The sequence below is a fragment of the Mustela putorius genome, unplaced genomic scaffold (assembly GCF_011764305.1).
Source record: "Mustela putorius furo isolate JIRA1106 unplaced genomic scaffold, ASM1176430v1.1 tig00000083_pilon_pilon_pilon, whole genome shotgun sequence".
NCBI classification, from domain to species: Eukaryota; Metazoa; Chordata; class Mammalia; order Carnivora; family Mustelidae; genus Mustela; species Mustela putorius.
Genome location: NW_025421273.1, coordinates 43,768,548 through 44,007,831, shown reverse-complemented (window position 1 = coordinate 44,007,831; position 239,284 = coordinate 43,768,548). Strand labels below are relative to the sequence as shown.

Here is a 239,284-nt window from a genome sequence, read left to right as displayed (position 1 = left end):
TCCCAGAACCTTGAGGTCATGACCTGAGCTGAAGGCAGACACTTAACTGGCTGAGCCATCCAGGTGTCCCCACAACAAAGTTTATAATGGAACATTTCAGTAGTTATGATCTTTCATTAAATATATATTGAGAGACAGTGATGTGTGAGTCAGTAGGCCTCTAACATAATTGGAAGCTGAAGCATATCTAGCTACGTGTCCAGGAAGAAAAGGAAATAGACTTTGATAAATATATATTAATTTCTAACTCAACAGTTGGGATTATCATCCCCATTTTCAGAGAAAATGGAGGCATAGAGAGTAAAGAATTTGCCTAAGATCATATCTAGAAATCATGTCTCAAATCCAGGCCTGTTCAGTTTAATAAACACTTGCTCTGTCCCTGCTCTATGGCAAGCCCCGTGGTGGACATTGAGGGGACAACCCTGGTCTTCCCTTAAAGAACCCCACCAGTTTCCCGACATCAGTTCAGTAACCCTACTTCCATGACCACTCATGCTTTCCGCCAGCTCTCTTGGTTCCATGGGAGAGCCATACCTCCTCCTAACCAGGAGTGCCTTTTACCCTGTGCTCTAGATCCCACCCCTCACCTTCATTCTTTTTCTTTTTTTTTTTTAACTTTTTGTCCTGAAATCGTTTTAGATTTACAGAAAAACTACATAGTGCAGAGTTCATGTATATCCTTCACCCAAGCTTTTTTTTATATTAACAATTTGCACAACCATGGTATAATGATCAAAAACAGAAGTGAACATATAATACCATTAACTGAACTATAGACATTCTTGAGATTTTACTGGTTTTTGCCTTAATGGCTTTTGTACCCTATCAGGGGTACATCATGTCAATACATCTTACTACTGGTGTCTTAATCTTGATCACTTGGTTAAGCTGGTATCTACCAGGTAGCAAAATTACTATTTTTCCTTTGTATTGATAAAAATCTTAAGGTACGTGGAGATTTTGCAAAAATCCTGTTTCTCCTTGAATTGTCACTCACTGGTTCTACCACACATCAGTGGATCTTGCCTGCAACAATTTACTACTGTTACGTTTGCCTAAGAGAGATTGTATATTTCCCTCATTCATTCTACACTTACTAATTGGAATTCTCCTGTGAGGAATAGTTATACCTTCTCCTTAGTTTATTTGTTTAATTATATTTGTGTCAGTATGGACTTAAAGATACTTATTTTATTCTGTGGGTCATAATTCAATATTATCATTGTTTTATTTCTCAAATTGTTCAACTTTGGCCATTGGGAGCTCATTCAGGCTAGTTTCTGCATTCTTTTGACATGCCCACTTCCTTTTTTAAGCACTTCCTTAATTTCTTGTACCAGAAGCTATTCCAGACTCCTTGAAATCAACAACTTTTCCAAGAAGTCCCCTGGTTCCCTTTATTAAAGAACGGCATTTAGGAGCCAATCTGGGTGCTAGAAGTGTTCATTGCTACTAGGGTATCTTAATAAACAGTGGCCCTCTTATTGAACAGAGCTAAGGAATTACATGTATGTTTATTAATGCACATGATGAATATATATATTCATCAGTTTTTGCTGACACCATTGATTCCAGATCACAAAGTTTATTCCAGCCTTTTTTCTTCCTTTATTTGTAACTTCTTCTTTCTCCAACAATGAGAAACCTGGCTCTCATTATCCACAATATATTTACTGATACGTTCAATCCTAGTATATACATAAAGTAATTAGAGAATGTTAACCCATAGCAATGTGAGAAACATTTACTCAGCACAATACTTGTGTGGGTTTTTTGTCTTTAGTCTTCAGTAACTGGTCCATATACTATTCATTTGTGTTTTTAATATCTTTTTTTCAACTAATATCTTTGCTAAGATATTAAAGTCTAAGTAGATTTCATCTTCTTTAAGGTTTTTATTTAAATTCCAGTTAGTTAACATATTACTTAGTAATATTAGCTTCAGGTGTAGGCTACTACTCAGGATAGGAGAGTAAAGATTTCCCCAGACATGGGCGCCTGGGTGGATCAATGGGTTATAAAGCCTCTGCTTTCAGCTCAGGTCATGATCCCAGGATCCCTGAATTGAGCCCTGATTCGGGCTCTCTGCTCAGCAGGGAACCTGCTTCCCCCGTCTCTCTGCCTGCCTCTCTGTCTATTTGTAATCTCTCTCTGTCAAATAAATAATAAAATAAATAAAATTAAAAAAAAAAAAAGATTTCCCCAGACAAATAAAAACTAAAGGAGTTCATGATCACTAAATGAGCCCTGCAAGACATGTTAAAGGGGAGGGACTCTTTGAGTGAAAAGAAAGACTAGAAGTGACAAAGACAAGAAAGAAACAGAGAAAATCTCCAGAAACAACAACAAAGCCAGTAATAAAATGGCACTAAATGTATTTTAAAATATCTTTTCATTTTTACTTATTTTTTAAAAGTTTTATTTATTTATTTGACAGAGAGAGAAAGAGCACAAGCAGATGGAGTAGTAGGCAGAGGGAGAGGGAGAAGCAGGTTCCCCACCGAGCAAGGAGTACAATGTTGTGTTCCATCCCAGAACCCTGTGATCATGACCGGAGCGAAAGGCAGTCACTTAACCAACTGAGTCACCTAAATGGCTCATTTAAAAAACATTTTTAAAAAGACTTTATTTGCTTATTTACTTAACACAGAAAGAGAGAGCACAAGCAGGGGGAGCAGCAGGCAGAGGGAAAGGGAGAAGCAGGCTCCGGTTGAGCAAGAAGCCCAATATGGGCCCCTGGAATTGTGGTGAGTTGCTTAATGGACTGAGCCACCCAGGTGCTCCCAAATCCCTTTTTTTTTTTTGACGGACAGAGATCACAAGTAGGCAGAGAGGCAGGTGGGGGCGGGGGGGGGGGACAGGCTCCCCACCGAGCAGAGAGCTGGATGCGGGACTTGATTTCAGGACTGCGGATCATGAACTGAGACCAAAGGCAGAGGCTTTAACCCACTGAGCTACCCAGGCGCCCCGCTCCAAAATATCGTTTTAATGCCTTCTTCTTATCAGCATTTAAACACGTAAGCCCTCTCCTAAATGAAAAACGCTGTTCTCTCATGCCACATTCTCATTCCACTCTAGCCCTTAGGACTGAAGGCAGTTGAATAGTTCTATATTCACAATCTCCATTCCCTCCACTTACATTCCTTCTTGAACTCATTGCACAGACTTCTGTCTTTACTACTCCCCCCAAATTACTCTTACTAAGATCACTTCTAATCCCTGTATTCCTATAATCAGCAGACACATTTTTCTCTCAAAAAAGTATTTCACACTGTCTAGCTCTCTTGACTTGACCTTGACACCCAGGGCAGAGACTCCCCCTGTTTTTCTGCCACCTTTCTGGCTAATCCTCCTGTTCTTTCCAAGTTCCTCTTTTTATGCCTCAAACAATGATGCTTCCCTGATTCTTTCCAGCACCTTCTTCCATTCTTACTGTTCAGTTCCCTGATTTTATCTCAATATATCCAATGTTTTTCAGTTACCATCTGTATGAAAATGACTCCCAAATCTAGAACTACAATTTAGATATTTCCAGCAGGCGCCAGAATCATACATCCGAAGGCCTTTGAGCCAATCGTTACTTGAATATCTCAGAGGAACCTCAGACATAACATGTTCAGTTACCAACCTGTCATCAGGCCTGATCCTCCTCAATAAACCCATTTTCTTTTTTTTTAAATAAGCCTATTTTCAAAAACTTTTTATTTTTATTTTTTAAACATATTTTATTCATTTATTTGTCAGAGAGAGAGAAGAAAGAGTACAAGGGGAGGGGAGCAGTAAGCAAAGGCCTGGGTGGATCAATGGGTTATAAAGCCTCTGCTTTCAGCTCAGGTCATGATCCCAGGATCCCGGGATTGAGCCCTGATTCGGGCTCTCTGCTCAGCAGGGAACCTGCTTCCCCCGTCTCTCTGCCTGCCTCTCTGTCTATTTGGGGAAATAGGGAAAGAGGGAAATGCAGGCTCCCCACTGAGCAGGGAGCCCAGCATGGGACTCCATACCAGGACCCTGGGATCAACCTGAGCCAAAGGCAGATGATTAACTGACTGAGCCACCCAGGCACAGGGAAAGGGCATTTTTAGAAAGTGTTTGAAGGGATGCCTGGGGGGCTCAGCTGGGTAAGCATTTGCTTTCAGCTCAGGTCATGATCTCAGGGTCCTGGGATCAAGTCCTATGCTGGGCTCCCCACTCAGGGGAAAGCCTGCTTCTGTCTTAGACCTTCATACTGTTTGTGCTCTCTCTTGTGCTCTCTCTCAAATAAACAAAATCTTAAAAAACAAAACAAACAAAAAAAAAAACCTCATTCTCTTCACTTAAAGACTCAGATATAAATGAATTAAATTTTTAAAAAAGATTTTATTTATTTATTTGACACAGAGAGAGATCACAAGTAGGCAGATAGGCAGGCAGCGAGAGAGAGAGGGGGAAGTAGGCTCCCTGCTAAGCAGAGAGCCTGATGCAGGGCTCCATCCCAGGACCCTGAGATCATGACCTGAGCCAAAGGCAGAGGCTTAACCCACTGAGCCACCCAAGCATCCTGAATTAATCATTTTTCATATTGAGTTTCATATTTTGCTCAGTAGTAATTCTGAAATGTGATACTTACTGCTGAAAATGACACACCTTCTAGTGCTTAAGTCATATTTGTCTAAAATCAAATAGAAATTCACTTTATAACCCTTTCCGAGCAGGAAAACACTTACTTTTCTTGTAGCAATGAACTCCTTACATCTAAACGTCACCTCCTGGTTTCTCTCAATTAAAAAAAAAATTAACTATTTTTATGTTCCATTTAGACTGCATTTCTTTCAGTTCTAGAAGTTAGAAATGTATATATTTAAATTTTGTTTAAAGTACCAACTAATGAGGAAAATCTATCTCTAGTGTTCCTTTAATTACACTTCCAATGTGTCCTGAAGTTTCCAAGCCAAAGATTCTGTATTACACCCTTTGCTCACCCACACACAATTAGCTATAGTACCAAGTATTCTTTCTAAAATGTAAATCTGTTTGGTCCTGTTAAAACCCTCCCCTTCGTGCCTCAAAAGACAACATCAAGAAAATGAAAAAACAATCCACAAAACAGAATTCTTTTGCAAATCATATATTGGATAAGGGACCCGTAGCCACTATGTATAAAGAACTATTGCAACTCAATAATAAAAAGACAAATAACCTAATTTAAAAATGAGCAAAGGATCTGAGCATTCACTTCTCCAAAGAAGATATACAAATGGCCAACAAGCACCTGAAAAGACACTCGACATCATCAGCCACGAGTGGAATTTTATTAACCATGTATTTTGAGGCTTTGACATTTGGGGGTCTTGGTGATGCTGAAGCAACTGTCCCTTGTAGGGCTATCCACCCTTAGATAGTAAGGGACTTGCCTGCATATGCTTTTCATATGCAAATCAACCACTCCAGAGCCCACACTCCCAACTACTCCCTTATCAGGCTAGTATTTCCCTACCCTAATTACCCCAAACCCACATACCAAGCAACTAGGAGCAGTGCCTTCAACACTGTGGAGCCTCTGATAATTATTCAGCCTAGCGAATTCTGACCCTGCTTACCAGCCTCGCCTGTGTTCTTCCCATAAAAACCACATTAAAAGCTCTTGCCCACATTCCATCCCCAGCCTGACCTAACTTGGTGCCTCCCCTTTTGGCTTCCTCAGGCAGGGCTTGGCGTAACCCCTCCTCTTGTGATCTGTATGACAGCTATCTCTTCAATGGCAATCTGATCTTTTGACCTCGCCATACTTGAATAACAACAAAATCCACATTTTAAAACAGAAATGCAAATTAAAAATATAATGAAATGCCACATCACATCCACTAGGATGGCTGTCATCAAATAGAGGAAGAATAACAAGTGTTAGCAAGGATGTGAATTCCTGAAATTGGAAACCCTCAGACATTGCTAGCAGGAGTGTAACATGGTACACCTAATTGAAGAATAGTCTACAGGTTCTCAAGAAATTAAACGTATGGTTATCATATCACCCAGTAATTCCATCCCTAGGTATATACCCAAGAGAAATGAAAGCATGTCCACACAAAATCTTGAATGTGAATCCTTATAGCAACATCATTCATAATAGTCCCAAAGTGGAAACAACCCTAATGTCTATCAACTGATAGACCAAATGTGATATATCCATGCAATGGAGTATTATTCAGCCATAAAAAGGAATGAAGTACTGACACATGGTGAAACATGGATGAAACTTGAAATCGTGATAAGTGAAAGAAGCCAGTAGTATTATATATTATGATTATATATATATTACATATATATATACAAAAAGTAGATTACCAGCTGCCTAGGGACAGGTGGGATAAGGGGTAACAACTAAGGAGTACAGGTTTTTTGGGGGAATAATGAAAATGTCCTAAAATTGATCATGGTGATAGGGGCACAATTCTGTGAATATACTAAAAGCCGTTGAATTGAACATTTTAAATGGATGAATTATATGGTTTGTGAATAATTATATGGTTATATTTTCAAAGAATTTAAAAAGTAATTTATTTATTTGTCAGAGAGAGAGAGATCACAAGCAGGGGGAGCGACAGGCAGAGAGAGAAGCAGGGTCCTCGATGAGCAAGGAGCCTAATGTGGAACTCATTTCCAGGACTCTGGGATCATGACCTGAGCCGAAGGCAGACCTTAACTGACTGAGACATCCCAGTGTCCCTAATTATATGGTTAGTAATTATATCTCAATAAAGCTGTTTAAACAAACAAAACAAACAAACAAAAACTCTTCAATGGCTTCCTACTTCCCTCAAAATAAAAACTAAATCACAGAGATTAATAAGGCAATAAGAAATCTGGGCCCAGATCATGTCATGGGTCACAAGTCTTCTCCTCAACCATCATCACTCTCCTTTTACTCTAAATCTAGCCATGCTGAACTTTTTTGTCATTTCCCCAAACATATGTGGAGGTTTTAAAATATGTTTATGTAATTTTTGATACTCCTTCTTTCAAATAGTTGTAGCCTAATTCTCTTCTCCTTTAAATATGGGGTAGACTAAGTGACTCACTTCTAATGAATGGAATGTTTGTACAAGTGATGGTGCATGACTTCTAAGACTAAGTCATGAAAGACATTGTGGCCTCCTTGTTCTTTCTGTAGGATCACATGCTCCTGAGAAAGTTGTCATATTTCAAAGATACTCAGGCAGTGCTGGCGAAAGACCCTTGTTGTGAGGAAGTGGGCTCCTGCCCATAGCCATGAGAAAGAGCTCACACACCCTTCAGTCAAGCTATGTTAAATGTCCTGATGACTGCAGCCCCAGTCAGTATCTTGATGACAGAGAGACCCTCAGCCACAACCGCCTAATTAAGTCACTTCTAAATTCCTGACCACAGAAACTATGAAGAGATAATGGTTTAATTTGTTTCTTAAGCCACTAAACTGGGGGGATTAAAAAATATGACATGCGACCCATCATTTCCAAGCCAAACATCATAAGATATTTACCTCACTCACCTCCCACGATCCTTGTCCTTCTCAGTTCAGAATAATTTTCCAGGCTTCCTTAACTACTGATTATGTCCCCCTGCTACCTGCTACCAGAGCACACATCTGTTTAATCAAATCGTCTGTATACCCCCCTACACTCTAAGTTCAGTGAGGTCCCATACATGATCTAACTTGTCAACACTGTTCCTAGCCCCTGCCACAGTGCCTGACCTATGTAAAACTGTAAATAAATATTTAGAGAATGAATAGTTAGATGAATAAATGATTGAATTAGGGGCATATTAAGGAGATAATATAAATGTAATGAAATAAAGAACCCACATATGCAGGGCTGCTATGAGAGTCCAGAAGAATGACATTTAATTTGATCTATAACACTCCCTTACTTTGTAACTTTTGGCAAGTTACTTAACATCTCTGTTTCTCATTTTTTCTAATGGAGAGTTTCCTTATGTACCCAATTAGGATAATAATAGTTCCTGTGTCATAGGATAGTTGTATTAATAAGTTAATATCCAGTAGAAAAAACTAGTAACATCTGGGAATTTAGAGAAGAGCTCATGAGAAAGGAAAACCTCAGTAGAGTCTCAAAGCATGTGTATAAATCGGGCAAAGAAAAGTTGGGAGACTGGGGGGAATCAAGGCAGAGAGAAATGCAGAAACAAAGTTTCAGAGGTTAGAAGTAGCAAAGTGCATGCAGAAAACTTCAAGCAATTCAGTATCACCAGAGTATAAAATTCAAGGAAGGGGAGTGGCAGAACAGGAGGCTAAAGGGAAAGGGAGTAGGGAAAGCAACATGGAAGGCCACCTATGTTATCTTACAACTTTGTAATTTATTCTGAAAAAAAAAAAAAAAAAAAAGTGGGGGGACCACTGAATGGGAGTGAGTTGGTCGTATTTGCATTTTGGACATCTTGTTTAAACAAAGAGAGTCTACCAACTGAGCCACCCAGATGCCCTGGACATATATTTTTTAAATATTTTAATTTTTTAATTAACATATACTGTATTATTAGCCCCAGGGGTACAGGTCTGTGAATCGCCAGGTTTACACACTTCACAGCACTCACCATAGCACATACCCTCCCCAATGTCCATAACCCCACCACCCTCTCCCGATCCCCCTCCCCCCAGCAACCCTCAGTCTGTTTTGTGAGATTAAGAGTCTTTTATGGTGTGTCTCCTTCCCAATCCCATCTTGTTTCATTTATTTCTTTCCTACCCCCCAAGCCCCCTACGTTGCCTCTCAACTTCCTCATATCATGCCCTGGACATATTATTTTGACCGACTTAAAAGTCACTAATCTCCATACTCACTAAGATGGCTACAATAAAAAATGTGGACAATAAAAAGTGTTGGAAAACGTATAGGAAAAATGGAACCCTCACATGCTGCTGTTGCCTATGTAAAATAGTGCAGTTCTTCAGAAAATAATCTAGCAGTACCTCAAAGAGTTAAACATAGAATTACCCTATAATGCAGCAATTTCACTCCCAGGCATATACCCAAGAGAAATGAAAACACAATTTGTCCTCTCGAAAATGTATACGTCAACATCCATAGCAGTATTATCAGTAATAGACAAAGCATGGAAACAAGCTAATGCCCACCAAGTGATCAATGGAGAGATAAAACGTGGTAAATCTGTACAATGGAACCATGAAACCTGGCCATAAAAGGGAAAGAAATGTTGATTCAGGCTACAATGTAGATGAACCTTGAAAACATGATGCTAAGTGAAAGAAGATAGACACAAAAGGCCACATATTAGTGATTCCATTTACATGTAAAATATAAGTAGGCAAATCTATAGAGACAGATTGTAGATTAGTGGGGCGCCTGGGTGGCTCAGTCGGTTAAGCGTCTGCCTTCGGCTCAGGTCATGACCCTGGGGTCCTGGGATGGAACCTGACATCAGGCTCCCTTCCTCAGTGAGGAAACTGTTGCTTCCTCTCCCTCTGCCTGCTGCTCTACCTACCTGTGCTCTCTATCCCTCTGTCAAATAAATAAAATCTTTAAAAAAATTTTTTAAAAATAATGTAGATTAATGGTGGCCTAGGACTAAGGCAGGGTGGTATAGAGATTGACTGCTAATGAGTAAGAAGTTTCTTTTTTAGGGGCACCTGGCCAACTCAGTCAGAAGAGCATGTGACTCTTTCTTAATCTTGGTGTCTTGACTTTGAGCCCCAGCTTGGATGTAGAGATTACTTAAATAAATAAAGCTTTTTTTATAAAAGGAGATTCTTTTATAGAACATGGAAATGTTCCAAACTTAGATTATGGTGATGGTTCCACAACTGTGAATATACTAAAACCCCTGGATACCTGATATAGGTGAATTTTACAGTGTATGAATGATATCTCAAAAAAATGTGGTTTTTCTTAAAAAACCAATAGTCTTTCCAATAGAATATTATGTCGCATGGTTATTACCATCATTATTACTTTTTAAAGTTTCTCTTAAACGTATGTGACATAACATGTGTCATGAAAGAGTCATACATTTTGAATTTGCAATATTGCCTTTCGTGGCATCAAGTTTTTACTTCTTTATCCATGTTAATATAAAATTTTTGAAACAAAGTGGTTTTAAAAGTTCCCAATCTAGTCACATCTTTATTTTAGTATTTTTTTCCATCACATTGAAATAGTAACATTTTGCAGGGCACATTACGACTATAGAATAAGGAACATTAGAGATGGATTTTCCTCATACAGTTGGTACTTTTTTTTTTTTTTTGAAAGAAACATACATTTTTAACTAGAGGAATCAAATTTTTTTTCTTTTTTAAGATTTTATTTATTTATTTGATAGAGAAAGAGAGCAAAAGCAGGGAGAATAGCAGGGGGAGAGGGAGCAGCAGGCTCCCCACGGAGTTGGGAACCCGATGTAAGGCTCTGACCCAGGAACTGGGATCATGACCTGAGCCAAAGGCAGAGGCTTCATTGACTGAGCCACCCAGGTGGCCCATTCACCTCGTACTTTAAACAAAACCTAAAATGTATAAATTTTTGACTTCTGGAAATAAAAGAATATTTCTAAAAAAAAATCTGAAAAGGATATAAATTATTTTGAGAACCAATTTTTACTTGTTAGAAAATATGGTTTAAATACCAGAAAGAGGGACACCTGGGTGGCTCAGTCAGTCAGTTAAGGATCTGCCTTTGGCTCGGGTCATGAACCCGGAGTCCTGGGATCGAGTCCCACATCGGTCTCTTTATTTAGCAGGGAGCCTACTTCTGCCTCTGCCTGATGCTCTCTCTGCTTGTGCTCTCTCTCTCTCTTTCATTCTGACAAATAAATAGATAAAACCTTTAATACATAAGTAAATACTAGAAAAACTATTATCTTAGCAATGTGTCATATTCCAGAAATATCATTAACTAAATATGGAGAAGGATATAGTTAATTTATATCTGCAATCATAAACTAATCCAACAAAAAATATTTTTTAAGTTTAAAAAGTGCTTCCCTGCTTATAGAAAACATTAAAAAATACACGTAATGCTTGAAATGACCAAATAAATAACATTAACATTTACTTAACTTTTAAACAGGCCAAACCAACCTATTTCCTTATATTTCTCCCCCCAGCAAAACTTGAATAAACTACCTTATTCTCATTATGTCCAATTAAAGAGTGAGACACCTTCACACAATTTTTTTTCTTTACTCCAAGGTTATTTTATGCCACAAGTCCTGCCAGGTATTTGATGACTTTCAATAAAAGGAAGAAGTTTCAGTAAGAATTCCAAGATTGTCTCAGAGATTCCTGCCCTTTGATTTATATGCCTTGCGTATCTGAGCCCAGCGAATATGATGGAGTATCTTTCCCATGATTAGATAACCAAATTGGACTTTGAATTAAGAGAAAAAAATTATCTTGAATGGGCCTGCCTTAATCAAGTGAGCCCTTTAAAAGACAGTGAACTATCAGAGCAATGTTTTTGGAATCCCTTGAAGAAAAAACAAATTGTCATTTTATGATAGGGTGCCATGTGGCAAGAACCTGAAAGCAGCCTCTAGGAGCTAAGACCAGTCCTCAGCTAACAGCAAGCAGGAAATGGGAGTTTAATCACAAACCACAAGGAATTAAATTCTACAGACATCCACAGTGAGCTTGAAAGAGGACTCTAAGTCTCAAATGAGAGCTTAGCTGTGGCCAACACATTGATTTCTGCCTGGTGAGACCCGGAGCGGAGGACCTAATGACGTCCAGCCAGACTCCTGACTGATGTAAACTGTGAGGTAATAAATACGTGTTGTTTTAAACTACAAGATTGTGATAATTTTTAATGCTGCAAAAATAATTAATATAAAGGAGGTAAGAGACAAGCCAGCTTCCCTTAGATTCTAGGGTGTAGTTCAGTAGTGTTAAGTTTATTCACATTGTTTGAAACACATCTCCAGAACTTTTCCATCTTGCAGATCTGAAACTTTATGCCTATTAAACAATAACTCCCCTCATCCCCCTCCCCTCAGTCCTAGTAACCACCTTCTAACTTCTGTTTCTATGAATTTGGCTGCTTTAGATATCTTGTGTAAGAATCACGCGGGGAGAATTTTGAAACCCATTAAAAAAAAAGTTTAATGAAAAAAAAAAGAATCATACAGTATGTGGTGCTTGGATGGCTCAGTCAGTGAAGCGTCTGCCTTCAGCTCAGGTCATAATCTCAGGGTCCTGGGATCGAGCCCTCTGTTGGGCTGCCTGCTTAGCGGGGCATCCACTTCTCCCTCTCCCATCGCCTCTCTCCCTGCTTGTGCTCTCTTGCTCTCCGTCAAATAATAAATAATTTTTTTAAACCCATACAATATTTGTCTTTTTGTGACTAGTTAATTTCACTTAACATAATGTCTTCAAAGTTCATCCATGTTCCAGCATGTAACAGGATTTCCTTCCTTTTTCAGGCTGAATACTATATCACTGTGTATACATTTATACCACATTTTCTTTATACATTCATCTGTTGATGTACATTTAGTACTGGTTATTGGGAATAATGTTGCCATGAACATGGATGTGCAAAATATCTCTTTGAGATGTTGTTTTCAATTCTTTTGGATGTATATTCAGAAGTGGAATTGCTGGATTATATGGTAGTTCTATTTTTAATTTTTTTAGAAAGCATCATACTACTTTCCATAGTGGTTATACCATTTTACACTCCCACCAACAGGATTCCATTTTCTCCACATCCTTGCTAATACTTTTTATTTCCTATTGTTGTTTTTTTATAGTGGCATCCGAATGGGCATGAGGTAATGTCTCAATGTGGTTTTGATTTGCTTTTCCCTAATGACGAGTGATGCCAATAACCTTTTCATATGTGTATTTCCACTTGTATATCACCCTTGAAGAAGTGTCTAATCAAATCCTTTGCCCATTTTTAATTGAGTTATTTGATCTTTTTTATTGCTGTGTTGTTCTTTTTTTTTTTTTTTTTTAAAGACTTATTTATTTGACAGAGAGAAATCACAAGTAGACAGAGAGGCAGCCAGAGAGAGAGAGAGAGGGAAGCAGGCTCCCTGCCGAGCAGAGAGCCCGACGCGGGACTCGATCCCAGGACCCTGAGACCATGACCCGAGCCGAAGGCAGCGGCCTAATCCACTGAGCCACCCAGGCGCCCCTGTGTTGTTCTTTATATATACAGGATATTAATCCCTTATCAGATATATGATTTGCAAATATTATCTCCCATTTGGTAGGTTGCCTTTTCACTCTTTTGATTGTGTCCTTTGATGCACAACAGTTTTAGTCTGAAGTAGTCCTATTTGTCTATTTTTGCCATTTTGTCTGTACTTTTTTTTTTTTTTAAGATTTTATTTACTGGGGCACCTGGGTGGCTCAGTGGCTCTGCCTTCAGCTCAGGTCATGATCTCAGGGTCCTGGGATGGAGTCCTGCCTTAGGCTCTCTGCTCAGCGGGAACCTGCTTCCCCACCCCCCAACCCCTGCCTGCCTCTCTGCCTACTTATGATCTCTCTCTGTGTGTCAAATAAATAAATAAAATCTTAAAAAAAATTTTTTTATTTACTTATTTCACAAAGAGAGAGAGAAAGACAGCAAGAGAGGCAATACAAGCAGGGGGAGTGGGAGATGGAGAAGCAGGCTTCCCGCTGAGCAGGGAGCCCGATGCTGGGCTTGATCCAGGACCCTGGGATGAACACCCAACACGGGGCTCTCAAACTCATAACGCTGAGATCAAGAGTCACACACCCTTCTGAGACAGCCAGGTACCCCTCCTTTTCCTTTTCTAAACATAGACTGGCAGGAAAAAATACTTGCGTGAACTAACTTCCTTGGGTGTAGTGACCCTGGTAAAGATTTGGTATGAGTATTCTTGATTTCTATTCATCCTTTTCCTCCCAGAGATGGTCATTATTTTCTTTTGTTACTGTCATCATGTTCCATGTCCTGAGAGCTTGGCTTTATGACAAATGAGAATATTCTGTCTGGTCTCCATCAGTTACAGGATGCAGACAGCCAAATAGGCTATGGCTCCAATACAAAACACCATACTGGATCTGAGCTGAATTGGGTCCAGCGCGATGCAACACTCCCTTAGTCTGACTATGCCAACTCTCCAAAGATTGTGTCATTAGGGGTCCAGTCCATAAGGCGACTTTTGTCGTCTCAGGCTTCATTGTCTTCGTAGTGACAGAAAAGTCCCATTCCAGTGGCATCTGCCTGGTGTCACAGATAGCAAGTCTATGTCACTTTCTTGCAGGAAACCAGAGATACCATTTTCACTATACCATTCTTATCACCAAGACAATGAATGCTTCTGCTTTCTTAGGATAACTCTGGGAGTGAACTTTCTGGATCCTGTGAGGACTGCCTTTTTTGCACTGCACTTTGAAATGTGTCTTATGTTCTTGGTTGAGCTATGAAAAGGCATATTGGTTTAAGCCACTACTGGGATTAAGATTCTACTTGTCAATGGCCAGATGATGGGTCCTTTGTACTGGCTATTTTTGAAAGAAAAAAAATTTACAGAGCTCTCATACCTACTGGTACTGATGGAAAGACCAAATTAAAGAGAAGACACGAAGGAGTATTACAGCTAGGCTTAGAGATTCCCTTAACAAGATGAAAGGACAGAAATTAGAACAAAAAATAATGTCCACACCCAGTGTAAATTCCCCTTCTTAAAATCCGGCCCATCTGCTTGTTTTAACTTCCCTCTCCCTACAAGATTTGCAGAGAGCACTTCAACCTAATCTTCAGGCCCAGGGTATAAAGATACTAATGTAAATGCTGAAAGCCAGAAATTGAATTTAGTAGAAGCATCTGAGACAGGCAGTAGGGCTCACTTTGCTGTTTCATACAATCTCTGCTTTTCAGGCTGGCTCTGCCAGCTTCAGGAATTCCTATGCAATATTCTTTGTGGATATATCCTGGACCCCCACAATAAAGAATTCACGTACCACGGACAGCTTCAGATCTTTTAAAATGTAAAGCCATTTTAACTCCATTTTCAAAAGTTCCTACCACATTTAGAGAAGAGTTAGAAAGATCAGTGGCCATTCACAACTGCACTCACTGATCATCTGCTAAGGGGTGTTCTTCCCACCCACAGTTATACTGTAGTTAAAACAAACCAGACAACTCCCTGAGGAAACCCCCCCACCACTACCACCACCACCACCACCGCTGCTGCTGCCATTAAGAGAGGAAACAGATGACCAGAATTTCTCCTAGGCCTTCCTATAAGTGATCAGCTGAAGGTTCATGTTCAGGGGCTAATAGAAGCGATAGTAGAGCCCTTTCCCCCTAAGGTAAAGTGGCCCAAGGTTGAATTGTGAAGCAAATCCAAGAAAACCAGCTGGATGGGTGAATCAACCTAGGATATCAGGTAGGCTGCAACCTAATTCTTCGAAGACTTGAGAGCAACTGTCCTTACCTTACAAATCCTTGTGAAACTACAAATGCAGCTCTACAAACAGTTCAAAGTTCACCTATTCCTTTTTATTTTTTTTTTTTAAGATTTTATTTATTTATTTGACAGACAGAGATCACAAGTAGGCAGAGAGGAAGGCAGGGGTTGGGGAGCAGGCTCCCTGCTGAGCAGAAAGCCCAATGCAGGGCTAGATTCCAGGACCCTGAGATCATGACCTGAGCTGAAGGCAGAGGCTTTAACCCACTGAGCCACCCAGGTGCCCCCACCTATTCCTTTTTACAAACTTCCAAATCTCCCCAATTTATGTCAAAAGGCTTATAAATATTGGCCTCAGAAAACCAAGACTTTCTCGGGGAAAGCATGTATTCTTTCTCTATGTCTTTGTGATGTAAATGTAACTTGTCTAGGCCATTTCTATAAAGTACAAACTTCAGAGAAGTAATTCTTTTCAGAAGAATGAAAAAGGGAAAGCTCGTTTGAAACTCAGACAAATGAAAAAGCCCTTATGTGTCTTCTCCAGAACTACTGGTTTTTAAAAAGCTTTAACCATCTGAGCAGGTAGCATATATTTATTCTATCTGCCAGAAATATGGGTTATACCTAACTCTCCCTATAACTAGTGAGCTTTATATTATTGTACCTGATTCATGGCAGTAACTTTAAAACGGAAGCTATAACATTTCTGTTTCTATTTGTATGTCTATATATACATGTGTTATAAATATGTGCCATTTTCTACCTCCAGATGGTATACTAAAATTAATCTATAAAAGAGCTCATTTAATTGGTTTAAAGAAATTTGTTTATATAAATTAAGTATTCCTAAAAATTTTCAGAAGTAGAATACAAATTAGCCCAAACGTTTTTCAGGTTCTTATAATCTGGGAAAATATACTACAGCCAATTTAAGTTGCCTGATTTAGTTAAAATAGATACATCTTTAGGGTTACCTGCCTTAAATATAATACTTTTATTCTATCTAGGGTTCCTAAAGATCAGATGAGTTCATGTTATCTCTTACAAAATTTGTCAGCAAGAAGATGGCTGACTTTGTCTGATATCTCAAGAAGTTTGTGTGAGTATCCTAAGCATAATTGTTAAGAAGTAAATTAAATACATATAATTAGGATAAAAAAGTTTTTTGGTTTTTTTTTTTTAAGATTTTATTTATTTATTTGATAGAGACACAGTGAGAGAGAGAACACAAGCAAGGGGAGTGCGAGAGGGAGAAGCAGTCCCCACCCCCAGCAGAGAGCCGGATGTGGGGCTCTATCCTAGGACCCTGGGATCATGATCTGAGCTGAAATCAAATGCTTAATGACCAAGCCACCCAGGCGCCCCCGGATAAAAAAGTTTTAGATGAACTTCTTTTTTAAAAGATTTTATTTATTTATTTATTTGAGAGAGAGAGAGTGAGCACACACCTGTGGTTGTGAGCAGAGGGAAGAGCAGAGAGAAAGGGAGAGAATCTCAAGCAGACTCCTCCATGGAGCTCAGTGCAGAGCCAACACAGGGCTTGACCCCAAGACCCTGAGATCATGACCTGAACCAAAACCAAGAGTTAGACACTCAACCAACTGAGCCACCCATATGCGCCTTAGGTAAACTTTTTAAATGGTTTCCCCAAATCTTCTTGGTAAACTGAAGCCTTAAATTTTGCTAAGGTAAGTTAAAGATTGAGTTAAATTCATTAAATATCCAGAACATTTCCAACTAAGATAAAATGCTGAAACATTAATTACTGAAAATAGCTTTACCCACTTTTTGCTTCCTTTTACAGAGGAACTAAAGACATTTGGATGTATTCATAAACATGTTTGGTGCTATGCTGAGAAATTTACTATGAGAAAGCATATGTTTCCAAAAATTATAAAAAGTATTCATAAATTTGCCAGGCCACCGAATTCTAATACAAAAAGGCAGTTCATGATTGTTCAGTTCTTTACTTTCACTAAAAATGAAGGTTTTTAAGGGTTAAAAAAATTCTAAAATATGTATTTTACCCAACATTTAAATAATTCTTTTCAAATTATTCCATAAAACAAAAGATGAAGCAAAGTTTCCAAATTCGTTCTATGAAGCCAACATTACACTGACACCAAAACAAGATTAGGACACTACAAAAAAAAAAAAGAGAGTTACAGGCCAATATCTCTAATGAACATAGATGCAAATATCCTCAACAGAATATTAGCAAACCGGATCAATAATACATTAAAAAAATCATTCACATGATCGAGTGGGATTCATTCCTCAGATGCAAGTGTGGTTCAATATTTGCTATCAGTGTGATACATCAAATCAACAAGAGAAAGGATAAAAAAATATGTGATCATTTCCATTTATGCAGAAAAAGCATTTTACAAAGGACCTCATCCATTCAAGATAAAAACCCTCAACAAAGTAGGATTAGAAGGATCATACTTCAACATAATAAAGGCCATATATGAAAAACCCACAGCTAACATCATACTCAAAGTTGAAAAACAGAGCATTTGCCCTAAGATCAGGAACAAGAGAAGGATGTCTACTCTCACCACTTTTATTCTACATAGTACTGGAAGTCCTAGCCACAAGATTCAGACAAGAAAAAAAATAAATAAAAGGCTTCCAAATTGGTAAGGTAGAAGTAAAATTTTCACTATTTGCAGATGACATGGCACTATATATTCAAAATCCTGAGGACTCCACCCAAAAACTATTAGAACTGAAGAAATTCAGTAAGGTTGCAGGATACAAAATCATTGTACAGAAATCTGTTACATTTCTATATATTAATAATGAAACAACAGAAAGAAAAATTAAGAAAACAATCCCATTTTTTACAATTATATCTAAAAATAATAAAATACCTAGGAATAAATTTAAATGAAGAGGTGAAAGACCTATACTTTGAAAACTACAAAACACTGAAGAAAGAAATTTAAAATGACACAAACAGAAAGATATTCCATGCTCATGGATTGAGCAATTTATGGTTTAATGTAATCCCTATCAAAATGCCAACATCATTTTTCACAGAACTAGAACAAACAATCCTAAAATTTATACGAAACCACAAAAGATCCTGAATAGCCAAATCAATCTTGAAAACAAAACCGGAGGTATCACAATCCCAGTTTTCAAGATACACTACAAAGCTCTAGTAGTCAAAATAGTATGCTATTGGCACAAAAATAGACACATGAGGGGTGCCTGAGTGGCTCAGTGGATTAAGGCCTGTGCCTTCGGCTGAGGTCATGATCCCAGGGTCCTGGGATCGAGCCCTGCATCAGGCCCTCTGCTTGGCAGGGAGCCTGCTTCCTCCTCTCTCTTTTCCTGCCTCTCTGCCTACTTGTGATCTCTATCTGTTAAATAAATAAATAAAATCTTTAAAAAAAATAGACATATGGATCAATAGAACAAAATAGCCCAGAAATAACTCATGAATATATGGTCAATTAATCTTTAACAAAAAAGGCAAAAATATGCAATAGGAAAAAAGACAATCTCTTTAACAAATGGTGTTGAGAAAACTGGATAGCTGAATGCAAAAAAATGAAACTAGACCACTTTCTTGCACCATACTGAAAAATTAACTCAAATGTGAGACCTGAAACCTTTAATAATCCTAGAAGACAGCACAGGCAGTAATTTCTCTGACATCAGCATAACTACATTTTTCTAGGTATGTCTTCGGGGGCAAGAAAGATAAAAACAGAAATAAACTATTGGGATTACATCAAAATAAAAATCTTCTGCACAACAAAAAGAAACAATCAACAAAACTAAAGGATAACCCACTGAATGGGAGAAGATATTTGCAAATGATATATCTGATGGTGGGATAGTATAAAAAATAAATAAAGAATGTATACAACTCAACAAACAAGAAACAAATAATCCAATTAAAAGAAAATAATCCATGGGCAGAAGACATGACGGATATTTCTCCAAAGAAGACATACCGGTAGCCAAAAGATAAATGGAAAGATGCTCAACATCACTCATCATCAGAGAATTGCAAATCAAATCTACAATGAGGTATTACCACACACCTGTCAGAATGGCTGAAATCAAAACCACAAGAAGTAACAAGGGTTGGGGAGGATGTGGAGAAAAAGGAAAACTCATGCACTGTTGGTGGGAATGCAAACTGGTACAGCATTTGTGGAAAACAGAATGGTGGTGTCTCAGAAAATTAAAAATAGAACTACCATATGATCCAGTAATTCCACTACTGGGTATTTACCCAAAGAATATGAAAACACTAATTTGAAAAGATATATGCACCTCTATGTTTATAGCAGTGTCATTTACAATAGCCAGGATTTGGAAGCATCCCAAGGTCCATCAATAGATGAAAAAGAGATTACACACACACACACACACACACACACACACACAGCAGAAGGTTAACCATAGAAAATAATGAAATCCTGCCATTTGCAATGACATGGATGGACTTAGAGAGTGTGATGCTAAGCAAAATAAGTCAGTCAGAAACAAATACCATGATTTCACTCATATGTGGAATTTAACAAATGAAATAATGAACAAAGAAAAAATGAACAAAGAAAAATGAACAAAGATGAACAAAGAAAAATGAGCAAAGAAATGAACAAAGAAAAAAAGAGACAAACTAAAAAACAGACTCTTTTTTATTATTTATTTATTTTAGAGAGCCAGCAAGCGAGGGGAAAGGCAGAGGAAGAGGGAGGAAGAAACTTTAGCAGACTCTGTGTTCAGTGTAGAGTCCAACTTGGGGTCCAATCTCATGACCTTGAGATCAGGACCCGAGTGGAAACCAAGAGTTGGACACTTAACCAACTGCGTCACCCAGGGGCCCCCAAAACAGACTCTTAAATATAGAGAACAAATTGTTGGGCACCAGCAGGAAGGCTGGTGGGGGGTTGGGTGAAATAGGTGTTTGGATTAAATAGTACACTTATTATGATGAGTACTGAGTAATATATAAAATTATTGAATCACTATATTGTACACCTGAAACTAATATAACACTATATGTTAACTATACTGGAATTAAAACATTTTTAAAATCTTATCTCCTTTTAAAAAGAATTCTAATATATGTAATTAAACCTACTAGAAATAATAGGGCATATATCTAGGGATGCAAGTGAAGTAGAATGTGTGTTTTCTTGTGTGTGTGTGTGTGTATTTTCAATAAAAGAGGTATAAGGAAGAGAAATGCTTTTTTATTAAGAGAAAAGAAGGTAATTTTGTCCTAAAGCGAGATTGGCTATTTCAAAACAGGAAACAGGGAAAAATGTAAGACAAAATCTGAAAATTGTAGAAGCATTTTGGAAAAGGAAGCTTTAGAAAGAAATTTTATGCATGGTCAGGGCTGGCTAAGATTGAAATGAATTTAATTAAGTGAATGAATTTTAATATGAAAAGTAAGCTGGTGCAAAATTAGAATTTAGTTTTCTTTGTGTTATAAGAACAAAGTTTTCTTAGACTATTGGTCTGCTCTTAATAGGAAATTATAAAATGTTTTTCTTTACCTATTAAAGTAATCTGCCTAGAAAACAAAGATTCTTCTTGTCAAAATAATTTCTCATGTTCTCTTTATCCAATATTTGCTGAATCTTGGGGTACCTGGCTGGTATAATCAGTAGAGCATGCAACTCTTGATCTTAAGGTTGTAAGTCCAAGTCCCATACTGGATGTAGAGATTACTTAAAAATAAAAATTTATTTTTTAAAAAGATTTTATTTATTTATTTGTCAGAGAGAGAAAGAGTACACGCACAAGGCAGGGAGCATTAGGCAGAGGGAGAAGCAGGTTCCGTGTTGATCAAGGAGCCTGATGCAGCACTCAGGACTCGATCCCTGGAATTATGACCTGAGCTGAAAGCTGACTGATTTACCCAAATGTCCCCAAAATAGAATTTTATAGAAAGAAAGAAAGAAAAAAGAAAGCTGAATCTTCTCTATCACGAGAGTTAAGCTTTTTTTTTTTTTTTTTCCAACAACTATTTAACTTTCTTTTGTATTTGTCTGCAGAATCTTTAATTGTCACTGTGGTTAAATGGGTATCTAAGTATTGTTTCATAGTAACCTATGATCCTACTTGAAAAAAAATTTTTTTTAACTTTTTGATATTTTTGGAGCACCTGGGTGGCTCAGTGGGTTAAGTCTCTGCCTTTGGCTCAGGTCATGATCTCAGGATCCTGGGATCGAGTCCCGCATTGGGCTCTTTGCTTGGCAGGGAGCCAGCTTCCTCCTCTCTCTCTCTGCCTGCCTCTCTGCCTACTTGTGATCTCGGTCAAATAAATAAATAAAATCTTTAAAAATATATATAAGCATTCCTGATCTTGTATGAAATGCCTAGAAACCTGATATATCCTGGTATAATGCTATCATCATAATTCCAGTTATTATCTTAAAATGTATGTCACAGAAATAAACAGATTTCCTTGTCAATTGCATTATAATGAAATCTCATCAGATCTTTAAGCACCATCTTTAGGTCTTTTGTCATTTACAGTTGTTTTACTCTGATGCTTTTGTAATGGTGTTCCTTCAGGTTCTTCATCTTCAAGGAGATTCATGGAAAGAACTTTGACAAGTACGGGTTTCTGATAACTCTTTTGATCATAAACTGAATTGGATAAGAATTTCCAAAACTAATGAAAACCCTGGACTGAAGCAGAACAAATATTACTTAAATGGGATTGAGGGAACTGGGGAGGATGATTATAATTTTTTTATGACATTTTGCTTGAAACATTGCTGGTTCCTTAATGTTTTATTTTTCCAGATTTAAGGAAACGTCTTTTCTTAAGCTATCTATGACTTAAAGCAGTTTGGTAAAATATACCTTTGTAACAAAGATGAAATATTACCCTTTCTCCCTAGTGGATCCCCCAGAACTCAGAAACTCTGGGGTCCTCTTTTCATGGCAATATAGTTAGTTATTTGCAAAAGTTCACTAAGAGTCTGTTGTCCTTGTTACAGGACACAATTGGAAATATTGCTTATTTTACTAAGGCTTTGACTATGTTGAGAATGTGTGTGGATTCAGATATGACCAGTCAGCTTTAAAGGACTGTAGTTGACTTTATGGAGCTAACAAAGCCTCTTGGAAAACTTGGCCTGCTACCTTGCTTACAGAGATCCTGACAGCCTTACCAGGTGAGTAAGGAAGACCACTTCCTGGCAGTCCCAGAAACCTCAGAATATTTGGGGGACCTTGAAAAGAAAGTAATTTACTCAAATCTATAGGTATTGCAGGTGGAGTCAGATGGTGAGTATGTGGCTTGTCTTCCTAGCCTTAAGAGGCTTTTCAAAGACCAATCTAAGATTCCTTATGAAAAGTTCCAGCAAAGCAGATGTAAGAAAACCTGTATGATAAATCACTATTTTTGCTACACTTATATAAATAATCAGGTTCCGTTTATTGAAACGACTTAATTTGCAAACAAATTAGTCTTACTGTGGTTATCTTTGATAAAAGTGAGAGTGATTAGAGAGAGAAAAATCATGTTTCAGTAAAACATAATTTACGGATATAAAATTCTAATGCTATTAATTATCTTTGAGGTTTTGGTTTCTACCCATACAGTAGACTAGATCCTGAATTCTTCTAGTTTCTTAAAATATATGGCCACAACTCTCCTAATTAACATTTTCAATTTTCTCTCACCTTTCTGATTGGGAATCATTGAAAACTAAAACTAAAACTAAAACCCTTTCCTCAAAGCCATGTAAGCGAAAGCTAAACAATTTATAAACTTCAGAGAAATCACCACAACAGCTCATGTATGGACAGTTTTCATGCCTATTGCTGTGCGGCTACTCAGAGAGACCACTACCAGCATTCAGACTACAGACAAGGAAAGTCTATCCAGTTGTCACTGCCAGCCTTATTCCATCTGAAGATGCTTCTAGGCTGACATCTAAAAATCTTCTCAATGGGCTGCCTTCAGAACCCAGACACAGACACTATAATCCACTCCAATTATTAACCATTGTTTTTCTTCTATTTCCATAGAAATACCTTTTATCAAATACCAGATTGTTTGAACCACAGGTCTCACTTTGGGAGCCCTCCACATCTCTGCTTCCTGAAATGAGACACAACTATGTAAGTGAAGCGACCTCCCCTTAGCACGAACAGACCAGTTCCACAAAACGAAACAATCTACCCATTCAGCTCCTAGACTCTGAAGCTTCTTGGGGAAGTTTCGAAGGCAGGACCAGAGGGGAGCAGAATACACCACCCCAAAAAATGTCACTTGGACATGTGGATTATTTTGAACTGAAGTCAATCAAGACCCAACAGATTTAAGACAAACTTCTACCTCTCCCTTAACGACCTCCAAGAATTTCGATTGGGGGCCTGGCCCAGAAAGACAGCTATTACCAGAGACGACTTTTTATCTGAAAGACATAGATCTGTGTGGCAAGACAACAGCTAATTACCAACATGGTTTTCTTATCGTCCTGTGAATTATCTTCCTCCTCTTTGAAGCCCCAGGCCACTATCCCATTCCTCAGCAGAGGATGGCAAATAAGCCTCAACTCCCTGACATGCCCTTGAGTCTCAGATCGCTGGGGCTCTGGCACCTGGGAAATTTAACTTGTTTTTGTCCTGTTAATCTGTCTTATGTCAATGTGATTATCAGACCAGCCGAAGAACACAAAAGGGAAGAAAGGAAAATTTGTCTGCCCCTATACCTTTAACATGACTGTTCTTCACGTGGCAACGCACCGTGATCTAAAAGACTTGCCTCCATCACCACAACTAAGTAAAAGAAGAATTAAAAAGAATTTAAAAATTCAGTCTCATTGTATCATAGTACCCTGTAGCAGCCCAAACACCTTCCTCCTCCATCTCCCACTTAGCCAACAAAAATCTTGTAATTAAGAAAGGAGGATCCTGGGGTGCCTGGGTGGCTCAGTCGGTTAAGCATCTGCCTAGGGCTCAGGTTATGATCTTTGGGTTCTGGTATCATGCCCCAAGAGGGGCTCCTTGCTCAGCAGGAAGTTTGCTTCTTTTTCTCTCTCTGTCTCTCTCTCTCTTTCCCCTCTGCCTTTCCCACCCCCTGCATGTTCCCTGTCTCTCAAAATAAAATAAATAAAAGCTTTAAAAAAAAAAAAAGAGAGAGAAGGAAGGATCCTTTTCTGACACTTGTCCATATTTAATAATGGGTATAGAAATGCCTGAAGAATTTTTATTTCCTTTACTTCATTTCAAGGTTTTTTGTTTTTGTTTTAGCAAAAAAAACACCCCAAATATTTAGAAGAAATGCTTTTGATTTTGTTGCTGTCATGGCATCTTAGAAAAAAAAAAAAAAAGCTGTGGACCTGATTATTATGGCAGTGCCACATCTGTCCTTTAACATTTTGTAACATGTATCAATAAAACTCAAATACCTCAATTATACTGGGAGGAACTCACTTGGACACAGCCCTTTATTTTCTAGAAGACACTAACTATTGCTATGAACAAAGGAGAGGACTCAAGAGTAGCTAGGTAGGAGCTCTAAGGATGGCAAACGGGTTGGAAGGTTGACTGTGGGATTTTCCTTGAAGTTGAAAGTTTACATGGTAAGTAGGCTGCTTCTACTTAGATTCTATGTTTATTTGTAGTGGTTTATGGTGGGGAAAGCAGCTGATGAAGAATGTGATATCCTGGGGCGCCTGAGTGGCTCAGTCAGTTAAGTGTCTGCCTTCGGCTCAGGTCATGATCCCAGGGTCCTGAGATGGAGCCCCGCCTCGGGCTCCTTGCTCTGACCCTGCTCCTGTGTGATCTCTCTCTTGCTCACTCTCTCTCTCAAATAAATAAATACTATTTTTTAAAAAAAATGTGATTAACCCCACCCCCACCCCGAACCAGGATTAGAGTCAAGCAAGTAAGTCACTCAAGTAGGGTGTAAAGTTTAAAAACTCAGTCATCAAAGCAAATAATACTTTAATATTTTTAAAACACAAATTTAGTACAAACACCCCTGTAATGAACAAAACAGCAAAACTTTATTTTTATTTTTTAAAAGATTTTATTTATTTATTTGACAGAGAGAGAGACAGAGAGGGAACACAAGAGGGGGAGCAGGAGAGAGAGAAGCAGCTTCCCTGCTGAGCAGGGAGCCCGATGTGGGGCTCAATCCCAGGACCCTGAGATAATGACCTGATCCAAACACAATCAGAACAAGCAACAGAAACACAAACCCATCTTCAACAAGATTAGGAAATATCTGTACCCCCAGCTCACAGCAAGTGAAGACAAAAAGCAGGTGGAGAAACGAGAACTAAATTTGCAGAGGGGGGGCGCCTGGGTGGCTCAGTGGGTTAAGCCTCTGCCTTCGGCTCAGGTCATGATCCCAGGGGCCTGGGATCGAGTCCCGCATTGGGCTCTCTGCTCAGCAGGGAGCCTGCTTCTCCTCATCTCTCTCTCTGTCTGTCTCTCTGCCTATTTGTGATCTCTCTCTGTCAAATAAAAAAATAAAATCTTAAAAATAAAAATAAAAATAAAATAAATTTGCAGAGGGCTTGGAGCGCCTGGGTGGCTCAGACCTAGTCGGGCTCCCTGCTCAGCTGGGAGTCTGCTTCTCCTTCTCCCTCTACCCTTTCTCTCCCCGATCGTATTCTCTCTCCCTCTCTCTTTAATAAATAAATAAAACCATTAAAAATTAAAATAAATAAGTTAGCAGAGCAGAAAAAGGCCAAACTTTGTTGGAGAGTGTTCTCAAGAAGCAAGACAACTCATTCCAAAAAGGCTTAAGCATTGAAGCCTGGTCCCTAGAAGGCAGTGGTAGGAATGGGGCACTGAAAGCAATGAGGGGTGTCTGAAAAGACTGAAAAAGAAACAGACCTATAAGACTTCCTCCACTCCCATCAGTCAGGGACCCATCCTCCCCAACTCCCCCAGTTACTTTCCTGGGGAGAAACCACCTTAGAGGCTCTTGGGGAACACTAGGCAGGGTGAGGCTTTAAGGAAAGTCGGCTTCCTGAATCGTGAGCGTCCTCCCTCTCTTACCTCACCCTGTGGTACAGCACCACCAGCCAACCTTATCCTTCTCAGGCAGCAGATTAGAGGCTGTCTCTAGATAAACTAAATTGCTACAGAGAAAATACCTACCCATACTGACATTTGGGGACCACACCCACGCCCACAAGCTGGCTGACTATCTCCTCAATCTAAAAATAAGCCCACAAGCTAAGAAGACCTGCCCACTCACACAGAGTTTCCAATCAGCTTTGCAGTGATTCATTTAAAAACCTGAACAAACATCCAAGGATCACCAGATCTTTGAGGAAAGCTTCCAACAGTAAAGACAGAGGCCAAAACAAATAAACCGAAAGGGAAGGAAAAGAATTCAGAGGAAACAGATAATGCAGATGGTAGAAGAAAATTTCAAAAAGTAAATTAATATTATCAGGGAGATAAGATTCTAATCCCTTGAAAGAAGACTGAAATTCTCTCAGAAGGAAGGAAAGAAGGAAAAGGGAAGAAATGAAAGAGAGGAGGAAGAAAATGTAGAAACAACAGGTGATTTTGGAAATTAAAAATGAGGGTAAAGCATGAAAGATAACAAAATTAAAGTATTAATCTGAGAGTTTCAACATCTACCTAAAGGAGTTCCCCAAAGAGAAGACATTGGCAACAAAATTATTAAGGAAACAGCACAAGAATATTTTTCAGAAAAAAAAGTCAACAGGGAACCTCGGTGGCACAGTTGATTAAGCACCCAACTTTTGGTTTAGGCTCAGGTCGTGATCTGGGGGTGGTGAGATCGAGCCCCCCCATCAGGCTCTGTGTTCAGCATAGAGTATGCCTGAGATTCTTTCTCCCTGTCTCTCTGCCCCTCCCGCTCATGCTCTCTCTCTTTCAAATAAATAAATAAACCTTAAAAAGAAAGAAAGAACAAGAGGAAGGAAGAAAAGAAGGAAAGAAGGAAGGAAGGGAAAGAAAGAAATGCCAAGTCTCCAGTTTAAAAGTCCACATTAAGGGCACCTGTGTGGCTCAGTTGGTTAAATGTCTACCTTCAGCTCAGGTCATGATCCCCAAGTCTTGGGACTAAGTCCCACAAGAGGCTCCCTGCCCAGCGGGGAGTCTGCTTCTCCTTTCCCACTGTTCATGCGCATGTTCTCTCTCTCTCTCTCATGCTCTCTCTCTCAAATAAATAAATAAAAATCTAAAGAAACAAAACAAAACAAAATAAAAGCACATATTGAACAAGCAATCATTATATTGCACACCTAAAACTAATATAATGTTATGTGTCAGTTGTATCTCAATGAGAAAAAGTATACTGAGTGCTCAATATAATAAATTTTAAAAACAGCAACACTGTTTTTTAGCAACACTAAGACAAATCAACTTGAAATTTCGGAACACAGAAAAAGAGACGATTCTAGAAGCTTTCAAAGAAAAAAAAAAAACGCAAACAGAAGACTGAGAGTTGGAATCATGTTGAATTTCTCCACAACACAGCATGCTGGAAGGCAACGGATCATTGTCCTCAAAATTCAAAATTCAAAAATGGCTTTAACTTAGATATACTTAGATATGCATAGTATCGCAATGTTTTCTTCTCCACACTCTTTGTCAGCATGACATTAGAGGATACGCTCCAACAAAATAAGAGCGTAAAAGACAAAAGAATAAGTCATTGGATCCAGGAAACTGGGCCAAGCAAGGATGACTGCTGTGTAGAAGGTCTAGAAGGAAATCACTACAGATCCAGGAAGGAGGTCTATCCAGGCAAGAAATGGCAGTGATAGTATGGAAAATGGAATTCGCCGGCATTTTACAGAAGTCAGAGAGTCAAAGAAAACTAAGCAGAGAGGGAGAAAAAAGGGCAGGTGTTAAATATCATTATTCTACACTTTCAGGCTAAGCAGTAGACAATATTTACGTGCTAGTGGTATTGAAAACTCTGGAAAGTTAAGGAGGAATCCCATATTTTCCTAAATATGGAAAAATGTTTATGCATAAAGATATCCTTTACAGTGATTACAAAATCAAATAGCAAAAATAATCAAGATGTCCAACCAGAGGGGAATAGTTGAATAAATTATGACATATCACTAGATGGAATTTAAAATAATAACATTACCACTTTTGTGCATACCAGGACTCCTTTTAGAACCTAGCTTGAGAGCAGCTTGTTAAATTGAAAGGAGAAATTGAGAAAAGGAGAATGAAAGCTGTTTGTGTGTTACTGTTGTGGGAAACTAAAACTAAGTGCCTTGTAGAGATGTCAATCAAGTAAATCCCCAAACAAGCAGCCTCAGAGTCCCATGTTGCTAGTATTTAGCATTGTCTGTATGAAGTAGGAAACAGAAGGTAAATGTTTCGGTAAACCTGTTTCTGATGGCTTTGAGAAGAAAGACACAAAGGTCTGTGATCTGATCTCGAGATGGTAGAGCCTGGAAAGAGTCAGATGACTGTGGCCTTGATGACCTACTTCAAGAGTGATTCAGTTTGCAATAGGAAACAAGTCAGGAAAGATCTTGGATAGAGCCAAGAACAGAACTCACCATTTTTTTCCCAGGACAAGATCCTCAGCCAATCAAAGAAACTGCCCTTCTACCCCAGCAGCTCCAGGCATGAAGTCCTGGCTGCTTCTGAAAAGGATCAGTAAGGCAAGGAGGCAGGGATCCCTGCAAACCCTGCTGGTGACTCCAAGCCCCAGCGACTCCAAAATCATCTGCCAGAACTCAGCCTTTTATGCAATAGAGCTGTTAGATGATTTCAACAGAAATGCCCCAAATGCTTGAAAAACTGATCAACTTTGGCTCTGCATTACCTCCAAACCTCCAAAACAAGACAAACAAAACACAGTATGAGAAATACAAGAGTCTATATTACATTTTCTTAGTTAAGACTATTTTGAAACAGAAACTCCTCCAACTCCCTTCAGCCAAAAAAGAAAATTCACCATAACGATGCAGGGGAATCTTGAACCCGTGGGTTGGAAACATAGCTGGGAAACCAGGAATAGAAAACTGTCACAGACCAGACCAAATGCCCTTTTAGTCTCTAGTCTGTCTGTCTCTCTCCCTGACTCCTTTTCTTCTTACCAACCACTTTTGACCAATATTTTGAATTCACTGGTTTAATTGTCCTTTCGGGGCACTAGTCTGGCAAAAATCCCAGCCTGGATCAATCCAACATTTCATACCATCTGTAGGTGGACCTGCACTGCCGTGGACCCATGGAGAAAACCATGCGGTGTGGATTGGTATGATTGGGATCAATATGAATTCATGGCTTCCAATATCCACTGGGCCCTTAATCCTGACCAGGGAATCTTTGGCTCCCCTATTCTGTGCACACATCCATTCTTCACCCCTCTTCTCCACTCTTCTTTCATCTCCAATCCTGCTGCCTCTCCCTCATGAGTACCAAATCCCCTCATCTCTTACTTTACAAAGAACAGGAAGTAGTAGTAAGAGTAAAAGATTATTAGAAATAATAACAGAAGAAAGATATAATAATAATAGAGCCTGGAAAGCTATATTAACACTCTGGAAAGCTCTGTTAACACTCACCAACTAACCATTCTTTGATCTTTCTCCTGTTAAATAGACACGGCATCTCTTCCCCTACCTGGGAGGCTGATCTCTTTACTGTGTCTCTTCAACTCATTAGGGACCTCGTTCAAATTGTTATCTCTATCTCATGTATTTTATGCCGAAGACTCACAACCTGAGCCCTTCGACCTCTAGCAGCTAACACTCTTTGACATTTTTAGCTTAAATTTTTTTTTTTTTAAAGATTTTATTTATTTATTTGACAGACAGAGATCACAAGCAGGCAGAGAGGCAGGCAGAGAGAGAGGAGGAAGCAGGCTCCCTGCTGAGCAGAGAGCCCGATGTGGGACTCGATCCCAGGACCCTGAGATCATGACCTGAGCCGAAGGCAGCGGCTTAACCCACTGAGCCACCCAGGCGCCCCTAGCTTAAATTTTTTTAAGTATGGCTTAAGCATGAACTATTTTAGGCTGTGTGCTAGAGAATATTGTGGTGAACTAGACAGATGTGATCCTTGTGAACTTCCCAGGCCAGGAGAGAGATTTTTGAGTAAAGAATTATAAGTCTGATTTGTGTTAATTAATGAGAAGTACAGAATGCTGTGGAAATTTGCAGTAAGGAAATTTAACTTTACCTAGAAGTCAGGAAAGGCCTTCTTGAGGAAGGTAAAATTTAAAGCTGCCTCCTAAGGAATGTATAAGAATTCAATAAGAAGAAAGAGGTTTAAGTACTATGCAGGTCTAACCAAAATCTTATCAGATTTTCATGAAACTTAACAAGTGTATTCTAAAATTGAAATGAAAAATGGGGTACCTGGTAGGCTCAGTCAGTAGAGCATGCGACTCTTGATCTTGGGGTGGTGCATTCAGGCCCCACATTGGGTATAAGCTTACTGGAAAACAAACAAACAAACAAACAAGTAAGTGAATTAAAATTAAATAAATAAAATTGAAATGAGAAAGAATAAAGTTAAGAATCACCAAACCAATCTGAAGAGGAATAAGATGGAGGAACTTGTCCTCTGAAGACCTATTGCAAAGCCATAGTAATTAAGACAGTGTAGTCTCAGTACAGAAATAAAATTAGAGCAATGAAATCTTCTCTATCCCTGTGCTTTTCTGTTCATCCTTCAAGACACAGTAAGAATTATCACTGCCTCCAGGAAACCTCCGAATATCTCTACCCTCCGAATCTTTTTTTTTTTTTTTAAAGATTTTATTTATTTATTTGACAGAGAGAAATCACAAGTAGATGGAGAGGCAGGCAGAGAGAGAGAGAGAGAGGGAAGCAGGCTCCCCGCCGAGCAGAGAGCCCGAACCGGGACTCGATCCCAGGACCCTGAGATCATGACCTGAGCCGAAGGCAGCGGCTTAACCCACTGAGCCACCCAGGCGCCCTACCCTCCGAATCTTGACTAGGTTCCATTTTGTGGTGCTTCCATGAAAGTTCCCTGAGAGTTACCACATTTACTCTAATATTTGCTTCCTCCATTCACTATTAGGACAGAAGTCGTTACTCTTTTTCACTGTTGATCCTCAGCCTACCTGGCATTCCTTTAAGGGAAGACTTGAAGGGTACTACTTTACAGGCAGCATGAAAATAGTGCTATCCCACCCCACCCCAGCCTATCTCTTGCTACTGTTGACTTCCCATCCACTTTCCCTCGTTTATTGAAGACGTTAGTGCTTTCGGCCACAGTCATATTCTCAAAATGGCAGCCAATTTTCTGAATTTATTATCTACAAAGACAATTCATCCAAAGTTTGTCTTTGCAGTTTCTTGACATCATCATTTTTCAATAGATTCATTCTACCTCAGCTTCTCACTTAGAGGGTCATGAAGTCTACCTTCAAAATCATGAATTCAATTTCTCCACTGTGGACATAAAAGAATGTCACCCAAACTAGAACAAACAGAGGCTATTTTTTCAGAACTTGCTATGGCAAAGCAGTCAGCCATCATCACTTGCTTTTGGCAGAGACCCAAAGGCAAGCAAGAAAGCTTCATCATTAAAAACAAACAAACAGGGGTGCCTGGGTGGCCCAGTGGGTTGGACTTCTGCTTCGGCTCAGGTCATGATCTCAGGGTCCTGGGAGCAAGCCCCACATCGGGCTCTCTGCTCAGCAGGGAGCCTGCTTCCTCCTCTCTCTCTGCCTGTCTCTCTGCCTACTTGTGGTCTCTGTCTTTGAAATAAATAAATAAAATCTTTAAAAACAAACAAACAAAAAACTCCAGGTATGCTTTGGTGGGCAGTGGTTGGCATGAGGAAGGTGGAGGCATGTTAGCTGGAAATGAGACATCTTACATGATTGCTTCAGGGAGCACATGGGGCTCTCTCTTGTTCTGAGTTGGAAGGGAGGGCCAATAAATAAATATACAAATAGGGAGACCAGCAGGCATTGACCAAGTCCTGATCATTCCATGCTCATTGCTTCAGAGGTATGGGTCAGAATTCTATGGCTATATATGGTTTGGCCATTGTCCATTTGTATATTAAGTCTTCCACTACTCATTAAGCATAACCTTCAAACTTTCCAGTACCTGTCCAAGTATACCCTCTTTGGTGATTCTTCACCTCACATTTGAACTAGTTGACATCTCTCACTGGATTTTCTTTTCTTTTCTTTTTCAGGTAGGCTCCATGTCCAATGTGGAGTTTGAACTCACGACCCTGAGATCAAGAGTTGAATGCTCCACCAACTGAGCCAGCTAGACATCTCTTACTGGATTTTCAACTTCTCTGTACTGGATATTTTCCTTCAATATCCAGGTAAGTTACGCTCTTTTATAACATCAAAACAAAACAAAACAAAATGAACAACAATCCCCTATCTGAATTCCATCTTTTCACCTACCAACACACCACTACCCTTTGCAAGAAACTTCTCAATTTTTCCAAATTTTTGGATCCACCAAAAGCCTCATTCCTAACTCTTCTCTCTACTTTCCCTGAGATGGTCTTTATTCTAAAACTGATGTATATCATTACCATCTTTGTATGTATCTGAATTTCATCATTAGGTTTACTATACAAAGTTTTAATATTTCATCCTTTGGAAGTATAAAATAAACAATTTCATTTCATTCAAGCAGGTATTAATGTATGTAGCCCTAAACAATATATACCATGGGGTTTTTTTTTTGTTGTTAAAATTTTACATAACCATATCTTTAAAAACTTGCTTATTATGCATAATTATATTTTTTCATTTTAAAATAATTACAGAGTCACAGGAGGTTGTAAAGACAGTGCAGAGAGATCCTATGAATCCTTCATCCAGTTCCCCCCTTCAGTTATATTTTATATAATTATAGCTCAATATGAAAACTAACATTGTTTGTTTGTAGTTTTATACCATTGTGCTGTGTGCAAACACCACTGCGATTGAAATACAGATCTATTTCTTTACCACAGATGTTTTCCTGTGCTACCCTTTATAGCCATACATTCACTCCCTAAAAACTCTGACAACCATTAATTTATTTTCCATTTCTGTAATTTTGTCAGTTGTAGAAAGCAATATAAATGGAATCATGCAGCATGCATTCTTTTGGGACTGGCTTTTTCACTCATCATAATGCCCTTGGGATCCATCTAAGTTGTTTCATGTATCACCAGTTTGTTCCTTTTTATTGCTAAGTATCATGGTGTGGATGTACAACAGTTTATTTAGCCATTCACCTATGGAGGGACATTCTGGTGATTTATAGAGTAGGGCAATTACAAACAAAGCTGCTATGAACATTCATGTATAGTTGATATGTGAGTGTGAATTTTCATTTCTTCGTGATAAATGCCTAGCATGCAAATACCGTGATTAATGTATGTTTAGTTTTTAAGAAACTGCAAATTGGGGTGCCTGTGTGGCTCAGTCATTAGGTGTCTGTCTTTGGCTCAAGTCACGATCCCGGTGTCCTGGAGGTCGAGCCCCATTATCAGGCTCCCTGCTCGGTGGGAAGCCTGCTTCTCCCTCTCCCACTGCTCCTGCTGTGTTCCCTCTCTGTCTCTCTTTGTCAAATAAATAAATAAAATCTTAAAAAAAAAAAAAGAAACTGTCAAATTTTTTTTCCAGTGAGAGTACACCACAGGACATTCCCATAAGCAGTGTATGAGCAATCTAGTTTCTCTACATTCTCGCCAGCATTTGCTATTGTCACTACTTTTTGTTTATCATGTCTTTTCTAATAGATGTCTAGTAATATCTCATTCTGGCTTTAATTTTTATTTCACTAATAGGTATTGAAGTTGAACATCTCATTTGCATCAGTATAGTATATTTTCTTTGGTAAGAAAAAATTCTTTTCACATCTTTTACCCATTTTCTTTCTTTTTTTAAAGATTTTATTTATCTATTTATTTATTTAGAGAGAGCATGCACACATGTACATGAGTACATGTGTGGGATAAATGGAGCAGGAGAGAATCTCAAGTAGACTCCATGCTAAGCACAGAACCCAGTGTAGGGCCCAGTCTCACAACTTGGAGATCATGACCTGTACCAAAATCAAGAGTCCTATGCTTACCTGACTGAGCCACCCAGGTGCCCCTTTTACCCACTTTTTAAGATTTTATTTATTTATTCAACAGACAGAGATCACAAGCAGACAGAGAAGCAGGCAGAGAGAAGGAGGGAAGCAGGCTTCTCGCTGAGCAGAGAGGCCGACTCCCAAGACCCTGGGATCATGACCTGAGCCTAAGGCAGAGGCTTTAACCCACTGAGCCACCCAGGCGCCCCCTCTTTTACCCATTTTTAACTGGATTTTTTTTAATGTTGAGGGATTTTTATATGTCCTAGCTCTAAGTCCTTTATCAGGTATGCAGTTTGAAAATCAGAACAAAAGTTTTAATTTTGAGGGCGCCTGGGTGGCTCAGTGGGTTAAGCCACTGCCTTCGGCTCAGGTCATGATCTCAGGGTCCTGGGATCGAGTCCCGCATCAGGCTCTCTGCTCAGCAGGGAGCCTGCTTCCTCCTCTCTCTCTCTGCCTGCCTCTCTGCCTACTTGTAATCTCTCTCTGTCTACTTGTAATCTCTCTCTGTCAAATAAATAAATAAAATCTTTGAAAAAAAAAAGTTTTAATTTTGAAAAAGTCCAATTTATCCAATTTTTTTTATGGATCATGCTTTTGGTGTGATACGTAAGAATTCTTCAAGCCAGCATAGGTTCCAGAGATTTTCTCATATGTTTTCATCTAGAAGTTTATAGTTTTACATTTTGCTTTTGAATCTATGATCTGCTTTAAGTTAATTTCTACATTTTGCCATGTTGATAATTGTAGTTTAGCACAACTTTAGTACAACTTTTTAGGATGCCATTCTACAACTTAATCACAGTGCATCTGTCCTTTGCTATGAATGGGAAAGTCGAGTTATTTCCACAAACGGTGCCGCAGTGATCACCCTTGTTCATTTTATTTGATGGGATATTATTTTGTGCACACTATTCCCTTCTTAACTCATTTCAAGAACTTCTTTTGCTAATTTTAATCGTTGCTTTTCATTTGTCGTCTTACATGATGACTCAAAAATAATTTTTTCCCTTCAACTCACACTTCTGGTTTTCACCTCCTACTTCTTGGATCACTACTTTTCAGCTTTCCCTTGAACTTCTTTTTTTAAAGATTTTATGTATTTATTTGAGAGAGAGAGCACAGCAGGGGGAACAGGAGAGGGAGAAGCAAACTCCCCACAGAGTAGGAAACCCTACGTGGGGCTCAATCCCAACACTCAGAGGTCATGACCTGAAGTGAAGGTGAACCCTTAACCGACTGAGCCACCCAGGCACCCCTTCTTTGGAACTTCTTTAGCCAACCTTTCAACATTGGAGTCTCCACGCTTAGTTATCAGCCCTCTTTTCCGGACCCTGTATACATTTTTCCTCTACACTCTACATTTCCTCTACACTGTACATTCCATCCATTTCCACGGTTTCAAATATCAAATTAATTTCTTTATACTAGACTTCTTTTCTGAGCTCCAGAAACTTACTTCTAACTCCTGATTCAACATCTCCACTAAGATGTCACACATTTTGTTATCTCAAAACTTAATATTGCCAAAACCTCTGTATATCCACAGCCATCTTATAAGTCTAATTTTATGTAACTTGCCAAGGTCCCCTACAACGTTGAGCCTTTGCATATGTCTGTGTCTCTATCCAGAATGCCCTCTCCTTTCTCTTTGCATAGTTAACTGTTCTACTCATTCGTCAAACCTCAATTTAATTATCACTTCCTTGGCAATATCTTCTCTAATCATCTCCAAACCAGGGTTATATTCCCCTTTATTTTTCTTCAGAGACTCTATCACAATTACAATTGAAGTATTTTGTTTATGTAATTATTAATATCCATCTCCCCTACTATGTGTCTTGCTCACTGTTATATATTAATCCCTAAGTACAGGGCTTGGTGCATAACAAATGTCTAATAAATGTTTATAGAAAGAATGGGTAATTTTTAAAAAATATTTTATTTATTTATTTGAGAGAGAGAAAGCACAGGCAGGGGGAGAGGCAGGCAGAGGGAGAGGGAGAGCAGACTCCTCTGCTGAGCAGGGAGCCTAACGTGGGCCTTGTTCCCAGGACCCTGGCATCCTAACCAGAGCCAAAAGCAGATGCTTAACCACCCAGATGTCCCAAGAATGCAGAATTTTTAAGTGAATATTTGAGTAGCTAAATGAATAAATATTTGGGTGAAACATTTCAAGAATCTTAAAAATAGGGGCACCTCGGTGGCTCAGTGGGTTAAAGCCTCTGCCTTCGGCTCAGGCATGGTCTCAGGGTCGTGGGATTGAGCCCCACATCTGGCTCTCTGCTCAGCGGGGAGCCTGCTTCCTCCTCTCTCTCTCTCTGCCTGCCTCTCTGCCTACCTGTGATCTCTATCTGTCAAATAAATAAATAAAATCTTTTTAAAAAAAAAGAATCTTAAAAATATTTATATCATTAATTCACTAATCACTCTTCTGGGATTTATCCTATGAGAACAAATACTAAATACAGGCAAAGCTTTGTATATAAGTGTCTTTACTATAGTCTTCTGATAACAACAAGATATATAGATGATCCAAATATCCTACAAAAGGAAACATAAGTATATTAAAATTAAGTAATTTATTTCCAAATCTAGCTGATTATCAGAATCCCCTAAGGAACTTTTATAAAAATAGAGATTTCTGGGTCTCACTTTGGACCTACAATATTAAGCTCTCTGTGAATGGACACAAGAAAAAAAATTCCTTAGATTCTTCTAACGATTAGCCGGGTTTTGGAACCACTGGGTTTAGTGTGAAGAATATAGATTCTGAACCAACTTTGCTGGTTATCAGCTCTGTGACCTCGGAGCAGTAAATTTTCAGACTTCCCTGAGGCACAGTCTCCTCATCTGTAAAACACCAATACCTGGCGTACTGAGGAATGAAAAAAATGATGCCTATAAGGTATGGGACATGCATGTTAAGTAATTTGCTATTAGTGTTAAGGTACATTGGCACTATAGAATATTCTTCAACTACCAAAAAAAATCTTTCTGAAAAAATTCTTATTCTCCCACATCTTAGTTGAAGTCCTAGAAGAAAGGGTAATTTGAGGGGATTTAATAAAGAGATCATTTACAAAAGGTTAAGAGAAACCAATAAGGATATCTGCGGGACTTTGGGGCCTGTCAATAACGGCTACCATTCCCAGGCCTGGAAGAAGCCCTCAGAAAGGGTAGCTATATGGAGAGAGACAGGAGCTGGGACCTTCGGGAAAGGGACAAAGCCAACCCACAGCAATCCCTCAAAGAAGGAGATGGAAATAAATACTGTGTTGCCCGTTGACCAAATCCATATAGAAGAACCCAATAGAACCTACTGATGAAATACATACTGGTCCACCTCCAGGGACACAAAGCAGAATGGAAGAGTGGATTCTGACTAAAGTGGAATAGGAATAGTATACATAAGTATTTCAACTGTGTAAAATATCCATAACTCTCAGAATGTAAGTAAAAACATCAATATTTTAGTATTGGCTGTTTGGGGGGAGTGGGAGTTTGGATTACCTTTGCTTACTCTTTCTAATTTTTTGAATACCATAAAAGTTTCAACCATAAATAATAACAGTTAACATTTATTGAGCACTTACTGACTTTTTGTTTTTGTTTTTATATTTTAGGATTCTACTTTTTAAGTAATCTCTACAACCAATGTGGGACTTTAACTTACAACCATAGATCAAGAGTCACATGCTCTACTGACTGAGCCAGTCACGGTCCTGGAAGTTATTGTTGTATGAGCATATGTGTATTAATATATATCATCTTTTCAGCAACCCCATAAGTTCAGTACTATCACTATTCTCATTTACAGATGGAGAAATTGTGGCTAGAGAAGTTAAGTAACTTGTTAGAAGTTATACAGCCTTAGCAAATAAACTATGGAGCCATGATTTAAATATCATCCTTCTACTCTAGAGTCCGTGCTTTTAAAAACTTACTGTTATTTTCACAGTAGGCAACAAGAAAGACTTTTGCAAAGGAAAAAATGAATAAACTTTGTTTTTTTTAGTGCATGAACATGTGAGTAGGTGGAGAGAGGGAATCTCCAGCAGAATCTTCAGCAGACACCAGTGTGAATGAGGAGTCCAACATGGGGCTCAGTCTCATGACCGTGAGATCATGACCTGATCCCAAACCATGAGTCCATCACTTAACCAACTGAGCTACCCAAGTGCCCCGAATAAGCTTTTTTTTTTTTTTAAGATTTTATATATTTGTCAGAGAGAGAGAGAGAGAGAGAGAGAGAACACAAGTGGGGAAGCAGCAGAGAGAGAAGCAGGTTCTCTGTGATATGGACCTTGATCCCAGGATGCTGAGACCATGACCTGAGTCAAAGGCAGATGTTTAACCAGGTGAGCCACCTAGGCTCCCCTGAATAAGCTTTGTTTTAAAGAAAAATGTTTTGTAGTAATTTTTCCTGGTATTCAATTGAAATAAAAAATATAATACATGTAATAGCCACCCCACATATACTATATAATATTAATAAGTGGTTTAGTATGTATAGTATAGTATAATAAACATAGTAAAGTATAATAAAAATAATAAGATTTATATATTTGATTCACTATTCTCACATCTTTCTTCATAATAAAATCTCTGATTTTCCTCTGGGCATGAGGCCACCCAGAATAATGACTGCATTTTCCAAATTCCCATATAACTAGGTGTGGTCATCTCTAAATTCTAGACAGTGAGATGTAAGTAGAAGTTATGTGTGCAGCATCTAGAAAGTAACTGAAAGGAGGGAGTAAGTACTTCTCCCCTTTGTCCTTTCTGTTGGCTGGAATGAGGATATGATGATTGGAGGCTAAGCAGCCATTTTGGATCATAAGGTTAAAACCATATCTTAAGTTTGACTAAGTAGCAAGGTAAGAAGAGTTTGTACTCAAGAAATAAGTGGTGGGGAGGATGTGGAGAAAAAGGACCCCTTGCGCACTATTGATGGGAATGCAAACTGATATAGCCACTGAGGAAAACTGAGTGGTGGTTCCTCAGACATTTAGAAACAGAACTATCCTACAATCCAGTAATCACACTACTTGGTATCTGCCAAAAAACAAAACAAAACATTAATTCAAAGAAATGCATGTACCCCTATGTTTATAGCAGCGTTATTTACAATAGCCAGATTATGGAAGCAGCCCTAGAGTTCATCAGTAGGTGAATGAATAAAGAAGATGTGGTATATAAATATAATGGCATATTATTCAGCCATGAAAAAGAATGAAATCTTGGCCTTTGCAATGACATGGCTAGAGCTAGAGAGTATAATGCTAAGTGAAATAAGTCATTCAAAGAAAGACAAATTCCATTTGATCTCACTCATATGTGGAATTTAAGAAACAAGCAAAAGGGGAAAAAAGAGAGGGAGACAAACAAAGAAACAGACTTACAGAGAACAAATGAATGGTTACCAGAGGGGAAAGGGGTGGGAGGATGGGTAAAACAGGGGATGGGGATAAAAAAATGGGTAAAATAGGGAGTCCACTTGTCATGATGAGCACAGGGTGATGTATGGAACTGTCGAATTACTATATTGTACACCTGAAACTAATGTAACATACAGTAGCTATGTTAACTAACTGGAATTAAAATAAAACATTTTTTAGAAGTGCTCTTTGAACACTTTGAATTCTAGGCTTTGAAACATATTTACTTATATAATTATTAAAATGTTGAATATTTCTGGAGTCTAGAGATTATGTGAGCATGCACACCAAAATCCTCTATGAAGTTTTAATTACCTTATTATAAAATATTGCAGACATAAAGTAAGGTACAAATCATAACATAAAAAGAAACCACGTACACCCTACTCAGCTTAAGAAATAAAGTGTTAGTGTTGAAACCTTCAGAGTGTTCTTCCCTATTCTTAGTTCTTTCCAATTTACAAAAGGCTGCCTCTCTCCTGAAATTAATGATTATCATTCTCATTTACATCTTTATATTTTTGCTACATGTATATATGACTCTAAAGAACAATTGTTAGTTTCTGCCTACTTTTAAGTTGTATATGATTTATATAAATGAAACAAATTTCTTGGATTTTTCTGCAGTTTGTGGGGGTGCTTATTATAATGTTTTTGAGATATAATCATGTTGGTTCATGTAGTTACGCTTCATGTCACTTACACGTATTTTTTAAAATCCTAGCATTCTTCGGACGCCTAGGGTGGCTCAGTGCATTAAGCCTCTGCCTTCAGCTCAGGTCATGATCTCAGGGTCCTGGGATCGAGCCCTGCATCAGGCTCTCTCCTCAGCAGGGAGCCTGCTTTCCGCCCCCCTCTCTCTCTGCCTGCCCTCCTCTCTGTCTACTTGTGATCTCTGTCAAATAAATAAATAAAAATCTTAAAAAAAAAAAAAAAATCCTAGCATCCCTGGGGCACCTGGGTGGCTCAGTGGGTTAAGCCTCTGCCTTTGGTTCAGGTCATGATCTCAGGGTCCTGGGATCGAGCCCAGCATTGGGGCTCTGTGCTCAGTGAGGAGCCTGCTTTCCCCTCTCTCTCTGCCTGCTGCTCTTCCTACTTGTGATCTCTCTTTCTGTCAAATAAATAAATAAAATCTTTTTTAAAAAAGAAACATCCTAGCATCCTGTAACTAAATTATAGTGATAGAAGAGTGGTTGCCGCTGGTAGACTGGAGCAGACTGGACTGGACATAAGGGAATTTGAGGATGAATGAAATGTTCTATTTCTTGTTTTGGATAGTGGTTACTGAGCATATGTAATTGTCAAAATTTATTGAACGGTACATTTAAGATCTAAGCATTTCACTGTATACTAACTTTATCTCCATAAAATGATTAAAAGCAAACAAGTAAAAAACAACAAAGAACTCTAGTCTCAGGCATTCTAATTTAGTAGGTCTGTGCTGGGGATAAACATATGTATTTTTTTACAAAGTTCTAAATAATTCTGAGGGGCACCCTCAACTGAGCACAACTGCCCTAGAATGATACAAAGTTGGGGCAGGAATTAGGAAGAAGAATAATCTGTCAAAGATCTGGGAAATATCTCATGACCTTCCTAGACTTCTTAGAGACGTCTAATATGACCCCCCTAGATCTCTTATAGTATAGCTGGCAAGTTTTACAAGAGAGGAAATAGGATGTTTGACCCCGAGGCAAACATTAATGGCAGCTAGTCCTGACTGCAGTAAAGCTAAGATTTTTACAATTTAGTAATGGACAGCTAAATTGGATTTTTTTAAAAGTTTGTTTGTTTATTTGTTTGTTTGTTTATTATAAAGTAATCTCCACACCCAATGTGGGACTTGAACTTACGACCCCAAGATTAAAAGCTACATACTCTTCTGACCAAGCCAGTCAGGCACCCCACAACTTAATTAAATATAATTCTTTCTCACCCATAGATGGAGGCACAACTAGGAATTTTTTCTCACCCATAGATGGAGGCACATCTAGGAATATATCTACACGATACGTATTTAGGTGCTATGCCTCTTCAGATTATCTAGTTTCCCTCTCATCCTTTTTTTTCATCTTTTATCTTTGTTCCCCTATCTCATGTTCGTTTCGGAGTTAAATCAAGGAAGGGACCTCTCAGTTCACTCTTTGTATATGACTTGATTTTTTTTTTTTTTAAGTATAAATTTCAGTGGACATTTTGAGAAGCTCTTTTGTGCAAAGTACTATTTTAAAGATGATGTGCCTGTTTCTCATAAATTCAGAAAAAGGTACCTCTCCAAAGATGCCAGTTGAGGGATTAAATTCAACTTAAGTTGGCTGTACTCTTTGCAGAGGTCCCTAATGAGGCATTTCTTGTGTGCATTTTGCCCGGATCTTGGCCAGAGTCTTCTGCCTCCTGTCTCTCATAGTCTCACTTATTATTGAAAATTCTCTTCAAATTTCAACTCTCCTATAACAGGTAAAAGTCAAGATTCTCACTTCACTGGGCACCTGGGTGGCTCAGTGGGTTAAGCCTCTGCCTTCAGCTCAGGTCATGACCTCAGGGTCCTGCGATGAAGTCCTGCATTGGGCTCTCTGCTTAGCAGGGAGCCTGCTTCCCCACCTCTCTCTGCCTCCTCTCTGCCTTCTTGTGATTTCACTCTCTAAACAAATAAAATCTTAAAAAAAAAAAAAAAAGATTCTCGCTTCACTCAAAATAGCTGCCCAATGAACAACTGATTAAATTGGGATATTTCCATTGTAAAAAACATTTTTTTTTTCTCATTGTAAAAGCAATACACGTGTGCATCAATTAGGAGTATATTCTTGTAGGCAATATATTGGCTAACTTAAGCAAAAAAAAAGAAAAAATGTATCTGACATGTATCAGAGTAATTCACAAAATCAAAGAAAAAAACTAAAGATCTGAGAAGCTGGGTGCAAGGGCAAGGCCAGGGATCTGAAAGTAATGAGCAGCCTTCATGGGCTACCTTTCCACAAATATTCACTGACCTCCAACAACATGCCTGGCACCAGCCGCGGCCTACCTCAATCAGTCATGGTAGGAAAAAAAAGAGGAGTGTCAAGCAAGGCTTTGCCAAAGAAGAAATGCTTGAAACAGGTCTGAGAGAAAACACACAGATAAACAGGCAAAGATGCCAAAAAGGTCAGATGGCAAATACTAGGAGGGAAAATGGCAAAGAAGGCAGGGAAGGTTACGAGAAGGTTTTATGTCTAGTCCCCAGAACTGCAGTGGAACTGGGGGTATAGAGGTTGAGGGTAAGGAGAAGGGAGAGGAATTTGGTCTCGATTATACCCAGAGGGTCAACTGATGAGAACGCCAACTATACCAAAATCGTGTAAGAATGTGAGATTAAAATCAAGTGGGATTTGACCTGAGACGGGCTGGGTGGTGAGAGGATTCCAAATAGCTCAGAAAGACCCAGAAGTCTGATATAAATTTGATGAGCGAAAAGTCAAATGATCAAAATGCTTGGGCAATAAAAACAAGAATGTTCCGGGTGAATACCAAAGACGGGAACTTAATACTCACAGGTATACTATGTGTAAGAGAGCCAGCTCTACGTTAACAGCAAGGGACACTGTAGACATGTTTATTCATGAAATATTTAGATATAATCACAGGTAATTAGGAAGAAGAAAGGAGGAAAAGGAGATACCAATATGTGTAGTATTTACTAATGTCAGGCCTTATTCCAGGAATTTACACACGTTGTATAATTTAATCCTCAAAACAATTTTATGAGATAGATGCTGTTATTTATCTCTCTTTCGTAGGAGAGGAAACTACAGACCAAAAATACTAAGTAGCTAGTAAAGTATGGAACCAGAGTTTGCTGACCTCAGACTCTAACTCACTATAATGTGACTTTAATCAGGAAACCATAATCAGATTGGAGATGCAGAAAGATCCCTCTGGTGACAGCTAAAAAGAATTCAGGAGAGTAAGTGTATGGCAGTTGTCAAGAAGGTAAGCAGGGCAGTGTGAATGATGAGTGAAGTCTGAAAGACTAGACTATTATGGTAGTCTGGATGGGGTTTGGAGGATCAGAGCCATGGTGGTTGGAGAAGGGAGGAAAAACAGCACAAATTAAAAGGAAACAAAAGGAAATAGAATTATTGGGATTTGGTGACCAAAATCCCGGCCCTGGGACCTTGCCATGGGAACAGGGGCTGGCCCTGTGCTCTGTGTGTATGTGAAGAACTAAGTGTTGGGATTCTGGGTCTATGGAGATTTGGGTCAACTATAGTGAAAAACCAAAGAGACTTCTCATTTTGTTGCCAACCTTCATATGTGTGAGGTCCTACAGGAAGCGTGCAGGGAGTTTGTGGAGAGGTACTGTTGAGACTGTCTGGGGACAGGTAGTGGTGACACATTCTTGAGCACAGGCCCAGACAAAACACCATGCTGAGCCTCCAGGGTTTTCCTGCTAAGGTGGTAGAGAGGGAACTATGGCAGCGGTAGTACACTCTTAGTTTCAAAGGTAGACATTTGAGCTTCAGCCCCCGAGGTTCCTTGGCAAGTTCAGTGGTCAGGCTGACCATAGCTGAAAGAACAAATGGAACAGACTCTCAGACTCTCTGGTTTCTTTGAGATCATTATTCACAGGCCTGAGGAAACACTGGGGTTATTGGATGTATCATGAGTAAAGAAACTCATGGAAGAAGATAACCTGTCCCTTAACCACAAAATGGAGACTCCAGGTAGTTAATAAGAATAGCGGTAGGTTGGGGAGAGGTGGACATGTGACCTGATGCATAATGGCACATCAACTAAACTTTGTATTTTAGGCAGAGGGAACAGCATGCACCAAGTTCAGGGTGCAAGGAAAAATACTGATTTGAAATGGATTACACAAACAACATTCTTTTTTTTTTTTTTTAAAGATTTTATTTATTTGGCAGACAGAGATCATAAGTAGTCAGAGAGGTAGGCGGGGGGGCGGCGGGGGAGGAGAGCAGGCTCCCCTCTGAGCAGGGAGCCTGATGTGGGGCTCGATATGGTGCTCAATCCCAGGACCCTGAGATCATCACCTGAGACGAAGGCAGAGGCTTAACCCACTGAGCCACCCAGGCAGCCCTACACAAAAAACATTCTATTTCCACGAGCAAGCTACCATTCCTCCTCTTGTATTATTTATCCTAGCACATGAGAGAAGTATAAAGTTAGATGAGTGACAACAGAAAGAAATTAAAAAGCTTAACAAGGGCTATCATTTGAAGTCTTGTAAGTCTCCATGTTACTCTTTGTTCGCTATCATCCATTGATTTTGTAAAATTCTGAGTCATCTCATTTGATATTCCATTTCATTCTATTCTCTGCTTCTGAACCAGTATTAGGAACGTATGACATTTTCCTGCTCTACTCTCCATGTCTCTTTTTATATTTGTCATTTCTTTATCTCTGTATATTATATTCTATGTGTTTTCCCTAGATCGATTTTTCAATTCCTTAACTCTCTCTCTTTAGCTACTTTAATCAGCTGTTAGACCTGACCATCATTTTAAAAATGTCAATGATTACATTTCGATTTCTAGGATTTGTATTTGTGAAGAAATTCGATTTCTTCCTCTTCTTCTTCTTCTTCTTGGAGGAAAGAGGGTTTTCGAACCTCTGGTCTTTTTTCAATTTTTTTTTTTTAAGATTTTATTTATTTATTTGACAGAAATCACAAGTAGGCAAAGAGTCAGGCAGAGAGAGAGGAGGAAGTAGGCTCCCTGCAAGCCCGATGCGGGGCTCCATCCCAGGACCCTGGGATCATGACCTGAGCTGAAGGCAGACGTTTAACCTACTGAGACACCCAGGTGCCCCTCAATGTCTTATTTTTGTTCTAAAGTTGTCAATTTCTTCTGAAGTATGTCTTAATATAGACTTATTTTAAGACTGTATCATGAATGTACTTTGAAAATGTTAGTGTATAGCAGAGTTGATGTTTGTTTTCTGTTTGACCTTAAACAGAAAAATAAAAGGGGTTATAGCTCCAAAAAAAAAGTATATATCATTAAGTATATATTAAATAATTATATTTTGTATTCTTTACTGAATAGGTATCTGCCACCCTTCGGTGTCTCATTTTGCTGATTATTGTGTCTTTCCTTATTGATGGAGCGTAGAGTTTCCCTCTATGTTTTGAAATTTCTGTGTGGTTAACTTCATGTTCAGCTAGGCTTTATCTTCTGGAATCTTGTGAAGCCTGTGTTAAGAGTATGTCTCTCCAGAGAAGTTTTTACTGACACCAAGCCACTTTATTTTGGTCAACTTTACTGAGGTATAATTTACATTCAACAAAATTCACTAACTTAAAATGTGCAATTCAAGGAGTTTTGATTAATGCAAGCAGACATGGAACTAAAACCGTAATTAAGATACAGAATATTTCTATCACCCTAAAAAGTTCCTTTGTGCCTCTATGTAGTTAATCCTCCTCTGTTACCCCAGGCAACTATTGATTTACTTTATCTCATTTATACTTTTGACTGCTATAGAATTTCATGTAACTGAGACCATACAATATGTAGTCTTGTTTCTGATCCTTATATTTGGCATAATTCTTCTGATACTCTTCTGTGTTAAGTGTATCAGTGATTTACTCATTTTATTGACATACCACAATTAACTATTCACCAATCGATGGACATTTAGGTTTCTTCCAGTTTTTGAGCACTATGAATAAAGCTGCTATGGATATTTGTATACAAGTGTTTGTATAGACTTTTGTTGACACTTCCCTTACAGAAACACCTATTCCTGGCCTATATGTTAAACATATGTTTACCTTTATAAGAAATTGTCAAACTTTTCCAAAGTTGCTATTTGGAAACTGTGAAGCTTTTCCAACATGAGTACTGGCATTCCCATTGGTGATATATCAGAGTTCAGTTGGTCCACGTTCTTATCTTCTGATAATAACTTGGTATTATCAAACTTTAATTTTAGCCAAGCTAGTATAATGGTATCTCGTGATCTTAATATGCTATTCCCTAATGATTAATGATGCTAAGCATCTTTTCATGTGTGTATTGGTCATTCGCATACATTTTTGTCATGAACTGCCCATTGACACTTTTTGTGTATCTTTTTTTAAAATCTTTTTAAAATCACACTGCTTGTCTTCTTTTTATTGAGTTGTAATGGTTTTTTAAAAATATTCTAGGGTGCCTCCGTGGATCAGTCAGTTTAGTGTCCAACTCTAGATTCTGGCTCAGGTCATGGTCTCCAGGTCATCCCTCTCCCTCTGCCCCTCCCCCTACTCATGTGTTCTCTCTCTAAAATAAGTAAATTAAAAAATATTTAAATTTAAATTTAAAGAATATATATTCTAGATATAAGTTCTTTATCAGACATGTGTTTTGCAAATATTTTCTCTATGTGGTCTTTCATTTTCTTTTTCTTTTTTTTTTTAAAGATTTTATTTATTTATTTGAGAGAGAGACAGTGGGAGAGAACATGAACGAGGAGAAGGTCAGAGAGAGAAGCAGAAGGGAGCCCTATGCGGGACATGATCCTGGGACTCCAGGATCATGACCTGAGCCGAAGGCAGTCGTCCAACCAACTGAGCCACCCAGGCGTCCCTGGTCTTTCATTTTCTTAAGTGTTTTTCAAAGAGCAATCATTTTTCATTTTTATAGAAAAATTTTTTCTTTCATGGGTTTCTTTCATAGGCCTGGAGCCTACTTAAATAAAAAATTAAATACTATTTATATAAAAATGCAAAGGACCCAGAATAGCCCGAAACAATCTTATAAAAAAACAGAATTGGAAGAATGCATACAACCTGATTGTAAGATTTCTATAAAGTTACAGTAATCCAGAGCATGTAATATTGGCATAGGATTGACATGTAGATCAATAGAACAGAATAGAGAGCCCAGGGTTATACCCACATATATAAGGTCTATGTCCCAAGATAATGTAATGGGAGATAGGATAATCTTTTCAACAAATGGTGTTGTAACAGTTGGCTATCCATAAGCAAAAATAAAGGTTTCTCTTTATCTCATATCAGACAAAAATTTTAACTTATAATGGAACATAAACCTAAACCTAAGTTCTTCCAAAGGCAAAGCTGGGTTGGGAAAAGAATTCTTACATAGGCCACCAACTCTGGGCTTGAACTCACAACCCTGAGATCAAGACCTGAGCTGAAAAATCAAGTCAGATGCTTAACCAACTGAACCACCCAGGTGCCCCTATATAAATTTTAAAACCTGCTTGTCAGTTTATACAAAAAGTCTGCTGAGATTTTGTTTGGTATTACTTGAATCTATAGATCAATTTGGGGAGAATTAACATCTTAACAACATTGAGTTTTCTGATCCATTAATGCAGTATCTGTTTACTTAGGTAATCAATTTTTCTCAGAATAGTTTTGTAATTTTCAGTATATAGGTCTTGCACATACTTTGTTAAATTTATCCATAATTATTTTTGGATTTTTTAAAAGATTTTATTTATTTATTTGTCAGAGAGTTTGAGCACAAGTGGGTAGCAGCAGGCAGAGGGAGAAGCAGGCTCCCTGCTAAGTAAGGAGCCCAATGTGGGACTCCATCCCAGGACCCTGGGATCATGACCTGAGCCAAAGGCAGACGCTTAACCAACTGAGCCACCCAGATGCCCCTCATGCTTTTTGGTTCTACTATAAATGGTGTTTAAATTTTTTAATTTTCAATTTTTCATTGCTAATAAGAAATACAATTTTTGTGTATTGACCTTAAACCCTGAAAGTTTGCTGAAATCACTTATAGAACTAGGACTTTTTTTGTAGATTCCTTAGGATTTTCTATATAGATGATTATGTGGATAGTGAGCCACAGCTCACTTTTTTTTTTAGATTTATTTATTTTAGAGAGAGAGGGAGAGCACTCACAAGTGACCTGGGACAAGGGTAGAACGAGACTCCTGAAGCAGAATCCTGAAGCAGAATCTGTGTTGTGAGTTGTATACAGGAACCCTGAGATCTTGACCTGAGCCAAAGCCAAGAGTTGGCCACCTGAGCAACTGTACCATGTAGGCACCCCCACAGACCACTTATGTTAAATTCTAACTGGGAGTTCCCAGACTGATACAAATACACTGATGGTTTACATTCAAACTCCAAATCTAAGTGTAGACAGATTCAAATTCAAATAGAATATTTCCTTTTTACTGCCTAGATCCCAGGTCCAGAAGACAAGCTTTCTTGTCCTTTCCCTATGCCAGGAAGCAGAGTTTTTCTTGGTCCACTTGTCACTTAGGCTACTTAGAGCAGCCTTTCAAAGTGTTGACTTCATTAAGAGGACTTTCTTCCAGCTTCTTACCTCATGAGATATCACAGCCTTGCTAAAACCTAAGCGCCATTGTTATCAGGATGGGAAAACCCCATCTAACCTTGGTCCAGGGGTACCTGAGTGAAGAGCCCACTTCCCTACTGCCCTGGTTTTACTTTCTTTGTTTTTGGCTCTCAAGTATCAGTTACCCATTTCTGTAACTGAATTAATGTGTCTCTTCATTGGGCTGGTCCTGATTTGTATCCTTTACAACAAAACTGTAACTGTAAGTATAGCACTTTCCTGAGTTCTAGAAGTCATACTAATGAATTACTACACTTGATTGGGAGAGGCGGTCATGGGAACCCACCCAGATTTGTAGCCAGTTGGTCACAGGAGCAGGTGGCTGGGGGACGCCACTTGCAGCTGGCATCCACTTGAGGAAGTGGGGCAATCTTATTGAAGATTGTGCCCTTTAACCTGTGGGTTCTGACCGTAACTCTAGATGGTTAACATTAGAATAGAATTGAATTGCCGCACATCAGTTGGCCTCAGAATTCAAGGGCAGTCTGGGTTTAAGAGGTGAGGAAGTAGATTGTAGCTCTTGAGACCAGCAGCAGCCAAGTCACACTGCAAAAGCACATGCATACTGGGAAGGGAGGAATGTGTGGCCATTACACAAGCTTATTACACCTACTTTCTTGCTAGCTTAGCTCTTCATTTAAAAGAATGTTTGTTATATTTTATCCAGCACTTCTAGGTGTTTCGTAGGGAGGTTTTCCCACTTACCAGTTCACAATATTACCAGATAAAAAAGCTCTCCTTATTACTTACCATACACACTCAAGTAGGTAATTAGAGGCTAAAAAGGAAAGGCTAAAAGGAAAAACACTGCCAGTAGCACAGAAAGATCCATTTGAGAGGAATCCAGACAATAGAGAAGAGGATGGGATAGGCAGCCCCAATTAAACTTGTAAAAACAATGAATTATCTGGGAGGCTGGGGTGGGTGTTGACTTTGAGCTTAAAAAAATGTATAAAATATAGCAGACATCCAACAGAAATAAAAAGAATGTAAAATATTAAAAGGGCATAGAAATCTCTCTGAAAAGAAAATTCCTGCAAGAAAGAGAAGTTTCTTCTTAAAGAAAAAAAGAATGCTTCAAAATACCATCTTTGTTACCTACAGAAATAAAAAATTACTGAAAACTGATATTTTTAACGTCATGGTTGTACAGTGTTGTACTTCAATTTCTTTTCTTTAAGATTTTTATTTATTTGAGAGCCTGAGAGCTGGGGGATGGGCACAAAGAGGCTCCCCACAGAGCAGGGATTCCCAGGACCCTGGGATCACACCCTGAGCCGGAGGCAGAGGCTTAAGCCACCCCGGGTCCCCACTATTTTAATTTAAAGTCACAGATACAGTACTAAAATTGGAGCAGTCCGACAAAGAAGCACAAGGGAATAGCAGTTGACTTAGTTGACTTTCGATAGCACGCCTCAGCACAGGGATTGTTTCGCTGCTAGGACTGTTTCTGCTGAATATGCAGATAAACTAAAAGCACCACGGGGTTATACAGAAAAGCTAGAACTACAGATCATTGCTATTAGGTCAGTTCTTTAAGGGAAGTAGGAAAGGGCCATGGGGAAGTAAGATTAAATCACTTGGCAGGGGATAAAGAGTCTCTTAGGTAGTTATGGATTCCTGTTTAGACTGGAGGGTGTGTAGGCAAGAAAGGTTCCCCACCTTCAGGCACCAGCAAGAATATTCTCCTATCTGGACATCCTCCCTCTCTAAGTGTGGTTCATGGATCAGATGTTAATGTGGCACTCAGGCCACGCTGCCTGCCATGTCTGGGTTGAATTACCTGACCTAGATCTTCTTTCCTGTAGACTCTAGAACCCAGCTACCTTCATTAGGTCAACAAAAGGAACAGGTAGGTATTGAACTGTTCTTTGCACTCTCATTAAAACTTTTGTGCAGGGGCGCCTGGGTGGCTCAGCGTGGAGCCTGCTTCTCCCCCTCCCTCTGTTCCTCTCCCTTGTACATGCTCTCTCTCCTGCGCGCTCTCTCTCTCTCTCTCAAATAAATACAATCTTTTTTTTAAAAAAAATCAACTTTTGTGCACCATACAGCATATTCTTGTTATCTATACCGCAGTGAGACTGGAAAGACAGGACTAGAAATACCACATCTGTTATACAAGAATGTTCAGAACAGCTCTCTTCTTCATGGCTGAAACCTATAAATAACTCAGTCTATCAACAGGTGAATGGATAAATTGCAGTATATCCTTATAACAGAATAATGTTCAGGGGCACCTTCGTGGCTCAGTTGTTAAGCATCTGCCCTGGGCTCAGGTCATGATCCCAGGGTCCTGCGATTGAGCCCCACGTGGTAGGGCTCCCTGCTCAGCAGGGAGCCTGCTTCTCCCTCTCCCACTCCCCCTGCTTGTGTTCCCTCTCTCGCTGTATCTCTATCAAATAAATAAAGTCTTAAAAAAAAAAGAGAGAGAGGGGTGCCTGGGTGGCTCAGTGGGTTAGGGCCGCTGCCTTCGGCTCGGGTCATGATCTCAGGGTCCTGGGATCGAGCCCCGCATCGGGCTCTCTGCTCGGCGGGGAGCCTGCTTCCTCCTCTCTCTCTGTCTGCCTCTCTGCCTGCTTGTGATCTCACTCTGTCAAATGGATAAATAGAATCTTTAAAAAAAAAAAAAAAGAGAGAGAGAGAGAAGAATGTTCAGCAACAAATACCTCCAAATAGATGTAACAGCATGGATTAAATTTAAAACCATTATGCTGAGTTAAAGGAGCCTTATACAAAAGCATATACTCTAAATTTCGCTTATGTGAACTAGAACAGGCAAACTAATCTGTTCGACTCATTCCCACTTTCCCCACTGTTTATGGAGAGCTAGCTACTCTGGAATTCTTTCGGTTCTTTGAAGTCAACAAGTACTGTACCTTTCCACCTCAGGGCCCTTGTTCTTATTCTTCCCCCTGAGTAGGACAGTGTGCCTTCCCCTACATTGAGACATTCTGTCTTCCGTTCCTACATTGAGACAACTGGCAACAACTTGGCACAAAAGTGATTTCAAACTATGTAACTACATAAATACATTCCACTAAATCCAAACTAAATCCTACAGTTTACATATTCTTCCCCCCCCCCCACCCCAAGGAAAACTACCCTAAACCCAGACTTAGATGAGCTTTCAGAACATCTGGTACTGTCTTTTCCACTATTATCCTAATTATAAACAATTAATGATATTACTTGTTGGGGGACTTCTCCACCTTCAACTATGACTATCTCAATGTCAGAGACTCTATATCTGTTCACTGTTCTATTCCAGGCCCCTATCACCATTCTTGAAAGTGTAGGGGCCCCTGCGTGGCTCTCTCTGTTGAGCGTCTGCCTTCGGCTCAGGTCATGGTCCCAGGGTCCTGGGATGGAGTCCTGTCTCAGGCTCCTGGCTCAGCAGGGGAGTCTATGTCTCCCTCTTCCTCTGCCCTGTCCCTGCTATTGTGTGCGCTCTCTCTCTCTCAAATAAATAAATAAAATCTTAAAAAAAAAAAAAAGAAAAAGAAAAAGAAAAGAAAGAAAACATAATAGGCAAATCATTAATATTTGTGGGTTAAACAATTAGCCAAAAGAATGAATATCTCCATATTTCCATATTCTCATTTTCCAAAAACTTGATGGTCTTTGATACCTTTTTATATGATCATGGTTTTAGATTATTATTTTCTTTTTTTAAAAAGTTTCTACTTTCATTCCAGTTAGTTAACATGTAGTGTTACTTTCAGGTGTACAATATAGTGGTTCAACCATCCCTTACATCACCGGATGCTCATCATGTTTGCAATACTATTTCCTATATAGTGAATGAAAAGTAATCTAGTCTTCTCTCTAATTTGGTTATTCGAGGCTTTTTTTTTTTTTTTCCTATTGCTAGTTTTAAAACACTTATTTTGGCTCCACAACTTGTTCTGGTAATGTCATATAAAGTTCTAGGGTTGTTGTTACATTTGGGAAATCCCCGTCAAGTTTCCTTCATGTCTGAAGTACAAAGGATCTGAAGATGTCTTGTGCAGTGAGAAACCTGAGATACTCTGCATTGTCAACATTCATTAATAGTTTGCAGTAGAAGAGTTCCTGGAAACCATTCCTACATTGAGACAACTGGCAATAACTCAGCACAAAAGTAATTTCAAACTGCATAACTTCATTCCACTAAATCCAAACTAAATGTATCCAAACTCAGCTGGATTCCAAAAATGCCTAAGGACACGCAAGTGCCTCTCAACAGGAAGGAGATGCTAAGGAGGATAGAGTGGAGAGTGGCAGTCTTAATCTACTGTTGAAGATTTTCTGGATTTGGGACCCCTGCCATCCCGGTGATTTAACTTTTTAAAAATTAAGCCACACAGGGGCACCGGGTGGCTAGGTCCTTAAGCGTCTGCCTTCAGCTTAGGTCATGATCCTGGGGTCCTGGGATTGAATCTTGCAGGGGAATCCCTGCTCAGTGGGAAGTTTGCTTCTCCCTCTGCAGACCTCTTACCCTACTTGTGCTTGCTCTCAATCTCTCTCTCTTTGACAAATAAATACATAAAATCTTCAAAAGAAATTTTCCTAATTTAAAAAAAAAATCTTAATAACTGTGTGACTCTGCTAAGATCCTTCCCAGAGGGTGCTGACACTTGAACTTCATTGGCTTCTTGGTAAATCCATCTCTGCCTACCTCATTGGGTTGTTCATAGCATTAAACAATAACCTGGATGTGAAAGTACTTTTTAAACTATAAAGAATTACACAGAGGTAAGACAAGGATGACGATGGGCTCCCAGCGTCAGTCCAAGTTTTGTCCACTGTATATATGTATGGAGATAGCTAGTAAACTAGTGGGAAGAGCTAAAAGAATCCTATTTGCAAGAAGGTGGAAGGAGTTCCTGGTGAGAAAGTTTATCCTAAGAGGACAGCCAGGACTGACACATTGGTCTTAATAATGAACCCTTGGTATATACAGTAAGAGATTATTTTTTTTTCCCTCTATGGACCATGTCTTATCCTTTCATGGGAGTCAGTTGTGGGGTGCATTATGAATAAGCACTAAAATAACAATTTCATTGAATAAACTTATAAGTCATCTGACCAAGGAAATTTTGTTGGAAAACTTTCCAAAACTCCACTCTAAAACTTCTTAGGGTTCAAAGCCACAGTGATAGATTCACATCTTCAAACAGTTCAGTTGACTGAATAATAAAACATCCCTGACCTTGCCTATGTAGTTCTATGTTCAAATATGATAAGAAGCTACTTATTTACATGAATTGCTATATTGTTACGCACAATTAAAGCTATTATTTTTATTAAAACTTTTTTTAAAGTTAGTATATAACACTCTCCCATTTCTCCTGGGTCTTAGGCCAAGTCAATCCATTTAAAGAGTTGATATGATTGGATAAATACAGTAAAGAGAGAAAAAAGAGAGCAGCAGTTTCTATACTTAAATTTTTTTCTATATTTAGGGGTGCCTGGGTGGCTCAGTAGTTAAACGTCTGCCTTGGGCTCAGGACATGATCCCAGGGTCCTTGGGTGGAGCTCCCGCATCAGGCTCCCTGCTCAGCAGAAGCCTGCTTCTCTCTCTCCCACTCCCCCTGCTTATCTTTCTCTGTGTCAAATAAAAAAATAAACTTTAAGAAAAATAATTTTTTCTATATTTAAAAACCTTTAAGTAATATTGTAAATATCTAATTCTACTCCATTGTTGACCCTAATTCCTCCTATATCTGAAATGGAGTCAGGGATAATAGCAGTGAAAGTCTAATACAACTGGTAGTAAAGTATTTCCTTCTTCCCCTCCACTCTTTAGCACATCACTTGATAAATGAAACGGTTCATTTATTTTTTTTTTTTTTAAAGATTTTATTTATTTATTTGACAGAGAGAAATCACAAGTAGATGGAGAGGCAGGCAGAGAGAGGGAGGGAAGCAGGCTCTCCGCTGAGCAGAGAGCCCGATGCGGGACTCGATCCCAGGACTCTGAGATCATGACCTGAGCCGAAGGCAGCGGCTTAACCCACTGAGCCACCCAGGCGCCCTCATTTATTTTTTTTTAAAGGTAAGTTTTATTTTTTTTTTATTTTTTAAAGTAATCTCTACTTCCAATGTGGGGCTCAAACTCATAACCCCCAAATCAAGATTTGCATGTTCTATTGACTGAGTCAGCCAGGCACCCCTAGTTCATTTCTTTCTTTCTTTCTTTTTTTTTTTAAGATTTTTATTTATTTATTTGACAGACAGAGATCACAAGTAGGTAGAGTCAGGCAGAGAGAGAGAGAGGGGGGAAACAGGCTCCCCACTGAGCAGAGAGCCCGATGTGGGGCTCGATCCCAGGACCCTGAGATCATGACCTGAGCTGAAGGCAAAGGCTTAAACCACTGAGTCACAGAAGCCCCACCCCTGGTTCAGTTCTAATGAAAACACCAGAACTCTACCTTGACTGGGAAAAGTAACAGAGGTACATCCAGTATTAAACAGCCATATTGTTAGCCAATCACACAGACACACGCAGTCCAAGATGTTTAGATTCAATTGCACAAATATTTATTGAGTGCCTATAGGTGCCAAGCACTATTCTAGGTGGTTGGCACACAGCCACGAACAACAACAAGATCCCTGAGCTCACACAACTTGTATTGTAACAGAATGTACACAGTAGTGCCTTGCTTCAAGTTAGTGTTGGATCTCCTAACTCAAGAGTCACAAGGGAGTAAAGGTTTGCAAAGCGTTCCTCTACTCTTTTCACATCAGCCTCCCCAGTCATCAACGGGTAGGGGTCTTGCCATCTAGGCCAGTTGTGCTGCCTATTTGGCTATCCCTTTCACTGCCAAAAAAAAGCATCCTCACCTTTGGCGCTTCTCTTTTTTTTCTTCTCTCTCCATGACACCTACATCCTTCCCCCAGGATACTACCTCTTTTCACTTCTGGCACAGGCTATGAGCTCTATTCTATTTTAGATGACAACTGGGGTGTGTCTGATCCTTTTAGTGGAGTACATACAATCAGACTTTTCACATCACAAAACAGACCTCCCCCAATGTGTCACTATTCTAAAAGGGTCTGGGTCTTGGTCCCTTCCTCAGCATTCAGTCATATTGTGCCTTTCTGTTCCCCATGGTATGTGCTAGCTTCCAGTAAGGAAATGGCATACAGAGAGGAAAGGAATGTCTGTCCAGCCACAATAACAGTGAGAGAAACAGGAATGAAGATTAGGATACAGAAATGGAGTTTCCTGTAGATAATAGTTTTTTGTTTCATTAAAAAAATTTTTTGAACTTATTAATATGGATTAAGTATTATTTATTAAAATGTGAATAATATATTCATTTTTAAGATTATAGAAGTAAAAAATTACATTTAAATAATTAAATTCAATGCTAATGGAGTTTTTTTTTACACATTGGTGGGTATACTGGGAACTCTGTGTGTGTATGTGTGTGTGTGTATGTAAATACAAAAACCATTGCTGTGGTATTACTTTAAGAGAGAAAAAACTTTGATGGAGATCTTTTGGAGGATACCCCTGGTCCATGACCCAGTAATCCTTCCTTAACTCTAGAAATTGCTATTGGACTCCCAATTCACTAACAATGGCTCACCTAGAGGTACATTTTAGACATGATCCTGACCATCTGGCCCCAACTGGTTAGAACAGGTACGGCCACCTGGAGAGACAAATCATAAGGAATAAACATAATAAATAAGTAAATTATTTAGCATATACTTGATGATAAATGCTATGGAGAAAAAGAAAACAATTAAATCTGTTGTCTTTAGCATTTGGGATTTGGACTAAGAAATTCTCGTTTAGTCTAGACTGATCTAAGATGAAGGAGATCTAGAGGCAGAAGATGAGGGGCAGTTCTCTTCTGCATGCCATGTGAACTGAAAAGCAAATAAGAGGGTCTCTTCAAAGAGCAAAGAATAAAGCAGGTGTTCAGAAGATAGCAGACTGTATCCTGATGGCTTTTCAGTTCTACTTCCATTCTCTTCTTGAGGCATAGCTGTCATTTTTGCTCTTGGTTTCCCTAAGATATTACCTTGTTTATCTATCTATCTATCTACCTATCTCTTGCTAAAGCTAGTTTTAGTTTCCTTTGTTCCTTGCAACCAAAGAGAGCAAACAATAATGATAAAAATATCAGCAATTGTAACCAATATTTATTAAGCCCTTAGTAGGTGCTAGGGTCTGTGCTAAATACTCTAGGTATTCTATCCCATTAGATGTAGATTTTGTCACATTTAAAAAATTATTTTGCTTCCCAATTTTAAATATTTTGGAACTATTTTTTTCTGAACAAACTTTTTTCAGAAAGCTTGGAAAGTACATGAGAGTATGAAGGAAGAGAAAAGCATATCCCATAACCTCATTAACAAGAGAGAGCCATAGTTAACATTTTATCTTTGCTTATACCCAAGAAAAGTCTTATTTCCCCACCACCATCCCAATTCCGTTATCTTCTATCCAGACTTCCAGTTTCCAAATTAAGAGTTAAGATAGCACAAATATAAGAAAATAGAGTAAAAGAAAAAAAAGAAAAAGACTGCCAGTTGAATTCAGGGACAAAATCTTGTCACCTTTGCATCCTCAACATTTATCTGCCAATAGTTTAATGAATCAAAAACCTAAGGTTCTTAACTGGTCTCTCCCCATTGTCTGTTCTGAAATACACGAGGAGATGAAGCTAACTTCCATGGAAAGTTCTAGCCTCAGTATGTGTCTCGGTCAATCAATCACTGAGTCTATACTTAATAGTTCTGAAATTTAAAGTGGCTTTCAGATGGACAGCCCTGAGGCATTTGGGGTATTTTCAAACACCAAAGATTCCTCATTATGTTCATCACCCTATGCTTTATAAAGACTGAAAAGATAACTGATATATTTTAGAAATATTTTCAATGGATTGGACAGAAAAGGAATTTTCTGGTTAAGTTTCAATGTGTCAAAGAATTCAATTAACAGCAAACATCTTATACCCTTAAAATCTTGATAAATCTCAGGTATGATTAGAAGGTGAAACAATTCTTGGGGCACATGGGTGGTTCAATAGGTTAAGTGTCTGACTCTTGATCTCAGCTCAGGTCTTGATCCCAGGTTCATGAGTTCCAGCCCTGTGTGGGGCTCCATGCCTACTAAAAAAAAAAAAAAGAAGAAGAAGAAGAAAAAGGTGAAACAGCTCATATTAATTTTTCTGCAGATTCCCTGCTTATTTTTCTTTAGTCTCTGGATAAGTCTATGCATAATTGAACTCCAAAAAGTTTTTCCAAAACAGTATCAATCCAGGTAGCCACAGTCCAAGAACTATTCAGTTTCTGGAATTACTTGAAAAAATTCAGAAGGCAAATGTTGTGCAAATTCTTTGCACATTCCTTGGACAAGTCTGATAGTGCTGGCTACCAGTTCTAATGTGGTTACATTTCCAGTTAAACCAGAAATTTGAAATTCAGTTACTTATTCCTATAGTCTGCCACAGTTATTATAATGACACTTGATGGTTATAAATCATAGAAAATATTGTACTTATAAATATCCTTAATAAAGTGAACATAAAAGAATTATTCAATTATTAAACAAGCTCACTGTGACTTCAGTCCTTTCAATTTTATACAACCTCATTTAGAACATTATATATTCTCATTCCTAAACTGCTTTCAAAATTCCAGTTTTGGACTTTTGCATATAAGCTGACAAATGATCACTTTGAGCCAAAGCTTGGTGAAGCTGGTTGCCAACCACCAGGTCCATTTTTGTAGTTTCTCCATCATAGTTGTGTAATTATTTAAATATTTGCTTGCATATTGTTCTTATTTCCTAAGAAAGTGAGAAAATGGAAAAAGGAAAATCCAGATTCTAGAGATAAATTGGGGCTCAAAGTTTACTATGGCTGAAAAAAAAAAAGTAGAAGTAAGATAAACTGTTGGTCACAGCTTTATAAATATTCTATGGGTCTCTTTCAAGAGCAAACGGTTAGGTCCAAAAATGAGAGTGAAGAAATTTTTCCCTCAGAAGGTAAGATGCTTTTGCTTTCTTACAGCTTCTAACCAATCTACTTGAAGATAAATTTTACACATGGCTGGTGTAATAGTTTCCTAGAGCTGTTGTAACAAACTACCACAAACACAGAGTCTTAAAAGAAAAGAAATTCATTTTCTCAACTGTTCTGGAGGCCAGAAGCCCAAAATCAAGTTGGCAGCAAGGCCATATTCTATGTGAAGGCTCAAGAGAAGAATCCGTCCTTGCCTCTTTCCTTGCTTCTGGTGCTTGCTGGTAATCTCTAGCACTCCTCGGCTGGAGGCTACCTCATGCCAACGTCTCTGGTGGCCTGGCCTTCTTCCCTGCATATCTTCTTAAAAGAATATTGGTGTTTGGATTTAGGGCCAACTCTAATCCAGTATGACTTCATTTTAACTAATTACATCTGCAAAGAACCTACTTCCAAATAAGATCATATTTTGAGGTTCCAGGTGGACCTGAATTTTGGGGGCTACTATTTGACTCAGTAAAGCTAGGTTCACAGATCATGGTTAAGATTTCATCAAGTCCACGGGGTGCCTGGGTTAAAACCTCTGCCTTCAGCTCGGGTCATGATCCCAGGGTCCTGGGATTGAGCCCCATATAGGGCTCTCTGCTCAGCAGGGAGCCTGCTTCCTCCTCTCTCTCTGCCTGCTTGTGATCTCTCTCTGTCAAATAAATAAGTAAAATCTAAAAAAAAAAAAAAAAAAAGATTTCATCAAGTCCAATTTTTAATTCTAAATCAAGTCATGTTTGGTGGTAAAAGATCAGAAATTTGTTCAAATTAGCTCAGGTAAAAGGGATTATACTGTAAGGAAACAACTCTTATGGGGAGTCCAAAGAAAGCAGAATAATCAGGACAAAAATTAGGACACATCAGGTTTCCTCAGCCTACACGTATGTAGACAGTTAAAGACTGTTACTGTTTTGCATTGATATAATTCGGCTAAAAGTTCCATCTCTTGCTGGGTCTCCATTCACAGCCTGTTTCATGATATTTGTTTGGCTCAGATCAGCCTATGGACAACATTTTCTTGGTTCAGGTTCCACAGCAGGCTCAGTCAAGTGCGTGCATGTGTGTGTGCGCGTATGAGAGAGAGAGAGAGAGGAGAGAGAGAGAGAGAGAATATGTAGGGCTGTGATAGCAACCATACTCTTAAAAGAGTTTGCAGGAGGGGAGTAATTATTATCCTCTCTAATATGTTTCGATAAATGAATCTCTTCTGCCTTTACTGTAGTGAATTAGTATTTGTCATAAGTTTACTTTCTTAATTATATTAATCATATAAAACAACAGGAGTCTGGCATCCCAAACTTCATAATAAAATACATTGTAATGTGATTGTTCAAAGTTTAATTACCATGAAAATTCTTTCAGTCCTATAATCATTTATCTCCTAATACTAGCAATTTGAGGAAGCAAGCGGTTTGAGAAAATATAACTCCAAATAATTTCTCATTTTACCACCACTATTAGAAAAAATTATCGGGGTGGGGGGAGCAGAATTTCTTCGACTTTGGGGGATATAATTTTCAAAAATATTAAGTTATAATATTTTTTTTAATTTCTTGAAGAGTTTGTCATCTTATTTCTTTTCTCTTCTGCAACTCAGAAACCCTGAATTGGATTACTCATCAACCTTGGGTTATGAACACATCCCTCACCGGTGCGTGGATTGTCCTTATTCATTCATACATTCATTTACTTATCATTTAATGAACACATATGAAGCCACCACTCTGCCCAAGACTAAAGCTTTGATAGGGATACATCTACCTGTGCACTCATTCTCCCATTTTGTCCCCCTGTGTTCCTTCCTTCCCTTTGTACATCAGGGAGCCACCCCCCTGAGCTTTGCTTTTGAACATTATAAACAAGTTATCATATTATGTCACTAAGATTTACTCATCTTGTTTATACCTGTGGTTTCTTTCATGTTTTGAAAATATTTGGTTATAGTTTGTTTTCCCTGCTAGTTAAGTAATACTTAATTTTGATTAAACAACTTTAAGAAACTGGTAGGGGCACCTGAGTGGCTCAGTCAGTTAAGTGTCTGCCTTCAACTGAGGTCATAATCCCAGAGTCCTGGGATGGAGCCCTACACTGGGCTTCCTGCTGTGGGAAGTGGGGAGTCTGCTTCTTCCTTTCCCTCTGCCCCTCCTCCTGCTTATTCTCTCTCTCTTACTCTCCTCTCAAATAAATACATAAAATCTTTTTTTTTTTAATTTTTATTTATTTATTTGACAGAGATCACAAGTAGGCAGAGAGGCAGGCAGAGAGAGAGGAGGAAGCAGGCTCCCTGCTGAGCAGAGAGCCCGATGCGGGACTCGATCCCAGGACCCTGAGATCATGACCTGAGCCGAAGGCAGCGGCTTAACCCACTGAGCCACCCAGGTGCCCAGATAAATACATAAAATCTTAAAAAAAAAAAAAAAAAAGGAGGCTGCTATAACTTATGTTGGTGCAGATCAGCCTTTACAGTTTAAACTGAAGAGAGATGTGCACGGAGACTAAGAAACTAGAATTCAAATAAAGACTTCAAATTACTATGACAAGTTAATCACTAACGTCTTGGTCATATTAGACCAAAATGATTCAGACTTCATATTTTTAAAATTTTAAATATTTTATTTATCTGACAGCACAAGCAGAGGGAGAAGCAGGCAGAGGGAGACGGAGAAGCAGGCTTCCGGTCGAGTAAGGGAGCCCGACGTGGGGCTCGATCCTAGGACCCCAGGACGGTGACCTGAACCAAAGGCAGATGCCCAATGACTGAGCCACCCAAGCACCCCAGGCTTCATATATTTTGTCTTTATCAATCATCAGTGAAACATGTCAAACTTACTTAGTTCAGTACAGATAGATAAATTATTATTATATGCCTAAATAGATTCCAATTTTAGCAAATCTAAGCCAAGATGTCAGTGATATCTGGAAAGACACTAAAATAAAGCACCACTTTTTCAACTCTCATAGTGATTATGACAGATGGTTAATTTCTCTGTGACCAGAGGTACACGGATGATTCATATGCATAATTTGTGAAAATACTCAGAACAGATTTAGTTAGTTCATTTCAGATCGAAAAGCAAATAAGTAATTTCAGATAAACAGAATAGACACTTTTTTTAGAACTGCATTAAATATCTTAAATATTTTGGGGTGCCCGGGTGGCTCAGTGGTTTAAGCCTCTGCCTTCGGCTCAGGTCATGATCCCCGGTGCCTGGGATCACGCCCGCATTGGGCTCTCTGCTCAGCAGGGAGCCTGCTTCTCCCTCTCTCTCTCTCTCACTGCCTGCCTCTCTGCCTACTTGTGATCTCTGTCTGTCAAATTAATAAATTTAAAAAATCTTTAAAAAAATAAAAAAATAAATATCTTAAGTATTTTTGTATTTTTAATCTGCTTGATTATACTTTACCTTAGTCCACTTTCACTATGCACAGCTTTAGTCTTCTATTACCCCGATTCATCCTTTTAAACTATCACCCTGCTCAACATCTATAGTATTCAATATGAACACAATTTATCTTCTAACATTTTCTGTCAATCACTCCTCCGAACTCTATACTCTAGAACTGCACTGTCCAATATAATAGTGACCTAGCCACATATGGCTAGATTTTAAAATTAAATTAAATTAAAAATTCAGGGGGCTCCTGGGTGGCTCAGTGGGTTAAGCCTCTGCCTTTGGTTCAGGTCATGATCTCAGGGTCCTGGGAAAGAGCCCCACATTGGGCTCTCTGCTCAGCGGGGAGCCTGCTTCTCCCTCTCTCTCTCTGCCTACTTGTGGTCTCTCTCTCTCTCTCTCTCTCTGTGTCAAATAAATAAAATCTTTAAAAAAAAAAATTCAGTTTCCTGGTTGTAGTAGCCACTTTTCAAGTGTTAGTCACACTTTTCATCATCTTCATTGTTACTACCTGGTCCTTATTACCATCTCTCCTTGGGATTTTTGTAGTTGTCTTATACTTGGTTACCCTAATTCTATAATTGCATTTCTACATTGTTTTCAACCCAGCAGCTAGAATGATTCTTTCATTATATATAGATAGAGAGAGATAGAGAAAGAGAGAGGGGGGGGGGGAAGCGCACTTATGTAGAGCTGAGTATGTACCAGTTCCAATTCTAGGCACTTTACAAATGTCAACTTATTTATTCCTCATAATGACCCTCAGAGATAGAAACTATTACATCTGTTTTACAGATGAGAAGAAAATAAGGCACAGGAAGACTAAGTAATTTGCCCAAGGTTGCCTGGCTCATAGAACATAAATCATATCGTGTCACTTCTCTGTTTAAAATACTTCAATAATTCCCCCATTTCAGTCATAGTACAAGCCAAAGTCCTTCCAAAGACCAAGGGCCTAAAAGGCTACATGTGATCTGCATTCCTCTTCTACTCCATTTTTCTCCATAACAATTTATTTATTCTCTTGTCTACCTCTTCCCAAACAAATTAAGTTTCATTAGGGTAGGCAGGAATTTCTGTTCCCCTCTCCACTACCAATTTTTTCTAAATGCCCAAAACAATGTCTTGCATAGCAGGCACTCTATAATTATTGCACAAATAAATCTATCCCTTCTCATATATAGCAAGTGGAGACAAATGTTTAAGAAAGGAGGTTAAAAGCAGAGATTTCAGAATTCCTATTTTTCAGAATTGTATAAATTCTATTTATTTATTTATTTTGGGGGGTTTGGGGGAGCAGAAAGAGAGGGAGAAATAATGGAGAATCTAGGGCACCTGGGTGACTCAGTCGGTTGACGCTGCCTTTGGCTCAGGTCATGATCCCAGAGTCCAGGGACACCCCCCCCCGCCTCTCTGCCTACTTGTGATCTCTGTCTGTCAAATAAATAAATTAAATCTTTAAAAAATAATGGAGAATCTAAAGCAGGCTCCATGTCCAGTGCAGAGCCCAATACCAGGCTTAATCTCACAACCCTGGGACCATGACCTGAGCCAAAATCAAGAGTCAGTCCCTTAGCCAACTAAGCCATCCAGGCGCCCCTAAATTTAGTTTACTTACGGGTTGTAATCCTTAGGGCTTACTAATCTTGTGTTTATAAAGTCAAACATATTAAAAAATCATAAATTGTGTAAAATTAAAACTTATAAAGCATATATAAAATTCCATTTAATAACGGGTAAATTACTCAGATAAAAAAAGAAAATGAAAAGCATCACTCTTCTGTTATTTGTGACAGATTAAAAAAAAAAAACACTTTGAGAGAGAGCACTTAAAAGAGAGTAGGTTTTGGTAAGTTCAGTTGTTTGGATGAAGATGAACTTAAATGGATTGTCTGCTACTCTAAATGCCCAAGAACAAAGCACTGACTTTTGGGTAGTTCTAGCAAATGAGCAACTATGGCCAGTTCCATTCCAAGATGAGAGCTCCCTTGTGTAATATCTGAAAAACAATTCAGTGAGTACATTACCTTTAATATTTTTCAGACCAAGTAAAGGATGTGGAAAAGACCAGCGGATATTCATCAAAAATAATAATCGAATACAACCAAATATAATTTTAAACTATAGTAGTGATCGGTTTCAAAAGCTGAATGCTATTTCGTATTATTCCATTCTTTTTTCAGCTTCATCTTCTGATACATGAGCACCTGAGGTTCATTTGCCTTTTTTACTTTTTTAACATTAAACTGTTCAAACCCACTGCATTGGGTGTTCCTTTGGATAAAACAAAAAGTTATTCTGGGTATATTTAAAACATTTTTAAGAAATATTTTTATTTCCATATTCACAAGAACCATCTAGCTAATTTGCAAATACGCTTACTTCTGGGTGTCACTCAGAGATCCCTGTTCTCTAGGTTTGGGAGTGGAGCCCAGGAACCTACGTTTCAGACCATTCTTTGAGCACTATTCGACTCAAAGCTACTTTCGTATTTTCTATCTTTCAAACTATTAATTTTAGAAATGCAAAGAGGGGAAGGCAAAAACTCCTGTGGCTTTCAGAAGGAACAAGAATGAGTAGCTCACGTCGTGCCATGTTGTAAAACTTTTCCTCAGTTTGCAGATCTTCTGTTCCTGGGGAGGAAATTAGTTCATTTTCACCGAGTAATTAGCCGTCTTTCAAGCGGTTCCGTCCATGCCTCTCAGGATGACCCCCAAAAGTCATGAACTCATCTTCGCGGCGTAACGTAAAGCTCATCTCGTCTTGCCTGCCCTCACAGGGGCCTCTGGGACCGGGTTCTCTTCCCGCCACAGGGGCCCCTCCTCGGCCCGCCCTTTGGGTCCAATCCTCCCAGAGGCGCTCCGCGCGACAAGTCTTGGCGCCAACCGGGTGGCGGCGCTGTCCGCCCCGCGCGCGGCCGCCTCAGGCCCGAGGGAGGCGGAGGCACGGCCGGCGGAGGAAGGGGAGGGAGCGAGGCGCGCGCCCTGCTCTCGCGTGCTCTCGCACCGCTCGCGTGACCGGCTGGTGTGTGCGCCAAGGGCCGGCTCCCGGGGGCACGGACGGCCGGGCGCGCGCCGCTGCGAGGGGCGTCCGGGTCCCGGTCGGCGGACCCGGCCGGCGCGAGGTGCGGGCGGGCGGGCCGCGGGGGTCTCGGGCGGACACGGGCGCACACGCTCCCGGAGGAGCCTTCTCGGAGGCTGCTCTTCCTCGGCCAGACGGAGAGCGGCAGTGTCTCCCCGCCCAGCACACACTCGCCCCGCGTCTCCCCCCGCGGCGGCTGCTCCTCCTCGGCACCGCCAGCCCCAGCGCCGCTCCGGGGCGGGCGGCGGCGGCGGCGGGACCCGCGGAGCCGCTTTGTGTGCAGCCCGACGAGGGGCGGCGGCGCAACCACCTGACAGAGGCCCGGGAGCTCGATGCACCTTCCGCCCGCATGAGGAGGAGGAGGTAAAGGCGGCGGCGGCTCGGCTCCCGCCCTCGGTTGGTGGAGGGAGGGGACGGAAGGGGAGACCAGAGCGGGCGGGTGGGGGGGGGCGCGGGACCGAGGCCCGGCGGGGCTGCCCGGAGGTGCCAGTAAGGCCTCGGCAGCGCCGGACGGCGCCGAGCAGTCGGGGTCGAGAGAAGCCGCCGGGGCCCCTCCGCCGAAGTTGAAGGAACAAAATGTGAAGTGCGGAGCCGCGTCAGCCGCTTCCTGGCGTGGGGTTTGGGGTGGAGGGCGGCTTGTTTTCCCCTCCCGCGGGACAGGGGAGGGGCGGGAGTGTGGCGGGGACGCCGGGGGTCCCGAAGCTCGGCCCGGCAAAGGCGTTCGTTTCCCGGAGCCACCGTTGCGTGTGGGTCGGGTTGAGTCCCTAGTTTTGCGGCCTAAGCCGAGCCCTATAGGCCTCGCGTCTCCTTTCCCGAAGAGGACTGGCCGGGCGGGGACTCGGAGCTTCTCTCCGACCGAGCGGGGGCCGTGAGGGCCTCGCCGGGTTCGGGATGCTGCCAAACTTCGGACCTCGGTGCTTGGGGGTGGATTTCATTGTGAACGGCGGAATGGGAAACTCCTGGCGCTTGCTCGGCGCTTCCCGCGGCCGCTGGGGCCGGAGAGCCCCGTGGGCCCGGGGCTGGCGGGGCTGGCGGGGCCCGCGGGAGTGGGGGTGGCGGGGCGGCCACCAGGGTCCAGGCCCGGGGAGGGGCGCGTGGCGGGGCCGCCGCCGAGTCCCCCGGCCTTCCCGGAGAAAGGGCCCTTTGCAGATTAGAGATTTTTGAAATGAAAAAAGAGGTTACAAAGTCTCCCTTTTCTCGCTGAACTTTTGTTTTCTGACCGATAGAGGCCGGTAGAGGACTGTGAAAGAAAAGTTGTCCCCCAGGATGGACTTCACCGCGCAGCCCAAGCCTGCCACTGCCCTCTGTGGCGTCGTGAGTGCAGACGGGAAGATCGCTTACCCTCCGGGGGTAAAGGAGATCACCGACAAGATCACCACGGATGAAATGATCAAGCGACTGAAGGTAAGCGACTGGACACAGTGTTCACACTTCAGACGTTTGTGCTCTGTCCTGTGGTATTAACTGCACTGCTAGGCCTGGCCTTTACAGTTTCACCTACCTGGGCTTTTTTAGGTATTTTATCATCTCGTTTTTTACTCTCTCTGAAAGGTATTGTTCTTTCTTGGCTGTATCTTTGAATAGTTCTGTAGGTATATAATCATTATGGGAAATTAAAAGGAATGTGCTTGTTTTTTCAAACATGAGAATTTAAGTGCTTTTTAAATAACTTTTTTCTAGAAATATTTATGAGAATGCTGTTCAGAGTAGCTTACAACCTTAAATGGAGGCAGTAGCTTGCCTAGGAGGGTTCCAATTTCCGTTCATTTCTGAGGAGATCGATTTATCACCAAACCATTTTAGTAAATGGTCAGCAATTTTCTAATATCCAGAAGCTTGAATATGAATTTAGTATTGTTAAACTTTGACAGAATGTACTGACTTCAAAATTCAGACGTGAAGTAAGGTGATGATTTAGGTCCACATGTTCAAAGGGGTTTTCAGGAGAATATTTTAGCTCTTTTTAAGTTAGCTTATTTAAGCCATGGTTATCTTAAGATTGAGGTTGTAAGTTCCAGCCTTATGTTGGTCAGCATTTTGCTTTTTTCTGTTGCATGGACATAGATTGTGCCTACAGCCTTATAAGATAGTGCTGTTCTTATTAAGGGATCAACTTGATGCAATGGTTCTCAACCAGTTATTTTCTTTCTTTCCTTACTTCCCTCTTCCTTCCTTCCTCTTCCTTTCATTCAGGTAGGCTCCACGGCCAGTGTGGAGCTCAGTGCAGGGCTTGAACTCAGGGCTGTGAGATCAAGACCTAAGCTGAGATCGAGTCCAGGACTAAAGCAACTGAGCCAGCCAGATGTCCCTCAGCCAGGGCATATTTGACCCCCAGGAACATTTGTCAGTGCTGGAAATTTTTTGGTTGTCACAACTAGGGCCAGAATGGAGCAAGGAGAGGGAAAGACTTGAGGCAGGAGATCCAGATAGGAAACTGGTAAAAGTGTAAGTGAAAGATGTTGAAATCTTGAAGCTGGGCTAGTGGGAAGAGAGGTAGGGAAATATCCAAGAAATGTTTCAGAGTTAGAATCAATTAGACTTGGTGGGTGGTGAGGGAAGAAACAATGATGACAGTGTTTCTACCTTGGGCAACTTGATGAAATGTATTTTTAGGGAATGATCTTGCCCCTTTGTTCTAGAGCTTAGTATATAGTGCCTACTAAATGTTTTTGATGTTGTGAGTGCTTAATGAATATTTAAAGTATTCCTTTACCTTAGTTCTTAAAATCTAATTAGATCCTGCAATTTGTTGACTCTTTTTTGAAGGAAAATGATACAGTACCTTCCATTAAAATAGATTTGATACTAGAGATTATACATGAGGCGAGGTCCTTAATTGATGCTTTTTAAGGTTGTATTGAATGGTGTTGCTGAAAAATTATGAAATGCAAAGCTATTAAGTAAGCAATTTGTATCTTTTAATTTTTATTTTCATATAAAAAATAACGAAATCTTGAATTCTAGTGATGGATAATCCATATGTACTTTTTCTACTTGAGGATAGAGTGTCAGAAATGCCGTTGTATAAATGGACATGTAACCAAGTCTAGAATGAGCTTTGGGTTAGGATGTCATTTGTTATGAGTTCTTTTGGAAGTTAAAATTGACCTGCATTTTAACCAGTTTGAATGTCCTGCTAAAATTTCGCTTTTCTTAAGAATCTTATGATTTTGTTTTCCCCTTGTTTTTCTAAGTCTGTTTTTGAATTGGGCTCCCTGGTTAGTTAAAGTAGTACTGTCTCAATGGAAGCATAGATTTTTAATAGTGTTTAACCAGTTTTGATAATTTTTGTGTTTATTAAACCCTTAATTATGGGCAAATTTTGTAAATTCAGTAGTTTTTTTAATTATAGCGTAGCAACAATGTTTAAATGCTGTATAAATGCAAACTGAGCTTAAAGAAAGGTAAAATCTTAGTGGAATTCAGAGATGTTTGGTCCATTCTCTTCAGTTTTCAAGAATGGGACAAATATTTTTAACAAAACCATAATTTTAGAGTTAGAAGGATGTTAAAAGAAATTCTAGAACTCCCTGTATTTCACAGATAAGAAAATTTAGGGCCAGAGTTGCCAAGTAACATGTATGGAGATCAGTCAGTCATAGAGTGGCTTAGTGGCAGAACCAGGACAGTAGCATCTAATTTATTTTCATTCTTATAGCTGATTTTCTTAAAAGGATCTAAGTATAACTAAGAAGTCGTGATTTTTTTTTTTTTTGCAATAAAAAAAGAGAAGGGAATCAATGAGTTAATTTGATCTTTTGCAAGGAGATAATAGGACAGCATTTTTTTTTTTTTTAACACTAGAAGCAATTGTAAGCTTTTTCAAGAAAGTTTTGAAGCTTTCTTGAAAATGGTTCTTAGAGTATGTTTTTGGAATAGCTAAGATATACTTTTGGGTATATATTATAGGTTTTAATTTCAGTTTTCAAAGAAGTATTTTAAATATTTTTACACTTCCAATCACACTGGCCTTCAGTCAATTCCTTGAACATGCCATGTTCGTTTCTACCTAGACAGATTCCACATTGCATAACCCATATGTGTACTCTTTTCAACTTCCTTTGTCGTTCGTGTGTTCACCTTTTGTCACTCATTTGTTGTTCTTAAGGGAAGCCTCTTAGATTCCCCATTACGTGTTCTTTTAGCTCCTTCATATAATTTTTTACAGATCTATTACATTCATGTGTATGTTTATTGGTTTGTCTCCCCAACTCTGTGTAAGCTTCATGAATACAGGTACCATGTCTCTTTTTGTTCACTTTTGTACCCTGCCTGCACCACATTTAATGCAAATAATTGGTCAGTGGACAAATGAATACTTTGTATTAATATTGGGTTAGAAAAAATAATAGTAGTAGATTAGAGAAATACCTATATTTTGGAAATGAAGGATAATTTGAAAATATTTTGAATTGCAGCTAAGTCTTTACCACCAAGTTTGCATACCAGAAAGATACCATGGATATTTAGAATTTTAGATCCACAAGATAGCTTAGAGGTTATTTGGTTCTGTTCTGATTTTCCAGATGAAGAAATGGAGTCTGTGATATTGTGACCAACCCTAGTTACAGAAAGCTGAAAACTTTCACCAACAGTTTTGTTGCTTAGGGTAGCCCGGCTGGCTCAGTTGGTAGAGCATGCAACTCTAGATTTCAGTGTAATGAGTTCAGGCCTCATGTTGGGCGTGCAGCCTACTTTTTAAAATAAACAAACAGTTTTTATTACTTAGATAAGTTACAATTATATATTAATTTTAGAGATATTAAAGGCCATACAAAGTTACCTGTTAGAAAGGACAGCTGATTGTTTACTACTAATGGTACATTAAGGAACAAGGTTTATGGTTCAGGAGCAGCCTTCCTTCTGTATAGTTAAGGATTCTGAAACTAATGTAGCAGTCATGTCTGATAACTTTAATAACATTAAAAATACACCTATAAACAGTGTTGTACAAAATTCCATTAAGTGCTTCTATGCACAGTTTATTATACACAGTTGGTTTCAAATCATGTATTAATACAGAACTACATGCTGCTCACATTTTTTTTTTTAAGATTTTATTTATTTATTTGACAGAGAGAAATCACAAGTAGTTGGAGAGGCAGGCAGAGAGAGAGAGGAGGAAGCAGGCTCCCTGCTGAGCAGAGAGCCCCATGCGGGACTCGATCCCAGGACCCTGAGATCATGACCTGAGCCGAAGGCAGCGGCTTAACCCACTAAGCCACCCAGGCGCCTTTTTTTTTTTTTGGCTAACATTTTATTCCTTCCTTTCTTGCTATTTTGGAAGTGGAAGGTCCTTGATAAGCCTTGATTTTTAGAGAGAGGGATGGACCAGGTTGAAGATTTATTTATTTATTTAAGTAATGTCTGTACCCAACATGGGGCTTACTCAGGACCCCGAGATCAGTAGTCACACTCTCCAGCTGAGCCAACCAGGGGCCATGAAGATTGTTCCTTATATCCACTTATTACCTGATCTTAGAGTTCAGTACCCCAGACAGTTCTCTGGCTATTAACTTCATACCCAAATATGCAATACTCATTCAGTCACAGTATTATATCAAAATCCTTACTCCTTTGGGGTTAAGAATTGGGAAAGATTAAATAAATAACAGGGTTTCGTTGTTCTTAATATGTTCCCCATTTTTTCTCCCACCAGCTGTTACTTCTATATTTTTCTTTGTATTTTTCCTGTCATCTTTGTCTTTGTGTCAACCATTCCCTCTGCCCCACACTCTTCTCCTTTCTATGGTATGGTTTGTTTGATATAGTTAGGAATTAGGATATGGTGGGCTTGATTTAAGGGAAGGGCATCTCTCTTTTCTCATCAATTGTAGGTTGTGAGGGGAAGAAGAGATTAGGAGCAGAGGAAGGCCAGCCATGAATTCTTTCCTGTCTTTCCTCCAGGTGGATCCCAGAAATAACTGTTTGGATTATAATTATTTTCACTTCCATAAAAGATTTTTATAATCCCTAAATGCCACATAGGATGCTGATTTTATATATAATTCAGTATTAACTGCCAATCTAAAATCTGTTCATATATTTTATTTTAATATTTGTATTAAATCTTCTTTGCAGAAGAATCTGCTAGGAAATTAAAAAATTAAATAGGCAAGATTTCTTAAAATGAAGTCCTGTAATATAGCCAATATGTATTTGGGAGTAATGCTAACTAGCACAGTTCTTCTTTTAGACTTGCATTTGTATAGAGGAACTATTCTGCTGTGTGAAGAACTACCCCAAACCTAGTGGTTTAAAACAGTGAAGTCTTGTTTTGTTTTTTTAATTTTTTTTTTTTTTTTAAAGATTTTATTTATTTATTTGACAGGGAGAAATCACAAGTAGATGGAGAGGCAGGCAGAGAGAGAGGGAAGCAGGCTCCCTGCTGAGCAGAGAGCCCGATGCGGGACTCGATCCCAGGACCCTGAGATCATGACCTGAGCTGAAGGCAGCGGCTTAACCCACTGAGCCACCCAGGCGCCCATTGTTTTTTTAATTTTATTGTAAAATATATATACTAGATTTTACCATTTTAATCATTTTTAAGAGTACAGTTTTGTGGTGTCAAGCACATTCACATTGTTGTGCAACTGTCGCTACCATTCATCTCCAAAACTGTTTTATATTCCCCACCTGAAACTTTGTACCCCCTAAACAGTAACTCTTGGGGCACCTGGATGGCAGTGGGTCTTGGTTAGTGGTCTGCCTGCAGCTCAGGTCATGATCTCAGGGTTCTGGGATGGAGCCTGGTGTCCATTGCATCAGGCTCCCAGCTCAGGTGGAGTCCGCTTCTCCCTCTCCGATTGCCCCTCCCCCTGCTGTGGGAGCGCAGGCGCACGTGTGTGCATGCACGCACTTGCTCGCTTGCTCTCTCTCAAATGAATAAATGACGGGGTGCCTGGGTGGTTCAGTCGATTAAGCTATTAAGCGGCTGCCTTCAGGTCAGGTCATGATCCCAGGACCCTGGGATCAAGCCCAGAGTCAGGCTCCCTGAGCCTGCTTCTCCCTCTCCTTCTGCCCACTCTCCCCCACTTGCAGGTGCACACATGCTCACACTCTCTGTTGAATAAATAAGTAAAATCTTTTCAAAAAAAATAAAAGAAATCTTAAAAAGACAATAACTCTGATTCCCCTTTCCCCACCTGAAACTTTCCCCCAGCCAGGGGCAACCGTCTTTCTACTTTGTGTCTCTGAATTTAACTATTCTAAGATTCTAGTATAAGTAGAATCATGTAGTGTTTGTCCTTTTGTGGCCGGCTGTTTCATTTAGCATAATGGCTTCAAGGTTCACCCATATAGTATGTGTCAGAATTTACTTCTTAAGGCTAAATAATATTCCACTATGTGTATATAAAGCATCTTTTGTTTTTCCATTCATTTGTCAATGGACACCTGGGTTGCTTCTACCTTTTGACATCTGCCGCTTTTCTTCTTTATCTCACATATTTTGTGAATCAGGAATTTGGGCAGGCTTGACTTGACTTGATTATTCTTCTCCATGTTCCTTACAGTTCTCATTAATTTCTTCAGCTGGTGTCTAAAACTGGTCTAGAAGAGCCACACTGGTTTCTCTTAAACACTTCCTGCTTTGGTAGGAACAGCTGTAAGGTTGAACTCAGCTGGGCCCTTTTACCTATCTGTGATGTAATCTTTGGGCTTTTCTGTGGGGTCTCCCTCACAGGGTAGTTGGACTCAGGCTCTAAGACACCATGGAGGAAGTTGCCAGTACTTTTTAAAGGCTTGGTACAGAATTGGCAATGTCACATCTACTTTACTGGTTAAAGTAGCCATTGCCCATTCTACATTCAAGGGTAGAAAAAAATGATTCGATTTCTCATTGGAAGAAGAAAGAAAGAATTTGTAGCCATCTTTAGATAGATTAATCACAGGAACTCTTCTGACAAATCAGAGTATACCAACTGTAGACTCTGTAGCAGTATTCATAAACTTGAAAAACACTTCACTTTCAAAAATAATAGTATATTTTTATAACCAACTTGCTAGATTTGTGAAATTTATTTTAAATACTGTAAGAAAAAATCATAGAAATTCCTTTATGTGCTGAGTAGGGAGAAATTATATGTGGGCTTCTCATGATTTGATCTTAGAATCCTGTTTCCTTTATTATTTGAATTTTTACTGGAGAGTATTGCTGTGTAATGATGATGATTTTTCCACTTCCTACTCCTTTTTAAGAATTACCTCAACTTTGAATTTTGAGACATTTGAACCTCTGGAAGAGTTGGAAAAAAATTGTACCTTCAACACCCATATCCCTTTCCTTAGGTTTACCAATTGTTAACATTTTGTGGCCTTTGTTTGCTTTTGTTTCTCCATATACACACAGGGGGAAATAGACATGATACACTTTTTTATACCAATACATATATTGCGACATTCTGCTCATGAATGCTTCAGTGTTCTTCTTAGAATGATGATCTTTGGGGCAGCTAGGAGGCTCAGTCAGTTAAGCATCTGCCTTCTGTGGAGGGCATGATCCCAGGACCCTGGGCTTGAGCCCCACATACTATATAGGTGAACATAAAATGTTGCCCCACTGAGCAGGGAGCCTGCTTCTCCTTCTCCCTGCCACTCCCCCTGCTTCTACTGTCTCTCTCTCACTATCAAATAAATAAAATGTTAAAAAAAAAAGCGCACAGAAATCCCCAGTGATCATTATCCCACTCAAACTTAAAATTGGTGCAGTGTTATCTGTTATCCTGTTCATAGTAAATTTCTCCCAGTTGCCCTAAAAATGACCTTTTATTTTTTTATTTATTTATTTATTTTTTAATATTTTATTTATTTATTTGACAGACAGAGATCACAAGTAGGCAGAGAGGCAGGCAGAGAGAGAGGAGGAAACAGGCTTCCTGCTGAGCAGAGAGCCCGATGCGGGGCTCGATCCCAGGGCCCTGGGATCATGACCTGAGCCGAAAGCAGAGGCTTTAACCCACTGAGCCACCCAGGCGCCCCTAAAAATGACCTTTTAAAAGATGGAGTTTTTCCTCTATCCAAGTTTCAGTATAGGATCATTTGTATATGTTACATCTCTTTGGTCTCCTTTTTTAAAAAGATTTTTATTTGTTTTAGAGAGAGAGCACATGTGCAGGGCAGGGGTCAGAGGGAGAGGGAGAGAGAATCTCCAGCAGACTTTGCTGACTACAGAGCCTGATGCAGGGCTCCCTCTCAGAACCCTGAGATCATGACTTAAGCTGAAGTCAAGAGTCGGAGGCTTAATTGACTGAGCCACTGAGACGCCCCTCTTTAGTCTCTATTTAATCTAGAAAGTTCTGTCACCATTGTTGGAGGAGGGGAGTCATTCATGATGTGACATTTTTGAAGCATTGGTCTCATAGGAGTGTCGTAATCTGTTTTTGTCTCATTTCGTTGTGCTTAGGTTGAACTTTTTTGGCATGTACTTTACCATGCAAGTGGTGATGTGTAGTTAGTTTCCTTTACATCATCAGAAGGCACAGAATGTCATTTTGTCCTATTGGTTAATGCTAAGTTTGATTGTTTGGTTATTATGGGTAAAACTCTTTCATTGCAAATAATCCCTTTCCCAGCTTTGCAATTACTAAGTAGTGTTTAAAGTGAGAGTTTTTAAGAATAATTTGTTTTCCAACAGTTTTTACTTAACTTTGGTGGTTATAAAATTTTGCCTTTTTTTGATTCTGTCATTCCTTCTTACATGTGTTAGCTGGCAAAGAGCTGGGAAAGAGCCTTCGCCCTGTTCCCCCAACCTCCCTCCTTTTTTTAAGAGTTTATTTATTCATTTGAGAGACAGAGTGCACACAAACAGGGGGAGAGGCAGAAGGAGAGGGACAAGCAGCTCCCTGCTGAGCCAGCTGGAACCCTGTTGTGGGGCTGGATCCCAGGAACTAGAGATCAGGACCCGAGCTAATGGCAGACACCTAACTATCTGAGCCTCACCTACTCCCCTTTTTAAAAAAATTATTCATGAAGTCTTCATTCAGTGCATTATAGTCTGCTGTCTTTATTTCCTTTGAGAGTCAAATTATCCCAAAATGAGCATGCTGGCTTTGGTGTATTTTGAAACATCTAGTGGCTTTTCAACATGTCTCTGAGTCTGAGCATTCCTTTGTTTTCTGGCGCAACCTGTTCACCTTGTGCTTTCTTTCCTGCTCCAGATTTAGATAGGTCATTTTTTTTCCAGAGTCCTATTTCCATTCTAGTTAGAGAGAGGTGTTTGTAAACCAAGGTCCTAGCATGGGCATTGGGTTCGCATAGGTAGTAGGATGTAATTTTTCAGTCCCTTCAGTGTGTAGAGTTAGGAAATGTAGATACATAATTTAAATCATGAGTTCATTCGGTTCAGTTAAAATCCAGCACCACAGGGACACCTGGCTAGCTCAGGCAGTAGAACATGTGACTCTTTCTTTCTTTCTTTGTTTTTTAAGATTTTATTTATTTAATTTGGTGAACAGGATTGGGGGAACAGAGGGAAAGGGACAAGCCAACTCCACCCTGAGCTTGGAGCCCATTTTGTAAGGCTGATCCCGGGACCCTGAACTGAAATCAAGAGTTAGGCCCATAACAAACTGAGCCACCTAGGCACCCCAATGCACGTGACTCTTAACCTTGTGGTTGTGAGTTAAAGCCCCATGTTGGGGGCAGAGGTTACTTTAGAAAAAAAAACAATGCAGCGCCATGGTGTTTCCTAAACTTCCTCCATTCCATATTTATACCATTTTTCTGCTACAGTACAAATCCTGTTTTCCTTTAACTTTGATAAATTTATTTCCTTGTACTACCCAGCTGTAAGCTCAAAAAAATTTCACTACTATACCAGTATCCTTACATGATTTTTTTGCAGTTTTGTTGTCCCCCTAAGGTTGATAGAGTACTGTATTTGTTGAATTTGAATTCTTTTGTGTAAGTGATATCAATTTTGTGTACAATTGGTTTCTTTCTGTTTGTATTCAGTTTTTATACACACAATACGTTCAATTTCCACACTGGTATATGTGATCCTTGCTTGACTTTTTTTTATTTTGCTAAGAAATGCATAACATAAAATTTACCATCTTGACTGTTTTTAAGTCTACAGTGCAGCACTGTTAACTATGTGCATTTTTTGTGTGTGTGCGCCTCCCTCTGCCCCCTCCCACATATGTACGCATTGTTAATAGGACAGATCTGTGTAACTTTTTCATTTTACGGAACTGAAACTATGTACCCACTGAATAACTCCCTCCTTTTCCCCTCCCCCTCAGCCCCTAGGAACCACAGTTCTGTTTTCTGTTTCTAGGGGTTTGACTATTTTAGATACAACCTATGAGTAGAAGCACATTTTATCTTTTTGTGACTGGCTTATTTCACTTAGCAAAATGTTCTCAAGTCTTATCTGTGTTGTAGCATATGACAATTTTTTAAGGGCTGTATAATACTCCATTGTATGTATATACCACATTTTCTTTATATGGTGATCTGTTGATGGATATTTAGGTTGTTTCTGCTTCTTGGTTATTGTGAATAATACTGCAGGGAACATGCGTATGCATACATCTTTTTGAGGTCTGTCTTCATTTCTTTTGCATATATACCCAGAATATATACTACTGGATCATATGATGATTCCATTTCAATTTTTTGGAGGACCCCCCACCCATACTGGTGCCATAGCCTTTACACCAGTAGTGCACAAGGGTTCTAATTTCTCCAGATCCTTACCAGTGCTTGTTATTTTCTGTTTTTGATAGTGGCTCTCTTTCTTTCTTTTTTTTTTTTTTAAGAATTTTATTTATTTATTTGACAGAGAGAGAGACAATGAGAGAGGGAACACAAGCAGGGGGAGTAGGAGAGGGAGAAGCAGGCTTCCTGCTGAGCCGAGAGCCCCATGTGGGCCTCAGTCCCAGGACACTGGGATCGTGGCCTGAGCAGAAGGCAGACGCTTAATGACTGAGCCACCTAGGCACCTGATAGTGGCTATCTTAATAGGTGTGAGGTGATATCTTGTAGTTTTGATTTGCAGTTCCCTGATGAGTGGTGCTTAGCATTTCTTCATGCTTACAGGCTATTTGTGCATCTTCTTTGGAGAAATGTCTATTCAGGTCCTTGGTCCATTTTTTTAATCGGTTTGTTTTTCTGTTGTTGTTGAGTTGGAGTACTTGTACTCAGTTTTAGGAATTACTTCATTCTTTTTGTTTAATTTTACATGTTTCAAGAGTCAGTAGTATATAAAAACTTAAACTTTTCAGAAGCCTTACTCCCATCCTTATCCTTTCCATGCACCCACACACTATCGGTAATCATTTTCGGGGTGCCTAGGTGGCTCACTTGGTTGTGTGACCAACTCTTGATTTTGGGTCAGGTCATGATCTCAGGACCCAAGAGAGCCAGGCTGCTGCCCATATCCCCCGTCTTCAATCTGTGTACAGCTTCACACTCCTCAGGGAGTCTGCTAGAGGACTTCTCTTCCTCTGCCCCTCCCCCACTCATACAGGCATATACATTCTCTGTAATAAAAATAAATAAATCTTGTCATTTTCATTAATTTATGGTCTGTCCTTTCTGTGTTGTCTCCCTTTTTATTCAGAATGTTGACTACTGGGGTACCTGGGTGGCTCAGTCAATTAAGCATCTGCCTTTAGCTCAGGTCATGATCTCAGGATCTTGGGATCAAGCCCTGCCTCAGGCTTTCTGCTCAACAGGAAGTCTGCTTCTCTCTCTCTCTCTCTCTCTTACCCTGCCCCTCACCCTGCCCATTCTCCCTCTCAAATAAATAAACAAAATCTTAAAAAAAAAAAAAAAAAGGTGGACTACTATATGAACTCTTCTGTACTTTGCTTTTTTTCACTTAGTATATCCTGGAAATCACTCCATTTTCACTTGGAAATTTCCATATCTGGAAATCGTTTTTGATTCTTTTTTGTTGTATTTTAGTACTATATGTGTAGATGTACCAGTTTATTCAACTAGTCTCATTGTTACATTTGAGATTGTTTCTGATATTTTGCTATTACAGATAATCCTAATGTCAGTATCCTTGTTCATGTTTTGTATTTGTAGAAGTGTATCTTCAAGGCAGATTTCTAGGAGTGGAATTGTTGGGTCAAAGAGTAAATTTATGAGTGAATTTTTTTTTTTTTTTTAAACTGGTCAGATTCTCCTCCATAGGTGTTATACCATTTTGGACTTCTACCAGCTAGTATAGGAATGGTCAGACTCATAATGTATTCTTAAATAATGCCTACTTTTTTTTTTATTTTTTTGAAAATTTTATTTATTTATTTGTCACAGAGAGAGAGAGAGAAAGAGCATGGGCACAAGCAGAGGGAAAAGCAGGCTAATCACTGGGCAAGAAGGAGCCCGATACTAGACTTGATTCCAGGATCCTGGGATCATAATCTGAGCCAGAGGTAGACACTGGACCAACTGAGCCACCTAGGCATCCTGTAATGCCTACTTTTAAATTAGAAAATTGGCAAATTAATATGTTGCAAAAAACCCATTTTATTAACTCCCAGCAACAAGAGTTCCTTATGGGAATGATCAAACTTACGTATCACCTTGAGGTTCAGAGGGGTAAGAACCCTATTTTTATCTCCTAAAAAACCCAAAGGGAATTGAGTGACTTCTTTAGTTTCTAGGTTTTTTGTTGTTGTTGTTTTGGTTTTTTTTTTAATTTGTTTAAAGAAATGATGTGTGGAGATGGAGACAAAATGTTAACAACAAAGATGGTATTGAAATCAAGTTTCACTTAGGTCTTAATTCAAAACCTGGAATTAAATTGAAATTAGGTGAAGTCATATTAAAAACCACATATGAAATAAGCGACATTGACTTACCAGTCAATGTAGAATGCCAATACCATGATTTTTTTTTTTTTTTAAGTAGTCTCTATACATCATGTGGGGCTTGAACTCACGACTCCACGATCAAAAGTTGTATGCAGTATGGACTCAGCTGGCCATATACCCTTGTGATGTGATGTTTTAAAAGTTGGGAACTGCTATAATATGTTTTATTTTTCATGTTTTAAAATTGTTAAGATCAACCATTTAAAACTTCTACCAAGGTAGGAGCATTGTGATTGGTCCTGTTAAAACCAGCCCTTAATAGAGCACCTGGGTGGCTCAGTGGGTTAAAGCCTCTGCCTTCAGCTCAGGTCATGATCCCAGGGTCCTGGGACCAAGCCCGCATCTGGCTCTCTGCTTGGCAGAGAGCCTGCCTCTCTGCCTACTTGTGATCTCTGTCAAATAAATAAAATCTTTTTAAAAACCAGCCCTTAAATAGCATTAGTCCATTGGGGAAAGTGGATTTATACTAGAATAATACTGGAATGGATTTCTATTTATATGAAGAAAGAATATTTGAGATTATCTTATATAATTTATAAATTAAATGCCAATTACTAGCATTGTGGGTTTTTTTGGATAAAGAAGTGCTATGAGGGGCACCTGGGTGGCTCAGTGGGTTAAGCCGCTGCCTTTGGCTCAGGTCATGATCTCAGGGTCCTGGGATCGAGTCCCGCATCGGGCTCCCTGCTCGGCAGGGAGCCTGCTTCCCTCTCTCTCTCTCTCTCTCTCTCTCTCTGCCTGCCTCTCTGTCTACTGTGATTTCTCTCTGTCAAATAAATAAATAAAATCTTTTAAAAAAAAGTGCTATGAATTTTGATCACCATGCAGTTTTATGGAGAAGGTGATGGGCTGGAATTTGAAGGGTCAGACTGTGGTAGACAAAGAGGTGGTAACACATTACAGACAAATCAGCAGGATCAAAAACTGAGTGGCAGAAGCATGCCTGGTGTGTTTGAAGAAAATGAGTAGAACAGTTTTGGTAGAGCTAATGCATCTTAAAAGAGTAGTTGGGAGAAAAAAGAGGAAGGTACCTCTAGAAATTGTTAAAGTCCTTAAATGCCAAAGAAGGGAATTTGAGTTAAAAAAAACCTCTAACACATTTGTGCTGAGGAGTCAGTTGGTCTCTAACACATTTGTGCTGAGGAGTCAGTTGGTGTCTAAGTCATAGTATTGCATGATTAACAAAGCTAAGTGATCAAGCAGTTTCTTTATTCATGAATGCCACCTTTATGGCTGATATGTGGTCTTTTTGTCCTCATTTCTAGACCAGCATCTTTGATTGAACAGTAATCCATTTCTAATTGATACTGTCTGAATAGATCTGTTAGTTGGTGAGAGTTTAGTTATATGACACTAGGTGTGAAGACTGGGTGAGTAAAATTTTAAGAGTGGTTAGTAGAATTTTATGTACTAGACTGTCATATGAATTGGACTTTTATCGCATACTTACTGCTTGTTTTTTCCAAAATTTTTAAGAATTTCTATTAGGGGGGCGCCTGGGTGGCTCAGTGGGTTAGGCTGCCGCCTTCGGCTCGGGTCATGATCTCAGAGTCCTGGGATCGAGCCCCCACATCGGGCTCTCTGCTCAGCAGGGAGCCTGCTTCCTCCTCTCTCTCTGCCTGCCTCTCTGCCTGCTTGTGATCTCTGTCTGTCAAATAAATAAATAAAATCTTAAAAAAAAAAAAGAATTTCTATTAGGAATTTAAGTGAATAATAATAAACTGATGCTAAATTATTAAGTTTAATACTTGAAAATTAAACTTGTATTTGGACATGTGTAATTTATTGGACAATGTATAATTGTTCTGTAATTTCAAATGTTTGAATTGAGTATCCTTCACCTAGCCATTATAAAATAAATAGGTGAATTTTTCATTATAGAAAAAAACAATCCTTAAATAAAAATGTTTAAGGATTGAGTAAGCATGTGTAAGAAGACTAGTTGGTTTTTGGCAGAAGTTTAGAAAATGGTTTTCTTCTTGAAGCATGTGCCTAAATAGTTTTGAAAAAAGTGGTAAAAATCATGAGGTAGTAATAAGACGAAATTGATTTTAGATCTCTTGGAAGTAATTGTGATTTTTTCTATTATATTCATTTCTCATCCTTTATTTGATACTTTAGCAGGTTTTTAAAATTATAATACCTGTTCTGCTTGTTCTTTATATTTTTCTATACATTTTTATTATTCACTTAATGCTTTTTTTTAATAGATGCTGGTTTTGGGTTTTTTTTTTTTTTTGGTTTCTAGATTTCATTTAGTTATTTGACAGAGAGAGAGATCACAAGTAAGCAGAGAGGCAGGCTTTGGGGTGAGGGGAAGGGGGGAGGGAGCGGGCTCCCTGCTGAGCAGAGAGCGCAATGCGGGCCTCCATCCCAGGACCTTGAGATCATGACCTGAGCCAAAGGCAGAGGCTTAACCCACTGAGCCACCCGGGTGCCCCTAATAGATGCTTTTTTTTAAGAGCAATTTTAGTCCTTAGCAAAATTAAGTAGAAAGTACAGAATTCCATCAATTCCTATCTCCTCTCCCCCACCATTACATCCAACACCAGAGTAGTATGTTGTTATAGTCCATGGACATAAACACATCATCATCACCCAAAGTCCATATTCCTTTTTTTAAAAAACTTTTTTTAAATAAAAAAATTGTTTTAGGGGCACCTGGGTGGCTCAGTGGGTTAAGCTGCTGCCTTCGGCTCAGGTCATGATCTCAAGGGTCCTGGGATCAGCCCCGCATCGGGCTCTCTGCTCAAGGAGCCTGCTTCCCTCCCTCTCTCTCTCTCTGCCTGCCTCTCTGCCTACTTGTGATCTCTGTCTGCCAAATAAATAAATAAAATCTTTAAAAAAAATTTAAAAAAAATAAAATAATTGTTTTACAAAGATTTTATTTATTTATTTGAGAGAGAGAGAGAGAGACAGAGTGAGAGACAGAGGGAGGTCAGAGGGAGAAGCTGAGAGCCTCATGTGGGACTGGATCCCAGGACTCCAGGATCATGACCTAAACTGAAGGCTCAACCAACTGAGCCACCCAGGTGCCCTAAAAATAAAATTTTGATACACTGTAAATGTATGTTCTGATCTTCATTGAACAATATAGCATGAGTATATCCATATCATTAAATAATCCTTTAAAATATGATATTTTAAAGCATTTATTTTTAGACCAATTTTTTTTAAAGATTTTATTTATTTATTTGATAGGCAGAGATCACAAGTGGGCAGAGAGGCGGGCAGAGAGAAAGGGGGAAGCAGGCTCCCCGCTGAGCAGAGAGCCTGTTGTGGGGCTCAATCCCAGGACCCTGAGATCATGACTTGAGCCGAAGGCAGAGGCTTAACCCTCTGAGCCACCCAGGTGCCCCATAGACCAGCTGTTGTTTCAGAACAAAACTGAAGGAAAGGTACAGAGATTTCCCATATACTTCCTTCCCCCAACACATTTATTGCCTCCCCCATTGTCAGTATCACTTAACAGGATGATACATGTCTTACTCCCTAACGAACCTGTGTTGACACATAATCACCCAAAGTCCATAGTTTACCTTATGTTTATTCTTGGCATTGCACATTCTTTGGGTCTGGGCAAATGTATATTTATATATATCCATCTTTATAATAACAGTGTATTATTTTCAGTGTTTTCAGTGCCCTTCCTATTTATTTTTTACTGTGAAAAATCTCAAATGTTTATTTTTTATGTATTACTTACGTTTTTTATCTAAGTTGAATGTATTGTCCTCTTAATATTCTTAATTTTGACTTTTCTTATTTGGCCAAAGTGGAGCTTTAGGTGCTGGTTTTAACTGGATGGAAAAGATTATAAATCTTGGGCATACTCAGCAGCTTTTAATCTAGATAGCAGTTCTCAGATTTTTAGAGTTTTAAAATATCACCTGGTGCTTTTAGAATTAGATACCTGATTTATTTAAAAAAAAAAAATAGATAATTGGTAATCTCCCACCCCTCTACCCCCAATTTTGTAGTTTAGGGGTGGCCTCAATTTTCTGCATTTTTTTTTTTCTGCTGCATTTTCGTGAAGCCCCTCTGGTATTCTTGATACAGAGAATATACACTGAGAACCCAGAAATATATCTTACTTTCCTTATTGCTAAATTTCATATTAACTATTCTCAAAAATTTTGTCTAAAAAAGATTTTTTAAATTAGTTACAGGATTTTTACGTTAAGTTTCAATACTAATTTTTAACAGAAGCCCAAATGCTGGGGCGCCTGGGTGGCTCAGTGGGTTAAGCGTCTGCCTTCGACTCAGGTCATGATCCCGGGATCCTGGGATCGAGTCCCGCATCGGGCTCTCTGCTTGGCGGGGAGCCTGCTTCTTCCTCTCTCTCTTTCAGCCTGCCTCTCTGCCTACTTGTGATCTCTGTCTGTCAAATAAATAAATAAAATCTTTTAAAAAAAAAAAAAAAAGCCCAAATGCTTAATCTATCAGATACTTTAAAATAATTATGCTTCTTTTGCATAAGTATGCTGAAGTATGCTTCTTTTGACAGTGGATCTGTCTCCCCATCTCCCTCCTGTCTGTTTGTTTTTAAGATTTTATTTATTCATTTGACAGTGAGAGAGGGAACACAAGCAGGGGAAGTGGGAGAGGGAGAACCAGGCTTCCCGCTGTTTAGGGAACCCAGTATGGGGCTTGATCCCAGGACCTTGGGATCATGACCTGAGCAGAAGGCAGATGCTCAACAGCTGAGCCACCCAGGTGCCCTTCCCCCTGATTTTGAATGCTGGACATTATGTATAAAAAACCAGACTGAGTTAAATAATATTTATGTACAGAAGTAAACATACTCTTTTGTCAGGTTGTTAGTGCAAGGGATTGAATCAGTTCTTAACTGGTTGAACTGGATTTGCTGTATTTTGCTTTAGTGTGTGTGTATGTGTGTATGAATACATCTATTCCAACCATTTTTTTAAAATGTATTTCAAAGTGAGTTGCATTCGTCAGTATACGGTACCTCTAAACCCTTTATCACAGATAGCATTAATTAGAATTCACAGCATAGTTTTTTAGTGTGGGAGGGTAATATACATATCTTAATAACACTATTTGGTGAGTTTTAGCTGGCTCTTACTCACATATAACCCAAACACTTATCATGATACAGAACATTACCTTCACCCCAGAAAGTTCCCTCATGCTCCCTTTGGTTAATTTCTGCCCCTCTCCCGCCCCCACAGTGGTAATCACAATACAATCACACCTAATTTAGGTTTAAAAAATTAGTTTTGCCTCTTCTAAAACTTCATGTAAATAGAACTACACAGTATGTATTTACTCTTGTGCAGATCCTCCGTCATACCTCATAATGTTTTTGAAATTCGTCCATGTTGTTGCCTGTATCATTAGTTTGTACCTTTTTGTGGCTCCACATTATTCCATTGTATGACTGTTCCAGTGTGTTTTCCATTCTTGTATTGATGGAAACTTGGACTCTTTGTGTTTTAGGCTATTATGAATGTATTATACACATTCCCGTACAAGTCATCTTTTGGACATATGCTTTGATTTATATTGGATAAGTACCTAGGAGGGCAGTCATTGGATCATAAGATAGCTTATGTTTAATTTATCTTTTTTAAGATTTTAGTTATTTAATGGAGAAAGAGAGTGAGAAAGAGAGCAAGAGCATGAGTGGGGTGAGAGGCAGAGGGAAAAGTGGACTGCCCGCTGAGCAGAGAGCCTGATGTGGGACTCCATCCTGGGACACCAGGATCATGACCTGAGCCAAAGCCAGACGCTTAACTGACTGAGCCACCCAGGCGCCCCAGGTTGTATTTAATTTAGGAAGCAACGGCTAGTCTTTTTCCCAGAGTGGTTATCTTTTTCCCAGAATGGTGGTTCTGTTTTACAGTTCCACCAACAATGTATTTTTAAGGAATTTGTCCATTTCTTCTAAGTTTTGTATCCACATAAAGTAGGTATTTATATTACCATCTTTTTAATGTCTATAGGATCTGTGGTGATAGTCCCTTGTTGCATTGCTCATGTTGGTTCTCTTTTTTTAAATTGGTATGTTTAGCAAGAGCTTTGTTAAATCTGTTACTTTTCAAAGATCTCACTTTTGGTTTTGCTCATTTTTTCTATTGCTTGTTTGTTTTCTATTGATTTCTCTTCTTTTTTCTATTTCATATACAGTTTTCTCAACCTCTGCACTCTTGAGTTTAGACCAGGTAATTCTTTATTTTGGAGGGCTGTCTTGTGCATTGTAGGATGGTTAGCAGCGTCCTACGAATGTACCCACTAGATGACAGTTGCAGGCTCCTCCATTCCAGTAATGACATCTGAAAATGTTTCCAGATACTGTCCAATGTCTCCTGGGGGCAAAACCACCTTGGTTGAGAACCACTGTCTTTTTTTTTTTTAAGATTTTATTTATTTATTTGACAGAGAGAGATTACAAGTAGTCAGAGAGGCAGGCAGAGAGAGAGAGAGGAGGAAGCAGGCTCCCTGCGGAGCAGAGAGCCCGATGCGGGACTCGATCCCAGGACCCTGAGATCATGACCTGAGCCGAAGGCAGCGGCTTAACCCACTGAGCCACCCAGGCGCCCGAGAACCACTGTCTTAACATAAGATTTTAAAGCTATGCATTTCTTTTAAAACACTTTTAATTGCATCTCACTAGTTCTGATGTTTTCTTTACCATTTAGTTAGAAATGCTTTTTCATTTTCCTTGTGATTTTTTTTCTTTGAGTCCTTCAGAAATGTGTGATTTAATTTCCAAATACTTGAAGTATTTATAAATATCTGATTGTTAATGATTTCTAATTTAATTCTGTGGTCAGAAAACATATTCTGTAAGATTACAGTCTTTTGAAATCTGTTAAGATTTGTTTTTTTGGCTTACCATATTGGCCTCTCTTGGTAAGCATATCATGTGCACCTGGAAAGAATGTGTGTTTTATTTGTTGGACACAGTATTCTATAAGGTCATTTAGTGTCCATTTTGTTAGGGGATTGAGATTCTTATTTATTATCAAAGTCTTCACTGATTTTGAAAAACTTTGGCCAGTTTTGTTGCTGAGAAAGAGTGATAAAACCTCTGTGAATGTGAAATTATATATTTCTCCCTTAATTCTTTTGGTTATTCTTTCATTTATTTTATAATTGTTGTAAGACACATATCATTGGATTTATGATTGTTAGGTCTTCCTAATAGGTCAACCATTTTAGCATTGTGAAATGTTCTTCATGTCTAACCTCCACCTTTTTTATAGTTTTTGTCTGCATTATATATTTTTCCACGTATTTTTTTAACCAATATTTAACATGCATCTGGCATGTGGTTGGGTTATGCTTTTTAAATTTTTTAATACCGTTTTTATCCATTTTAGCAATTTGTTGCATAAATTGGAATAAGTCACATTTAATTGATGTGGTTGGATATATGTGTACCATTTCATACTTTTTTCTCTTTGTCTCACCTGTTTGTTTTTCTCTTCTTTTCTGTCTTTTATTATGCTGTTTTTTAGAATTCTGGTTTAATTATCTATTGGCTGTTTAGGTATACCATTTTGTTCTTGTGTCTGTCTACGTCTGGTTGCACAGGGATTGAAATACACCTTTACTTTTTACAGTCTTAGACTTTTATTTATACTACTTTATGTAAAATGTAATAATCTCTTATCAGTATAGGTCCATTTATCCCCCTGCCTTTATGCCACAGATATATTTATAACCCCCCATTGTCTTTTAAATAAGACCCCCTCCCCCATCTTTTAAATAAGTTGCAGGGGAAATAGTCTTACGTTTGTGCACTTATTCCCATTTCTTGTTGTTTTTCATTCCTTCCCAAATACTGGATTTTCTGCCTTATTATCATAAGGGTTTGAGGACCCTCCCTTTAGTGTATATTTTAGTGAGGATTTGCTGAGGTAATTTTATGTAGTTTTTATTGTTTGAAAATGGCTACTTTACCTTCATTTTTAAAGGTTATTACTTTTTTTTTTTTTAAGATTTTATTATTTGTCAGAGAGAACATACACAAGCAGGCAGAGGCAGAGAGAGAAGCAGGCTTCCCACTGAGCAAGGAACCCTGATGTGGGACTCAATCTTAGGACTCTAGGATCATGATCTTAGCTGAAGGCAGCAGCCTAATCCACTGAGCCACTCAGGCATCCATTAAAGGATATTACTTTTTGCATATAAAATTCTAGGTGGATAGTTCCAGTGCTTTGAAGATGTAGTTCCACTGTCTTATATTCTTTAGTGTTTCAGATGAAAAGTCAGTGATTATATGTATTTTTGTTCCTTCTATGTAATCTGCAGTTTCTAGCTGCTTTCAAGATATTTCTGGCTTTTTTATTTTCAGCAGTTTAACTGTGATGTTCCAAAGGGTGTGTTTCTCCAATTCTTGTCCTTCCTTGGAATCACTGTGCTTCCTGAATCTGTAAATTTATGTCTTTAAGCAGACATGGAAAATTTGGGGTCATTTCTCTTCTAGGATCCAATTACACATATGTTAGATTTTTTAATGTTGCCCTCAGATCACTGGGACTCTGTTTCCTTTTTTTTTTCAATAATTTCTCTCTGTGTACTTTAAACTTGATAATTCCTATTAATCTATATTCAAGTTTACCTACTTTTTCTTATGTCATTTCCAGCCACACATACAGCCTGAAAAATGTAAAGTCCTAGGGACTTGGGAGATGATCTATGTGGCATTAACATATGTGTTTCTTTCCTCTATATGTTTTATAATTTATACATAACTAAAATATATAAACCAGAAGTGTAACATTCTGTTAATTCTTACATATGTATTTACATACAATCATAGTCCAGATCAAGATGCAGAACATTTCTGGCACCCCAGCAGGCTGACTTGTGTTTCCTCCCCAGAGATAGACACAATTCTGATCTCTATCAAAAGTTTTGTCACAAAACTTGGTACAAATAGAATTATGTAGTACATACTCTTTTATGTCTGGCCATTTTATTAAACATCCTTGTCCAAGATACAACTTGATTGTTAGGGGGTGCAGTAATTTCTTTTTCATTGTATGAATATACCAAAATTTATTTATCTGTACTGTTATTGGTGGGTGTTTGGGTCAATAGTTTTTTTGCTTTTCTGAATAACACTTCTGGAACATCGTATGTGGTTTTTTTTTGGTGGAGACGAGGACTCATGTATCTTGGGAGGTAGACTTTTTGAAGGGGCCGGATAGTAATTTTTTTTTAAAATACTTTATTTATTTATTTCACAGATCACAAGTAGGCGGGGTGGGGGAGTGGCGGGGTGGGGGGTGGGGAAGAAGCAGGCTCCCTGCTGAGCAGAGAGCCTGATGCAGGGCTCCATCCCTGGATCCTGAGATCATGACCTGAGCCTAAGGCAGAGGCTTAACCCACTGAGCCACCCAGGTGCCCCCAGATAATAAATTAGTAAATATTTTATCCTTTGTGAGCCAAGAAGATACTGTATAGTTACTTACAGAATAAGAGGAGACAAATTTCCACTAATTTTTTAAACAAAATTCAAAACTTAATAAAGCTTCAATACATTTTTTGGTAATACAGGTCTGTTCATGTGAAAAATGGAATTCTTGTTGGTGGGGAGAGTGGAACTAATATTTCACTTAATTGAGGTTTAAAGTTTGTGTTCCCTATCACCAAAATTGATTTCAGATGTTCACCTGTTAATGCTAATCTGTAATGAAATTTTGTGTATTTCATTTGAAAGTCTTTTTTCACAGAGCTAGATATTCCCAAATATTGTTATCTGTTTATGAGCATATGGTTTTAATTGAACATATTCATTGCTTGGGAGGCATTTGCAGAATTCTTTTATATTCTTCTGTTGATAATTGCCTTTTAGCATGTCATTACATTATAGATTAATTGCTTCCAGTTGGAGGGTAGATGGAAGCTCCTCAAAGGCAGTTTGAAATGGGCTTTAAAGTGTGGAAATATCCTATGCATGTGTTTTAAAGTCCTAAAAATGCTGTTGGAATTGGAGTTTGAGCTTGGAAATGGAGATCTCACAAGAAGGAGCTTGACATTTCTTGTGATTGAGCTAATGTTATTTGTTGAAATAACTTTAATATGTCTCACATAGAAGTGCATTATAGTCTTGTAGTTAGTTACAGCTGAATTCATTTAGAAACATTACCAAGTCAGCAGCCAAAGCTACTTTCTAAAGTCATTCGGTGTTTAAAAATACTAATAACAAATACTGTCAGTTAAGGGTTATTGAATGCTGACAGAAGCCGAATACTACTGGAGTGATACTGGCAAGAATAGCAAGAAAAACAAGAAGGATGTCCTTTTTCTCATTTCCAGCCCTCTCAATCACTTTACTTGCAGTCAAAGACTGCAGTGTGTTTTCCAGGATTCTGGTCTTAGTATCAGAAACAGGATATAGAAGGGTGGATTTGGAGTTGAGAGACTCTATGTCAATAATTAGCACACTGTTCTACTGATATGTGAACTTCCACAGAACAAGAATAATTATTTCATGTTTTCATCTAACAAGGTACACCTATCCCTCTTTAAAAAATGAAGATGCTTTCATCTCTTTCCAGATACTCTCAATAGTCACATCAGCCAATCTCTAAGTGATAACATACCCAATTCTGTTCATTGCTTTTTTGGGTAAAATGCTATTCCACTTGAATAGCCTAACTGAAGTTCATCATATTTGGACTGCTGCTTGTTTTTGTAGGCTTGGAAGCAAAGAATTATCTTTACATTATTAAGTGGTTGGGGGAAATCGAATAATAATATTTCATGATGTCTGAAAATTATATAGATTGCAAATTTCAAAGGCTGTAAGTAAAGTTTTATTGGAACACAGCCATACTCATTCATTTACATATTGTCCATAGCTGCTTTCATGCTGACAGAGCAGTTAAGTACTTGTGACAGAGACTTTATGGCTTACACAACTTAAAACATTTACTCCCCCCCCTCCACAGAGATGACTGGGGAGGGGCAGAAGGAGAGTGAGAGAGAATCTTAAGCAGGCTCTGTAAGGGCCTATTTAGCCAGAGTGGCCCCACCCTGGTTGAACTGCCATTTTGTTGTAAAACTTAAATTGACCTTGGCGCCCCCCCCCCCAACTTGTTTAAAAGCAAGTCCAGGAAACCAGCCCCAGGTAACAAAGTCCAAATATAAGGGTGGGTCAGGCCAGGTGGAGGTATTCAAACAGTGGGGGCGCATACTGTCTCCTAGCTACACCAAGGAGTATGGGCCCCGCTCTTTGGGCACTTTTTGGGTGCCAATTCTGAACTAGGTTATAGGCTGGTTCAAATGTCTACTAGGGTAAATTGTAATTCAGTTGGTCACCTAGCATCACTGTGGAGTTTCCTGTGTGTGTTACAATCTCATTGGCCACCTGTGTGTGGCCAGGCCCAACCACATGGCCTTTGCTCTATAAAAGTTAGTCTGGAAAGCAGGGAGGGGTCGTCCTCTCTGTAGGGGCGGCCCTGACGGGTCTGTTTGACAGTTGGTCTGATTCTTGATGCTTGGCGGGAAATAAAGCTTTGCTTGACTTTCCCTTTGTATCAGTCTCACTCCTTTATCACGGACCCATTATTGGGGTACCCAATTTTGGGGGGACCCAACAGCTCCACGCCTAGCACAGAGCCTGATGCAGGACTCGGTCTCATATCCCTGAGATTATGACCTGAGCTTAAATCAAGAGTCAGTTGCTTAACCAACTGAGCTACCCTGGTGCCCCTAAAATATTTACTTTTCTATCCTTTACAGAAAAAGTTTCTCAGTCCTCTAAACACAGGTTAGAAACCAACACTGACAATCCTTTATCTAAAATAATTAAGAGAAAAGAGGAGGAAAAAAATAAATTAGTTAATACACTTGCACACAGATGTTAACAAGCAGGGACACTAGAATTGCATAGCTGTTTACAGGCCTCATTTTTGTGTTAGTCATAGGGCCTTAATGAACTTCCTTCTTTCATGACCCATTCGGTTTCTTTTGCTTTCACCCAGTACTTCAGGTTGCTGTCGTTTTATTTTTAAGTTGTAGATTGTCCTTAAACTTCATTCACAGGTGCTCTGACTGAAACCCTTGGGGATTCTGACTTTATTAGGACACCGTAGTTTCCTATGAACTTTTAATATTGGGTGCAGAAATCCTAAGAATTGCCTTAGTTATTGAGGGTATGGTACCATTGCACGACATGATGAAGACAGAAATTGAGGGTATCATATAGAAACATTGATAGGCAATTTGCTATTGCTGCAACATCTAAGTGCTTTATTTTGTATTTTACAATTGTAAAGGAATTTTTTTTTTTAAAGAACCACAGCTGGTTGGTTATTCACACCACTTGTTTGACAACACTATTTAACCCATCTGCTGAATTCCAAACCTATTTGTCCCTGCTCCAGTTGCACAGTAGCAACAAGTTTTCTTATAGCAAGTTGGGATCTGTCACACCAGTCATAGTAACCTTCTTAACCTGTTGTTTCATTGGCTTGAACAGCTCAGACGGGCAGGTGGCAATCCCAGCTTTTTAGTTTAGTGTAACCATTCTGTCGTATAATAGAAACATTCTTCCCATGGAAACCAAAATCTCTAACTAGCAGGCCAAAAGTTTTAGGAATGAAAGCAAAAATTCTCTTGAGTGTAGAGTATTAGATATAATAGAGGAGACACTCTGATTTCCACCCTTCGATTTTTAGGCCTATGTACTTTAGGAGAAGTAGCATAATTTATTGGTTACAAATTTAGAGCACATGTTACATCTTATAAAATAGAACATCGTCTTTTCAGGCATTGTCCTCTCCAATGCTGTTAGTGATGGGATAGGTAGAAAATCACTCAATTCCATCAATACGAGCCTATTGTCAAAAAGAAGATTACCAATTAAATTATGATCTAATGATTTTTTAAAAGATTTTATTTATTTATTTGACAGATAGAGATCACAAGTAGGCAGAGAGGCAGGCAGAGAGAGAGAGGAGGAGGAAGCAAGCTCCCTACCGAGAAGAGAGCCCGATGTGGGGCGCGATCCCAGGACTCTGGGATCATGACTTGAGCCCAAGGCAGAGGCTTTAACCCAATGAGCCACCCAGGCACCCCATGATCTAATGATTTTTTTTTAAGGCTTTATTTATTCATTTGTCAGAGAGAGAGAGAGGGAGCACAAGCAGGGGGAACAGCAGGCAGAGGAAGAGAGAGAAGCAGGTTTTCTGCTGAGCAAGGAGACCAATGTGGGACCCCATCCGAGGAACATGGAATCGTGAGCCGAAGGCAGCTGCTTAACCAACTGAGCCACCCAGGTGTCCCTGATTTTTTAACAAATAGAAATTTTCATGTTATACTTGTTGAAAGAGCTCATATAGATAACTTAGACAGAAATTTTTCATATTTTTATTTATTTTTAAAGATTTGGGGACGCCTGAGTGGCTCAGTGGGTTAAAGCCTCTGCCTTCAGCTCAGGTCATGATCCCAGGGTCCTGGGATTGAGCCCCGTATTGGGCTGTCTGCTCAGCGGGGAGTCTATTTCCTCCTCTCTCTGCCTGTCTTTCTGCCTACTTGTGATCTCTGTCGGTCAAATCAGTAAAATCTTTAAAAAAAAAAAAGAAAAGAAAAGAAAAGATATTATTTATTTATTTGACACAGAGAGAGCGAGCGAGGAAGAGAACAAGCACAAGCACAAGTAGGGGGAGCAGCTGTCAGGGAAGTAGACTCCTTGGATGTGGGCCTCGATCCCAGGACCCTGGGATTGTGACCTGGGCTGAAGGCAGCCAGTTAACCAACTGAGCCACCCAGGTGCCCATTCATGTATTTACATACGTAAAGGAAACTGAAATAAATTGGCTGTCATTCCAAAAATCTCCATATTCAGAATTTGGCCCTTCTAAACCTTTCCTTTGACTAGATATTGACATTTATGTGTTTCTATACTGTGTTTTGTTTTTTTTTTTTTTTCATCAAAAGTATTAGTAATGCAGAATCTTTTCGAAGTGGTCCATTATTGTTTCTGAGATACTCTTCCAAGCTGTTAACACTTAATGCTGCAAGATATGGTGCTAGTATTTTGTAGATATTATCAGGCGTTATAAGCACAAAGTTTTCAAAGTGAAGTTGGTATGAGTGCAAGCAACAGTTCTTTCACAATTACTTCTGGCTGTCACTTTTTATAAGACCATTGATTTTAAAACAGTCTCAAGGGGCTCCTGGGTGGCTCTGTCATTAAGCCTCTGCCTTCGGCTCAGGTCATGATCCCAGGGTCCTGGAATCGAGCCCTTGCCCTGCTCAGCGGAAGGCCTGCTTCTCTCTCTCCCACTCTCCCTGCTTGTGTTCCCTCTCGCTGTGTGTGTGTGTGTGTGTGTGTGTGTGTGTGTGTGTATGTATGTCTCTCTCTTTCTCTCTCTCTCTCTGTCAAATAAATAAATAAAATTTTTAAAAAAAAATTTCTCAATATCAGACATGTTAAAAAGTGGGTCTTAGAATTGATAAAATAAGGTAATTACTTATCACAGACCAATGTATGCCAGACACTAAGCTGGAAACTAACTTCATATCCATTCTCTCTAAATATCACAGTCTTTTAGGGTTGTATTCTTGTTTTTGTCTTACAGGCACACAAAGTTAATTTATTCAGGTCACATAATCCATTAAGAAGCAAAATGGAATTCACACCTGTGGTCTGAATAAATCCAAAATTTAATTTGTGTTCTCTCTCTGCTGTAAGGGAGAGATCTGTTTCAGAGATTAAGGTAGAATGGATGTATATACTCATCATTCGTTAGCATTGCTAGCCTGGTGGACTCAGCCAGTGGAAACCACTCTGGATTGAAAGTCAAGAATTACAAATCCAGGATGGGGGTGTGTAGTATTGTTAGAGCATGATTGAAATGGTACATTTGGGTGTGGGTCAACAGGGGGATAAGTATAAGGGGGTTGAAGGGTTCGTTATAGAGTATGATTGAAGATTTAGAGTTCAGATTAAAAGCAAATGGTAGATTTAATAAGACTAAAAGATGGAGGAGTTGGGAGGAAGAATGGTTTTTTCAAGGTTTTACTTATTTATTTGAGAGAGAGTACAAGCTGCAGGAGTGGCAGAGGGAATGGGAGAAGCAGGCTCCCCACTGAGCAGGGCTCCTAATGAAGGGCTCAGCCCAGTACCCCTGGATCACGACCTGAGCTGCCCAACCAACTGAGCCATCCAAGTGCCCCCAGAATACTGTGTTTTATAAAGGAAATTTTACAATTAAGGATGCTGGAAGTAAAAGTTTATAATGAGGGGGGTTCCAGGTATGGATCAAGCAGGATAAAGATGAAAAACACTGATGAGAGATGCTTTTAGTAATTATGCTGAGACAGAAGGTATGAACTAGGGCTCTTAGACTAGGCATATTGGGGTATATGGTCCGTCCATGAATAAGGAACTATAATGGCAGGATCTTAATTGGATCTTTGATCTAGAGTGAATTGTAAATTTAAACTTAGTCTGTGAGTTCTCAACTGAGAATCCCAAGATTTATGTCTAAATCCTGGATATTCTACTTACCAACAAGTGACCTATATAAAATCTTTTCTTTGAAATTAACTTTTTCTTCTCTTGAAAACAGGTATGTTTGTCTCTGCCCTGCATTTACAGTAGAGGGTGATATAGTATACACACTACAATCTAATGTGTTCTCCCCCCCCACTTTAATTTTGTGATATTATAATACTGTCTGATAATACCCTAGGCCTTTTTCACTTTATAGCAGGAAAGCACTCTGCCTTGCAGAAGATTGTCCTGTCTGAGTCTTCACGGTTTCCCATAGTTTCTCTAGGTGACTTTATTGCCCATTCCCTCCTCCCCCATTTGTTTAAACAAGGTGTCAGGGGAAGTATAATATTTGGTATAGATGCCAGTGTCCAGTGGTTATATAGGAAAGGTCGTGGCTAGTTTATTTGGCTTGCATGGACAGTTATTCCCTTCTAGTACTCTCTTTTCTAATGTTGGAATGTGGCTTATGAATCACAGTTTTGTCAGTTGAGCCTTTTTCATTGCCTTAAAGGAATTACTTAACTTTTAAAAGAATATTTTTGTAGAAAAATATGAGGATTTTAGGAGCTCTCTCCAGTTCATTTTTATCCATTTGTATTTTCTTTTTTAAACAGCTTATTGAAATTTAACTCACATACAAGTCACCCGTTTAAAGTTTTAGTATATTCGCAGGTATGTGGAGCCCTCACCAGAGTCAATTTTAGAGCAGTTTCATCACCTCAGAAAGAAACCTTTTATCCTGGGGCACCTGGGTGGCTCAGTGGCTTAAAGCCTCTGCTTTCGGCTCAGGTCATGATCCCAGGGTCCAGGGATCGAGCCCCGCATCGGGCTCTCTGCTCAGCAGAGAGTCTGCTTCCTCCTCTCTCTCTGCCTGCCTCTCTGCCTACTTGTGATCTCTGTCTGTCAAATGAATAAATAAAATCTTTAAAAAAAAAAAAAAAAAGAAACCTTTTATCCTTTAGCTGTCACTTCCCTATGCCCTCCAGCTCTAAGCAGTCACTAATTTACTTTCTGTTTCTGTACATTCCCCCTGTCCAGATGTTTCATATAGATAGAATCATATAACATAGTTTCTCAAAACTGATTTCTTTAACTTAGCATAATGTTTGTAGTATTCCCCCCATTTTGTAGCATCAGTGCTGCATTCCTTTTTATGACCAGATAATATTTCATTATATGGATATATCAAATCTTGTTTATCCATTGTCAGTTGATGGACATTTGGAGTAATTCTACCTTTTTGCTGTTAGGAATAATGCTGCTATAAACGTTTGTGTACAGATTGTTGTGTGAACATACATTTTTACTTTTAAGAGTGGAGTTTTGGGTCATATGGCGACTGTTCAGTCATTTTGAGGAAATGCAAACTTTTCCAAAGTGTGTATACCATTATATATTTTTACAAGTGTATGAGGTTTCCAATTTGTCCACCTCCTTTTTAACACTTGTAATTATCTGACTTTTTGATCCTAGCTAACCTTGTATATATGAAGTGGTATCTCCATGCAGGGCTTGAACTCAAAATCCTGAGTTCAAGAGTTGGACACTTAACCAACTGAGCCACCCAAGTGCTGCTCACTGTAGTTTTGATTTTCATTTTCCTGATAACTAATGATATCAAGAATCTTTCCATGTGCTCATTAGCCATTTGTATATCTTCTTTGGAGAGATACCTATTTGGGTCCTATGCCCATTTTTAAATTGGGCTATATGTCTTTTTATTATTGAATGGTAAGAGTTCTTTTATTTTGGATATAGGCTCCTTATCAGGTAGATGATTTGGAGAGATTTTCTCCTGTTTTTTGGGTTGTCTTTTCACTTTATGATGTCCTTGGCGTATAAGTACTTCATCTTGATAAAAGCCACAGTTTATCTTTTTTTTCTTTTGTCACTTACACTTTTGGTGTCATATCTAATAACCATTGCCTAAACTAAGGTCCCAAAGATTTATGCCTGTTTTTTGTAAAGAGTTTTACAGTGTTAGCTCTTATATGTAGGTCTTTGATCTCTTTCAGTCAGAGTATTCAAGAAATTGAAATTGGTCAAAATTGTTTATTTTTCTGCATTGTGTGAGGGTGCACATTCATTCTTTTGCAAGTGACTATTCAGTTGTCCCAGCACCATTTATTGAAAAAACTGTTCTTTCTCTAGCATCATTTATTAAAAATGCTGTTCTTTCCCCATTGGATAGCTTTGGTACATATGTTGAAAATAAGTTGATCATTGATGTGTGGGTTTATACGGTACCCTTAATTCTGTTCCCATTGATTTTTCCCATACCTGTCCTTGTGCCAGTACCACACTGCCTCCCCCCCTCCTCCAGTTTTATTGAGATATGATTAATATACAACACTGTATAAATTTGAGGCATACCACATAATAACTAGACCTACATATATTGTGAAGTGATTACTACAGTAAGTTTGGTTAATGTCCAGCTTGTGTAGATTTTAAAATGTTTTCTGGTGGGAAGGGGCACCAGGGTGGCACAGTTGTTTGTGTGTCTGACTCTTGGTTTCGGCTCTGGTCATAATCTTTTGGGATCATGGGATTGAACCCCATGGGGGAGTCTACTTATGACTCTTTCTCCTCTGCCCCTCTTCCCTGAGTGCACATGGGTCCTCTCTCAAATAAATATCTTAAAAAATGGTTTTTCTCCTTGTGATGAGAACTTTATATACTATCATGATTACTGTTGCTTTTTAGTAAGTTTTGAAATCAGGAAGTGTGAATCCTCCTACTTAGTTGTTCTTCAGCATTGTTTTTGCTATTCTGTATGAATTTTACATCAGCATGTCAATTTCTGCAAAGAAGTCAGCTTGAATTCAGATGTGAAATTTCATTGAAGGTGTATATCCTCTTGGGGACTATTTCCATCCTAACAGTGCTAAGTCTTCTCATCCATATACATGGGATGTTTCTCCATTTGTTTAGAGCTTTGATTGCTTTTAACAATATTTTGTAGTTTTCAGAGTATAAGTTTTATACTTCCTATGTTAATTTTAAATATAATTTATTCTTTTATACCACTGTAAGTGGAATTGTTTTCTTAATTTTATTTTCAGATTGTTTATTCCAAGTATTTAGAAATTTGATTGATTTTTATATACTGATCTTGGATCCTTCACCCTTCCTAAACTTATTTTAATGAATTTCTTAGGCATTTTTATATATAAGATCATGTAATCTGTGAATAAAGATAACTGTACTTCTATTCTAATCTGCATGTTTTTATGTCTTTATCTTGCTCATGTGTCCTGGTCAGAACCTTCAGTATAATGTTAAATAGAAGTGATAAAAGCAGACCTCTTTGCCTTGTTCCTCATCTTAGTGGGAAAACATCCAGTTTTCTGCCATTAAGAATGATGTCTGTGGATTTTTTATAAATGCCCTCTATCATGTTGAATTTCCCCTTTAGTTTCTTGAGTATTATTATCAAAGAGTGTTGGATTTTGTGAAACTCTTTTTCTGCATCTACTAAGATGATCATGTGACTTTTGTGTTTTTATTCTGTTAATATTGATGTTTTAAATTAATTGATTTTTCAAGTGATATATCAACCTTGTTTCCCTGGCATAAATCCCACTTGGTCATAATGTATAATTCTTTTTATATGTTGTTGGATTTTTTTTTGCTGGTATTTTGTTGAAGATTTTTGCATCCGTATTTTTTAAGAGATTAGTCTACAGTTTTCCTATGATATCTTGTCTAATTTTGGAATTAGGTTAATATTGACCTCATAAAATGAGTTAGAAGTGTTTCTTCATCTTATTTTTTGGGAGTTTGGGGAAAGTTAGTATTAATTATTTAAATGTTAAGTAGAATTTATCAGTAAAAGTCACCTGGACCTGGGCTTTTCTTTGTGTATATTGTTTATTGCTAATTCAGTCTCTTCATTTGTTATAAATTTATTCAGATTTTCTATTTTTTCTTGAGTTGTGTTATTCTAAGAATTTATGCTTTTCATCTAAGTTGTGTAATTTATTAGCATATAGTTCTTCATAGTATTCCTTTAAAATCCTTCTTATTTCAGTGTGGTCAATAGCAATATCCTCTCTTTCATTTCTGATTCCAGTCACTTGAGTCTTCTCTCTTTTTTCTTCGACTGTTTAGCTAAAGATTTGTCCATATTGTTGATCCTTTTAAAAAACCAGCTTTTGATTTAACTTTTCTGTAGCAATTACCAAGTTCTTTTGGGCAGAAGTATTTTCTGGCAACTGATATAGAAGCCTTTGTCCAGTTCTGCTTCCCTGCCACTGTCTACCCTTTCCCACCATTGCCTTTTCATTTTGCCCCTAGCGAATTTCCCTATACTTAAAATTGGTTATCCTCTCGCTTTCACTCTGCGTGCCATAATTAATTCCATCTGTTTTTTCCCACGTGTATATAACTGTCTGCTTTAACCTTGTTTTTCTTCTTCTTTCTTCCAAATTTTAATCCACTTAACCTTGATATAAGCCAGTTACTTTGCTTTTTTTTTTCAAAGATTTTATTTGTTTATTTGACAGAGCTCTTGAGAGAGGGAACACCAGCAGTGGGAGTGGCAGGCAGAGGGGAAGCAGGCTCCCCAATGGGGACTCAATCCTAGGGCCCTGGAGTCATGACCTGAGTTGAAGGCAGACACTTAACCAACTGTGCCACCCAGGCGTCCCCTCATTGCATTTTTCGGTAGAAAGATCTTGGATAATGATGGATCATTTTAAGAATAGGGCAAATAACCCACCTTTAGGAAAAGGAAAACTAGAAAACTTGAAGTTAAATTAATATATTAACAGTATCTATTAAGCTGCCATCTCCTCCCATCCAAGTTCTCTACTATGGTCTTCACCTAGTTACATTGTGAGGAAAATAGGCCCTTTGAGTTGGCTTGGAAACATAACATAAACACTTAGAATTTATAGCACTGCCACAGTATAGTTTCAACAGTGTACTCTCTGTATGTGTAGGTATTTTAATTTTCTGTAGTCATTTTGGACAACCACTTGTCCTGCTCTACTATACTATATATAATGTATAGGATGAGTGGTAAGAGGGACACTAGAGTGATAAGCCACACTGCCTGGATTTGAATGTTTATGCCCTGGAGCAAGTTACTTAGCCTCAGTTTCCTCGTCTATTAAATGATGATGATAATCCCTCCCATAAGTAATCAGTGTATTAGAGGAGTTAATAGAACATTTAAATTACTTGAAATATTCCCAAACATAGCAAAAACTCAATAAATAAAAGTTACTAGTACTATTACAGATTCATTGTATCTGCCTTCATTGAGAATTTTTTCTGTTACATGAGGGTCAAACTGTAGAATAATTAATTGGTTTGTATAATGTTGACTTCACTCATTTTATCCTTCAACCTGCTACCCCAAGAACATCTGTGATTCTGTTAAAACCAAAGTCAGAACCTCTGAAACCTCAGTACAGATGTGAGGCTTCAAGGCTATTCATATTTTAGGACCTTATAAATTTCCCTTGAAGCTAAAATAGCTTCTGTGATGACTTGTTTCTGTTACAGTCAGTATCCAGGTTATTTTTAGGACCCTGGTAGGACTGGATTACCTTAAAAGTGGAATTAAATGTAGTAAAACATTTCCTCTAGTTAAGAAACTTTCAGGAGTCATTGAAAGTGTAGTTTTATAGTATATACTTATTAAATGGCTTGGGACTAATAGAATGGGCCTTTAGAATAAATTTGGGTTTGGAGTTTAGGAAGAGGGTAGTGGTATGTGTAGCATCTAACTTTCCTATACCACACAATTTAGGTATAAAATAATAATGTCTCATTAAAGAATACTAACATCAACTAAACATATTAGTAACAAAACAAATTGTATCCTCAAGTAATCTCTACTGGCTTGTTAGTAAGACAGCTTTTTGAGTTTTTCCCAAGAATAACTTAATTTGTTGAAATTGAATGAAATAGCTGTATTGATGCTTTGTTGTTGTTTCTTGTGGGTTTTTCCCCCCTCTTGTCCAGGTGCAGGATTTCTTTGTTTTTTCATTAGGAATTATTCATCTTAAACTAAAAAAATAAACACTTCACCCATTTCTCCTACCCCACATCCCCCACCTTTGGCAACCACCATTTTTTCTCTGAGCCTGTAGGCTTGGTGTTTTGTTTTTGTTTTTTAAGATCCCACATATAAGAGAGAGCATATGGTATTTGTCTTTTTCTGACTTATTTTACTTTTAGCATAATGCCTTTGAGGTTCATCCATGTTTTGAAAATAACAAGGTTTCATATCTGTTTTGTAGTTGAGTAATATCATGATGTGAGAGTGCGTGTTTAAAAAAACACAATTTCTGGGGCGCCTGGGTGGCTCAGTGGGTTAAAGCCTCTGCCTTCGGCTCAGGTCATGATCCCGGGGTACTGGGATCGAGCCCCACATTGGGCTCTCTGCTCAGCAGGGAGCCTGCTTCCTCCTCTCTCTCTGCCTGCCTCTCTGCCTACTTGTGATCTCTGTCTGTCAAATAAATAAATAAATCTTTAAAAAAAAAATCACAAAAACACAATTTCTTTATCCATTCTTCTGTGGACACAAGTTATTTCCGTATCTTGAGTGTTGTAAATAATGCTGCAGTAAACATGAAGGTGTAGATATCTTTTCAAGTTGGTGTTTTTGTTTTCCTTCTTTTTTTTTTTTTTTTTTAAGATTTTTTTTTGGGGGGGGGCAGAGAGAGATCACAAGTAGGCAGGGAGGCAGGCAGAGAGAGGAAGGGAAGCAGGCTCTCTGCTGAACAGAGAGCCCGATTCCATGCAGGGCTGGATGGGAGCTCGATCCCAGGACCCTGAGATCATGACCTGAGCCACCCAGGTGCCCCAGTGTTTTTGTTTTCTTCACATAAATATCCAGACGTAGAATTGCTGAATCATATGGTAGTCCTATTTTTAATGTTTTGTTTTGTTTTAATATTAGCACTTAGTCTTGAAATGTGTACATAGTTATTGACAAGTAAGAATTTTAGAGATTTACATTCTCAGACCACTAAAGTCTAGAGCATGTCAGAAAGTGTATTAGTACATTTCATTCCCTCAGAAAATACGCACTTCTACCTTACTTTACAAGACCAGTGTAGAATATGTAAAATGTGGCACCTAGGTCTTAGAGATCAAAATCTTGGGAATACATGATTTTTACATTATCCAGTACAGCAAGGTGACACCATAGTATAAATGCTTTGTAATTGGTACTCTGTTTTCTGTTCAGAGGAGTCAGAGATCCATTCAGATGAGATCAAATGGGCATCAAGAAGAGGAAGCAGAGGGGCATCTGGGTGCTTCCGTGGGTTAAGCATCCAACTCTTGATTTTGGCTCAGTTCATGATCTCAGAGTTGTGAGATTGAGCCCCATGTGGGGCTCCATGCTGGGTGTAAAGATTCTCTCTCTCCTCCTGCCTTTCCCCTCTCCCAACTTGTGTGTGCACTGTTTCTGCCTCTTTCTCTAAAAAAAACAAAGGAAGAGGAAGTAGAATTTGGGCAGAAATTTTTAAGTTAATTAATATTTTAATTAAGAGTATATTTTGGGGTGCCTGCGTCGCTGAACCAATTAAGCGTCTGCCTTTGGCTCAGGTCATGATCCCAGCGTCCTGGGATTAAGTCCTCCATCATTTTCCCTGCTCACCAGGGAGCCTGCTTCTTCCTCTCCTGTTCCCCCTGCTTCTGTGCACGTTCTCTCTCAAGTAAATAAATAACATCTTAAAAGAAAAATATTTTGAGTGAGGAGGATAGTTAGAGGTAGAAGCAGTTCTAGGGCCTATATTTCTTCAGTTAAGTGTTGTGCTCTCTATGAGTTCTTTCTTTTTTCCGTGCAAAGCCTTAAAGATGGTTAGGATGGGACACCTACCTAGGTGGCTCTGTTGGTTAAGTGTCCATCTCCTGGTTTCAGCTCAGGTCATGATCTCGTGGTGGCGAGATCAAGCCCAGATCAGGCTTTGCACTTAGTATGAAGTCTACTTCAGATTCTTTCTCAAATAAATAAATTAAAAAAAAAAATGATGCTTGGGATGTTTTTGTAAGATAATATAGTTTGATTAGGGATTGAAATCAGTATATAACATTTTATATTTACAAGTATATGCATACATATATATTTGTACATGGATATATACATACATCAAAGTAACATAAAAGTATAAATTATGATGTTTTAAATGTCAGAAGATACTGGTCAATGGGAACCATTGTTTGAATTATGGTGACATTAAAATAGATGTCTTAAGAATAACTTAGAAGTATTGAGTTTGATTTTGAAAATGAGAGTAAGATAAGGTATGGTGTAAGAAGGAATGTAAGTTGTATAAACTGTACTCAGTATTAAGATAACTTACTTTTGAGTTAAACAGTCAGGGCCCTTAAGAATACTGAAGTTTTAGGGCACCTGAGTGGCTCAGAGGGTTAAGCCTCTGCCTTTGGCTCAGGTCAAGATCTCCAGTGCCTGGGATTGAGCCATGTATTGGGCTCTCTGCTCAGCAGGGAGCATGTTTCCCCCCTCTCTGCCTGCCTCTCTGCCTACTTGTGATCTCTCTCTCTGTGTCAAATAAATAAATAAATAAATAAAATCTTTTAAAAAAGAAAAGAATACTGAGGTTTTGGAGTACCTGGGTGTTTCAGTCAATTAAGCATTTGCCTTTGGCTCAGGTCATGATCCCAGGGTCCTGGGATCGAGCCCCACATTGGGCTCCCTGCCCAGTAGAAATCTCCCTCTCCTACTCCCTGTTTGTGTTCCTCCTCTTGCTGTTTTTCTCTCTGTCAAATAAATAAATGAAATCTTTTTTTTTTTTTTTTTTTTTTTTTTAAGATTTATTTCACAGGCAGAGATCACAAGTAGGCAGAGAGGCGGGCAGAGAGAGAGAAAGGGAAGCAGGCTCCCTGCTGAGCAGAGAGCCTGATGCCAGGCTGGATCCCAGGACCCTGGGATCATGACCTGAGCGGAAGGCAGAGGCTTTAACCCACTGAGCCACCCAGGTGCCCAATAAATGAAACCTTTAAGAAAAGAAAAAAAGAATACCGAAGTTTTCTTGAAAGACATTTAAAATCTAGTGCAATGAAAAGACAAAATAATAATGTGATAAGTTTGGTCAGTGTGTCACTTAAACTTTGAGCATTAAGCCCAAAAGTTGCTCTAATCTGTTTAACTCCCAAATCAGAATGTGTATTAGACAGACTTTATTTTTGTAGTTCTAATGGCTTATGCATTAACTGTGCTCCTGCCTCACTGCTTCTCTCATATTTCACCCCAAATTTACATTAGATGGTAGGATTTATGTTACAAGTAATTATATAAAAGTGGAAAGGAGTACATGCTGGCAAACAGCTCAGTACTCATTCTAATCTAGCAGTCCATGTGTACACTTAGTAAGTGAGCCACCATATTAATATAAAAATCACAAGATTTATGTAACTCCAAGCTCACATGTTTTCACCCCTGAAAGGTAGATTTTTTTGTTGTTGTTTGAAGATTAGGATACAGGTAGAGATTGTCTAAACTAATGGTTTCATTCATAATTCATCAAATAGAGTGCTGTGTACAGTTTTATAGATTCGGACCACACAAATGAATACATTTTTATTGCCTTTACAGTATTTAAAAGTCCTAGTGCAGAAAAGACAGAATTATAAGTAAAATGGAAAATAAAAAAACAGTTTGAAAATTTAAAGCCCTGACATGTGAGAGTTAAAATGGTGTCAAGAAGGTATTAGATTATTAATCCTGAGGTGCAGGTTTTAGTTTTTAGCCCTAGAACTGGCATTAACTCATTGCATTTTTTTTTTAACTTAATATCTCTAGGTCTCCATTTTCCTTGTATACCTCTTCCTTTCCCCTTCTCCCACTTCCTCCTCTCATTTTTAATGGAGTTGAAATTTTTGAAGTCCTTACGTTATCTAAAAGGTAATCAGATTAGTTGCTTTAAAGGGAATCTGAGATTCTTATGGTACATGTAATATTATTTTATAAATTTTGTCACTTTTTATTATGGAAAAATTCAAACAGATCCAAAAACGGACAAAGCAGAATAATGAAGTCCTGAAGCAGACCTCAAGCATTATATTGTTTAATTATTATTTTAAAATGTATTCCTAAAAAAATAGAATACTTTATTTTTCAAAATCACACAATGATTAGCAAACTTAAAAATTTATTATTAACTATTACTCTAATTAAAAACAGCTATTAACTATTTTACTAAAAACATATGGTGTGTCTCTTATGTATGAAATATAGCTTACAAAAATTCATAAACTATGTAGTTTAATAAGTAACTATAAAGTGAACATTTGAATAAAGAAATAGTATTGGGGTGCCTGATTGACTCAGTCATTTGAGTGTCCAGCTCTTGATACCAGCTTAGTCTTGATCTTAAAGTCATGAGTTGAATCTTCTGTATTGGGCTCCATGCTGGGTGTGGAGGCTACTTAAAAAGAAAAAAAGGGAAAAGAAAGAGAGAACAAAAAATAAAATACCAGTACACCCAAACTTCTGTAAACACTGTATCAATGCAGTCTTCTTAGTTTGCTTATAATGTCATTGTCTATGTATGCATCTCTAAAAATAAAGTTTGATTTTTTTCTAGTTTTAGATTTTGATTTTCATATGAATGGAATGATATCATATTGTTCCTTGTGTTATACATCTTATTCAATGTTTGAGCGTCGTCCATGTTATTACTTATATCTGTTTTTCAATTATTTTTATTGCTAAATAGTACTCTGTTGTACTACTTATCCAGTCTTTGTTGACATTTGCTTTCTAGGGGTTTTTTTTTGTATTTACCATCAACATTGCTGTGAATATACTTGTATACATATTCTGTGTAAATGTACAACCTGCTTTAGGGCACGGACATAGACATACACATAGGTGAAATTGTTGTGTCATTGGGTGTGCGTATATTCTATTTCACTGAAAACACCGAAGTGGTTGTATCAGTTTACATTTGAATTAACAGTGAAAGAGAGCTCTCATTGTCTTTGTTGGACCTTTAAAAGGTTGATTTAATTTTCACCAGTGAGGAAGCTAAAAAAGATCTTAGACTCTTTCACCAAGGTAGTGACTTAAAAAAAAAATAGTTTTAGGGGCACCTGGGTGGCCCAGTCATTCAAGTGTCTGCCAGGGCTCTGGGATGAGCCCACACTGGGCTCCCTCTTCCTCTCCTCCTGCTTGTGCTTGCTCTCTCCCTCCCTCTCTTGTGTCAGATAAATAAATCTTCAAAAAAAAAAAAAAAACCAGCTGTACTGACTCATGATTGAAAATACAGTAGGTTGCACTTAGTAAACTATGCAATATGATATAATAATATATCTACTTTTTGTTACTAGTTCTTAGCACAGAGGAGTGTCTTTGTTATACTAATTAGGCAACTCTTGGCCCTCCCCTATTAGATAGTCATCAAAAAGTCCAAGCACATGGTTTGAGAGTTGGAACTTTGCCACCTGACCTCTGAGAGAGATGAGAGGCTAGAGATTGAGTTCAGTCATATGATAAAACCCCAGTAAACCTCTGGATACTAAGGCTCAGAGGAGTTCACTGGTTGGTAAACCCACTGGTGTGCTGGGAGGGTGTTGTGTTAGATTCCACTACAAGAGGGCATGAAAGTGTTTTTTTTGTTGTTGTTTTTTTTTTGTGGGCATGAAAGTTTTTGTCCTCTCTTTCCTCCCGAAGTGTTTTTTCCACTTGGCTGTTCCAGAGTTGCATCCTTTATAGTAAAGCTATAATTATCAGTATCTTGCTTTCGGTGAGTTCTGTGAGTTGTTCTGAGAAATTACTGAACCTGAGGGTATTGTAGGAAGCCCCAAAGATACAACTGGTTTGTCAGAAGTATGGGTGGCTTCCAGGACTTGTAAGTGGCATCTGAAGCAGGGGGCAGTGTTCAGAAGAATTTTGTCCTCTTGTGAGATTTGTACTCATTCCTGATAGTTACTGTCAGAACTGAATTGAAATGTTGTACACCTAGTTGGTGTCAGAGAATTGCTCTCAGGACGTAAGTTTGACAAGTTTTGACATACATGTATATTCCTCCCACCAGTGTGTAATTTTTTTTGTAAAGTGTCTGTTCATATTTTTCTCCTATTTTTATACTGTGTTAGAGGACTCATAAGCCTACCTGATTTCAAAACTTAATGTGAAGCTACAGTAATCAAAACTATGTGGTATTATTAAAAGGATAGATAAATAGAGCAGTGTAACATAATGGAGAGTCCAAAAATAGACCTACACATTACAGTCAGTTTTATTTTCAACAAAGATGCCAAGATTGTTCAAGAGAAAAAGCATAGTCTTTTATACAAATGGTGCCTGAACACCTTTACCCGAAACTCACAGGACATCTAGGAATTAACTCAGAATGAATTATAGACATAAATGTAAAAACCTAAAACTATAGATGGTCTACAAAAAATTCAGGAGGAAAACTTTGCAGGCTTTGTTTAGGCAAATACATCTTAGGGTCAGATATAAAAAACACAAACCATAAGAGAAAAAAATTGATAAATTGGACTTGATCATTTAAATCATCCTTAAAGCATTCTATATTGTTAATAAACTTAAAAGATGAGCCAGACATTGAGAGAGAATATTTGCAAAATACATATATAATAAAGAATTGGTATCCAGAATATATAAAGAATTCTCAAAACTCATTTAACAGGAAAAAAAAGCGAGAGATTTGACAGGACACTTTACCAAGAAAATGTACAAACAGCAAACAAATATGTGAAAAGATGCTCAGTTTTGAATTTTATTTGTTTAATTTTATTAGAAAATACAAATTAAGGGGAGCCTGGGTGGCCCAGTCAATTAAGCATCTGACTCTTGTTTTGGCTCAGGTCCTGATCTCAAGCCCCTCCCGCTCCCCCTTTAAAAAAAAAAAAGAAAGAAGAGAGAAAATACAAATTAAAACCACAACAAGATGCCACTATATCCCTACTAGTATAGCTAAGAATAAACAGAAAACTAAAACTGTCTCAGCAAGGTTACTGAAGAGCAGCTGCCTCTCTCATACAGTGTTTATGGGAATGCACAATAATACAATGACTTTGGAAAATGTTTTGGCAGTTTGTATAAATATTAAAGGTGAATATGCAGTTAGTATATAACCCAACAATCCAACTCTTAGGTTTTTACCCAAGAGATACAATATAAACATGTTTACAGAAAAGCTTATACATAAATACCTATAGTGGCTTCATTCATTAATTGTCAAAAACTAGTCCAAATACTAGGCCAACATGTCTCAAAAAAAGTAAAATGATTGAAATTCTATAAAATATATTACACAAATAAATATATGTAAAATATATTTAAACTATATTCCTGGGGTACCTGGGTGGCTCAGTCATTTAAGCAGCTGCCTTTGACTCAGGTCATGATCCCAAGGTCCTGGGATTGAGCCACACATCTGGCCCTACTCAGCAGAGAGCCTACTTCTCCTTCTCCTTCTCCCTCTGCCTGCTGCTCTGCCTACTTGTACTCTCTCTCTCTATATCAAATAAATAAGGTATTTAAACTATATCCCTACCAAAATACTTCTTGGTTAAAAGGAACAAATTAACCGATACATACAACAACACGGATAGATCTCAGATGCAATATGCAAAGTGAAAAGAGCAATAAAATAGCCTAACCTCTTGTTAGATCATGTTTCTCAACCATGGTCCTGTTGACTCACTCAACCTGCAATTGGTGGTTGTGGGGAGCTGTCCTATGCATTGTTGAGCAACATCTTTGGCCTCAATGCAGTACGTGCCAATAGAAGTCCTTTTCTCTATGTTACAACCAAAAATGTCTCTAGACACCATCAGATGTCCCCTGCAGGTGGGAGGCAAATTCACTCCTTTCTTGGAGTACAAATTTGGCTTAGTATTTTTTTTTTAAAGATCTTATTTATTTATTTGACAGATAGATCACAAGTAGGCAGAGAGGCAGGCAGAGAGAGGAAGGGAAGCAGGCTCCCCACTGAGCAGAGAGCCCGATGCGGGGCTCAATCCCAGGACCTTGGGATCATGATCTGAGCCACCCAGGTGCCCCAAATTTGGCTTAGTATTTAAATATTAATGTGGTTCAACATAAACTACTATAAAATGGAAAACTCATGTTGTTATCTTAGTAATTGTAGAAAAAGTATCTGAGAAAAAAGATCCAACACATCATAAAAACTAATAGCACTTTAGGAATAAAAGGTAGCAGGGTGCCTGGGTGGCTCAGTTGTTAATTGACTGCCTTCAGCTCAGGTCATGAACCCAGGGTCCTGGGATCAAGCCCTATATCAGGCTCCTTACTCAGCAAGGAGCCTGCTTCTTCCTCTCCCACTCCCTGTGCTTGTGCCCCCCCGCCCTGTTTCTCTGTCAAATAAATAAAGTCTTAAAATTTAAAAAAAAAGTAATAAAAGAGAGCTTTTCAACCGGATAAAAGGCATCTGCAGAAAACACCAGTTAATATAATACTTAAGATGAAAAATCAAGATGCAATGTGGGGCTCCATCCCAGGACTCTGGGATCATGACCTGAGCTGAAGGCAGACACTTAATGACTGAGCCACCCGGGCAACCCCCTTAATAGGTTTTTGTTTGTTTGTTTAAGATTTTAGAAAAAATTTATTTGTCATTGGAGCGCTTGGGTTGTTCAGTGGGTTAAGGCCTCTGCCTTCGGCTCAGGTCATGATCTCAGGATTATGGGATTGAGTGAGCCCTGTGTCGGGGGAGCCTGCTTTCATACCCCACCCACCCTGCCTGCCTCTCTGCCTGCTTGTGATCTGTGTCTGTCAAATAAATAAATAAATAAGTAGTTTAAAAAGTAACATTTATTTGTCAGAGAGAAAAATAGCACAAAAAGGGAGAAGCAGACTCCTTGCTGAGTGGGGAACCTGATGTGGAACTCAATCCCAGGACCCTGGGATCATGACCTGAGCCCAAGGCAGATGCTTAACCAACTGAGCTACCCAGGCGTCCCTCTTCATAGTTTTTTTAAACCTGTTTAAAGACTTGTATTTCTCTATTAAGTACAAAAGAAGAGGGAAAACAACTTTTCAAAATAATTTATTTACCTGAAAAGATAGCTGTATTGACATTTTCCTTAAATTATTTCCAACAGTTTTTAAATTGTTGATTTGAGGACCACATAGAACATGTAGACATGTTTTGCTTTTCCTTTGCAATAGTGGGAACTTTTTGGAGTTGCTAAAATTCTCAAATCAGATGATTTCACTTAAAATTTTGTTGTATCCTGAACACCTGGATGATTTTGCAATATTTTACTGCACTGTCACCTGGAAATAATTAACTAAAGCTCACTCTGTCTTTAGTTGCGGTGTGTGTTCTCCATTTCTTCCCAGTCCTTATTTCCATGTCACTCTTCTCTGGTTGTGACCCCTGCTGTAGACCCATGTTTAGGATTATATTTACTTAAAAATTCTGAATAAATTTCTAGCAAACAGATATATACTTACTGATTGATTATCTAGAACCGAGTAAGTTTTATGCCAGAACGGTAGGAATAAAAATCAGGGGTCACAGTGTTGGTGTGTGTGTACATGCACACACATACACACACACACACATATATATAAAACACTCATATGTATATGTAATCAGAGTAGATGTTAAAGATGTGTTTTCTGCAGGATGCCTGGGTGGCTCAGTTGGTTAAGCGTCTGCCTTTGGCTCAGGCCGTGATCCCGGGGTCCTGGGATTGAGTCCCACATCTGGCTCCTTGCTCAGCGGGGAGCCTGCTTCTGTCTGCTGTTCTCCCTGCTTGTGCTTGGTCTCTCTCTCTGATAAACACATATAATCTTTAAAAAAGAGAGAGAGAGAGATGCATTTTGTGAATTCTAATGTTTTTTCTTAAAAAAGTATATGCCCACCCACTTTGTGCCAGTCAGTGTTCTAATCATTGAGGATACATATGTTAACAAACAAAATTATTTTCTTGAGAAACCTGTAATTCAATTTATTTTTTTAAGGTTTTAAAGTAGAATTAGAATACTTTGTGTCATTGTATTCCTAGATCTGTAACATCTGTGTATCGAGCTAATTATGCAATGGTAAATATGTTCTTTTAAATTCAGAAACTTTTTTTTTTTAAGACAAGTCCTCTTGGTGAAACTTTCATTTCAGCTATTAATTAATATATATGTCTTGTATTTTGTGGTAAATGCATTCATTTTTAATTTTAGTTTTTTAGTTTGATAAAATTTCAGACTTAGAAAAGCTACAAGAATAGTAAAAAAGAGTCTCCTGTGTTCTCCAGATATTAACTTTACTCCTCTTTTCCTCTCTGCCTATTCCCATGTTCTATATGAGCACAAAGCCATTTATAACAAAAATACTGTATTCACTTTAAGATTCCATTTTTGATGTTTGTATTTGGGCTCATAGGGACAGTGATGTGTAGTCATCCTCATCTGTATTTTTGCCAGGTTAGGTCATTCATGCTATACTTGTCTATATTTTATGAGTATATTAATAGCATTCCTTTCTGAAAGTTTTGAAAACCTAACTAGCTGATTCCCAAGAATCATATGTTCTTTTGTGTTTTATTTTTATTATACTACTATTATTTCATCCTGAACTTTATTTTTTTGTTTTGTTTTGTTTACATGTTTTGATATATTGGTGTTTATTTCACCTGGTTGTAACATTAATTAACATATAGCTAAGAAAATATCTCCCCAGTTTTAGAAGTCATTTGTACTGATTTTTTAAATTGTGGTTAAATATAAGTAACATAGAATTTACCATTTTAACCATTTTTAAGTGTACAGTTGAGTGGTGTTAGGTACATTCACATTGTTGTACATCATCGGCACCATCCATCTCCAGAACTTTTTACATCATCCATAACTGAAATTCTGTACCATTAAAAGTACACAAAGTCCTCATTAAATACTAAGTCCTCATTCCCTCCTGTTGTTAATTACTGATAATCACTGTTCTACTTTGTCTCTATAAATGTGACTACTCTTTGTACCTCGTGTAAGTGAAATCATATGGTACTTTGAAAAGGATATAAAGGGGCGCCTGGGTGGCTCAGTGGGTTAAAGCCGCTGCCTTCGGCTCAGGTCATGATCCCAGGGTCCTGGGATCGAGCCCCGCATCGGGCTCTCTGCTCTACAGGGAGCCTGCTTCCTCTCCTCCTCTCTCTCTGCCTGCCTCTCTGCCTACTTGTGATCTCTGTCTGTCAAATAAATAAATAAAATCTTTAAAAAAAAAAAAAAAAGAAAAGAAAAAGAAAAGGATATAAAGAGAGGCACCAGGATGGCACAGTCGGTTGGGCGTTTGCCTTTGGCTTGGGTCGTGATCCTAGAGTCCCTGGATTGAGTCCAAGTTGGGGCTCCTGCTCCCTCTCCCTCTGCCTGCCACTCTGCCTACTTGTGCTATCTCTCTATCAGATAAATATGTAAAATATTTATAAAAATAATAAAAAGGATATAAGATACTGGTGGGGAACTAATATAATAACAACTGTCACAGCTTTCAAAGATCTTTTTTTTTTTTTTTAAACCACAACCCATGTTAAGGAATACACATTATATTGTGCTCCCCAGTTCAAACATCCATTTATGTGATATTTATCTGAAACCAAATTTCAACTAAATTATACCTTTATCCATATGTGCTGCCCTCTAATATTTTCTTTCTTCCCTCCCTTCTGTGCTAAGGATTGATCTTGTTCTGGGACTCTGTGAACCAGGGCAGATTACCTACAAGTACACAACTTTCCTTAACCATAAACTTAGATGACAATAATACCTACCTCTCAGAAATATTGTCACGAGTAAACTATTGCCATAATGATTGCTTCAGAGCCTCCCACACCTGAAAGATCAGTACCAGCACAAAATGGATGAATCCTTCCTGTCTGTCTTGACAAAGCTTAATGCTGCTTCTGCCACACACCACAAAATGCCTTCGCTCCGTAGGTGCCAGCCAAAAAAAGAAAATAGCAGAAGCAATAGCAACACAACCTCTTCCATGCTTCCACTTTCCAAATCAGGAATAAGTGCTTCTGATTGGCTAAACTAGGTTATAACTGTAACCCTTAATGTAAGATGACCAAGGATATATAATTTTTAGCTTTCCTGCTTCAGTACAGAAAGGCATATTAAAAACTGCAGAATGGATGTGGTTTAATTTAATCGTTGCTGTATAGTAGAACAAAACCTCATGGGTTAAAATTATTATTCCTCTCAGCTCTGTGATATGATTGCCCCATGTGGTGTAAGGCAGGGTTACTCCTACAAGCTAACTTTAGCTGGGAACTCAGCTAGGGAGGGCTTTGAGCTTTCTGTGTAGTCTGCCTTTAAATGTTGTCTCATTTTCGAGGGTTCTGTGTATGGTCTCTTCTTTCTTGGATAGTCTGGTCTTCCTAACAGTGTGGCTGCTGGGTTCCAGTAGGAAGCATCCCAGCCTCTCTGTGCACCAGGCCTCGCCTTGCATTATGCTTGGTAAAGTCCCATTGGCCTAAAGTCACAAAACCAAAACTGGCGTCTTTATGAGAGAGTATCAAAGAAGATGTAAATATTATGAGACATAATATGGTAGTTAGCCTCCAAGATGGCCCTGAATGAGCCTCATTTCCTTATATTTCGACTGAATAGGGCTGTCCTGAGTAATTAATAGGCTATTTCAGAAGTGACAGTGTAGGTTTTTGAAGGTTAGTTCATAAAATATTGCCATTTATGACTTGGCGCTCTTGTATCACTCTCTGGGAGAAAGCCAGCGCCATCCCATGAGGACATTTAGAGCAGCTGTCCAGAGAGCCCCTGATGCCTTTTGCCAAAGCCAGTGCCAGTTTACCAACCATGTGAATGAGCTACTACCTTCATAGCACACCTGGTAGGCCCATTACACCTTCAGATGATTACTGCTTTGATGGATTACAATTTCATTAGAGAGTCCGAGCAAAGCCACCAAGCCAAATCACTCTCCCAATTCCACCTGCATAGAAACTGTGTGACAAGTATATGTGTATTATTTTAAGGTACAGAGTTTGGGGGTATTTTGTCACACAGCAATAGATGACAAATACATAGATTTTTCTGACAAATATTTTTTGTCCTATTTCCTATATAATAGGAGCTCCCATTCCTTATATAATAAAATTTTAAACTCCTTAGTTATAGCATTTAGGAGTACAGTTTGCCCTTTTTTTTTTTTTTTTTACATTGTCTCTTGCCTCCCACTGAACTTGCTCAGATTGCTTCAGAATACTTTATGTCTCTGATGACTTCAGAGTTTCACAACTCCCATTTGGTGCTCTTTATTTCTCTAAGAATTCCTAAACTTCAGGTGTTTATCTTCTGTATTATATTACTAATTCCAACTAGATAATCTCTACTAAAATGTTAATAGATAAGGAATGTTTGTAGTTGAATAGTAAGTAGGCTCTCACTGACTAGTAACTGCACACCAAACCAGGATACAAAGCTGTAGCAGAATGGCAGGAGAGTTTTGGTATTTCAATCAGAGTAGTTAGGAATAAGATCGGCTATACCTATCTACATAGTCTTGGGACTTTGTTCACCAGTGAAGCCATCTAACATTGGAGATTTTTTTTCTGGGAAGGTTTTAAATTTCAGATTCAGTTTCTTTTCAAAGAAATAGAATTATCCAGATAGTGTATTTTGTGTGACAGCCCTCTCCAGTGTGTTATTATTTTTATCAGGATGAATAATATAATATGTCCTCTTTTTAATTCCTGATATTGGCAGTTTGTACCTGCTTTCTTTCTCCTTGATTTATTCTTAAAGAGACATGTCCATTCTATTAGTCTTTTCAACAGTCAATGTTTGGCATTGTTTGTTTTTTTTCTTTTGTATGTTTTTCAACTTCATTGACGTCTGTTTGAACTTTTCCCCCCCTTTGATTCTACCTTCTTTTTATTTAATTTGGTATTTTTCTAACTGCTTGCAATGGAAATGTAGATCACTGGTTTTTCATTCTTCTTTTGTAGTTTATACATTTAAGGCTCTAAATTTCCTATAAGTACAACTTTAACTGCATCCCCCAACTATTGATAGTTTATATTTTCATTGTCATTTAGTCCAGAAAATTTTCTGAATTCCATTATAATTCGTCGAGCATTTGACTTTCACTAAATATATAAGGAAGAAAGATAAAAGCAGCATTATTATAAACTTTCCTTATAGTAAGGAAAAAGGGATAACTTATCAATTTGTTTGAAGCCAGTACAACCTCATTTCTAAAATGGACAAGGTTGGGGGCACTTGGGTGGCTCAGGTGATTAAGAATCCAGCTCTTGGTTTCGGGACAGGGTCATGATCTCAGGGTCATGGGATTGAACCCCATGTTGGGCTCCATGCTTAGTGCAGAAAATGCTTGAGATACTCTCCCTTTCCTTCTGCCCTTCCCCCTTTTCATCCAGTCTCTTTAAAATAAGGAAAAACAAAAAATCTTTAAAAGATTTTTTAAAAAATAAAATGGACAGAGTTGTCTTTAGAAATCTCTGTTATAGGTAAGTTTCTTTTGTGAATAAAGTAATTGAAATTACAATTTCAATTTAATTGAAATTAAAAATTGAAGTAATATAATAGCATCTCAAACCTAGCAATGTACAAGTGTTATAACCTAGTTGGTGTTATTTTAAAATGGAAACTTGGGCTAGAATTAGATTTTAGGAATGGAAACTTGGATTAAAATTAGAAGACCAGTCAGTGAGATTTACTTTACTTACAGAATTAGGAGGAAAATATGATCACCTCAGCATGCCCAGAAAAAGATGATAAAATTCAATACATATGATAAAGTCAGCTTCTGTATGATTTATTTCACCTAGTATAATACCCTGAAGGTTCATCCATGTTACCATGAATAGCAAGATTTCATTATTTTTTATGTTAGATTAATATTCTAGTGTGTGAGTATGAGTGTGTGTGTGTGTGTGTGTATCGCCTTTATTCTCTTCTCTATCGGTGGACATTTAGGTTGCTTCTGTATCTTGGCTATTGTAAATAATGCTGCAATAAACGTAGGGGTGCATGTATCTTTTCTAATTAGTTTTTTATTTTCTTCAGGTAAGCACCCAGAAGTGGAATTATTGGGGCATGTGGTACTTCTATTTTTAATTTCTTGAGAAACCTCAATGCTGTTTTCCACAGTGGCTACACCCATTTACATTCCCACCAACAGTGCAGGAGGGGCCCTTTTTCTTCACATCTTCTCTAATACTTGTTATTTCTTGTATTTTTGATACTAGCCGTTCTGATGGGTGTGAGGTGATATTGCATTGTTGTTTGCATTTGTATTTTCCTGATGATTAGTGATTAGTTGAGCATCTTTTTATGTGTCTTGGCCATCTTGATATCTTCTTTGGAAAAATGTCTGTTCGAGTCCTCTGCCCATTTTTAAAAATTAGATTATTCGGGTTTTTTGTTGTTGGGTCTTACTGGATCTTTATATATTTTGGATATTAACCCCTTACCAGATATATCATTTGCAAATAAATATCTTCTATTCAATAGATTGCCTTTTTTGGCTTATTGATGATTTTCTTTGCTGTGCAAAAGCTTTTTAGCTTGATGTAGTCCCAGGAATTTATATTTTGGGGGGTTTTTAAAGATTTTATTTATTTATTTGACAGAGATCACAAGTAAGCAGAGAGGCAGGCAGAGAGAGAGAGAGAGAGAGGAGGAAGCAGGCTCCCCACTGAGCAGAGAGCCTGATGTGGGGCTTGATCCCAGGACCCTGGGATCATGACCTGAGCTGAAGGCAGAGGCCTTAACCCACTGAGCCACCCAGGCACCCCCAGGAGTTTATTTTTGCTTTTGTTTCCGTTACTTTTGGAGACAGATCCAGAAAAATACTGCTTAAGGTCAATGTCTAAAAGATTACTGCCAGTGTTTTCCTTTAGGAGTCTTATGGTTTCAGGTATTACATGTAGGTCTTTAATCCATTTTATATTTGTGTGTGGTCCAGTTTTATTCTTTTGCATGTAGCTGTCCAGTGGACACTTGTTGAAGAAACTGTTATTTCCCCATATTCTTGCCTCTTTGGTGGATTGATTGACCATATAGGCTTGGGTTTATTTCTGAGCTATATGTTCTGTGCTAATACCCTAGTGGTTTGTTTTTTCTTAAATTCTCTTTTCTTTTTATTAAAGTGTAATTGACACACAGTGTTACATTAGTTTCATATGTACAGCATGGTGATTCCACAACTTTATGCATTATGCTGTGCTCACCACAAGTGTAGCTACCATCTCTCACCATAAAACATCATTATGATATCACTGACAATATTTCTTTCATCCCCATGACTTATTCATTGCATAAGTGGAAGCCTGTGCTTACAACTCCCTTCACTCATTTTCCCCATCCCCTATTAACCACGTAGTTTTGATTATTACAGCTCTGTGGTATGCCATGAAATCTGGGATTATGATACCTTCAGCTTTGTTCTTCTTTCTCAAAATTGCTTTGACAATTCAGGGTCTTTTGTGATTCCATAGAAATTCTGGGATTTTTCATTGTAGTTCTGTGAAAAAATACTATATATATATATTTTTCTATGGGAATTGCATTGAATCTGTAGACTGCTTTGGGCAGTATGAATATTTTAACAGTATTCTTCCAAATAATGAGCATTGGTTTTTGTTTTAGAGTGATTCTAAAATGTACATTTGGTAATTTTGTAATTACAAACAATAAGAGAGGTTATTTTATAATTACAACTTTTAATCAGAAGTACAGCTACAGGGCGCCTGGGTGGCTCAGTGGGTTAAAGCCTCTACCTTAGGCTCAGGTCATGATCCCAGGGTCTTGGGATTAAGCCCCGCATCAGGCTCTCTGCTCAGCAGGAAGCCTGCTTCTCTTCCTCTCTCTCTGCCTACTTGTGATCTCTGTCAAATAAATAAATAAAATCTTAAAAAAAAAAGTACAGCTACATAAAAATGCTTAAACATGGTTTTCTTTTGTGAAATCCAAAACCTACTAAAGTGTGAAATGAGAGCAGTTTGAAAGAGTCTAAATCAAGGCAGCTTTGATAATAAAATATAAAAGAAACATAATTGATGATATTGTAGAATATCAAACGAATCTGGTTGTATGTATGAGACTAAGAATTTTTTTATCTGGGTTAAATTTTACCTAAAATGATCAGTCTTAAATGAAGATTTACACAAATTGATTGTGAATCCTCTGATAGTAACTAGTAGTTTGTGTTGTAATGGACATGAGTTTTTAAAAATATATGTCTTCTAATTTGTAAATATCAGGAGTTGAGTATTTTTTTCTTTTTATGTACTTTTACAGATGGTAGTAAAAACTTTTATGGATATGGATCAGGACTCAGAAGATGAAAAACAGCAGTATCTCCCACTAGCCTTGCATCTTGCATCTGAATTTTTCCTCAGGAATCCCAATAAAGATGTGCGTCTCCTTGTAGCATGTTGTTTGGCTGACATTTTTCGAATCTATGCCCCAGAAGCTCCATATACTTCCCATGATAAACTTAAGGTAAATAAAATCTTTACAGAATTAGTTTACTTTTATACTTTATACTCTAGCTTATCTTTAAGAATTAGCTTTTATTATTACTCACCTGTCATCATCATAAGATTATATCTTAAGTTGTAAAACAGATGAATTATTCAGTTAAAATTCATTGTATATCCACAAAAATGACCGGTATCTTTATTGAGGCATTGAAAGATGTAGATCGGAACTAACCCCTGTCTGCTCTATGTAACCTTCATGGTAACCCATCACAAAGCCCAGGTGATTGAATTGAAGGGATAAATAGTAGGTTAGTGACACTTTATAAAACAATAGTGTAACAGAATTTATGTATTCAGATGATTCTTTCACCCTGCACAGTACATGCAAAATTATATTCTGCTTATCTCAGAGGTTTCTGCCTTTGTTTAAAATGTTTGAGGAACTCTTTTAAATTGATCTCTTTGAGCTAACTTCATATTCTTAATAATTTTTTTCCCGGCAAATTTTAGTATTTTGAACTGCCTTCTTTTCAATTGTCCTAAAGTCATTTTTTTGCATGTTGATTCTATTTTGGGTTAAAACTTCTTAAGGAAAAAAAAAAGCTTTTAAAGCTTACTAAGAAATGGCATACTATTGTTATGAAAAGCACAACCCTTGAACCAGTCTATTATTATTTTTGTTCCAAACAAGTTTGTGGTCACATATCAGATTCAAACTTCTGAAAATTACTATTTTCATGTAGGAAATAGTAATGGAAAGACTCTTGTCCAGGTCCTTAAAATGAAGATAATTGTTTGCCATGAGGCAAGATGAAGATAATGAGTAAAGTGGACATTCTGTAGTAGAAGAAAGGGCAACAAGATAGAGAATTTATGGTTCTCCAAGAATGAGAAAGACAAAAAAGTTATGCCAGTAATAATTTTTATTATCATTTTTAAAAGATATAATTTGCTTTGTTCTCATTATCTGGAGTAATGGACTAAGCCAGTCCCAAGTCATTTGGCTAAGGAGAATTTTCTTTTATTGTATTTAATGGAGAATATGTATACAGACTATTATTAGTGTATTATGAAAGAATGATAAGTATTTGTATCTAAATTAATTTTATCATTTTTTTTTAACAGGACATATTTTTGTTTATTACCAGACAATTAAAAGGTTTGGAGGATACAAAGAGCCCACAGTTTAATAGATACTTTTATTTATTAGAGGTAAAAATAAAATTTAATAAATATCACACTATTCATGTAATAGAAAATTCCTTACAGTAATTTTTTAATGTAGGATGAATTTTTTGTTTTATACAAATCCCACTTAATAAAATGTCTTTTTTAAGATAAAGTACATTCCACTGAAAAACCTATTACTTGAAACTCTATTTTCATCTTTCTGTTTTTATTTCTAATCTGAAGAGGAATTAAGTTGAATTAATTTTCACTTGCTTATATTTAGTATATATATATATCTACTAATCTCTAACAATTTAGTATTTTTCCACTAGAGTAAGTTAATGCCAACAGATACATCTTTTTAAAGGTCACAGTATATGATAACTTTTAACAGCTTTAATTTTATATACTTCTGTAAGCTTTAATAGAGATTCGTAATTCTATAAATTGTAGTATTGAATTTGCTTTTGTGTAGCTATTCTGTGCAAGTGTAAATATCTATTATTTATTTATTTATTTAAGAACTTAGCTTGGGTTAAATCATACAACATCTGCTTCGAATTGGAAGATTGCAATGAAATTTTTATTCAGCTTTTTAGGACTCTCTTCTCAGTGATCAAGTAAGTTATTTTTTAAGCATTACTGTTTGTCTCTTTCCTTGCTGTGCATTTTGAAGTATTGTGTACTTTGCCTGTGACTGTGATCTTTTAGATTTATAATGAAATGTTTCCCTTAGAAGACTTGGCATGAAGAGGAAAATAACCAAACCTGTTGTCTGAAAGCTGCTTTTGGTTTTATACCACTATTTTAGTTTAGGTATCAGTTATATTGGTTGACTCATAAATGTGATGTATGTGATAAATGTAATGAGTATTAAATTATGAAGTGGAAGTTATAAGTATTGTAAATAGCATTAGTGAGTGCTGAAAATCAGTACCTCAGTGGTTAAGCACACTGACTTCTCATTTTCAAGCAAGGAAAATACCTTAAGCATTGCTCCTTCTTTGGAGAAATAGGGAAATTAATGCATAGGGGAAGGGAGTGTGGTGGCTTGCCCAAGGACAAATTACTGAACAGGAGAGCCTAAACTCTGATTTCAGTTCAGTGTTTTGTTTTGTTTTATTTTTATTTTGTTTTCTATTTGTTTGTTTGTTTGGGGGTTTTTTGTGTTTGTTTGTTGTTGGTTTTTTTTGGTATAGTAAACCCAGCATCATCATGAGATACATTCTACAGCATTGCACTATATGCAAACATAATGTATCTCATATAAATTTTAAATTTTCTAGTAACCATGTTAAGAAAGGTTAAAAAGAAACAAATTAGATTTATTTCAATAATATACTTTATTCTACAGTATCCAAAAGCATTAATTTTTTTTAAGGTTTATTTATTTTAAAGAGAGAGAGCATGGGCAAACATATATGCGAGCAGGGAGAAGGGCAGAGGGGGAGAGAGACTCTTAAGCAGACTCCCCACTGAGCTTGGAGCCTGACATGGGGTTCAATTTATGACCCTGAGATCATGACCTGAGCTAAAATCAGGAGTCCAACAATTAACTGACTGAGCCACCCAGGCACCCACAAAAGCATTATTATTTCAACTTGTGGCTCTGTCCCTACTACATGTTTTCAGTGGCCATGTGGCTATTGGCTTCCATATTAGATAGCACACTTCTAGAGTTTTCTGTAGATTTTTTTTTTATGGATACTGTGCTATCATGCTTTCTGTTTCCCTAGAGTGGTAGGAATAGAATTTAACCTGGCATATATAGGAAAGAACTAGACTGAACTGGTGTAGAAATGGAAGCTTATAAAGAGACTGCATGAGAAAAAGCTTCCTTTGGCAACTAAATGAAGGCATGAAAAAAAGGATAAACTGTATAAACTACACCTAAAGATGTAAGTTTGTTGTTGACCTAATTAATTAATTCATAGTGAGCTAGGAGTAAATAAAAGACTTGGCTTTTGGAAGCGCCAACGTGGCTCAGTCGGTTGAGTGGCCAGCTCCTGACTTTGGCTTAGGTCATGATCTTGGGATCCAGGAATTGAGCCATGTGTTCCCTGCTCAACAGGGAGTCTGCTTAAAGATTCTCTCCCTCTCCTGCCCCTTCCCCTGCTTGCGCTCTCCTGGTCTCTCTCGGACAACTCTCTCAAACAAATAAATTTTAAAAGACTTGCCTTTTGAAAGAGGAACTCATTATTTTGTATTTACTGACACATTTACCATTTGTCTGGTGTTCTTCATTTCTTTGTGTCAACGCAGATTTCTATGTGGTATTGTTTTTCTTCAGTCTGAAGGACTTCTTTAACATTTCTATAATTCTGATCAGGTGCTGATAGATTTCTTTTGGTTTTGTATGTCTGAAAATGTCTTTATTTCACTTTCATTTTTGAAAGTTATTTTCATGGTAAAAATTATACATTGATAGGCTATTTTCTTTTTCTTCGTTTGTTTGTTTGTTTTTTCTCTTTTAGTACTTTTAAAGATGTTGCTCCATTTTCTGGTTTTCATTGTTTCTAGTGAAAAGTTTTGTCATTTTTAATCTTTGTTCCTCCGTCATAATGTATCTTTTTTCTCTACCTACTTTTAAGATTTTTCTCTTCATTGCTGGTTTTAAACAATTTGATTATGATGTACCATGGTGGAGTTTTCTTTTTCTTGTGCCTGGGGCTCGTTGAGCTTGGATATGTGGGTTTACCATTCTGATTACAAGATACCCTATGAATTGTGAGATTTTCCAGTTTGGTTGGAACATGTTCTATTCTAAGACCTTTGTAAATTCCAAGGATTATTCCCTCTGCTCCTTTCAGGTGGTGCCTTTCCCAGACTCCAGACATTTCTTCACATACATGTACTGATCAGTAAGCAAGCACTTGAAGACTCAGGGATACCTTTACAGACCTGCTTTCTGAATAGGTCTCCCCCTCTGATCTTCTGCCCTGCAAACTCTAGTCTTTCCAGACTTAGAAAAACCACTAGGCTCTGTCAGTATCTTCCCTTCCCTTACTGCAGCCTGGAAAATGTTTTCCTCTCTGAGCAACATGTGCATGATGTGCAGTGTCTGAAAACTGTCATTTCGTGTATTTTCTTCAGTTTTTTAGTTAGTTTGAGGTAGGAGGTTAAGTCCTACCCAATTATTGAATCTTGACTAGAACCAGTGGAAATCATTTTAAGCTGCTTTGTTTCTCTTCACTCTAATTCTTTCCTTTCTGTAAGTATATTTGGGTCTGAGAGTTAAATACTCTCTTCAGTTTTTTTGCATCAGTCTGAATATTTCTATTTTTTCACCCTTGCACACACTCCCCCCGACACTATATAGTTGATCCTTCATGATCTTGGCCTTTAGTAAACAGGATATTTGAAAGTGGGTATGCTATAGTGGTATCTTTCTAAAACTTGGAGGAAACTGTATCTAATGTGAGAATTTTTCCACCAGCTTCAGAAATTTTCATCTTTCATTTTACCACCAAGTGTTCAACAGGTCTCTTATACATTATTTCAGGTTAATTTTTTTAAAAGTAAGAGAGGGGCGCCTGGGTGGTTCAGTGGGTTGGGCCTCTGCTCTCTGCTCAGGTCATGGTCTCAGCATCCTGGGATCGAGCCCCATGTCGGGCTCTCTGCTGAGCAGAGAGCCTGCTTCCCCTCTCTCTCTGCCTGCCTCTCTACCTATTTGTGATCTCTCTCTCTCAAATAAATAAAATCTTTAAAAAATAATAATAAAGGGCGCCTGGGTGGCTCAGTGGGTTAGGCCGCTGCCTTCAGCTCAGGTCATGATCTCAGGGTCCTGGAATCGAGTCCCGCATCGGGCTCTCTGTTCAGCAGGGAGCCTGCTTCCTCCTCTCTCTCTCTCTATGCCTGCCTCTCTGCCTACTTGTGATCTCTCTCTCTCTGTCAAATAAATAATCTTTTAAATAATAATAAAAAAATTAAAAAGTAAGAGATACATAAATGATGTTAGAATTTTGCCTTGATTTAAACTTTTCTATATCCCTGTATCTGTAGTATCACTAAATTGTATCATTTCTCTTGATTTATCTCTACATATATATCTGATAAATGTGAAAATGGATATTTCAAGTCTTTAGTTAAGATGTGGGCAGAGAGAAGCCTAGATGTTCTACTCGTTTTTAGCAGTTTTATAGCCAATCTTCTTAGGTTAAGTACTGGATCAGCGGTAGAGATGTATTTATTGAGGAGGCCTACAGTTGATACTTCACTGGCATGGCTTAGAAAGTAGGACTAAAGCTGATTCTAGGCTTTATACCTTGTTGACTTCTCATTTTGTTTGAAATTCTTTGTGAGATACCTAAATGACATTTTCAGAAACTTCTAGTCATAAATTCTGTTAAAAATTTTATATCAGACTTTTGATTTTCAGTATCGGTAAACTAAAATCTCTAGCGACAAAGATATTATAGCTAAAATTACTTGTATTGGCTAAGGTTTTTTGGGTGTTTATAGTTTCATTTTGGAAAGCGTATTAATATGTAAAAGGATAAAAAACTGTCTATTATCATTATCGTGTAGTTTTTTTTGTTTTCTTAATTTAAATGTTATCACCTTTTAAAATCTGGGGACATATAAGCAGGATGTCCTTTCTTTGAAGTTGATGTTTTTGTTTGGTTGATTTAACCCACTCTTTGACTCCTAATTGTGTGATGACTTAATTCATTTTAAAAGTCTTTGATTTTGTAAACTACTTTACAACAATACCTTAAGCTGTTGTTCTAGTTAGCAGAGCGAGAACGTAAATAGAACACCGAGAACGTAAATAGAACAGTCACAATTTCTTTGCCATTAATTAGTATGCTTTCTTCAAGTAACAATTCTTTTATCTGAGATCGTTGTTTTAAACTGGGAAGTATAATTTTCAAGCCTGATTTTTTTTTTTCCTTTAAGCAATAGCCACAATAAGAAGGTACAAATGCACATGCTAGACTTGATGAGTTCTATCATCATGGAAGGTGATGGAGTTACTCAAGAATTATTGGACTCCATTCTTATTAACCTCATTCCTGCACATAAGGTCTGTATAATATGAAGATATTAAGGGCTATGTTTAAAGATAGTACTACACATATAAAACATAATTGTTTTCCACCGTTTGCAATTTCACATAATTATTCCCACTCTCATTTTCTAGCCCCAACAAAATACTGTAACACACATCAGTCTTAGAGGTATTGTTTTTAGGAGATTTATTGATTAACATATATTATAGAAGATTTTCATTCAGTAAAGTGCTTCCTGTTTTCAGGAACACAAAAATCTTTCACATTCACTTACCTGTAATGTGGGAATTAGAAAGTACTGTCTTGGTTAGGTGTTTGTTTTTTGTTTTGGGTTTTTTTTGTTTGTTTGTTGTAGGATTTTTTGGGAAGGAAAATGTAGTTCCTTCTTTGTAACACAGATGTGGGACATAGGAATTGTATTAATTCTCAGAATCCATTTTTCTTGGGCATTTTCAGAAAAAGATTTGTGCAGAAGCAGGAACTGTACGGTTTAATGTTAAGGGGAAAGAGATGATTCATAGCTGTATATTTCTCCCTGTTTGGTTTTTCTGTTTTTCTCTGTTACTTCTTCCTAAGGACCTGAAGGACTTAGCTTTCCACAAGCTCCACCACAGGGCTGGATTCAGTTATACCGTATTTTTGATATTCTTCTAATGGTTCAGTGACCTATTATCAGATGTTAGATAACAGTGTATCTAATAATGCACTTATCTAATGCAATTAATTAGAAGTTTTTCTTTTGCTTCCAAATATTATTTGCATTTTATTAATTCAAATGAATCTTTAATTTGCCAAAATTTTAAGAGTAATGGTGGGGGGGACATATCAGGCAAAATAAGAGGGGAAAAACAGAGGAATAAATAGCATATATGGTGTTTATATTCTAGTTAGTATTTTTATGATTAGGAAATATATATACTGTTTTAGGAAATAGAAAGGTTACCTTAATTTTGAACTAATTTCTTACCCTTTTTTCAGTGGAATAAAATCTTAGAGCAAGGGTCAAGAAGCTATGTCTTGTAGAACAAATCTAGTTTATTACCCATTTATATGAAAAGTTTTTTTGAATACAGCCATCATCATTCATTTTCATTTTGTCTGTGGCTGTTTCACACTCAACAGCAGAATTGTGTAGTTGCAGCAGTAACTGTAGGACTCAAAAAGCCTAATATTTCCATCTGGTTCTTTGCATAAAAATGTTGCTGATTACTCACCTAGAGTATAGGGTTTCCCAGCCTCTTTTTTGGAAGAGATGCAAGATGATGGTGAATGAATCTGTTTAGTCCAAAACTTCAAAGTGTAGAGATGCTGATAGGTACTCTTTAAAATAAGAAATCCATTTCCAAATGTGTTTTTAAAAATTGAATATGTCTTTTCTGTGGCCTTTCTCAGACCCTTTAATTTGTTATAGTGCACTGGTAATCTTGAGGGGCAAACACAGTAATCCGTGTTTCAAAACTATCTTAATTGACCAAGTGTTTTTCTTGGAACACTTTCCAGGTGTACTATTTCTTAGATCACACATTGATAAGACAATGAAGTACTTGGGATGGTGGGTTACATGGGGGTTGGGAGGGTGGGAGGTTGGTGTATTTATTTAGAATACAGGGGTATAATTGGCGGGTCAGATTGGTTAACAAACCCGAAAAGCCTTAGGTCCATTTTCAGTTTAATAAAACTAAACAAAAAAAAGAGTTCGACTTTGGCTGTCTAGTATATTTTAGGTTTTTATTTATAGTGCTATTTGCAACTTCTGCATTTAAGACCACTTGACTAGAGAATATTAGGTAAAACCTTGAATGGGGTTCAGTGATATTTTTTGCTTTATAGTTTGGCAATTTGAAGATTATAGTGTTATCATGGTTCTTTCTCATAAACTCACAAATTCATTTGTAACCTTGCATATTTTTATTGTGTTTCAGAACTTAAATAAACAGTCCTTTGACCTTGCAAAAGTCTTACTGAAAAGGACAGTCCAAACTATTGAGGCATGCATTGCCAATGTATGTATTTCTGTTTATATTTATTCCATAATTGTGTAATTATTAATCCATTGTATTAATTAATGAGACCTTTCACATACAGTTTCGTGTAGCCTATAAACGGTTTCATCTATTTAAAACAAATACATAAAAGAACTGATATATCCAGATGTGACCAAATCCAATATAACTGTGTAAGCTTTGACATTATTTTTAAATGGCGTAAGAGTATATCTTATAAAAACTTGTCCACAACTCCCACCCCTCTTTTGCTGCCTTTATATTTAACTTTTTATCTCCTGAGTATGCTGATCTCTTTCACTTTCTCCTTCCTTCTTTACCTTTATTTTTCTAGGTCATTCCTCTGAACTCTTCTTTCTTTCTTAAATAGCTGTTGTATATTAATAAAAATACTTTCTTCTTTATTGAAGTTTTTTTAACTTAAAAAAAATCAATAAGTGACAATAAAAAATTTTTAATTCTTACTAATATAGCAGTTCATTCCATTGTTTGCACATTTGCTCACATTCATGTCTATTTTTTCACATACTCTGTGTAAAATTTTGAATTGTCTGTATTTATATGATTTTTCTCTATTTTGAAATTATCTCTTTTTAATATAAATGACTATAAATATTTCTTTAAATTGACATATATCCATAATTTATCTAACCGTTCCTTATTATTTTGCATTTAGATTATTTCAGTGTTTTCCTTTAATAGCTATTTTCTTCAGTATAACATTTATCTGTTTTTGAATTATTTTCCACATATAAAAACCCAGGTGAGAGTATATTAATGGTATGAATTATTAGTATTATTTATATTACTAAACTAATATTTAAACATGGTAGAAGAAAAGTTTCTTTTCACAAAAGAATATATAGTGGAAAGTGTCTCTCTTCAACTCTGGATACCCTAATCTCGGTTTTCAGAAATAACCATTAAAGTAGACTTTAGTATATCCTTCCAGAATTAGTGTTCTATGCGTGGTCATTTTTGTATATGTGTATTTTTTAAAACTATTTTTTTATTTTTCCAAGGTGTGCATAGTAAGTGTAATATTTTCGAATTTTTAACATGTGTTGGTTTTCAAAGGAAATATATTGTTTGATGATACTACCAAATATACAGGCTACATCAGTTATGTGCAGCTGCCTCTAGCATTTTTAAATATAATATTTTTTTCCTACGTGTGTATGTGTATTGTCAGGGAACGTTAGGCATCTTTTAATTTGTGCTTTTGATATTCTCTTTGTTTCTTTCTAGCATTCTTTTAAATTATCAGTTAGCTTTGGTATCATCACTTTTTTTCTCTTGATACTCTTAGTCAAAATCTTTTTGACTTTGGGCATTTAAAAAAATAAGAATTCAGCCCCCACCTTTAAGTATTCTTTATTACTAAACTCATGGCAAAATTAGTCAGACTTAAGTAACAAAAAGATTGAGACTTTAAAATTTTTCTATTATAAGGAAATTTATCTATGAAATTTTTTATAGTGGATTACATAAACTATCAAAGTTGTTTTGTTTTTATGGAAGATTCCTAGAAATACCATCTTAATTTGAAAAAAAAGCTAACAACTGAATTCCTTTTTCCCTATTACATTCATAATTAGATATTTAGAGGTTTATTCTGTTTTAGTGACTATTCTATCATATATTAGTAACTGAAATCTGTTTCATCTCCTTCAGTTGTATATGTAATGCCTAATTATATCTTTTTTAGACAGGTTTATTAAAAAAAGTCTGTCCAAGTTTTTAAGTGAAATAGATATTTTATTTTTGTTTAATATCTCCTTTAGTTTTTCAATCAAGTCCTGGTGCTGGGAAGATCATCAGTAAGTGATTTGTCAGAACATGTATTTGATCTGATTCAGGAACTTTTTGCAATAGATCCTCATTTGTTATTATCTGTCATGCCGCAGCTTGAATTCAAACTAAAGGTAGGACTGATTATAAGTTTTAAGTTTTTTAAGCTTTAAGAGAAAAATTTATATGTAACTGTAAAAGATATAAATATTGTTTTTCTCTTATAAAAGAATAAAATGGGAGTTTAGTTTATCTTCTTACAGTTAGTTAAGGTATACATTTTTAATCATTTCAGTAAAACAGTCTCATCTAGGTGTAATAGAGTTACATGGGAAAATTATAACTCTCTTAGTTGTTAAAATCTGATTAACAGAGTGACACAATAATAGATTTGAAAAATGGTATTATCCCTTGTAATACTTTTTTTTTTTTTTAAGATTTTTTATTTATTTATTTGACAGACAGAGATCACAAGTAGGCAGAGAGGCAGGCAGAGAGGAGGAAGCAGGCTCCCTGCCGAGCAGAGAGCCCGATGTGGGACTCGATCCCAGGACCCCGAGATTATGACCTGAGCCGAAGGCAGCGGCTTAACCCACTGAGCCACCCAGGCACCCTGTAATATATATTATTATTAAATAGTATTTATTATTAGGTAGATACATTTTCAAACATCAAAACATTTCAAACTGACTGCTCAAAGGATCTTGATTATAACGACATGAACCTTCCATAGTATAGATCAAGGACAAAACTTTTACTGTATGACTTGGGGCATATCTTATTTTTTATAGCCAAGTAAACAAGGGATTCATAACTCCTCAAAAAATACGAAAAACTTATGACACTCGATCCCCTGTTCCAATTGAACTATGTGAGATAACAGCTTACATTTGCTCAATATTTTCAACTTTGTGAAAGGTTTTTTATATCTAATATCTTATTTGATCTTTAAACTGTGGTTTAGTTAGGACCAACATTATAGTTTTGAGTTTTGAGATGAAAAATTTAAGATGAAATAATTTTGCCTAGTTGCACAGTTAAAACGGACTTGTTAGAACTCCAGTTTTCAGACTCTTTCAGTATATATACATGATGGTTAAGAATTGTCCATGTTGGGGGTGCCTGCATGACTCACTTGGTGTTAAGCATTCTGCTCAGGTTATGATCGCAGGGCTGTGAGATAAAGCCCCATTGGGTTATGCACTTAGTGGGGAGTCTGTTTCTCACCCTCTCTACCACCCTACCCCACTCAAAAGCGCTGGACATGGAGCCTGTTTAAGATTCTCTCTTCCCTCTTCCTCTTCTCCCCCTCCAAAAAAATAAAGAATTGTCCATATTGTCTTTATTATAAATATTTATCACTTATAGTATAAAAGGACATTGTACCAAGCTTCTAAGAAAATCTATTACTTGAAAAATATTAAATGAAGAACAAGGTTTAGTGTCACTTTTTAATATTTTTATTTTAACAGCCTAAAGATGTTTCCATACCAAATTATTTCTAGGTATAAAGCATTAAAATATTTTCTGTCAATAGAGTGTGAATATGAAAAGTCACACCTCTTCAGTCTTTAAATAAGATTGCCATGATAGATGGGGGATGGAATTAAGAACTAGTTTTCTAGGTTTCTGTGTGTGGACTGAGACACCACCTCAGAGACACCAAATGGTTTTTGCACCAAAATCAGTTTACCATCACTATAATCATATTCCAACCTCACTCAAGAAATGTATTTTAAATTTTTATAAGGTAGGAGGGCAAGTTGTTGCTCAGTTTCAGTAGTTAAAAATATAAATATAAAATGTCACATCGTTTGAAATAATCACTAAGTCACTGAAGTAGTCACAAACAAGTAGGATAAAACTTCCAATTAATTTAGTTTTTGACGTTTAGGCAGTAGACTGATTTTTCTTCAAAAAAAAAAAAAGTCGTGTTGGTTAGTTGATTGGATTTACTAAAAGGTCCTGATCTGTGTTGTGGTCACATTGCTTGAGAAAAATTTTGTCAAAGAAAACAGTTTTTTTAATTACAAATATTAAAGCTTTATACCATTTTCATTTTTACCTCTTTGATAAGGGTGCCTGTTTTACCCACAAAACTGCTTTTCCTGAAAGATAAACTATTCGTAACAAAGACCATATCCCATGTTCTTTATTTTTTTACCCTGCTTTTTCCATGAGTATTTTTTTATTGGATATCTGGTATTACTGTAGACACACATTGTATATGAATGGTTGAGAAAATTAGCAATTGCTTTTTGTTACTGCCTTTATTTTCCTAGTCAATATGTGGTTTTTAAAGTTTCACATTTTACATGGTTTCAGAATAACTTAATTTATAGTAAGATGTGACATCACTAGTGAAACTGAAACAATTCATAGCATATATTGATTCAGGATAAGAAAATTGGAGGTCTTTATAAAAAAAAATTTCAAACTAAGTTTTGATTTTTTAATAATGTTCTGTTTTGCTGACCTTTTAGATCTTCTTAATATTCTTGTTATTCTATTAAAATGAGTTTTCCTGGGGTGCCTGGGTGGCTCAGCTGTTAAGCATCTGCCTTTGGCTCAGGTCATGATCCCAGGGTTCTTGAATCAAGTGCCATGTCTGGCTCCCACCGTGTCTTGGTCCCTGTTCCACGGGAGCCTGCTTCTCCCTCTCCCACCCTACCCCACCCTGCCCCCCCTTGCTTGTGTTCCTTCTCTCTCTGTCTCCCTCTGTCAAATAAGTCAATAAAATCTTTTTAAAAAATGAAAGTGAGTTTTCCTAAATCATGACATTCTTCAGTGTTATTTTCTCCAGTAACTTAGGGGATCTCCGTTTTTGTTTTGTTTTGTTTTTTTTCAAGATTATGTATTTATTTGAGATAGAGCAAGAGTGAGGGAGCCAGAGCAAGAGCTGGGGGAGGACAGAGAGAGAGAGAAGGGGAGCGGGAAGCCTGATGTGGGGCTGGATCCCAGGAACCTGAGACCATGACCCGAGCCAAAGGCAGAATCCTGGTCGACTGAGCTACCCCAGGTCCCTAGGGGATCCTTGATTAAAATTTCATATATCAAAACCTTAATTGGGGGGCGCCTGGGTGGCTCAGTGGGTTAAAGGCTCTGCCTTCGGCTCAGGTCATGGTCCCAGGGTCCTGGAATCGAGCCCCACATCAGGCTCTCTGCTCAGCGGGAAGCCTGTTTCCCTCTCTCTCTCTCTCTCTCTCTCTGCCTACCTCTCCGCCTACTTGTGATCTCTCTCTCTGTGTCAAATAAATAAATAAAATCTTAAAAAAAATAAAAAAAGTTTAAAACCTTAATTGGTAGGAGTTTATGTTGGAGTTCAAATGGCAGAACGATTTCTTATAAGAAAACTTAGTAGGATGGGGGCCTCCCGGGTGGCTTAGCCTGTTAAGCACTCTTGATCTCAGAGCTGAGTTCAGGCTCCACATTGGGCTCCACAGTGGATGTGGAGCCTACTTAAAAAAAAAAAAAAGAGAAAGAAAGAAAAGAAAACTTACCAGGGTGGGAATTATTTGCAGCTTTGCCTTTCACAGAATTTTTTCCAAGACTCTTAGAGAATGTTAGAATTGAATGATTATCTTAGTATTTCTACAGTGTCTGTGTAGATTGCAAATAAGCAGTGAAGTAAGCATAAATTAGCAGTTGGAGGGGGTGTAAAATAAGAACAAAGAACAAGATGATGTGACATGGAATCACATCAATTTCTACATAGTAAATGAGAGCATATGATATTTTAAAGTTCTCATCGTTGTAAGTGGAAATAGGAAACTGTAGCTTCTCAGGAATGATTCATGTTGTTTTCTGTAATCTGATGAATAAACTTTGGCTTCATTTATTTTCTCTTTTTCCTTAGAGCAATGATGGAGAAGAGCGATTAGCTGTTGTTCGACTTTTAGCTAAATTATTTGGTTCTAAAGATTCGGATTTGGCAACACAGAATCGTCCTCTTTGGCAGTGTTTTCTTGGACGGTAAGAGAATATATAATTCTATGGATTCTGACTTGTATGTTTTGGAGGCCAGTCAGTATGGTCCATTTGATTAAAACCACTCGTACCAAAACTTTAATTGATATGTGGTGGGTTTTTTGTTTGTTTGTTTGTTTTTTAAGTGTCTATTGCTCTTCCTTGGAGAACAAGTTACACATCAGATTTTTTATGAAGAATGCTTATTATTTACCACATAACACTTTTTAATCTTCCTGTGCTACAATAATGTCATTAGAATAAATAGGTAGGCAATATCTGAGAATGTTCCATCTTAAGATTTTTAAATCATGAGACTGAAGACATAATGATCCAGCCCATGCCATTTTTCAGTCCAATAATGTATTCATTTACTAGTGTTTATTGTTTAGATCTGTAGCTTATCTAATTGAATGATGTATGTTATGAACTAATTTGGTATTATAGTACGATTTTGAAATTGAAAATGACGCTCTTGATTCAGATAATTTTTAATGTTCCTTCTCGAGAACTTAGAATTATTAGGATCTATTCAACTTGATGATAAGGTTAAAAAATATCTTTGAAATTTATCAAATTCCCTCTTGCATTCCATTTACATGTTTCTTGCTTCAGACCATGAAAAGTCTGTTTTTACTCTTAGTATTCTGGAGAATATTTAAGATTCATCATTGTTTAATTCAGCTGATTCAGAAGGTGGGCTTAGAAATTTTCTTAAGTTCATTATAATGATCCCAAGTTAGATTTGCCAGTTATATTTTGATATTTGAGAAATCTCTGACACTGACTATCTTAATTTGCTTAGACCAGGCCATTTTGAAGGTCTGTAAATGCTGGCTATTTTGAATAATTAAACTTGATTTTATGACAACTTAAAATAGAGGGAATGAAACAACTAACAACTATACTCGTCAATAAACAAAAGAGGAGTGATTCTGTCCTTGTGATTGCATCGATGTTTATAGCAAAACCAATAACTTATAAAAACTAAATCAACTGTAAGAAACTTCTTATATTCATAATTTTATATTCACTGATATTTCTAATAGTCAGTCTCCTTCATATTTCTACATATGAAGCATTCATTCATTGAATTCATTAAAACAAAGAAGTATTACCAGTGTATCTGTTTTACTGTATTATTTCCCTTAATTATTTAGCAATAAGTGTTTTGATACTTTGTAATTTAGTTGATCGTAAATGGTAATGTTTTCATTTTTCTCTGGCAGTTAGAAAAGCCTGGGTGGCTCAGTGGTTGGGCCTCTGCCTTTGGCTCAGGTCATGATCTCAGGGCCCTGGGATCGAGCCCCACATTGGGCTCTCTGCTCAACAGGGAGCCTGTTTCTTTGCCTACTTGTGTTCTCTGTCTCTGTCAAATAAATAAATAAAGTCTTAAAAACAAATGTTTAAAAAAAAAAGAAAATTTATAAATCCTAAAATTATTGTAATTTTAGTCTTTACTTAGGAAAGTAAGAAAAAAGTAAGCTTTATTTATTAAGACGTTTATTGGGGCACCTGGGTGGCTCAGTCAGTTAAGCATCTGCCTTTGGCTTGGGCCATAGTTCTAGGATCCTGGGGCAGAGTGCTCCCTGCTCAGCAGCGAGTCTGCTTCTGCCTCTCCCCTGCTTGTGCTCTCTCTCTTTTTCTCTCTCTCTCAAATAAATTTTAAAAATATTTTTTTAAAAAGGCATTTATTATATAACTTTAATTGGTTATCTTATGAGATTACTTTAAAAATAGTTTTGCTTTTTAAAAACAGATTTTTATAATTAACAGTTGTTTTTAAATTGCCCATAATTTTAAATTTGAGATTTGCTAAGTTTACCTTTATTATGTACAGGCTGTGATCTACATGTGGTGTTTCATATTTACTGCATTTTTACAGTACACTAAACCTTTGAAAGAGTACTTTAATACAAGTTTGTCCCAGCATATGAAACTTTTTTGTTGTAAGGCAGTTATGACACATATATTTTATGAACTTACCTTTGAAGTTCTAGATCTGCCTCTCATATGATTTGTTTTCTACCTCTTCGTCCAGTATTTTCCCCTTTTAACTTTTATCAAGTAGATTTTGTAGGTTTTAAATTTTTATTTTTTGTTTTGTGTTATAACTAGGCTCTTAAATTTGGGGCTCCACAAAGTATGTAGTTTGGGTTGGGGGATGTGTTTATACTTTTGTTTTAGCATGGTAGACATTGTGTTTTCAAAAATGTTTTTGTGAAAATATGTATTTTTTTTATTTTCTCCCTTCAGAACATACTGTTATTATAAAGTAACACACTTTTTTATTGGTAACTGTTGTTTATAGGCACTTATGTAATGTAGATATGAAAATAATTATTTATTTGAAAATAATTATTTTGCCTTACAACTAATCTTCAACTACCCTTTCCATGTAGATTTAATGACATTCACGTTCCTGTGAGGTTAGAAAGTGTGAAATTTGCCAGTCACTGTTTAATGAATCACCCAGATTTAGCAAAGGATCTCACAGGTAAGCTGGCTGATTTATTATAAATACGAGAGTAATCACACAAATATATATTAGATGTGACCTTTGACCTTAAATTTAGTATCTGAAGAGGTTTTAACTCTGCCTCTACTTCAGTTTTTTATAAATCCTGGGCTGATAAGTGATTTTTTATATTTATACAATAAAATTACTCTTGAAATCTTCATATTGTAATCCTTCAGGATTTTTTGGAAATCATAGTTAGAGGAGGTAGACATTGGGTTTGGGCACAAATCATTATACCTATATGATAATTAAATTTAGAAACATAACTAATAATAATCCGGAAAGTGATTATCTCCTGGAGGAGACTAGAATTTCCCATTCTTAACTTGAACATTGAGCATTTGAACTTGCTTGTTTGGTATTGGCAAATAAAAGATTTTACCAAAAGAGAAGAATAATTTTTTGTTTTTATTTTGTTTGTATTGTAATTAAGTATCTTTTTTAGAGGTCATAGAATTCTAGTTACTCTGTATTTTATATTGTGTAATATACAGAAATATACCCATCAGCAAACTTGCTATAAGCATTTTTACTCTTTTTCTTTTACTTCTTTTAATTTGTATTGTAACTTAAGTTCTGAATATATAAATCAGATATTTCATTGTGATTTGACTTTTCCACAATAGTTGAGGTAAAATACATTATTTATTAAGATGTGACTCCAGTAAGAAATAGTGTGGTATATTTTATTTTGTGATTATGTAGGGTATTGTCACATCAAAAATGATTTTAATTCATGCCACTTTTTACAAACATTGTTTCAGTATGGATAGAAGCCTAAAGTGTTAGTCTTTTCTGTCATTCTGAACATGACAAGTATCATAGCTAACATTTAGCTTTAGTTTTTTTCTCTTATTACAGAGTATTTGAAAGTTAGGTCACATGATCCCGAAGAGGCTATTCGGCATGATGTCATTGTTACTATAATAACAGCTGCCAAAAGAGACCTTGCCTTAGTAAATGATCAGCTCCTTGGCTTTGTAAGAGAAAGAACACTGGATAAACGGGTAAAATCTGAGGAATTTTATTCTTTTGTAATTTATTATATTTAAAATGTTTGCTAAAGACAAATTATTTCTAAAGTTTTAATTTACCTTTTCAGTTATGAGTTTCAATAGAATAGTGAGTGATCACCTATGTTGTTTTTCTTACAGTTACCATTTTCAGAAGTGACCGCGTTGCATAAACTTAGCTGGATCTATCATTCATTGGGCTAAAAGAATATCATACTTTATATGAAAGTGATATTTCTATATCACTATGCCATGCTAAGGGTTATAGTGACAGTTGTATGTTCAGATACTTTTTTATGTGATTTCCTCTCTGTGGTTATAGTTAAAAACATGATTTGTTAAGGAAGACTAGTACTAAGAACAACAAAACCTGTTGCTAAGGAATAGTGTCAACTGTAAGCCAGAGACAGACATGCAGGGCAGGCTGATCAGGCATCGTATTAACAACTTGAACACAAGTTACCTTTTCATTGTGCTGTTTTATTTGGGGAATAGTTGAAAACACACTGTCCTCGTAAAACCAGTGTCCTTTAGCAGTAGTTTCAGAGTAAAACTATATTTCTTGGTTATAAAATACAGCAAAGGTATTCTTTAGGTTCTTTCTAACTATTTTGGTAGAATAGGCAAGTATGTCAGGTAGGCGCTATTTAACATGTTCAACTGTGTCACTAATTATAACTTTGAACAAGTTTTTCCTCTTGGCTTTTATTTAAATGAAATGAAGCTCTACCTGTCGGTTAGCTAGTAATTCTCCCACCCCCACCTCCATACACACACTTGATTGAAGGTATTACCATTTGTATTATTTCTTCCTTTTAGAAACATGTCACTCCTGCTTCTGCTAATGTTTGTTTATAGTTTCTGAAAGAGTTGAATAAATGAATCTTCCTAAGGCTGTGTGATATGGTCATAATAGCATCTACTGGAATTTTTTTTAGGACCCCAATTTTGGTGCAGTAAATTAGATGACCTTGTGTATAGCCTTTCTGAAATTTGGGGACAGGACTTATTTTTAGATTTCACTGCTTACATTATTTGGTTTCATGTGTGATATGTCAAAGGCATATATGTTGTGTTATATGGGAACAAAGTTTCATTCCATCTAAATAGCCTAAAAATGAGGAAATTATACAAAAGATTGTAAAGAAATATTAATGTAAATAAACCAAAGATTATGTGCTCTGATTTGTTGAGAGACAAATATCTTTTTTAGTTTTTTTAAATTACATCTCACTGTCATGGTTCTAACTGTAGGTTTTTATAGTCTCCTTTTTTTATCAACCTTCTTCCTGCCACCTTTCTTTCCTCCTAGCAGACTGTTCCAGTCTCTAGAAGTCCCAAAGAGTCTTCTTCCACTAACTAGTATGTGGCTAGGTAAATCATTTGCCCTTTTAATCTATAAAGTAAAGAAGTTCACTTAAAATGATCACTAAGGTGCTTTCCAACTTTGTAATTTAGGATCCTGATACTAAATTTTATTTTTATTCTGAGTTAATATCAAAAGGAATGTAATTAGGATAAAACATTACAGATAATAGGGCTTTTGGTTGCAGGGTAAATCACATACTTTATCTTTTACGTTTTCATCAGTTTTAAAACTGGGGCATATATTTTAGAAAGAATAACAGTCTGATTTATGAATAGGAATATTCAAAATTATTGGTAAAGCAATTTGTTGCTTCTTAGGAGAATAAGTATTATGCCAACTTAGGTACATGTAAGTCTGATTGTAAAACCTAGTGAAGAAATGCCACTTTTTGCAGATTTGTATACTAAAGTTTGGTATCTTGCTCATTCAATAAACTTTATACTTTTTAGTGGCGAGTAAGAAAAGAAGCTATGATGGGTCTGGCTCAGCTTTATAAGAAATACTGTCTTCATGGTGAAGCAGGAAAGGAAGCTGCAGAGAAAGTCAGCTGGATAAAGGACAAACTTTTGCATATTTATTATCAGAATAGCATCGATGACAAGTGAGTCTGGCATGTTGGTAGAATGGTTGACTTTAAAAGTGCTTTTGATTTTTTTGACATATAATATACTTCTTAATTTTTTAATTGTTTCTAAATTTGGAAATCACTTTCTGTATATTTATACATTCTATGTTTAGATAAGGCTGGTATAAATTGTCAAGTAGCATAATTAATGAAGTGGGTATGGGCTTTGGGGTCAGACCAGAGACCAGATCTTCATTCTTCACCTTATTAGACGTGTGCTTATACACAGCTGACTTCTGTGCACCTTGGTTTTATCTAAAAAGTAATAAAGCTTTCCATACAAGATGGTCATGTGGATTAAGTAAAAAACGAACATAAAGCTCCCTAGCCCAAGCCTGTCAATATGAGACTATTCAATAACTGCTAGTTACTATTTTTACTTTTTTGCAACACAATAGGTATCAATAGAGGCAGTGCTATGATTTTTTTTAATTGAGGAACAATTGATATATAACGATTATAGGCATATAACATCATGATTCTGTATTTGTGTATATTGGGAAGAGATTGTCACATTATGTCAAATTAACATGCATCCCCATACTTGTTAAAAAATTTCTTTCCTCGTGTTAAGGACTTACATTGTTTCATTTTCTGAATATTGCTTGTAATTCTATATTGAGTTGTAGTAATGATTTTGGTTTTTGCAAAGTGCTTTGCAGTGTTTGATAGAATTAGCCTGATAACTTCTGCATCACTGGCTGTGTATTTTATTGATTAATGAAGATTTCTTGTATTGTCTTATTCTTGTGGTTCTAGTTAATAAATATAAGCTTAGCAAGATGGTTATTCCAGTATCATTAAGGAATTTAGACTGTGGAGAGAAGAGAGATCAGATACACACAGGAAAAGCTAAATTTTCAGGAAGTAGTAATATGAAGGAAGGTCCCCCTGATTTTAGATGACCGCATGGGAAAGGAGTTGGATTGTAATTGGAAGAAATTAATGTGTATGGGGTGGGGTTAGGTTGTTTTGGTTTGATTTGGAGGATTTTCTTTCTTTCTTTCTTTCTTTCTTTCTTTCTTTCTTTGAGAATTAGCTGTCCATGACTGCTAAGTAATTTCCTATAGTTCAGAAGTGGTGAAGAATAGCTGGCACAGCCTCGCACCCTGTATTTAGGAATAACATATAAACCCTTTTAGAACAAATGTTCCATACTGACAAAAAGTGAAGCCACCATAGCTCTAAATTTTAAATAACATAGCAACCATAGCTCTAAATTTTAAAATAACTAACCCAGGGTACCTGCCTGTCTTAGTAGAGCATGCAACTCTTAATTTCACAAGTTCAATCCCCACATTGGGCATAGAGAATACTCCAGAAACAAAAAACAAGAACCACGAACAATCAAATAAAGACCGTACTCCAAGAAAAGGAACTGGTCACCTACTGATCTTTTCCACTGTATTTACACACATAGATCTGGTATCTTTGCATGAGGTGGTTAAAATATAAAAGGGCTATTACTTCTAAAAAACAATAGAATAATTGTTATTGGGATTTTTTGTTTTATAGACTGTTGGTAGAGAAAATCTTTGCTCAGTATCTTGTCCCCCACAACTTGGAAACAGAAGAGAGAATGAAATGCTTGTATTATTTATATGCTAGTTTGGATCCAAATGCTGTCAAGTAAGTTACTTTTTAAATGATTGTTTGGAGTTAAAGATTTTGTAAAATTACTTTACCTTATCTAATTGTTGATGGGATTATTGCTGCTTCTAGTTAAATCAAGAACCTCAGGGTGCCTGGGTGGTTTATTCCTTTAAGGGTCTGACTCTCCATTCTGGCTTTTTGCGGGGAGGGGCTGGGCATGGAGCTTGATTAAAGATTCTCTCCCTCTGCCCCCACCCAACCCACCCCTTGCACTCACACATGGTCTCAAGGAAAAAAAGAACTTTAGATAATGTTTATACAGAAAATTTTTAGAAGTTCAGATAAATTAAAAGCAAAAATTCCAATATGTGTAGACATATTTGGCAGCTGAGTCAGTAAAACAGTTTCAGGGATTCAAAGAAATCCCCTCGTCAAAATTACTTTTGTCTACCTGTTGAAAGGGATCTAAATTACACTATTGGAACTTTACAGTACAAATCCTAAGGACTAAATACTGCTTCTTAATCAGGAAAATATATTCAGATCACCCCTGTGTAGAATGACCATATGATTGTTTGTCTGAATTGGAATATTTTTGAAACTGAAAGGCGCTATTAATATTTTTGATCCATACTTGGCATAAACTTTAACTGTCCCAGGCCAACTAGAATGTGTGGTCATTCCATTGTAATAAAGCTTTTTAAAAAGTAAACGTGTCCTGTCACTAAGAATTCTGATTATTCTTTTTTTTTTTTTAAAGATTTTATTTATTCAATAGAGAGAAATCACAAGTAGGCAGAGAGGCAGAGAGAGAGAGAGGGAGGGGAGGAAGCAGGCTCCCCACGGAGCAGAGAGCCCGACGTGGGGCTCGATCCCAGGACCCTGGGATCTTGACCTGAGCCGAAGGCAGAGGCTTTAACCCACTGAGCCACCCAGGCACCCCAGAATTCTGATTATTCTGAAAAGAACCTTAGCTCGTGTGTGTGTGTGTATTATTATAATATGTGTATATTGTATTTTATGTATTTGTCTTTTAACTTTCATATAATTTCAAACTTATAGAAAAGTTGTGGGAAAAATACAAAGTGTTATGATATGCCTTTTACCCAGATTCGTCATTTGCTTTATCATTTGCCATTTGCATATACTTTTTCTTTCTCTCTACATAAATATTTTTTTCTGAACCATTTGAGAGTAATTTGCAAACATTAGATCCCTTTACCCCTAAATATTTCAGTGTTCCCTAGGAGCAAGATATTCTCTTATAAGACCAGAGTACTCTTACCAAAATCAAGAGATTTAACATTGATACAATATCATTGTCTAATCTAATGTGTATTTAAGTTATTCCAGTAATGTGCTTTATGAGGTTTTTTATTTTTCATTCTAGGATTACAGATTGTATATTTCATTGTCATGTCTCTAGTTTCTTAATTTGGAGCCATTCCTTGGCCTTTCTTTATCTTTTATAACTTTGATGATTGGGAAAGAGTATTGCATGGTCCAGTCCAATTTTGTAAAATATCCCCTCAATTTGGGTTCATCCAGTGTTTCCTCATTATTAGATTGGGCTTACGCATTTTCAGCAGAAATTCTACAGCAGTAACTTATGTTGGGTCCTTAGTGTATTATATTAGGGGACTTTGGCCATTTTTAAAAATTTGCAGGTGATTCCTGATGCTCACCCTAGGTAGTAAATCCCTGGCCTAAGGTTTTGATCTCTCTATATTTCAAAATATTGGCAAATAATACTCCAACATAGACTAATATCTCAGAGATCCCTCTGGGCTCCTGGAATTATGAACTGGGTTTGTGAGAGAAGAAAAATTGCTTTCATGGAGAGAAGGAAGTCTAGAATAATAAACACTCAAGTTAAATTTGATGCCTTGAATCTGCATCATTTCTGTGAAGTTCACTTCTGCAGCCCTTCATTCATACCTCTTTAGCCTACCATGAAAATGCCTTTATGATCTGATCCTTTTCTGCAGTATGTTCCCGCTTCCCGATGATTCTTCATTTACACTCTCTGCCCCAAGTCTGTAAAAAAAAAATTTTGTTACCTATCCCAGGCATTTTGATGCCATTTTATCTTTTTTTGTACTAGAACATTCTAGTTTCCTCTGCTTAGAATGTCTTTCAGTCCAGGGCACCTGGGTGACTCAGTTGGTTAAGTGTCACTCTTTGGCTTAGATCATGATCTCGGGGTGCTAGGTTCAAGCCCCACATCTGGCTCCCTGCTCAGTGGGGAGTATCCTTCTCCCTCTCGCTCTTCCCTTCCCACAACCTCCCACTAAAGCTTTATCTTCCTCTCAAACAAATAAAATCTTTAAAAAAAAAAAGTCTTTCAGTCCCCATTTACCTAGAAGATCCTATTCATCCTCCTAAAACTTCTTAAATACTTTCTTTCCTAAGAAGCCTTTTATTTACTATTTTAAACTAACCTGTCTTAATCCCGTAAATAAATGCTGGTGCTGCTGCTTAAAATTTTTAAATAGATGGAGAAGCATGGTGTATCTATCCAATACAGCAAGAAAAATAGTAAAGTTGAATAATTACCAGATTATTATATTACATATTTTTTTTATATTTATTAACAGAGCTCTCAATGAAATGTGGAAGTGTCAGAACATGCTTAGAAGTCATGTACGAGAACTGTTGGATTTGCACAAGCAACCTACAGTAGGTTCATGATTTGTTTAAATTAATAGTTTGTTATGGTCATTGCTCAGTTTTTGTGTAGTTACATATATTGAAGCAAGTAAAAACTATTATTGTTTTCCAAATTTTGGTTACACATAATTTCTCTAGTTTTCCAAGCTGTATTTTCACTGTAAATGAATATAACAAAATTTTATTTTCTAGCATGAACAAATAAATGGTAATTTCTAGTTTATCGTTTTCGATACTAAGAATTTATATATGGTTCATCCATTTTCAAATAATTAGAATTAAACATCGAGATAAAATTTTGTGAGAAACCATGATTTGCTTTTTTTTTTTACTCCATGATTTTGGGTCCTTCATTGTAGAGTCAATATCAAATTAGGTACCAATTCTATAAATATGGCAAAGTTAAATTAACAAAAAAATTCTGCCCAGTGTCATCTGGAAGATGGAGGAAAGAAATGTAATTAATTTCTTAATATATTTCTAAATGTGTTTGCTATCAGAATAGGTGTTCTTAACTAGGAACTTGTAGACAGAGACCCTTCAAGGGTCTATTGATGCTAAAGCAAGGGTTGACAAAATTTTTTTATAAATGATCAGATTACAAAAATTTAGGCTTTACCAGCCATAAAGTCTCTGTTGAACTGCTCAACTCTGTTTCCAAAATCACAAAAGCAGTCATAGACAATATGTAAATGAACGACTGTGACTGTGTTTCAGCAAAACTTTAACAGTAACAGATGGTTCATGGGACCATAGTTTACCGATTTCTGATCCAAATTATTCCAATGTCATACAAATTTAGTAATAAAGTAATGCTTTATTATTTTGTTGGATTATACAGAATTACTTTTTGGAAGGCAGAGGATATTCTGAGGTTACTTAAGTAATAGGCCACAGAATAGTTAATAGAACTATTCAGAATAGGAAGAAATTTTTTTCTATTCTTAACATTTTTAGTTAATTTTTTTTGATGTATGAATTCACAGTAATTTTGATGATAATTATTTCCATTATCTTCAGTTCCATATTCTGGCAAGATGTTTTCCTTGTGGAAGTTATGTACTCCTTTTTAATATTTAAAACCTCTTTATGACATCACCTTTTCTTCTCTTTGTCCTGACTTAATAGTTGTTGCCACTCCACTGTTCTTTGTTATCAACTTAAGGTAGAGATTTTCTGGTGACTGGTTTGTGATGTTTTTTGTTTTGGTTTAGTTGTTTTTTTTTTTTTTTTTAATGTGTAATTGGATTTTCTTACAGATATTTGGTAGCACATATGACTTCTGTTTCTGTTTTAAATTTCAGTCAGAGGCTAACTGTTCTGCCATGTTTGGAAAGCTGATGACCATAGCAAGTGAGTTTGTTTATTCATTCCATATAGATGTGTAATAAACATCAAAACAGACAATTTACATAATGGGATTATCAATTTAATACTAAGTAAAGGAAAGTAATCATCTTAATTTCTAAGAACAAGTGAGGCTGATTATTTTTTGATAGCTCAGCATAATTTTTAAGAGAGCTTGCTTTTAGTTTCGTAGTTTTTCTTTTATAATACTGATTCTCTTTCAATTTTACAGAGAATTTGCCTGACCCTGGGAAAGCACAAGATTTTGTGAAGAAATTTAACCAGGTTCTTGGTGATGATGAAAAATTACGATCTCAGCTGGAGTTATTAATCAGCCCAACCTGTTCATGCAAACAGGCAGATGTTTGTGTGGTTAGTAAATTATACTTCTGCACATGTTCTTTTAGCTTTGCTTTGTTGAAATTTATATTTTATTAAAGTTTGCTTTACATAAATTATTTGTGTTAATTTAACAATATTGTGAACTCAAAATTATCTGGAACTATATCTGTGGTTAGCTTAGCTCTCTTACTACTGTTTAGCCAAATTCCAGGAAAAATGAGAGAAATAAGCCAGGGAGGTTGGTCCTAGGAATTGAGCAGGACAGTATGCTTTGTATTTAGTAGTAAATAGAATTTTCTAAATGCTTAAGTATGTATGCATTTTCTTCACTCACGTATTAGCATAGAAGTAACCCTTGTCAATGAATTAGCAGCAGTTACATTGCCATATATGCATTTATAGATAAGGTAATTCCTTTTAGGCTTTTGTCTTCATTCTATTCCTGGATTCTTTATTTTATAGAAAACCAGTATTCATTGAAAATATCAGGAAGGAAAACTTCATCCATTCATTTATTCAGCATTTTTCTGTGTTTGAATTTCAGCTGTACCATTAACTACCACTGTGACCTTTAGTAAGTTCTTCAGTATTTTGTAGCCTCATTTTTCTCATCTATAAACATTAAAAAACTTATAAGATGATTAGAAAATTAGTGGGTGTATCTGTGCATATATATCCTAATGCCTGGCCCTGCACTGCCCTTTAGGATTTAAATAAATTATATTTCCCTTGTATTACATATGTTACAACTACTGTGTTTGGGACCAGGCTTACAGAGCTGAGTAAGAGAAAAGAAAATTATTTCAGATATTTATGTCTAACTTTGTTCTAGAAAGAATTAGAGTGCAATAATTATTTGTGTATAAAGTGATGAGGACTATAATAGATGTATATACAAAGTGGTCTGAGAGCATGGAATAGGTATTTTTTTATTCATTCTTGGAATATTAGGTCTCTAAGTGGATTTTTTAAAAAATAAAGAATGAGAAGAGATGAGGGGAAGCTAATTTAGGGAAGAGAACAGTGGACTCTTCTCTTCCGCCTAGGGATGAGGAGATGCCAAGTGCTCAGACTGCCTCTGCTTTTGCCCTTCTGAGCAGGGTGGTTTGCTGAAAACAGTTAAAAGGTTGCATTTATGTCTTTGGCATTTAGTATTCTAGTTCTAGAGTACTGTGTCCTGCAGGGTATCTACTAATGTAATAGGATCATAGAATGAAATATTTTGAAAAGACCTTAGAAATAGTTGCTTTAAGGGCACTAGGGTGGCTTAGTGGGTTAAATGTCCAACTCTTGATTTTGGCCCAGGTAATGGTCTCAGAGACATGAGATGGAGTCCTACATGGGGCTCAGCGCTCAGCACAGAGTCTGCTTGAGATTCTCTCTCTCCTTTTGCACCTCTCCTGGCTTACACGTGCTCGCTCACTCGCTCTCACGCTCTCAAATTAATAAAATCTTTTTTAAAAAAGGGGGATTTCATTTTACAGTTTTACCTCATTTTGCAAATAAAGACAGTGAATTTTAAGGTTTCAGCTGGTGATAGTAGCTGAGCTGCAGGTAGAGTCTAGATCTTACAGGTCCTGAATAGTGTTCTTTCTATACATTCCATTGTTTGTAGGAGGAGCCAGTACAAACTGAGTACTCCTCAACAAATGACCTTGAGAAAGAACAATCAAGGGGTGTTTTTGGTCTGAGAAAACAGAAATTGAGCTTGAGTTTGAAAAAATTGCAAATAACATGAATTCCTACTATTTGTCAGACCATAAATATCTTAAGAGTTTCCAAATCCAAAAAGTATATGTAAAACAGATGTTTGTAACCAAAATATCTCAGGATGAATACCATGGCCCTGCAGTGCAGCCAGGCAGCACTCCTGATTTTAGCAACCCGCAAAGTAGATATGAGGACCACGGTTGCACTAGGAAGAGCACGGTAATGATACTTTTTGGTGGGTTTGAAGGGGGGCGGTTATTCTGAGGATATTTTAAGTAATGGACCACAGAATAGCTAATAGAACTCTATTCTAGAAGAAAAAATTTCTGCTATTCATGTTTTTTAGTTTATTTTCTTTGATGGATATTTCACAGTAATTTCTGGCTTTTACATTAGCATTGTGTATTCTGAGTACATTATTTAACTTATCTGTATATTCTTGAGTATAAAATAGGACTTATAATACCCTTTAAATTCTCAGAAGAATGACTACTGTTAGAGTTTTTGCTGTTTTCCAGAATATCTATATAATTTTGTCTTTATCCACAAGGGATGCTGGTACTAGTTAACATATATCCTCTAGTATCACATTCCTCTTTCCCTGACAGTTTCATTCTGAAGTTTTAAGAAAAGAACAAAGAAGAATTAACACAAACACTGGGGTACCCGCGTGGCTCAGTCGTTGGGTGTCTGTCTTCTGCTCAGGTCATGATCACAGGCTCCTGGGATCCAGCCCCACATCAGGCTCCCTGCTGAGCAAGGAGCCTGCTTCTCCCTCTCCCACTCCCCCTGCTTGTGTTCCCTTGCTCACTGTGTCTCTCTCTGCCAAATAAATAAATAAAACCTCCAAAAAAAAAAGAAATACACAAAATTTACCTCCTGTCGCTCTATGTAGCTTTTGTTCCATCTCTGAGAATCTCTTTCTGTCCCCTGTTAATGTGTATATACTACCACTTCCTTTTTTTCTAAATGGCAGTCACTTCTCAAGAGGTGACCATTACTCAGTAACAGAATTCGTGGGAATGGAGATCAAACACTTTGAGCAAGGATTAATAGACACATACTGTGGATTAATACATGTATACATGATGCTGTAGTGAGAGAGAATGAGCAATGGTATTATGATACGTGCTGGATAGATTGGCTTTCCCTTTGGACTTCAGGTTTTGAGTTTCCACACTTTGGTCCTAGAGACGGATCACATATTTGCCATACCATGAGTTCTGCTTGCTCTTTTATGCTGTAGCACCTCCCTATGAGCTAAACTTCAAGATTTTCCAGGAAGCTTATTAATTGAACATTTGAGACAGTCCTAGGTTTGAATTTCAGCTGTGCTATATACTACCATTTTGACTGTTGGTGAGTTACTCAATATTTCTGAGCTTCCTTTTTCTTCACCTATAAATATTACCAGCCTCATAAGATTTTTAGAATAAGATGAAATTTTGTCTGTGACCTAATATTAGATCTCTTGCACTGCCCTGTGAGATGCAAATGAAAAGTAATTCTTGTGGGTTATTTATAACGAACACTAGGAATTCTTAAAATAAGTTGGTGGGATCCTAAATCTCCATCTTTTAAAAAGTCTTAAAGTAATTCTGATACCAGTCTTTCATAGACCACACCTTAAAAAACCCTTCCCTGTGGGGTTATCTGAATGTGCATTGTATCTTCTGAAGGCCAAATTTTGGGTTGTCCCTTGATCAAGGGACACCATTGTAGATCACTACATGGATTTAGTAAATTGTATTGTACATGGTGTCTCACTGAAGTTGCAGTTTAGGTGACAGAGGCAGGCAGATATTTCAATAGAGAATAGGGTCTGGTATGTATTCTGATAGAATCATGCACTTTGGTAACAGAAAGGAACAGCAGGGGTGGAGATGGGAATAGCTTATTTTAGAATAAGTGATTCCAGAATCGAATCTTAAAGGGCGAGTGGGGATTAGACCACTATATCAAGAATGACTGCTGTATTTCTAGCTTAGTGATTGGTTAGCAGAAAATATGTTTGAAGGGTAGGAGAAGATAACAGTGTGTGGCCTTGCAGCAGCTGTGTTTAGAAGTCTGAAATTTTAAGGCTGGTTGGTATATATTAACATAGGTATAGTTCCTGGAAGAAGTAGAGAAGAAAAGAACAAAAGGAGAGAGATGCTAACTTAGCATTTAGTAACAATCATCATGTGCTTCCTGTTTTCTTTTAATTTAACCTTTCTATGGTTCAGTGAGAATGAAACGAGGTGTGATGATTTATAGTAAGAAATATATATTGGGTCTTGTCCCCCATTTCTGGCACAAATCTAAAACCCTTTAATTTCCTAAGTGCTGAGAGATGGGAAGTTGTCTTTTGTTATGTTAATAAGTTCCTTTGGCAACTCACCTAAGGGTGGGGACTGCTTCCCTGCCTAGCCAATCACATGATTAGAGGGTTAGAACTGTCATTCCTACTACCCTCTGACATCCAGGAAGAATGGAGGGGCTGGAAATTGAGTTCAGCCACCAGTTGCCAATGATTTGATCATCAAACCTATGTAATGAAGCCTCCATTAAAAACAAGAAAGACAAGATTCAGTGAGGCTTCCAGGTTGGTGGACATGTGGAGATTTGGGGAGAGGAGCAGGCTCACGGAGGGATTAGGAGTTCTCTGTCCTTTCCACATACCTTGTCCTGTGCATCTCTTCCCTCTGGCTCTTCCCTAGTTCTGCATCCTTTTATAATAAACCAGTAATCTGAGAAGTAAATTTTGCTTGGAGTTTGATGAACTACTCTAGCGAGTTCTTCAAACCCCAAGAAGGAGGGGATCGTGGGAACCTAGATTTACAGCCGGTTGGTTGGAAGTGTAAGTAACAACCTGGGATTTCGACTGATATCTGGGGGTTGGGGGGAAGCAGTCCCTTAAGACTGAACTCTTAACCTCTGGGAACCCACCGATGCTACGTCAGGGTAGACAGTATCAGAATTGAGCTGAATGGTAGGACATCCTGCTTGTGTCTAGAAAATTGCTTATTGGTGGGGGAAACTCACCCATCTCTCTCTATCTCTCCAGGAACCAAAAACAACAGGTAACATGAAAGTTAAACCCTTAGAAGCTGCTTCTCATGAGAATTTGCCTTTATCTAGTTTTACTGTTTCCAGCTGCAAAAAATATTGATACTGTAAAATCCTCTTATGGGACATTTTGATTAGGAAGACAGAATATGCGAGGGAACACTGTATGTGAAAGAATACTTTTTTTTTTTAAGCAAACATTTTTTTATTGTCAAAATGAGAAAAGAAAAATGTATGAAGAACAAAGGATATATAGTGCAGACTTCTTTTTTTAAAGATTTTATTTATTTATTTGACTGAGAGAGATCACAAGTAGGCAGAGAGGCAGGCAGACAGGGAAAGCAGGCTCCCTGCTGAGCAGAGAGCCCTATGTAGGGCTTGATCCCAGGATGTTGAGACCATGACCTGAGCCAAAGGTAGAGGTTTACCCCACTGAACCACCCAGGCAGCCCCAGATGCAGACTTTTAAAGCTATTTTGTAATAACAAAATGAATAAATTGTAAGCTTGTTAAAATAGAGGTTGGGCCACCTGGGTGGTCATTCGGTAAAGTGTCAGACTTCGGCTCAGGTAATGATCACAGGGTCCCCAGATCAAGGCCTACCTCTGCCTCCTTGCTCAGCAGGGAGTCTGCTTCTTCCTCTGTCCCTGTCCCACTTGTTCCTGAACTCAGGTGCTCTCAAATAAAATCTTTTAAAAAAAGAGAGAATAGGGACTATTTCTGTATTTCCTTGATACTTGTTAAGGGTGCTTAAAATACTAAATAATTTATGTAATTAGTAAATATCAGTAATAGTATCAATCTGCGCTGTTACTGGAGTTGGTGAGAAATTTTGGAAATACTGTCAGGTATGCAGAAATAATTCATTTTCTTTATTCTTTCTGCTGTCATTTCCTAAAAGGAGTACAAATGATTACTTCTGTTTAAAGCTATGTCAACTACTTTTCAGTTATAAAATTTCTTGTTTGTGCATGAAAGTATGTGTGGGTATACTTTTTTTTCTTGTGTAAAGAATATAAGGAAACTGTTGATTTGTTGCTATAAACTAATTAGTTGGTTTTTGTTGTCACAAACTAATTTAGCTTGCTGCTTATCCCTAGTATCACTTAAGATTATCACATATCATTGTTAGGTGAGAATACCTAAATATTGCATGCATTAAAATATTGTTATGAGGGATTACTTAAATGTAAGGTTATATTGGAATACAAAAACGTCACGTTTTAAAAGTTAATTTTGTCAGATGCTTGGGTGGCTCAGTCGGGTAAATCATCTCATTCTTTTTTTTTTTTTTTTTTAAGATTTTATTTATTTTATTTAACAGACAGAGATCACAAGTAGGCAGAGAGGCAGGCGGGGGTGGGGGGAAGCAGGCTCCCTGCTGAGCAGAGAGCCTGACGCGGGGCTCCATCCCAGGACCCTGGGATCATGAGCCGAGCTGAAGGCAGAGGCTTTAACCCACTGACCCACCCAGGCACCCCAATCATCTCATTCTTGATCTCAGTTCAGGTCTTGATCTTAGGGTCATGTTGGGCTTCATGCCCAACTTTAAATATACTTTCAAGTTCTACTTTAAAAAAATAAAAGTTTATTGTGTCTAGTGTTACCATTTATGTACCTACGTGTATTTTATAGTGTTATGACTGATTAGGTAATTCTGAATTACTCTTATTCCCTTTAACATTTCCTTTTATTTTTTCCACCATTACTGTTTCTCCCAATGCCTAGTTTTTCCTTTTTTAGTAATCTGTTCCAAAGTACTGACTTTATAGTTTGTCTAGCAATTTTCCAATAGATTTATTTGTTATTAAATGATTACTGACTTTATCTTGGGCTAAAGCATTTAAATTTTTTTACTAGGAAAAAAAAATCTCCTTTTAGGGAGATCCACACAAAATAAGTTTGATTTCAAAAGATAGTAATGTACTTGAATTCAGATTTAAAATATATATCTATAGTTAGAGCAAAGTATGTAAGGACTGAGCTCTAACTGAAATATTTTTTATTTTCTCAAATGCTAAAATTTTGCTGAGTTGGTTACAGCTTGCAAAATAAATCAGGCATCTCTTAAAGACTAAGAAATTTTCCCAAGACATGCTCTGTTAACAAATATGGATGGTATCTAATTTAATATTTTTATAATTAATTTATGTCTAGATGTCACTGAAACTACAGTAGGAATTTTTTCCTTTTCCCCTTGTCCATCTGAACATGTATCACTAATGTTGGGGTTTGGGTTTTTTTGTTTTGTTTTGTTTTGTTTTTGTTTTTGTTTTTTTTATGAAAAGTGACTATTATTTGTTAGTGCTTTTATATTTTGGAAAGCACTGTTAATGTGCTTAAACTCTCAGACAAAATTTGCATTTACTTATTACAGATAGCAGTTAAAGGCCTCGTTATTAAACTTCTTTCCCCAGTGCCCAGCACTTCGTAAATTTAACCTTCTCTTTGGACGCTCTATATATTTTAGAAATTCTTTCAATAATGTGTTTTCTCTGTAGAAGATATTTGATGTAATATCACTGTCTTTGAAATCAGCTATTCTCTTCGAGAACTAAAAAACTTTATGTACTACCTTTACTTTTACTTATGTACTACTTTTTACTTTTTGTAAAACTGTTAGTATTTTATGTACTAAAAAATTATGTACTTACGAATCTTCCCCTCTTTAAAAAAAAATCACTAACTGAAATAAAACACATACTACAAAATTATTATGAAATAAACGTTATATTTATTAGTTTGAAATAGATTTTGAAATTAACTAGTAAGACATACCCATGAAAGTTTAAATTTTTAACTTTTAAAAATAAAGCATTAAAAAGGATTGTTTACTAAGCAATAACTTCATGGGAGAAATTTGAGAAAGAAAGTATAAGTCATACATACCATGTCATCCCCTTTCTGTTCTCCACAGTCCAGATTTTGCATTGATTACCTGATGAGTATATAATTTTAGTCAGGATCTAAGACAGAAATTTAGTCAGGTCTAAAGCAAATTCTGCTGGTTTTGGATCTTTAAGTGTTTTTGTTACCTATAATCATTCTTATTTTGAAAAATCACACTTAAGGTAAAATCTTTCCTTTCTACAGAGAGAAATAGCTCGAAAACTTGCAAATCCTAAGCAGCCAACAAATCCTTTTCTAGAGATGGTCAAATTTCTGTTGGAAAGAATTGCACCTGTGCACATTGATTCAGAAGCCATAAGGTAAGCTAGGAAATATATTCACTCAAAAATAGAACATAATCTGAAACCACAGTGTTACAAGTTTAAATTCTGGGTCCCTAAGAAAACCTAAAAAGTTCCCCTGTATGCCTTTTTAATGGCAGAAGGATGTATATTGAAGTTGAAAGAAGGGCCTGCTTGTTTTCTGGTCATTGGCTTACTTCAGTACTTTTTTATTTTGTAAGGGTTCTTATCTTTAGCCTGTATGTGCTCATTAAAGAAAACCTAGAACATCAAGAATGGAGAAAGAAGAAAATTTTGAATCTGAAGGCTATCAGTCTGTCTTTGAGTTTTCTTTACCATTTTGATGGCCACACAACATTCCTTTAGTATATATCACTGTTTACTTGAAATATGTAAAAACAATAGTATTTTGAAAAGAGCACAAGTTCCCCTTAGACTAATCTGGTTTTATAACCGGTGTCTACTGCATACCAGTTTTGTGGCTTTGGAAGAAGCCCAGTAATTTATCTGAGTTTTCATTTTATTTTTAACTCCAATATGTTTGTCATAGCTCCCTGTTGGATGATTATGAGAATCAGAGACAACATGTAACACTAAGCAGCCTGGCTTAATAGATAAGCCATACGTCTTCATTTTCATGTTGGGTTATTACAAAGCACTTAACTGGTTTTCTCTCTCTCTGGTTTTTTTTTTTGAATGTGTTTTTTTTTGTGTTTTTTTTTTTAATTTATTTTCAACGTAACAGTATTCATTGTTTTTGCACCACACCCATGCAATCTGTGCCCTCTCCAATACCCACCACCTAGTTCCCCCAACCTCCTCCCCTGGTTCTCTTTTTAAACAGCCTTGGATTAGAGGAGCTGGTTCTAGCTATTAGTTATTTTATGATATGTGAACTACTGCTTTTGTTGTATTGAAATGCCAGTTGTTTTGACTTTCTAGGGCTGCCATAGCAAAATACCACAAACTGGGTGACTTAAACAACAGAAATTAATTTTCTCACAGCTTGGAGGCTAGAAGTCCAAGATAGAGGTGTCTGCAAGTTTGATTTCTTCTGAAGCCTTGACTTGCAGATGGCCTCTTTCTTGCGGTCTCCTCACAAGGTCTCACATTGTCTGTGTTCTAATCTTTTCTTCCTATAAGGACTATAGTCATTGGATAGTGCTCCCCACATTTCACTTCATTTTTTTATTATATCTTTTAAGGTCCTTGTTTCAAGTATAATCACATCAGGTACTGGAGGTTAGACTTCAACAGTACACAATTCAGCTAATGACAGCGATATTTGTCTCTTTTCTCTTTAACTGATAATTCCTTTTTACTTAATTTTCTTACTTGTGAATAAAACTAAGGATTTTAGAGAATAAGTGGTTTGTTCACAGCTGGGTAATGACAAAACCATAGATTTGTTTGTTTGTTTTTCCACAGGATGGAAGTAATTTTTAATTTTTTTATTTGGGTCTACTTCAGAACACAATTTTACATTAGTTTCAGCTCTACGACATAGTGATTGAACATATCTCAATGGCTCACCACAGATGTAGCTCCCATGTATCACCATACAATGATATTGTATGTACATGAACTATATTCCTTATGCTGTACTTTTTATTCCCATGACTTATTCCATAACTAGAAGCCTATATCTCCCACTCCTCTTCACTCATTTTGCCCATCCCTCCATCCGTCTTTCCTCTGACAACCATCAGTTCTCTGTATTTATAGGTCTGATTCTGTTTTTTGTTTTTTTTTTTTTTCTTAGATTCCGCATATTAGTAAATCATCTGGTTTATGTCTTTCTCAGTGTGACTTACTTCACTTAGCATAATACCCTCTAGGTCCATCCCTGTTGTTGCAAATGACAAGACCTTGTCTCTTTTTATGGCTGCATAACATTGCACTGTGTGTGTGTGTGTGTGTGTGTGTGTGTGTGTATCCATTCCTCTGTCAGTGGACATTTAGGTTGTTTCTATATCTTAGCTATTATCAATAATTCTGCAGTAAACAAAAGGGTGCATATATCTTTTCAAATTAGTGTTTTTATTTTCTTTGGGTGATTACCCAGTAGTGAAATTATTGGATCATATGGTATTTCTATTTTTTAATTTTTTGAGGAAACTCCATACTGTTTTCTACAGTGGCCATACCATTTACATTCCCACCAGATTTATTATTTTGATGTCAGTGTCCTTTGTTCTATGCCGTTTAATTCTAATGGGGTAAATCAAGGATGTAATACATGTAAGTAGTACTTTTGCCTTTGTGTATTGACTGTGAAAGAGACATATAAGGACATTTGCTGTTTGTTTCCATGAAGCTTCATAGGGTTTCATTACTTTTGTAAATTATAAGCTAGTGGTTAATTTCCAGTCTTAAAAGACCAAAAACTCGGGACGCCTGGGTGGCTCAGTTGGTTAAGCAGCTGCCTTCGGCTCAGGTCATGATCCCCGCGTCCTGGGATCGAGTCCCGCATCGGGCTCCTTGCTCAGCAGGGAGCCTGCTTCTCCCTCTGCCTCTGCCTGCCATTCTGTCTGCCTGTGCTCGCTCTCTCCCCCTCTCTCTCTCTCTGATAAATAAATAAAATCTTTTAAAAAAAAAAAAAAAAGACCAAAAACTCAGTTTTTTCAGTAATGTCATAGGTGTTTAGGCTTAGAGAAATCAACTTAGGGTTTCTGAGAGACTAATTTTATGCAAAATTCCAATTTATTAATTTTAATGAGAAATATATATGTCATATGATATTCTTTTTGTGTAATCAAATCTTCATGGTCTATTAAATTACGAATAGATGGTTTACTTATTCATGTAACATGTATTTGATGGAGCAGTTTGTGAAATACATTGGGTAAACTGGAGAAGGATAGTTAGATAACCCAAATTGTATAGGATGGATTCGTTGTTAGAGAAGGCTCTGAAATAGATCAGTAGGTTTTATGGAGGGTAGCCAGGTAAAGATTGCAGGGGAAAAGCAGCCCAGGCCACTAGCCCTGTGTCCTTGGGTAGATTATTTAAGCTGCTCTGAGCTTTAATTTTCTTACCTTTAAAAGAAGAAGAATATATTACAGTAACAACTGGAATTGTTAAGAGGCTTAAAATGACATAGATATATAAAATACTTAGCACCATGCCTCACACACCATAATTACTAAATGAACAGTAGTAGCTATTCTAGGAAGAAAAATTAGACAAAACAAAGGCAGAAGGAATCAAGAAGTAGTTAGAAAATTGTATGTACTTTTAACCATAAGGAAGGACTTTGGAAGAAAGGAATGAGGATAGTAGAAAATCATCCTAAATATAACCAATTTTTCTTTAGTATATTTTCTCCAGATTTGTGTTTATACAAATACACATATGCATGCTCCAGTTAGTTATTTGTCTTTGGATAATGGTTGAGAGTGAAGTAGTGATTGCAGTAATGGTTGAAACCTCAGGGAGAGGGTAAATTTTAAAAAGAAAAAGGTGAGGACTGAATCCTAAGGAAAATTAAGAGGGTGGCAGAAGATAAGGAATTCATCAAATTCTTAGAAATTTTTAACATTGTGGTATGATGACAGGTGGTAACTAGACTTACTGTGGTGACCATTTCATAACATTTATAAATTCCAAATCATTATGCTTTATACCTGAGACTCATATAATATCGTATGACAATTCTTCAATTAAAAAAATTTTTTTAAGGAGGCATGGTCAAAAGTGGAAGAAAAATTGGAAAAGAGTGATAACAAAAAAGTCAGACTAAAAGGTGGAGGGGTCAGATGCTACCCAGAAATAGATACTAAAAAGCATCCATTGGATATAGAAAAGGGAGAAACATCATAATGGCCGGAATAGTTTCTTTGAGGGAGCAAGGGCAAGCTCAGATGACTCAACTATTGAGAAGAGCTTAGGATAGTCCTTCTTAACATCCACATCATGATACACAGAGAAAATTGAGCAGAGGAGACTACCCAAGCTCAGAGTTAACTGGCCTGACTGAACAGGATCCCAGTAGGTTCCACTTAGCAACCTTTAGGTATGAGAAAATCAAAGGCGAAAAACACCTTGTCACACTTTGAAACTCTGCTTTAGGAGATAAATAAGGATGTGGGACAGCCACTGTGGACAGTTCAGCTATAAAAAGTAAAGGAGAAAAATGAGATGATGGGGGGACGCCTGGGTGGCTCAGTTGGTTGAGCAGCTGCCTTCGGCTCGGGTCATGATCCCAGCGTCATGGGATTGAGTCCCATATCAGGCTCCTTGCTCCGCAGGGAACCTGCTTCTCCCTCTGACTCTGCCTGCCACTCTGTCTGCCTGTGCTTGCTCGCGCTTGCTCTCTCTCTGACAAATAAATAAATAAAATCTTAAAAAAAAAAAAATGAGATGATGGGAAGGGAGTGAACTTGAAGGGTCTTTTGTTGTTTTTAATGAAGGAATTTTGAATATTGAAATACCTTTCAGGGGTACTAATAGAAAAGAAGAGAGGTTGAAATTAGAGGAAGTGAGAAGGTAGGGGTATAGAAAACTGGTTTTCACTCAGGGCCTCCATTCTTCTCTATTAGGTTAAAGGTAAAGTAGGTAGTCTGCTCAGTGGAAGGATTTAGACTTGAGGTAAAATGGTGAAAATTTGTATCCATTGTTATACAGCATAGAAGAGAAAGAGACACATAGATTTCCCAAGCAGTTTTGAACATGTACTCGAATTGGTAATAATCTTTTGCTGCATGATACCCCTGTGAAGTATATGGAGTATGTATTATTTCTCTAATTTAGAAATGAAAGTACTTTAATAAGAGGAAAGACTATAGTCCTGCTTTCAATACTTATAGCCCAACTCATAATGGTGATCAGCCCACATTATAATGAAAAAAGATTATGCCTGTCTTGTTTTGCACTATATTTTCAGGACAGATCCTAAGACTTGGCACGTAATAGGTAGTCAATAAAACTTACTAAGTAAGTGCATGGCTGACCTCTTACAAATAATCAGATACATTTATAAAATTTTAAAACACACTTATCTTATTAAATACATGTATCATTTTATAGCATTTCTGCCCAACAAAGTTTAATTCAAAAATATTTTTCTCAAATTAAAAATAACTTTTTAAAACAAAATAATGTCAGAGCTAATAAAACTTTTTTTTTTTTTTTTTAAAGATTTATTTATTTGACAGAGAGAAATCACAAGTAGACAGAGAGGCAGCCAGAGAGAGAGAGAGAGGGAAGCAGGCTCCCTGCTGAGCAGAGAGCCCGATGCGGGACTCGATCCCAGGATCCTGAGATCATGACCTGAGCCGAAGGCAGCGGCTTAATCCACTGAGCCACCCAGGCGCCCCGAGCTAATAAAACTTTTAAAACAAAGTATGGGGTGAACAAGATCTCTTAAATGGGACATAAAAAGCACAAGCAGTGAAAGAAAATTAAATACTTTCTCCTTTTTGCAAGACATCATTATGAGAAAGAAAAGCAAAGCTACAGACTGGAAGAAAAGACTTGCAAAGTATATATCTGATAAAAGATTATATCCAGAATATAGAAAGTATTCTTACTACTCAGTAAGACAAACAATACAATTTAAAAATGGACAGAAGATTTGAACAGACTTCACCAAGTAAGATACACAAATAGGAAATAAGTACAGGAAAAGACAGTGAACATTATTCCTCATTAGAGAAATATAAATCTGGATTACAATGAGAAATAACACTGTACAATCATTTGAATGGCTAAAATTAAAGATAACTGTCCATACCAAGGGTTGATGATACAGGAGACTGTTTTAACATTAAATAGATATATAATGTTACCATGTGACTCAGGAATCCCAATACTAGATATTGTCTACAAGAAAAAAAAAAAGCATAAATTGCCATAAGTACATATACTTAATTGCATATAGCAGCTTTATTTTTATCTTTAAACTAGGAATACCTAATGTCCATCTATTGGTAATTAGATAATCATACTGTGATATATCCATACGATATAATACTTTCCAGCAGTAGAAAGGAATAAACTGCTGATTCTTCTCAACAACATGAAGGAATATCAAAAGAATTACGTCACATAAAAAATGTCAGACACAAAATAAATGAAATTTTAGAAGTGGTAAAATTATAGTGACAGAAACTAGATCAGTGATTGCCAGCATGGAAAAGGAGATTGATTGACCACATAAGGGAACATAAGGCAATTTTTTTGTGCAGAGGTGGGAATATTTTTATACGTGTGTGCGTACACACAATGAAACACTGCCGTACACCCACTAGTATGGCTGTAATCAAAAAGAGGAGTTGAAAAAGATCCAAAAAAAATTGTTACCCTCATATATTGCCCGTGGGAATGTAAAATGATAGAGCGGCTTTGGAAAACAGTTTGGCAGCTCATCAAAAAGATAAAACAAAGTTACTATAGCTACCAGCAATTCCACTCATGTATATATGACCAAGAGAAATGAAAATATATGCCCATACCTGTATATGAATGTTTATAGCAACCTTATTCATAATAGCCAAAAAAGTAGAAACAACCCAAATGTCTGTCAGTTGATGAATGGGTAAATTGTCTTATATTCATATACTGGAAAAGTATTCAGGATTAAAGTGAATGAAATACTGATGCATACTACAGCATGAAAAAACCTTAAGAATAGTTCGCTAAGTGAAAGGAGTCACAGAAGACCATATATTATATTTTATTTATATGAAATATTCAGAATCGGCAAATGTATAGCAGCAGAAGGTAGATTAGTAGATGACTAGGGCTAGAGGAGGTACAAGTGCATAGCGGTGACTCCTGTTGGAAAAGAGTTTTTTTGGGGGGGGGGATGGGAAGAACTCTAAAATTAGGTTGTGGTAGTGGTTATACGACCCTATGACTATACACTAAAAACCACTGAATTACACATTTTTTTATTTTTTTAAGATTTTTATTTATCTATTTGACAGACAAATCACAAGTAGGCAGAGAGGCAGGCAGAGAGAGAGAGGAGAAAGCAGGCTCCCCACTGAGCAGAGAGCCCGATGCGGGGCTCGATACCAGGACCCTGGAATCACGACCCGAGCCAAAGGCAGAGGCTTTAACCCACTGAGCCACCCAGGCGCCCCTGAATTACACATTTTAAATAGGTGAATAATATGATAAATTATATTTCAGGCTAATGTTTACACACCTCCCTAATTTGTTTTCTTTAAAAAAAAGTTTTTTATTAATTGAAGATATTTAAGGTTTTTAAATTATTCTTGTGATGTAAAAAGGAAACAAAAGTACCAAAAGAGGTTTAAATTGTATAAATGATGCATCTGTGCTTCTTATATATTTTGTACTTAAAATTTTTTAAATAATTTAAAATATGCATGTTTTTCCAAAGGAAAAATTTTAACCTAAAACTTTGATCATTAGCTTCCATTTGTTAAATATTTGCTATGTACTAGGCTATTTGCTGTAATATTTAATGTCCTTCAAAATAAGGTGGTATTATCTTCAGTTTGAGGACACAGTCTCAAAACTAAAAATCACATCTCCTTTTACTTAAAATAGTACCATGTTGCTACAAGCCTGCTTTTTATTGACCAAGTAATATTGCTTTGTGGTGGTTAGGTATGTTTGAAAAACTAATTCGATAATGTTGGACAATTAAGTGGTTTTTTAAATTTTTATTTAGATTCTAGTTAGTTAACATACATGCAGTACTGGTTTCAGGAGTAGAATTTAGTGACTCCTGGCTTACATACAACATCAGGTGCTCATCACAGGTGGCCACCTTATCCCGATCATCCTGTCCATCTTCCACCCACCTTCCTCATCAACCCTAAGTGTGTTCTTTATTGTTAAAAGTCTCTTACGGTTTGTCTCTCTCTCTCTCTTTTTCTTTTTTTTTTCTTTTCCTTCACATATGTTCATTTGTTTTGTTTGTTAAGTTCTACGTATGAATGAAATCATATGGTATTTGTCTTTCTGATTTATTTCACTTAGCATAATACACGCTAGTTCCATCAACATCATTACAAATGGCAAGATTTCATTCTTTTGATGGCTGAGTAATACTCTGTTATATATGTACCACCTCTTTATCCGTTCTCCCGTGGATGGACATACGGGCTCTCTTCACAGTTGGGCTGTTGTTGATAATACTGCTTATGAACATCAAGGTGCAGGTGCCCCTTAGAGTCTGTATTTTTCTAACTAAATGGTTCTTAATTGATGGGCCTATTTATGAATATAACATGATACTTTTGATGAACTGCTTCTTTGCTATGAGTTTCTAGGAATGTAATTACTGATGGTAACTTAATTATCAGATTAATTTAAACATCTTTGTCAACATTTTGCTTTGAGTGAATTGTCATTTGCTCATTTAGCAACAGCCATCTATTGTTTTTCCCAAGATTGTAAATGATACCTTTATATATAGAAATCAATATTAATTTAAATTATATTTCCAGTATGTGTCCTTTAATTTCAGTTGTGTTGGTTTGCAGTAGAGTTACACCTGGAGTTTGGAAGGTGGTGTGGGGAGAGAAACTAAAAAAATAAGCTCAGCTGTCAAAAAGGAAGCAAAGTTTAAAAAGTTACAAAATAACTTTTACCTCCAGGAGCATGTTTGTATCTGATGTTTAGATTCCTTGTGTATTCTGCCACAAAGCAATTAGGATACAGTTACTAATCTAGTAAGGTTACTAATTTAGATTTTTCTCATTTTAATAGTGCACTGGTAAAACTGATGAATAAATCAATAGAGGGGACAGCAGATGATGAAGAGGAGGGTGTAAGTCCAGATACAGCTATTCGTTCAGGACTTGAGCTTCTTAAGGTACTTTTGAGATAATTTTGTCTCCATCCCTTTCCAGTTTTAAATTTAATTTAATTTAATTTAATAAGGATATACAAAAAAGAGAAAGGATATGCAAGGGTTGAGCTTTATTTCATTGGAAACTATTTGAAAGATTAAACATTTGTGGTAGAAATCATAGTTTATAAAAACAGTATATTTATTTTACATTATAATGTAATTGTTTTACTATATAAAATAATAATTTTGGGGGTTTACGGTTTTATTCATCATTTGCATACCTGTATTTATTAACATGTGCTTGTAACAGTATGTTCTAAAGAATCCAGTCTTACCTTTCATCTGGACTAGTAGGAATATGTTCGCAGGAATTACATGATAGCATCTGTCTGATCAGGGAATTTTTAAACAATTTCTAGTCATATTTATATTCTTATGCCAAAGAATTCAGAGAATAGAGCAATTAATAAGAGCCAGGTCAAACAAGACTTTATGGACAAGGTATGACTTAATCTAGGGGAAACACAGCACAAAGAAACACAAGAAAATAATTCTTGGCATACTTTAGGAACTGTTGGGAGTCTAGTTATGCAGAGAAAAGGATTGCTTTGAGGAGTAACAGGAAACAAGGTTGGTTTTAGATTGTGGAACACTGATGGAGCAGAAAGGTATTATCAGGGTTTATTATTCTGTCTTTTAATATTATAACAGAAATTGAAGGCAAAGAAACATTTAGATCACTACAATATATAAGCTAAGTGAGAAAAGACAATCCGCGCTGTGAACATGAGATAGAAAAGAGAGTGATGGGATTGTATTAGAATGGTCTTAAACATATTTTCATGGAAAGAATTTATATGCTTAGCAAGAAAAATTCTAATTATGTTTTTAATGATGAGGTTACATTTTTAAAATAATTTTAAGAATGAAATCTTTAAGATAAACATTTTTAATAGGTTGCTTCAGTTTTTCGAATTTGATTCTCCCATTTTTTTTCTAAGTAAAACTTACGAGGTTTTATATTATCAATTTATTAACATGTCAACATATTATCTAGGTATTGTCAACAAGGACCTAACCAAATGAGACCATCACTTTACTTTATAACTGAGTAAATAAGTGCTTATTGAATAAGTTAATGAAGATTATATACTCCATCCCCTGCACCCCACTTTTCCACTTTTAGCCTTTATTCCTGATATTATGCTAACTAAATTGTTTCTACTTCATGGAAAGTAAACTTTGCAGATACATTATGTCTAACTTGCTGTACATTCCTTTGGGATAGACTGGAACTTATGTAGAAATAAATAAGGCAATAATTACTTATGTTTGTAATCATGATGAAAGTTCACAATTACGGCTTGCTTATAGTTCCAAGCAGTGAGCTTTTTGTAATGGATTCCACCTAAAATATCCCTTATAGAGAATCTTTTTGCCAGCGAAGTAAAGCTTTGTATTAACATTTTGTTCACATCACATAAAAAAGAAGCCACGTTTTCTGCATTCCCAGTATCAGAATAGACTGAGGGGAAGAAGAAAATAGGGCAAGCGCTATAGATCAGCTCTCTTAAGGAATCTAATGCATTAGATTTCTGCTAATGTCTCATTAAATGCAACAAATTTTAAAGGAAGCTATGAAATAAAATCTTTATTCTATATAGCTAGCATATGCAGCCCAGTATTTTGAATTGTATTTATAGTAGAAAATAATTACCTTCTTTTAATGGATTAAAACCATTGTCTATACTTCTAAAGTTGTATCTGTTCCTCCAGGTTCTGTCTTTCACACATCCTACCTCGTTCCACTCTGCAGAGACATATGAGTCCCTGTTACAGTGCCTCAGAATGGAAGATGACAAGGTAGCAGAAGCTGCTATACAAATTTTTAGAAATACAGGCCACAAAATAGAAACAGACCTACCCCAGATACGATCGTGAGTATATTTTTTCTCATGATAAACACAAAGGGTTTGTTTTATTTTGTTTTGTTTTTTAACACAAATTTTTTTAAGTGTGGGAGCCATGCAGCTTTCCCTTTCATGGAGGAAGATAGGAGAGGGAGAGTGAATTTCACTTAGAAGCTACTTGTCTGAGGGCCACTAGGTGACTCAGTCGGTAGAACATCTAACTCTTAAACTCAGGGTCATGACTTGAAGTCCCCCACATTGGGCTTGGAGCCTCCTTAAAAAAACAAAACAAAAAACTACTTCTCGGTATCCTTTGTTTTATCTTTTCTCTGCCTCATGTTACTGCTCTACCATTAAAAGACCAAACTGAAGAAGAAATAAGGCAGAACAAACTGAAACTTTGTTTATAACAAGATTATTTTTAAATATTAATATTCAGGAGTTTTCACAGAATTTCAAGTTTCTGGTTAATATATCTTCCTTATCTGTATATATTCATTTTTTCCCCCTCTAGCTGGTTTAAATTCAAAAGCTGCTACCTTCATGTCTCAACAGAGAATGGGATAATCAAGTAGTGTGCTTAATAGCATATCTTATTACCTGCTTGGTTATTGGCAGTGGTCTTTTATAGTTTTGATCTCTCCCTCAAGCTTACCTTTCCCCTTTCATCATAAGAATGAAATACATTTTGATATTTTTGCTTTGGCATCTTAAAGAAGTTGCCTTAGGATCAAACTTGTGCTCAGAGTTTATATTTAGACAAAAGATGTGGGAGATGTCTTTTGGAGGAAAAACACTTTGCTGATAGCTGTTGAATCACATGTTCAGGGTATATGCAAATAGTTGCGGATATATCCAAATCAAACCAGTTTTTCCTTACAGGATAATAATAGGATAAGAGGACTCCTGACTCCTAGTTTTTATTAAATTTGTGAGCTATTAGTTTCATTTGAGAAATAAATCAATATTTTGTACATCCTCTTCATTCTCAGAACTGTACTGGCTAATAATAAAGAATTATCACAGTCAATCTCTGTTCTCAAGGAGTTTATAGTCTAGGGAGAATAATCTTTATATTTGTACATTGAGGAAAAAAATTTCACAGTAGGATAAAGTTTCTGGTGAGTTTTTAACAAGTTTGGGAAGCCTTTTTTAAGGTAAAGGATTTATTCGTAAAGAAATTCTATCCCAAATGAAGCAGTGGAAAAATGGGGATAGATAGAATAGTTAATTTGGGACACAAGGAATAAAACCTCTTAATTTTTTTTTTTTTTTTAAGATGTTATTTATTTATCTGACAGAGCACAAGTAGGCAGAGCGGCAGGCAGAGGGAGAGGAAGAAGCAGGCTCCCCACTGAGCAGAGAGCCCAACTAGGGGCTCCATCCCTGAGCCGAAAGCTGATGCTTAACCACTGAGCCACCCAAGCACCCCAAAACCTCTTATCCATAAGACTAGTGAAGGAAGGGGAGAATCATTGAAAAGTAGAGAAACACAACAATGCAGGCCTTAACAATAACCTTGATGGCATCATTAGATTATAGCACACTAGGATCACAAGGAAAAGGTTTAAAGTTGATATATGTGTTCTCATTTCATTAGACTAAGAAGAATAAATAATACATTGAACAATAATTTGAGCAGTGCTCTGTCTCCTTTTGTTACTTGTTTTATAAAAATTGTTACTGGTAAATAAGGCTGTGAGAGAAAGACAGTACTCAGTTCAGGAGGCTACTTGGGCATAGAAATCCCTAATTTATCATTCTAATCCTGCAGACAAAGAAAGGTGGCATACTCAGAAATGTCAAATCCTACTTACACTGACTAGTGTATGTTCCAGTTTTTTGGCTGAGGTGAATGACCTGGGATCTGGGGTATCACTCTTAATGTCTACCCTTCTGTTTTCATGAGAAGACCTTTTTGTCACCATGGTATTTGACACCACTGACTTATAATCTATAAAATAGGACCACCATGAATGACAAGTATCTTTCCTTAAAATTTTTTTGCCTTAGGTAGATTTTCTTATGATTAAGAAGAAATACTTGTTTGTTCATTGTAAAAAGGTGAAACTTCAGGAAATATAAAAGAGAAAGAGTCACTGTCAACAATTTGGCATCTTTTATGAGTATGTTATCTACTTGATGTGTATACCTGTTCTTTTATAGGTTGATATGCACATGCTGTTTTCTTCGTACAGTGTTTCCCATATCATCAACTTTTAATGCTTAAGACTGTAATGTAAGACAACAAAGTACATATTGGTTTAAGGCAAGATTGTTTACTTTTGGTCTTCAGTGTCAAAATGGAGGTTAAGTGCATGGATCTTTTTTTTTTTTTTTTTTTTAAGGATTTTATTTATTTATTTAACAGACAGAGATCACAAGTAGGCAGAGAGGCAGGCAGAGAGAGAGAGGAGGAAGCAGGCTCTCCGCAGAGCAGACAACCCGATGCAGGGCTCGATCCCAGGACCCTGGGATCATGACCTGAGCCGAAGGCAGAGGCTTTAGCCCACTGAGCCACCCAGGCGCCCCAAGTGCATGGATCTTAACAGAAGTACACATCTTCACATCCCAACCTCACCAAATCCTAGCTCCATCAACTTAAGAAACTTAAATAAACAGTATTTTTGTGCTTTTGTTTTCATATCTGTTTAATAGTCCTCCTTGCGTGACTATGAGGATTAATAGGCTTAATTCATGTAAAAACATTCAGAATGGTGCTTTATACAATTTCTCAATAATCCTTAGATGCTTTTATTATTCCTCTACCAATATGTATATATATATGTCGTATCCTTGCATACTTTGTTTCACTGGCATCATTTCAACTTTTTTTTTTTTTAAAGATTTTATTTATTTATTTGACAGACAGAGATTACAAGTAGGCAGAGAGGCAGGCAGAGAGAGAGAGCAGAAGAGAAGCAGGCTCCCTGCTGAGCAGAGAGCCCGATGTGGGGCTCGATCCCAGGACCCTGGGATCATGACCTGAGCTGAAGGCAGAGGCTTTAACCCACCGAGCCACCCAGGCGCCCCTCATTTCAACTTTTTAACAAAACTTGGCCTTTTGCTACTTTTTTCCCATGACTACATTAAAATAACTGAAGGGGCTTGTGAAAGGGGAATGGAAAATACAAAAGTATGGCATGGAGCAAATTTTAGATTATAAATTAAGGATGGATTGTTTATTTCTCCATATTCATGAGGTAGCTTTAAAACAAAAATTGTCCAAACAAAAAACAAAAATTGTCTCCTTTAAGTACCTTTTTCTTGAGACATTTTGTTTCTTGGATTATAATTGAGGCCAGATAAGGAGCTTTAAATCTTTCTATAGATGAGCTAATTTTTTTCTTTTTAAGATTTTATTTATTTTATTTGACAGATAGAGATCACAAGTAGGCAGAGAGGCAAGGCAGAAAGAGAGGGAGGAGGAAGCAGGCTCCCTGCTGAGCAGAGAGCCTGATGCAGGGCTCAGTGCAGGGCTAGAAGTGGGGCTCGATCCCAGGACCTTGGGATCATGACCTGAGAAAGGCACAGGCTTTCACCCACTGAGCCACCCAGGCGCCCCCTATAGATGAGCTAATTTTTAAGGGAGTCTTCCTGGGGCACCTGGCTAGCTCATTTGGTGGAGGATGCAAACTCTCAGTCTTCAGAGTTGTGAGTTCGAGCCCCATGTTGGGTGTAGAAATTACGTAAATAAACTTAAAAAGAAGAAGAAGAAATTTCTCTACCAACATACATCGAAACAGCTATGGGGAAGGAATTAGAGGAGACAAGCAAAAAAACTACTTGTGGTATATGGCCTTTTTTTTTTTAACTATGATTTTTTTTTTTTTACAGGACCTTAATTCCCATTTTACATCAGAAAGCAAAGAGAGGTACTCCACACCAAGCAAAACAGGCTGTTCACTGTATACATGCCATATTCACAAATAAGGAAGTCCAGCTTGCACAGATTTTTGAGGTATGTATAATACATAGAATGTGTTTATGTTGATTGTTATTTTTATGCTGTGTGGTTTGATGAAGATAGAAGGTAGTTTTTTTGGAGGAGGGGCTGTTTAGTCTTATAAATTCCATGGGAGCATGGGCTGTCTTTTTTGAGTACTGTATTCACAGCCTTTAGATCACAGTATATGTTCAAACACTACATACAGAAGAATATTCTGTGTGTTTGTGTTAGAACATTTTACTTAGTTTTAGCTTTATTGGCTCAGTGGTATATATCCTCAGAAAGTAACTTTGAACTACCCAGTTTTTAAAGTACCTGATAACCCTACCTGAAAATTAGTCCTGTTTGCCTTTTCTTATGTATGATCTTTGGCCTGATTCCACTACTGGAAAGGTACTCCTGTTATTTTAAGCAGTGAACATTTATTTAATGGTCCATGGTCTTTAAAATGTCCAAGTCCACCAACATACCAAGGCTGTTATTATAGATGGCTTGAAAATAATGCTGATTTGATGATGCAGAAATGTTCTTGTTTTTACTTCTGCCTTTTATGTGTACTTTATTTTTTTCTTTCTTTTTTTTCTGGATTCTTTCTTACCGAATTTCAGTAGTTGAAATAAGAATTGAGTGTCTGATATGGTTGAAGGTACTTTTGATCATATCATTAGAACAGCTTTATTTGGGCACAACAAATTCAGGAGGGTCAGGAACATTTACTGTTTCCATAGAATGTCTGGATATTTTTAAAACAAACTGGTAATTTTGACTCTTTCATTTTTATAGCCACTCAGTAGGAGTCTGAACGCTGATGTACCAGAACAACTTATAACTCCATTAGTTTCATTGGGCCACATTTCTATGTTAGCTCCAGATCAGTTTGCTTCCCCAATGAAATCTGTAGTAGCAAATTTTATTGTGAAAGATCTGCTAATGAACGACAGGGTAAGTTTCTAATTTAATTAAATTTAAAATAATGATACTAAAACTGTTTACATCTTTATCACAAAAACATTTCTGCGTCTCTATTTAATTTTCTTTTCCTCTTAAATTATTGTGTTTTCCCTCCTTATTTACTTAAATTTCCAAATGACATCCTGACTTCATGTAGCTATTACCAGAACTTAACATTTAAGAAAGAAAAAATGAGAACATAAGATGGATGAATCATGAAGTAAAAAATATAAGTCAAATGCTATTATCCTAACATTTGAAGGACGATTTACTGGAGTGCTAGAATTTTATCAGATGTTGTTAAAAATATGAGTTGATTTGTATTTAACTAGTGTTTTGAAATATAATTACATTGCATTTTTGGCACTAGATACATATTCTGTTTTAGTTATTGAAATGTGTGGGTGGGTGGTACATGCACATGTGTGTGCCCACATGCTAATTTATTAACTCTGGGCTCGAGTCTGGGAATATATAGCTTGAAAAGGCACCCCAGGTGATTACTGAAACACACCTCTGATTAAGAATCACTACTTGAGAAAGAAAATCACTACTTTACCAAGTAGATCTAAATTAAAAAGTTGTTGAGTGAAGACAAATCAGTTTTATCTGCTAGATCATTGCAGATGACTTTCAGTGCAGTGCTAATTTATCCCAGCTTACCTGTTCCTTCCACATGACCCAGTAGTCTTGGAGCCTTCGATATCCAAACTTAAAAAGGACATTTGCCAATACATTCCATCCTCTTTCCCTTCCCCCATTTGGATGTAATAGACAAGAATGGAAGAGCATGGCCCAAGTGTCATTTCCCACTCAACACATTCAGGCTGTACTTTGCTCTATTGATAGATATGAATGGCAATAAATGTGAAATTTAAGACACCTCTTAAGATGACTAGATTGTAGTTTACAATGGCTCTTTTTTGTTGTTGTTTGTGTGGTAAAATATACATATTATAAACATTGGCATTTTTGCCATTTTTAAGGTTATATCACTTATATACACCAACATTCTTGTTTTGTTGTTGGGTGGGTGTTTTTGTTTGGTTTGGTTTTTTAAAAAATAAGAAAGTTTTATACCCTGTATGCCTCCTCTGTACATAGGAAATACCCAAGAAAGCCAAACAACTCTCAAATGACCCAAAGTACCACCTAAAATATGTACCCATATTGTGTAACTGTCACCACTATTTTCAGAATATTTTAATCTCAGAGAGAAATTCTGCATTCATTATAACCCCCATTATAACAGAAATTCTGCATCAATAACCCCCATTGCCTCCTTCTCATAGCCTCTGATAACACCTCTGTTGTACTTTCTTCTGACTTTGTATTTGCCTCTTTTAGATACCTCTTACCATATAAAATTTATCCTTTTATGCCTGGCATATTTTACTTAGCATAATGATTTCAGGGTTCATTTGTGTTATGTATTAAAAGTTCATTCATTTTATGCCAGAATAATACTGTTGTATGTGTAGTCTACATTTTGTTTATTCATCAGTTAATGGACATTTGGGTCTTTTTGCACTTTTTAACTTTTGTGAATAATCATTTGTGTCCCTGTTTTCAAATCTTTTAGACAAATCCTAGGAGAGGAATTGCTGGGTCACGTGATCATTCTTTGTTGTACTTTTTGAGGGATCACCACACTGTTTTCCATAGTGGCTGTACCATTTTGCATTCCCACCATCAGAGCACAAGTCTTCCAGTTTTTGTCACATCTTTGCCAGTGCTTCCTCTTTTCTGTGTTTTGATAATGGCCATTCTAGTGGATGTGAAATAGTATCTTGTGGTTTTGGTTTGTGTTTACCTAATGACTAACATCATAAGGGATTTTTTTTTCATGTGCTTTTTGCTGTGTTTGTATCTTCTTGGACAAAGTCCCTTGCACACTTTTAAATGGATTATTATTGCTGAGTTGTAAGAATTCTTTATATATTCTGAGTATTAAACTCTTGTCAGATACTTGCCAAATCAAATATGAAGATTTTGCCCTGTATCTTCTTTTAAGTGTTTTAATAGTTTTAGCTCTTAAATTAAAGTCTTTGATCTATTTTGAGTTAATTTTTGTATGTGATTTAAGTTCAGTTCATCTTCTTTTTTCTTTTCTTTCTTTCTTTCTTTTTTTTTTTTTTTAAACTTGTGGATATCTAGTTTTTCCAGCACCATTTGTTTTAAGTAATTGGGTGCCTTAGCAACCTTGTTAAAAATCAGTTGACCATATATGTGAGTTCACATATTTCTATTTCGTTCCATTGTTCTATATGCCTGTGGGTGTCATTGCCACCCATTTTGTCTTGATTACTATAAATTTGTAATGAGTTTTGAAATCAAGAAGTTCAAGTCATCCAGCTTTGTTGTTCTTTTTCAAGCTCTGGTGACTCACTTAAAGGTTTCCTAGAGCACTGCATTGTTCAGCATGAAAAACATAAGGAAACTCTAAAATTCTTTCTAAGAGTTAAATATATTCAATTATCTATAGTCAACAGGTGAGAAGAATGGAAAATTATGGTCTCCAGATGAAGAGGTTTCCCCTGAAGTACTAGCAAAGGTAAATTTGTGTAGGCCTTGATAATTTTTGTGTTAAAATAATGAACATCCATAGATACTCTTTTTCTTTAACCTGGCAACTCATAGTATTTTTAAATGAGGTACTTTATTTTTAAATCAAAAGTTGTTTCTCTCAAAGAAATTGTAGTCCTCATTGAGTTATTTACATACAGATCTATGTCAGGATCTTCTGTAGAACTTCCCACCTGCTAAAATAATTTCAGTGAGGCTGTTTCACAGAAATTGTTTGTAGGATGTTGATTCTCCAAAGCCTCTCAAGTGTAGCCTCACTTCCACTGTCTATAAAAATATGAATATTAACTTGGCAAAAACAGATGCTGTCATCGAATTCATAACTTTTGATAGATACAAAATGTACCTCAATAAAACTAATTTTTAAAGTGGTAGTATTGGGATTGAAGACAAGACTTAATTTGCTACCATCTTCCCTGATTAAAATGTTTCACCTTGTGTAGCTTCCTAGTCGTGTTCCGTCAATTCTTTTTTCCAGGTTGTCAATAAATATAGTAAATAACACCTAGATCCTTTAGCTAGTTCTTTGACATGCACTGGTAGCCATCTTTTGAGTATAAACCTTCAGGTAATTATGACCACAAATAATTATGGAATCTCCTAATTTTTTTAATCAGGACAGACAGGTTCAGACTTAATGATTTTTTCAAAATAGTTTTTGCAGTATTATAAAAAATATTAAGATCTATCTAAATAGCTCATTTTAATGACTATAATTGGTATAGTTTAAGTAGTTATTTTTAAACAGTATATTTTCAAATAATTTGAAAATCTTAGGCAAGTGTGAAAAGCCTGGGTTCAGAAGCCAGACTTTGGGCATGTATCTATAATAGTAATGTGTCTCCATTGCCTTAGCTATTGGAAATAAAAACACCTCCCTTTAGGCTTGTTTGGAACATCAAATAAGTTAATACATGTACAGCTCTGGGGAGAGTGCCTATTACAGATTAAACAGAATAAATATTTTTACTGTTATTGTTATTATACTACAGACTTATTTAATAAAATATGTCCACCAGCAATTAAGCAACCTCACTAATCTAATTGACATAAATTAATCTTCCCTTTAATTGGAATTTTAAGTTCCTTTCTTTTTTTAGCATGTTAATATTTTATAGGTACAGGCAATTAAACTTCTGGTAAGGTGGCTGTTGGGTATGAAAAACAACCAGTCTAAATCTGCCAATTCAACTCTTCGATTATTATCAGCGATGTTGGTTAGTGAGGGTGACCTGACAGAGCAAAAGAGGATCAGGTGAGATCTTTCCTCCTTTCCAATTTTTACAGCTCAAAATGTTGGTGGAACTTACATAGGAATTATTTACCTAATTAATATTGAATGTTGTAATTACACCATATGCTTCGGGATCAGATCTAATGTACTTCATGGGGTTTTCATCTCAATGATGATGGAATGTTTCTTCTCTAAAAACCAAACTTTTTCCAGTAAATGTTTAGTCATAATCACTATATGTTACAGTTGGCTTCAACATACGGTTCACTTAAGCAAATACCTGTTGAAATACTACTCTTTGCAAAACACCATGAAAAGCATTTCAGCAAAAACAGAGAAGATTCAGTTCCTGTCTTTTACCCTGTAATATAGTGATTGAACGAGGGGGGTGACTTAGTACCATGAAAGGAATACATGCTTTAGGGGAGGAGCTCAAAGGAGGAAAAAGTCACAGCCCTCCTGGTGGTTTGCAGAAGATTAAAACAAGGTTCTGCAACTGAAAAAAAAATAATAATAATAATAAAGTTTCCATTTCTGCACATTTTCAATGTTTTGTGAAATTGCCATTTCTTCTTCCTATTCATTTTAAGATGAAAATAAAAGCAAATTTTTCATGATCCTTGTTTGTTTCAAATTCTTGATTTACTAGGGTCCAGGAGTACCAACAGATAAAACTATAGAATTCTACTCAAGATGTGTTCCTACTTTAAAATGTGTTATTACAGGATAGATTTAATTCATTTATGCATTCATTTTTTATTGAGCACTGTCATCTTCGGCACTGCTCTGGTTTTTTTAAAAGGTATAAAATCTCTCCTTCCAAGGAATATGCATTCCAGTGGAGGAGATTAGGAAATGAGCAAATTACAGTAGAGATGCTGACTGCTTTTGATAAACTGAAGGAAACCATGGGAAATTATCTTTGTCGTAGAATAAGTCAAGGGTAGTTGTGTAGGAACAGATGAGAAGATTAGAACTGAGTTAGGGATAATAAAAAGTTCTAAATTGGGGGAAACTATGGCAAAGGCTTAATAATGAGCTTTTAATAAGACAAATAGGTAGGATCCCTGATAGAGATGAAGACTACAAATTACCAGTTTATCTTTTTAACAGTATTTAACATCACTAAATACAATAAATACAGTTTAAACTTAGCGATACTTGCCTGTCAAATTAGCAAAAATATTTTTTAAAGTAATCACTGTTTTTTGGGTTCAGGAAAATGGGTCTCCTCATTAGTTCTGTGAATGAATATAAATTGGCACAGTCTTGGCAGGACAGTTTGGCACTTTGTGTCTAGATCCTTATAAATGTTACCCTTTTGGGGGCGCCTGGGTGGCTCAGTGGATTAAGCCGCTGCCTTCGGCTCAGGTCATGATCTCAGGGTCCTGGGATCGAGCCCCGCATCGGGCTCTTTGCTCAGCGGGAGCCTGCTTCTCTCTCTCTCTCTCTGCCTGACTCTCCGCCTACTTGTGATCTCTCTCTCTGTCAAATAAATAAATAAATAAAATCTTTAAAAAAAAAAAAAAATGTTACCCTTTTGACTCTCTATTTTTACAGTCATGATAAATTTTTAAAAATCATACAAAAACATATGTATAAGCGTGTTTTTTCCAGCATTTTTTATTGTCACAGAAAATAAGGGCATAGTTAATTGTGGAACACACATGTCATGAAATACTAGGCAAATCTTAATTAGGTATTCTGTATATCATGGTTTAGCTTGAGCTCTAGAATCAGAAACTTCTGCAACTCTACACTCCGTTTACTAAGTGTGTGAATTCTATAAATCACTTTTCTAAGCATCAATTTCTTCATCTTATAGAGTGAAAATTAAATGAGATAAAGCTTGTGAAGTGTTCATACACTGCCTAGCACAGACTTAAGCACCCAGATGATAGCTGTTTTTTTTTTTTTTTTTAATTCCTCAGTCATTTGTCTGAGAAGCCATTTGAAGTTCCCTCAAGAGTACAGGTGTTCCCTTTGTTAGTCCTATTGTTCTGGAGTGCCACGTTTTCTCCTCTTATATGGTAGTGATGGACTAAGCCAGCTTTCCACATTTCCTGAAGTCTTTAAAACATCATAACCATGCTATGTTTAACCTAAGTTGAAATAAGACTGTTCTTTTTTATTTAAGACTGATTTATTGTCACATTTTACCATTTAGGTAATAAAAAACTACCAGGCAGGAGTGGAAGTGCTGGACCTCCTGGGGTGCGGGGGGCCTTTGGCTTACAAAAGGAAGTCTGTCCCAGAGATGAGTAGCCTAGATAGACACTGGCTCTCATTTCCATGTCCTTTCCTTTTAGATATTTGTCTGATACCTCCCCTTCTGTGGTGTAAATCAGCTCCTCATTGCTAGCCCCTCCATTTCATCAGATGTTAGACGTGTGCATTTAAGAACTGTAGGAAATAGATTTAATATGATAGGTGATTTAATTGAGTATTTTACAACAAATGTGTATTCCTCGAGGAATACTGTTCCTGATAGAAATGATTCTTCTTGGCATTGCAGTGATCATAAATGTGATCACAAGCAGAGCTGCTTGTTTATGGTAGAGGATCTATGCTAAAACATAACTGAAAACGAAGGCAGATAAGTTTATTTTTAGTCACAATGATTTGAGCCTTTTTCCCTGTGTTGAGTTCAAGGACTCAAGGTAACTTTCCCAGATTTGTACATTATATGTCATTTTAAGCATAAAGTTAAAGACCTTAACACTCAAAAAGGGATCAAAGCATTGTTATCAATGATAATGGTTATAGGAAATGTTTATTTCTTTTTTGTTTGTTTATAGTAAATCTGATATGTCTCGCTTGCGATTAGCTGCTGGTAGTGCCATAATGAAGCTTGCTCAGGAACCTTGTTACCATGAAATTATAACCCCAGAACAGTTCCAGCTCTGTGCACTTGTTATTAATGTAAGTAGTCCTCTTATTTTTGTCAATTACTTGGCCTTCAAAGTTAAATACATTTATTTTCTGTGGATACAGATCCATTTACTGTGTGCACAAAGGAATTGCTATTATAACTATGTTAACTAAACATCTTCTAAGTATTGTTATGTATTCTCCAATAAATCATTTTTTTAAAATGAGGACTTTTGGAACAAACTGCTCTTTTGTTTTCCAGTTTTTTTTCTGAACTAGGTTATTTTGTCATGGTTTTAAAAGTACTGACATTTTTATTGAAGTATTTTTGGTTTTATGCTGCTGTAGGATGAGTGCTACCAAGTAAGGCAGATATTTGCGCAGAAGTTGCATAAGGCTCTCGTGAAGTTACTGCTCCCATTGGAGTATATGGCGATCTTTGCCTTGTGTGCCAAAGATCCTGTGAAGGAGAGAAGAGCACATGCACGACAGTGTTTACTAAAAAATATCAGTATACGCAGGGAATACATTAAACAGAATCCCATGGCTACTGGTAAGTAATTTTGAAAGCTCCAAGTGTGCAAGTGTGTCTTGTGAGTGTATCGATTTGTAGGGGGCGTTTATTTCATATCTTTCCATTATAGTATATTTATAAGAACACTACAGTTTTTATAGAATGCCGTTGCTATAGTTGTGATATACTTAACATCTAAAATCCTGGTTTCTGAGTGTTATGATACATAAAACTGTTTGGAGGAATTGTATTTTTCTTACGGGTTCAGCAGTGTGGCTTGATTTAAACACATTGCTCAGATGTCAGAGAGAAGAGAATTATTTTCCCAGCTTTACGAAGGACTCACTGTATAATCTCAAATTATCCTTTTGGCTTTAATAACTTTCAGCACTGAAATGCATTTCAGTATCATCTAGATAGCAGGTTGCCTATAATTTTAAAATAACTGAGGAAAAGATGGAAACTGGAGTGGTTTGAATGCAAAATTAGAGGGGCATTTTGTAAAAGCTGTTATGGCTATTGTTAATAATAATGTTTTCACTTCAGAGAAATTATTATCACTGTTGCCTGAATATGTAGTTCCATATATGATTCACCTGCTAGCCCATGATCCAGATTTTACAAGATCACAAGATGTTGATCAACTTCGTGATATTAAAGAGTAAGTCATGTTGATTTTCAAGAATTTTAGAAACTTTTACTTATTGAAAAATGACAAATTTTTTCCTGTTACTATTCCCATTAAAATAAAAACTTCTTTGTGGTTTTGTTTATTATAAATTTCATCCTAGAAAATTTTCCCCATCTGTCAGGTTCTTTTTGATTCTTTTGTTTCCTGTTTGCAATTAACTGAGACTTTGAAACAGGTTAGTTTGGTTATTTTAGTTTTTATATTATTTTCACTATTTGTATTAAGATAGGTTTCAGTTACATCAGCTCGATAATTTTGAAAGCCATGTAGTAAAAATTTCTCTCCTTGAAACTAAACCTTACTTTCATACTCAAAAGATGCCTTAAAAATAAGCATGTACACATGAGAAATTCTGTAGCAGGATTATGGTAGTACAAAATTAGGCTTGTTACACCAGTCACAGAGAGATTTGTATCTAGTGGAAACACAGGCAAGTAAACAGTTAAAAAACACTTGTGAATAAGTGGTACTTGTGTAAAACAGAGCTTTGTATATGATACAAGGTGAAAGAGTGAGAGGCAACCTAAGTTTGTCTACAGATAACTGCCAATAAACTGTTTTTTTAATGGGGAATTAAGAATTGATTTGTTTTGCTTTTAAATTCCACACCACAACATTTTACTGAAAATGAAGTGATTTTTAATCTATAGGTAAAGGACTTTTTAAATGATACTCAGGTTGTTTTTTACAAGTTTGGTTTTAAAATAGATTTGAATTCACAGTAGATCTTACACACAATGATTTCAATAAATCAAGCCCTCCAGAGCACAATGTGGAGGTGTAACAATTATGTGATGACTTCTTAATAGTGCAAGAGTACAAAGACCTTTGAAAGAAATTAATCTTTCTACAGTATTAATCCCTAAAAGCAGTTTTCCTTTATAGATGACAGCAGTATTACCAGTTTCATTTACTTTTACTTTATAAAAGAACTCCCAAAGGAAGAACTTTCTGGAGGTTTTCCCTGGTATATACAGCTATATTTTCTGTTGTGCTTATAACATCTGCACAGTATGGCACATCCAGATCCAGATTCTTATGATCAAAGGCCTTCATAACTGCCTCTTCCGTGTACTCTCTGAGGTCAGTCAGATTCATAACCATTCCTGCAACAGGATAAGTGTTCATAACTGTGCCCATAGTCATTTGGATTGTTGAATTTCCCAAACAATTTCAGATTTTCATTACTCGGAGGTTTGCTATAGAGCTGATGGGTTGTGCTGAGGGAGACAGGGTGGGACAGTTAGGCCCAGTGGCCAATGATGACCACATTGATTGCCTTGCCTCCGACCTCCAGGAAACTTTAAAGCAGTATGTACTTTCTCTCCTCTTATCATGATTTTTGCTTTGCACTCTTAAACTGGTGTCCTCAACTTGTATATGAAAGTATTATAGGGGGGCACCTGGGTGGTTAAGTTGGTTGAGTGTCTGCCTTCAGCTTAGGTCGGATCTTGGGGTCCTTACTTTCTCTCCTCTTACCATGATTTTGCTTTGCACTCTTAAACTGGTATCCTCAACTTGTATATGGAAGTATTATAGGGGCGCCTGGGTGGTTAAGTTGGTTGAGTGTCTTCAGCTTAGGTCGTGATCCCAGGGTCCTAGGATCAAGACCCACAACAGACTCCCTGCTCATTGGGGAGCCTGCTTCTCTCTCTCACTTCCCTCTGAACTCCCTCTCTCCCTCTCTCTCAAATAAATAAAATCTTTTAAAAATAAATAAATAATTGTATTATGATTTTTATATGTGTGGCATTAAACCTTAATCCTTATCTCATTTAAGTTTGTAATCAACATTTATCTCTACAGCTTTCGTCACTGAAAATGTGTTAATATCTTAATTCGAAGAGGTGTTATATCTATATCTTGTCCAACGTTACTGTTAAGCATTGGGCTATGAGCTCCTTACATTTTGAGGGCTTGTCATTTCATTGTTGCTGCTTCCAATACATCATCCCAGTAATACAGTCTTTCTATTTCAAATGCTTGAAAATAAGTCTACATTTTAAAAAAAAATTTTTTTTAGGGCTTTTAGTTGTTCTGTATTTTAAGAAGCCATATAATTAGGTTCTAGTCCCAGCTGTATGACTGAAAACTTTACTTCTCTGGCTCTCAGTTACCTTACCCATAACATGCAGGAAATAAAATAATTGCCAAAATGTCTTCCAGTTCTTATTTTTGTCTTGTAAATGTTTACATTTGTATTTACAGGTTTTTTTCTTTAAAAACGTTTAGTTTCGCATTTCCCAGAAAGTACTTCCATAAAACGAAAATATGATGTATGTGTTTGCCTAGGACACAGGATCTAGATAGAGGTCTAGAGGACGTTTTTAGTATATTTCAGTTGCAAAGCAGTCATTTGGAAGAAGGATTAGACTTAAGAGAGAGAACTGATGTGGGAAAAAGAGTACTGACTGGTCTAGAAGTAACTGGAGTTAGAAATGAACTCACTGGCACATGTTTTCTGTCTAGCAGGCAGCATTTTTTAGGATCTTTAAACAATCAAGTTAGCATGTAATTTGAAGTGTAAAATTACATGTTTTTCAAAGTGTGGTTTTTAACTGTGTGGAAATTATTAATTTATTGTGTCACTGTTTGGCTATTCAGAGTGTTTTATGGTTTCATATAAATTTCAGAATTATTTCTCCTAATTTTGTGAAAAATGCCATTGGTAAGGATTGCATTGAATCTGTAGGTTGCTTTGAAATAGTATGGACATTTAATATTCTTCCAGTCCATGAACATGGAATATCTTTCCATATATTTCTAGGTTTTGCAGTATCTTTCATTAATGTCTTAAGTTTTTGATCTATAGATCTTTCATCTCCTTGGCTAAGTACATTCCTAGGTGTCATTCTTTTTGATGCACTTATAAATGGGAATGTTTTCTTAATTTCTCTTTCCGATAATTATTAATGTAAAAAGTACAAGGTTTTTGTGTATTGATTTGGTATTATGCAACTTTATTGGATTTGTTTATCCTATTCGGTTTTCCGATGGAGTCTTTAGGATTTTTGGGGTATAATACCATCTCATCTGCAACTAGTGACAGTTTTACTTCTTCCTTTTCAGTTTAGATGCCTTTATTTCTTTTTCTTGCCTAATTGTTCTGGCTAGGACTTCCAGTACTTTGTTGAATAAACGTGGTGAAGAGTGGATATCCTTGTCTTATTCTTGATCTTAGAGGAAAAGCTTTAGCTTTCACCATTGAGTATGATGTTATACGTGGTCTTTGTTATGTTGAAGTATGTTCCCTCTGTACCCACTTTGTTGAGAGTTTTTCATCATTAATGGTTGTTGAATTTTGTCATTCACTTTTTCTATATCTGTTGAGATGATCGTAGCAATTTTTATCCTTTATTTTGTTAATGTGGTGTACAGCTGAACCGTGCTTCTATCCATGGAGTAAAGCCCACTCAGTCATAGTGTATGATCCTTTCGTTAATGTATTGTTGAACTCAGTTCCCTAATACTTTGTTGAAGATTTTTGTTTCTAAGTTCATCAGAGATATTGGTCTGTAGTTTTTCTTTTTTGTGGCCCCCTTGCCTTGTTTTGGTATCAGGGTACTCCTAGCCTTGTAAAATGATTTTTGGAAGCATCCCCTCCTCTTCTCTTTTCTAGATGAATTTGAGAAGAATTGGTGGTAATTCTTCTTTGAATGTTGGTAGAATTCACCAGGGAAGCCATATGGTCCTAGACTTTTGTTTGTTGGGCAGTTTTCAGTTACTAATTCAATCTCCTTCCTAGTAATTGGTCTTTCAGATTTTCTGTTCCCTATGATCCAGTCTTGGTAAGTTGTATATTTCTAAGAGTTTATCTATTTCTTTGGAATGTTCAGTTTGTTTGCATGTATTTTTCATAGCATTCTGTTATGGTCCTTTGTACTTCTGTGGTATTAGTCGTAACCTTTTGTCTTTGATTTCTGATTTTTGAGTCCTCTTTTATCCTTCATCAGTCTAGCTAAAGATTTGTCAATTTTGTCTTCTCAAACAGCTCTTAGTCTCATCCATTTTTTTTTTCCTATTGTCATTTTAGTCTATTTCACTTATTTCTGCTCTGAATTTTGTTTTTTCCTTACTTCTTCTATCAGCTTTGGACTCTATTTGTTCTTCTTTTCTCCTAGGTATAAAATTAGTTTCTTTCTGGAGATAGGTGTTTATCACTATGAATTTCACTCTTAGAGCTTCCCTGGTTGGATGCCTTTGCTGCATCCCATAAATCTTGGTATGTTAATTTCCATTGTTGTTTGTCTCAGGTATACCCTTTATTTCTCTCTTGATTTTTCCTTTGACCCAGTGATTGTTCAGTAGCATGTTGTTGAATCTATACATATTTGTGAATTTTTCAGTGTTCTTTGTGTAATTAATTTCTGATTTCATACCATTATAGTCAGAAAAGATGGTTGATATTATTCAATCTCAAATTCATTAAGACTTGTTTTGTGGCCTAACATATGATCTGTTTTGGAAAATGTTCCATGTGCACTTAAGAAAAATGTGTATTTGTTGCTTTGGTATGGAATGTTCTGTAAATATCTGTTAAGTCCATCTGGTCTAAAATGTCATTTAAGACCATGTTTTTTCTTCTTGGTTTTTCTGTCTGATGATTTGTTCATTTGACTAATTGGGGTATTAGAGTCCCCATATATCAATAATTATAAATACAGTTATTATATTTCTCCTTTTAGGTCTGTTAATATTTGCTTTATATATTTAGGTGCTCCTAAATTATGTTGGGTGCATAAATATTTACAAAGGTTATATCTACTTCTTTGTTGACCCCTTTCTCATTACGTGTCACTTTATTTGTGTATTATTACAGTCATTTTAAAGTGTATTGTGTCTGATACAAATGTAGATACTAAAGCTTTATTTTGGTTTCTATTTGCATTAGTATCTTTTTCCATCTCTTCACTTTCACTGGGTGTGTCTCTTGTAGGCATCATATAGATGAGTCTTGTTTTTTTAATCCATCCAGCCATTCTGTTGTCTTTTGGTTAGAGAATTTAATGCATGTACATTCAAGGTAATTATAGGTAGGTATGTGCTTATTGCCATTTTGTTAATTGTTTTGTGGCTGTTTTTGTAGTTCTTCCCTATTCTTCTTTTGCTTATTTACTGTGTGGTTTAATGATTCTTTAGTAGAATGCTTATATTCCTTTCTCTTTATCTTTTGTGTATTTACTGTAGGTTTTTATTTCTTGGTTACCATGGTGCTTACATACAACTTATAATGGTATAAGTTGATAACAACTTAAGTTTGATCCCATTGTAAATCTCAACTTTTTTTTTTTAATTTCATGGGATGCTATTTTATTTATTTATTTATTTATTTATTTATTAAAGATTTTATTTATTTGAGAGAGAGAAGGAGCAGGAGTCCCCATAGAGAGAGGAGAAGGAGTGGGGAGAGAAGGAATGGGGAGTCCCCTGCTCCCCACTGAGCAGGGAGCCTAGTATGGAGCTCCTTCCAGGGACTTGGGGATCATGACGTGAACCAAAGGCAGACACTTAACTTGACTGAGCCACCAGGTGCCCTTAAATCTCAACATTTTAACTCTCTTACCCACATTTTATGTTTTTGATGTTACAATTAGCATCTTTTTATCTTGTGTATCTGTTAATTACTGAATCATAGTTACTTTTACTACTTTTGTCTTTTAACCTTCATACTAGCTTTATAAGTAATTCACTACCTTTACTATACTATATATTTACCTTTCCAGTGATACTATTTCACATGTTTTGTTGTTACTAAATAGGGTCTTTCTTTTCTACTTAAAGAAGTCCCTTTGATATCTACAGTGTTTGTGCTGAACAATGCGTTAGGTAGTCCTATGGGGATTCCCATAAAAAAATTTCCCATTTTTTTTCTCTTGTTGCTTATAATATTCTCTTCCTGTCTTTAACTTTTAATTGTAATGTGTCTTGGTTTCTGTCTCTTTGGGTTCATATGTTTTGGAACTTCTGGGCTTCCTGGATCTGGCGTCTGTTTCCATCCCTGTGTTCAGGAAGTGTTAGCTATATTTCTTCAAATAAGATTTCTGCTGCTTTCTTCCTCTTCTGAAAGCTCTACAATTCAAATATTAGTTCATTTGATATCCTTTGATTTCCTGAAGCTATTTTCACTTTTTATTTCCTTTATTTTTCTTTTTGTGCTTTGATTGGGTAAGTTCCACTGCCTTTGCTTTAGGTTGACTGATCCTTACTTTCTGTTTCATATCTGGTCTGCTGTTGAACCCCTTTGTTGTATTTTTCAGTTCCATTATTATAATCTTCAGCTCTAGGAGTTCTTTTTTCTTTAAAGATTTTATTTATTTATTTGACAGAGAGAGAGGGAACACAAGCGGGAGGGAGTGTAGAGGGAGAGAGCCCAATGTGGAGCTTGATTTCAGGACCCTGGGACCGTGACCTGAGCCGAAGACAGATACTTATGACTGAGCCACCCAAGCGCCTGGCAGCTGTTTGACTTCTCTTTGGTATTTTGTTAAATTTCATCCCTATTCAAGTTCTCACTCTGTTCATCCAGTCTCCTCCCCAGTTTGGTGAGCATTTTATGACCATTACTTTGAACTCAATAAATTTACTTACCTTCCTTTCATTAAGGCTTTTTTATGAGGTTTTATCTTATTCTTTCATTTGGAACATATTCCTCTGTTTCTTCATTTTGCTTGAACCCTGAATAGGTTTCTGGACAGTAAATGAAACAGCCATTTTTTCTAGTCTTGAAGGAATGAAGGAGGAGTTGAACCTTTCTATTCAGCTCTTGCCTAGCTCTTGGTCATCTCTCAAAACTTTGAGTTTATCCAAGCAGCCTGTTATATTTTTAATAGCTCCCAGTAGTTAAGGATGTTCCAAGAGCCGTCAGTGTCCCATAATGGAGGATCTCTGCACCTAGATTCAGATTGACTGGAAGCCAGACCTTCAGGCAGCTGCATTTAAAAGTATGCAGATATATTACAATCCTGAGGGCCCAGGAACATAAGCCTCACTGACTACCAGAGCCTGGTAATCCTGATGTATGTCCCCTAATTGGCATTCATAAAAACTGGGGTTCCAAATGAGTATATGAGCCCTCTTCTGGGAGATAGCAACAAGCTGGAGAAAGACAGAGCACCAACATGACGTTTATAGCCTTTGTTCCTTGAGGAAGCGCCATAGGTCACTAAATGTGTGGCAAACCTAAGTCCTGCCCGTGGTCCAAAGCTCCAGAACAGAGCGGCCTTTTGACAGGAAAAACAGGATCTTAGCCTGCCAACAGTGGTCCCTCTGATTACCACAGTCCCTTGGGACCCTGGAATTCAAGCCCCTCCAGCCACCACAGCCAGGTGATTAAGGGGTGCCCCGTGAGCATCAGGCACCAGACTCAAAGCTCTCTTCCAAGAGACCCTACTCTGGAACATGGCAGAGGGTGAGTATGAAGATAGCACATGCCCTCCAAGTCCCTGGAAAGGATTTCAGTCAGCCTCTAGATGATGGTTTTAATTAGAAGCCTACCCCTTAGTCACAGTTATGATGACTGGCTAATAGGCCTACTTCACAGAAAAACCAGGCCCTGGGTCAGTTGCTTTTTTCTGTGCCTGGGAGAGGTGGTAGCTGGTAGCTGTTTTTTGTGCACTGGTTACAGTCCTTTGGGACCCAGGAACATAAGCCCCAATGACCACCAGTGTCAGGTGATGTAGAAGTGTCCCTTGGCAGCAGTCACAAAAATTGGGGCCCCAGGGAGGGGTCTGAATTCCTTTCTAGGTGATTATTACATTCCCATGTGACCAGACGCACAAGTTTCTTTGCTCTTCAGAGCCAGGTGTTCACGAGATGTCCCCCTGGGCAGCACCCACAAAAATCAGGGCACCAGACATGTGTAAAGGTTCCCTTCTGGGAGCTACTTGTTCTCTGGAGCACAACAAAGGGAGAATGTAAAGATGGTACTCCCCAGTCTCTGTTCTGAAGAGTGTTCCAGCAGACTCCTAGATGTGTAAGTTGAATTAGATGCCTACCCCTCGGGGTTAGGTTTTAAGCAGGTTAACGTTCTTCACTTTAAGCTGCTTCTGAGCTGGGCCCTAGAGTGGGTCAGTTCCAGCACACACACATTTTAAGTGGTATTTCTCCGGATCACTACAGGCTTTTGGGGCCCACTATGGGACATTTTAAGGACTCATCTCTGAAATTTCTGTTTTAGAAGTTGGGGTGACCAGTGTGGGATTTGAACGTTTTACCCCTCAGGAAGAAGCTCCAGGTATTTGAGTTCCTTCCAGTTGTGGGTCACAGCACCAGGTGTGGGGTTTCTGGTGAGATTGTGTTGTAGCCTCTCCTACCCATTTTGATGTGTTTTTTCTCTTGTTTGCCTAATGTGTAGTCATCACTGAGTCACCTTTAGGTTTTTTAAGAGGTAATTGGTTCCATATGTAGCTTAGATGCAGTATGTTCCTGAGAGGAGGTGAGTTTGGGGTCTTACTACATCACCATCTTGAATCAGACCAAGTTCTCTGTTTCTTATTGCTCTTCTGGCTTTTCCCCATTATTGAAAATAAGTTACTGAAGGGGTGCCTGGGTAGTTCAGTTCATTAAGCATCCAAGTCTTGATTTCAGGCCAGGTCATGATCTCAGGGTTGTGGGATTGATCCCTGCATCAGAATCCACGCTCAGCAGGGAGTCCGCTTGAAGATTCTTTCCCTTTGCCCCTCCCCCCATTCGTGCTCACTCTCACGCTTTCTCTTTCTCTCTGAAATAAATACATACATCTTTCAACAAAAGAAGCTAAGATATTGAAATTTCAGATTATGCAGAATCGTGTATTTCTCTTCAATTCTGTCGATTTTTGCTTATGTGATTTGGGGACTCTTAGGTTTGTAATAGTAATATCTTTTTGCTGAATTGAACCTTTTATCAGTGTAGTACTTCTGGGTCTCTTACAATCTTTTTTTAGCTTAAATCTGTTTTGTCTGATCATAAAATAGCTACCAGCCCTCTTTTGGTTATTATTTGCATGAAATATGTTTTTTATCCTTTCACTTTCAGGTCCTTTGTGGTTTTACTTCTAAAGTGAGTCTCTTGCAGACAGATATAGGTCGATCTTTTTTTTCTTTCTTTACTTTTTCCATTCTGCTTATCTCTGCCTTTTGATTGGGGGCTTTAATCTATTTTAATTTGAAGTAATTACCAGTAAAGGTTATTTCTGCCATACAACTATTTGTTTTCTCTCTTATATATGTTGTTATTTAATATCCTTCATTACAGCTTCTCTCTTTTGTATTTACTTTTTTGTAGTGAGCCTTTTTTATTCCCTTTTCTGTATTTTTAGTTACTTTCTTAGAGATTCCAAATAATATTTGTAACAACCTAGATTGAACAGTAGCAGCCTAGTTACAGTAGTACACAAACCATGTCCTACACATCTCTATCCTTCTCCCTTTAGTATTGATATTGTGATAGAAATTATATCTTTTTACATTATTTCCATTCACATAGATGGAATTATTCATGCATTTTCCTTTAAAGTCTTTATGTAAAAATAGTTAAAATTGAAAGTACAGTAATGCTGGCTTTTACATTTACTTATGTGATTGTCTGTAGTATTTGCTAGTGTTCTTTCTTTCTTCTTTTGGTTTTAAGTTACAGTCTATTGTCCTTTTTTTTCAGCCTGAAGAACTCACTTTAATAGTTCCTCTAAAACAGGTCTATTAAAAATGAACTCCCTTAACCTAGTGCTGTATTTCCCCCTTACAGTAGGCTCCCAAAACACTTACATAGAATGTAGGCAAAAAAGTATGCATTCGTTATCATCAAACGATTTCTCCCCTGTTGACGACAGTTAAGAAGTAAGTCCCATGGCTGCCTGAGAATCATCCTGGGAACTGTTACAAACAGGCCTTTCCCAAGATTTCTAAGTTCCCCAGGGCTTCTGATGTTCATCCTGATTTGGGATTCACTTTTACTTAGAAATTCAGGTGTTCCCTTCAGATACTTTATGTGTTAAATGAGTATACAATACTAAGTGGAAGAGCAAAAATAGTTTGAGATGTGACTGCTTAGCTGAATGACTGGTTGCCGTGCGCATGCAATTCGGAGCCATGTCACAGCAGAATTCCATACAAATCCTAGACCTGCACAATTTGCAAATAGAGTGGAAAGACTTTGCTGCCTGCTGGTTTCCTCGTCATTGCTGGGCAGTGACACATGTCAGATCATCTAAATGTCTGTTGAATCCCTACAGAATGAATCTTTCCATGCCTTCTGAAACTGCCAGATTTTCTTATATTAAACTATGTTTCATTTTTAATATTTTATGGTTTAGTTTATATTTTACTCTTATTTTGTTATATCCAAACAACAGACCTTCCCAATAAGATGTTTAATCCATTAAGCAAAACACCTACATTTAGTCTCTTAATAGGCAAATATGTTCATCATTTAGGTGCCTATGGTTCATGCTTGAAGTTTTAATGACAAAGAATGAAAACAATAGCCATGCCTTTATGAAGAAGATGGCAGAGAACATCAAGTTAACAAAAGATGCCCAGTCTCCAGATGAATCCAAGACAAATGAAGTAAGATATGTGTTAGGCCAGTATGTATTAAGATAATTACAGGAAAAAATACTGCGGTCCTTGTCCCACTTGTTTTTCCTATTACATAATAAATCAGATTACAGAATGTTCCTAAAAATACGTATTTATGGTCAGTTTTATTGTGTTTTATTATAATTGAATTCCATTATTTGAGGACTGTTTATTACCCTGAAAAGGACATTAAAACTAATACAGAGCAGGGGGATAAGAACTAATGAAATTTACTATTCTGTAGCTGTCTTAAAATTTTTAATAAGTTACAGACAAGTAGATACTCCTTTCTGTATGTTTCCCTTGGGTTTAGTTGAATTGGTTTGTTTTTAATGCATACTCGACACTCATGTTAATTAGGTAAAGGGTATTTTTGTTTGTTTTTTATTTTTTGTTTTTACCAGGAGGCTACATAAGAAGAAATGCAAACACAAATGTGAACTGTTGGAGGAATAAATAATACCCGTATATCCCTCTTTTGATTTCATTTTATACATCAGGTAGAATTTGTACTTGTGGTTATTTTGTGCTACTGAAAGTTATATGTGATCTTTCTTTCCTCCTTAGAAACTTTATACAGTATGTGATGTGGCTCTCTGTGTTATAAATAGTAAAAGTGCTTTGTGCAATGCAGAATCACCAAAGGATCCAGTCCTTCCAATGAAATTTTTTACACAACCTGAAAAGGTAATTTTTTTCTCTTTATTGTTCTACCACACTAAACTGATTTAAATTTCAGATACCATCAACCCTAGTGGGAAATAGTGGATTGTCTTGACTACAAAGTAAGAAATACCTCTTCATATTTATATCAAGGAATGGGAGGTTGTCTTCCAAAGCCCTGAACAAACGCCATTCTCATCTTGCAGAGTACGAGAATGCAAATCAAGCTTTAAGGTGGTGCTCTTCCTTGAGCTCTTCCTTCTGGATATTTCTAGTATGGAAAAGGAGTTTTCAGATATCTTAAATTATTTTAATTTCATTTTATTAAAACACTGTATTTTATTAGGCAAGAAATAAAATGGTATAAATATTATAAATACATATATAATAGAGATATTATATATACACACACACATGAAATAAAATGTTAGAATTAACAGAACTGGTCTCAGCAGATGATAAACCAGTATTCTAATCAACAGCTTCTAACTCAAGGGACTTTAGGCTCTTCTAAGCTCTTCTAAGCCTCAATTTCTGTTTCTCTAAAATTCAGGTGATAATACCTATGAACAATTATTAATACTATGTCTATAATTTTATGTTTATAAGAGTTTGTCACATAGTAAGCATTCAATAGATGGTAGTAATAATACATCATTATTAATTTGCTACCCGCAAATTAAGTCTTCCATGTAAGTAAATTTTCCAGCTAACTAAAGCTCTTTTTTTTTCCAACTAGACTTTTTTTTTTTAAGTTTTCTATTTATTTCCTGCTTTAAGGAAGTATTTGGAAGTTCAGCCTTCCTGTGCTTTGTTTAAAAAACAGAATCCTAATTTTTTTTTTCTTTTAAATTAAGTAGGCTTCGTACCCAACATGGGGCTTGAACTCAGGACCCTGAGGTCAGGAGTCACATGCTCTTACCAACTGAGCCAGACAACCCCAGAGTCCTAAATATTTTTAATTGGAAAGAATACATCATTTAAAAATGTTTTACACATTTTTCAAACTTTAAGATATGCTTCAGGGTAATACCCTCCCTTAGAGTATTTTACAGAACATGCCCAGGAAATGGAGCTTCTTACTTTTAATGTCATACTTTGACAAAAATTTTAAACAGATTTTCTTTAATTTAGTATTCAGCACTTAGTTTGCCTGGTTTTTGATAGGAATAATAAAGATTACAAAGTTATTTGCTCTCTAATTTAATAGGCACTGGTCTTTTTAAGTAGTCCTACCTGAGCTCTTGAATTTAAATTTACTTTTATTATTGACTTTAGACTTTATTAGGGTTATTGTGACCAGAATAGTACCCAAATAGAACTTTCATATAAGGGGTACCTGGGTGGCTCAGGTCATCTCAGGGTCCTGGGATCAAGTCCTACATCAGGCTCCCTGTTCAGCAGGGATTCTGTTTCTCCCTCTCGCTCTACCTACTACTCCACCTGCTTGTGGTCTCCCTGTGTCAAATAGATAAATTTTTTTAAAAATCTTCATATAATGGTGATTCCATCATTAAGAATTAAATTGTTGGGATGCCTGGGTATCTCGGTTGGGCATCTGCCTTTGGCTCGGGTCATGATCCCAGGATCCTAGGATCAAACCCCACTTCAGGAGCTCTCCCCAGCAGGGAGTCTGCTTCTCCCTCTCAATCTCCTTCTATCCTCTCCTTCTCTCTCTCTCTCTCTCTCTCTCTCTCTCTCAAATAAATAAATAAATAAATAAATCTTTTAAAAGGGGGGGATTAAATGGGGCACCTGGCTGGCTCAGTCAGTAGAACATGTGATGCTCATTTCTCGGGACTCGATCAGGGTCATGAGCTCAAGCCCCATGTTGGATGTGAAGCCTACTTTTAAAAAAGAAAACAGAATTAAATTGCTATTTGTAAGTACACCAAAGTTGAGTTGGTTTTGTTTCGTTTTAGTTCATGTAGGTAAAACTGAAATTTAGTGTTTTTAGCCTTCTTAAGAACTAGGTTGTTTGCTTTTTGTTTGTTGTTGTTGTTGTTGTTTTTAATTAACATGTAATGTATTATTTACGCCAGGGGTACAGGTCTGTGAATCATCAGTCTTACACAATTCGTAGCACTCACCATAGAACATACCCTCCCCAGTGTCCATCACCCAACCCATTGCTCCCCCCCCAAACCCCTAGCAGCCCTCAGTTTGTTTCTTGGGATAAGAGGCTCTTACCATTTGTCTCCTTCCCTAACCCCATCTTGTTTCATTTTTTCCCTCCCTACCCCCCACGACCCCCAACCCTGCCTCTCAAATTCGTCATATCAGGGAGAACATATGATAATTGTCTTTCTCTGATTAACTTACTTCACTTAGCATAATACCCTTAGTTCTATCCATGTAGTTGGAAATGATAGGATTTCAGGGGTTTTAATGGCTGCATAGTATTCCATTGTATATACACACAACATCTTCTTTATCCTGTTGATGGACATCTAGGTTCTTTCCATAGTTTAGCTACTGTGGACATTGCTGCTATAAACATACAGGTGCACCGTGCCCCTTCTGATCACTACTTTTGTATCTGTAGGGTAAATACTGAGCAGTGCGATTGCTGGGTCATAGGGTAGCTCTGTTTTCAACTTTTTGAGGAACCTCCATACTGAAGAACTAGGTGTTTTTGTTTGTTTGTTTGTTTGTTTGTTTTTTCAATAAGCAGCTTTCCTCATTTCCTTTTCTGATATGTTGCTTTTAATCTGGTATAAATTTAAACATTAGTAAACTAAGCATTTTGAGATAATGAGCCTAGTGAGGCTGCAGTATGTCTTGATGGATAAAGTGAATGAACATTGGTACCCAGGCTTTGTAACGTTGATTTAAGCTGCACAAAAGCCTTTGTGGGGGGGAAAAAAGATACAGCTGTGCCTGGCACACATGCTAAAACTGTTATGTCTTTATAGGCACACATAAACCATCTGTTCTTCCCTATGACACCAGTTTGAAAGTAAACTTAATAAAAGAAAACAAAGATAATTTTTTAAGTGAGAGTACTTAAAAAGTTAATAAACTTCTTGGTCATAGTAAATCACTTTACATCATTGTGGTTCACATGGGTGCTGTTTCCCAGATATTTAACAGAAGCATCAAAGTACTCTTAGGTTTCATGTAGGTAAAACTTTCAAGACACCAGTGTCCACATTAGGTTTAATTCATTTATTAGCTATGAAAGTGACAGTTTTTTTCAATGAGAATAATTTTCTTGAAATCCAGTGTGGAGTTATTTTAGTGAATATTAAATGCTTAATATGTGCACTGTACCATTTTGAATGCTTTGGGAATGAAATAGGTTTTACAATAGAGTAGAGAAAGTAGTTCAGTGAATAACCTGGAGACTGCTTGCCCTGAACTATATGAAAAAATAGGGATGTATTTTATTTAAAATGTGATTTAAGTAATTGAACTCTGATATTTGTCAAGTCTGAATGTGCCATTGAGTTAAAGCTAGAGTTAATGACATGGTTCCTTAAATATGCTTTATTTGAGGAATTAATATGTATCCTGGCCCAAATGTAATTGTTATTGTAATGCACAGTGCCTGAAAAGTCTTGTTTGGACAGTGAAAATACACTTGTTCACTTGATTTTTTTTTTTTTTTTTTTTTTTTTTTTTTGTAGGATTTCTGTAATGACAAGAGTTACATTTCAGAAGAGACCAGAGTACTTCTGTTAACAGGAAAGGTATTATGTACTAGATAATTTGGAAATCTTTGTCTCATGTATATATTATTTCTGCTGTTATTAGAAATAACTTTTAAATGTCCCATGGAATTTATCGTTCCTGATTCTTAAGGACCGTATTGTGGCTTGTAGCATCTTTTTCTATTATGGCTTTTTTCTGCCATAAGTGACTCTTGAATTATGATCATGTGTTCTCATCAGTAGTAGTAGGCTTCAAATTACTCAGAATCCACAAAGCAGATTTTCTTGAAAAATGGTTTAATAAACTTAGATATGTAAGATTTAAAAAAAATAATTTTAAAGTATTAATGAGTTATAATTTTTATTCTATAAAAGTACTATGACATCTAAAAGAGCAATAGAAATTTAATTTTTGATAAAAATAAGTGTCTAAACTGTTATTATATACTTGTAATTGTTTATTCGTATGAAATTATATCTTATATATTTTGCTGTGTGTTTCAGGGGTACTTTTTACTTTGATTGAACAATAGGAAATAATTAAATACTGCCTATATAAGTAGGAGTAATACTTCTGACTTGTATTCAGATGAACCCAATTTTACAAAATTTATCATTTCTAATAAATTTAGAATTAAACTTTCCAAAGTAAGTTTCTTGGCTTAGGCTAAACAGTATCTTTTACATGTGTCGAAATTTATGTGAATCCCTACAGTAAGGTATAAAATAACATGCATATGTGTAATTTTTAGCCAAAACCTGCTGGAGTACTAGGTGCAGTAAACAAGCCTTTATCAGCAACAGGAAGGAAACCATATGTTAGAAGCACCGGAGCTGAGACTGGAAGCAACATTAATGTAAATTCAGAGCTAAACCCTTCAACCGGAAACCGATCAAGGCAATGTTTTTCCTCCACTTGTCTTTGTTACTATCACTCTCTACTTGTTTCATATTTTATTTTTACCTAAAGCACTAGATCACAAAAACAGACTTTAGGAAACATTTTGGCATAAAATAATAGTGCTGACTTTTAGTATAATTAATGATGGAAATTCAGAGTACACAATTACATTTTGAACCTATGTAACATTCCAAGTGTGTAAAAAAGTAAATGGAACAGAAATGGAAAATAATTTTTTTTTTTTTTAAGATTTTCTTTATTTGAGAGAGAGAGTGTGAGAATGAGAGAGAGATTGCAGGGAAGGGTAAGGGGAGAAGCAGACTCTGCACTGAGCAGGGAGCCCGATAGGGGACTCCATCCCAGAACCCAGAACCCCAGGATCATGACCTGAGCTGAAAGCAGATAATTAACCAACTGAGCCACCCAAGTGCCCCAAATTTAAGAATATCTAATATATGTTACAACGAATTTATATAGAAATGCCTATATAAAATAATCAAACACTTGGGAAAACTATGATCATAAAACTTTTTTTTTTTTTTTTTTTTTAAGATTTTATTTATTTATTTGTCAGAGACGGAGCAAGCACACAGGCAAACAGAGTGGCAGGCAGAGTCAGAGAGAGAAGCAGGCTCCCTGCGGGGCAAGGAGCCCGATGTGGGACTCGATCCCAGGACACTGGGATCATGACCTGAGCCGAAGGCAGCCGCTTAACCAACTGAGCCACCCAGGCATCCGGATCATAAAACTCTTAAATTGAATTTATATGTATTTTAATTTTAACTCAATAAAATCAGTATAGCATGAGTTAAGATAAATTGTTATAACATCTACTTATAAGAATATTCCATGTTTATTTTAACATATCAGGTCTTTACTGTATTAGCTGCATAAAAATTTCTACCTGACCCTATTCTTATCAACACTAAAAATTGAAGCTTTTATAGATTATAGATTTTTATTCTTTTTTTTTTTTTAAGATTTTATTTATTTGACAGACAGAGATCACAAGTAGGCAGAGAAGCAGGCAGAGAGAGAGAGGAAGGGAAGCAGGCTCCCTGCTGAGGCAGAGAGCCCAATGCGGGGGGCTTGATCCCAGGATCCCAGGACCCATGACCTGAGCAGAGGCTTAACCCACTGAGCCACCCAGGCGCCCCTATAGATTTTTATTTTTACTCATGAAATTTTTTTTTTAAGATTTTATTTATTTATTTGACAGACAGAGATCACAAGTAGGCAGAGAGGCAGGCAAAGAGAGAGAGGAGGAAGCAGGCTCCCTGCTGAGCAGAGAGCCTGATGCGGGGCTCGAACCCAGGACCGTGAGACCATGACCTGAGCTGAAAGCAGAGGCTTTAACCCGGTGAGCCACCCAGGCGCCCCTATAGATTTTTATTCTTACTCATGAAATTTTAATTATAAACTCAGTTGGTTTTGTTTTAAACATTCTTAGATGTAGAACCCCAAATATAAAATAAAATAACATGGAATGTCTACAGTTTACAGAAATGGTGGGTCTCAAAACTCCTCCCCTGCAACCTCTTCTTCCAGCCTTCTTCCTTGCAGAGCATAACAACACAGACTGGAGGGGCACCTGGCGGGCCCAGTGGAACATGCAACTCTTGATCTCAGGATTTGGAGTTCAAGCCCCACTTTGGGCCTAGAGGTTACTTAAAAATAAAATTTTAAGGGATGCCTGGGTGGCTCGGTTGGCTGGACGACTGCCTTCGTTTCAGGTCAGGATCCTGGAGTCTCGGGATCGAGTCCCACATCGGGCTCCCAGCTCCATGGGGAGTCTGCTTCTCTTTCTGACCTTCTCCTCGCTCATGCTCTCTCTCACTGTCTCTCTCTCAAATAAATATATAAAATCTTTTAAATAAATAAATAAATAAAATCTTTTAAAAAAATAAAAAACACACACACTAGAGACAACACAACTATGTATGCACTGTTCATAATACACCAATCACTGTATTTTTACTTTGTTGAAGGGTTTCTTACCCCCAAGAGAAATTCTTAGAACAGTTACATGATTTTGTTTCTAAACAGCTGTCTGTTGGTTTTAGGCAGTCATTTGTGTCTTACGTTAGTAAGGTTAAAGAGAATCAGTAACATGATATAATACAGCAGTGGTCTATAACCACAGAATATCAGAATCTTGCTAATGTTGCGTCATTTGGCTGGGCTTCTAAATTAGCCTATGCTTGTTTCCTCATTGGTTAGTGAAAGGGTAGGCTCTCTGTCCATGTGAAATAAAGAAGCTTTGGTTTATTTTTCTTCAACAGGGAACAGAGTTCAGAGGCAGTAGAAACTGGAGTTAGTGAAAATGAAGAGAACCCTGTGAGAATTATTTCTGTCACACCTGTGAAGAATATTGACCCAGTAAAGAATAAGGTAAATTTTTAAAATTTAACAAATGGATTTCTCGCAGAGATTATCAGTTTCATGGTAGACGTTAAGAAGCCCCCACTTGACCAGTGACCGTACTGCGTAGTCTCCATTGGCGTACACGGCCTCTTGCCGTGCTTTCACTGTGCTTCCTGTGTCCTTCTGCCACACTGCTGCGCCCAGAACTGGAAATACTAGGAATTCAGAGTTTTTGAGAGCTTTCAAAGTTTATTGACTCCTATAAGGCATGTGTATCCTGTTTTTATTTCTGTTATAATTTTTGAAAGTTAAATTTACGAGTAACCTTTTAAAATGTACTTGAGTTTTTGTTTAATGGCTACATTCTTTATTGCTGACCTTATAACTGGCACCCGATTTTCTTAACAGTATTGTGGCAGGAGAAAAACAACGGTAAGAATCAGACCTGAGTCTCAGTCCCGGCTCTGCCACTCTTTGGCTGTGTGTTTACTTAGACAGGTTGCTTGACTTCTCTAAGCTTCCGTTTAACTGTAGAATGAAACTGGTCACTTACCTCAGTAGCAATGGCATGGGAATACTATTACTTCTTTTCCTACAGAATCATATTCTCAACATATTTATCTTTTTATTGCCCACCATATATTTATAGTATTCATCAAATGTTTTAGGAGTTGCCTTGGGGTACATAAAATACAAGACTGTACAGTTATTCCCCAAGAGCTGAACTCTTCATACTTACTATGTGAATTCAAACTGAACAGATGAGGTTACTTTCTTAGTCAGTCTTTCACTATTCAGCCTCGTGCTGTGTTATCTGAAATTCGGTGTATCAGTAGATTCAGATAACAGGGAGTGTCTCACTGCCAAAACTCTTGGAATTCAGAAGCCAGTAGACTTGAATATTGTGGGATTCTTGTATAGAATTAAACAGTCTTGATGTAAACAAACTTAGATGCAATGATGCATATTGCCACAGGCATCCATTTAAACATACTTAACTTGTAGAAAGGGGTGGTATGAGGGATAAAAATGTTTATCTGGCACAAAGACTATAATTTTTCTAGCCTATGATCTAAAATTCTATGTAAGATATAAATTAATATTATATGTCAGTAATACTTTAATACAAGATAAATGGGATATTTAAATTCTAATTTTTGAGAAGCCAAATTGTTTATGATTTATGATTAATCTATAATACTATTCTAAACCCTTATTTTAACTTTTTCATGCTTCCTAAGAATTTTATTTTATTTTTTTTTATAGATTCCATTAATTTATTTGAGAGAGAGAAAGCAGAAACAGGGTGAGGGGCTCAGGGAGCCTGATGTTGGGCTCGATCCCAGGACCCTGAGATCATGACCTGAGCTGAAGGCAGACACTTAAACAACTGAACCACCCAGGCGCCCCTCCAAAGAATGTTTTTATTTTTAAAGATTTCATTCATTTATTTGACAGAGGGAGACACAGCGGGAGAGGGAATACAAGCAGGAGGAGTGTGAGAGGGAGAAGCAGGCTCAGCCCCAGAATCCCAGGATCATGACCTGAGCCAAAGGCAGAGGCTTAACAAATGACCCAGCCAGGCACCCTTCCAAAGAATGTTGGTTATTTTTTTTTGTTTTGGGGGGGGGGGCGGTTGATGTTGTTGATTTTTTTTGTTTTGTTTTTTGTTTGGGGTTTTTTTTTTTAAGATTTTATTTATTTATTTGACAGATAGTTCATAAGTGGGCAGAGAGGCAGGCAGCAGAGCCGGGGGGGGCAGGCTCCCCGCTGAGCAGAGAGCCCGGTGCGGGACTGGATCCCAGAACCCTGGGATCATGACCTGAGCTGAAGGCAGAGACTTTAACCTACTGAGCCACCCAGGCGCCCCCCCCAAAGAAAGTTTTAAAAAATTTCGATACAGATCTGAACACACAGAAGTTGTATTTTGACAAAACTTAATTATCTCCCAGTCAGGTCTCCCATAAGTTAATGTTGTCATTTCTTTCCCAAGTCTGAATCCTCAGTCTTCTAGGCTCAAAAAACTGTCCCATTGGTATACTAAAGGAAGAGAAAGATCTAAGAGAGAGTTTCTTGCTGACCAATTTTTCAAAGAGATTAATGCATAAACCAATTTACTATGTGTATAAAAATAATCCAGCAAACTAGATATGGGTGTTACAAATCAGGACATTCTTGAGGCGCCTGGATAGCTCAGTCAGTTAAGCATCCAACTCTTGATTTTGGCTCAGGTCAAGATCTCGGAGGGGGGGCACCTGGGTGGCTCAGTGGGTTAAAGCCGCTGCCTTCGGCTCAGGTCATGATCTCAGGGTCCTGGGATCGAGCCCCGCATCGGGCTCTCGGCTCAGCGGGGAGCCTGCTTCCCCCCTCTCTCTCTGCCTCCTTGTGATCTCTGTCTGTCAAATAAATAAATAAAATCTTTAAAAAAAAAAAAAAAAGATCTCGGAGGGGATGTCAAGGCCCACACTGGACTCTGCACTGGATGTGGAACCTGCTTAAGATTCTCTCTCCCTTTGCTACTGCCCCGCTCCATCTCTAAAGGGGAAAAAAAATCAGGACATACTCTCCTGTTATTTACTGTGTGAGGGAGATTGGATTGTAATATGAAGGATGAGGGAAGGAAGTGGTTAAAAGAAGCAAGACCGAGCCCATGGATTCAGGCAAGAGGTGCCGCCTGTGTTGTCCGGAAGGAGTCTTCTTTTTCCTCATACCCGTGGCTAACCAATGGGTTTCTTCTTTCATTTGCCTTTTAATGAGTTCTTCAGACATATGCACATGTACATAATATGCATAAATGTGTAAATACAGTCATGTGCATGATTTTAAATGCACTTTGTTCCTTTTAAAAAGTAATGTATTACTTTTTTTCTTGTCTTACCATTTTTACGTGTGTAAACACATAAACTTAACATAACTTCCTTAAGGAGTTTATTAGAAGCCTTGGAATTCCCGGTCCTCGATAATACTTTCAAAATAATTCATTCCAGTACAGATCTTGATATTTAAGGAATTTATGTTTATAGAATTGTTTTGTGCTCTTTTAGGAGATCATTTCTGATCAGACCACCCAGGGCAATATCAGCAGTGACCGAGGAAAGAAAAGAAATGTAGCAGCAGCTGGCGCAGAGAACATCCAGCAAAAAACAGATGAGAAAGTAGATGAATCAGGACCACCTGCCCCTTCCAAACCCAGGAGAGGACGCCGACCCAAGTCTGAATCTCAGGGCAATGCAACCAAAAATGACGACATAAACAAACCTCTGGGCAAAGGAAGAAAGAGAGCGGCGGTCAGTCAGGACAGCCCCGGGGGTCTGGAAGCCGGCAATGCCAAAGCACCGAAACTGCAAGACGGAGCCAAAAAGGCAGCACCAGCAGAGAGACAGATTGACTTACAAAGGTAATGGGGGCCATACTGTCTGGACCGCATTGAGACGTTTTGTTTTCTTTTTAGCATGTTCCAGTTACCCCAAACTCCGAGGCATTTGGGTCTGCAAACTGCCCTTTGTTTCCTGAGTAGGTTATGATGGCGTTGGTTTTGATCTCATAACCTCCAGGATGCCAGTTTGAAGAGAGATCTTGTTTCTTTTGGTTAATTTTTAATTAGGATATCATGTTTTGCATTTCTGCTTACTAGCAAGGACAGTACTAAATTTTGCTCAGTATCTTTCACATAGTTACATGGGCTTTCCTTCATTTAAAGGGCTGCCTTTGGGTAAAAAGGTCTCAGGATGGGGCACTTAGGTAGCTTAGTTATGTGTCTGCCTTCGTCTCAGGTCATGATACTGAGGTCTTGGGATCGAGTCCCAAGTCAGACTCGTGCTTCTGCACTCTTGCTCTTTGTCAAACAAATAAATTCTTTTTTAAAAAGTGCGAGTCTTGGGGGGTGCCTGGGTGGCTCAGTGGGTTAAGCCGCTGCCTTTGGCTCAGGTCATGATCTCAGGGTCCTGGGATCGAGCCCCACATCGGGCTCTCTGCTCAGCAGGGAGCCTGCTTCCCTCTCTCTCTCTCTGCCTGCCTCTCCGTCTACTTGTGATTTCTCTCTGTCAAATAAATAAAATCTTTAAAAATAAAAGTGCGAGTCTTGGGGCGCCTGGATGGCTCAGTGGGTTAAAGCCTCTGCCTTCAGCTCAGGTCATGATCCTGGGGTCCTGGGATCAAGCCCTGCATCGGACTCTGTGCTCAGCAGGGAATCTGCTTCCCCCTCTCTCTGCCTGCCTCTGCCTACTTGTGATCTCTGTCAGGTAAATAAATTTTTAAAAATCTTTTTAAAAAGTTCCGAAAACCAACAAAATAGAGGCGTTATTCCTATTCCATTATTCCTAGCTGCGGTATCCAGGCGGCTTGGGCCTGCTTTGAACACTGTTAATTTTTTCAAAGTAAACACTTCAGGCCCCGCGGGACACTCAGCTAAGAGCATCGAGGGGGCACAGAGAGGCAAGGGGCAGGGACGGGCGGAGGCTCGCCTCACCGCGGACCGCCCACCCGCTCCCAAGATCAACTACGAGCTTTTTTTTTTTTTTTTTTTTTTTAATATTTTATTCATTTATGTGACAGACAGAGATCACAAATAGGCAGAGAGGCAGGCAGGAGGCGGGGGGGAGCAGGCTCCCCGCTGAGCAGAGAGCCCAATGTGGGGCTCGATCCCAGGACCCCAGGATCATGACCTGAGCCGAAGGCGCAGGCTTTAACCCACTGAGCCACCCAGGTGCCCCCAACTCCGAGCTTTTTAACTGCAGCAACTTTAATATACGCTATTGGAGCTGGAATTACCGCGGCTGCTGGCACCAGACTTGCCCTCCAATGGATCCTCCTTAAAGGATTTAAAGTGGACTCATTTCAATTACAGGGCCTCGAAAAAAAAAATCTTAAAAAAAAATAAAAGGGGGAGGGTCTCAGAATGGAGAAGACAAAAGTCATAGCACACATACAGGTATATCCTACTCTTGAATTCTACTTGTTAGAGTTAATTTTAATACAAGTCAGCAGTTTACCTCTTTTCCCCACTCTCCAGTGAAACCACCTCACAGCTACTCCTCTTTGATCATTCTTGGGCTTCTTGGGCTGGATCTTCAGTTTCTCCGTCCTGTAATGGTGGTGTTCCACCAGCAGATCTAGAAGTTGGCTCCTTTCAGACTTGGCCTACAGTTAGAACTTAGCCCTATCCCCTTCTTTTTTCTTTGTGTATCTGTACTGTTCATCTCCCCTTGAATGAAATTGAAAGCATCTAAATTCTTTGTAGGAAAGAGACAATCTTGATCATCTTAGGATGATCCTACCAGCTATCACAGTGTTGCCTGAAGCGTATGTATTAACAAGTACATTTTTTAAATTACTATTCATGTTAAATTTTCTTACATTTTAAGTGTCTCAAGCTACCTTTTACAATATCCCATGGGAGCAGACCCAGGCCCAAACCTGATCTAAGTAATGCATGTTTCTCCTACTCACTTCTAGTGTTATGGACTAAAGATCTAAATCTTCGACCTAGAACATCATATTTGACCTCAGCCTCCTCTTTGTCATCAGTAAGACAGTATAATAAATAGGGGCACCTGGGTGGCTCAGTCGAGTAAGCATCTGTCTTTGGCTCAGGTCATGATCCCAGGGTCCTGGGATCGAGCCCTACATCAAGCTCCTGGCTCACCGGAAAGCCTGTTCTCTCTCTCCCACTCCTCCCGCTTGTGTTGCCTCCCTTGTTTCTCTCTGTCAGATAAATAAAAAATTTTTAAATCTTAAAAAAGAAAGTATAGGGGCACCTGGGTGGCTCAGTGGGTTAAAGCCTCTGCCTTTGGCTCAGGTCATAATCCCAGGGTCCTGGGATTGAGCCCCACGTTGGGCTCTGCTCAGCGGGGAGCCTGCTTCCTCCTCTCTCTCTGCCTGCCTCTCTGCCTACTTGTGATCTCTCTTTGTCAAATAAATAAATAAAATCTTAAAAAAAGAAGTATAATAAATAATACCTTCTTCAAAGGACTGTCTTAGGAATTAAGTGGATCAATAAATATAAAGCACTTAACCAAGTGCCCTTCACAGAATAAGGGCTCAGTCATTTTTGTAAACATGGTTTGGAATTCTAGTTTCTCTACCCCTTAATACACTTTCCAGTTACACAGAAGTTGAATAGTTTCTTTAAGATGGCCAGAATTTTCTGAAGGGTTTCTAAAATTCTCTTCTAGTCGTTCCATTAGTACTGATCACCACACACAGGCCACTTGGGCCACCTGACCTGACCTCTCATTCACTGTGCTTTTTTTGCCTTCTAACCTAAATATCCAGGGTACTTACTTGCTCCCTGAAAATGTTTTCAGTAACCACCAGACCTTGTCTCTGATTAGCGCCTGGTAAAGCCCCCTGCTCTACTTCTGCTGCACGATGTGCCCCAACATCACCAAACCAACAAAACAGCTTCCATGCCAGAGACTGCTTAAAAATAGCACTGAGCCTTCTTGAAAATCTAAAAATGTCTTGAGGGAAAAACACCTTAGAGTTCTCGAGTATGCTGGCTAGTAAGTCACAGGGGGCAGTGTGTTAGCCAAAACAGGAGTTCTGTGATTGTTTCATATTCTCAGTGAAGCTAGGTGGTTAAATTAGATGTACTTGACAGCGCTGTACTAGCTTAACTCGGTAGAATAGATCAGATATTTTGCACACATATTTCAGAAACTTGTGATCGAACTGTCCGCTACTGATTTAACAAAACATAGAAGTACATTCTGAAACTTTCTCCCAGGCTTCCTTTTATCTTTTCCTAAACCTGATACACACGTCTGCCCTTCCATTCTAGGTTTATCACTTAAGCCTGGAATCCTGGTGAACTGCTGAGTGCAAGTTCACGTACTCCACAAACTACCGCACATGATCCCCTCTCGTGTAGAGCTGAATGCCTTGTGGGCACATCCGTATTGCTCCTGGTACTCGTCATCCGTTCTTTTAACAGATACTCAACTGACAAGAGTGCTGGGCATCGTGTGGGTGTCGGCGATACAAATGTATTGGAAGTGGAAAGGTTCTTGCCCTTATTTCCCTAGCATGTCAGCTCCAGAAGAGACCAGAAAACGTTTGCATTTGGTCTGCTGAATATTACAGTAAAAGTATAGGATTTTTTTTTTTTTAAGATACATTTACTTGACAGAGAGCACAGGCAGGGGAAGCAGCAGAGGGAGAGGGAAGAGCGGGCTTCCCGCTGAGCAGGGAACCTGATGTGGGGTTTGATCCCAGGACCCTGGGATCATGACCCGAGCTCAACCAACGGAGCCACCCAGGCACTCCTAGGATTTTCTTAATTACTACATAAAACAATGAAATTCCAACACATCCTATAACATGGATGAACCCTCAGGAAATTGTGCTAAGTGAAATGAGCTATACCCCAAAAGACAGATGTCGTTGGATTCACTTTGTCTGAGCTACCTCAAGCCATCACATTCGTATACACATAAAGTGGAGTGGTGGCCGCCAGGGTGATGAGAGAGTAGTAAGCTCTAGTGTTCAGTGGGTACACAGAGTTTCATTTGGGAAAGAGGAAAACATTCTAGAAATGAATGGCCTTGATTGTACAACATTGTGAATGTACTTAATGCCACTGAACTTTGTACTTAAAAATGGTTAAAGTGGTAAATGTTTAAGTCATAAATTTTACTACAACAAAAAAATTGCTACATAAGAAAAATGATCTCCAACACTTATATAGTACTGATTATGAGCCAAGCTCAATTCTGAGGTCTTTGTTAATCTATTAAATCCTTAAAACACCTCTTTGTGGTAAGTTCTACCATTATTCCCAGGTCACAAAGAACAGGAAACCCAGGTATAGGGACCCCACATAGCTTTTGGTCTCTGCTTATATAAATACTGGAACCAGGATTAAACCCTCCAGAGTTTGTAACTGCCATGCTAAATTGTATTTTAAATAAAATTAAGTCTTGATTTTTAAGGCACTATACATGCAAACAAAACTGGTGTAACAGAATGCTTTGAAAATACTTCTAGCGGCACCTGGGTGGCTCAGTCTGTTAAGTATCTGCCTTCAGCTCAGGACATGATCCCAGGGTCCTGGGATCAAGACCTGCATGGGGCTCCCTGCTCGTCGGGAAGCCTGCTTCTCCCTCTCCCTCTTCCCAGGCTTGTGTTCCCTCTCTCTCGCTGTCTCTCTGTCAAATAAATAAAATATGGGGGGAAAAAAAAGAAAGGAAAATACTTCTATACTTTATTTTCTTGTGTACCTTAAATAGCTAATGTAGTTCATAAGTGTAATAGTTTCCATAATGGAGTCCATTTGCATTGTTAATTTTTATAACTCTTATGAAAAAAGCTAGTTTAGTTAGTTATTTTTAAGTTTATTTAAGTAATGTCTGTACCCATTGTGGGGCTCAAACTTAAGACCTTGCGATCAAGGGGCGCCTGGGTGGCTCAGTGGGTTAAGCCGCTGCCTTCAGCTCAGGTCATGATCTCGGGGTCCTGGGATCGAGTCCCGCATCGGGCTCTCTGCTCAGCAGGGAGCCTGCTTCCCTCTCTGCCTGCCTCTCCGACTACTTGTGATTTCTCTCTGTCAAATAAATAAATAAAATCTTTAAAAAAAAAAAAAAGACCTTGCGATCAACAGTCGCATGCTCTTCCAGCTGAGCCGACCAGGAGCCCCTAAAGCTATTTTATTTAAAATAACCACAGGTTAAACCAAACAGACCAACTATCGTCATCTTTTTAACCTCTTTCGGAGTTCATGCAAACAAAAGCCCCTGCTTGTTAGCATCAGGGAGGAATAAACCAAGCAGTAGATCAGAGCTTCTTGGAAGCGGCACACTTAAAGAAAAGGAAGCACCCCACGCTAAGAACATTATGGGTAGAATAATGTGCAGAATATATTTGGGGTGGGGCTTGGCATATTTATTAATAAAATAATAGTAATAATAGGGAAAGATTGTTAAACATCTGCTTGCCTTGCCAACAGTCAGTATGAAGCAGGTACAAGCCTAGGTTAAAGGTAAGGAGACCTGAACAGACTATCTGTGGGCACCTGGCCGGTGCCACACAGAGCATGACTTGGGACCCAGGAGCATCCCTTAGTAAGCACCCCAGTGTGCTGGTCCCCGCTCATAGTTTGTCGTATTTTGAAACGTTTTTGAAATAACTGAACATTCCTAACTCTGTTTTTCCTCTTAAGATACTGTGTAATGATGTAAAAGATAACGTATAGTTACCACCAAAAGACAGAGTAGGCACACCAAGTCAAAAGTTCCTTATTTGTGATTCAGCTGGTATTTTAACCATCTCAGCTTAAGGAGAAATGTTAAATGGTCAAAATCCTGAAGGTACTGGCTTCATTTTTATTTCATGGTGGGACTGTAGCTTCCACCTTCCTACAAGATTAAACCTACTTCTCACTGGGGCATCTGGCTGGCTCACTAGGGCGTGCCACTCTTGATCTCAGGGTCATGAGTTCAAGCCCCATGTTGGGCATAGACTTTATTTAAAAATTAATAAATAAAAGTAAACATGTGCCAGCCACAGTCTAGGTACTTCTGTACGCCACCCTGTTCAATCCTGCAGCACTCTTCGGTAGGACTCTTGATAAATGGTAGCCTCTAGAGCTGTTCTAATACCACGCCAGCACTTGTAATGTGTAGCAAGCGCTGACCCTCTAGAATTCCTCTTACTCGGTCCTCTTCCTGAGAATATTAGGTCAATAATAATTACTTATAGTATGATTCCTACTTGTATAATTTATTTATTAATTCAGGGGTGGATACTTTATCCAAAACATGGATAGTATATACAGAAATTTACTGGCCTAGATTTTGCTTCTTTAATCTGGAAGTTGATGCTGAGCATTTTACTTGTAAACTTAACTATAGAATTTTTAGATACCCTTGGAATTTTGCAGCAAATATATTATTCCCTCAGCTGTTGCATATGTGTGCTTGCGTATACATGTGCACGTTCTGGTAAATGTGCCTGTCTGTATTTGGGGCTATATTTGGAATTGTTCCTTGAGAAAATCCCTGGAATTTATCCTGTACATTCATAATAATTAGCCATTTGTTTAATTGTGGTCAGGAAACAGTATCTGACAACTGGACAATTAATGTTGTTTTTCTGAGTTTTGGGTGAAGGGTAGATCAGCGTTTCAGTTACTAAGTTTACTTGTTTTTTCTTTGTTTTTGAGCTGTTATCCAGACAGCAAACAGTCCAAATATTTTGCGCTGAAAATGTATTTTTATAGGTCTGTTGATTCTTCAGTATGCTTTGCTTACACTTAAGGCTAAATTATTTTTTTTTTAAGATTTTATTTATTTGTTTGACAGGGAGAGAGGGAACACAAGCGGCGGGGGTGGGGAGGGTGCGGGGAGAGGGAGAAGGAGGCTTCCCCTTGAGCAGGGAGCCTGACTCGGGGCTGGATCCCAGAACCCTGGGGCCATGACCAGAGCCAAACGCAGATGCCTAGTGGCTGAGCCACCCAGGCACCCCAGGGCTAAATTCTTCCACAAGGAAGAGACTATCAGGAGATACTAGTGGAGAAACAGTCCTTAAATTTGGGACTTCCGAAGAAACTAAATATAAAGAAATTATCTATAGGAAAATAGACTGTAGTTTTCCCTGCTTTGGGATGAGTATGTTTTGCTTAGCATGCTTAGTGGAGAAGTGTTCAAGAATCTTGGATTTTTTTTTTTTTTAAAGATTTTATTTATTTATTTGACAGAGAGAGATCACAAATAGGCAGAGAGGCAGGCAGAGAGAGAGAGAGGAGGAAGCAGGCTCCCTGCCGAGCAGAGAGCCAGATGCGGGACTCGATCCCAGGACCCTGAGACCATGACCTGAGCCGAAGGCAGCGGCTTAACCCACTGAGCCACCCAGGCGCCCCGGATTTTTTTTTTTTTAAAGCAAAGAATTTCCTACTTCCTCTGCTCATTTGGGTATTAAGAAAGTTTCCTGTCATTACCTGGGTTCGTATCTTAAAATCATAGTAACCCCTAAGTATGTATACTCATGAGTTACACAACCACTTAGATATGAATACTTTTGCAGTAATAGGTGAATTTTTATCAAAATAATAAGACATTTCTTAGAAGCCAGGTGCTTGGATATGATGACAGTTCACTTTGGGACATAGTATCAAGTGCATGGAATTCTTCCAGTGATCTGGATCATGTAAGTCTGTGAGAGCGCCCAGGAAGATACTGAGAACTCAGAGCTGGTAAAGGGAAGCTTCCTGAAGGTGCAGCGGGCAGCTTCTGGAAGATTTTTTGATAGAACATTAAATCTGTTTTATATATTATAACAAATTAAGTCTTTTTTTTTTTTTTTTAGATTTTATTTATTTATTTGACAGAGAGAAATCACAAGTAGATGGAGAGGCAGGCAGAGAGAGAGAGAGGGAAGCAGGCTCCCTGCTGAGCAGAGAGCCCGATGCGGGACTCGATCCCAGCACCCTGAGATCATGACCTGAGCTGAAGGCAGCAGCTTAACCCACTGAGCCACCCAGGCACCCCAAATTAAGTCTTCTTAAGAATCTTAATCACTTAGGTTGTTTTTTAAGCACTGACATCTTAGTAATATGATTCCATAAGATTCCATATGTAGTGGAATACAAGTAAACAACTTCCTTACCTTTCTGCCAAGTTTGGAATTGTTGCAAAGGAGACCCAGTTTTAATACTGATATGGCTGAGGAAAGATGGAGAAATGACAGGCCAGGTAGCTAACAATGGCTTGCCTCTACATTGAACCACCACAGGCAGACCTGAATGCCTCTTTTGGAGGCAAAAGAAACCAAATCTAGGAGAGGACAAGCCCAGCACGCTTAGTTTCTCCCACCCCTCACCTCTCAACTATTAGATGGGTTCTTTCTCCTCCCAAAGAGGAGTTAGGTGAGAGAAGAGAGACCATATCCCCCCATGCTCATACTTCGAGAAATTAGACTCTCTCTCCTTACTGGGGAAATGGGACCAGTGGGCATTTGATGCCTCTAAATTTTCCTCCTTGTTTTTTTATTTGGTTGGTTGGTTGGTTTTGTTCTTGGTATACTGAAATGCATGTGTTTGGGGAGCCCCTGGGTGGCTCGGTTGGTTGAGTGTCTGACTTCGGCTCAGGTCATGATCTCATGGCTCTGGAATCCAGCCCCACATCAGGCTCCGTGCTCCGTGGGGAGTCTGCTTCTCCCTCTGCACCTGCTCCTCCCTCTGCTCAGGCACTCTCTCAAATACATAAAATCTTTTTAAAAAATAAATAAGATGGATGTGTTTACCCAGTTCGGAAATCAGAACTTCTTTTGCTGCTTATAAATAGTGCCCACTAGGGCGCTTGGGTGGCTCAGTTGGTTAGGCAATTGCCTTCGGTCACATCATGATCCTGGAGTCCCAGGTTCGAGTCCTGAATCAGGCTCCCAGTTCCACAGGGAGTCTGCTTCTCCCTTTGACCTTCTGCCCTCTCATGCTCTCTCTCATTGTCTCACTCTCAAATAAATAAATAAAATCTAAAAATTAAAAAAAAAAAAAATGTTTAAAAAAGGTGCCCGGTAACTTTTTTTCTGTAATACAATTTTGAAATAATACTAATGACAAATTACAGTTATTTCAAATAAATAGCTTTTATTGGTTTTTTTTTTTTTTTGTAAGCAAATCTGCCATTGGGTAGCAGCACCTAATGGCTGAAAATAAAAACTTCTCTCTTCATTGGTATTTTGTGTTTATATAGTTTAGAGAAGGATTCCTTAAAACAAGGTCTCAGATGAAAAATGGGAAAATAATTTTGAGATTTTTAGATAATAACTATAGAAATGAAGTAATTCTGGTTTGGTGTGTTTTCCTGTTTATGTCTTTTCTAACTTTGCTTTCTTCTACTCCCCTCCCCAAGGTAAAAAGAAAACTCATTTGCAAAGGGAGAAAATGAAAGCCAAACAGAAGCAGGCTCCAGCTTCTGCAAAAACTTGGATTCAAAATGTCCCTAAACAGAAGATGAAGTTAACTTCAGAACACACTTTCTGCCTTGAAAACTGAAAGAAGCTATTACTTCCTTTTCAATTGACCACAAGTCCTTTGATGGAAATGTACAGCAGAAACTCTTGAGAGAGAGGCTAAAGCAACTCTATTCTTCCCTTCCCCTAGACTTTTCTTAGGAAAAGTCAATAATTAAGCAAATTGCTTAACACTTGGTTCCAGTTCCTGCATATCTGGAGTTTAAAGGCATAATCCACCATTGATTTCCATGCTGCAGTTTTTATTTTAAAGAAAGTAACAGGATGTCCTTACACTGACACTGAAAAGTCATCAATTTTAGAGCCAGGAATTCCCATGTTACACAGAAAACAAACAAACAAACAAACAAACAAAAAAAAGAAGTCTACTGAATTAATTTTTTAGAAGAAAAGAGATCAGATTAAATATTTCTTTGTTTTTCCTTTTGGAAACTTTTATGTATAATTCTTTCTGCCTGCCTACTTTTCTGCAAAAATGAGATGTACAGATTTCAGTTCCCTGCTATGAAAAGTGATGTGGTGGCAATTTTATAAATGTTGCTTTCTGATTTTTATCAGAGTGAGAAAATAATTAAAATTATTATTGATTTCATATCACTTCATATTTTGATTTCCCCTCCATTTTAGTTTAATATAATTTGCAATAAATGTACATATTGTTGTTTGTTTCATAAAGCATATCACTTTAAAATGGTTTTTACTCCTGTGATTATGTTGGAATATTTGGAATTTTAAAGGAGTAAAGACTGCCCAGCATTTGGTTTTATAATGTTTGTCACCAGATTTTTATTATTGATGTAAAGAAAAAGTCAATTTTTTTAAATAGTTGGACTTTGGCAGCTTTGTAAGGAAAGTTGGAGGTGTTTAGGGTGGCTATCAAGCTTCAGCATTGTGCTGATGGGAAATAAGTATTTTGCTTTTGTCTGCCGGTCTGGGCTCAGTTTTTATGTTTATTTTAGAAGACAACTGTTGCATCAATATATTGTTTCTTGGCATTGTTCAGCATAGGTAATGTGTGCACTTTTTGTGTACACATACTCATATTTAAGTTTTTTGCATAAAATAAATGCTTCTAGATGTCATATGGTAGTCTTTTTTAATCTCTTTACCATATTATGTTTTCTTGTGTTTCTTTTTATGTAAAGGGCTAAAGTCATGAATAACATGATTACAGTCAACTCTCCATTATCTATATAAAATAGTGACTATGCCTCGGGTTTCAGGTTTTGCAGTCATAATTTAAATCACAAACTTAATGAAACCAAGTATATTGCAAGAGCTAATCAGGAGGAACTTGAACTTTGTCCTTTTTCATGCTCAGAGTTGGAGCTGCCCCCCATTCTGTACTTGAGGCTCTTTCCCAAGCCCTCACTGAATGTGCTCACTCGGTTCCTTGCACATTCCTAGTGAGGGTCAGAAGACATAAATGACACTTGCATTAGAACTTGGTCTTAGGAGGCTGTAGTCTACAAGGGATGTAAAACAGCAAACGTGAGCTATGTCAGAAAATAATTACTATGTTAAATGTGAAATTTGCTAGCAGGAAATGTCACTTATCTCATAGATAATCAAGAGTTGGCTGTATATTGACTCAGTGAAAGATGGGTAATTCTTTCAAATATGCATGTACACACATTGAGGTATCAGATGACGGTTAGGGAACAGTGGATACAAGTGACAAATACCTTTGAAAAGGGCAAGAAAAGCCCTCACTCTTCTTGTTGCCTCTTCATAACCCTTTAGAAGGAAAGTATAAAATATTGCCTCCAACATGCTGAAAAAGAGTATCTATGCATAAGCATCAGAGAAGTCCCTCAAGCAAACAGTGGACATGTATATTTAGAAAGATTTTAAAGTGCTCTTAGCATCAGACATCTTGATTCTTAAGGCCACTCATCTGTCACCAATAAGCACACTGGTAGGGACCTTTTCAACTCCTTTTGATTACTCAGAGTCACAGCTGACTAGATTACCTAGTGTTAAGTCATATTTATAACATAATGTAGCAGAACCATTTGCATCTGTTTGCGGCTGCTTCGATTTTTTTTGCAGGAGAGGAGTTTAGCTAAAAGGATTTGGTCCACAGGTGTATGTAAATGGCCCCCCTGGTTCATTAATCCGAGGCAAGCGTCTGGCACTAAGGGAAGGGAGAGTAGGAAGATGAAAAGATTGAGATGATGGGGCGGGACTTAAGGGACATTTGTCAGTTTTCCTTTGAAAAAAGGAAAAAGTTAAATCCCTTAGGAATTTGATATTCACATCTCAGAGAAATACAACACAAAGTGCAGACTTATATTTGAGAATTAATGTTAACCCTTTGTGTCTAGTTTGAAGCTTCTTGTATTTGTCTAAAACTACAAGCCAGAATTTTGTATCTCCTTTGATAAAAAGTGTGTATAATGTAAAGTAGTTTTGCATATTCTTGTGCTGCACATGGGCTGAATTTTTAAAAATTTTTTTAAAGACTTGAAGCAGAACCTTGTAATTTGTGTAAATGATGAGTGTAAAATCCTACTATAAAATGCTAAAAATATGCATTGTTTCAAATAAAACCAAGAAATGCAGCATTATATAGTAGTGTGGAACCCTGAATATTCATGTATCCCCTGGTATGTCACAAGCTGATAAAATATCTGCATATCCTTACAAGAAATCCAATGTAATCATAAATTGAAAAAAGTCAAGCCTTCAGACTTACTGGTTACGTACTATGATCTGACCTACAGTGACAGGGAGAACATAATAGATGATAAATTCTGATAGACCTTTGCAAAACTTTAGAAGTTGTTTTTTTACCCAAGAATTTAAAAGTGGCCTTTCATTTATACCGATGCATCTATTTATTGCAAATTTTGGACATGCACATTAAGTTTAAAAACTGATGGAGAGCAAGCAAATTGCATGTATCTGGAATAAGAAATGCACAGAATGAGAAATAAAGCTAGCTATCCTGCCTGGTTCTGTATTTTACCCTCAATGGGATTATCATTCTGCACCTTGGTATTTGTATTGTCAAGACTTTACGGCCTCCACTATTCACATGGATAAACTGTTCATACAAACCACTGGAGAACAGCCAAGTTTCAGTCTGACGACAAGCTTTGCAGCCTGACTCAGTAGTAGTGATGGCGCTGCTCACAAAAAGTCGGTGTTGGCCATTAGCCAGTAACAGTGTAGAACGATGGAAACGAATGTGCGTAACCGCACACCTCCTCAGCCTGTAAATCAGAGCTCCAAGTTTTCACTTGCGTAAGAGTAATAAACCTTCTTAACTGCATCTTGTGTCTTCTTTGAAAGGCCAAGTGGGACGCCTGGGTGGCTCAGGCAAACATCTGACTTCAGCTCAGGTCATTATTTTGAGGTCCTGGGATTGAGCCCCACATCGGGTTCCCTGCTCAGCGGGGCCCTGCTTCTCCCTCTCCCGCTGCCCTGCTTGTGCACACTCGTTCTTTCCCTCTCCCTCAAATAAAGAGATGAAAGGCCAGCAGGAACCTGTGGGTCCTGTTTCTAAGGAATCTGGGCCAGGATGGTGGTCAGGATTTCAATTCGGGGGTATTTCTCAAATAACAATCATCGATACTGACCGCCAACTAAAGCAGTCCTTGCCCCTCGTTCTCCGGTTACTCCTATTCTCCAGCAGAGACCATGCATTCTCAATAAAACCCATTCCTTTTAAGAAAGAGCCCTGTATCAGATTCGGCAAGAAGCCTGGAAAGCAGTCCGTTGGGGGTCATTTATACATGGAAGGAGGAAGGTCCAAGTCTCCAGAAGCCAGCAAAAACTGAAGGGTAAAGGGTAGTGATTTTCCTCAGGACAGGTATTTGGTTATTTCATCTGTACAGACTAGACACAATGCCAGAGGCTTTCATCGAGAACACTGGTGTGGGGCCTTAGGAGTGCTAGCAATATAAAGCAAATGGCACACGGGCAGGTGTGACTGTTTCAGGTGATACATTGTCTGGACTTCAGAGCCTTGACAGATGCTGTAGAAACAAAACATACCTTTTCTATATAGAGAAATGCAACTCTGAGAACTGTTAGAGGAGATGTAGGCTCTGAATAAAGGATTGGGCTGAGCAAGCCTCTGCCTCACAAGGAGCTGGATCTGATGCAGGAGGCGGCTGTCCAGGTTGAGGACTCCCATGGCAGAGGTGACTGTCAGGAGGGGCGAACTGCTGCAAGGGAAGGGCCAGGAAGAAGCCTGCTGGTTGAACCATGTGAACACCGGGCACTTGCCGCGCGTGAAGCGTTCATCCCCCTGTAAACTGCAAGACCTGGTCCCAGCCCCCAAACCTTGCTCACCTGCTGTCCTGAGTGCACTCCCCTCCCAAGCACAAATTGGGGTGTCCTGACTATCCTGTGGCTTCTTTGGACAAACTCTGTAACCGTAGAGCCTTGCTATGCTTCTCCAAAGAGTAAATTCTGGTGGGGATGCAGGCAGTGTCCCCTTGAAGCACCTCTCTTGGTTTTGTTCTCAGCGTTTTTAAGAGACTCACCCTGTTGGCCATACACACGCAGCCCAAAAAAAGTGCCTGAGACCATTTTCCTCTAAAAGGTTTGGCAGTTTAGCCGTCTGGTTTCACCTGGCTTACAATGGAGTCTACCCATCAAGAAACGGGCCAGCTTTAGAACACGAGAGGAACTGCCCCTTTGTAACCAGGCAGAAGGCTGGTGCCCTTAAAGCCACCCGACCTGTAACCATTTTTACGGAGGTTCTTTTAAATGTCCTGTGTGGAACAGGCCCAGCTTGGTCTGCCCGTGGAATCTCAAGAGTTATGAACAAAAGGGCCTGACTCTTCTAGAAGCCAGAGCTCACTGGGATCAAACCTAGACAGCCCCCGGTACTCTTCTCTCTCTCCATGCACACACACACAACCAGAATCTTCTACTGATCACAAGCCACCCACCATGCCATGAGAGTCAATCAGGTCCTAGCCTCCAAAGCTGATTCAGAGGAAAGCTTTCACAAATATTTATAAACCAAATCTTACATCATCTCCAGTCTCCTACTGATTCCACCTTTTTGTGACAACAGCAACATAAATAGCAGCAAAGTGTTTGCTGTCCAAACACCTGATCTCCCCTGAGGAATTTCTATCTGACTGATAATTCTGGCATTGTGTTTTGAGGGTGAGAACTACCTAAATATTACAATTCCTATGAAAGGATGAAGGAATTATGAATTTTCTATAATAATTAGAGACAAGAAGAAAGCCATTGTACAAACATGGGCTTTGTTGCCATTTGGCTTTGGGGAGAATAAGGTTCTGAATGTGGGAAGGAAAAGATTAGAAAGATTTCTGCCTGAGTTCATGTCCATTTTAATATCCCTGCTTGTGATCAATATTTTTCAACAATAATAGTTGAGCAAAGAGGGCGCCTGGGTGGCTCAGTGGGTTGGGGCCTCTGCCTTCGGCTCAGGCCATTATCCCAGGGTCAAGAGATCAAGCCCCACCTTGGGAGCAGGGAGCCTGAGCAGGGAGCCTCTTCCCAGCAGGGAGCCTCTTTCCCCTCTCTCTCTGCCAACCTCTCTGCCTACTTGTGATCTCTGTCAAATAATAATAAACTCTTTAAAATGTTATTGGATAGTCTTGCCCTTAAAATTTAAAAAAAAAAAAAAGTTGAGCAAAGCAGCTCAGAAAGGGCTGCATTGCAATTGGAATCTCTGCCCCTAAGAAAGCTGAATCATTGAGAGTACAGACTGGTGAAATGCAAAGACGTTTGCTCTGTGAATTCAGGCAGGAACTCTGGAAGGCATGGTGAGTACCTCACAGCAGCAATGAGATGACAACAAGGTGGTGGTGTGTATATACAGTGGAATACTAAGCAATAAAAAGGAAGGAAATACCAGTCATGCTACAACATAGATAAATCCCAGAAACATTATGCTAAGTGAAAAAAGCCAGGGCACCTGAGTGGCTCAGTCACTAAGCATCTGCCTTCAGCTCAGGTCATGATCTCACAGTCCTGGGATTGAGCCCGGGATTGGTCTCCCTGCTCAGCGGGAAGTCTGCTTCTCCCTCTCCCACTGCTCATGTTCCCTCTCTCGCTGTGTCTCTCTCTGTCAAATAAATAAAATCTTTAAAAAAAAAAAAAAAAAAGAAAGAAAGAAAGAAAGAAAGAAAGAAAGAAAGAAAAAAATGCCAGACACAAAAAACTACATATCATATGCTTCCATGTATATGAAATATCCAGAGAAGCCAAATCTATAGAGATATAGACTAGTGGTTGGCTAGGGCTAAGAGCAGGGATGAACTGTAAATGGGCTCAAGGGATCTTACTAGAGTGATGGAAATGTTCTAAAACTGGATTGTAGTGATTGTCACACAACTCAATAAATTTACTAAAAAATACCAAATTAGGAGGCACCTGGGTGGCTCAGTAGGTTAAGGCCTCTGCCTTCAGTTCAGGTCATGATCCCAGGGTCAAGGGATTGAGCCCCGCCTCAGGCTCCCTGCTCAGGCAGGGAACCTGCTTCCCCCTCTATCTCTGCCTGCCTCTCTGCCTACTTGTGATCTCTGTCTGTCAAATAACTAAGTAAAAATCTTTTTAAAAAAATACAGAATTATATTTTATGTTAAGTTATACCTCAATAAAGTTTAAGATAAATGAGACATGGGGCACCTGGCTGGCTCAGTCAGTACAGCCTGTAACTCTTGATCTCCGGGTCTTAAGTCCAAGCCCCACGTTGGGAGTAGACATTACTTAAAAGAAAAAAAAAAAAAAAAATAGGGCGCCTGGGTGGCTCAGGAGGTTGAGCCTCTGCCTTCGGCTTGGATCATGATCTCAGGATCTTGGGATTGAGTTCCGTGTAGGGCTCTCTGCTCCGCAGGGAGCCTGCTTCTTCCTCTCTCTCTCTGCCTGCCTCTCTGCCTACTTGTGATCTCTGTAAAATAAATATTTTTTTAAAAAAAGAAAAAAATAGACAAATGAGATATCTTGAAAAATCTTTACACAAAACAATGCAGCATCCACTTAAGCACCAGACTGTCAAAACCCACATCATGTCAAAAACACCATTATTAACAATAGCTGAATTTGCAGGCAAAGCACCCTTCTCATCAGTGAGTTCCACTCCTCACAGGGTTAGTTGCTGGAGTCAATCTGATTCTCAGCTAGGCAGGTCTGGAAACCATTTTCTCCACCATGGTCATGGCCACAATTGACTTTACTAACCAAAGATACAAAAAAGCATGTATAAACAAAAGGCCAACATATTCACAATGACTGATTAGTTCCTTCTCTTAGGAGTTCCTGTCCTTACAAGATATCGGAGAACTCACTTGTGCACTCTCTCTCTCCAGCTATACACATGGAGGAACGGCCATGTAAGGACAGAGTGAGATGGCCAGTTGCAATCCGGGAAGAGAAGCCCCGCCAGAAAATGGATCCCCTGGTAGAAAACAAGCTGAGGGATGGGGCTTCCTTGGTGATCCTGACCTCTCCCAGCAGTAGGAGCCTCTAATGATCTGGTTCCAGAGTAGTTTCTCCTCCTCTCCCGTGGGACAGGGATCTTTTTCTTTCCCCAACCTTATCGGATCTTCACCTATACTCTGGGGTAAAAAGCTGCTTTCCTTTCCCAGCAGCTATGAGCTTTGTTACATGGAGAAGAAGAGTCTCTGACAGAGCAGCAGGTGCGCACCTCCCCAGGCCTGCTCTACCAAGAGAGGCTGTCTCCGGTCTCCACCTGTGCCCAGCAGTCCCCGTGAGTGTGGACGAATAACCACATGAAAGCACCTGTGAATAGATGAAAACTCCCCTTGTGTCTGAGGCACCTTTGCGTAGATTTCAGGTCATCTGGTAACTTCAATTCTCTGACAGGTTCAAGAAAATGACCTGTGGATTAGTAGTAAGCACCCTCTTCACAGCTTTCTTCACTTTCTAGGCAGAATTCCTAGATCCAAAATAATTAGATAAAGAAACTACCTTAGTTATATCAGTTTCGTCATTCTTTATGACAACTTGGGAGTTCTGTGTTTGAATTGTTCTCTGTTGGAATTGCTAGAAACAATCCTGAAAAGTAAGAATACTAACAATATTGCAATATCTGGACTATACCGTGACACGGGACTTATATGAAATTCTGACATACATAAACTTAAGCTTACGACTTTTCCTATAATTTCTTGATCTCTTGATTCATGCAATACTTTTCAAAGTTAAAATAGAGTTCTTTGCTTAACTATGAGTGAGGACAGATGACAAATCTGGGTAGAGTCTTTTTTGAATGTTATATAAAGATTCTGACAATACCATTAATAAATTTGAAGAACTTAAGGCTCAAAAAACCTCAGAGAAGAAGGCAAAGTAGGAGGATCCTAAGCTCACCTCATCCCACAGATACACCTAGATAACACCCACATGAGTGTAAATAACCCAGAAAATGACCTGAAGACTGGCAGAACACAATCTACACAGCTAAATGTAGATAAGAGGCCACATCAAAGAGAGCAGGGAGAGTTAAGACCGAGTCAGGAGCCACAGGTCTGTCTGTGAGAGGGAGGGACTCCACGAACATGAAGAGTGAAGAGAAACAGACCCCCCCACATCAGGCATGCCGTACCCAAGAAACCCACACCTGGAAGACAAATCCCTATAACATTTAGCTTTGAAAACCAGAGGGGCCTAACTTCGAGGTATTACAATCAGTGCAGCTTGACACCTGGAACTTTCTATCACTGGGTTCAGCTTTGGGAGAGACAGGAGAGTGAAAGAAAACTGAGTCTTCACCCTTAAAGAGACACCACAACAAACAACCCCACTGAGATATAGCAAAGCAGCAGCAGTTTGAGAAATGCCTGAGGTATACGGGAACATTTATTTACTTGTCTCATGGCAAGTGCTGGAGAACAGGGACCTTTGGGAGATTTCTCCAAGAACAACATAGCTGGCAGGTATCATTTCCTTCTCACACACACCCCACTTAGACACATGGACACCATAGGAATCAGCACAGCATGAACGCTCTCCAACTAGCTTGTTAACAGCACATCCCACCCCATGCTCTCCTGAGGTCGTGTCCCCTCCATCCCAGCCTATATAGCGTTCCCAGGCAGCTGCAAGACCCTTCCTGTAGCAACAGACTGATGAGGACGTTGCTGGCACCATATGCCCCACCCCCACATTCTCCTGCCAATCTGCCCCCCAACATGCTCTTGGCAGTTATCCATCCAAAGTGGTGCCACAAGCCTGGCAATGTGCAAGCAGCCCCAACAGGGACCAGGACCACTCCAAAGTGACTCCCTCCCCAGGGAGAGGGGCAGATAATCACCCATACCAGTCAGACTGTGGCCACAGCAGGGGGCTGGGAGCAAACACCTGTTCTGACTGCAAACCCCACCCACCAACAAAAGCTTTTCAAGGACCAATACAGGAAGAGTGCCCTGCAGTTTGGTGCTACTGCAGCTCTGGAAACTGCCTGATCTCATTCAACTCAAGTTACTAACAACAGAGGGACCAAACCCTGCTCACAATAAGCAAAGACAGCCATTGCAGACAATCTGACTGAGGCAAATGCAGTGCAGCCACACTAGCGGTATACATCTGACACACGCAGGAGAAACCCTTGAAGCAGCAGAGATAATGCACTATAGGGCATGAGAGGATCTCTCTCTCTTCATAAGGCCACTACTTTCAAGAGCAGGAGATCTATCTGACTTTCCTAACACAGAGAAACAAAGAGCTAGACAAAATGAGGAAAGAGAGGATTATGTTCCAAATGAAAGAACAGGCAAAATCACCATGAGAGCTAAAAGAAATGGAGATAAGTAATATGCCTAGTAGGTAATTTAAAGAAATGCTCATAAAGATACTCACTGTACTAGGGGGGAAAAAAAAAGTGGAAGGCCTCAATGACATCATCAACAAAGAGAAAACATTTTTTAAAAATCAGATATGAAGAACTCAATAACTAAAATTTAAAATACACTAGAGGGCACCAGTCTGGCTCAGTTGGTAGAGCATATGACTCTTGATCTCAGGGTCGTGAGTTTGAGGCTCACCTTGGGTGCAGAAATTACTTTAAAAAAAAAGAAAGAAAGATAAGAAAAATGTGGGGAAAAAAGGAGGAGGGGTTCCCTGGGTGGCTCAGTTGGTTAAGTATCTGCCTTCGGCTCAGGTCATGATCCCAGGGTCCTAGGTTCGAGTCCAACATGGGGCTCTCTGCTCAATAGGGAGTCTGCTTCTCCCTCTCCCACTCCCCACCACTCATGCTTGTGAGCATGCTTTCTCTCTTTCTGAAATTAAAAAAAAAAAATCATCAAAAATACACCAGAGAGGATAAATAGACTACAGGAAGAAGAAGAACAGATCAGCAACCAGGAGGATAGAATAAAATAATTGAGTTAAACAGGAGAGAGAAAATAATACTAAAAAATGAAAATGTACTAAAGAAACTCAGCAACACCATCAAGCATATAACATGCAAATTATAGGGATCCCAGAAGGAGGGAAAGAAAAGGTGTGCAGAAAATTTACTTGAAGAAATAACCAATAGCTGAAAACTTCCCAAATGAAGGAAACAGAAATATGGATCCAGAAGGCACAGAAAGCCCCCAACAAAATCAACCCAAGGAGGTCCACACCAAGATACATAGAAACCAAAATGACAAAAAGCAGTGATAGAGAATTTTAAAAGCAGCAAGAAAACAAAACAGATACATACAAGGGAAAACTTCCCTTGTATAAGGCTATCAGCTGATTTTTCAGCATAAACTTTTCAGGCCAGAGAGTAGTGGCATGATATATTCGAGGTGCCAAAAGAATAAACCTGCAACCAAGAATACTCAATCCAGCAAAGGTATCATTCAGAATAAAAGGAGATATAAAGAGTTTCCCAGACAGAGCGCCTGGCTGGCTAAATTGGTAGTATGTGACTCTTGATCTCAGGGTCGAAGTGCAGGCCTATGTTGGGTATGGAGATTAAGTAAAAATTAAAAAAATTTAAAAAAAAAAGAAAAGAAAAAGAAAGAAAGAAAGAAAGAAAGATCTTTAAAAAAAGAGTTCCACACAATCAAAAATTAAAGGCATTCATCACCACTAAACCAGCCATACAAGAAATGTTAAAGGGGACTCTTTGAGTGGAAAGGAAAAATCATGAGCAAAAATAAGAAAAGTAGGAAGCACAACAGCAATAAAATTAACTATTTCTATAAAAATCAGTCAAGTGGTTCACAAAATAACAGGATATAAAGCATGATAATTTATACCTAAAACATGGTGGTAGGGAGAGGAGTACAAATTTAGTGTGTTTAGAATGGGTTCAAATTTAAGCAACCACCAGCTTAACACAGACTATATGCATAAGATATTATATATAAACGTAATGGTAACCACAAATAAAAAATCAGCAATAGATATGAAAAAACAAAAGGAATCCAACTATATCATTAAAGAAAGCCAGCAAAGCCATAAGAGAGCAAGAGAACGGTATAGACAAAAAATACAAAAACAACCACAAAACAAGTAACAAAATCGCAATAAATACATATCTATCAATCATTACTTTGAATGTAAATGGACCAAATGCTTCAATCAAAAGACATAGGGTGATGGAATAGATAAAAGAGCAAGACCCTTGGAGAGCCTGGGTGGCTTGGTCGGTTGAGTGTGACTGATCTCAGACCTAAAGACCCATGCAGATTGGAAATGAGGGGATGGGGGTGTCTGGGTGGCTTAGTGGGTTAAGCTTCTGCCTTTGGCTCAAGTCAGGATCTCAGGGTCCTGGGATTGAGCCCTGCTTCGGGCTCTCTGCTCAGCAGAGAGCCTGCTTCCCCCTCCCTCTCTGCCTGCCTCTCTGCCTACTCGTGATTTCTCTGTTAAATAAAGAAATTTTTAAAAATCCTTAAAAAAGAAAAAAAACAAACAACAAATTATTCACTCCAAATGTTAAATACACTGGGTATGTCACCAATAGAAAATGTTAACAGAACTGATTAGGGTGAATGATCTATTATTACCAAATAGGGAAATATGTTACTGTTCCACAGTAGTGGCAGAAAGGGGTCTGGGGTAATCTAGGGAAACTAGTGTTCTATAAAAAGCTGCCTAATCTATTAAGGAGTTAGCTGATGGAAGGTGAATTTGTAATAAAGGGAAATCATAATGGTGATACTTGTCAGCTACTGTGTCATTGACCAGTTGCAGATATAAGCAGCAGCAATGGACTATGGTTTTTTGCCTTATGATTTGAATAACATTTACATATTTCAGTAATCTATATAAAATTTATATTATATATATTTATATATTTTATTTGAGAGAGAGAGAGTGAGAGAGGGAATACAAGCAGGGAGAGTGGGAGAGGGAGAAGCAAGCCCCCTGCTGAACAGGGAGCCTGACTTGGGGCTCCAACCCAGGACCATGGGGGATTAGGACCTGAACCGAAGGCAGACTTAATAATGACTGAGCCACCCAGGTGCCCATTTATTTATCTATTTTAAGCTATTTTCCACTTTTCTGTACTATTTTACATAGAGTATGTTTTGCAATTAAGTTTTCAAATTAGACAACAGATTACGTAGTATCTAGACAGGATCAGATTAAGAAGAGAAACGGAAATTACCCAGAGATCCTAGGCCAGGACACAGTACTAATGGTATTTGATTTGGTCCTTTTAAGAGGACAGAAGCACTTAGGATATATAACAGTTTCATACTTGCATAGTCTTCTTGTCCTTGGACAGAATACAATTATTTTACTTGTCTTAAAACTTGCCTCAAATCTTTTTTGATACTTGTAAGGGTACAAATATGAAATACAGGAAGAAGGAAAAGTAGGAATAGACCCTTAAAAGAAAAATACAATATATAGCCCTTATAAACAGAGCTTTGTTACACTCAATTTTACTTTCCTTTTTTTCCAACTCATTTCTGAGAATAGCCCTTTGCTTGACTTTCACAGAGGCCTAAAATTCTGATCACTAGAATTATCCAAGTCCTTGGGGGCTTAAGACACCTCATACTTCTGTTTGGCTATTTAGATGCCCTATGTTTCCAAAATTTTGTCTACAAGCATAAATTTCCTGGATATCTTTGGCATGGCTTATAAATAGCATCCATGGGACAATTTGCACAGATCAAAACGATTCATAACAAGAATTCCAATCTGAACACACGGTTGAGCACCAGTTCTCTGCCAGTCTTTATGCTAGGGATAAAAATAAAGAAGATATGATTCCAACCCTTAAAGAGGAAATGACTGACAATGAAAGAAATTATGTTAATGCTGGGGCCCCTGGATGGCTCAGTGGATTAAAGCCTCTGCCTTCAGCTCAGGTCATGATCTCAGGGTCCTGGGATCAAGTCCCGCATCAGGCTCTCTGCTCAGCAGGGAGTCTGCTTTCCTCTCTCTCTCTCTGCCTGCCTCTCTGCCTACTTGTGATCTCTGTCAGATAAACAAATAAAATCTTAAAATAAAAAAAAAAGAAATTGTTAATGCTATAATAAAAGCTTACACAAAAAATAGGAGTCTAGAAAATATTTACTGTGCCTAAGAGGGAGTTTAAAGAAACTTAAAATGGTTTCAGAAAACTGACATTTAGTTAAATAGGATTTCATCAGGAGGGAGACAGGTATTTTAGACTGAATAGGGAAATAGGGAAAATACAGATTTAGAAACAGTACAAATCCCAGCTACATGATTCATTAACAATGTGTAAATGAGATTAGGCAAATCATAATTCAACTTGAATTTCTCACCGGCAAAATGAGATCTGCCTCAAAGATCTCGATGGTTCCTCCTACTGACAGGGTATATTTGCAGCAATCTATACTTCAGACAATAATTCCTTCAAAATAGTTATACTACATCAAACAGCATTTTATATCATTTTATATAAATAATTTAATATATACAATATATATATTTTAAAGATTTATTTTTAAAAGATGTTTATTTATTTGAGAGAGGGAAACAGCAAAAGCAGGGGGAGCGGCAAAGGGAGAAGAAGCAGGCTCCCCGCCAATGTGAGGCTTGATCCCAGGATCCTAGGATCATGACCTGAGCCAAAGGTAGATGCTTAACCGACTTAGCCACCCAGACGTCCCTAAAGATTTTTAAAAATTTTTTATTATTTTTTTAAGATTTTATTTATTTATTTGAGAGAGAGAGAGAGAATGAGAGAGAGAGCACGAGAAGGGAAAGAGTCAGAGGGAGAGGCAGACTCCCCTCCAAGCAGGAAGCCCAATGCAGGACTCGATTCCCGGACTCCAGGACCATGATCCAAGCCAAAGGCAGTCGCTCAACCAATTGAGCCACCCATCGCCCAAGATTTTATTTCTAAGTAATCCCTACACCCAATGGGGGCTCAAACTCACAATGCTGAGATGAAAAGTCACATGCTCCACAAACTGAGCGTCAGGCGCCCCTTTATGTATTTCTTGATTATAGAATCCATACTCATTCTGTATCCCACTTTCCTCACCAAGAGATTATTTTCCATCTCCCCGCATCTTTTTCTCTCTCCCCAGTGACTTCTCCTTTTGTCACAAAATGTGTCCATACACAAGTTATTCTTGCTTTAGAAAGCAAACCTTCACCTGACAATACTTGGTAATTATTTTAGTACTCTTTTTAACAGCCACACTTCTCTATTTTAGCTCAACATTCTCTAACATCTAAGCTGATTGTTAATTCCACCAGTTTGTCAAAACTGCTCAGATACTGGAAGGAAACTAACAAAATGCTGAAACTATTGCCAATATGCAATGACTAGTTCTCATCTGCTCCATCATTCTGATGCCATTAATGTTGCTGATAGGGCCCTTCTTCGTCACATTTCCTCAGCTTTTGATATTGCTTCAGTGCACATTTGACATTTATTAAGCACCAAGGTTGTGTTTAAGGAGTTTACAATCAACAAGGGAAAATAACCAGTAAGAATATAAAGTAGAATGGATATATGAACTGGAACTTAGAAAGTTCCTATAAGAGATTTGGGAAGGCTCATGGAGGTGGCAGCATTTGAGGGTAGATTTGAAGGGTAAGATTTCAATTTATAAAAATGGAAGAGAATCATATGCAAAAAAAGCAACAGTAATTTTACACAAAAAGAGGCAGGAAACACAATGTGTACTTAAGAGAAACATTACAATAGGGAGAAATGAAAGACCTACTAATACAAACTCATTTTTGGGACACCCGGCTGCTCAGCCAGCTGAGCGTCTGCCGTCAGTTTAGGTGATGGATCGAGTCCCACTCTGGGCTCCCTACTCAGTGGGGTGCTGGCCACTCACTCTGCTTGTGCTCTCTCTGAAAATAAATAATAAATATCTTAAAAACAAAACTTTTATTCTTATGCAAAGAATAAAGTGGTGAAGAAAGAATAGGCTTATAATGAGTTAATGAAAAAATAGGCTTATAATAAAATCTCTTCTGCCCAGCTTTTTTTTTTTTTTTAAGATTTTATTTATTTATCAGAAAGAGAGAGCGAGCACAGGCAGACAGAGGCAGAGGGAGAAGCAGGCTCCCTGCCAAGCAAGGAGCCCGATGTGGGACTCCATCCCAGGATGCTGGGATCATGACCTGAGCCGAAGGCAGCTGCTTAACCAACTGAGCCACCCAGGTGTCCCTGCCCAGCTTTCTCCAGTCTCTGACCTACTCTGAAGAGACAGCTTTCTTAACTGTTTCTTCACAGGGTTGCCATATTTTTATTTATTTATTTGAGAGACAGTGCTTACATGAGTGGGTGGGAGAGGGGCAGAGGGAGAGAGAGGATCTTTAAGCAGGCTCCACACCCAGCACAGAGACCAACTTGGGGCTTGATCTCATGACCCTAAGAATAGGACCTGAGCCAAAATCAAGAGACGGACCCTACTGAGCCACCCAGGAGCCCAGGAGTTGTCATATTTTTAAATGATATACTTTGAATACAATTTCTTACCATATAAATTCTGCATATATCCAAAATGTGCTCTAAAAGATGAAAATCTGGCATTTTTAGAGCTCCCCTCAATTTGCAATACAGAATTATCTCTACATTTGGCTAAACAGATTATCAAGTATTTATTGTCTTGTGTTTGACTCATAAAGAACTAATTTGTATATTTTAATTATATTTTTCTCTTGAGAAGACCTACAGAATACTAGTTAGGAATACCAGCTCTGCAGCCATACTGGAGTTCAAACTGTGAATATAACACTTTCTAGCTATGTTAACTTCGAGCAATATATTTAATCTTTCTGCCCATTTCCTCATCTGTAAAATAAGGACAGGATGTACATAATTGTAAAATCAAATGAAATGAGTTATTGCTTGTAAAAGTACTCAGAACAACCACTGGCACTTAGTATACAGTGTAAAAAAAAAAAGTTAGCTATTCTATTACTATAGGGTCTTGTTCTAAAGTTTACAATGGTCTTTCTCTTGTGCATTTCCAGTTGCTTCATCCATGGAGGACATGAGCTGTACAACTGCAAGGGCCCAACTCAAATGGTAAGAATAAATGAGGTTATGCAAAAAGGCAATCTGTTTCCATATCAAGTATTTTATCAAATCCTCGTTTCTAAGAGTCCTTCTACCCAAAGCCTCTTATCCTGCTCTAATACAGCTGCGGGCTTTGTGCTTTGTTAATGGGTTCTTCCTATATTGCTCCTCTGGATTAGATGAAGTTTCTTTGACTTCAAGTATCTTTCTTTCTTCTTCTTTTTTTTTTAAAGATTTTATTTATTTATTTGACATACAGAGATCACATGCAGAGAGACAGGCAGAGAGAGAGAGGAGGAAGCAGGCCCCCCGCTGAGCAGAGAGCCAGACATGGGGCTTGATCCCAGGACCCTGGGACCATGACCTGAGCCAAAGGCAGAGGCCTTAACCCACTGAGCCACCCAGGTGCCCCATCTTTATTTCTTGATATACTCCATTTTCCTACAGCAGAATATCTACAAATAATTTATTACAATGGTGTGTATAAGTAGTATTACTGAATCTTTTCATGTTAAAAAAAAAAGATTTTATTCCATCCTAACAAAGAACTGGTAAAAAAAAATTTTTTTTAAGATTTTAAAGATTTTATTTATTTGACAGACAGAGATCACAAGGCAGGCAGAGAGAGAAGGGAAGCAGCAGGTTCCCTGCCGAGCAGAGAGCCCGATGCGGGGTTCGATCCCAGAACCCTGAGATCATGACCTGAGCCAAAGGCAGAGGCTTTAACCCACTGAGCCACCCAGGTGCCCCAGAACTGATAAAAATTTAGATGGAAAAAAATTTTTTATCAGCATTTAAATACTGTTACAACTGTCTTCTAGAATACAGTGAGTTGTATTCTTTCAATCCAGAAGTTTGTGTCCTTCAGCTCTAAGATATACTTGTACTATTATTTGGTAATATAATCCCACATTTTTAAAAATTTTCTTTTGATAGAGTTTGTTCTCTTACTGGGATCAGTTGCTGAAACTTCTTGAGTTGATCCAGTATATTCCTCATATTCTTGCTTCTATTTTCTACCTTTTTTAGCCTCACTGAGACATCTTCTACTTTATTAATTACCCTTCTATTCATTCATTTGCTCAACAAATATTTAATGATGACTGACCTACTATATTTTTCTATGTCCCAGGCAATGTTCTGGGCAATGCAGATTAAAGCAGTAAGTAAGACAAATCTCAAACCTTATGTTGGACAAAATGTTAAGAAGTAGGTTAATAATAATAAATGCCATTAAAAAATTAACAAGTGGGATGCAATGTTCTGGGCAATACAGATTAAAGCAGTAAGTAAGACAAATTTCAAACCTTATGTTGGACAAAATGTTAAGAAGTAGGTTAATAATAAATGCCATTAAAAAATTAACAAGTGGGATGCCTGCATGTCTCAGTCAGTTAAGCTTCTCTACCTTTGGCTCAGATCATGATTCCAGGGTCCTGGGATCAAGCCCCACATTGGAATCCCTACTTAGTAGGGAGCCTGCTTCTCCCTCTCCCTCTGCCTGCTGCTCCCCTGCTTGTGCTCTCTGTCAAATAAATAAATAAAATCTTTAAAAAAATTAACAAGGATGGGGTTCCTGGGTGGCTTGGTTGTCAAGCGTCTGTCTTCGGCTCAGGTCATGATCCCAGGGTCCTGGGATTGAGCCCCGCATCAGTCTCCCTGCTTAGTGGGAAGCCTGCTTCTCCCTCTCCCACTCTCCCTGCCTGTGTGCCCTCTCTTGCTGTGTCTATCTCTCTGTTAAATAAATACATAAAATCTTTAAAAAAAAATTAACAAGTAGAGGGACAGGTGAATGGAGGCAGAAGTTTTTAGTTAAGATGGGTCAGGAAAGGTCTGACATTTGAACAATAACATGAATAAATGATTAAGCAAGATATGTGAGGATGGGAGAAGAGCAGTCCAGGCAGATAGGCCGTTCAAAGGACCTGAGGTTTTAAGAACACTGGTGTATTTGACAAGTACCATGACACTAGTATGTCTAATAGAGGGTGAGCAGGCCAGAGAAGAAAGGGATAGAGTTGGAAGAATAGTTAGGAGCAGAAGAGTACATAGTAAGGTAGAATAGAGTATTGTGGCCATGGTGAGGAACATGGATTTTATTCTAAATTTAATTAAAAGTCATTTTGAGCTGGAAGTACCACTTAAAAAAACAAAACAAAACAAAACATTCTGGCTGCTATGTGGCAAGTGGATGATAGAACCTCAAGATTGGAAGGAAAGAGGATGTTTAATAGTCAAAGCAAATGTGACAGTGGCTTGCTTAGGGAGGTATGATGGCAGTAAGTGGAGATCAGAACCAGAATACAATTAACCCTTGAACAATGTGGGGGCTGGAGGCACCAAACCCCTGATCAGTTGAAAATTCACATATAATTTTTGACTTCCTCAACTTCTAATAGCCTACTGCTGACCAGAAGTCTTATAGATGACATAGTTGACTAACATATTTTCTATGTTCTTTGTATTATAAACTATATTCTTATAATAAATATAGAAGAAATGTTTAGAAAATTATAATAGAAAATATACTTGGGGCACCTGGGTGGCTCAGTTGGTTAAGCATCTGCCTTCAGCTCAGGTCATAATCCCAGGGTCCTGGGATCGAGCCACATGTCAGGATCCCTGCTCAACGGGGAGTCTGCTTCTCCCTCCCATTGCCCCTCCTACCCCCTTCTTGTGCTAATAAATAAATAAAATACCAATGCCATTGGTATTCACTGGAAAAAAATCCACAGAGTGGACACACACAGTTCAAAGCCGTGCTGTTCAAAGGTCAGCTACATACTTAAAGGCTGATGTAGTAAGAGTTGCTAATGAATATGGGCCATAATGCAGAGTAAGGAGAAAAGACTGATTTGGGGTAGAGGGGGCTGGCTTGAGCAACTGGATGAATAATGGTACCTTTCAAATGCTTAAGGGAAGATGGAGGAAGCAGCAGATTTGGGTGGAGGTGAAGAGGGAAAAACGATGTTTTTTTTTAAAAGATTTTATTTATTTACTTATTTGACAGAGATCACAAGTAGACAGAGAGGCAGGCAGAGAGAAAGGGGGAAGCAGGCTCCCTGCTGAACAGAGAGCCTGATGTGGGGCTCGATCCCAGGACCCTGAGATAATGACCTGAGCTGAAGGCAGAGGCTTAACCCACTGAGCCACCCGGCACCCCAAGATTTTGTATTTTTTAAACCTAAGGCTGAAATACCCTGCACAGTGTTTAAAAGTATGGAGATGGTCTGCATGAGTTAAAATCCTGGACCAGGGCGCATAGGTGGCTCAGTGGGTTAAGCCGCTGCCTTCGGCTCAGGTCATGATCTCAGGGTCCTGGGATCGAGTCCCACATTGGGCTCTCTGCTCAGCAGGGAGCCTGCTTCCTCCTCTCTCTCTCTCTGCCTGCCTCTCTACCTACTTGTGATGTCTCTCTGTCAAATAAATAAATAAAATCTTTAAAAAACAAAACAAAAAAATCCTGGACCAGATGGGGTATGGAGTCTATAAAGCTTTCCTAGTTCTAAGATGGAGATATTATGAGTTTGCAGGCTGAAGTTAAAAAATAATAATAATAAAATAAAAAAATTTAAAAATAGAGACTGTTAGAGGTTTAAAAAGCAAGATCCAACTTTATATATGTTAACTATATGAAATCCATTTTATTTATTTATTTTAAGATTTTATTTATTTGACAGAGAGAGACAGTGAGAGAGGGAATACAAGCAGGGGAAGCAGGAGAGGGAGAAGCAAGCAGGCTTCCCACAGAGCAGGGAACCTGATGTGGGGCTCGATCCCAGGACACTGGGATCATGACCTGAGCCAAAGGCAGATGCTTAATGACTGAGCCACCGGGTGCCCCTAAGAAATCCATTTTAAATATAAAGTCATAGACGTGTTAAAAGTAAAAAGGTAGATAGATATATCATGCAAACACTAGCCAAAAGAAATCTGGAGTATGTAATTTCAGATAAATAGACTTAAGAACTAGGAATACTATCAGAGACAAAGAGTGATATTAGAAAATGACAGATGTCAATTTTCCACAAAGGACATTCCTAAATTTACATGCACCTAAAACAACTGGACTTCAATATATACAAGGCAAAAGTAGACATGAAAATAAATATTTATACACCTATAAATATAACTGAAGACTTAACATTATGCTCTCAGTAACTGACAAATAAGCAGAAAATTAGTAAGGATAGAGATGATCTGAGCAACACTACCAATCAACCTGAAATGACATTCAGAATATTCTACCCAAGAATGTCAGATTATATATTCTTTCCTAGTACACATGGAATCCCTACCAAAGAGGAAGTATCAAGAGAATTTAAAAAACAATTTAGTCTGAAAGTAAATGAAAATACAACACAGCAAAATTTGTGAGATACATCTAAAGCAGTGCTTAGAGGAAAATTCACTGCACCTATAGAATTAAATGTTTATATTAAGAAAGAAAGATCTAAAATCAGCAACTTAAGCCTTCACCTTAAGAAAACTAAGCAAATTGGGCGCCTGGGTGGCTCAGTGGGTTAAGCCGCTGCCTTCGGCTCAGGTCATGATCTCAGGGTCCTGGGATCGAGTCCCGCATCGGGCTCTCTGCTCAGCAGGGAGCCTGCTTCCCTCTCTCTCTCTGCCTGCCTCTCCGACTACTTGTGATTTCTCTCTGTCAAATAAATAAATAAAATATTTAAAAAAAAAGAAAAGAAAAGAAAACTAAGCAAAGTAAACCCAAAGCAAACAAAAGTAGTAAGATTAAAGGGAAATTAATAGGGGCGCCTGGGTGGCTCAGTGGGTTAAGCCGCTGCCTTCAGCTCAGGTCATGATCTCAGCGTCCTGGGATCGAGTCCCGCATCGGGCTCTCTGCTCAGCAGGGAGCCTGCTTGCCTCTCTCTCTCTCCCTCTCTCTGTCTGCCTCTCTGTCTACTTGTGATCTCTCTCTGTCAAATAAATAAATAAAATCTTTAAAAAAAAAAAAAAAGGGAAATTAATAAAAGCAAAAATAAAAAAGCAGAAAAATAAATAGAGCCAAAAACTGGTCTAATAAAGCAATAAGACTGATAAAGCTCTATCCAAAATGACTAAGGAAAAAATGGAGAAGAAATAAATTACCAATATCAGGAACAAAACAGGAAATACCACTAGAAATCCCACAGACATTAAAAGAATAATAAGGGAATACTACAGAAATCTCTATACCCATAAATTCAACACCTTGGATGAAATGGACTTACTTCCTTCCTGAAATCAACAAAACACACTCAGGAGACAATCTGAAGAGTTCTATATCCATTAAAGACTCAAATTTGTATCTGAAAATCTTTCAAAAGAGAAAACCCTAGGTCCAGAGGGTGCCTGGTTGGCTCAGTCAGTAGAGCACAGAACTGGGTTTTTGTTTTTGGTTTTTTTTTGGTTTCTTTTCTGTTTTTGTTTTTTGAACAACTCCTCTTGATCTGGGGTGGTGAGTTCAAGTCCTGTTTTGGGTGCAGAGCCTACTTAAACAAAAAAAAATTTTTTTTTAAATGTATAACCACCAATTGAGGAGACTCCAAGAAAAATAGTGGTGTCAGGAAGTAATCAAGAACCAATTTTGCTTCTGAGAATTCTATGAATTAGGGCATGGTGAAAGGAGGTAGAGAGGACCAGTTAGTAAGATTGGGACAGATCAGAAAATAGCTTCATAGGGTTAAAAGTCTAGATGTCATCAAATAACTCTTAAGAGTCTTGAACTGGGGATGTCTTGGTGGCTCAGTTGGTTAAGTGTCTGCCTTTGGCTCAGGTCATGATCTCAGGGTTCAGGAATCGAGCCCCAAATCAGGCTCCTTGCTCAGTGGGAGATTGCTTCTCCTTCTGCTTGCCACTCTCTCTGCTCATGCTCTCTAATAAATAAAAATCTTAAAAAAAAAAAAAAAGTCTTGAACTGGGTGAATGGGGTAAACCAAGGCAAGAAGCATAATGAGATTATGCCTTGAGAAGTTTTAGAGGTTGGTTAATAAGTTATGATTATAGCTTCCTGATAGGGATCAGTTTCTTGGGCAGTTGTGATGAAGTTGGTTACAGATGGTGGTGGTCTTATCAGTATTAAAAGGAATGCTTAAAAAAAAAAAAAAGGAATGCTTTGGGTGTCCCTTAAACCTGGGGGGAAATCAAACTTACTTTTTTTTTTTTTTAAGATTTTATTTATTTATTTGACAGAGAGGAAGAGATCACAAGTAGGCAGAGAGGCAGGCAGAGGGGGAGGAGGAAGCAGGCTCCCCGCTGAGCAGAGAGCCTGATGCGGGTCTCGATCCCAGGACCCTGAGATCATGACCTGAGCTGAAGGCAGAGGCTTAACCCACTGATCCACCCAGGTGCCCTCAAACTTACTTTTTTAACTATGTAAGCATTAAAATTTTTTAGAGTTCTTTGTTATTCTAAGTTCCTTTTTCACAGCATCTTTTCCGTTTTGGATGGGTGCAATGAATTCTTAACTAGATTTGTTTTAACCACTCTTCTGTTCCCTATGTTTTTTCCTCCAGGTTGATTTTTTTTTTTTTTTAAATACTGGTTTCTCTTTCATGGTGCAGGCTTTCCTCTAATTTTTATCTTAGTTTTCTGTACATGATTAATAATGAGGCACTGCATGATGATTAAGAGTGCCTTGACTGGGACGCCTGGGTGGCTCAGTTGGTTAAGCAGCTGCCTTCGGCTCAGGTCATGATCCCAGCATCCTGGGATTGAGTCCCACATCGGGCTCCTTGCTCAGCAGGGAGCCTGCTTCTCCCTCTGCCTCTGCCTGCCATTCTGTCTGCCTGTGCTCGCTCTCTTTCCCTCTCTCTCTGACAAATAAATAAAATCTTAAAAAAAAAAAAATAGAGTACCTTGACTGTAGTTATGGACTGTCAGGCTTTTCCTTTTTTTTTTTTTTAAAGGAGTTTTTTGTTTTGTTTTGAAATTTATTTGACAGAGAGAGACACAGGGAAAGAAGGAACACAAGCTGGGGGAGTAGGAGAGGGAGAAGCAGGCTTCCTGCTGAGCAGGGAGTTTGATACAGGGCTTGATCCCAGGACCCTGACATCATGACCTGAGCCAAAGGCAGATGCTTAATGATTGAGCCACCCAGGCATCCTGCCAGGTTTTTCCTTTAAGATAATCTTTCAGAGGGCACCTGAGTGATTTAGCCAGTTGAGCATTTACCTTCAGTGCAGATCCTGATCTTGGGGTCCTGGGACTGAGCCCCGTATCAGGGTCTCTGCCCTGTAGCAACTCTATTTCTCCCCCTTACTCTTCCTCTGTGCTGTCTCAAATAAAATCTTAAAAAAAAAAAAAAGAAAGAAAGAAAAAGAAACTAAACAAGATAATCATTCTGGGCAGGGGCACCTGGCTCAGTCAGAAGAGCATGTGACTCTTGATCTTAAGGTTTTGAGTTCAAATCCCATGTTGGGTGATCAAACCCCACATTGGGCTCCCTGCTCAGTGGAGAGCTTGCTTCTCCCATTCCTTCTGCCTCACTGTCCCTGCCCAGCTCATGCTCCTTCTCTTAAGTTAAAAAAAAAAAAAAAAAAGTAATGTTAACTAAGTAAAGTTTAAATCAAAAAAAAAGATAATTGGGACGCCTGGGTGGCATGGGGGTTCAGTGTCTCCCTTTGGCTTGGGTCATGATCCCAGGGTTCTGGGATCTGGCCCCACATCGGGCTCTGTGTTCCGCGGGGAGCCTTCTTCCTCTTCTTTCTCTCTGCCAGCGTCGAAACCTACTTGTGATCTCTGTTAAATAAATAAAATCTTTAAATAAGTTATATATCCTCATTTTCATTTAATCCCCATTTAAAGCCTTTATCCAACTTATATCTTCACACAATACCTTGTTCCTTCAAGGTCCATCTTCCTTTATAGTTCAAAGCTCTCTCCATTCTAGCTAAGCTGTGGCTTTTCCCATATGTAGTATTACTTCACACTCATTGGTTCCTACTTTGCAGGATTTTGCTTTATCCACTGTTGAGTCTATCTTATTTTCTTCATTGTTATCTGTTTATATGTATAATTACCATGTAATCCTTTATTTTTTTTGAAGATTCTATTTGTTTGATAGAGAGGGAGAGGATAGAGGGAAAAGCAGACTCCCTGGTAGGCAGACAGCCTGATACGGGGCTTGATTCCAGAAACCCGGCATCATGACTTGAGCCAAAGGCAGATGCTTAACAACTGAGCCACCCAGGCAACCCCTCTTGTATTCCTTTAAATGTGGTCTTTGAGGAGAAATGAAGGATAAATATGCCAATCCATTTTAGCTCTAATCAGAAGTCAGCACTGAAATGCTAAAAAGAGAAATCAGATATTTAGTTGTTTTTTTTTAAGATTTTCATTTATTTATTTATTTGACAGAAAGAGATCATAAGTAGACAGAGAGGCAGGCAGAGAGAGAGGAAGGGAAGCAAGCTCCCTGCTGAGCAGAGAGCCCGATGCAGGACTCAATCCCAAGACCCTGAGATCATGACCTGAGCCGAAGGCAGTGGCTTAACCCACTGAGCCACCCAGGCGCCCCAGATATTTAGTTTTGAAAGTAACTAAGGTATCTCTTAACAGGATGATAAAATACGAACATAGGACTAAGTATGGTATCTGATTTGGTTGGGTTACTATCCATTGAGTCCTTGTCAGCTACTCATCCTGTTTCTTCAATTGTAAAATAAAGAGCATTTAAAAAGTACTCAATTTGTTTTGAAGTATTCAGTGAGATAATACATAGTATCTAAAATGCTACCTGAGGACGTCTGGGTGGCTGTCGGTTGTTAAACTTCTGCCTTCGGTTCAGGTCATGATGCTAGGGTCCTGGGATGCGTCCTACATTGGGCCCCTTTCTCAACAAGGAGCCTGCTTCTCCCTCTACCTCCCGCTCCCCCTGCTTGTGCATTCTCTGACAAATAAATCTTTAAAAAGTAAACAAAATACCATCTGATAAAAGTAAAAACCCAATACTAACTCCCATTCTGCTTAAAAAAAAAAATGTTATTATTCTTAAAGAAGTATTTTAATTTTTTAAAAAAGATTTTATTTATTTGACAGACAAGATCACAAGTAGGCAGAGAAACAGGCACAGAGAGAGAAAGGGAAACAGGCTCCCTGCTGAGCAGAGAGCCGATTCGGGGCTCGATCCCAGGACCCTGAGACCATGACTAGAGCTGAAGGCAGAGGCTTAACCCACTGAGCTACCCAGGTGCCCCAGTATCTTAAATTTTTTTTTTAAGATTTTATTTATTTGTTTGACAGAGATCACAAGTAGGCAGAGAGGCAGGCAGAGAGAGAGAAAGAGGAGGAAGCAGGTTCCCTGCAGAGCAGAGAGCCCGATGTGGGGCTCGATCCCAGGACCCTGGGATCATGACCTGAGTCTAAGGTAGAGGCTTTAACCCACTGAGCCACCCAGGCGCCTCAGTATCTTAACTTTTAAGAAAAAATCAAGACTTCAAAATTCAAGTGAACAAGGGAGCTAAAAAGAGAGGAATACCAATGTAAATTAACACTTGAAATAATGCCCAACCACAGTATTTCTTAAAACAAACCCACATTACTTGTACCTTCACAGTATTTTTTTTTTTTTCAAGATTTATTTGACATAGAGAAAGATAGGCAGAAGGAGAGGGATAAACAGTAGTATTTTTTTTTTTTTAAGATTTTATTTACTTGACAGAGAGAGATCACAAGTAGACAGAGAGGCAGGCAGAGGGAGAGGGGGAAGCAGGCTCCCCGCTGAGCAGAGAGCCTGACTTTCAGCTCAATCCCAGGACCCTGAGATCATGACCTGAGCCGAAGGCAGAGGCTTAATCCGCTGAGCCACCCAGGTGCTCCAACAGTAGTATTTTTTAAATGCTTACATTTCATAAAGAGTGGGGTGATCCTTTCGTGGATGTTAGTGGTAATATTAGTACAAGATCATAGGAAAGTATTTTAGCAATAAAGCCAACACCTGCAGATAGTCCTTTTTAAAATTTACTTTTATTTGAGATTTATTTCAGAGGGGCACCTGGGTGGCTCACTGGGTTAGGCCTCTGCCTTTGGCTCAGGTTATGATCTCAGGATCCGGAGATCGAGCCCCACATCAGACTCTCTGCTCAGCAGGGAGCTGCTTCCACCTCTCTCTCTGCCTGCCTCCCTGCCTGTGATCTCTGTTAAAAAAAAAACAAAACAAAACAAAAAACTTTAAAGATTTATTTCAGAAGAGAGCGAGCACAATGAGCATGGGGAGGGAGGGGTAGAGAGAGAGTACCAAGCAGACTCTGTGTTGAGCATGGAGCCTGACACAGGGCTCAATCTCATGACCCTGAGATCATAGCCTGATGTGAAACCAAGAGTCAGATGTTTTACCAACTGTGTAATCTTTACACCCAATATGGGGATCAAACTCATAACCCCAAAATGAAGAATCTCATGCCCCACTGACTAAACCAACTGTGCTCTTGCAGATTGTCCTTAATTAAGAAAATAATCTGAAATACATACAATTGGCATTTTTCATTTTATCAAAGTAATATATATAGATTTTAAGTCAACTGTTACTAAAGGATTATTTTTGATAAAAAATACATGACTAGTAAAGGTTGCATATATTTGTTTTGGAGTAATGAAAATGATTAAAATTGAGCTTAAAGATGTACAACTCTGTGATTATACTAAAAGCCACTGAACTGTACATTTTAATTGTTTTATTTATTTGACAGAGAGAGCAAGAAAGCACAAGCAAGGGGAACAGCAGAGGCAGAGGGAGAAGCAGGTTCCCTGCTGGGTAGGGAGTCCGATGTTGGTTTCAATCCCAGGACCCCAGGATTATGGCCTGAGCTGAAGGCAGAAGCTTAAACGACTGAGCCACTCAGGCATCCTTGAACTGTACATTTTAAATGGGCAAATGATATGTATGGTATGTGAATTACACCTCAGCAATTCTGTTAAAAACACATAGGACAACATATTTTGACACATTTCTCATTTCCTTATTTTTTATTTAGTTTTAAAAAGATTTTATTTGTTTATTTGACAGAGATCACAAGTAGGCAGAGAGGCAGGCAGGGGGTTGGGGAGAAGCAGGCTCCCCGCTGAGCAGAGGGCCCCATGAGGAGCTGGATCCCAGGACATGGAGATCATGACCTGAGCAGAAGGCAGAGGCTTAACCCACTGAGCCATCCAGGTGCCCCCCCCCCATTTCATTCTTTAAAGACAAATATTTTCAAAATAATATGCTTACACTACTATATTTGTATTTGTTGACTTAAAACGTACTTTAAAGGTAGACAAGTTCTTGGCTCTCTCATATAATCCATCCCCCTTATATTCTTCCTTAGTATTCGGCAAGTTTAGTAAAATAGTTTATATTATGACTGTGGTTATTGTCTGCTAAATGAGCATACTTTGAAAGTTTTTTACACCTTTGTTTTCCTACAACAATTACATCTTTTTTCTAAGACTCATTTTAGGGGTGCCTGGGTGGCTCAGTCATTAAGCGTCTGCCTTCAGCTCAGGTCATGATCCCAGCGTCCTGGGATGGAGCCCCACATCAGGCTCCCCGCTCAGCAAGAAGCCTGCTTCTCCCTCTCTCTCCCACTCCTCCTGCTTATGTTCCCTCTCTCGCTGTCAAATAAATAACCAAAATCTTTTTTTTTTTAAGATTTTATTTATTTGACAGAGAGATCACAAGCAGGCAGAGAGGAAGGCAGAGAGAGGGGGGAAGCAGGCTCCCCGCTGAGCAGAGAGCCCGATGACCCTGAGATCATGACCTGAGCCAAAGGCAGCGGCTTAACCCACTGAGCCACCCAGGCGCCCCAAATAACCAAAATCTTAAGGGAAAAAAAAAAAAAGAAGACTATTTTAGAGAGAGAGCATGTGCAAGCAATCAGGGGGAGCAGCAGAGGGAGAGGAAGAATTCTGAAGCAGACTCCCCACTGAGCACAGAACCCAACTGGGGGCCCAATCCTGGGAGACTAAGATCATGAGTCGGACACTCAACTGACTGAGCCACTGCAGTGCCCCACATTTTTTGGATTAGCTTTCTGTATCCACTATTATCAATTTATTCTTTACATTAATTCCAATGTAATTTCACACATGGTAAAATATATTAGAAAATCTATCAGTTCCTTTCATTTTGCTGATGTTCTCCAGACTATTTCATCTTCTGGTGGATTTTCTATATATTGGAATGGCTGCTCAAGCCTGCTGCACAACTGGCATTCTGCATTTCTCTTCACTCATTCCAGAAATAACCAGCTCCTATCCTGTATCTCAGGTCTTTCTTTTGCACGGCTTATTCCACCATTTTGGTGAGTGTAACATTTAGGTGCTTCCCAAGAAAAAGACAATAAAAGACACAAATGTTTTCAGACTTGAATATATGAAAACTATCTTTAGCCTACAGTGACACCTCAGCTGGGAACATAATTTAGAAATTTTTCATTCAAAACCTAATCACCACTTCATTGACCTACTTTCCCATATCACTGTTGAGAAACTTGACATTCTTAACCCCACTTAAGGGAGCTATTTCCCAAACTCCCAATTCCATTTTTTGGGCCGTCTCATTCAAAACAAAACATGCCTCACTGTGGGTCTTTTTCCATTATGTTGGGTACTCAACAGTCTCTCTCAGAGTAGTGTCCTTAAATGTCCCTGATTAACACTTTGCCTCATTCCATTTTAAGTTCCTATTAGAGGTGTCTGCGTGGCTCAGTTAAGCAACGAACTCTAGATTTCAGCTTAGGTCATGACCTCAGGGTCGTGAGGCTGAGCCCTGCATCGGTCTCTGTATGTAGTCTGCTTGAGATTCTCTCTCCCTCTCCCTCAGCTCCTTCCCCAGCTCGTACTATCTATCTCTAAAATAAGTAAATAAAATCTTTAAAAAAAGAAGTTCCTATTAGATGTTGGACCTTCTGAAATGATCCTCTAATTTTAAACATTTTTAAATTTTTATTTTACCTACTTTTTTCCTAAAGTTTTATTTTTCTAAAGAGAGAGACTGCATGCATGAGAGCCGGGAGAGGGGCAGAGGGAAAGGCAGCAAATCTCAAGCAGAGTTGTCCCAGAGCTCAGAGCCTGACAAGGGGCTCAATCTCATGACCCCGAGACCCTGAGCTGAGTGGAAATAAAGAGCTGGATGCATAAGACTTAGCCACCCAGGTGCCCCTTTATTATTGTCTTCTTAAACTTCAATTCTTTTTTTTTAAGATTTTATTTATTTATTTATTTGACAGAGATCACAAGTAGGCAGAGAGGCAGGCAGAGAGAGAGAGCCAGGAGGAAGCCTGCTTCCCCCTTCTCTCTCTGCCTGGCTCTCTGCCTACTTGTGACCTGTCAAATAAACAAAGTCTTTATTTTATTAAAGATAAAATTTTTATTATTTTATTGAATCTTTATTATTAAACAATTTACAAAATCTACTTAAAAAAAAAAACATTTTATTTATTTATTCAACACAGAGAGTACAAGCAGGGGGAGCAGGAGGCATGGGGAGAGGGAGAAGCAGGTGCCTGCTGAGCAAGGAGCCTGATGTGGTACTCAATCCCAGGATCCTGGAATCATGACTTGAGCCAAAGGCAGTCCCTTAACTGACTGAGCTACCCAAGTGCCCCAAAATCTACTTTTTAAAGCATTCATACTTTTCTCATGGACATAAGAACTTATTTTTGAAAGCAGCTGTATTTTTAGATTTCCTTGTTTTGGTCTTGGTCATTAGAATTGGGGCAATTTTCACAGATCTGGTGCTTGTTGGGGTGCCTGAGTGGCTCCGTCAATTAAGTGATGGACTCTTAATTTCAGCTCAGGTCATGGTCTCAGGGTCTTGAGATCAAGACCCACAGTGGGGCTTGAGAGCAGAGTCAGCTTGAGATTGTCTCTCTTCTTCTCCCCCCACTATTGTATACTCTCTAAAATACATAAATAAAATCCTTTTAGAAAAATCTGGTAATTCTTGAATTTGTTCATACTTTTGAGGTTCACTATGTAGGGTACTCTGCTTTCTCATTAGAAAACCTTCAGGGGCACCTGGATGGCTCAGTGGGTTAAAGCCTCTGCCTTTGGCTCGGGTCGTGATCCCAGGATCCTGGGATTGAGCCCCACATCGCATCGGGTTCTCTGCTCGGCAGGGAGCCTGCTTCTCTCCTCTCTCTCTTTGCCTGCCTCTCTACCTACTTATGATCTCTGTCAAATAAATGAATAAAATCTTTGAAAAAAAAAAAAAAAGGAAAAAAAGAAAACCTTCAAATGTCTGAATACCTTAGAACATCTTTTTCCTGGCAGCACCTGGGCGGCTCAGTGGGTTAAAGCCTCTGCCTTCGGCTCAGGTCATGATCCCAGGGTCCTGGGATCAAGTTCTGCATCAGGCTCTCTGCTCAGCAGGGAGCTTGCTTCCCTTCCTCTCTCTGCCTGCCTCTCTGCCTACTTGTGATCTGTCAAAATAAATAAATAAAATCTGAAACAAACAAACATCTTTTTCCTGAAATCATGGAGTTTCTATAGGAAAGGATCCTGCCAGGGAACCTGGGTAGCTTGTCAGTCAAATGTTCAACTCTTGATCTCAGCTCAGGTCTGGATCTCATGGTCATGAATTCAATCCCTGCACTGGACTCCATGCTGGGCATGGAGAGTACTGGGGTGGAGGGGAGATCGTTTTCTCCTTTTCCCTGAGACTTACTGTCAGCATTTTATTATTTTTTTAAAAATATTTTATTTATTTGACATACAGAGATCATAAGTAGGCAGAGAAGAAGGCAGAGAGAGGAGGAAGCAGGCTCCCTGTGGAGCAGAGAGCCTGATGTGGGGCTTGATCCCAGGACTCTGGGATCACGACCTGAGCCAAAGGCAGAGGCTTAAACCCGCTGAGCCACCCAGGTGCCCCAGCATTTTAGAAACTGGAAATCTATTATCTAAATATACTGAATTTTAATTGATCTTCATTTTCAATTTATAACTGGTATCTCAATCTGAAGATTTATTTTAAATTCTCAAGGGTAATTCTCCTTCCGGGGTGCCTCGGTAGCTTAGTGGGTCAAACCCTCTGCCTTGGGCTTGGGTCATGATCTCAGGGTCCTAGGATGGAGCCCCACCCACAACAGGCTCTCTGCTCAGCGGGGAACCTGCTTCCTCCTCTCTGGCCGTTTCTCTGCCTACTTGTGATCTTCCTCTGTCAAATAAATAAAATCTTTAAAAAAATATTTAGAAAAAAAGAGTAATTCTCCTCCCAGGGTAAGAGTAGTTATAATAGAGTATAGCTTAGGTTACTCCTTTTTTTTTTTTTAAGGTTTTCTTATTTGACAGCCACAAGTAGGGGAGCAGTAGGCAGAGGAAGAAGCAAACTCCCCACTGAGCAGGGAGCCAGATGCAGGGCTCAATCCCATGACCGGCTCAATCCCATGACCTGAGCTGAAGGCAGATGCTCAGCCAACTGGGCCACCTTATTGATTTTATTTTTCACAATCCGTCATATTTCAGTTGAATTTAGGAGGAAGCTGTATTAAAGCATTTGTAGTACTCCTGTTTAATCAGAAGACCCTGAAGCATGTGTAACTGAAAAGAATCTATACATCTGATAGGGTAACTGATATGTAAAATATGGGAAGCTTACTCAATGGCCTACCTTTAAGGATTCAAATATTTACATAAAAGTTTTTTAAAAGAGCTGTGATGATCAGTTTTACAAAGCCGAATATTGACAATTATATAGGATTAGTTTAGTTGCATACAACAGTACATTAAAGAGAATACTCCAGATAAAGTCTAGGAGGTAGTACGATTAGGGTTTTGTTTTTTTTAGGACTTTTTAAAGTTTCCTGAATGAGCACATTTTTATCACACACACATACATATTTAAGAATGAAATAAGAAGGGGTGCCTGGGTGGCTCAGTGGGTTGTCTCTGCCTTCAGCTCAGGTCATGATCTCAGTGTCCTGGGATTGAGCCCCGCATCGGGCTTTCTGCTCGGCTGGGAGCCTGCTCCCCCACCTCTACTTGTGATCTCTGTCAAATAAATAAATAAAATCTTAAAAAAAAAGGGGGGGGTGCCTATGTGGCACAGTGGGTTAAACCTCAACCTTCAGCTCAGGTCATGATCTCAGGGTCCTGGGATCCAACCTCGCATGCGGGGGGGGGGGGGGGAATCTCTGCTCAGCGGGAAGCTTGCTTACCCCACCCGCCTGCCTACTTGTGATCTGTGTGTGTCAAATAAACAAAATCTTTTAAAAATTAAAAAAAGTACAGTGGATAGAAATCCCAAATTCTCAATCTGACAGTCAATGTCAGTCATCAGGTTACTTTTGGGCAAGCAAAGACCTCATTTTTTTTGTTACCTGTAATTTGAAGGGCTGCAGAATTCTCAGACCAATTTTAACAATTTTCAGGCCAAGACCCAAATTGGGAGAATTAAAGAATAAGAAAAAGGTTAAGGAAGCAAACTATTCAGGAAGAAGCACTTTGTGAAGTGTGCTAAGTGCGTTAGAAAGAACACAAAAAAGAGCAGAAAATAAAAGCATTAAC

The 239,284-nt window shown here is 37.9% G+C and overlaps 1 protein-coding gene across 2 annotated transcripts; it reads left to right on the top strand.

Annotated features, from left to right (window-relative positions):
* Positions 1–65,892: 65,892 nt before the first annotated feature.
* PDS5A (PDS5 cohesin associated factor A) lies at positions 65,893–208,952 on the top strand. 2 transcript variants are annotated; one of them, XM_004764023.2, is made up of 33 exons: positions 65,893–66,031; positions 66,895–67,072; positions 118,245–118,448; positions 119,555–119,641; positions 120,122–120,219; positions 124,499–124,625; positions 126,534–126,614; positions 128,399–128,539; positions 132,262–132,377; positions 134,774–134,868; positions 135,754–135,899; positions 137,724–137,875; positions 139,415–139,528; positions 142,090–142,171; positions 143,467–143,515; positions 143,742–143,881; positions 151,703–151,818; positions 160,489–160,594; positions 162,350–162,510; positions 166,321–166,444; positions 167,216–167,374; positions 169,869–169,937; positions 171,088–171,224; positions 174,002–174,125; positions 174,423–174,627; positions 175,135–175,249; positions 185,691–185,823; positions 186,403–186,522; positions 190,128–190,190; positions 190,904–191,049; positions 193,335–193,443; positions 196,461–196,813; positions 206,262–208,952. In XM_004764023.2, exons 2-33 carry the CDS (start codon positions 66,935–66,937, stop codon positions 206,263–206,265), a joined length of 4,014 nt encoding a protein of 1,337 aa, XP_004764080.1. In that variant the 5' UTR covers positions 65,893–66,031; positions 66,895–66,934; the 3' UTR covers positions 206,266–208,952. The 2 variants fall into 2 exon arrangements, with proteins under 2 accessions (XP_004764080.1, XP_004764081.1); XM_004764024.3 differs by lacking the exon at positions 65,893–66,031 and adding an exon at positions 66,121–66,251.
* Positions 208,953–239,284: the final 30,332 nt, after the last annotated feature.

Coding starts and splice junctions, on each gene's coding strand:
- PDS5A (XM_004764023.2), top strand. CDS start 66,935: ATGGACTTCACCGCGCAGCCCAAGCCTGCCACTGCCCTCTGTGGCGTC. Junction 174,126..174,422: donor TCTGTGCACTTGTTATTAAT/GTAAGTAGTCCT, acceptor ATGCTGCTGTAG/GATGAGTGCTACCAAGTAAG. Junction 186,523..190,127: donor TTTTTACACAACCTGAAAAG/GTAATTTTTTTC, acceptor TTTTTTTTGTAG/GATTTCTGTAATGACAAGAG.